Raw genomic sequence first — 288358 nt, 5'->3', positions numbered from 1 at the left:
GCAATCTAATTACCTATTCGCTTAAAATGCTATATAAAATAAAGTTTATTTAGAGATGAATGATCAGTGTCGCAGTTTAAATAATGGGAGTCAGGAAACTAACACACAGCGCCACCGGATTTAATAACGCAATAAAAACGCTATAAAATAATGTGACTAGACACAGAAAAAGTTTACAGCACAGTACAATAATAAATGCTGACCATGACTTTAGAAGCATAAATTACCTTACACTCAATTTAAACACAAGCTGTCTTTCTGTATGAACCTCTAAGCTGGTTCATACAGAAAATGTAGAAATGCATTAGCCTGATTATGATTAAAAAACACACATAATCAAATGTATACTTTGATATTTACACCCGGCGCGGCACCGAGGGAGCGTCTGCATTTATAACTTGGTTTTTAAAATTAGTCAAGCAATATGAAGCATCTCCTTTAACTTTTAAGTCCCTTAAATACATTGAGCACAGCTTTCTCACCATCCTTACACAAAGCAGAAACTGTCCGATGACTCACAGTACAAGTGGAAAGATTACAGATTTTAATCGTCTTTAATTTTGTCTTTAATTTTGCCTGTGGAGTGTATCTTATTAAGCTATAAATTGTATTTTGAGCGCGTTTTTTGACTTTTTTTTAATTGCATTTTCGGCGCGGACAGCACATACAAGGGTTAATGAACTGCGCCAAGAAATTTAAAATAGTATTCTTTAGGTGTGAGGTTAGGAGTGGACCGCAGCAGGCATAATCAGCAAACCAGGAAAACAAAGAACAGGACAGGTGAGATGTGTATCCAGAAAGCGAGTGATCAGAAAAAGGAAATGGAAAACGCAGAAAAAGGAAACGCTTTACAGGATAAAAACAATAACAACAGTAGTGGCTGGGCAAACGATTTTTTTTTATCGAAATACAAATTGAGATACTGTACTGTATAATGATGTGCATGAACAAAGGTATACTGCAATTTTCCTTAGATACGCGATTAATGCTTCGTAGGAGGAGGCGGTCTTTTCCTCTTGTCTAACAGTCTGTCCACAAACAAAACATTCCTGTTAGACAAGAGGAATTGAAAAAAAACAATTTTGTCAATGAAAACCGGTGTGTGTGTCTCTCCCTGCTGGATGTCCCTCTCACAAACTGCTGAATGAATAAAATAATTTTATTGAAAACGCGTTTGCGATTGTCTGGTATTTAATTTGGTCCCTTTTAACTGTTTTTCGATCTACTGTATTGCTTTGAGATGCCACTTTTAAAGGCGATATGTAAAATAAAGTTTTTTATTATTGTTATAGAGAAACATGATCAGATTTTCCCTGGTTCAGAAAAAAGATCTAAAGTGCTACACATAACTTTCTTAATTCGATGTATTTAAAGCAGTGAACTACTGTAGGTGTCACATAACATTCAGAAATACAATCACGTATTTGACAAATAAAAACGATTATAATCTAATCCTTCCACGTTTGATCCCAAAATCCCAAGAAATATAAATCTTGACGGGTAGAAAGCTATGCTGAAAGTTTATTAAGATACTTAGAAGACAAAGATACTGTATCAATTTATGTTGCATTAGCCTGATTATGATTAAAAAACACATATAATTAAACACGCGTTTGCGATTTAAATCAGAACACGATTTAAATCAATATAAATGTTTATATTGTAACGCATACTGTCCAGCCTCCATTTCTCTATAAAAATTTACTCTGTTGCACACACACACACACAATAGAAGCAGGAACCGCTGTCAGAAGGGAAGATATGTTCAAAATATCGCAAATATCGATCATGTTGCGATATTTTGAAATATAAAAGTCAATTGATTGTCCATAATATCGCTATTCTATTTTTTCGAAGAAATGTTTGTTAAAAGAAAAGTCCAGCACCAGCTGGATTCAAACACACAACCTGCCAGCTGGTAGTCACGCACCTAGACCAGTCGGCTACAAGACAGCTCGCGTGAACAGGCAGGCGAAACAGCCCTACACAGCCCTGTCGCAGCACACGAATACCGTTATTAAATTCTTTAGATACGCGATTCCATATTATATTAGCAGAAAAGCTTAAAACTACCACTTTTTCACACGCTATTTCACATGCTAGTTAAATACTTCGATGCTTAAAATCGTTAGGGAGAAATGGAATACTGGTGTGTATTTTTCCTTTAAAGTGCCGATTCCTGGAATCTGACTGGCTGACACCCCTCTGAAGTGGTTCCATAAAATCTGGTATACGGAAAAGAAAGCGTTGATAAATACAAGTGTCTTTTAATACACTCTTTGCTGTGCTCTTGAGGATCCTTGTGATATTTTAAGCTCTAGTTGAATGATAGGTGTCGCATTGTAAATCATTTTCGTAGTTAGAAATTATGAAACGCCCTGTTAAAAGCAAGGAAGTTTTTATGCCCGTTGAAGTAAAACAAAATGCCTGACAAAGTATGGCTTGGACAGATTCCAAGTGCTTGTACAAATGTGCTAAAGAAATTATACTTTGAGTATACAGCTTGTCCAAAGTCATCCATTATTAATACTATTAGTAATATCTTCAGTAAAGGCTTTGATGCATAAATATTTCTGATAAAGGTAGGTTGTGTACTTTTGTCCAACTGAGCAATCTTGCTTTCATAAAATATACCAACATTTTAATGACTGATGATTAACATGCTGTAATACACAGTTCAAAATTAAAGGCTCAAATGCTGTACATGAGAGGTTAAGCTCCCCCTGGCGGTTTTACAAGGCGACGCCGGATAGTTAACCACGTGACACCACGTTAACTGCGTCATACCGCGTGATACTGCGACACGCCCACCGGGGTATGCCGCGAAATACCTCACTCATTTTGAATGGCTGCATCTGTATATGGAATTTTACAACTAAAGGGAAATTTTAGTAGCTGAGCATAAAAAGAATAGGACCATAACACATCTGAAGGTTATAAATGATATTAATTTAGGAACATAAACATATTATGTAAACTATACTGTATATGGCTGGTCTTAGTAGTTTAAAGAAAAAATACACACCAGTATTCCATTTCTCCCTAAACATTGTAAGCATCAAAGTCTTACATGTGGTTATTTCGGAAACGTTTTTACGTGCTTCTTCTGACCATATTACTGTACATTTATATACTTTGTGAAAATTGATTGTTTTAACCTTTTCTGCGAATACGATCGTTATCAGAGTAAACAAAAGCAAACTTTTAGAATTGGAATAATAGGGAATATAATATGGAATCCCGTTATCTAAAGAGCATGCTCGCCAGCACGGTGACATCACCGCATTTCCCTCTGAATAGCTACTAAATAGGCAGTGAAAACATTTGTCTGTCTGTCTGTAGGTGGGGGGAAGGGGGACTGTCTTTCATTGGAAGGTACGCCTATTCTACTCTGAGAATGTAGGGGAGAGGAAAAGTGCCTGTGGTCTTTTCACTGATAAACTTGTGTTAACAAAAACTACAGTATGCTTAAGAGTTGTTAAACTGGCTTTTATTTATTTTTCGGCACAGCCAGCCGGCAGTGCCTGCTAGAGCACCACAATTCACACTCAACCACATCACAGATGTAAGACTTTGATGCTTAAAATGTTTAGGTAGAAATGGAATACTGGTGTGTATTTTTTCTTTAAACTACCAAGACCAGCCATATACAGTACAGTTTACATAATATGTTTATGTTCCTAAATTAATATTGTTTATGAGCATTTGAAAGGCATGGTGAATCGGAGATTCTCAAGACTTACTTTGTATGATTGGAAACGAATACGTGAGATTCCGGTTTTACAAGGAGATTCTGGATACTATTAACATAATCGAATTTGCATACGGTAAGGTAAAACGTGGTAGGACGCAAAATGACGCGTTATGACGCATTTTGATACGACACGCCCACCGTGTTGTACCGCAGCATACCCCGCTCGTTTTGAATGGCTGCATCTGTATTTCCATTCTTCCAAAAGGTTAAATAGTATTCTCTAACAATCAAAAATATTTGAGGATAAAGTTTTAACTTTAGGTACACTTTTTTAGGTAAAAAAAACGGTCATGGATCCCATGTTATTTTTATTTTGGACAGATAAACTGTTTTCTCTAATAGTTTTTGTTTTTAGTTTGGCTTTTCACAATTTTCAAAAGAAATTAAAAACCTCTGCTATGTTAAAGAGATGCAAACTCTTACTCATCTCTCTTTTCTAATCAGAAAGTTTCGATATAACAAAATACAACAAAGTATAACAAAATACCAGATAAGGGGATCCCGGAAGAGAGTAGGATTTTTTTTGGCAGTGCAATATGTCATTAATTCAAATATAATTTATATTCAAATATAGTTCATAGACGGCTAAAACAATGATGTAGGCCGTGCAACCTGTGTGCAACTGTTAACCTAGGGCTCATTTCAATTTACCTCAGCCAATGACTGGAACTGGATCTGCAGAGTAAGCTAATCTATCTAATTATGCACATAAATGTGTTTTCAGCTGTACGATTGAATCTCTTCAGACTGCCACCTACATTTGTTTATAATTGCACTGAACTTACACTTACTATGTTTGTATTTATATTTAATACATTTTTCTCATTTGTTTTGTCTAGAATTGGAATAGGACTCTTGGCCAGGTCACCATTGTAAATAAGAATTTATTTTCAACTGACATTACAGATGGAATGATCTTATTATTATCACTATGATTAGCTATTTTCTCAGAGCTGTGAAGTCCATATATAATTAATATGAAGTTGTTCAATGCTATTAGCTATGACTTAGATGGCAGGACTTGTCACACTGAAAATTCTACATAATTGAAGAAATTTGTAAGTTGAGTTTTAAGTAATTTGAAGTTAAATTCTTAACTTCAAGTTGGGATTCCTAAATCGTATTTTATGTGAAGTACAAATTTCAGTGAGGCATCCAGTTTTCGCACCTTTTCACCTCCATTGATTTGGGGTTTTTGAATGGGTTTTTAATGGTGCTAGGAATGTGACAATGTCGTTAAGAAAGTTAAATTCTGATGACCTGATTTGTGAGATTCCTTTTGCGCTGAGTAATTTATGATGTAGCAGAAGGTTGTTGATCTGGGCTTCACTAGAAGGTTAAATAATTAATACAGCACTGCAACATTGGATTCTACAGTGTGATTATCTGGATGTCTGTTCTACTTACAAGGCATCCCTTTCTACAAAAAATATAATTCTCTCTCTGTTTGTGTGTGTATTATATATATTATAGACATAGTACCATATACTCACATTCTGGATCTGGGACTCTGAACTAATATGCTTACAACCCACACTGACCTTCAATGATTCTCCCACTTACTGTATATCTGTGGAAAAAATCAACACATGGATATAAAAGCTGTCTTGGATACAAAACATGAGTGAACTGGAGGCAGAGCCAGGAAGGTACCATCTGAATATGTTTCCCTAAGGTGCCAAAAGGTTTTTTAATACATATTTAAGAGAATAACCTACAACTCTAATATTGGTTTCATAACCAGAGTGGACAAAAGCAATATTATACTGTAGCTAGTTAGATACAGAACATGGTACTTACTGATGTGGTTGGGAAATTATTGTTGGATAATTCATAAAAGGGGCATGTGTTTGTGAAAGTGAAATACAATAGGAATTAACAATATGACATAACTATTTCTGTACAGAAGCCTTTTCTATAGAAGAAATTCCAGAACCAGCTTTTGATTTTATACAGTACAAGACAACCTGGAGAGCTATTTTCATGTAGATTCTCAGAAAGGGTGCAAACAAAAGAAAAATGGGCATTATTAAATCTCCAAAGTCTCATGTTTATTAAATAATGTAAAGTAAAATGAAAAACCAATACTGTATCACATTACAAAAAAGTAGTTTATTTCCTATGTATGGATTATGAAAATATTTTTCCTCCACCAAGTGTTATGGAGAGAGAGACGATGGGGGCATGATTGATTAGAAAACAACTGAAACTCAGATCAGGATTAAGTTAAGCTTTCAGTTAAACCAAATACTGCAAATATTTGTCTGGACTAATAATGCAATATGAGTAAATAAATGTTGCTTGTCTTTGCACATTATTTGCTTCACACTAAGAAATTATGTTAGTGTAACAGACTACAAGCTGGGTAACTGATTGCACTGACAGTTAATATCCTGACTTAAATGGTAAGGAGTTTATAGGAAAAGTTGATACTATCAAAATGCTCTATCTACAGTAACTGTTTAATTTATTTCCAAACTGACATATTGTGATACGTGATCTAAGTCATTCCCAGGCATTCTTTACTATACTGTAGATCATATAATAGTTGTACACATTCTGTAGCTAAGCTGGCTACTTGTATTTTTTTGTTATTTATGGACTGTATCCACTGGAATGCAAGCTTTTTTGAGAGATTATATCAGTTTAAGGACAGTTGGTATCTTTGAAAACCTGACTTAAAAGGTTACTTTAAGATCCTGCATGACAATCATGTTTGTCTCAATACATACAGTAGAAGTATACGAAAGCACTCTAATGTGTATACTATGCAACAGATTTAATGTCTTTTAGGTGCATTCAAACTAGAATTAATAGAAATGATAAAACTTCACCTCACACCAATATATATAAATAATACAAAATGATAAGCTGAATTGAAAACTAGCAAAGCATGAAAAGGGAGAGAGTCAAAGAAGACCTAAAATCTTGAACATTATCATTTCAGTAAAAGGCCAAAATATTCAATGCTTTCAGTTCCATAAAGCTGATTACCACTAGGTAACCCATTGTGAAGCAAATCATTTCATGGCTGTAAAGCAAGTGATTTCATATCCTTTATTTAAGATTACACTGTAAGTGCCTAATCAGCTGATCATTAATCAGTACCATTGTGCATTTAAAGACTCCTGCACATTCTTAATTCAGAGTTAGCTGAGGTTAGAAGTGCTAATGAAAACCTTAAAAGTTGCCTTCTGTATAATAATTTAAAATTTTCTTCCTATGTTAAATCACATTACCTGCTGAATACTCTTATTAAGTGCTTAAGCACATATGAACCATCTTTAAAAACTTGCAGGAATAAATATGATTTTTTAGATTTTGTAATTGTAATTTCACAAATACATTTCACTGCTATTTAATATTTTAAATGGTCATGATTAATATCATGTCTTTGCATTTTATTAGGAAGACTAACTTCATTTAGTTTGCCATCTTTCTTATTTTTGGTAAGCTTCTAATTCGTCTTTTTTTAAAAGAGAAGCCAGTTTCATGTGATGTGAATGTGTTTAAAATGCTGAAACCATGTCCAATTATTCAGATATGAGAAATAAAGTTGGTTGACTTAAATAATTTTAAGTGCCATGTACAGTATATCTGCTTACACTTTAAAAAGGACCACAGTGTATATATATATGATTACTCACTAGTTTTACATGGAAAAAATAAACAACTATTTTAAAGACTTTTGACAGAGTTGGGAATCTTCCATCTGTGGAAAAACAATTACATTCAATCCATATCAATAAATACTGGAGATCCTATTGTACATCAATTTTTCAAGAGTGACAATATTAGCTTTTTGTACTCCTTTCTGCTCCTTAAAAGGAAAAATAATGGTTTCATTGTTTTCTTATGTAAAAAGAATGCCTAAGACAAAAGGTCCCATTTTCAGTGTTGCGTATAAGGCTGGTCACCACATTACAAAAAATGCAGCTGTGGAATCACACTAAAGAAGAGTGACGAGACACATTACAGGGCTCTAAAGAATTCCTGATGCTGACCAATCAAAATATATATAAATATTTTTAGTCTTGAACAGAGAGACTGTCAAGGGACCAAGATTAAGTATCCAAAATCGTCAAAGGCACTGGCAAAACCTGCTTAGAATTAACTTTGAAATACAAACTAAACGGCATAGGTAGAAACCTGAGGGAAGAGTAATTTAAAATGAAGAACAGGAAGCACTTTACTGCACAAAGACTTGTAGATATCTGGAACAAGTTACGCAGCCATGTTGTCAAAGCTGATATTTCTGCTTTTTTAAAAAAGGGCTGGATGAGCTACTCAGGTTAGCTACTAGCAACCAGACATCAGTGAACGAATATGAGTTAAAGGGGTCAAAATAGGCTACTCTCACTTGTAATAATTACAGTAAGTTCATTCTTGCATGTGTATATACTGCATAGAATGTGCAAAAACAGAAGATGTTAATGAATGACATAATTATAGGGCCCTAAATATTATTTGGACACCTTAAACTTCAGCATAATTTGTTCATTTCAACAAAAAAATATAGTAGATAGTTTGGTAGCATTTTTCTACAGAGCTTTTTAGTTATTGTGTTCACATTTTTGATTGAGATGGTTTATATAATATTGTTTAGAATACTGTAGTACATATTTATTTCTAATTCACAAGTCCAGGATAAAAAAATGAAAGTGCTTTGGATCCCTTGGTTAGTGAAAAAAAAATGTTTAGCCTGTGCTGATAATGGAGAATTTATGTTCTTCCAATGGACTGCTCTTAGCAGGAGTTAACTCTCTTAATAGCATGAGTCTACATTCACAGCATTGAGATTATAACCTACACAAAATATAAAAAAGGATGATGTAAGTGCACTATGCAACAGATGTATAATAAATGAAGTGGCACAGCAACCTACAGTATAGCATAATTGCTTTTAATGTTGTTAATGTTTTATGATTTAATAGGTGCAGTCCTACACACTATCATGCAATGTCTCTGAATACAGACTTTTGCTACAATACAGTATGTGCTTACTATATTTTATTATAGAATACTGTTTATCATGAAATGCATTACATGTTTATGCATTACAAATGTTGTCATGCTAGAGTTTATATACAGTATTTATATCTGTAATACTCTATAGTTGGCTAATTTTGCTTTAAATGTTTGTACTGTATTTTGTATCAAATGCAATGCTCATGTACAGCATTATGTGTGATAAAAGTCATTGTAAGGGAAATGTAAGTTCAATAGGAACACACTTTATCCTGTGTGTCATTTTCTGAACTTGATTATATCTTTAACCATGACTTGCAATTAAAGCATTTTATTACAAAGCATTGGTTCACTGTTTCATTCATTATCAGCACATTGTAATCAGGTCCAACCAAATGCCTGGTCACTAGGTGTCACTGTTAGACAATGAGGTAAATAAGATCCATACCTTAGGTATGAACACCAAAGGCAAATTAATGCTTCCCATGTATTCCTTTTAGTAAATAAAAAGATGAGTTCATTTCACATTCTTCCTTAAATATGACTTCCAAAACTCCCACAATACTTATCTTCATTCCATCAGTACCTAACAGAAAGAATGTCACTACTTGGTGATTTTAGCATACTTCCCTTTCAACATCAACATAAGACTGTACTAGAATAAGAATGGACTGCTTATTTAAAAGTAAATCTTGTCTCTAAAGATCTGCTAACATTCTACAAAATATACATCTTTATTTGTAGCAGTATAATTTTGTAGAAGATACTGAGAGAAAGCACTGCAGATATATTTGAAGGAGGCAAGAGAGAAGTGAGCAAATGAGTGTAACCATTCATTCTAAAATGTTATTTCTATGTAAATGAAACACTCAGTTTTTAAAACATTCATACACAGTTGGAACATGAGCGTTGCTATGGAGACCGAAATAGCAGAGCATCAGAGTCAAGTACTGAGAACAGACGTTTAGATGTACAAAAGAAAACTTATTTTAAAATAATTGGAAAAAGGCTCCTTTGTAATATATTTAAATATGCATTAAGATGCTTCCACCATTTGTTTACAGACATTGATTTTGCCATGACAACACCAAAAACCTTATATACTTAGTAATTTTTAACTGAGTAATTTTCACTTTTAAGCAATCCATGTTTAAAATGGTAAATACACATACAGTTTAAAGTACTTAAAAATATACTAAACAGGGAACTACTTTGTTATAGGGATAGTGATTAATAAATTCTGGTAGCACTGCATGCTCAGACTGTGCACTGAATTAGCAGAGTGGGCATTCATGTCTGTTGAAAAAATCCAAGGATAACTAAAGAGAGATCTGAAGTTACATTTCATTTCAAAAACCCATTTTAAAATAGCTCTCTGGGCAAGTGATGTGTAAAATGTGTTCCCTTTGTACTGAAATGCAGTTGTAATAAAGACTGAACATTTCTTCCCAAAGTCTTAAAAGAAGTACAGAGTATACAGTACAGAGTGAAGGCATATCCTGCTTTACACTGAATTCCCCAACACTTGAGTAAATAAATCATTTAGATTTTGCTAATCTGCCAACTCTTATTTTCATGACAAACCAGGAGCAATGAACATCTGACAAGAAAATGCAATAGAGAATTATTCTTATAAATCAACCTCACACAAACTGCACAAGGCACAATATCTACATCTCAGATGCGCACAAAGTGTTATCGCACTAAAACCAATAATCATGAGGATTATGGCACCCCTACACAAGCTACGTAAAATTTTAAAGGATTTTTGGCCTGCTATATATTTCATGGCAATATTGGAAATCAATTTGAAGAAATTAGCAAAGTTCAGAATGATTCTCTTGCACCTGCATCAGATTAAACCGATCTTTAGGGTAGTGGTGCCCAAAGGTCTTGTAGAATAAATAGCACTTGTATGATGTGAAATATTAGGAGTCCTTATCTACAGGGTAAGGAATTACAAATTCCATTGTGATGCAGCTATTGTCCATTGACAACCAGATGTTCACATTTTCAGAAAATCAAGTCATGTTGTATGTGTCTCTAAACTTCAAGTGGATACATCAAGGGAAATATTTACAAAAAGATGGTCTGGATTCTGAATGCTACTTTATTTCCTTTGAGGATATGACAAAATAAGAACTGAGACGAGTTATACTATTTTAGAGGAAAATATTCTGAGTTTCTGCATGAAAAAGATGTCTCCTAAAATCATTTGACTTTCGTCTTCTTTGAGTGACACCCTTCAAAATACCTGTCACTTTGAGTGCAGTTCTGAAGAAAGTTTCCTATCAGACCGTGCCAACCTAAAAAGGGACATTGGACGAACAGATCAATGAAGCAATCCCATGGGAGAAGGTACAGCTAACACAAGCCTAGTTTGCCTACTTTTAGGTAGAACACTTATATAAACAGTACTTGAAAAATATTTTAACAACACGATTTAATTTAAGTGTTTATAGAGAAAGAAATAAAGACTCAAATGTAAAGGAAGTAGTCTTAGTAGCAATCTTAGCACAAATTGCTGGTTTTAAGATTTAGGATGTATAAAGAATTAATCTCATTAAGAAACTGATCATTTTTATATTATTGCACACTTATTTTTATTAAAATTATTGAAAGTTTATTTTTAAATGCATTGCATATGGTGTAGTGTGTCACTGTATTTGAGATCTGTAACAATCAAATAATGTATCATTTGATTAAGTCACTAGACATTGAAAGGTCAACAGGTGATTACTGAAAGAATGTTACTACTAATGCAAATTTCCTCTTTCACCACTGCCTTTGCAGGTATCTCCAACAGTGTTGAAAAACATGGAATCTTTTGGGACACACCGTGGGAAGTAAAAGATATATGAAGCATTGTTTTTTATGACTGCCATAGTTTTCTGATACTTTCAAACATTTATACAGATTTATCCCATTTTCTGATTTTTTTTAAATTGAATTCACTGTGGAGTGTTCAGTCGTCTGGTGGCAGTGGACAAGAATGGGCCCATTCTAGGCTCCCCAACACTGATCTCTAATCAAACCTCTCAAATATTTCACTTTTATTCATTCATACAGTATTTAGAAGTGTTACACATTTCAAGAAACCAATGAGCTTCTGCCTGAGTGTGGGTCTTTGCCAAAGCACTGAAGCATTACTCTTTTGTCAGGCATTCAAGTTCACACCTGCCAAATTTGAAAAGCATAAAAATGCTAAACTTGGTAACTGCCTGAATACGTATAATCTTACAGAAACTCAGAATCCCAAATGCAGAGCAGTGGGATGCTAAATTACTCTAAATGCCTTTTACATCCTAATGTGTCCAACTTGCACTTATCTACGTAAGACAGTCCGATTGTCATCCAGTGCCTTAGTAAAGAAGCTGGCAGCCTATGCCAAGGCTCCAATTGGAATAAGATTATGGGGAAAATGTTACTGGATTTCACACAAGCCTTTTGAATATGATTCAAACTTTTATTACAAGAATTAAAAAAGGAATAATCATCTTTTTAATTTTTCCCTATTGAATATTACAAATCAGGCAAAACAGGTTTATAGTGATGACAGGCTAAAGCCAATTACAGATCATGCATGGACAAAGCAATTTTTGCATAATTTCCATGATATGCTGGCATAATGGGACACATTTATGAGCTGTGCTGTTTTGGACACCTCTGTTTATACCGTAATAAGATAAAGATGTGATGCCTCTGTTCCAGCAGAGTCACTAAGGCATGCAGCATCTGAGATGAGTTTCTTTATATTGTTTTCTAAGGTTAGATATTCGCCTAGTATGAATCTCATAAGAGCACACAAATTCACGATCAGAACGTTAGAAAGGCTTCAGCTCATCTGGTTCAATGTTTTTATAATCTCATAGCCAATTCTGTTTGTGCTGGGAGAATATCGATGTACTGTAAGTATGAAAATGCACTGAACCCTTTACTTTAGTGTACAGCTGTGCATTATTACTCTACCTCAGGGTAAGCAGTGAATCCTAAACTACATGTCTTTGGGAACAATGCAGATACCAAACTGACAGGTGCTACAGACCAGAAATGAAGCTGAGATCCTGGAAGTGTAATGCACTAGTACTAACCATCATGTCACCATTCTTCTTAAGAATACAAACCATTCCAAATGAGAGGAGGCCATTAAGCCCATCTAGCTTGTGTTGTACAGTAGCTTATAGCTGAACTGAGGATCTCATGAAGCAGTTTCTTTAATGAAGCTTGGAATCAGATTCAACAACATGGCTGGGTGACTGGTCCTAAACTCCGACATCCTTTAGATAAAAAGCTTCCTGGTCTGTAATTTCTATAATTTATATTTCGTAAATTAAATATTGTACACTTTGTAATTCTGTATTGCATGAACAAATGCATGTCTATATTAACTTTAAAACCACTCTCTCACAGCCTCCTATTAAGAGGGATAAGATAGTGGATGTGGCTGCAACAATGTTCGTTTTCAGAGTTATGACAGAAAGCAGTGTTTCAGGCTTATAGTAGACATAACCAGAAATAGTCAGTGCACTATAAATAATTAGGATAACTAGGTTCATTTTGATTGAAGTCATTTGTATTGAGTAACTGTTCTTAAGAACTGCTTTTTCAACGATGAGGTATTGACTAATTTAAACCCTGTTCATTAACATAGAACCAGTCAGATTGTCAATATTTAATCAATATTTTTCAACACACATTTTCTATAGAAACGTTTACTAGCTACAGTATCTTCCCTAGTAATTAGCATGTCCACTGTAAAGGACAATAAAGCTGTCTTGCTGAGCCTGAAGAAGCCTGCTCTTTATTTCCCATCTCACCTACACAAGACCAGTTTAGCCACAATACTTACTAAATAAAAAAAAAACATTTTTGTAGCAAACATCTCATATTCAAATATTCTAGTTGGCTTTTTATGTAAAAATTGGCAGTCTGACACAAAGCACAAATTGTAACATAGTGATCCTGGAACTGAAAGGGTTGAGTCTTTCTGCTAAGAGCCTTGTGTCTGTTGGATTAAGATAAACACACTTTCTGCCAGAATTGATCACTTACCTACCTTTCATCCTTGCCTTGCATTGAACTCTCAAAACATTGTTTGACAATAAAATTGCAGTTTGTTGTCAATCAGTTAATAACACTAGTACTGGAATGAGTTAATATAGGGTTGAGTTTCTGATTTTCTTTACATGTCCATTATATGTCAGTAAATGTTGAGTTATCTGCACAGAAGGTAAATCTAATCCCCAAACCGCTGAAGTTGTGAATACCTTTAATACTGTATATGAGAGAAGAACTTGAAAAATATCAGGTTGTACACTTAGTATGTGTTTATGGTTAGAAACTGCAGTATTTAAGTAAAACATACTGTATACAGGTACATATATACTGTACTGTACCTGTTCATCTATTTGTAGGTGCAATAAATTATAGACATAATGAGAAAAGCAAATTATTGAGGGACCTAAAAGTAATATGAAGAGTTTTTTCTATCTGGTACTATAAAAGTAAAATGATCTAAAGGAATATATGGAATGTCTTGTATAAAGTTCATTGCAGATTCTTGAAAAGGGAATCACAAGAGTTACAAATATTTTTCACAGCCACACTGACCATTTGAACTGAAGCTGAGGAAGAATGCTGTTCACATTTGAATAATTTTATTGTAAAAGAGATAGGAGTGTTAAAAGAATTGGAAGTTTGTAGAATTAATCATTCTCATGGGCCTGATTGTATTATTTATTAGTCCTTAAAGAAATGAAGGGTGTTATACATGTGCCGTTAACTTGGATCTTTTAACAGTCTTCTACGGCAAAGGTAAGAAAATTGCCAATGTTACCCTACCATAAAAAGACAACAAAAGTGAACAAAAGAACTGTACGTTAGTCAGTCTACTGATTCCCTTTCATGTAAAGTTACGGAAAACCTTAAAAAATAAATTATAGTAGGATATCACATTACACATCATAATATTATCATAAGTAATAGCAAGTACAGTTTTAGAAAGGAATGTTTTTCCTTTACAAACTTGTTAGATTTCCAGAAACCTTTTTACAAAGCTGCATATTAAAATTAAATTTTCAAATTGAAATGGTGCATGTTTAATGGACCATACTGTGACAGAGAATCACATTAAGACTAAGGATTCTAATTGGTATGGGGTAATTAGTGCATTTACATAACTCTAAAGATGTTTTGGAATGAAAGTAGATCATTCTCATAAGTAATTATTTACTATCTGTAGATTCCAAATACATAAAATTTCAATTATGTTCTAATTTGACTTAATAATTTTATAGTGGACCACACAATTCTGCTCAGGCTCTACCTAAAGTGCTCAAAAAGCTCAAAATACTTACAGTATATAGAAGGATTAAATGGCACTTTCAAAGACAATTTTTAGTCCAAATCAGTGTATAAATGCAATGCAAAATAAGTTTAATATGCAAAGAAAAGCATACAATCATTTTTATAGAACAATAGGTTTTGACATTTATTCAAATAAATAAAACAATAAAAATGTGAAAATTCTTTATAATAAAATTTATTTATTCCAGTCTTAGAAATGGGGCTAATCATGTACTTCTACTTCCGAATACATATGTCAAAAAAGGAAATGAATTTATCAGCACTATAAGAGTTTCCTCCATGCCCTGTCATGTCCTGCTGTTAACTCTGATGTCGATTCCAATCAAAATGAACAAGATACTGCCAAGGAGTACCACAGGAAACACCTGACAAAGTAATTTTATTGAAAATCGCCAAGAAGCCATCACATTCAATTGAGGGAAGGATGCTAAGGCCAACACAATACTGAGAAAAAAAGACATGCTTCACAATGTAGCTGTGAGAAATTCAAACAATGACCATTGGTGCTTCTTGAATTAGATTAAGAGTTCTGTGATGACTTACTGTGTTTTTCTTACTGAAGCTGTAAGTGCAGGGATTCACAGAGGCATCAGAACCACCACATGTGTGATGGACTGGAAAGTACTAAGGTACACTACAACCTGAAAACACATCAGGGTTTATTACTTAAAATGGGGAAGAAAATATACAAAACCATAACATGGTTTTTAGATATTGAAAATTTCATACAGCTCTCACTTTCCACCTGATACACAAAACCAAATTAGCACATCACAGGTTAATTCATGGTGATAAGAGGGAGATCGGGTAATAAGACAGAGGAATCAGATAATAAATAACAGTAACTAACAGGAAAATGGATAAAATCCTGTTATACTGTTATACATTATGCTAATCTGATGTTTAATTTTCTTTGAGTCTTGCTTTGCTCACACATTAACACACAGTTCACTAATTTGCAATTATTCGTGAAAGACCACACTGCTTTCATTTCACATGGAGATCAGGTCAGTGATTGATTTTTTTTCATTAAACTGTAATCAAATAACTAAAATTGACTATACAGGGGAAAAGTATGAACCATGTTGCTTTGTGCATGACTATTTACACAAGTTCCTACCTGGTAAGATTTATGAAAATGTTTATTGTGAAGCTCTTTTTGGGCTAAACTCAGAGTGGGCAGGTTGTAAAAATGAAGGCTATTGTCTTAAACCATAGAGGCAAAAATAACTGCGCACGTTAATTTACTATAAATCATCAAATCATCTTCTTTGGAGTGAGTAAGGCTTGCTCTTCATATCCTATTATTTACTGCAGTGACTTCATTGCAGAGGTGCTTTCTTTTGTTAACAAATGCTTGTTTGCATTATGAGCTATTTCTCATTATTGGAAATAAAAAAATTCAACTCATTAAACCATTTAACAGACTGTAAAATGTTACAGTAATATTGTCCTTCCACGTAGCTTAAGAGTGCAATGTTGTCTTATAAATAAGATGAGAGAGGTTTAAGCATAATACAAAGCATTCCTTTAATTATCTCTTTGAAATTGCAAATAATCAAAAAGCTTAAAAATCACAAAATGATTAAGGGATGGGTGCTTCTTCTCTGCACAGTTTTCAGATAAGATGGTTTCTGCAAATTTCACACCACAGATGTCCCTTTGGGTTTCAGGTGAACTTGCAGTATTAACAATTTTCGAAAGTCTGATTTACTGTAGGAAGGATTTAGAATGAACCATCTATGTGGTGTAAAACCTTGACTTTTTTGCTAAGTATTGTTTCTTCTTTTTACAGTTCTGTTCTCCACCGAAAACTACTGTGGCTGCAAAGCTTTTTTGTTTCTAGCTACTAGTTTTTGGGGAAGAACCGTTTTCTGTTACATAGCAGAACGTTCTAGTTATTTGTCTGAATTTTTTCCTTCCCTAAAAAGTAATAATAATATGTACAGTATATCAATAATACTTTACAGTACATAAAACATAAACATCTTGTTTTTGAATCACACAGATATTCTAATTTTTGCATACGTAAGGTCAAATGCAGCAGTTAGGAGAAGTTAGTACCCTGCTAGCTTTGTATTCATACCTGTTTATGCAATGCAGACAGAAATGGATGTCATGAGACCCTGCAGGTACCCAGGTTTCTTCCAAGTAAGAGCTTGATAAAACTCTTAATTTTTATTATCCATTAGCTCATAGCAATCAAACAGGCTAGATAGGCTAAATTGCCTCCTCTTGTTTGCAACCTTTCTTTATATTCTTATGCCTCCAATATCATTAGACAAGATAATTAATATTCATACCAATTCAGACTACATGCTCTTAACACTTTCCCTAACCTGGAAGGTTGTTCCTTCATAAATAAATATACAGGCAGAGAGCGTGTAAGATACATGCATACTATCTATATTTTTTTCAGTTAAAAAGATTTGCAGCTTGTTCAAGTATACAGTATGTCACAGACTAATTATGTTAGTACTTTAATGTTCTGCAGGGATACCCTTCTCTATTCAGCAATGACAAAGACTGACATTGTCTAACTCAACTAGGGTATTTATTATTCTTCTTATATGCTGTGCTTAGTTTTTATCTGGTATTTAAAAATAATGAAAGAAGAGGGACAAGATAACCTGAAAAGGCTCATTAAGAAAGACTGCATCTAACATGTGTTTGCAACTGGACTCATTCCCTGCAGCAGTCTAATTATTTTTCCAATATGCTGACCAAAGCGACTCTCATTCTTGCCTGTGATTTCAAACACTTAACAGCTTTTACTGGGGCTCTACTTCTACTGAAAAGCAGGGTTTGCAAAAACAACAGCCTTTACAAAAAGAGCTGGATGCTTGTTAGCTTCTGGAAGTGTTTATATTAAAACAGAAAAAAGAGATGTGAAGGATGGAAACCAGTTACAGTACTTTTCAGGCAGTGAAATGCTATCATGGTACTCTTGAAACAATGGGCACATTAATTAGATTGCAGGTCTACTGAAGTTAAAACGTCTTCCAAATTATAACATATTATACAAACAATTTAACATTTCCAGATATTAGAAATATCTTTATACTGTACCATTATCTGGTTGTGTAGAGTCCACTGATAAATCTCTTAAAAATAAAGCTGTATCATGAATAACCCTGTTCTGAAGAAATTGTTTCAAAGAAATTGTTCTTTCCAAAAGAGATTTTGAAACTATAGCTATGTGCAAAAGTATGGTTTGAACACAAGACAGCTCAGTTGTAACAAAATTTGTTCGTATTTCACAGCATTATTATTTTATCACTTTGAGCAGTGTTTGCAAAAATTTAATATAACCATCTGTCTCTTTACACTAAAAATTGTATTGTGAGGATTATGGACAGTGTTTTGGAGGCGGTGCCACCCTATTTTTCAGGAGTTACATTAGTTGCCAGATTTGATGGAACCATCGACCATATCGTGGATTCTATTTCATAGAATCACCATTATATATCATAGAGAGTCTGTGGAAGATAATACTCAAAAACACTTACTCAGTTTTTGAGTTGAGTGCTCAATTGGACTGAGTATCAATGGTAACAGAACTAGCATTGTTCCTAATGGTACATCAAAGAAAGGAAAACTACTACTTTAACTTGGACATCGCTAATGTGTTGTAGTTTCCCTATGTACTTTTTCAGTGTCTGCAAACAGCACGGTCCAGCCCAAACAAATAGCATTTCATCTATGAGTGGACAAATTGAAATCACTACCTTATGCAGACTGCCACACTCCCATGGTGGTTATATTGCTGTATCTGTCTGCTCGTTGATGGGCTATCTCTTCTTGTTAGGTGCCAGAGATCTATTTCTAGAAAGCAGATCCTTGGAGTATTAAACAAACATTACCAGAGAATAGAATATGAGTCAAGGGGTTGATAGGAAAAGAGATAGAGGAGAATGGAAAGTGTTTTAAACTCAGACAAAGAGAAAAGTAATTCAGTGTCAATTTTCCTGAAGAGACTATTCCTCTCCTTCTGCCTTCAAAGCACCCACTGTGACGGACTCTGTCAGAACCAAATATATTTCACAAGAGGAAGAATCTAATGTCAATTTGACAAAGCTTTTGTGGTAGAAAATAAAAATTATAGTGTACAATAACTGGCCCTTTTCCCCAAGCTCTTTTTTACATAATCAAAACATTTTTTCTACTTATTTAAAAAAATGTTTGCAGACGTAAATTGATATTGATAAAGTCATGCTTAATGTTGGTAGAATATATTTACTTGGACTAAATATACTACAAGAAATTTAATTCAAGTGAAATAGAGGCTATTAACTTCCAAAAATCTGTTATTTTCAAATTCTTTATTTTGTACCCGTTATACTACAGTATATACAGTATGTCACACATTTTCATGCTCAGCCCATTGCTGTCCGACCAATGACATAATTCTTAAACAGAAATTAAAGAGAAAAGCAGCATTTGTGTGTGCACTGCAAATGGGAAAGCAGAGGTTAATTCCATGTTGAAAGCTAAAAGAAAAAAATGTGTAAAAAAAGACAGAGAAAGGACAGGAATAAGAAGGAGAGAAGTGAGAATAGGGAAAAGGATAAAAAACAAAAAACTAGAATGACTGGGATGTACAAGAAAAGAACAGTGAGACAAAATCCAAGACAAAGTGTGAAAAGCAGCAATCTGTGAAATGAAAATTTAAGACATTAATTGAAGGAAGAATGTGTAATCCCAGTCTAACAATGATTTTGATCTTTGATGTCTATCTTGCACAATAGCCATTGAGCCGCTGTGAAAAGACACTGAGAGGCAAGCGTAATCACGATTAGGGATGGTAAAATACTGGACTATTCTTTGATAATCACTGTGGTGAAATGCAAATACTGTTAATTTATTAAATTAGAGCAATTTCATTTACAGTATGAATTTATGTTCAAGGTTAGATTGTATTGACAATTACATTTGTCTCTCGGTTACAGGTTACAGGTTACAGGTTATCTGGGCTATATTCCCTATTGGTTAGCCCATTTAGGATTTGGTCTGAGCCTTTGAGCTACATGTTTAGGTTTGATTATGATTGGGTTGGAATGTGATATTTACCAACATATCCCCAGGGTAACTGCTTAGAAAATTAATTTAAGCAACCATCAAAATTCCTACTACAAATGTCCTATTAATATAATTGTATTGTGAGTTGTTCTCTTGTCACATTGTAAGATTTATTCCTTATAAATTATTTAAGTAAATTATACTTTTATTTCTTTTTAACTACTAAATGTCAGACATCAAATTACTTTGCAATGTAGGAAAAGCAAAAATAAACTTCCCATTTTTAAAATGATGAAATTCATTGCTTATTTTTCTTATTCATGTTCAGTTCCATTTAAAGAATATGCTTATAGTATTTCTCTGTACATTTGTACTTCCTGTCAAATACTGCTTGAATAATTCCAATGCAGTATCATTTCTCACAAGTTATTAACACACATCCTGAAACCAAACAATGTAATTTGTCATAATCAGTTCAGCTGGGCTTCAGCAGCTCTTCAAAGCTTTGAAATGTTCTCCTTTCCAATATCCTCCAAGGAATCAAAAAGTGTTTATTATACCAGCGTGCTTTGTGTATATACCCAAATGTTCACCAGTGCGTCTTCAGAATTTAGGCAAAAACGAGACTACCTGGAAAAAATCCTGACAGGAATAATATGCCCATTTCACTGAGAAAAGAACCTATTCCTGTCTGAAATCAAATCCAAAATCTAAGAGCTGAGAGACTGCAGTGATAAACACCATGACACCATATTGCCCAAATTACAATATGCGTGCATCTATTAATCCTGATCATCCCAGGTTGACTAAAAATTGAGTCCCTATTAGTGCAGGTCTGTAAGTTGAGTAAAAAATGCAATAACAAAATACAACTACAACAAAACATAACTCAGTACAATGTTAGAGTAGCTTTTTATTTGCAGTTTGCTCTTATTACAAGTCAAGTACAGATGTACAAGACAAAAAAACTTAACAGTAAAAGGATAAAGCTGTTATATGAAGAACAAAAGCATTCTATTTCTGAGAAACACAATATTAATGATATAAGTACTTTTTGCAGTGAAATAAGTTACTTACAACTGTTATTCAAAACAAACACGGCACTGATAAGGAAGTTCAAATCCAAAAACTGGTTACCAATATGTACAAGAGTGCTGCTTGTACAATATTTACAAAATCTTCAAGAAAACACTGATTACTTTATTATTTACATATTTATGCAGCTGTAAAAACCGTCTTTCGGATGAGATGTAAAACCGAGGTCCTGACTCTCTGTGGTCATTAAAAATCCCAGGGTGTTTCTCGAAAAGAGTAGGGGTGTAACCCCGGCATCCTGGCCAAATTTCCCATGCCTCCTAATAATCCCCCTCTATGAATTGGCTACAATACTTTGTTCTCCTCCACCCCCCCCCCTCCACACCGATGGCAGGCAGAGCGACGCGCCTTTTGGAGTATTTTCGGTCGCAGTTAATGGCAACGTCAGCTCAAAGATTTGGTTCAAACCACGAAATGGAGACTGGTGTGCCGACAAGTGGACCCTGCTGATGCGGGGTTAACGCTAGGAAAGAGAGATGCAGCTGTAAAAAAACACTTCATGATGGCAAATTGAAGAAGCAAATAATGTTGTTTACGCCATCCATGTCAACTTTGACTTCACAGTTTTTAAGATGACACCCTATATAACAGAGTAGAATGATTTCAGATTGTTATACTGTACAATTTGGGAACAGATGGCTTGGCTTCTTTGATCTCAAATTCAGAATTTCTTTGACTTTTTTGAGTGGATTTGTTAAAGACAAAGTGTACAGAAATAACCTATATTCGAAAATTCACTGTTGAAATGATGAATGTTGGCATAAAAAAAACATTCTAAAGCACTTTTCCTTTAACGTTCTCAATATCTCAAGTCCTCGGTGGTCAAAATATTTCAAAGTAGAGGTGTACTTCCATAAAAATATATATAATACACAAACATAAGGTTTATATATCTTGAAATGTTTGAAAATATATATAACTTTGTTAATGAACAATATATGTAAAATACAATGATGTTTTTAGCAAAAACCCAGTGTATAACAATTCACCATTGTCTTTACACTTCATTTACATTATTGGCAAAAATGAATAATATTCAGCAAAAATAAATTCTTTCAGCACATTGCATGCCCGAAGCAGAGATTTTCTTGGGTCTTCAGATGAATGCTTCTGAATGTAGTTAAAGGAACAAATCTGATCAGTATCCACTAATCTTTGCATACTATCAGAAGAAATAGAAATGCCTGAAATGTGCTTTGGGTCTGATTTTAACTCAGGTTGTTGGCTGTTAAGGCAGAATTGAAAGATTCAGTGTGGGTTTTCTTCCTTTTCTTTGTTATCCCTCAGTCCTTTAGGATTTATTAACACTTTTTCGCTGCCAAGCTCTAAAGACTATATAACACTACCAGCCAAAACACTGAAACTGTATCAAATCAGAAAATGGGAACGACAGTTTGCAACATGTACTTTAGCTATGATCTTGCTGCCAAAATATACTGATATTTCTATCCAATTTATTTAGCACATTTTAGTACTCGGTATATAATAGCACGCATTATAAATAAAACAGATAACTGATTTTGAAAAATAAATAGCATAATAAAAGCATCACCAAAAGCTGCTTTTGGAAATTTCACATAAACAAAAAACTTGAATTCTGGTAAATAAGGGCAAACAAACACTGAGTGAAGATCTGCATTCAATTAATGCAATTTTTACTATGGGCTCACTTTTAATTTTTTTCCTTGTTGAATAAGATATACTGTACTGTAATACTAGACATGCATGGGGTTCAAAGCTAGGTAGTAAATGTAGTTCATAAGCACAAGTGTTGCATTTCCATCTACATTAAGTACTGTCCTGTTGTAACACAATTCAGCATAGTACTTTACTGTAAAATTGTAAAAGCACAGTTAAAATGGATATTTTTCAGTAGACATTTTTTTTTTATAATTTCCACTTATTTCAATGATTCAATGAAAAAAATGAATTATGCAAGCTTTTCACTAGTGAGTTGAAAGTGAGGCAGCCCTGTCAGAAAAAAATCACATGGAAAGCCTTTGGCTTAATAGAAAACTTAAAAAAAAGTACATGAGAAAAGTTTTACAGTACTCACAGTACCTCCATTTTACTTTGGAACATTAAGGCACAAGCAACACTGTATTTCTATTACTGTAAAAGAACTCAATTTTAACAATTCAATCATAAACACACACTGATTACACATGGCAGCTAATATGTAACAGCAAATGACCTGGGCATAATGCAAAGGTATACTTTGTGTATCACATTCTTATGCTGCACAAGATGCAAAAACATAAATCAACTTCATTCTATTTGTCAGAATTGGCATATATAATCCTGGTTTCGGAAACAATCACAGACTTGTGAAAAACCATGTCAATTTCCTTCACAGTTTCTCAGGTGCATGTTGTTCTACATAAAGCTAATTTTATTACTTACATTTAATTTTTAAACCTCAAATTTCTGCAACAAGGGTCAATATTTCTGCAGCAAGAGTCAAAAGATTTTCTCATATTTGTATTTTATTTTTAGCTTTGTAAATATTCTCACCACTCAAACACATACATTTTGCAAACAAGCGGCCATTCAGGCCAGCAAACACAGGTTTTAATAAGTAATTCACCTGAGGATCCTATTCAGCCACTTTCTGAAAGAAGCAATACTTTCAGCTTCAATGCGTTACATAGGCAACTTATGATAAATAAGATATACATGATGTGTCAACACCTAAGTTGTTCTTAATGTTCTCACATTTAGCGTTTGACTTCATATTTTATGATTATTTTATTTTGTTGTATTGTTCAACAAAGTGCTCTTTTATTTTGCTTTTCTTGTTGATAGTATAGCAACGTTTCATTTTTTATTTCCTAGGCAGAGCCATTTCATTTGTAGCAACCTGTCAAATAATTGAATTTCTAGTGATGTGATGGAGTGGCTATTTATAATTTTAGCACTTTTGAAGTCAAAGTATGAGGGCTGTTTCTAAAGCATTTGCACACAATTCCACACCACTGTCTAATCCATTTTATGCTGTGCAATATTTCATGGGTGTAAAGTGATTTAAATCATGCATGTGTGGATTCCTTGTAAGATTTATGCATTTTAATCTAGGTAATGTTTTAATGTTTCATTAGTCAAATTATTGTTTTATTGCATGCAGTGTAGTTGAATTTGAGGCTTGCAAAGAAGACATTCCAGTCAATCTGTTTGTATAGCCCTGGAATGTATTGTGCTGAAATCTTTACATTGTCTTCCATAGCATAATTTTTTCCCCAAATCTAAGGATTGAGAATTCCTTCTCAATAAAACCTACTGAACACATTTATTGGTTAGAAGAGTAGATAGTGTTTTCTGCATAAAAGTCCATAATGAAGAAATTCGCCCAAGGCAACTGACATTAAGGCTCTGGCTCACTGGAAAGTTACCAGTGGAAATAATTGTACAGTAGTTCTTTTTTTACAGTTTAAAAGACTAGAAGCCATTTCTGGGTTAGAACCTAGTACAGGGAAGGTAAATATGTTATGATATTTGAAAGATATAGTCAAAAGAGGTTTGGAATCAACCAAATGAGCCTAAAAGGCTGTTTCATAGGTTGCAAGCCCAGAAAATGTTGAGTCAAAGAGCTACAGGAAATTTCAAAAGGTTAAATTCTTTTTTCCAGTAGGATCTCAGAGGAAATCTGGAAGCTTATCAAATAAGACTGTTCTTCATCAAAAGACAATGAATTATTTCAGAACTCATAATACTTCAGTTTCACTTTTAACATGAGAATGACCAGCTCTGCACATTCATGCTTACCTTTGTAGTTCAACAAAGGTCATTAATGACACTATACCTTAAAACATAAATAATGACACTGTTTAGCTTGTGGACAATGGTTCTGGAGAGTGACAAGGATGTTAAATGCACTGACAATTCTGTAAGGAAACAATCCATTGACATATTTGGAAAATATGGACACAGTGGGGCAGAGGGCATGCCCTAGACTTTCTCTATACAAATAAAACCATAATTCCTTATTACTTCCAGCATGGTTTTGGACAAACAATCAAAACAGGTATTACAAAGCCTAACCCACAGGTCATACTTCAGAAATAACCAACACAAACCGATTCAGAAGGAAGCTTTCATACTAACATAATTCTCAGTTTACAAGTAAATGAAGAAGTGACCTTGTATTTGTAAGGGCTTGAGCTTTGTTTCCATGACTTTGACTACAGAGAAAAAGAAGTTTAAAGTGTATTTTGCTGGTCTGTTTTTATATTTCCCAAGAAAAAGTATCCATCTAAACATTTCACAACAGCTTGTGTAATTTAATTCTAATTAAATGCCACTTCATTTAAAAAGTTTCATGCCAAAAACATTTTGCTGTAATGCTGAAAACATTATTTGCCTCAAATAGTCACTTTTTCCTGAAACAAAACAGGACTAAATCTGTTTTACTGTAATGAAATACTAAATTAAATATGATTTTTTTGTATCATTGCACGTTTTGTTGGATAATTATACATGCTAAGCAAATAAATCATATTAATATTAGTATCTCCTGTAAAATAAGTTAATGATTGTTAAATCTCAGCAAATACTTTTAGACAACAACTCAACTACTCACATTTAGAGTATGCGTTAATTTTTTTAGTGCATGTTGTACACCGAAGTTAAAATCATTTGACCAGACTGCTATGAATGTGTGTATTCAAATGTCTTCCATATTTCGAGCCAGTTCAACACTATTCATTGACAATGGACAGAAAATTTGTTTATACAAAAAAAAACAGAAAATTAGAAAGTGTCAAAATGAGAGGATGACATTCAACTTATCCTTTGCATTTGTTTCTATTCCTCTATAGTCTTATATCCAGATCTTACTGTACTGTGAACAAACGTCTCAAATATCAAGCCCTCTTGAAGAAAGAGAGAATTTAGAATAGCCAATCAAACCTAAACCTGTATGTCTTGAGGAGGTGGGTAGGAAATTGGACAACCTGTTAAATACACATGTGAGCATGAAAACTTCACACAGTTGGACAACCCAACTGGAATTGAATCCAAAAAATCTGTAGAACCCTACACTATGCCACTCCAAAAAATTTTTTAAGAATACAATTAAAATAATTTTGTGGATGAAGTTATTTTTTTCAAAGCTTTTGCTACTTGCTATTTCATGTAAAATGTAAAATGAAAGTACAGTACCATCTGTCTTGAAGGATTTAAATATGCTATAGCCTTCATCAGTGAAGTCCAAGGGTACTGACCATGAAGTATAGGCCAGATGTCTCTAGGCAACATCACAAACTCATCCCAGCATGCAGACAGACCCACCAGGAAATAAACATGCATTTTCATAAACATCATCCTCAATGACTGACTTCAGAATTAAAGTGTTAAATACAAATTTGCTCAGTAAGTGAAGCTTGTGTTAAAAAAAATTAAACAAGAAAAATGCTGTAAATACTGTAGAAGCAAACCATTTTCCATAAATTATAAAAAATCAAGCTAGAAAATACAAACAAAGCAAAATCTATTTTAATTCCTATTAGATTGAAAAGCAGTACAATATTCCTATTATGTTTAAAAAGGGTAAGCACTGCACAGTATATCAGCTCTGTTTTTTGACCTGCTCTGAAACTATACTGATTGAGACTGAGATTACAATGCTTGTAATCAATCTAGTCTTCAGTGCCTGAGTGTAAGCATCACTATGTTTTTCTCACTGGTATGCAACACCATCGTGTGCACCTCAGAGTGTCAAATCCATCTGTCTTCACATCAGAAGCAATCAGCCTGATTGGCAAATTACATTATTAGGTTGATCTGCTTCTGAAGTATTTGGCACATGATGATGGAATTGCATGTTACAGTAGTTTTTACAATTCAACGATAATCGCAATAGGGAAACACTGCAGCTTCAATACACATGTAGCGTCTGTATAAGCAAGTTTGTTTTTAAGCAACAGTTTCCATATTACATATGCTTATTTCATTCCAGAGCCATCAGGTTGTATCGTTTATACCAACATGTGCACTATTGACAAATATTTTTATAGTAAGTTATGACAGAGTGCCAAGACCTGACAGCAATGAGAGCAGAAGCAGAGTTTGAACTGTCAAGTCCCCGAGGAGCATATATCATAGAAAGGGTGAAAAAATATGAACCTTTTTTTAAATTCAAAGTCAATAGGATTTGTAGAAAACAGAGCTGCAGTAAAATAAGGTTAGAAAATGTCTAATACAATAAACTATCAATGTTACACTACTTCTGAAAAGGAACAAAGTGTAATATTTTATCAGTTATTGGTCAATCTACAAGACAAACTGCCCTCCCACACAAAATTAATTATAGTGCATTTTTTAGTTTGTAAGCAATTTTAATCACTGTTTAAGGTAAGGAGTACGCATATCTATATTCTAAATTTCTGTTTCAGTTATATAGTGTTCTTCATCTCTTTTATTTATTTTTTTGTTAATCTTAAACATCTATTCTAGAAGGATATTATACCATATGTGAGGAATCACCGGTGAAAATTCTGCAGTCCCTAGAAAGGTGTATGATACCTTGGATATACAGTACCTACTTCCCCTAGGATAAATTTTATAGTTAAGATATTATCAGGACATACTGTAATGTAGCTTCATAAACACCCTGTGTAGAATAGTTAATTTCAATAGAAACAAATTTTCCATATGCTTCTGTATCCCAGAAGGGCAAGTTCTATTAAAATAACATAACATTGATGGTGAGTGTATTAAGTGACAATCTTCCCCAATGGGGACATTCAGCCTACTTAACCACACTAAGCACATGACATATACTGTACAGAAACAAGCGGAGGTTAATTCTGTATGGAAACAGAGAAAAAAGTTAAACATTTCTACTCTTAATCTGGGAATTAATCTCTGTTAGTTGTTCTGCAGCTCAACATTGTTCCCAGCTTTAACCTATCAAGAAGTGTATTGTTAATGAATAACATAAAACTTAGTGAACTTGTAACACTGTGCCAAACTTGTGCCTCTTCCATCTCACGCCATTATCACGCTGTAGGAGAAGTGATCCTTATGCAATATATGCTTGCTGTTTAATTTATGAAAATTGATCTAATATAAATGAAGTATTTAGCCAATATGTCTGGTGATGATACATTAAGGTCACATAACACTGTAAAAGTAAAAGTTAACTCAATGCTAAAGACAGTTTTTATATATGCAGTATAAAGAAAAAAAATCAAACTCTGTAGCAGGACCTCAGAAACAAATGTTGAAGAAAACATACCCTAAATTATCTGCTAAGGTGTAATGACAGACAACAAGATCTTTCTTCCCAGTGCCCTGCTGATGTGCATCCCTTCCACCAGGTCCATCTGTCTGCTACTCTCAGATAGCTTAAGAAGGTCCTGCTGCCTTGTCTTCATTGTTAGAATCCTGTTCATTAACACAGGAAGATTCAGCCTCTCTTTGTAATTACTTTAATTATGCACCAACAGATCACTAAAATTAATTAAGTAATAGTGTCTTGTATCCCTTGAAAAAATATTTTGATAAAGCAACATTCATTCAAAAGTGTTTTTTTTTTCTTCTCACTTTTTTACAGAATGAATCTGTCTTGCTGGCATCCCCAAAAGCATGGAAGCAATGAACTTGGAACCTACTGAAAGACTCAAACAGGTCTCCTTATACTTATGTAAAGTACTTTACATCTTGGCAAATAACATTTTAGTCTTAAATATAATTAGGGTGTATTCTATGATGTGGTGAAAATGAATTTGCCAATTGAGATTTACAAGGAAAACACAAGTTCAATCAAGATGGAATTGCAAAGTAACACTTCCTAGAAAGCATCCATAAATTATACCATCTGTATCTCAGAAATTGTATTTAATTTGAATATTGAACAGCTATGTCTAATTAAAACCAAAGTTTGAATACCAAACAATGTGTACATATGCTTCCTGTAAAAATCCTGATGATAATACAAGAATATTTAATGTGATCAAAAAATACTTTTTATTGGTTTATGATATATACAATTATTTACATTACCTGTTGATGTGTGATTATTTTAAAACTTACTACTGAATTTTTTACCATTGAACACAATTATTATTGAATTTAAAGAGCTCAATACACAAGTAAAGCTCTCATAGTGGTTATGCAATAGCCCTGAGGTGCAATCTGACTGAATTATGGGTCAGCTTCAAGAAGCAATGTTGAATTTTCAAGGAATAATGAAGCCCCACTAAAACTATTTGTCATGGCGCTTACACCCATACTCGGTGAGAGAGAGCACTCTGCTGCATTTGTATATACAGCAGATCAATACACCTCATGGTCACTGATCCTCTTCAAACATTATTTGTCATCTAATCCAAGTCGGGAAAGGCCCAACGGGAGCAATAGTGCTTGCAATTAAAGGGACAATTAGGTTTCTCAGCTCATAATACAATGTTCTGTCACACTGAGTGCAGAGATACACTTAAACAGCATTAATCTTTCAGATGAATGTCAGTAATATGAGGGCCTGTCAGGGAACACAATCGTATTTATGAAGAAAATTACAGCATGTTCACAGTAATGATCTCTGGAAGATGAACCCTCTGCAAAAACTAACCTACTGCCTAGAAAACATCAGTCATGCAAAGCAATCATGCAGCATATAAGACTCCCCTCATGGAAGTACATTTAGAGGAAATATCCTCACAGTTCCTTTTTTTCCCTTCAAGCTGATTTGGTCCTATAATGAAATTAATGTTTTGCAGTTTGTAGCACAGTATCTTTTTCAAATGTAAAACTTCTTATTGGTTTAATATTGCAAAATAATGATGAAGAATAATTCTTGCTTCATGTGATATTCCTTTCGTCCAATTGCACTATTTTTGGAAAATAGTACAATTAAGACTGCAGAACAAAACCCTAAATGAGGCCAATATTTTCCAACTAGCTGAACACTATTTGCCGACAATTATACTTCATTTTGTAAAAATTGTGCTTCAGAAAAAACTAGCCAGTGTAACAAGGTTCATTAGATATGTTACCATGCCAGACCTGTTTGAAGCGCAAAAGGAATCAGAAACTTTCTGGTTTACATAATGACCTTTTTAAATTCTCAGGTTTGTCCACCTCTATATGCACTGTGTAACACTGGTGTTAGGTGTGGGGTGGCGATGGTGGAACTTGGCAGAAAAATAGGGGATTGAATCCTTATCAGGAGTCAAGCCATCCATGTGCCTCCTGTGCCGCGAGTCACATCACCATGACTAATGTTTGCAATTCAGGTATCTCAGTGAAGAAACAAATTAAAGAGAGAATGCAAGAGAGAGGGCTTATTTAGTGTGGGCCTGCTGTGGTGGTATAGCCCACTGGGAGTTGAAAGGTCACTGGCAGGTCAATGGACTGGTTGTTTGGCTTGCCTGCTTTTGCACCATATGGTTTTGCATGCTGGGAGACAGTGGATCGAATCTCACCCATGAACAAATCACATGTAGAATCAGCAAATGGTCCTAGTTGAAAGTAAATTGAAGCCTATTGGATGTCAGGAAGTGAGAAAATTGAGTGGACAAAAAAGCATGGCGCAATTAGATTACATCTAATTTCAAATCTTTTACAGTACTTTTCATCTCCCATTTCATCTCAGGGTATCTTATTAAGCTGTATCTCCAAATACTCAAGTTTCAACAATTTCCCATTAAATGTTCAGTCATTTAAATGCTTCTAATTTCACATCGATGATACTGCAACACATATCTTTGTAGATTAAAAACCAAATAACAGAAACTGTTTTCATCAGTGCTTTCTGTATTTAATGCATGTGGGGGTGTACAGGATGCTAGTCTAGTCCTCCCCTAGGCATCCTCTAACAGCAGCAATGGAAATACTGTATCTTCTAAACTGTTTTCAAGCTACTGATCTAGTGGAATTTTATATTGATTTCGTCAGAAGTCAATATACTGTACTGTAGATATGCAACATTTCTTTTTGTGGGTGGTTTGAGTGCTAGTACATATTAAATATAGTTACTTCTGCTAAACATAAAAATGAAAGTTTAAAAAACACCAATTAAACTTTGCTCTGACACAGAATATACAGTGTGGTGCATTGGTTAGTTTGACAAAAATGTGATTATATACTGTACTGATCAACCGCAAGGATTTAAAAGACGACTGCATATGAAATTTAATATTTTATACATCACACTTAGAAATTTCCTGACATGGACAAGATGTACTGTATCAATTTTGTGTTATGGACCTTTTTACAGGAAGGGTGCAATATATGAATGTGTATGAGAAACATGTATGAGAAAATATATTCAGACAAAAGAGAAGAATTACAATCAATTAAATCCACTTTGGCTGTCAACAGTTTTTTGTACGCTTCTGTGTCAATTAAATTTTGGAAGAGAGCCTGGTGCACGTTTTAAACTTAGCCTTAAGTTGAGGCACGTCTTTGTTTTCTGAATTTTGAACAAATATGAAACTACTGTATGTATAGTGTATATAAATGTTTTATGTACAATCTCATTATGGTGACATTCTGCTACCTTATCCTAAAATATGACAGTAGTGTATTTATAGCTTTCACATTAAAATACTTATTTTCACTTCATAAAACACCAATATTAATTTATTAAAAATTTCTATTCCTTGGATTTAATTAAGGTATTTTCATAAAGACTTATCCGTCCACAATTGTGTCTAGTCCAATTGTCCTTGGACCTCAAGCAGCTTTTGACAAATGTTGGCCAGGTTCAGAATAAAATTAACACATGTACTTAAAATGAATTTTACTCCTAACCATGTAAAGACACAGCAAAAAACTTTAAAAAAACAGTAGCTAACAATATATTATTTATATAAATATGTTAACATATTCTGTAGTATTTTTTTAAAGATGTGATTTTACAGTATACAGTATGCTGTATATACAGTATACAGTACATACTCCTTCAACTAGACATCCTGCAAAGCTTTCCTTGTTTGACACACGGCACGCTCCACAGGCAGAGCAGCATTTCTCACAAGCCTATAGGTGCTCAGCAAGTCTGAGAAATCTCAGTTTATCAGAAAGCCAAGAGAACCCTGGTTAACTAATCCCAGCAACCTACGACAGCATTGCCATCTCAGCTGTGTTTTGCCACTTAGGGAATCCTAGTCACAACTGGATATACAGGAACATAAAAAATATTAAAACAGTTTTATATAAGTATTGTTGCAATATTAATCCAATAACTTGAAAATGTCCTGCCATGCACTTAAATAAAACCATGCATTAAAATAGATATCTAAATAAAAATGTGTAAATAAAAGGAGAAAAGGTCATGCTTATTCTCTCTAAGAAGAAACAGGTACAGTATATAAATTAAGGAAGTCCATTATAATATTCGACATCTGCTGTGACATCAAAGTAGTCCAGTTATTAAAACCGATTAAGATATTTTTTAAATCAGTCATAATGGAAAACTAAATAAATATAGGTCCAAATAATAACAAAGGTTAACTTTTCTATTGCATTAAATAAAAAATATTGATTATTATGTATTAGTTTGATTGCAGCTATGTTTTAGCAGTATGTATATTATTATGCATTCTTCTCCCTCAACAAGAGACTCCACTATTTTTGCAGTAATTTTAATGTTAATGTTTCCTTTCTTACTATTCAGAACTATTCCAATCATGCAAGTTACCTATTTGGAATACAGTACACAGTAATCAGAATATCAGCATTCCCCATAAGATATTAAAGATACTTTTCTGAATATTAATATTCTGATTATATGTTCATTGAAACACCTTTTTTTCTGGAAGACTGCCCATGCTTATTACTAAGTGTTTATGATTCTTGTCGAGTTTTCAGTATGTGGCCATATTTTATTTTGCCCTGCCCATCAACTTATTAAATAGAATACATTTCTCAAACCTACATTAATAAGCCAGACCGTCATCATTAAAATGTCCTGTTTTTCTTCTTAATATGTGTCAAGACTGTTAAGCTGTTCTGTTAAACTCAGTAAACCTTGTGTTCATTCAAAAATAACAGTATAAAACTAGCATCAGTAGTAAATTTGACAATTAAGTTTTCATATCACTTTTGCAAAAATTAAGTTTGTGTGCTTCGTCTAAGCCTATTTTTTGCAATACAACGAAGTTAAATATACTTTAACCAGTTAGATTAAGTTTTTACATCCTTTAAAACAAGATGGAACCTAATTTGTAGAAGCTGAATTATGTCTGATGCTTGGCACATTTTTCAGGTAAAATTTTATAAATCCTCTCAACTCCCTCTTTTCTGGTCAAAAGACTCAATTCTGCAGTATGTGAAATAAAATATGAGTAAACAAAACCCCAAATCAGGATCTAACATCTAAGCTCTGTTAATTGCAGATGAAAGATAGGCAGAACAGAACTATATACAGTACAGTATATAACTTTCAACATTGATTAAAATAAGCATACAAAGATTTGAACCAGTACAGTTCACTTTTTCTTGTTCACAATATTTACAATTGTCATATTATTGGATAGATATTACTACCACGTAAAACCTTAAATCTTTATTTCTTTACAAGAACAGTGACTGAATGGTTCATTAAAAAGGTGATGGCAGGAAATGATGGAATCATATTATTTATATAATTTGCATTTTAGTTAAGAAACCAAAATAACTTAAGAGTGCTTAATTTCTCATTTATTAATAGACATTTATGGAAAAATTCTGGAAAAAGAAACAATACAAAAATATATTTAGCCAGTGATATTTTTGGAAGAAAAGTGCCAAGTCTATATTTAGATTCATATTCAGGTCAATAAACTTGTATTTCCTTACCCTAGTTTTTGTGACATATATAATAGAAGCCTGCAAATTAATGATTGAACTGAGTTAATTAATACAGGGTATATTGAATGGGTATAATAGACATTAAAATTGGTCTTAGGTACAATTTATTAACAAAACAATGTTTTCTCATTACAGTGCAATTAGTTTAAGTGACACACAGAGAATAAATAGTTCCAAAAGAAACTTTTATTAACTACAGAAAATTCCCATTCAATGTTATCACCACAAAAAGACAAAATGCAGCAGGAGCAGTGACACTGTTTTGAACAGACATGACATAGGTTCATTATCTGGATTAACATTTGGCATCAACAAGGTCTACTCTGAAAGTTACAGGCTATTGGCCGTTTTGAAGTAAAACATGCTTTACATCTGTGATATATGCTTCACTTCAGGTTGTAGATACCATTTTGTGGGATTCCGCCCCTTCCCTTAATAAAGACGGGACAAATATGTACAGTACCTCTTCACTATCCTTGGAGCTCTCCAGTTATTACTGTTGGTCACCCACAATGTGATCATATTCCACCATGCAACAAAGACAGGACAGGAGGCATGAGGACATGCACTACCCTGCTGGAACATTGTTATGTCAGGGTGAGTCAGCAGAAAGTTCCCATGACTTGATCAATGTTCTGCAGCGATTAAACACTCTTGTCAAAACCAACATACTTTGATCTCCTCATTGATTAGTCTGCTGTACATAATTATCATATAGGTCTTTCTGTCTGAGCCATACCTTCCAGCTTCGACCAGGGTGGACTGCACAAAACTCTGGTGGTCTTTTAAACACTTAGGAACCTTAGATTAGTCTATGGTCAAATGTGATTGTGATGTGATCATTTTTGTCAGTTTATTCTGTCAAAAACTGGGTACTATTTACAGTCAAACTGCATCTAGGTATTGTTCATCTCAGAACTATCTATGTATTCTTAAGCTTAGTAAATATCACCTTGCAGAGTTCCAAGCAGATTCTCCTTAGCAACTATCTGAAATCAAAATTAAAGCCATGACATGTTCCTTGGATCCTATTCTCACCTCTTTGTTCTGCTCAAATTTTACAGTTCTCTGCCACATTGTCATGTACGATATATCATTAACATCTGGAATTGCACCTTCAACCCATAAACTTGGAAGCAGAACAGAATCCAGGCTGCTCAGTAATTACCAGCTGATATCTTTTTGGCAAAAGTTCTAGAATGGGTTTCTGTTCAGCATCAAGATGACTAGTCTGCAAATAGAGTGTGCCATTTCTCTCTTCGTTCAAAGTGAAGGATAGTACAGAAACATCTCTTCTTATGGATGTGAATGATCTGCTGATAACAGCTTATTTTAATATTTTATCTGTTCTTGACTTGCTCTTTTTGCTACTGTTAATCATATCATTTTTCTGATCAGGTTAGAAAATGCTATTGATTTGCTGTGGTTTAAATCATGTGAAAGAGAAAAAAAGTTAATCACACATTGTTGGTTGTTTCAATATCTGTGCTGATGACACCAAAATGAAAGTTTGCACAAAACCTGAAATTAATCAAGCAATATAATCCTTTTTATACAGTTTAGGTTATGTTGAAAAAGGGATGCAATTAAACCTTTTTATATTGGAAATCGAGTCTGAGATCATACAGTAGCTTTATGTTCTTTTGTTCAAAGGCTCTGGAATGATCTCCCAGAACATATCATCACTTTCAAATCAAATTTTATCAGCTTTTACTTGTGTTTTAACTTTATACAGTATATACCTGTTTCTTTCACTGTTTTGTTTTACTGCAACATGCCTTAGGATGATGTATCATGAAAAGCAGTGTATAACATTACTAAGAGTAGTATCCTTATTAAAGCATTGATCAAAGTTAAAAAGGACTTGCCTCCAATGCTTGTAAATCAACTTGAAGTGACTTAACCCAGACCCCAACATATCAATGGGTCAGGTGCATTGTCCTGCTGATTCACAAGGCATATTTGTTCCGTGTTTTTTGCTTAATTTTCACTAGTATTGACATTTCTAAAGGTTAAATCACTTCATCACCTGTGCCCATTCGACTCTTACTGAACAAGGTTATCAGGTCCTTATGCAATAGTCAAATAATCAATTAATGAAAATGATACCAAAAAAGTCATCAATATCCAAAATCCAAATACTTATTTTAAGTATTAAATTATTTTCCTAAACACAAATGCACAGATGTTTTTTTTAGTTTCAATATATTTTAGATATTTTTGGTACGAAACATTACAGTATAATAGTTCCCACTGAGACATTAAAAGATAAATATAACAATTTTCAAAGAGTTGATATCTGTTTAAATCTCACTATACAATTATGCAGATGAATGTTTATTATAAATATCAACATGTCTGAAGACGAAAAGCAAAGTCTTTTTTGCCTCCTTTCAAGGAGAATACAAGTAGTAAACAAGAACAAAAATGAGCAGTAATACATTTGTAACATCAATTGACCGCATTTTATTCCTTGGATGGGTTTGATGGATCAATATGTCTGACCCAGTTCCATATTAAATAGACTATAGGTTGTAAATTGTATCATTAATGTACGTAAATACTGTGTTTGTGTTGATGTGGATATAGCAGGGTGAAAAAAAGAAAATAATCCATTTGTTCCAAACCCAAGGTGAGAGCCATAAAATATCTTCTGCTCATTTTAATTTCACTGAGTGAAATGGTCTGCCATGACAAAATCCACAGAAATTTCCTCAATCTGTAATATATACAGTGTAAACTACTGTATATAAAATATTTTCTGCACATGATTAATGATCTTGGTGTTGCAGTTTATAAAGGTGCAGGATCTATGGATTACAGAGTCACTGGAACAGAACAAAAGTGCAGAATGTGTAACTTCTAGGTTGATGCTTGCAGCATATTTAAAGATGCCAATATCCCTATTTCAGTTACTAGGTAATCTACATCCAAGAGTCCAAATTTCAAGTGTGATTTACAATAGCAATTGACAGGTTATGGAGACATACCACTGATCCCAAGACAAGAGGAAAAAAAAACATTTGTTACTTTATCTTGTAAATAATTCATGGCAATTTGGAACATTGACATAAATTAAAATGGTATGCTCTTATTAAATATTTAATAGTTCACTCCTTTTAAAATTGATTAACACAACATACTAAAAAGAGAGAAAATTGAAAATGCTTGTACTATGAAATTAACGTCCTGCCTCCAACAAACTTAATTCTGTCAAGTACGCCATGCAGTAAGTTGAGTCCTCTGTCTTTTTGTAAAATGATGCAGCATCAAAATTTATGAGATATTATGCTGAAAATGATTCAAATAAAATACAAGCATTTTATATTTCTGTTATCTCCATCTCAGAAAAAATCATAAAGCACAAAGGAACAGATTAAAAATATTAGAAAGACTGCCCATCAGTATGTGACATCCATTCCAAACATGTACTGTACTTTCTAAATACTTTCCTTCATTTAAGAATGAGTTTTCCAATGTCATGATAGTTTTGAACTGTTATTGACAATGCTTCTAAGTGAAAAAAATGAATCACAATTCTGAGTTATTTCGACATATCAATTTTTCCATGCAGGAAATAGTGTATACAGTATGTTTTGCCATCCTAGTATACTGTATATTGCTTAGCATCCCTTCTTAAAACCTAGGCCATAGATAGCGCTGCTTACAAAAAAGTGTTTTCCTTTAACAGTAATATACAGTCTTGCTGTAAAACACAAATTACAAAATAAATAGATTACAAGAACATCCACTCCACACCTCCTTCTCCAACACACACACACCCATTCCAGTGAGCTTCTCATCTGCGTACAGCAACTCACTTTGGCTTGATGTCAAAGCACAAGCAGCCCCCCTTAACAATCAATATGCAATTTCCCATCTATATAAAAGATGTGTTCACTTAGAGGCCATCCCACTGATATGAGTAATGGGCCATTTATGTGAAGCACAGCTATAATTTTCATAACAGCACCAACAGATTCTAAATTGTGATAAAAGGTTTTCATCTTGTAGGAAGATGCATACAGAAAAGGGCCTTGGCTGATTTATTACCATTCTTATTGTTTTATCTCACGGCACTTGGTGCACAAAATGTTCTCTGATAAAAGTCATATTTTGTATTTTATTATAATCCTTTTCAGCATAATGCCCTGCAATCTGAGACCATCTTTTCTCAACAGAAAAAGTATACAACATATATGTGGTTTTTTTCATGTATTGGCACCTCTGGCATACAACTTTAAACTACATTTGTTTTAATCAAGGTTGAAAATATTATTTTAACGTCATAAGAAGAACAACAGATCCTGTCCAACTGTTCCATATTAAAACCTTTATGTACACAAAAACACATACACAAATTAAATCTGATGTCTAGGTGCTGACAAAACTATGTAAAAATACAATCACAAAATGAAAAAAATGAAAAAGTGCCCTTCTGTTGTATTGAGTTAACAACTAATAGAAGTTAAATGATGAGACCTAATTATTAATCTGTCACAAACACCATGCAATTAAGGGATAGATTAAGCCCTAGTGCTTCTTTATTTCCCTAATCACTTGTGAAATAGAATCACATTTCTATTATTTATACAGGCATAGTTTTAAAAAAGTTATTACTTTTAATGAGTCAAAGCAATATCTTTATTCAAATTCTTTGTTTTATCTTTAGCAATATACCAGTGTTATTTAAACGTTTTTTGGAGGGTGGGGTAATTAGTTTAGCCTGTTGATATAAATTCTATCTCTGTTCTACATACTACAAAAATGTGAAAAATCTTAGTTTTATAAAAATGTGCTTTAAAATTCTATATTCTACAACGTTTGAATTTCTATTCATGCTAAGAACTACTTTCATTTAGCAGCCATTCAAAAGACGCTGAGTGACAGATCACCTAAAAGCCATAAGACTGATCTGCCATGACCTCGCTTTGAAAACAAAGAAACATTAATAATGTCCTAATGTTGCATTATTATCTATTGTGCAGAAATGATTGCTGCTTTTATGTGCTGGTTATTAGCTTTCACATACAGAGGGAAACGTAGACCCCTACAGTTTTCTCACTTGGGATTCAAAAGGAAATAGAGCAAAAAGTTGCATACTAGGAAAGATGGGGTATTACTTAATGGAAAAAAAACTCAGGGCTTTTCTATTTGCATTTTTATTTAACTCAGTGTTATACACAATGCACATCTGAAAGAGTTCTGATTTATTTGAATATAATTATGTGCTTCTGCCAAAAAATTATGATAATGCTCATTCAGGAAAACAATGGTGGGTTTAACTGACAATGAACTTAGAATCAATCCATAGGCCAAAAAGTCCTAAAGCAAATAGCTGAGAATTTAGTACGCTATGACTTTGAAGCTTTGAACTGAGTCTTGCTAAAACGAACAAAACAACTGGCTGTGATTTACAGAGGATTTGGGGATCTGTAGGGCATGTCTGTTGAGTAAATATAAACTCTTATAGCAGAATAATATCAAGAGTGAGTCACTTCTGTCTCTAGCAAGTCAGAATTAAAGTTGGTTAATTTTTTTTCTGTCCTTGAATTTGGGTATTTAAAGGTAAAAACCAATTTAAAAAAAACCTGCAATAATAGTATTAGTAAAGTAGGATTTTTATTATGGCTTGAAAAAAAGGTAAACAACATTATTGTCCAGCTTTTTAGTTTACTGCATTTATACCACAGAACAAGTCCTTGGATAGTGCTTAACCACACATTAAAGAAACAGCAAAGTCTGCTACATCTAATTGTGAAATCTAATCCATTTAAAAACCTACTGGATTCTCAAATAAAAACATCGGATTCTATTTGATATCTGCAGGTATCATAAGATTTATCATTTGTCATTCATTAGTCTGGCAAATGTATACATTATACATTAAAAGTATGAGATTTGTCCAGGTTCAAGATTTAAAATATACTGAAAGACAAATGAGGCACATGTACTCTGATCATGTTTTGAAAGCCTTCCAGATTTCCCAAGACTTTGAAGCAATAAAAAAAGAAAACTATTACAGAGCTCCTGATTTGGAAACAGCACTGGAAGATATAGCAGCAATTCTATGGTTTTTTTCCAAGAAGCATCTGTTGTTATTTGGATGGATTTATCCATCAGCCTTTCTGAGTGATGGCTGAGGCCTTTAAAAAGTTAATTTCCTAGTCCAGCTTTCCTGTTACCGCTGCCAGGCAGTAAAATCCTAAGAGAATTTAGTCTCGCTATCTCAAATACAGCATTGTATTGGAAATCTCCCCAAAAAGATTTAGATGATGTGTGTCCTTTGCTGATAAAATACTCTATACATACAGATTTTAAAGGGGAAAAGGGCGGTGTATAATCTATTCATCTTCATATGGGTTACCTCAAGTGGCCAGCAATGCTGGCTAAAAGAAATTTTCTTTGCTTTGATTTACACTTATATCAAACAAAATATGCATGCGTGCACAAAAAATAAGCCACAAAGCTGATAAGCTTGAATGATTGTGTTATATTCAGGCAGGCACCTTAACAAACTGTTGCTTCAAATGTCTCAGGTCTATTAAAACAGAGGGCTGTCTACCTATTTGCAGTATCTACTTTCCCATTTCATCAAAGTTTATTGGGAATTGAACTGATGTTTGAGTTTACATTAAATCTGTGCTAATGCTATTTTTAAAGAAATCACCCAAATGACTGCTGTATATTTTACAGCCAACTATAATCTATATGCTACCAGTTTTTATAAACAAAACCATATAAGTTCATGTTTTTGGAATGCACACAACTAACATACATGTGTCATCTGGGAAACTTGCATAAATGTTAAGTGACTAATAAAAACATGTTTCCTGCAGCTAGCAGTTTTTGTCAAAGCGATTCAGTTGATATAGCAAACAATTTATCCCTATCTTTCCCCACAGGGACTTCTCATTGCTTTTAGCGTTTCTCAAGCTCAGGAACTTCTTGGCCCAACCAGAGAGTTCCTGTTGAGATTAAACTATTACGACATCTGAGACGTACTCATCTCAGAGCCTCTTCAATAATTTATATTTCTCAGATATCAAGCTTTAAAACACGAGGTGACATACAAATAATCTTGCACAACATATTAAAGCAATTCTGTTCCCTAAAATCCCAAAACTAAGATGTGAACAGAATTCCACATTATAATGCAGTATTTTACTGGTATTTTTATATTTGTAAGAATAGTAACCAATAAAATATATTTTTGCACTCTACAGGCCTACCCTCTACAATTGTCTGCACCTCTAATTCCAGTGTATATACAGCAAATTTGTAAATTTGTTTTCAGCATGTAAAATTCAAAATGGATTTGTTGTTCCCATTTGTATCAACCCTTTACCAATTTCTAGGTTTCAGAACTGTCTTAATTCATGTACCTCTACAGAAACAAAAAAAATGTGATGCAATAACTGAACCTGTGTGTTTATCAGTTGATCATATAGTAATAGCCTTTAATCAGACATAACGGTAACCAAGTTAAGGAGAGCTTGCATAATGTTCTGTGTGTTGATCTTACAGGATTTTACAGAAAAAAGTATTGGGAAAGTAGGATATTTTTGACACTCAGGACTGAAAGAAGAAACAAAAAAAAACAAGGCAGATCAATTCGGTCATCAATTAACCAACACATTTGGCAACTTGGCTGGAATGAAAGCCAGCAGACAAAGTGTTCCTCTAGGACCACTAATAATGCTGGACACTACTGTTCAGAATTATGTGCTCTATGCAGATCACAGTTATTTTATAAGTACCTTTGATGTGGCAATATATTTAATTCATTAAGAAAATGAGAAGCATATACTGTACTAAAAAAAGGTGGAGGGAATGAAAACATTCTCAGCATCATTTAGCTTCTACCTCTCAAATGAGAAAATAAAGCTAAATATAAAATTACTTTATGAGTCTAAACCACCAATAATAAATTACACCTTAAGAAACAACATGTTGGTTTGTGACACCATTATGTTTAAATATAAGATTTTGTATTAAATATTTTTATGAAATACTTTCATATTATCCAGACTAGCTTAATTTCAGAAAAAATGCTATTTGCCATTCATTAATCCTTACAATTTACATATTATACATGATAGTTTTCAAGTGATAAAAAGTTTAAGACAGCTAATTTATCATATCAAATTATATCAAGCTTCTTCTAGGTTGAAACATTTACTCAACATCCAAATATTCACAAAAACTTAATTTATGTCACCATGTTCTTTTAAGTAATTCTGACACTTTCAGTACTTCTATACCACATGATTGTTTGGAGTGTCTATGTGTGATTAATGAACATACCAGTGTTTGCCACTTTTGGGGTAACAAGTGCTTTTGCAATTGAAGGACTAGCTGTCTGTTTAATGGAAAGGTAGAGATTGCAGGGTAGGTACTGTCAAGTTATTCCCAACAGTTCAGATGGCCCTGAAAACAGTAAATTATATAAGTCTATTTGCTAATGATGGCGACAATCAATTGACGCTACAGTATTATTTTCTGTTGAAAAACGTAGGTTGTCAACAACTTGTATTGTAGAAACATACAAAACCATTGCCACCATTTCCTACAGGGCTAAACAAGAAAAAAATGTTGTACTGTGTCTATGAAGCTTTGCACTTCTCTTCCAACAAGCCTAGAATCCCCATCCAAAAAAACTGTACACCAGCTGTATTCACTCTCAACATTATCTCAAAACGTATGCAACCTCTCAAATGAGTTTCCAAATTAAGATCACTTCATTTCTTTGCCCAGCTTGCCAGTAGAGCCCTACAGGCAATTCAAATTGGGTTTTGCCATAGCTGGTATTATGGACCCTATAGGGATTCACATATTGTGGATCATTCTTACAAATTCTACTGACAGGACGACCTGAGCGTCAGTCAGTATTTAATCTTACAACACTGAAAGGTCTTACATTCAGAGATCAGAGTTCAGAAAGGACCTAGAGTTGCAGTTTCTTGAAATCTTTTGGAGTTAAATTCCTTATAAAGAACTCACAACAACTGAGAGATGCATTCTGCAATTCATATACAGTTCATTTACATTTTGCATTATATTTGTTTGGTGTTTTTCACTTGAGTGAATCTTTTACTCAGGTACTCTAGCTGTGTAGGAAAAAGAATAGTTCATCTTCAGAATATCTCAGTGTCCTTCCTAGAACACAAATGTAAATGGATTCCAGTGCTCATTATTATTAGTCCAAAACATAATTTATTTATTTCCTATATTCTATCTTCAGTCTAAATTAAGGTCTCAGAATTCTTCCAACAGAGCCCTTGTTAAATTAAATACTTGCAATATTCCCCTGCTTAGTTTTCATACTTGTGTGCATATCTGAAAATTTTAGTTGTTAAAGCAATTGATCCCAATCAGTCTGAGACACTCAGAGGACAAAGCAGAAAAAACAGGTCTGTGGCAAGCATACAAAGGAATTTCTTACCTCCTAAAAGACTTTACACCCTTTCATCAGTATTCTGCTATGTTGTGGCTCTGACACTGTCTTAGGTAATATGGAATATGGTCATTCTGCAATGATAACAAAGCTCCCTTTGGTGTTGATTGATCTGCATCTCTGGGACCTGAAACGTATGAGATGCTGTAGGGTTAGTGAACAGTATAGACAAGACGCAATCTCCTGTTGAGGATCAGTCATTGCCCAAGGAACATCCTTATGTAAAGAGAACTTGAGCACCATAAGAAGCCACTGTCATGGTGTAAGGTAAAAGCAAGGAAGTCTGCTGTTTATCATAAGTGACAGGTGACGCCATTTTTCTACATTAACAACAGTAGTCGTAAATGTGACTGCATGCAAAGGGCACAGATACTGGTATTTTTTAAATTCACAATTCAGACATTAATAACAGAGAGAAATATTCACAGTTTAATAGCATCATAATCATGCTCACAGAGAAACACAACCAGTTTTATATATAAATATACTCAAATTTTAATTCCACAGAAATATAAATATTAAAAATTAAATTCTGAATAAATGCAGTTAACAGCTCACATAAAGTGCACTGCTAATTTCTAATAAGAGTAAGACAGTTTTTCTCTGTCCACTCAGTCTTTGTTAAACAAGCCTCAAACTCAATTACAAACTACCCAGTACTGTCAATTTATTAAGATCATAGCTCCAGAGTCCCAGTGCTGCCATCTTAAGAGGGTTTATAGAGCATCCTCTTTGATGTACATCAAAGAAAGATTACTCTAAAAAAATAGATTTTTTGTAAATGGCTTTTAATTGCTTTTCTTTCAGGTCACAGGATTTTCTGCAACATTTCTGTGCCAGTTCTTTTTTTAGTTTGAATCATTACATTACTCTCCCCCTATTCTCACTCCGAACATGCACTATTCAGTAATGCCAACTACTGTATACCGAAACAGTCACAAGAAAAACACAGTTTGGTTCACAATGGTAAAGGCAATTTTCAAACCTTGTAACGCTCAATCAATTCCATTTGACTGTCACAATACTTCTAATCAACAGTCCTCATATTTTTAATAGTGCTTCACTGGAAGGCCAACATATGCGGTCTTTCATTAACTTAACAGCATTGAATTTTTGGAAGAATAGATCTTTCATAAACTAAAAATTTTAAAGACAACATAAACAAGTTAGAAATAAACTCAAAGAATATTAAAGAATACAAAAGATCAGAATTTATTTGCCAAATATTATATGCCAAACAACAGGGAATAGAAACTTGTATTGTTATAATCAATGTAGTTTTTTGCTTAGTGCGTGCCCTTATCCAAAGAGTCTTAGCCTTTTGCTAAGTTTTACATTAGGTGTAGACACGACATACTGATGTCATGATATACAAAATGATACGACATGATATACTACAGTAGATACACTGTATGTCAGCGCATCTATCCACTTGCAATTGGCAAGCCCTGGTGAATTCACAATAATACTGGTAAGGAAAATGCAAAGCAACTGCCCCACAAAAACCAAACAAGAAATGAAGCAGTAAGTTCCAAATCAACAGCAAGTATTGTATATACAGGTAGTGTGGATAAGAGCAGGATTTTAGACAATTTACTGGCATGTCTTCTACATTTCCAGTGAATAACTGCAGTAAGTAAATAACAAAGATGAGAATTAAAAACACAAGTGTAACGCAGTGCAAGAGTAACTGGAGGATGTACTTGAGAGGTGAGATGTCATAGGGACTGCCTAAACAGATGATTGATGAGGACCAAACATGTTACTTCTGCAAATTCCAGATGAAATTAACTTGTATTGGGATGCTAGTTTTCTCTGTAGGCGTCACGCAATATTATCTTACAATGGGAAAAGTAATATTTGTGACCTAAATATTCAATTCATGGATGGCAATTTATTAAAACGTTTATAAAATCCCAAAAGACACTATAATGCATATTAACTGTGAATCTGTGTCAGTACATCTAATTCTTTATTGACAGTTTAAATTTTAAAAGGCTGCCAGTTTAACAATTGTCAATTGTTAAAAGAAACTCTGAAAAGAACAACAAATAGTTATTGTAGCTTTAAATACTTTGCAAAATAAAAAGGGAGACCAGAATTAACCTGCAATGTTGAACAGTCATGGTGACAAAATTATTGACACTTGCTGAAGGCTGAGAAGAAATATCAAGAGGTCACTGTATAAGACAAAACAAAGCTTATTCTAGGATCATATTGCATATTATTTACATATCACATGCAAATTGTACTTCACTTAACAGCATTAAAGAAAAAAAAATGAGTTTCTATAGTCCTCATGTATCACAATTATCAGTTGAGGGTTTATCAGCCATTGACATAAGCATTGAACAGCATCTGTGGAAAATCACATTTGTTTTGTTGCATAGCCCAAAATCCCTTACCATCAATCTCACATGCTGGAAAAGCAGTACACATTGTATCGCTAAAGCACAGAGCCATAGAAGAGGTGAAAATCACAGTAGACATTGATCATTAAATAAGGCATAGGCTGTTTAAAGGAACAAACTTCACCATAATGTATTCTTCCTCTTTATGCTTCTAAAATAATTCATGTGCTCTCTATAAAGGTCTGGTAAGGAAAAGGAATCAACGCCAACATGCATAAATGAAAGGTTAATGTACATAACTTTCCGCAAATAAAGTAAGACGTGTAGTCTTGCTACTGTCTTCTCAAAATTTATCAATAGCAGACATATTCTTCAGCATACAAATATTTATTTCATTTCCAGTTTTCTACACATAATTTATTACCATTGTTACCCAACAAAATAAACACCACTATTCCAACCATTTCTCTAAATTCCATACTCTGAGATGAGTCTGATTTATAAAATTGTAAAAAATAAATGTGGGTGAAAAAGAGCAGGCATGGCATTTAGTCCTGATGCCTCACACTCAAGTTAACTGGGTTCAATTTCAGCCTTGGGTACTTGCCTGTGTGGTGTTTGCATGTTTCTTCCATGCTTGAGTGGATTTTCTCCAGGTAACCATGTTTCTTCCCAAGGACATGCTAGGTAGGCTTGATTGGTTGATTGAAATTGTCACTTTCTTCCTGACTCTATGATGGGCTGACATCCAATTTACAATGGTGGTGGGGGGGAGTCATATCAACTCGCTCCAGGATAATCAGCTTTCTGATAATGGATAGATGGAAAGTGTCAAATTATGTGAAATGGTGTCTGGGCATTTTTCTAATAACTTCTGCTTTCTAAAATCTGATGCTGCTGATACTGAGACCTTTTATTATTATTTAGAATCTGAGTATCAGAGAAGACACTCTGTGCATGCATTTTATTTTTCTTCTCCATATTGGTGTCTGCGGTATAGATTATACAATGCTAAAATGAGAAAGAAATACCTAGGGCTCTCCTGTTGTGAGTGATTGATGGCTTACTCTGCTGTTTACCAGGGGAAGGAGATAGGCTATGGAACACTGAAGCATGGCAGGGTATAATCTTCATTTGATTAAGCCCTATTAACTGAAAAACTCAACTGGGAAGGATCTTTATCCATTTATCAGGACTGAAGCTTCCATGGAGATTGTATATCACCTATATCATATGAGACAACAGGAAGCATTTCAACAGCAGCTAATTCTTATCAAACCTAAGACAGCATGATCAAGAACAGAGCTAGTCTGAGTATGAGAATGTTGTTCATGTTGAGTAGGAGAATGTTCTCAACTATTCATTCTCAACAGATGAGAGTATGTACACATTAGTATAAGTGCAATTTGAGGTACCAATGAAAGTTTATTTTAAATACTATTTTCATCTGATATTATTTTCCATACTCTCATTAATGCAGAGTCAGATCTAAAATAAATAGGATTATTCTTTCACAAGCATTTCATTTAATGGTAATCAGAATGGTTTTTCTTTGTTGTTGACCGGCTCTGGAATAAATCTTATGCATAAAACCTTTATCACCGTGCTGATTTTGCAAAAATAAACCTGAAGGATGGCAAACTCTAAGGGTCACACAAACATACAGTATATTTACATTCAAACTTCACATTTTACTGACTTTGGATGCAAGTGGTGTTTTTCTAGTGTCAAGTATTTAAAAAGCCGTTATTAATCGGCAGTTGTTTCGAAATCCATCAATAAATATCCACATATGTCAACTGCACTGTGAATCAGTCATCCATAAATTACCCTGTTACTCATCTTACAGCAACTGGGAGCATTCAGTTTGTCACTGGCACCAACAATTTGCTAATCAACTCAGGAGCGCTTATGAACAGCACCGCAGCAGCTGTTTGGTGGAAAAGATAATGTCTTAAATGAGAACAGAAAAACTGAAGTCTTACTCAAAGTTGCAAGTTTTCAGTTCTTATTGGTATCAGAGACATTTTGGGAAAAGAAAATACATTTTCATGAAATGATTGCTCAGCTGTAGGTACATTATAACAAGGAGTATATACAGCTGATCAAGAGTACTGTTCAATGTTTAATGCATGTGCTGTTTGGTGTTGACATGGTACAAAGTTAGCATCCGAGAAAAACTTCCATACTTGAAAGAAATATACTATACATGATGACTTTTAAAATTATAAGACCATTTACTGTGATGTGTCGAAGACTTCATACTTCATACTTTTTTCATACTAAAAGGAATAGAGCTATTAATAAGAGCTTAGTATTTTTATTCTAACACAATGTAGGTTTTATGCTTAGTCTATAATAAAGCGTGCCATGTTTCTTGTGTGAATGGTATTCATTGAACGGATTTCAGTCTCATGATTTCACCCTTTGTTGCCTGGCTGTAAGTTATGTCTCAAGGTCTATAAAGCATCTGCAAATAGCTGTTTTTAAAAGACCAAGAAATATAAACTCAGACAACAGTTTCCTTTTAGAACCTTTGTGTTCACTGAGTTTTACAATACATTAAATTTATAAGGCACTTACATTAATAATATGCATTCATATGCATTACATATTGTTATGCAATAGTTTTATAAATAGATTTTTATGTATCTACCATCCTTTTGTTGATTAATAGTGGTATCTAATTAAAAAAGAAAAAAGTGTTTTTCTAAAGGGGAAAAAGTTACGTTAAAAATAATTTTTACTAAAGAAAAATAACCGACTATCCCATGAAAGTCTTAGAAGATTGTTTAGCAAGGGGATGCAGTACAAAAACATCAGCAGATCAAAGAGACCCTTGTGTTAAAAAGAACAAAACCTGCTACTATGTTCACTCAGATGGGAAGCCTGTGAAAATCAATGGAACAGAGAGGTAGACTCTCCTGCACTCTAATAATGAGACTTTGTCTAGGATCTCTTACAATCTAAACTGTGTTCCTTGTTCCATCTAATTCATAGAGATGTAATTAGTTACTTCATATAATGGCTTTTTCCCTAAATAGGCGGATAGTTTACTCATTAAGAGATAGGAGATAAGATTTGAGAGTATTGTGTTTCACAGGGTCTTGTACTGCATCTGTTCATGATAAAATACAAGGGAGCTTTATTTTACCCAGCATATCACCATTATCTGTTTTTCTTAACAAAAGTTGGGTTGTCACAGAGAGTTGTAAATGGATCAAAAGTAATCAGTCAGCTCCAAGGCTGTACCAATACTAGATCTTACAGTTCTCCCTTTCTACGGAGCTTTGACAATTATGGGTCTTAATTGCATCACACTCTTTAATCAGCAAAAGAATTATCATAGAGCTCTGCTACTTTGTTAGTTAAGGGTTCACAGATTGTTCACTTGATATTGTTGTGCAATATATTTTTAAAATCAATAAAAAAACAACTATCACAATTTAAAACTATATAGACATTTCTCAATAAGAGTAGGGCGTTATCCCGGTGTCTGTGTCCTCCAAAGTGTCCCCATGTATGACTGGCTCGCACTTGCCCTGCGATGGACTGGCGCCCTGTCCCAGGGTGTACCCTGCCTTGCGCTCGTTGCTTGCCGGGTAGGCTCCGGCTTCCTGCAACAATGTATGATATAAAGTGATTTGGTAAATGACGTGACATAATGATCAGATTTATTCATACCTTACAAAATGCTGAAAATACATTAAAACTGGAAAATTAAATGTACACCTCAACAGCTCAACTCACGGACAGATTGCTTGATATTCTCTTCCAGAATATTTCTGGTATGACTCTGTAATCCTAGTTCCCTCAATGATGGTGAATCATCCAGGTCCGTGACCCCAAACCATGACACTCCCACCATCACTCTTGAAAGTGTCGGATAAGATTATTCTGGTTGTGGTTTTCACCAAAAATTGCATTTTTTCTGTTGTGATCAATTTTAGACTCATTTATCCAGAGAACATTTATTCAAAAAATCTACATGATCATCCAGTTGGACTTTTGCAAATTTAAGACTTAAGGTGCAATGTTCTTTTTTTCTTTTGAGAGCCAAGTTTTTCTCCTGGCTACTTCCCCATTGCTATGCAGCTTGCATAATATTGCTGAGATATAAACATGGACATCAGGTGCAGCAAGAGAGGCCTGGAGATCCTTGCATGAGGTCCTGGGGTCATTTTGGACATCTTGTTGCTCTATGGGATCAATTTGAAGGACATACATATCTAGATAAAATCACCACGGTATTAAACTTTCTCCATTTGTAAACTATTTGTCTTATAATAGACTGATGAATTCCAAAACAATGGCTATGGTTTTATAACCCTCTCCAGACTTATGAACACACAACACTTTTCTTGAGGTCATCTGAGGTCTCTGTAGATGATGCATGGTGTATTCCACTAACCTGTATGGGTAAGACAAATTGGCTAGGTTTCTTACCTTTATATACCATAGGAAAGGGCCTCACAAAAGTTTTCCTAGCGATTTGCTCATTGATTGGTTACCTTAGTACCCACTTATTTTAGCACCTGGTTACACTTACTTTCAGAAACTTTCAAACAGCACTGTATTTAACCAGATAAATTTCGATTTTGCTTCATGAAATACAAAATCTAGACTTTTGTCAACATATTTACTAAAGTAACTGAGTAATCTCGCTTTGTACAATAGTGGCTTTGTCAAATCTGAAGAACAGAAGGATTCCATGATATTTCAACCAAACATGATGTCTGCCATTATGAATCTTATGCTTATTTAAAAATGAATGTAGATCAGGAATTAATATACAGTATATAAAGCATGTGTCAGGCTCAATAACCAAAAGGTAAACAGAGCATAAATATCGGTGCTCTTGGTTATTTATCAAAGTGTTTACCAGACCATTTATCGTATGAGCTGAAGACCAGAAGTATATGCTGCTAAACCTGGAGGAACTGAAAAGGTTAAAGATGAGGTTCACAAAATACTTATTGACAGCATATAATAAATCTGAACTGTACGCATTACTAAATACATCTGTTCTTTATAGATGTTCATTTAAAAAATAAAATTGAAAATTGTTTCTCTCATAAAATACTAATCAGCATTGATTTTCATATTAAATCTTTGTACCTTTAGTTCCAAATGTATGAATAAAGTTGGTGGGTAGAGTACATATATTTATTTTTGCTCTGGATTTTATGGATTTAACAAGTGATAGAAAATGTTTCCATTCATTTTCAAAGAATACTAAAACGTTTGTTTTCTTTTTATTATCATTACTATTGGAAGATTGTTGTCTTGAGCTTTTTGTTGATTATTCCTTTATCTTTTGGGGGTTCTTTATTTATTAATAGCATTTATTTATCTATTTATTTTTCGATAATATAACTTGCTTCAGAAATGCAGAATGATATTTTATAAAGTGTTGCTACACCCTTTTGTGAATCCTCTGTTTGTTCCCCTCTCAGAGAACTACATTAGCAAGTTATACAACAAGAAAACTGAACTTGCCTTAAATGTAATTAGTTACATTGGTGACATTTCTGAATTAATTCCAAAGTAGCCAATGATTGATTATACATGTGAAGAAGCAACAGAAGCCTTTCTATTTCATGCAAATCTCTCTTCATGAAAGAAGACTGCTTAGATAAACCACTTTAATTGCATCTTGCATCCAAGTTTTCCCTTGAGACACTGTGTGTTTTGAAGCTATGAGGAGCTGCAGGAAGAATACTCTGTCTCCTAAGCTCTGTATTGCTATTGAAGCAAATTGGAAATGAACTTCTAGTCTTGAGGTAGGTAAAAAGCCTTAGCATTAACAAAATTCTAACTGACAGATGCCACAACTGTGCATAGTCCAACCAAAATAATCACATTACCTCTTGCTCTAATCCAGCAGGCTACAAGTGTCATGCTCGCTAGTTTAAACTGTCTGAGCTTCAGTATTGGGGTGCAAATGTGAGCCCCTTAACTGTCTACATGTTTCACAAGCCATCATAGTGGAAGGAAACACTTTGAGAACTGAACTGCAGGAATCAAAATTACAGTCTTTAGAACCCCGTGTAAGGATCTGCTGGGAAGATATCCAAAGCGCACACACCATCTGGATGGCTATAGTAGCCAGTATCCTGATAGCCAACAAGCATGGTAATTTATTTACACAATTGCTAGAGAGATCCTAGAAAGGTTTGTATCCAAGTTTTTAGAAAATGCTTAAATGAATCCTGACATTTTTACATTACTGATGTTGGCTTGGTATTCACGTATGGACATTGATATTTCGCTAGGCTCATAAGAAAGAAACCTCTGGGTGGATTAATCCTAGATCTTCATAGTACACAAAATTACTGCAGACACAACAAAAGTCTTGGTATCATCCAATAAATAAAAGACAAGTTAATTTATCTTTCAGTTAATTCTCATAAAAGTTTCAACTCTGAAGTGAGCCTTGGTTAGAGCCTTGGCTATGAATAGGGTGTAACATGTTTTCCACTGCTGAAAAATGTGGTAAACAGATAGTCACAGACACCTGTATGTCCATTGCTGTTTGTAAAGTATAAAGTTGTTTATATGGTTTATAAACTGTATAAAGTTGTTAATACGGGTTATTACCCATTGCCTTATATTGAGGGCAATGGGATATTGTCTTGAAAAACTATAAATTCTCATATTAAGAAGTATAATTATCACAAATGAGAAAAACTGAAATATTCTTCCCTGAAATCTAAGATAATTTCTATAGTTTAGAGAAGTCTTGATTTACTTTCATTATTTTTATTAAAATGCCCCGTCTACCCAACATGTTCAAGCTCAATGGAAGTTTATCTGCAGTGAGCTGTGCACATACAGTAATTGCAAAGAGTTTACAGGTTACAGATGGGTGCATCCATCAATTGGCAGTGCTTCTTATTCTGATTTAAACCATGGTTTTCAGTCAAGGTTGAAACCTTAAATATGAATAAAATATTACACATGGTAAAGTGAACTTTCAGGAAATTACAAAGCACATACAGTACAAAAGAGGCTACACAACAGGAATCTTTTCTGGGAGTTTAGTTCTTAAGAGTTGTGTTCTAAAATCAGGTGTCCTAACTGAATAGTGACATAACTGACGTTTTAATGAAGCACACTTAAACACTGGAGTTCAGTGATACAAAGAAGCAAAAAAAAACACAACAAACTTTTGTTTTTGTTGCATTAGCTATTGTTTCCTGAAATCGGTCAGATGAACAAAATCTATAACTTTTTAATGGATCTTACACACAATAGCCAATTTAGGAGGCTGCAATACAACAAAACTCACCAAATCATCACATATCAACATCACAATTTAAAACCAGAAATACAAGGAAAAGAGACACTATTGTGAAAGCACACTGAAGAAAACTTCTTGAGAATTCCTACACTAGCTGCATGAAATGATAGCTTGAGTCATCAAGAACACAGTTATTCAACTCCGTGCAGAATTTTACTCGTCTCCATCAGGGGATTAGTACCGTAAGCGTCTTCCAGTACTACAAAAAAGAATTTGTGTTTTTCTTGTGTATGCGTACATGGAAAAAACAGAGAAAACATTTAACTTTATCATATATATAAAGCAAATTAAAGAGTTACCATTAATTAAGTACACTCTCTGTTATTACTCCACTCCATTACAAGAAAATTTATTGCTTTATTCCACAAAAGCTCCATTGGCACACACTGTAATATGAAATGTATAGCCTAAACTACTGATGTAAATCTGTGCTGGCCTGGAAGTTACTAATAAACAACACAGAGATATATCCCTACACCTGTTGTCACCAGCGGGCCATCAGTGATAACACATGATCCAGAGGCACAGTGGGCCAGATTTCTGGTTAACTTGCTGTAAACCAACTCAGCTGGATTGGTCCCACAAAATGCTACTAGTGATCAGCATGGTAACCAACAAATTTTAAAAATAGTAAATTTAAAACAATTTTTCACTTACAAAATACTTTTCACTGTTTTTTCCCCCAGAGATTTGGATTCTCTCTAATTACGTGTTGCATTGCACAGTTTTTTTTAATACTGTTTAGCAACTTTTAAATTTTCCACATATACTCCCACTCTGCTTCAAGAAATAGTTTTTTTTCTACAGGATAGACTGAAGGTCACATTATCTAAGTACAAAAAAGAAATAAGAAATCTAATAAAACATACAAATGCAGGAGTGTAAGCAGTAAGAAATAATGAAAAGTTACAATTAAAGTTGCTCTTTACGTAATTTTCTTAAAGTACAGTATGTTTGAATTTTGTCATTCTAGATACTGAGATGCTGAATAATCTGCATGTTTACTAATTTGACATTGAAATCATTCTGTAAAAAGGAAAATGTTCATCAAAACCCTTCCATGTTTTCTTATACCAAAACTGCATCCTACAGCTCTTTTCCTAATTTATGTGTACTTCTCACACCTAGGGTTTTATATCTTTCATCAAATGTGCAACTTTTTAAATACCATATTTATTCCCTGATCCCCTTTAGAACATAATGCACAAACTGTAATATTTAAAGTGTATAAAGAAAATACATTCTCATATACTGTATAAAGTGAGTTTCATATGTTCTAAAGATGTATGAACAAACAGGGCAAAACACTATCCTAACTACTGTATATATAAGCAAAAAGGCCTTACCTGTAAGTTATTTAGCATGAAATATTAGACCTAATTATATTAGCGAACATAAAGAATTAACTGGGTGTTGGCCTGAAAAGCCCCTTGATTTTAAATATAGATTTTGAAAGACATACAATAAGTCAAACTTGAATGTTAATCAAATATGTTTGTTCTTGAAAATCATCACTCTGCTTCAGGCTATGCCCCTTATTAATACAAATAAGGGTAGAAAGAGCTGCCTTTATTAGCTTTATTAGTTGTTGCATCAAAGCAGTTTCTTTGAACAAGCATGATATGTATATATCTCCAACTCTAACTGCTCTTAGGAGTCATTTTTCATAAAGGACGGTGCAATAAAATAAATGTTTCAATACCCTACTGTACAATTTCCATGCATTGTTTCTGCTTCTTTTGCTTTATGTAATGTAGATATATAAAATACAGTGCAGAGGCTGTCAGCGCTTTCAATATAATTTTTTGACATTTTAGTGATGGGGACCCCATGTGATCAGTGACATAGATCTCCATCTCAGGAAAGCTAACAGGGTCTCAATCTTCAGAGAGCAGTTCCAAATGCACTTCCACTGTTAATTTAAAAAAAACTCCCTGATTTATAAGGTGTAGAAACCAAAGTGCATTCGTGGCCTGTACACTTTTTTTTTAAATCAGCTGTTATATCTGCTCAACCCTGCTGCTGTGCTTGTAAGTAATAAAACACATTGTTAAAGTGACAAGTAATTACTAAGGCTGCCTTCTGAGTAATTAAGTCAGTAATACCTATTTTGTGGAAATATACAAGGAAGTCTAGTGATCAATAACAGTAAGAAAATAGACAGGCAATTTTTTTCCACTGTTTGGTCACTGATTCCAAAAACTTTTTTGCAGGTCATAGAACTAAAAGCATTTACATAAATGGGGATAAGTCCCAAAGCAATGACAAAAGGCTGATTGTTCAAAGGACTTTTAGAAATTGATCATTTTTAGGAAGAATTCAGTATCACCCAACTGCTTTTTGCATTTCAAAATCAGGTGGACACAAATGTCCATTGTTTTATTTTTTCATTTCATTTTGATCTCGGGGAAAAAAAAAGTTTAGCAACCTATTTGATGGCATTTTTTCAGTCACTGCAATTTTTGAAACTGGAATTTCAGGCTGAAAAGTAAGGACTGAGTGGAGGAGAAATGAGAAAAGAAATACACCATGTGTGTTTTTTAAATGAAAATCCAATTTCGAAAGGCATTTGGAGTTTATGAGAAAAAAAGCAAACAAAAAATTGAGCAAAATTGGCTAGATGGCTGAAAACACTAGCACAGATGAGCTCTTGTAAAGAAATTGCAGATCCTCGGGGCCTGAGCAGAGACAATGATCTTCAATTACTATCCGCTCTGTTCTCAATTTTAGACAAGAGAGAAAGAGAGCGCAGCAGAGAAGGGCGATTTTTATTCATTTCTTCATATGAAACAGAGAAGTCTGAAAAGATTCTCCTTTCCCCTTTTTACTGCCCACTACTTGAGGGTGAAACTGTCAGCTGGGCAATCTTTCTTGCTGCAACTATACAATAATGCAATATGTAAACTAATTTGGTTCTATAATTAATATACAGTAGATTACACATGCATACAATACATTTTATAAAAGAGACGGGTAAAAATTAGGTATACAGTGTATATCTCATGAACTGTTACGGAAGTCAGCTCTATAGCAAAATGTCTGGTTACTAGGTGCACTACTCAGCTTCTCTGGGCAGATACCAATATTACTCTGGCATGATGCCAGACAGACTTTTCTGTACCTAGTTTGGCATCTAACTAGAGCATTTGGCCATTTTGCCATATAGTATATAATAGACTGGTTAATGTATATCTGAATTTTTGTACAAATTCACTAAGCCTTTCTTTTTACATAGCTGAAAAGGGAATTCTTCTTCAGTGTCATGTATCAGTTATTTAACCCTTGTACACATGCTTTGGACCTTGAATCTAAAATACTAAGGTACTTAAATCTAAAGTACTAAATACTTAGGTACTTGAATATAGAGTCCTGTACCTTTTTATTCTTTATTTTGTACACTGCTAGATTTCCAACTGGGGAACCACAATGACAGCTGACTGATTATAAGACTTTACGAAAGCCAGCTATGTGGAAGACTGGGTCAGCTGCAGATGATAGAGCAATGTTACACTGTGGGGAATAGCAGATTTTCCATTATGCAAAAATATAAATCCTGTCTTTAGTAGGATTTTTTCCCAGTTTCTTATTCAATGGAACTGCACTACAGATAAAGAATAACTTAAATGTAGCAGTCAGACTTGACATGTCAATAAGGTGTCATTTTTCTGATGTGTTAATGACATTAATACAATTTTTTCTGAATTCTCTATGGTTAGTATGCATAAGTGTTTATGAAAAAGTACAAATTTTACCTTGCATCTTCTAAGGCTCCAAATTGGCCCATGCAATGGAATATGGGAACATCCAACAAGAGTACATACTAAAATGTTCATGTAGTATGGTACATGTGATGCCCTGTTGAGTTATAAAACTGTACATTAAGAAAAAAACATTTTATTTTATTTTACCCAAACAATTTTGAACTGTCATCCAGGTAACCAAGAAGTACTCGTTCATATTGTCCCAACATCACTTTTGTTGTGTATTTTTTTCTCATTCTAATACTATTCTCAGTCTAATACTGGCCCAACACTGTGGGTTTAAGTAGCATGCCAATTTAAAATATAAAGAATTTCATAAATATGTATGTATACACAATGTTCTGGAGCCAGACCATCCCAAGAAGCCCTTGGCTCCAACATACTGTAGACTCATTTCAGTTTTTAATATCTTACCCCTCAACATTTCAAATCACTCTGTAAAATCCTCCATTCTTATATCACTAGTCTCAAAATCAATATACTAAAAGAAAGAGATCTGCAGCTTACTTACTTGTCCTTTTCTTTGAAAATGGGCCATTTCAAATTTATACTGTACCATGGCTTGTCAACAAAAAAACATTGGTAGCTCAACTGCCATGAATATCTAACCACACTAGATTACTCCCATCATTGTCCCAAAGGTTGTATGCACAAGTGTTTCTTTATGTTTTGGTTCACGACTATAATAGTCACTAGGATAGCTTAAGGCTTTTTTGACTTGTCCATTCAACAATACCACCTAAATAGAATACAGGGGGTTCCCGTTTAACGTCATTAATCGAGACCCTTTTCACCTATTATTAAAGAAATAATGGAAATTGGGGTTAAAGACCACTGGAAGGATGGAAATATTAAATTAAACTGCAACATATTCCTCCATAAGAATCAATGCATTTCAACTGTAATAGTGAGAAGGACGTGACGACGTAAGTCTACAGTAATTTGCATTCATTGTTTTATCTGTAAACAGAATGATTACATTAACGACCCGTCAAGTTGAGGAGGAATGAAATTTAATGTCATGTTGTTTGAAACATTTCAGAAAAATAATTTGAAAATTAACAATGAATAGGGGCTTTTATGTGTGTGTGAGAGATAAGCTTGTGGAGTATGTGTGTGTAATGAATTATATTTTTTAAACGCCCTCATTTAAACATTAAAATTGTCATTTTAACGCGTAGTGTATTGCGTACCAACGGTACATAGGAAAAAATGCAACACACAGCAAAATACATCTAAATCCAGCTACTGTACAGAATGATACTGTCATTTAATGATAAAACAGTAGTACTGTATTATGGATACACCGCGGTTTACAGTAACAATAACGGTAACAAACAGTAACGACGGGTAGCAAACAGTTATTGTATAAACGCATGCGTGGAGCCAACGGTTCTGGGGGGGGATTCCTTTCGTTCGTTTCTATAAAATTAAGTTTTCTTTCTCGGACTGGAGTCTTTTAACATAACAATTCTGCAAAAGGCTACATTAAGTAGTGGACGTGAGATAATCATTGACAACTAATGCTGTATAGAGTATACAGTAATTACATTAATTTTCACTTACCTAGCAACGTAGTCCGCTTGCCCTTCTCAACGTTTCTCACCGTAGAAGTTACATAAACGTCTCGATCACAGTTATAAAATACATCATTTTTTAGAACTGTATAGATCTATAATCTTTTATATAATACAAAGCTATTTTGCATGGTTTTAATAGAACCGTGCCATTTTCTACGCTCCATAGTCTGTTTTTATGGTGGAGTTTACTGATCGTCTTTTAGACGTAAAGCAAGGTTTTTTTTTACTTCCAGTTGGAAAAGGTCTGACGCGGGTAGACGTTAAGTGGGGACCCCTGTACAATAATTTCAAAACAATCAAGGTTACATTATTTCCCTAACAGACAATGAGCTTCTATGTTTCTAAACAATACAAATTAAACAGTAAGCTAATTTAAGGTGCCTGACAATTCGCTGTTAACAGAGAAGGTGAAGGTGATGTTTTCAATGCATTTTCTCTGCGATATTGCAATCTTCTCGGTATGTAAAAAAAACGGTTTCATTTCAAATCTCATATGTTAATCGTTTTATATGACAGGGCATTTACAAACAGGGCATTTAATTCACAAACACATTTTCAATAGATATTGGAAAGCTACTGAACGTACTCACATTTCTGATACATTTCTTCTTGGGATATAGATATACTGTACAGATTTCAAGGTAAATGGGATTTCTATTGTGTAGTTACATTGAACAAACATTGCTGTGTCTGTGAAATGCACATATTTTCCTAATATCAGACGAAAAAGGGTGGTTTAATAACTTTACAGCTAAGTAAAATCACTTTGGGAAAGGAAAACATATTTTGGACTGTGTAGAAGGTTGGCTTTTTTAAAAACAAAATTATTTTTACAATTTTCGATTGTAATTGTTACAATTATTGTTACAAGAATTATTGTTTTGGAACAGATGGCAATAAGATCTAAAAAGAGCACTGTCTTCTGTTCAGCACTAAAAAACATTTTAAGAAGTTCAAGTATGAATGCACAGTTATTTTGATGAGTTATTTATACACACCCATTTTCACCAACTTGCAAACATTGTTACCAGCGCATATTAAAGACAGCTTCAGAATACACTAAGGATTAGAAAAGCAGTACTGTACATGTGAAATTGTTTTTTAACCCTGAAAAAGCCTTGGGTCATTATTGCCCTAATTAAATCTGGAATATTTTTAGATTTATTTCTCAAGTCAGATAAGGAATGGTATTTATTTTTTGCATCCACAGGGGTACAAACAATACTTAAGATTCATTCCCAACTGTCATTTTGTTTTCCCCCCCATCTCTTTGAAACTGGTGCCTGAGGGCTTCCTTTGTACAAAAGCTCCATTTGTAGATTACTTTAATTAGTCTGTGAATGTATCAATATCCCTACATGACTAGTAACAGGAGGATGATGGAATGCAGATATTTGAAACTCACACCTTAAAATGCAGCATAATTGAAAACCCCTCATAATGTAAACCTCATTTACTGAAGGTAACTTAAACCTTGATTGGATACCTGGGCATAATAAATAATGCTCTCCACTGAAAAGCTGTGCAGATGGTATTTTAGGTTATTAAAAACATACAGTACTGTACATACAAGATGAGCATGATTTTCTATTACACCACACTTTCGTACAGAAGCGCATTGCTGCCATCAAGGAAAAAGAATCCCCACCCTTATCTCGTAATTACGAGAAAAGTATCTCGTAATGAGGAGATAGTAACTCTTGCATACTTTGTGTGATCATGCGATAGCACCATTGTCATACGATACCTAGATCGCTAAGTATTGTACCGTTCCCGGGTTCACATGGGTATTCGCCCTCACTGCTGCCACCTCAGGTCGGCCACCCACCACTGGGGACTCGAACCCAGGCCTCCGGCGTCACTCAACAGGGACCCACCCAGTTGAGCTAAAGGGAAATCTCCCATCAGCCCGGCGGCTGCGGTCCCTGCTATTGAAAGGGAAGGGCGGTGACGTCACTGCGCTGGTAAGCCGGCTCGCACAACATCTAATGTCGGCCGTATGCATTACAGTATTATATGACTTACAGTTTTAAGCAGTGGAACTGATTGCACGTAAAACTGTTCATAACGGAATCATCATTGCTTTGATTTGTAAATCCCACAAAACTGGTCCTCTTGCTTATAATGATACTGTTCATACAGTATGTGTTAAAAATTGCAATATTTCTTTATGACTATACCCCAGTCGAAAATAAATCTGTACAAATTCTGCAGTGCTAGACATTGACGCAATCATTAAACCGAAAGTGCCAGCCAAGTTCACGGCAGCTTCTAGATGCGTTCAGTGCACAGCGTAACAGGTTGTACAGTACAAACACTGAAGTAATCATTGCTATCTCGTAATTACGAGATTATCTGTTACCTCGTAATTATGAGATACTTTCCTCGTAATTATGAGATAAGGGGGGGATTTGTTTCTCTTGGTGGCAGTAACACACTTCCGTACTTTCACTTATTTTTATATGTGTATGATTTTCCTCATGTTTTTTTTTTAGATTTATACTCAATGTAAATTAGGTTATTTTTGCAACAGCATATTAATAACAGAGCAATGGAGGCAAATTTAGGGACAGTTACTTTTTATAAAAGAAATCCATTACAGTTTATTTTTTAAGCTTTATTTTATAAATTATATTTATTATATAAACTGTTAATAACATTTTATTTTGTGAAGTGCTTTTAAGTATAAGTTCAGTTTTTATTAGAAAAAATAATCCTTTTGCCAATTAATATGTACTGTAACTGTAATGAGTTTCTTTTTCAAAACACCTTAATTGAATGTAATGACATTAACACCTTTCCCCAACATTGTCTGGGTATATCTCATATAGTATGAGAGTTGTTTTTTTTAACCAGCTACTTGGATTAGTAAACTGACACTTTCAACTAACACTGCTTCATCTAGACTGATGTCTATTACTCTTAATGATGATATTTCCTTTGATAAAACCATAATGCACTACATCAAGTAGATGATTAACTGTGCTAGTTCATATTGTATAGAAATTGTGTGAATATTTATAAATCAAACCTTTCAGGAATAATAAAATATTTTGTAAACATCTGAATTATGATCTTGGTGAACATGTTCTATATGACTGGAAAGTTGGCCAAATCAGTAAAATTTGCTAAAGTGTCCATGGGTATCGATTGAATAGGTCATTATCTCACTTTGTATCACAGTTTATTACACTTCCTTTTTAAGCGTGTGCTTAAAAGATTGATGAAAGACTGAATGTCTAAAGATCCTGGGATTAAATCCAAGTTTGTGTGGATAAAGAACAGTTGTAATTATACATTGTAGGTCTCGGAGTGTCATTTTATGAGCCACAATAAAAATGTAGTAATGACAGCCAAGAGAACATGCAGTGTTTTGCTTATAGAAAGAGCTTAGGTTTTGAAGCATTTACCTTTCAGCATTATCCATTGTGATCTTAAAAACAACAGGCCACAGGTTCGAATATGTCCAGTAGAACTTGGGCAGGCCTAGTCATACTTGATACATCACCATGTGCTGTGAGTCTCAGGGACTGTACTAATGTCTTGTGCTGTAATGTGACATAACTTCAGTAGCAGTCATAGAATAAGAATGATCATATACTGTAAGGCAAGATGCCCACTGCTTTCTTTGGAATTTTAACACTGCAGCAGTGTAACAACATGAGCATTGGACTGAAAGCGCAGGTCAAAAAAGATATTTATAAAGACAGAGTTAGATATAGAGAAGAACACCACAATTGAAGGCATAATAAAGTCATTGATTTTTTGTCTGTACTGCAGCAGCAAAAGTGCAGTAAAATGTGATCTATGTCTTAGAGATCATCATTGAAAATGTTTAGAAGATGAAAAAATGGCTAATATATTAAATTAAACACTAAGGTGTTTACTAATGAAAAATTCATCACGCTCATACTAAGAAAAAGTGATACGTTGTTTCAGTTAATACTAGTATAGGAATAGGCTCTGTGCTCACCAAATGGACAATGCAAAAAATGCATTAAAAAGTCAAACAGTATGTTAAATCATGGGATGTTATGTTAAAATACACAAACACAAGTAAAATCTTATTTTGGATATTGTGTAAAATTTTGGTCACCATGTTACAAACATTCCCATGTTTAAAGAAACATTCTACTTCGACATGTTGAAAAGCAAGATTTTGAGACAATGGTGTTCCCATGTTCAGAATCATAGGCATTGACAAACTTAAGATGAAAAACAAAGAGTACACAAGTGGAAACTACAGGGGACTGCATTTAAGACAGATCAGGACATACATTTTATTCAGTCATGTTATCTACAGTGATATACTTCTTCTTTCAGGAAAGCTGGTTGGGATCCTTGGATCAATTAAGGTACAGGCTGAATAGGCTCCTCTCCTTTATAACTTTTCTTATGTTCTTATTACAGCACATAAGCTTGCAGCTTGAGATGTCAAAGTTAACAGGACGAGTACATTCTGCCACGTGGTATGATGTCACTAGACCTTTGTAAAGTGTGCAAGTTAAAAAAAACTTTGACTAGGAAAGTGTTTAGTCCTTCCTTTACAAAATGACTACATTACAAAGTGTAAGAATTATACCACTCCAAAAATACTGCATAGACTAGATGAAAATGTTTATTCAATTGAAATCTGATGCACTCTGGGTGTGTCACTCAGGATTCAGAGTAAGACAGTGCGTGAGTAGAGAAAATATTCTATACTGTATCTACTGTACAGTATTTAATTGTACAAATTAAAGAGTGTAAAGTGTAATCACATTGTTTGCTATTTTCAGGTTAATTTTATTCTTGAAATATGTTAATTACTTTTTTGTTTCTCTCAGCTTTCAAAAGTTCATACTGTACACTCATATACTCAAGTATTCTCATTATTCTAAAAATGCCATACCTTTTTTTGTCCTTTCTTTCAATAAGGCACAGTATGAATGAGATGACTTGCTGTTGATAAAGACAGCCCCCATGATAACTGAGGAGCTAGGCATCTGCCTTAATGAAACACAGGAGATTTTCATCAATCTTCTCTGTTTTTTTTTCTGGTATCTGAGTACAATACAGTACCATGGCTTACAGCATATTGACTCCATTAGTGTTCAAACTCTTTCAAAAAATATTTCTTACGCTACAGTACTCTGGTTTGTGTAGAATATAAAAAATTATAGGCTTCTTCTGTAGACCAAAAAAGTATAAATCAGACACATAAAGCTATAACTGTAAATAACAGAACAATAGAAAACAAAAAACAAATGAAAAATACTAACAGCAGGGAGACAGTAACTAGTATTATGATGCTACTTCCTTTTTGGCCATTTTTGACTAATGTCCCTCTCCTAATGGGGGCAAGTAGTCACTGCTCTCAATCTGAAAGAACATAACTTCATCCAGACAAGATTTGCTAAGAAAAAAGGCTACAAGGTGACATTTCTTACTGGAAAAAAACTGGAAGCCAGCATCTGGAGGAAGTGTTAAGACAGACCATTTGACTATTGAATAGTTTTCACATCAAAATCGAAAAGCAAATATACATAAGGAATGGTGAAATACACTGGATAGAATACTGTCATAGATAAATCTTAAATCTTATAAATCTTTAAGTACCCTTAAAGACATCCAGTTGTATGTGTTTTACACATATACCTATTACAACTAAAACTTTTGCAGCTGTGAGGTCATTAAAAAAAACTCTCAGCTTGTATTTATTAAAATGTCAGTAAGAAAACTATACTTTCAGACATTAAAGTTCATACAGATTTTCTGTCTGTGCAAATATACTTTATTACTTACTCATTAAAGTGCTTTTCATCTTTGAGATATATTAATTCCTTAAGAAAATCATCTCATTCATATAAAGATATATATTTACAGTATGAATGAGTGCTTGTAACAGTTTTACAATCCCATATTCACTTTTTGATTGTTTACGTATTTCTATGTTTTTAAAGTCCCGTTGCTCTTTAGATCAATGAGCTAAGCAAGCTTATTTTAAGGACTATATGCTCCTTTCAGCACTACAGTCATGTTTTCAAAAAATATAACTTCCATATAAAATGGAAAAAGAGAATATACTGCCAATATCTTGTTGTAGAAACTCGAATTACTGATAATAGAGCTTGATGCTATTTTAGAACAATCTACAGTGTACACGAATGTTTCAACTTTTGTGTATTATATTTACTTAAAACATAAGGTTTCTAATGAGAAAAAAATAGCAGCGAGAGATTGAATGTGTTCAGTGCTGGTCTCTTTAAGGCATTTTGCCTGCTTGTGGTGCTTTATACTGTGCTAATACATTACTTTCCCTTTGCTGTGGAATTCACCATCAAGACACGTCTGCTCTGCTGGGAATTACCCCCATCAGCCACTGCCTTTTAAATTAGAATTCATACTGCACTCAATCATGTTGGATGGCTGGCATAGCCTTCAGGAGACCTGCCACTTCGGTGTTTTTCCAAAGAAGAGACAAATCAATCCTATAAAAGAATGTATTGCATTCATAGCTTATTATTGCTCCTCCTTTACTTTCCTTGTTCTCCCTGTTCCTTCATGAAAGACTCATACTGTTTGTACTAGAGAACCTGGTGGGCAAGGGTAGCAATTTTGGTAGTCTGTGAGAGGATGTCTTATACAGTACGTCATAGCTTCACTGACTTCAATAAATCACTTATAAACGGGTCGACATGCTAAAAATTTCTGACATTATGGAGTACAGAGTTCCAGTGGCAAGTATATCATGTGCTATACAGAAACAAACGAGAGACCACAGAAGAAGGAAAAACAACTCCAGTTTAGTGGCTATTTCTATCTGTAACATTGCATGCATTCCACATTTATATTACTCAGCAGATTCAATGGATTTTATGTAGCTCTGAAGGATGATCATTTACTTTCTATGCTTTAAAAGGTTTGGATCTCCCTATTATCTTAATACCAATGCACAAGACCTTAAGTATAATAAAGTGTATTTCATGGGCATGTAGCAGTTTATTGATAAACTACAGTAATTACATTACTGTTTTTTTTTTCAGATCATTTTCAGTAGTGATAATGAAAACATGAGCTGGTTGTTTCCAGAGTATAATCTGAAATAGCTACTGTATAAAATTCAGTGTGTTTAATCTTCCTAATTTTATTTATTTTAATATTACTGGTAGTTATTATTACCTCAAAGCCTTAAAATTGTGCATGATGAAGATATAATATTAAATCTATGCATTTAGTATTTAATTTACAGGATTTCACTGGCATATAAGCTTTCCTTTTTTTTTACATTAGTCTGTAGTCCTAATACTAAACCTGACTCAGGTTTCCTTGCCATTAAAACTACTTAAGGAATTTTACATATAGCTTAGTCATCAAAGCGCATATTCAACATCATTTAACAGCAAAACAATCTAAAAGTTGTTAGTAAAGGTCAGGATTGAGGGGTAAATGATCAATGTAAGATATCAGCTGTTAGAATGCCTAGGTACAATATTCATATGATTTTTTACCTTTATTTTGGCTTTATTAAATTATAATATCAGTAAGAGAAGCCATACAGCCATACAGTATACACAGTCACTTCTGTCACTTCAATGACAGAAGTACTGCCAAAATTGTTTTGAAACAATGTTATTCACTGAATTCATATTAATTTACTGAAAATAATCTGTTTATTAATCTTCTAAAAATTACTGACTTACCACTGCGAGTAGTAGTGAAATTCCAGAAGTCATAGCATTTTCTGTATTATTATTAAAGGTAATAATGCAGTGAGACCTTGTACATTTGAAATTAAATTTCACTGGCGGCTATGATTAAAGAGCACTTTAGCACCACCATCACCTTCACAAGGTGGCCACAGAGAAAGCAACTTCTCTGGTTATCATTTGAAATGTAGCACATTGAGCAAATATGGTCCAACACTGTGGTACAAAGTATGATTTGATTTCTGCTTGCAGACTGCACCACACCAGCTCATAAAGGTGAACAACATGTCATGTTAGGTGGGTGGTCCTGCAACTCCCACCTGGGATCAGTGGTTTTCAGCTCTTCAGTTCCTTAAGAATATTCTGTCCAGCAAGCCAACTGCAAGCCAAAGTGAAATATAGTAGGCAGCTACTGTACATCTCTGCTCCAGGAGCTTCTCCTCTACCACGTTCAATCCACTTGTGTCCTGATGGGACACATGAACAGGACTAAATATGTGGAAAACTGATGTGTACTATTGTCTTTGGAAATATAATGTAATATGCATGAATATGCATGCCATTGTGTATGAATAAATGCATTACTACAGGAACTTCTGTTACCTTATTTATTGAAATATATATAGTCAATATACTGGATAGCTACCACTTGCTACAATGAACAATGAATTAAAAAAAACTTGAAAGGGATATCTTTGTCAAACAAGCACAGTTTAATGAACAATAAATTAGTGAATAACAATACTAAAGATAGAGGATGACAATACTTATGTCAAGAATTGCAAATTTTCATAGAGCTAATCATAAATTAGTTTTAGGAGTGCCAGAAGGAAAATAATTAATGAAAAAAGAGCTTCTCTATATTTTTCCTCCTCACTTTCTATACACATTGTCACAGAGTCTGTAAATCACTATTGCTACAAAATCTAAACACACACGTTAAAACACCAGTTTTCATTTGCAATCATAAAGAGAAGATTCTCTCTGCAATTGCATTTTACATATACATTTGTTAGTTCCCTGTAGGGGAACATATTCTTAGGTAGAGGAACGTTAAGGTTGGTCTGCTTATACAGTATATGACCTATGACCACAGAAAATCCTAAATTATGAGAGCTCCTCTGCAATTTTACAGAAGAGAGATGTTGATGTCTCTCTTACATATATGTTGATACACTATATATGTATTGTAAGGTGCTTAGACTTAGTTCTTAATATATCAATGTAATTGTCACGCCCTCTGCAGCCAGAGGGCGCTCCTTCTCTGTCCTGTCCCTAGTTTCCGGTCTGCTGTCTTTCCTGTCCCTCTCCTTCCCTTGGGCTATATATTTCCGGGTCTTGCACTCTGTCCTCGCTCAGCATTGACGTTCGGATGTCCTGAGACCCGCCTAGCACCAGGGCGCCCCACGTCCGCTCCCTGAGGGCATTGGTTTCTATACGGCATTCCTGAACTCTTTGCACTATGAGCCCGGGCCTTTTTCCCGTCTCGCCGCTACGCATATGGGTCTTTTTCCGCTCTCCTGCTCCCCACGGTTAGTCCCTTTGGACGTCCGTGACAGTAATACTGTAAAAATTAGCAGAAATTGACTTTTATAATTAAATAAAAAGCAATCCACTAAGGAAGCAGACTAAGTGAATATAAAAAAATAGTTTTTCATAATTTAAATTAATATTCTGATGAATAGCACTGTCACATTAGGAATTTTGTGGCTCAAAGCGGTTAGCATAGTTAACTCCGGATCAAAAGGTCACCAATTACCATGCTGTGAAACAAAATACAGTTATAATGAGCTCTCAAGGGATATCTGGCATTGAACACTTTTGTTTTGACATGTTCAGGTAGATTCTGGTCTATAGCTGAATTCACTTCACACAGTATTTGCACAAACCAATAAGAAAACCAGTTGTTACCAAACTAATCACCTAACTTTAATTAAAATCTAAACGTTCAACAAAGTATAATTCTGTAGATCCCAATTGTTTTAAAAAAATAACGAAAGTGAAAATAAAGTCATAGAGTGGAGTCTTCTAAAGCAGAGAACAGATTGAGTAGAAATCCTTTCACACAGATGAAAAGCTGTGAGATTGCTTACTCTGATCAATAGTTCCTGTTACATTTTGAATGTCTGCAATTCAAAGGGGTTTTGCAAAATATTAAAAAGTATTAAATTACCTGCCCTTATTTGTGCATTGGACATGTTCCATTAGATTCTTTTTGTCTGATTAGGAAGTCAAATGCACTAACTATATTGCCTTTCCATTTTCTTAACATATTTCCAGAGCTCTTTTTAAAAGCTTTTTTCAGCTTTAGAAAATTCTAGTCTTTTTCTAATAAATACTAGCAATCAGACAGAAGAGACTTTTAATCAAGTGCCTTCAATAAAAAACAGGGTCAAAAACAGATTTCACTGAATGATAAGTAACTGAAACAAGAAATTCTTTTTGATACCATATTTTCCTTATTTTTTTGGAGCAGTGCTAACTCAAATGCACTTTATTTTTCAGTCTGTAAATATGCAGTACTGAATGCAGACTAATTTTTAGAAAAGAAGGAGTAGACTTTTTACAATACAGATCAGTTATACTTCTTTTCTTAGGGGAAAGTTGAACAAAGCTCCTCAGAAATTATTTTCTTTCTGAATTTAAGTCACGAGAAAATAATATACAGTCTTTTAATGTTGTCTTCAAAGTGACATCCGCATTTTGTCACTCAATGACAACTATATATTTTGTCATCTTTCTCTTCATGTTAAGGGGTGTGATAAGTAGTAAGACGTTTACTACAAAATAATAGAAAAAAAACATTCTTAGGCAGCAGAAAATAACATCTATCTAGTCATTCATCTATTTGTCATCTTGTCTATACAACAGATTTAAGGTTTCACACCATTATTGGCTAATCTTCTCTAACAAAGACAAAGCCAGTCAGAAAAATGTATATTAACCATCATCAGAGTCAGACGATCAGTGTCGCACACAGATGCACAACACACTATCTACAGTATGTACTGTATATGGTTAGATAATTATAATAAATATGAAGTTTTAATACTAGCATATTTAATTTCCACTTAACATTTAGCATTTTATGTAAACTGAACAGACCATACTGTATGTCACTTACTGTAAAATGTATATGGCGTTATTTAAAGGAAAACGTATTACTTCATAAAATGTATTCCACAGCTCTACCTTGTGATGTTAATACTGTATGTATCTTATTCAGATCATGCTGGAACTTGGTTGCTGATTCACAGCATCACTCAGCACACTTTTTAATGTACTGTTATCTTCTCATAAAACTTATGGAGCAGGGTGTACTAATAGACTTGAGTGAAACTTATATGATAGCAAATCAGCGCAAAGTGGCTGCTTTTCTCCCCATTCCCATGTCTTCAGAAAACACTGGGGAATTCTTTGCTGCTTGCAATGCCACTTTTTGCATTTGATTAAACAAAACCTGGTTCTCGAAAGGCAGCCTCAAGGAGTCAAGCACTCGGCTATTAACCTTTCTGCCAGATGGGTGTCTATTTTTTCGACAGCGAGGTGTGCAACTCCAGTAAGATGTGTGCTGAGAAATAAAGCAGGGCGAAGATGGAATATTAAAGGAAAGATCTGACTTTCGCGCCACCGTGACTCTTTGATTAACAAAATGGACTCCCACTCCTTATCAGAAAATTAATTTTCCTAGCTGAGATATGAATGTCTGCCATTGCTGTGTGGTTCAAGTTAAACAGCTTTATATACACACAAAAAAAAATATTGGCACAAGTTCAAAGTTTTATAATGGGATGTGAGAAGAAAATCACACAATAAGGCAAGAGAGGAAACAAGGTACATTAATTGAATAATTTAACAATAGTTTTTTTTTTAATATATGTTGCATTTGTCTTAATTAGCCATTTCTATTGTGTTTATTGTTTACATGTTGAAATATATGACTTGAAAAAAAATAATGTTTAAAATACCCAAATACCGTTGGTATAAAACCCATATTCAATCATTTACAACACTGATAGCTCCCTTATGTATAAATTAGAGCAAACTCCGTACCTTTTAATTAGGCTATTAACATTCAGTTTGTCTTTAAAGGCCAAGGTGAAGGTGTATCTAGAATAATTGAAAGAATCGACTTCAATAATCACACTCCTAGACTTTTAATATGGCCAGTAATTGCCTATTAAAAATTAAGACAATACTATAGCATTGTTTGCAGTTGTTCAAGTCGATTTCCTATGAAGGATCCCAGCAACTAACTTTCCAACCTAAAACTAGTTTCCTAATGCACACCAACAATATTTCTCATCTAATGATGAAGGCTACAGACTTTAATCCAAGACATTACCTACATGGATCGGCTTAACTAGAAAATTAATATTGACATCTGAAATAAATCTTTAGAGTTTATGTTCTTTATTTATATAAATGCAAGATGTTTCAGGTTTGTACTCAGAGCAAGGACAGGTTTGGTGTTCTCATTAAATATTTGGAATCTAGGAATTACTATTAGAAATTTGCATAGGTATTTTTTCAATGTATGTTTTTTTCTCCTTTAGTAGAGTCACAAGATTACAATGGAATATTAATAAGTTAGGGGCCCTTATTATGAATTAATATCTCCAAAAACAAACTATGATATTTAAAAGAAAAGCATAGAATTTTCCAAAGCAATGCCATAGTACACCAAGTTGATAACTCACTTGTTGACTGGAGTTAACCTGCAGGATCTGCACCCTTGTCATGCTCTGTACTATGCATTAGTTAAACATAAGGTGATAAATAAAGAAGAGTCAAAAACAGTTGTATCAACTCAAAAATTGATGAATGAAACCCTTATAATATAATATAATATAATATATAGAAACATGGATACAGTCTAAATAATGTTATAGTTAATTGTACAGCTACTAACAGCAGTCACGTTTGTCATTTATAACTACTTTATTAGTGACTATTTTATGGTTAACAACTGTTCTACCGTAAAGTGTGATACGCTCCTCATTATATAATCATGACTTCTTGTCAAGTTTCTGATCACAATGTCAATAACTAAAAGTACAGCCACAAAAGCAATCTACTATTTTCATTTCTTTGAAAAACTGCCCTTTATTCTCCCCCTCACTAGAACTTCATGGTGTTAATTGGCCCTCTTTTTGTCAGTATAAGTCAATGCTCTGACAGCGTGCCTCAACTCCAGTTCAGATTGAAAGGTCTGGCACTCTTGACTTGCACATAGGGGCTCCAATGGCTCAGATGTATTTTTGGAATCAGTTAATGCCTGGAAGATTTAGTTCAGGTGTGAGCTAATTGACTGTTAAATGAGTCTCGGAGAGCTTTCACAGCATTTGCCGTGTTACAGCTGCAGCTGTGGCAAGAGCAAGGCTCTTACCCTTTAACGTGAGTTGATAATGAGTTTGTTTTTCTCAACACAAGTGTAAAGGAAAGCATGACTGTGGAATGTAAAATAGCCAATAAAACTCAAGGGAAAAAAAAGCCCTCAGTCCTGCTTTTGGTCAGAGATGACAAGACCGTATCTGTTGTGAATTAGACATCAGTAAATTAAAAATCTAGAATTTCCTACTGTGGGTCTCAAATGCTTACAAAAATGCCTTTATGAAAGCCTCATGCAATTAGAACTATTTTAGCAAAAGTGCATCACCACTGCACTTTATTTTGACTTTCTGTGCATCAGCTGACTGAGTGCTTAACCATGTTATTAGTTCCATAAAGGGCTCTGTTCCTCCCTAAGTGAAAGCACAACTTGCACCAGAAACTGTAAAACAGAAGTTAAATTGTTTGTAATACAAATCCAGTAGCAAGCATTTACTATTGAATTTGAGTCCATCATTGTGTAGCAAGCGATGTATAAAGAATCTCATTTTAAAGCCTTACAGAGACACATTAAGAAGTGTTGTTTTCCGTTATTTACAAATAACATTTAATGCTAATCTTTTGTGGTTATAATAAGTAGGTTTTATATTGATTAAAATTAAGAAACATAATGACAGTTTCCCTTGAGAATCATTAAGCATTCATTAATATGACTTTTTAAATATTTATTAATATTGATAAACATTAATTTCTTTGTACATATTAATCACTGAAAAACTTTTTCTGTTTCATAAAAAAACAGAAAAAACTTTGTTTCTTGAATATAATCCTGTCTCTTAATGCAGAGGTCTAAGTATAAAATTACATAGTGAAATGTTATGAAAACAGGCAAAGAGGTATGCCACAATTAAATGTGGAGTTGCTGCTGTATATCTATTGCTTTTCTTTTCAGATTAGGTTGGAAGCTTTTTAATTGCATTGCATGTCACTGTACAGTTGTTGTACAAGGACTTAAGTTGCAGTAGAATTCTTAATTGCTACATTCACCATACCACTGACAACATAATTAAAATTTAAACAATTGACAAAATATATCTAAATGGGGTAGCCATGGTGCTAAAGTTTGGATTAAAACTAGACACCAACAATGGATGTATTAATATGAACTTTTTGTGTGTAAGATTACAACACATGTAAATCAGTTATGGGGTGACCTAAAGTACTGTATACTATACACAAAATTAGATCATTTAGTGAGATATCATCAAACAGTGAGATAATGCAAAGGTTAGAAACATCAGGAATCCAATTTTCTGTGATAAGTGCTTTGTCTTTTTTCTAGCTGATACTTTGGTTTTGAGAACTACACACACTTTTCAGACCTCATTGCGGCTCATGTTGCCAATCACAAGGAGATGTTAGACACTGAGAACATGAGGAAATGCTTATTAACTTTTATCAGCATCGACAGAGCTACTGAATCCATAGGCCTTACTCTAACCTCAGCCAATCCATCTGTCTTGAAGACTAGATATCCACTTTATTTCTTGATTTCTATTCATTGTAGATAGTAGACATAATACAAGTTAACCTGCAGGCATGAAAATGAATTAGTTACATCTGAAACCTTAATAAGGTCACTTAGAATTACTGAGTTGGGTGGTTTATAGTACATTGCATGAAGCTACTTGGCAGGAATGCATCTGGATAAACTGCTTCAATGAATCTTAAGTGGTACTGAGGTGTGCAGGGGATCTTCTGCTTATGTATTCAAGGCAGTCATGCTCTAATTTTTCCCATTTCTGCCCAATCACCCTTTTTCATATTATTTTTGTAACTCAATGCACTGTAATGTTATCGTAACCATCACTCTCCTCTGGTCCCTCCTCCCTAGAGGCATAAAGACAGGAGGTTTCTGAGCAGGACAAAGTCACCAGCACTGTAGGGCCATCTGTGGCTGGTGCTGTGACTGCAGATCTGTGCAAGTTGTAAGCATGGAAAAATATGATTCCCACCCTTAGGCAGCCAAGACTCAGCTGTGCCTAACATCTCTGTTCTGCTATGTTAAAGTGACAGACGGTGGACAAAAGGATCTAAATATAAGGAATATTTCTAAGTCTTTATTTAGCCAGAAAGAGTCAAGGGGATGGATATATTATTTTTCAATAGATTTTTTTACATTGCTCAATTATCTTAATTTTACTACTTTTCATAAAAATATCCTTTTAGGTTCAGTGCAGGTTCATGTAATTAGCATAGTTTTGTATGATTCAAATTTTGTATTGCTATTTATTTTAAAATACAGCCAAAATTTTATTTAAAAAAAGACATCTGACCTTGAATCCAGTAAGCTTACAACTGAGCCAAAATTCCTTACTACTGCACTAAAACATAGATCGTTGCTGGCTACTTTGTTTAGCTGTCTGCAATTATTACTGTAGGTTGGTCAAAATTCAATAATAGGGGGGAAAGGGTCAAACTAAATTGCAATTTATTGTTTTGTGAAATATTAAAGGCAGGCGTTTTGCCTTCAGAGACATTTTTTTCAGTGTTCCATTAAAACTGATATAGTTGTTACACAGGCATCACATTATACTAATGATTGTAGCATACAAATAATGACGAATAGGTCACTAGAGGAAAAAAGAAAAATGCCCACAAAAAGAAAATCACACACATTTTTAATCAGCACATATTAATCGTTTTGAAAGTATATAGTGCAATGTTGCAAGTGGTTACATTTGGAATCAGCAAGAAAAACATTTCAAACTGATACTTAACGTTTGCAGATATTCGCTAAGCAATTTACTTTATATACACAGACAATGATATTAACTCATGTAATCAGATTAAACAGACTATCAAAATACACCGCCATATATGTTTTCAGAAAAATAAAGTATTTGGACATACATGTGGACTTATCCTAATGTGACAACATTTCAGTAGAACAATGCAGTCTTTCTGTTCATGTAGTGTAACTGGCTTACTTGAAAGATGAGAAAGTGACCTAATGCCATGGATGTCCTCCTTCCAAAACATGAGCCCCATTTTTGGGATGATTTTGGTTGACAGGGTATTTAAGGCTCACAGTTCAGTGAACAGTCTGGACAAGCATGTGCCCAGGAGAAGAATGGGACAGAATCCCACAAGACAGCATCTGCAGCTTGGTGCAAAGCATATGCTGTAGATGTACAGCTTGTAATGCATCCAGCTGTACCTACAGTACACATGACTCTCGCCAGTAACTTTCACAATGGGCACAGTTGATGAACCCTGTCCATGACAAATGTAAATTAGCATAATGGATTTACACATGACATGTTTGTTCAATAAAATTTCAGTGCACCTGAGACAGCTAAGATCAGGAAAATTAAAATATTAACTTTGTGAAATGTTTGCAGTTACGAGTGATAAGTTCCTTGTGACGCTCAGACTATTAAGCAAAACTGAGCAGTATGCAAAATCAACAAGACCAGATTTTTTTCTAATTTTGCATTTTATCTGGTACATTTGCTTGACAAATAATAAATTTTTTTGTCACTCAATGCACTCTGTTCCATAAGATAATCATATCTTGTAATAATAAGGTATACTGGCATTTACCCAGTTGTAACTAGTGTAATCACATGGTCCATCGATTTCAGCTCTACTGAGTAACAATTGTCTTGATTTCTTCAAAGACAAGACTGTGACTAGACCTCTTTTTATTTGAAAAGGACTAATAAAATAATAACATAAAAATTGACATGAGCTTCACATTTGCACCACAAGTAGAATTATATTAAATTTGAATTTATTCTAAATACAGTACCTTTACTACCTTACTTACCACAGTACTATCACTACCTTAGTGAGAAACACAATTAGTTGAGTGGATTCTGTATACAATGATAGTGGTCCACATAATTTCAGAATAAATACACCTCAGTCAGGCAGTTAAGCAAATATTCAACCATAAAGACCAAGAAGCTTTCAAAATAACTCAGGCATAAAGTTGTTTTACAAAGGCACAGATCAGAAGAGGGGTATTAAAACATTTTTCTTTGAGAATTGTGAAGTTGATAATTAACAAGTGAAAGGCACCCAGACATTGCCTAGCTCAGGCTGTCTCCTCAAATTGAGCAGCTTGTCAAGGAAGAAATTTGTTAGGGAGGCCACCGTGAGGCCAACTGCAACTTTGAAAGAGTTACATAGTTCACTAGCTGAGATGGAAAAAATCCTGTATTGTTGATCCATGGGTCAACAATATCCCAGTCATTCTACAAAAGGGTCTTGTATGAAACTGAAAAAAACATCCTTGCATCCTTGTTAACAATCAGCATGCATACAGGCAAGTAGAAGGCAAATATGATGGAACAAGTTCTGAGCCTTTGCATGTGCATAAATGTAAATCAATGAAACACAAAAGATGGTAGACACTGCACTTGATGTATGAACAGAATGCTTACGTGTTTTATTATTTATAGGTGCTTTAATACTCTGAGGAAACTGCAGTTTGGAAAAAACTTCAAGGATATTCTTAAAATGACATTGAAGGTCATACTGGGTTCATTGATGCATATAAAAATGCTTGTTTATGCAAGATTTCCTTCGGCAGATTATCCAAGGTGTTGGCAATAACTTTAATAGTAAACGGTCCTCACAATAACATGGTTTAAACTGCAGTATTGATTTTAATATAATGTTTTCACGTATTTATGCAAGCAAATGTTATTTCTCTGCCCCATTAATAGCTATATACATGATCTTCAATAATTAGAATCTGAAATGCACTAATTCATTTAAATAAAAGTGATATAACATTTACATATACTGTGTCTGCTCTTTTTACTAGTTTTAATATTGTCCAAACAATATACTATATGAATATTTAGTAAGGTGTTTCATCACTTCATTATAAAACATACATGTATCATCAATGTCATGAACATGAAATACTAGAATTTAAAATGTGCTGAAGTTTTTAGAACTCCAAATAACATTACACTCAGATATTAAAGCAAATCCTCATATCTATAAATAATGTGGTCTGATATTTGTTTACTTCCTGGGTAAACTCAATGAATTCGGGAGCAACATTTGAAAGGTTCAAAAAGCAATTAATCTTAGTTATAGATTAACTGTTTTAAAAACTGTCAATGCTTTACTGCAAAATATAGTTCAGAGAAAAAGTTTGTGAACCACCTTGGGTGGTCTGTATTCTTGCATATTTTAGAAAATGTACTCTGAACTTCATACAAATCTTAATAAAGATGAGGATAACCTGATTTAATGTATAACAAATACATATCTGGATTATTTAATTAACAAAATAAATGACCCAATAGTAAATATCCTTGTTTGAATTAGTACTGTATATGAATCCTTGAGTAGCAATGATTTCATGTTTCCTTTAACTCAATTTCATATTGGCTTTTACAACTTTTGGCCCATTGTTCCTTAAACTGCTTCAGCCCAAGTGATATGATCATATCCTTGCATGAACAGCTTGCTTGTTCATTTCCAATGGAGTTTATGTACAGACTTTGAATTGGCCAGTAGAAAATGCAAAATGTCTGCTTCAACCATTCTTAGATCTTCATGTAGATTGTGAATTATTTTGAAAGTGGCTGCATTACCTACTTTCAACTCGCCATCCATTCATCAGCAGATAAATGGATGGTCTGACATTCTCCTCCTTCAACAATGGCAAGTCATCCAGGTCCTAAGGCAGCAAAGCTGCCCAAAATTGTGATACTCCAACCATCATGTTTGACAATCAGGATATTGTGTTTTATGTTTGCCAAACCAAACATTTCTCATTGAACATTTAACTTGTCTGTCCACAGTACATTCTTTCAGTTATCTTGTGGAGCTTTCCTCTGTCCTGGAGCTCTTTGATGAACAATGCTCTTTTTAAGAGCAAGTGTTTCTTCCTGGTTAGCCTTCCATGTTACCATACTGTATAACTCATGAGCATCAAATACTCTTTTCCTGAGGTCCTCCAAAAATCTCTTTTCATAATGGCTCCACATGTTTCCAATGTATTTTGTATGGTAAAAACAAAACTCCCAAAGTTTCTGACCATTATGTAAGACAAGGGTGCCCGAACTGAGTCATAATTTACTAAGTACCCAATTATTTAAGCATCTGATTCTTATTATCCTCTTAATTGTGCTACATAAACTAGGTTCAAATATTATTTCGCATACACTCATTCATAATATGTGGATCTTTAGTGCATTTGCTTTAACTACACAACACTTTACAATCACCTGCTTAATCTGTGATGTCCGATTAGTTTGCTTTATGTATCAAATTGGTCATCTTGTTTGCCAATATAATATATTAAATACTTGAGCTTTGTATTTTTCATTTGTGCATGCAGGGCTCACTTGGTTATTTCTTGCTTTGTCCTCAAGCCTGAAATGGCATATTTTTTATCAATACGTTTAATTTTCAAATTGAAATTGGGTTTTGTCTGACATTACTGAATCAACAAATACTTCTGCTAACCCATAAAAATGAAATAACTTTTTTAGCAAATCTTAATTCAGACATTTATGTCTGCCTTTATAGAACACTATTCACATTTGTCAGCTGATAAAGCTTTGTTTTGACACCTCTGGTCTTTCATAATCTCCCATGACAAATCCTGCATCACAAATATCCCCTTTGCCTGTAGTGTAATTTTGTATGGAAGTAAGAATTCCCTGATTGCTGTAGTATATTTTTCATATGGCCTCACAGATCTGTTTAATATAGTCTGTTGACTTTGATAAAGTGTTCTGTAGAAACCCAGGCATATTACCAGCTTCCCCTGTTAAATTCATGATATGCCTATTCAGCAGAATTACATGGTGAGCCTTCAGAAAAGCCCACTGGCACACTTGCAAAATGTAAGTTTAACAATGCTATAGCTGGTGTGATTTAACATCCTGATGTCCCCCACTTGGCCCAGATTGCATAGTTAATGCTAACATGCTTATACATTCAAACTAGCAATGGACACTCTCACGTGTTTTGTGCTCTATTGTATCATCAAATACGCACAGAATGTCAAACCTCTACAGGACATCACCAAGCTGTTTACTCTAATATTCCTTTAACCTCAGATCCTCAGATTGCATTTTGGTTAATGTTTTTTTTTAGTTTCCCAATAAAAGGAAAAAAAAATAAAAACAAAGTGTTAGCAACGTTAAATTAGTCTTTCAATAATTCCTTTCTGTAAGTCAGTCATCTCTAGAATTTTAACTATTGTTATTCCCCTTTAAATTAAAATGCTATCTCTCTTCATTATATTTATACTGAGTTTTTATTCTATGCCAGCAAACAGGAGTCTGCACCCACGTGAGAAGACATAATCCTCATGACACACTTATTTAATTAAACATATACAAGATAAAGTCTATTTAAAAATAGAAACAGCAGCACATTTGGAACATGAACATGCTACTGAGTTTCTTTGATAGTAGCATTGAAAGCAAGGGTGTTGATGAAATCTTAACACAACTGAGCAAATTCCATTCTGCCGGAAGACATTATAAGTAGAATGTGATTAAGTCATGTGAGACTGCAGTAAAAGCCATGTGTTAAAGTCAGTTCTTCCATTTCCTGTGCCTGTGGTTTACACCACAAGATAGACTTACAAAGATAAAAAAATACGTGCAGACATGTTAGTTGAAATGATATCGCAATTGCACCATCGTTATTTCTACTCCAGACACTTTATTAGATTACAGCTGTAACTCAAATGCCTGATAACTCATTTTGTCTGGATTAAAATCATTACTGCTTTTGTAAATGTTCGCAAAAATATTGTTTTTATGGAATTTAGCACTATACGCCTGTTTATAAAAAAAACATAAGTTAATTTACTATAAAACATTAAGATGCAGACAAGAATTGATGTACAAAAAATCGTTGAACAAATGACCTTATTATTAAAGTTTTGGCACCCTTAGTTCACTGGTTAAAAACATCTTCTGGAATGAGTCCTGATGACAATAGTCTTGTTGACAGTGAAAGTGTGTTGATAAGTAGTTTATTTTACAATTTTGTGAGTTACAAAATACACTTAAGTATTCAGAGTGAGATATTACTATCACCTGGGACAGGAAAGAGGAAATTTGGTGTAATAAATTCTTTGCCACACAGTTTTTAGTGCTGTACCTTTTTTAAAGAACATGAAACTAAAGTTGCATTGTTTGCACTGTTGAGCTGTTGGACCTTCATATATACAGTACGTAAGCATTTTCTGATCATTAGTGACCAATTCTAAACTGTTGGCAGACTAATAACTGGATTTAAGCAATTCTAGATTTAAGCTATTTCTGTAAATATTAACTAGTCAAGCATCTATGGGACAGGTGAATTTAAGGTCTGAAATCTCAAGTCAGTTTCAAATACTGTACCGTTTCAAATAGTGGATGAAGCAGTGTGTCTGAAAATATAGAGGACCCTGATTAACAGCATGTGGTCTCCCTGGAGATAAGGTGGCTAACATTGTTCAAAGAGTAGACGGGGTCCAATCAGGTGTTGTTGATGTTGGGACAAAAGATCTCAGCATTAACTTAATTCTTTTTCAATACAAAACAAGATCATGGGAACAAACTGATCAGAAGGTCAAATCAGTAGTTTTCTCTTGAGAGGAATCTCTTTGCAACATGCAAAGAGAAACAACTGGAAATGTTAATCTATAAACACAACCCAGTGTGCTAAAGAAGGCTTTCCTATGGTAAAGGCTACATATATGTAAAGATACATGGAATGTTTTCAAATGAAATGGACACCAACTGTCTTGGGGCAAGGACCGAGACAGAGATCCTTCCCACAATAGAATTTAAAAAGATTGAAACTAGAAAAGAATGGGGGAATAAAAAGAGGATCTGTAAGGGAAATACACAAGGGAGTAGTCAAAGAGAACCCAGGGGAAAATTAAAATGTCAAAGAACAAGGTAATTAAATCTGTATACCTAAATACCAGGACTAAGAGGAAAAAAAACATTAGAAGTAGATGCCACTGCACTTGCAGGAGATTATGATGCAATTAGAATCACTGAAACATGGAGAGTAATGATGACAAATACATTAATGGATACACAACATGCCAAAGAAACAAGAAATATTGAAGAGATGGAAGTGTAGACTATACATCAAGAAGAGCACTTAGGAACATAGAGGTAACTAAGATAAATCAGGAGCTCCACAGTCTATCGGTCAGACCCCAAAAAATCTTTCAAAGGACAGTGTTAGGAGTATGCTACAAGGTTTCATAGTCAGCCATATGATAACAAAATCATTGATGTATGTATAAAGGAAAAATGGTTATTGTGGGAGATTTTAATTTTCCTCACATATATTGAAAAAACCATTAGAGATGTCAGCAAATGAAACTAAATTCAAAAAGCTAACAATTGTGTCTTTTACACAGAAAGTATTGGAGTGAATTCCTGTATTGATCTAGTCTGTGCAAACAATTAAGATAGAGTAAAGAAAACAAAGGTCAGAAATCCATTAGATAGCTGTTATAAAATGGTAAGGTCTGGAAATATAGCTTTTTTAGTCTTAAAGTGGAACTGCAAGGAAATGTTAACGTGAGAAAGAATTTGGTATTGATGAGTGCATTCCGAACCACAATGAAAGTAAAATGTACACAGTTATATGTAACCATATTCTGCAATTCAGAACAAGGCAACAAAACTACCAGTGATGTGAAGCAGTCCAATTACATTTTAAACAAGCAGGCTTGTGAATACATCTCTTTTAATCCAATAGAAATATTGTTAGCAATTTTGAGACGGTTTTGCCCACAAATACAACTTGTTAACTCTGCATGCTGATCAAATTGAACTATTTCTGTGGTGAAATTTCTGCTGCACAAATTGTAATTGTTCGCTAGTACATCACATTACATTAAGCATTACAGTGACTAGTGAGCAGGAAGGGCCACTTCACATCATGATTTGTGGGAACCTTCGCTCTTGCCCATGGCGAGACCAACGATTTGCGACATAATGAAAACTTACAGTACTTTCAGAAAGGTCACAATTTTGTGCTTAATTCAAATTTTGAAAAATGTTTCTATACCATCAATGCACTTATTTTGTTACCTAGATTTAATAATCAGTCTGAGAAATTGAGACAGCAATTCCCCTTTAAATAGAGAAAGGACTACAAGGTTATAAAGTAGACCAAATAAACATTTTAGGAATCAACAGTAAAACTATCAAATACAATCAAATACAAATCTACAAGGAGTGCGTTTAAAATGTAAAATGAGATACATTTTTACTCAAATGTTTGTCTGAAACTATATACCCACCCAATATCCCAAGTTCTTTCATGAAGCTGATGAATGAGATCTTTAGATCAATTAGTTGCTAGCAACCAAACAAGTAAACTGGGTTGAATATCTTCCTCTTGTCGGTTACCTTTCTTATGCTCGTATAAATTAGCAAAATGGTAAGCTTGCTTAGAAATCATTTGATAATATAGTCTATTGGACAGTTTCATCCTTCACAAGCCCAATTAAGAAAGACTAATACGAACAGGATTAGTGGTTTACGTTTGAGGGTGTGACTGTTGGCAGAGGTTCTTATGGGAGATAGATGGAGACACTCGGGTAAAAATCTAACTAATTTTAAGTCACTACTGGTTAGGTCAGCTGTGAGGCTGGCTGCAATCATTAAGAGATTTGTTGTACAATGTTTGTGCTTTATACATTCTAATGTGTACATAACTATAGCTGTGAACAAACTCTGGAAATTTTAAACATTAATCTCAGGCACTTTAGGCTCCTGTTAGAAAAAAAATGGAAAAGCCTATTTCTCAAAGTTATAAAATCAATCCTGATAAAGCTATTTTTCCTTTCCTCTCTTTTCACTTCTTAAAAATAAGACTCAGAGAATGTTTGCACATTTATAAAAGCAAATACAGAACTTAAAAAACATATTTTGTTCAATGGCATATCCTTGTTTAATAAAAAAAGATGTTTACAGAATTCTTGATGTCATTTGATGTATTTACTTAGATATTAGGAAAATAAAAGCCATCTTAGATGTGAGATGTCTAAGGTGATCAAAGTAGATGTGTCTTCATTTAGGGTAAAACAGGTCACTTATGCATAAACTGGCACAGATCAGAATAAATTATTCACTTGACAGAGCCTTGCCAACATGTACTGTAGGATAGGTGTAATAAGCTACAGTACATACATAATTTGATATTGAATATTCTGAATCAGCTGAATCAAAGCTATTTTCAGTAATTAAGGTGAAAATGTAAGTATAAAAATATTGCTTAAAATTAAATTGCCTAAAAGTCATGCATAATCTATAAAAAAAGGTTAAAGACCACAGACATCAAAATTAAAACTACAGTACAAGTAATTGACTTTCATTTACATTGACAAAATAAAGTATTAAATATACTGTATGATTTAACTCTAAAATACTAATTACAGTTTTAAATATGAGAAATTTATGAAAAGTCATATGATGTCTATCTACATGATAGAAAAAAAAAACTAACATCCCTTTGATGACCCAGTGCCACATCTGGAAGTCAACAACTGTAAATAATACATAATATGAGCATGAACAAACAATGACAATGTGAATCAATAAGATTCAAAGTGGTTTTCTCTATTTTATTTCTGATAAATCCTAGTAGAAGAAGGATATTGTAAATCGCTTATGCTCAAACTGGTCATCTGTTTTAGTTTCAATAAAATATGAATGAGTGTTTTCTCAAATATTCACTAAAACAATTAGGCAAAATCTAGTGGGGTGATTATTTTGACAAAATGTTCTGATATATGCGCCTTGTGTAATCTCTGTAAGAGTTACAATTACTTGTTGTTGCTGATTGATTTTTCCTATCTCACTCAGGTCTCAAAAATATCCATTTTGAATCTTCTCCAAAGCACGTTACATCAAGAATAACATACGTTGACTACTTTACCATAGAAAATTGCAAAAGAACAGTTATTGTTGGTCTTGGTTACAGTCAGCACAACAGTTGGCAGAAATCTATATACAGATCATGGAATAGAACAATGACAATTCTCATTATAATTTCACACATAGTAAGACCTGAACGTCTTAAATGTTCCTCTGACATAGCTATCTTGTTGAGGGATACAATTGCCTAAAATCTCATTGTCTACCTAATTTTGATTATGTCAAAATATTCCCATTTTAAAAACACATCAGAATTCCACATACTGTAAATACATTAAGACCCCTAAAAGAAGGTGAGTCTATTAACGAAGTCCATTGTTCCATACATGCATGCTTTTAATAAGACATTAATTCATACCTTAAGTCTTAATTTACATCACTCCGTGAGTCTACACATCTCTAATGAAAATGATTCTTGTAACCTACATTAGGAAATTAAAATCCTATAATTATCTCTAACTAATGAGAAGGGAGCATCCAGTGATTAAGGGAATAAAGTGAGGGTTTTTTATTATAATTTGATTCTGCATTTCTTAACTTTCACCTTTAAACTTGCAGAATGCTAATATAGTAGACTATTTTTAATTAACCTTTTAATATTGCAGCTGTGATTTTTCTAGCTGCCTAAGAAGGTTGTTTGGTGAAACAACCTCTAAAATATGCAATATTTAACAATTGCCTTGTTTTGGTCTCACCTTCACCCATACAGCAGTGAATTTATTGAGTAGATGAACAATGACCAAGTCAAAACATCAGATGGATGTATTTGCAGCTGACCTGGCAAATTAACTTTATAAATATTTTGAGCTTTTCGGCCAAGTGCAGACGATATTCAGATCCTGAGGGGGATAAAGGAATCATTGTCATCTACAGTATAAGAAACTTGAATCACTGGAATCCTCCCACTAGATTTTTTTGAATGAACCAAAGTGCTGATGCACAGTCAGTGATGAAAGGGGTGGAAGAGTGAAAAGTGATGCTTTCAAATGGTTGTTCCAAACTTCAGTTAAAAGGGAAAACCTTGCGTGTTTTTCTTTTGTTGAAGATTGAGAAGCAGTGGAATAACAGTGGCAATTACAATGTTGCAGGATTTCAATAAAAACAGCAGAAATTAAATGACTTTGCATGCCATCACGATTAAGAATATAATAAAATATAATATACAAAATAATTATACAAAACAAGATGGTAATAAATTGTAACAAATGTTTATAACTGTAGATCTAATGAGTCAGTGCTATTACTGTATATGCAGAGGAACAACTTAATTCCATGCTGAAAACAGAAAGAAAAAACAAGTTATTTCCATTTTGAAAGACAAAAAAGAAATGAAGAAAGAAAAGAAGAAAAGCCTTCTTTCACCTCTACAGCCAAAATGTTTTTTCTTCTTTCTACTTTTCAGCATGGAATTAACCTTTTAATTCCGAGGCAGTTCCCCATCAAAACCAGTCATACTTTGTTTCTCAAAACTAAGTGCTGTGAACAATTTTGTTCAGACTTTCAATTTCTTTTGTTGTTAAAACAGAGCGGTGTATCTAGCCAATGGGTCTATGACTGGACAGGGTTTCCAGCTGCTTATATTTAATTTCAGTTGTACATTTGATGCATTTTCAAAGATCCCTCACTCAGATGTGTTGTACAAAAGCACTGGGCCCTAGAACAGCACAATGCATGATAAATACATTTTTTTTTTGTCTTTACGCTTGAGGCTAAGCTTATCTCTTGCTTTCCCACATGGAAAGTCCATCTGAATCTGAGGAAAGCAATGCACAAAAGGTTAAATCCTCCCCATCATTGTGGATTGGAAGAGATTTGGCCTATGTTGCTTTCCAAACCAATATGGATGTGATGGCAACATTTTATGTGTAGGATAAGCCCTAAAACCTAATGAATTATGTAAAACCACAATGTTGTGTGAAAGATGCAAACAAATGGTGTTGTCTTTAAGCTTAGTTGCAGATCAAACTGTTGACTTCATTAGCAAATCATAATGCATTCAAATCAAAAGAGAGTGCTGTATTTCAATAAATAACTGACTTTTAAAAATAAAAAAACTAACATTACAGTCGAAGTCGAAGGATGTGTTTTTTTACAAACACAGCAAAAAGACAGACATACAAAGAGACTTTCATGTTGCTTAACATTCAATGCAACACTCATTTTGTATGACTGAGGACATAGGGTAATAATATACTACAGTAGCTATATCATACATTTTAAGATTTTTCTGGGCCTTGACAGTTTTTCTATGAAAATTAATCTGAATTGAACAGCAACATCACGAAAGAGGTTATATTTTGTGGCATGTTTCTTTATGTATTTATGAAACAACATTGGCTATTTATGAAAAGACAGTTTTCATAATAATTAGCAATACTTGAGGCTATGTGTTTAAGATTCCTGGGTCGACGTGTCTGTGTCTTTTCAAATATTTTCTTCCTTTACTCCTTGTGGGTAAAATGGATCATGAGAAGGATTGGGATTTGTTGAAAATCTGTTTTAACACCAACTCAGACCCAAAAGCAGCCTTGTGAGAAGCTTCTTCTCTAATAGTTCTACTATTTCCGATAGTAGGGCAAGCTTAAGCAAGATGGTAGCTCCAGGCATTGCCTCAGGGAAGAAAAAGCCACGAAACTCTTGCCGACTAGAATCCACCCTTAAAATTAATTGACAAAATTGAATTATGATGTACATTAGTTAATTTAGTTTATTTAGCAAAACACATCTGCAAATCAGGTATTTTGTACAAAATCTGTGTTCATAATTTTGTGTATCATAACATGTGCATGTGTTGAAGAAAAGGTGTAAATCTTGTAAAGGAATGTCTGTAGTATCATTGAAGACTAAAGAGACTTGGTCTGTAGAAAATACTGATGGTCTAACTCCTTCCATGGTCTCTGGGTGTATTTTTCAAGGATTAGTATAAGTGACTCCAGTCAGAAATACTTATTCAGTTAGTTACAATACTTCACAATACTTCTTAAAAAATATTTTGAAAATAAAATCCTACTTATAATTTTCTTTTCCCATCTGTAATAGTTTTGTAAATCTGCCTCAAAAATATATTCTATACAGTATGATTTAGAGATAAAAAATGCATTGTTTATGCACTACATCAATGCCACCTGTCACTGCAATGTCACCCCTATGCAAAGATGGAGTTTGAGGCTTGAAGCAGTGCATAATGTTCATGTTTGTGATGACACACAAATACCTTCAGGATGTAGAAAAAGAGGAAGACAGACACAAAAACCATTCACCAAACTAAAACTCTTGCAATACCACTGATGACAAATAAATTACCCTGCTATCTCTCTTGAGCAGAATGGTTACTCTAGTCATTCTGTGGATTTCATATGGTAATTCAGTTCTGTTGACATGTGGTATTAATGACTGCTGCTGAAGCATTCATTTATTTCAACAGAAAAAGACAACATTGAAACATGCTTCTCATATTGTTGCACCAAATGTTAATAGGAATGCTTTGAACACAGTTCACTGCATTATTAAACCATTCTGAAAAATATGTGAACACAGATATGCCTCAATTCAACCACTTCTGCATAGCCTCACCCATTTTGGCTATCAACATCAACCTAAACTTAAATTTTCTCACATTCTTTTCAATCTGAGAAAAGAAAATTGGACATGAAGAAAACACTATAATTACATCTAATCATACATATAACATTGTTAAATTATTGATATTACAGAGTTGAATAACAACAGCTACTTAAAATCTTGATGTTTTTAGCCTTTGCATTCAGACTCAGATACTGTGTTTAAAACCTTCAGGTGGAATTAGGGATTTTATCAGTTTTTAAAAACAACTATTTTTTAGCATTGGCTGTATACTAAATCAGGACTCACATATTCTGGTTTCTTTCAAGAAATGGTTGGATTAGATCCTTGGATCAATTAGCTATTATCCACCAATCAAGATAGATGCCAACTGACCTCCTCTCATGTGTAACCTTATGTTCTTACTTTCTAATTGACCAAATTTAACTTATGTTTCCATCTCTGTCATCCACCCCCCATCTTGAAAGGGTTACAGTATTTCCACTAGGAGATGAAGATTTTGGCTGCAGCTTCTTCCAAGAGACTTGATCACCTTTAGCCTTATGTCTCTGAAGCAATTCTCTGTAGGAAGAGAGGGGAACTCCAAGGCCAAGCTTTTTACATAATATCTACTCCTTCTCTGTTTGTCTAACATACTGCAGTGCATTTTCTGTCACTCCAGCGGCCCTACACACCTTAACATGGTGTACCTGTTTTTTTAAAGCTAATTTTGCACTTTGAAGGCCACTAGTTGATTTAAAAAATGTTTTTTAAAACGTGGATAGGAACACTTCTCTGGTTTCAGAAACACTCCTTAAATAAACACATCCTTTCTAATCCCTAAATCTGTTGTTTCAATGGAATTAATGTGACACCTAACAAACACTTTTTGTGGACAAATTGTATTAGAGTAAAATGAGTGTTAACAATGAAAAAAAGTCTCCAGCACATACACTGAACTGAGTCAATATGCTTCTGTAAATTGCTTAATCCTTTTCATAGTTTTAAAAATGTTGTAAGAAGATTCTGAAACCTGTAATATATGGTAGCAAGGCCAACCCTAAAGCTATAGTCCAGCAAGGATAACCTTTACTTGTAAGAGACAGTATTTCAAACACATTCTAAATATCAGAGGGACTTAACTAATTATATTTGTTGTATTTTTTTAGCCTTTGACAGGCACATTCTGGAACATGATTGCTAAACAGTTAAGACCTATGTCCATCCATTCATTTTCTCACTGCTTTACCCAATACAGGGTTGACAGGGAGCTGGAGCCTATCCCAGCAAGCAATGGGTGCAAGATGCCAACCCATTGCAGGGCACACATAGACATGCACACACTCACACCCAGGCCAATTTTCCCAGAAGCCAATTAACCTGCCAGCAAGTCTTTTGACTGTGGAAGGAAACTGGAACACCCAAGGAAACCCACATGGACACTTGAAGAACATACAAACACCATGTAGATTGCACCCCAGGAACTGAACCCAGGGTTCAAGCACTGTGAGTGTAATGCTATACGTTGTAGTTCGAATGAAGAACCATATGCAGCGTTGGGGAACCAACAGAGGAGAGATTTCTGGTGATTCCAAAACATTAGGCAGAGACGTAGTCAAGGGCGAGTTCTGAGTTCGATACCAAAGATTATCCAAGAGGAGAAAGGCAGACAAATCCAAGTACTGAGATCAAGGTCAAAGGTGAGTTCCGGGTTTGAATATCCAAAAGCAAGATCCAATGGTTTATCAAAGCGAGGCAAGAAGTTCCAAAGAAGCTAACAATACCGAGCGATGTTCAATGAAATGGAGAAGGCTTAAATAGGTTTGTAAGTGGAGTATGTGTTAGCAAGTGAGGCGCTCTGATTGGATGAAGGGTTAGATCAGCGACGTTTGAGGGGATTGCCTCCAGCTGGTGGTTGATTGGGGTGAGATTGTTTGTGTGGAGGATTCCTATTAGCAGCGGATGTGACAGTGAGGCAACAGTGCATACCATTGTACCATCATGCTGCCCTGAGCCTTAGATCTCATTCTGAATTATAATATTTTAAAACTGGGTGTGCTTGAGGGGCCAGCTGTGAATCACATTCAATTAAAACTAATGGAGAAGTGGTTTGGCTAGAAACTGCATCTTTTTCAATAGGAGGATAAGCCACCCACTACGCAACAGTAGAATAAAGAAAATATCTACGGTAGATCCTGCCCATGGAAAGGCTTCATGCCAAGTTTAAGAGTTCATAAAGAATCATTTCACATTTTGTGGGAATCAATAGTTAATCACTTTCTAAATGATTTGGCCAATTTTGTTGGACACTGGAGATTTCCAAACAAATGTAGCACAACCTTGTCAATCTGAAACAAAAAGTTGAAAGGGGGTCACATAGCACTTTTTATATTTTATTGCCAAAAATATGTTGACAGACCTATCCATTTGAGCTGTGATTCTCTGATTCCACTTATACAGTATTCTTACATACATTATATACTATCATTTTGTATATACTATGCATTTTTTTCTGGATGTTATTATACATACTTTTGCATGTGATGCATACACCTGAATGAATAACTAAGCCATGTAAAATTTCTCATAACATTATATCATTAAAACGTCATGATTTAATCTGCATGACAAAGTGTTACCATCCTGCAAAAAAACTGACCCCAGTGAATACTACCATTATGGAAATTCAAAGTGCCATGACTCTCACAAATACAAAATAGCAAAACTTCTCATCTGCTTCAAGGCTTCATGATAACAGATCTACTATACTACAGTACATTACTATTTTTAAAACCTCCAATTAGCCATTTTAATTTATGCTGCTCCACAATGATAACTTACCACATGGGGTTAGAGACTTTTAGAAAGAATCTCATATCCTTTTAGTTTTTAACTAATTATAGACTTAAGATTGACCTGTTATTTAGACATGATTGTCGCAATTACCCTTCAGAATTCAAAGAGCACTGTTTATTTTTGTACATTCTTTAAAAAGGTGGCAAACATTCATAGTGCAACCACACAGTACATGCTGTACTGTACATGATCTAGTTAATTGAAAAATGTCTAGTTTTAATGGCTCCATAAATTTAGAGCCAAATGAATGCATCAATTTTCTCAAATGATACTGAGTTAAACGAGACATACAGTATGGGAGTCTGTGCTATACTGAAGAAGTGTGCTCAAATTAAAACACTTCAAGCACAATACCAAATTTATCTCGCTAAATTTACCAGGATGTTGCACATTATGTTAAGTCTGAAAGTTATGTAATCTATCTGAAACTCTAAGACTATTTCAGGCATAAGCATTACTGATATCTACACACATCCAAATGAGTACGTTAGAGCTGTGAAGAGGTTGGATGAGTCTGGCAAATTCTAATCTAATTGTTTTGTAAAATAGTAGTGTAAAATTTTGAATATAAATACAATTTATTTTTATATATTTATATTTGAATACAAATTACTTACTGCAAGAAATAAGTGTCTGCTAATGCAATTACCATGGATAAAATATAGTAAATATACTGTATGCTTATGACAGCATATGTATAAGCAGGAAAACTGGAGTGGAAGAGAATAACTGGTCCCTTATACTGAATTGAGAGCAAAAATGCCATTTTGATTGCATTTAAATTTTGGGAAACATTCCTTTTAAATAAAAAGTAAATTGTGTACGCTGTGAAACCAACATATTTATTGTACAAGTAGTAAAGTATATCTTAAGTACTATCCATTACAAAAGCTTTCATAGGAAAATAAGAAACATATTACACAAGATGGTTTCTCAGATCTTCAAATTCAACACTGCGCATGGTGTTGCATTAATCCAACATATCTTAGGCTTTCTGCTTGAGTTTCTCTGAATCACTAAATACATTCCTGCTTAGGAAGCTTTTTTTTCAATAATGCTATCTCTTCCTTCATGTTTTGCCTTGTCAGCTTCCCCACAAATCATAGATGGCCATTTTAATGAATCCATCCATATGTATTTTTCTCCCCATCTGTAGCAACAGCACACTATGGAAACAAATATGTGTTATCAGTTATCATCTTGAGTCCTATACACAATTTTATTTGCGCTTTACAAATTTTCAGCTTGTGCAGACATTTTTGTATATAGAATATCTTTACAATTGTAAAATGCATACACAGTTCAATAATTCTAGTATTGGAGGCTTATTGCATTAAATGCCTCTTTTTCCATGTCATTCTAGGCTACACATTCAATCCCTGCTAACATTTTATGCACTAAAACCAAGGTGTACACAATTTAACAGTAATTGATGCATGACTAGCTGCCAATTATGAAAACAACAAAGCACGACAGTTATGAAGAAAGAATGCTTGGTGAATTACACATTACTGGCCTCAATTCATCTTCCAGGTGCCTAAACCGACATATACAGAATAGGATCATTATTTTTCAAAATATCCTTCTGTTTTATTGGGACTGGGAAAATACACACTATAGCTGAATACAGACTATAATGTTTTTCACTGCCTGCTTTGTGTTTTCCTGCAGTGATAAACTCTGGGATTTTGACAGGTCTTTTGTTAATGTTTTTGCTTAAATTGTTCATCAAATACCTAACTGTTGTGAAAGAAACTTTTAATTCTCATTTTTTTAAAACAAATATGAGAAAAATGACATTACACAGGTTTTTACTGAAGTATTGTACAGGAAGCCTGTCCACAAAGATTTACTTTGGTGTTTTCCTTATATTGAGGACTGATTGTTCTGTACTTAGAAAAATGAAAATAATTAACCAGAAGAAAGCCATTTAATATGCAGGATAAATGTAAAAAAAATAGGAAAATGAGAAAACAGGAGTATTTTAGGCTCTTATTTATATAACAAATGTCAAAGATTTCAGAATCTTCTACAATTCCTAGAAAACTTTTAAAAGTTACTGTAGTCTAATTATAATTGGTCTTCAAATAAGTGTCATTAATTGTAATTATACCCTAAATGTCTGTGGATTCATTACATTTAGCCACTCTCATCAATGTCCAATTTCCCAATGTTTTCATGTGTACTGTTTTCATTTTCTGAGTTTTACAGAAAAAGCCATTTTTTGATAAAAAAAACTATGCCCCAAAGTAAGCTACGGATAAAGGGTAAGCATTTCAACACTAGTCTTCTTGGGAATGATAAGCTTTGTTTTAATGCTTAATTAGATATTCCCATTCATGTACATAACTAGATTTTTATGTTCCAGTATTACCAGATGCATAATTTACAAAGAAGATGTGGATTGGTATAGTTACAACCCCATATCTGAAAAGTCATTTAAAAAATGTGTCAAGTGCTTCTAGAAATAAGTGTGTGGCCTAGTGCCTAGAAAATGTTTTGCTTTTATGCACAGGACATTTTGAACCAGCAAATCTTCTTCTGGATAAAGCAACTAATTTTGAGTGGATGTTACTAGAATATATACATGTACTGTAGTCAATAGAAAATGAGAAAAATGTTGGAGACTTTGATTCATCCTGGGGGAAACGTATAGCATTAATAATTAATTTTCAAAGCATTCCCTTCATTCTCCTGGGTTTCTGGCCTATTCAACTCTAGTTTTTCTGTTAGAGGCAATATTTAATATTTATTGTGTATTGCTTATTTATTACAAGAAATATATTTATACAGATACATTGTCAGAGTTCATTTCATTCCTCTGTTTTATGTAGCTGCTTTATATGTACTGTTCTATTAAATCTGAGATTGTTTATCTCAAAATTGTTTACCTAAGAAAAAAATGAAAAAGTGTGTGGCAGAAATACATTTTCCTTCTTTTATTTTCATCTTTGCATCTTTCCCTACAGAGTACTGATCAGGTGAAGCTCCTCCTTTCCTTTGAGCAGATGCCAGGATTTGTCAGCTCTCCATTAGCATCTGGCCATACTAATAATCCCGTGCTTCATAACCACAGACATGCTTGAAGATATAGAGGTATGCAAACATGAAAAGTGGTTAAAAAGCCTCCAGAAGACTCTTCTTAGAAGATGACTTTCATACCTATCCACTCCAGAGCCAATTTTATTTTTTTCTTTCACTCTCCACTTAGAAATAAAGTAACAAAACTGTAGTTGTCAAACACAAAATTTGATTTTTATGAAGTCTATTTATTGATAAGTCTTGCACATATACACTTTTAAGGTTTTTTAAAGAATTTTCCAAACTATACACACACAAGTAACTATTTAAGCATTTATAGACAGCTGGAATGTAATGCAACTCTGTCTCTCAGGGTTTCGTAGAAACCTTCTTTATTAAAGCACAGAATTTGATGTGTTAGAACTATATGGAAAACTAAAGATGAACAAACTGTAAAACTAATTTCCCTACACACCTTGGCAATAATCACATTTTTGCAGATATTCATTGTATTAATCTTTGAAACATTTTTTTTACATTACAATCAGAACTGTTTTCAAAGCAAATTAGTTTCAAAGCAAATTCCAGGAAACAGGCTGCATGAATTCCCCTTATTGCAAAACATTTGTCAAAGTTTTAGCTTTTAGATTTTCTGTATCATCCCAATGTGATAAAAACAGAGAATCATTTTTGTCTCTTATTGTTTTAAGAAAACATTTTTACTGTATATAGTACCTTCCATTACTTCCATTTGTATTTCCTTCAGAAAACACAAAGGCTACAGTATCCATTAATCTATTTGGGCTTCACAATGTTCAGCAGGCACTGGACAAACTCTTCACTTAGTTTGAACCACAGTGATAAAAATAAGCAAAAAAAAAAGGTTAATAGTAGGTGCCACATGACCTTTATGAAAAAATATATGTTCCTTGATAGTTAAAACAGTAGGTGTTGAAAAGGTGGTATTTGACACCTGGCTATTTTTTAAAGTAATTATGTAGTTGGAATGCAAAGTACTGATTCATTCAGACTTCTGCATTGTGGAGTGCAGGGATATCACTTTCAATTAAACCATTACTTCCTTATGTTCAGTGTTTTTAGCCAGAACCTTCTTTTGTCAGGTGCATTTGTTAGATTCTTCTCATTAAACAGCTTACAGTGGCAGACTGTTACAGAAATTGCATCATGTACTTCCACCAGCTTTCACTAGATGTCAGTATCATGAGCTTTGACTACTTTTTTTTGGACTCACACCAACTTGAGTTTTCAAATATTTATCTGCATCCTTCCATCACATGTCAGTCATATATAAAATATGGCAAAACAGTTGGCAATACTGAATCCTTATTTTATAGAAACAAGAAGCAAGAAAGGAAAATTTGCCTTGGATAAAGCAAATGAAATAATATTTTATTACTACATTTTATTCCTATGGTTGTAGATTTAATGAGGCTACTAACTTAATGTTCAGACTTTTTAATAGCGAAACTTTTCTGATCTCTTGAATTGTGCAAAATCACTTACCCATTTTGTTTTACCAAAGCAGTACTCCTGATGCTTTGCTATCATTAAACTCTACATGCAATTGAATCCACTACTATCTGTCACCTTAAGCAGGTGTAGATTGCACTTTCCTGTGATAAATAGGTTCTACGCTGATGAAAACATACTGTACATGATATGTCAGTAACGTAAAGAGCTATTAACAAAAATGGCACAGAATTTAAACAAATTAACAAAGACATAAGCAAGTCATTCAGCACAAAGTCCTGTTGAAATGCCCTAACAGGCATGTCACAAGCTGTATAAGAAATGATGATGACATGTCATTACTTAAATATGTGTATTAATTGTGCTATGTCAGCAGGTTAGTCTAATAGTTACAGTATATTCACTGGATTTGTATGCACTAAAGCATACTTTTAACTAAAATGTTAACAAAAACTTGCAGTTCCTAAATTTGGAAAGGTTTCTACAATTCAAAGGAATTAATATACAGTAATACATATTCACACATTTTTATTTTCTTTGAAGTGTTGACTTCAATTAGACAGTTGACTTCAGGCCACTGTCTAGTTCTTTAATTTTTATGTTGTCTTAAGTTATGTTATCAAGGTAACATGCCCTGCTGCTACAAGACATTTCTTTTTGCTGCAGGATCAGGGTGGAGAAAGTACTGTGTATATACCTAATCAATGATGCCGGTTAGCATTTTCTAAAACCAATAAAGCTGATGTCTGTGCACAGTGGCATTATATGTGTTTGCTTGCATTCAAAGTACAATGGAAATACTCAATGAAGTGATTGCAATGCTTTTTATTTGCACCTGAAAGCATATTCTTTTGAGATTTTGGAGATTTTTTTAGACACTCTGCTTTAACAGTACAGCTTCACCTTTATAAGACTAGTAATTTACTTTAAAGTGAACTGATAATTATATATATATACACTGTGTAGATAAGGTCACATATACCTTTAATTAATTATAAAATGGGTTTTCATGCCTAATATACAAAACTTACTTTTTTGATAGGAAAACAGTCACCAAGTCACCAGATTTCAGGGAATATAAAACACCTCAAGTCATCACTCTTATATGATAAATTGATATTAAGCATGTTAAAATATTTTATGTAAACAACTATGCTTCTCATAAGACCAGCATATGAAAAACAATTAAAAACAAAAAAAATGTTAAAATTAATGTAATTAAAAATAATATATACATCTTAAATATTGATAGAAAAGGTTACACAAGCTCTCAGAATACTGTTCCATTTTTTTCAGTGGTGGCAAGATAATACAATATTCATTTAGTCCACTGTAACTGATCATATCATGGAATAATTTTAAAGTTACTGTTAAAGCTATTGGATGTGGCTATTGAGGTGTCATAAAAAGTTTTAAAACAGTGTTCAACATCTAGTTAGTGTCCACATTTGCAGTTCTCTGGAGCATCAAAGCAAGAAGGGGAACTGAGATGCATACTAGGGGGTCTGAGACCCATTGATCATAGGAATCCTCTGATTTACCTTGGTTAATCAAGTTCTTAGTAAATCAATAAGACTCGTCAACAGTCCAGAAACACAGGATAAAGAGAAAAGATAAGAGGCAAACAGGGGAGAAGAATGCACACAGGGTGGACAGACAGGCTGGTGGTCCTTGTACTGATGAGACTTTAAGATGAGATCCGAGTTAATTATTTGAACCTTGTTAAGAGAGCTTGCAATTCTGTTGTTTTTAGCAAACTCTGATTTCCTTTAGAAAGAATCCCTAGATTAAAAACGGTCTCTTCCGACTAGTGGATGCATTTTTAGAATAGGGAGATAGATTTTCCCATTCACTTTGTAGCATTCAGATTTATATAGAGAGATTTAACTACAGGTCATATTCTGTTTGGTTTATAGGACAGGTTTATCTTTCTTTTTGGCCTGTTAAGTTATATAGGATTTTAATACTTGGTAGCAGTGTGTGTTTTTTGGTTGATCAGGACATAGGCATCCCAGATGCCTTGTTTGTAAATTGAGTAACTTTTATGTTGTATTTTGCATTGTATGTTCTTTGTGTTATTGTCATTATTAATAAATATTTGTTTAATCAAGCGTGCCTGATTAATTATGATTCATTACTCTTTTTTACCTAAACTGTGCCAAAGAACAAAGAACTCCAGTGCCTCTAATTATACCATCCACTCTGGTATGTTCCTGGTGTAACTTTTACAATTCTACACTTTTTGAGGGTTAGGATTATTTATTTTAATTATTGATTATTGATTAACTCTTCCAGTCAATTTCTGCATTCTCTATTTTTGTAACCCCCTATTTGTATATTATATTATGACCCTTTAAATACATCAATATAAGGTAATTGTAATAAACCTAATAGAGAGAACATTTTGCAAATGGCCTGCATCAGGTTCGTGTACTGTTCTCCAAATACTTTGGTATTCTAGATGAATTACTCTATCTTATGCTTCATACATCCAGCCTGTCTGCTATAATGGAATCTGCTGACAGCAAATTGCTCACCTGCCCATTTCAAAAAGGCAACATTTCCTCTGAAATTCCACCATATGCTATATGCAGGTGTCCTTTTTGATTGAATGAATGATTTAGATAATTGCTGTCATTATATATATTACAGCAAAAAAGTCTTGGATGTTTTGTGTTGTTCTAGCCTTTTCATTCAAAGTTTTTCCCTCATCATGCAAAAAAAATATTTTAAGCTTAGTTAGGACTGATTATATTTATTTAGAGAGAAATAAATGGTGTTAATACACCTGACAAGCAGTAAATTAGAAATCATTTGATTGGTAAATCTGATAAATTAGCTAATATAACACTTGTAGTTTTGGTCGATTATATGTAGTTTACCTTTAATTGTCATGATCTTTTGGAAGATCCTGCTCAATGTGAAACAAAGACTGCTAGAAGACAAGTGCGGTTTCTTTCTCATCCAAACAGTCAAAGGTGTTATAATCATAGAAGTTTTAAGTAAATAACTGATATGCATAAAATGATGTTCTAAAATCTGACTTTATCTATGACACCTAAGACATTTGCAAGGCAGTCTATTATTTTAAATTTTCAGATCAAATTAAAAATCATTTTTCTGATACAGTATGTTTGATTTTCCTGTTGCTGGACATAGACACAGTATATTTTACTTTCACCATATATGAATAAATCAATCCGTAAGGGTCAAGACAGAATAGATGATTAATGAAAAGATCCTGCATTCGTTGGAACAACATCAAGGATTTTCAGATCACACGCAGCCTTCCCACTTAGGAAGTGGAAATTCTTTTAATTACTTCAACGGCTTCAGTGTCCTAATTAAACCAGAAGTGTATGGAAACTGCCGTGTCTAAAGAAAGTAAAAACTTTAAAGTCTAACATAGAAAAATGACTAAATAAAGGATACTGGAAAAGAAAAGTGAAGGAAATATGCAAAAACTAATTCTGAATTTCAAAACTGTACTTAAAAATATCAAGCTTTTGCACAATTTTACTTTCTCCCCAGAATTTATTTTGAGGAACAACTTTAGCGTTCTTCTCTCATAATTAACTGTGAAGAGTTATGTTGACAGGGCTTTAATGAAACGTTACTAAATAAAATACATAGATAAGATACTGAGCAAACACGTCCCTAACACAATGAGTATAATTAATATCCAGCGAGATTTACATCTGTTAGGAAATGGGTGTTTCTTATGCTGCTTATATTTGCCTTGATAGAATCAAGAATAATAATGAAGTTATAAATTAATTTCTAATCCATTTGCCACAACAATGGAAGTGTAATAATCAGGACTATACCAATACTATAAGGTATAGGGTATTCATTATAATTTAATAAATGTAATAAGCAATGATTTTAGTTTGAACAAAAATACAGATAATGTTTCAAAACTACAGTACAGAATATAGTTTATTTTTCTGTGATGTCAGTTGTTGTCATTTGTTATGTCATTTCCTTTGTTAATATTACAGTGTGCCATTTTTGATCTCATCTGTTATGTCATTTGTCATGTGAGGAAAACATGCAAGTAAGCATAAACTCAGATACATACAGTATGATAATAAACTTGAAGAAGCTTATCTCTTCTCTGTACCTCTAGTTTTAGGATGCTGCTTCCTTAACCTTCTGTACAGTACTTACAAAGACTAAAGGGATTGCTATGCCTGTAGGTAGCATTGTACATCTGTACATTGATATCTGTAGTCATCAAACCTACAATAACTCAAATACCATAATATACCAAGAAAAAATACAACAACCTGGCTTTACATAGGAGGATGCCAATATAAAAAAGACTTCAGACTGAATGCAATTTCCTGACTGTAACATGAATGAGCTTTATCTACAGTAACTACAGAATGTGCTGGAAGGCATTTTCCAAAGTTTTGCTTTGCTGCTCATGTTGATTGTAAAAAAAAAAAACATTAATGTAATTCTCTTGTCAGATCATACATATTTGATGACACTTTAGAAATTCAGTTTTTATTGTCATCCTTTAAAAATGTCCATGCGAGTCGTAGGTTTCAGGTCTTTTAGGTTTTAACTTTTTCTAGCTAAGAAAAAAAACTTATTCCACTCTTCCTCTGTTGTCTTACTAATGGACCACAATATAATTGATTGCATTCCAGTTGGCAGCCTGCATAAATTCCATCTGCATTATTAGGCTTCCAATCATGCTAGAAGCCTACAGTGATACTAAGGATTTTTATTTACCAAATTTTAAACTGGCCCTGGGCAAATATTGTGCAGCTAATCACCTATAAACGTGTTAACCTGGGACAGAAAATAAAAACCGTGGTCCTGCATCAATCAAGATGGAAGTCTGATACATGCTCCAAAACCTTTTCAAAACCATCATCTTGAAAACTGTTGTTGTTTGAAATAAAATTGATCAAACTTCATCAACAGACAAAGATGCTACCATATGCACATGTCAAACTCAGGCCCAGCATTGGTCTTTACTGACTTGGGGAAAACAGCCTATAACACCAACTGCCCAAAGACTGTTTATTTCATTAACTCCAATTTTGTTGGGCATGATTCTCGTGTTGATAGATGGCCATTTCTATGTGGACTATGTTCACTATGAGGAGTAAACTGACAACCGTTCCTATTCAAGATCTTTATGGGAAATTAACTTCAATCACATTTGTTAGGTATCATTCAAGTGACAAGATTACACATGGCAATCAAAATGCCTCTATGCAAAGTGGTTTAAGTACTTAACTCGAGTTTTGGCAGGCATCATCCCTGGCATAAAAATATACATTTTTTCCAACCGTTGTGACTCAGCATAACACAACAGTGGCATTGAAATCAGACCAAATCTATGTATAAATATGTTATCCAGAATATATAGATCTCATGCTGGTGAAAATGTAATTTATGTAATTTCAAAAATGCCATTGCAGTATAGTATTCTAAACATTCCAAACAAACACTCATGGTCAAACACTGGTAAGAAAGGTGCAGTGTTGTACTGTATGTAGGTAGTAAAAATAAAACATTGGAAACACTGAGCTTGAAGAGTCTACTTATGAAAAAGAGTGTTTATGTTGCCAAAGATATATTTTCTAGACAACATTTGAAACTGTGTAATTTGGTCCATGTGTTTTTTCCTTTATGATTTCCCACAATAAACATTTAAAAAAGCAGAATCAAGCCATGTGTGAATTTCAACATATGTTCGCACATTTTTTCTGAATTTAAATATCATCCAGAATGGATTTTTTTTACATTTTCAAATGGTCACATTCTTAAAAACAGACTTACGATTCTTTCTTCACAGTTTTTACAATTTCACAATTACATTATATCAAATTAAATCCATTAGACTTGAAAGCTGCATTTCTTTTGTTCATGGGTATACTTTAACATAGTTGTAAATCATTCAGCATCTCTGTTTCCAACAAGCTTTTAACTTCTGTCAAAGTAAAGCTCCACAACATACTGAGAGGTGCTGTCATTATTGTTTTCCAAAATATCCCAAGACCATGTAGCTCCTTCAGCAATAGTTTCAGCAATAGCCTTCTTTCACTCAAAGGCCAAATGAAGATTTTAGATCTATTTGACAGAGGAGCAAAAAGGGAGCATATTTTTACTTTTTGCGATCCAATTTCTTTAATCATAAATAGATAAGATGAAGATATGAAGAAGCAAAACTTTTGTGTTTCATTCTAGGTTACTCTTTAAAATAGTAAAACTTCAGTTTTATACTCCGGATTTGTACAAATGAAAATTCCTATCGTAATCACAGAACTTAGAACTTAACACAGAAAATAAAATAAAGAAATAAAACATGTGTAGACCCGATAGACAGAACTGTCTCAGAGTAAAAAAGATTAATAAAAATGGAAAAGTATGGATCTTTTCATATACAGCATTTGCATCTAGTTTCAAAAGGATTACTTTAATGTGTTCCTTATCCTCCAATATGGTAATAGTGCCAGCACATGAATTAAGATTTGGCTTAGTTTACTTTTTAGATGAAAAGACAAGTCCTTCTTGGAGGTTTTTGTTGAGAGAGAATTTTTTCGTTAAAGTAAAAACCTTAGAAAAATTATATAGTGCACCATAGTATAAGCATATTAAAATGTGTTTCCTTGTACCAACTGTAGGCTAGTGTGTATAGAGTGTGTATAGAAGACACAACAAGCAAAGAACAGAGAAAATACAAGGCGGCATCTGGTAGCTGGTCCTTCTCCATCATGCATGGCCAAATGAAAAGGGATATGCAGTAGGTGTATATTTATACCAAAGATCTAAGAATTGCAGGGAAAATCTGTCAGCTACACAATTCATGGTGCTACTTATTTTAAAAGGGCAGGATTCTGTACAGGGCTGGCAGCCTGCCCCACCTCCCACCACCACCAATGCTGGGTATAGCAGACCTTCTCCTCCATCACTTCACATGTAAGGGGGATGCTTTCACAGGAGATGGAAAACATAAGATTTCATCCCTATCCCCAAAAGCCAGTTGGTTCCTTATTTGTTTGCTGCTGCAATCTAGTGCTGGACCTCATGCTGTAACTTTCATTGTAAGTGAAAGTTTAAAATACCCCCCCCCCCCCTTTACCAATATCTTATATACAATTCTCATGGCTCTGTAATATATAGACAAAATTATAAATCTAAATGAAACTTATTTTTGTGTATGTACCTTCCATCATCATGAGACAGCTGCTTATTTTTGTCCAGGGTTATGGCAACCTCTGGCTTATTCGGAGGCTTATTAATTTAGCCATTACAGTATTTTACAGTATGTACTGTATGGGTACTCCAGGCAAGAATTGGATCCAGCACTGGCCACCATTCCACACTGCATTATACAAGTTTGAAAACTAAAGATAGAATTTAAAAATAGAATGATCATCAGGAGAGAAAAATGTGTGACAAAGATTGAGATTTTGATATCCTTTTGAGTCACCCTGGAGCATATAGTGGTTACAAGACTGCCCACAAAATGATTGATATGAAATGGGGCCAGAGAATGCCACTAGGGAATGTGGTGAATATACATGGTCTGCAATCCCTTACAATACTCATTTACTTTACTTTTAGCCATCTTGTTTCCTCTGGCAGACAGTGATGTAGCACACTTTAATACAGAACATAAAGGATCTAAAAGAAAAGAGTAGAATCTAAAAACAAAATGGAACACTATGAAAATCTATTAAAGGCACATACCTATATAATGGTCTCAGTATGGCTCGTAGCATTCCAGAATGATGAAAAACACACTACAGCTTCACAGCACCTAAATCTGCCTTAAGAATTGGAAGAAGTAAATAAGACAAACATTCCTTAACGCACCTAGCAGTCTTTTCTGAGGAAGAGCTGATGAAATGATAGCAATAACCCAAAATGCCCTAAAACCAAGTGAACACCAGATCTGAAACCAGGTTAATAAAGACAGATAAGGTCCCTATATTACAAAGTATAATCCTTTTAGAAATGCTGAACTCAAGTTTCAAACTGCAAAAGTCATAAAAGTTATACAGTCCTAGGCTGTATATATTTGTTTTGTACATACAATAAAATGGATAATTTACAAGGACACCTAAATAAAAACTTGCCTCTTTTTACCCTAAATAAATGTTATTTATTGACAGGTTGCTCTGCAAACCTAAAATCCAGTTGCTTTTTTGTGTCTTAGAATATTCATACTATATTTTGTTGAAATAATAATAATGAAAAATGATAGAAGTATGCACTACTTTTGGGCAATTTAAAGAAACATAAATACATTTTTAAATATTAAAATTAAGTACATTCCAGCTTGATAAACCAAAAAGGTTATTAAACAAGTGTCAGACAAGTGTCAGCACATATTTTTTTTTAATTTAAAATGAATCATTTAATTAAAGTCTTGAAAAGTAAATATTTAAGTAAGTGAAAACATGCTAGAAATTTTCATGAGCATCAATAGTCTACTCAACCCTAGTAATCTTTTTCTTGATATAACATGGGTTGCCGGTGGTTAATGATTTAGTTTAAATGCAATGTAGGCAGAGGGATTTGGAAACGCTCTAGATGTTCTGTGCTACATCCCTCTGTTTGCTTACAAAGTGTTCTTTTCCTGTACCTTCCGTTTATAAAAACACGAAGTGTAAATTACCTTCATATATCATCACTCAGGTGAGATACCTGAGGTATAAAGTATAATATAAGCTAGTCCTATACCACATCATTAATGTCTAATACATGATTTTTACAATATAAATTGCTAAGTAAACAAATCCTTTAAGTTAGGGTTTCCCAACCTGGGGTCCACGATTCCCATGAGCGGTCACCAAAAACACAAGGGGGTCGCTGGTCTTTTACAGATTTGAGGTAATTGATATTTCAAATATCTTTTACTGAAGTGAGCCATGCAATTTGCAAATTCGTATTCTAATTACAGTTTGGATTGAACATTAGTCCTAGTTTTCTTCATTTACTTTCGATCGATGTCGCAATCATATCACACCTCACGTTTCAGACAAAATGTACAACGAATCACTGCGCAATTACTGAGATTGTGTGATCTTAAGCAACAATAAATGTGTTGCAAGGTGACTCAGATCTTAAAGCTTTCTTCAGTCAGCGTAAAATTGTCGAAACAGCATGGGGAATATAGCACATCTGGCAAAAAAAGGAGGTGTTACCAGAAGAGCAACCTCGACCAGAATGTGTGATATGTGGGGAAAAAGGGGGAAAAACTGCTGTAAGCAATATGCAGAATGCCACTGAGGCTTCTTTTGAGTGCTCATTCTAAATTGCAAAGTTGAAAGAACAACATTGGTGAACAACTCTTTAAACCTGCTGGTATTAAAATGGCCAAGAGAATGTGCAGACCGCAGGTAGCTGCTAAACTGAAGGCAATACGGCTATGAAATATTATAGTCAAAGACGGAATTGACATGATGGCACATTACTGTGAGAGCATTTTAATAAACAAATTGAAACATTTTCAGTTCAGTTGGATGAGACAACAGTTGCTGATAACGCAGCATTGATTGTGTACATGCAATGCATTGATGAAACTAAGCTAAAACAGTCAATCTCATGTCTGTTAGCCTTGTGACCACAACGAGAGAAGTGAACATTTTCAAAGAATTTGACTCCTGCATTAGCGGACAATAAAGCATCTTCGAGACTTAGAGACAAACATCCTATAGGGCAGTCTACTATCTGACTCCAAATATTCCGTCATTATCAAAGTCAAGGATCTCATTAAAAGCAAATGTTGTCAGTGGCACTGGAGTAAGAGCTTTATGGTTTCTTTTTATTTAATGTAAGCAAAAAGCCTAACAAACACTGTTGTTATTTTTATTGTAGTCTTAAAATGGCATTGCTAGCACTACAGATTGGTGTCTGGGAGGGTACAGTAGATGAATTTATAAATGGGGTAGGGGATTACATATTTTGGAGTGTGTTTTAAAAAGGGTTGTTACTTTCAAAAGATTTGCCACCCTTGCTTTAAGTGAAGCTTAAATGATTTGTTACACTGGCCCACTGTTTACTATATTTCTGTGTGTAGCTGCTGTTAATATTTTTGAATAATTCTCTTAACAAAAGCTTCTGAATCTAATCTGAATTATCTGAAAATCTGAATCTAAATCAACAGGTGATAAACACCAAAGCTTCAATAAAAATAAACTAAGGATTGAAGTTGTGCAAGAGTTTGATAGGTAAAAAAGATTGCTTGTCTCAATTTGATTTTTTTCTGATCGGTTGTGTATAATAAGAATATAAGCAATGATGTAAATTTTTGCAAACATCCAAGGAAGGACAGTGGTTGAGGAGGAGTATATGATGACTTGCAACTGATATGTTTCTTAGCCAGAATTTCTCATCTAGGATTGCTTCCAATATGAAGCAGTTTGAAGCAGCACAATGATGCTGTTTGATATAGATGGGAATTTTTTTCTGATTTGTTTGTCATTAAGTGACAGTCTTGGAGATGAAAGAATGTAATAGTCGTATATGCAGGAGGTTCTTGCTAAGGAAATATAAAAAAGCTTTCACAAGCTGACATACTGTAAAAAGATTCTGATCAAGAAGGACAGGCTATAAAGGTGAGAAATCATAAAACTGTCTGCACTTACATCCTTATCTCATATATGCATTTCATATTTTTTACTTTAACAAATCCTTTTTTAAAAGTTGACCTTTTCAGGATATCCACTGGCTAGCGGGATTGATTTTTCATCCTGTATTTGGTTAAATATTCCTTGAAGTTTTCTTTATTCTGCAGTACTGATTACAATCACTGCATGAACAAAATATATATGACACAAACTTTCAGTATGCACTCTGTAGTTTCATGCATTTTCATCCCTATCTTCATGCCCTCTGTACACTGATTTTCTTCTTTTTTTCATCTTGTATGAAATACATCAGTGTATAAAATTTTAATAGCTCATATAAATCCCATGATCTGAAATAAAATTTTATCTACAGATCACAATGACAGCTGGGTTTAATTACTCTGATTTTTAATTATAACATTGCATTCTGTAGTTCAATTTTATTTTTGTGAATAATTCAGAACAACACACAGTATAAAGTACCTTCTTGTTACCTGCCTGCACTGTAATGTTATTTATGACCAATTTAGTGTACAATATTTCTACAAAAAAATGCACTACATCATCATAGTAATGATTGCTTATGTTTATATAGTCTCATGTCTCATATAAGAGCTTAAGAAAGGTTACAATAATGGGAGGCACTTTGGCCTTTTAGATCTTTTGGATGTTAGTAGGTAATTGATCCAAGAAACTCATTCAGCTCTTTCTTGAAAGAAGATATGGTATTGGCTTCAACAACAAGTTTGGGCATCTCATTCTATAATCCCTAAACCTTCTGGGTAAAGAAGTGCCTCCTATTTCCCATTTTAGATACACTCCTACATAGATTGCATGTGTGCCCTTATTCCTAATGTTCCCCCTTACTTTAATTGGTGAAGCAATTTCTCATTCCTTCACTGATCTGCTGTGGAATGGGGCTCCTGACAGATAATAGTTACTGCAAGTCACCAGAGTGGGTGCTGCATTTTTCAGTGGTGGATTATGTGCATCCCCTCCTATATGTAAAAGGGTACGTATGTGCATTTTCTGCAAAATATATAATGTACTCATTATTCAAATTAGACATTAAGATTAAATTATTATTTAGGGAATTTTCTTGGCTAATTCAGTTCTCAAAAGAGAAAGTACTGTACCAGTGTTACAGTGCAAAGTAAAATCAGAACACATATCCACACTCTGGCTTTTTTCATAACCATTTGCATTTATCATAAGGACTCTAAATAATGATCATATGCAAACCCTTTGTGCTTTGTGCCTAGAAGGCTATCCTATGCTTTCTTTAACTCTCCTTAGATTTTTAACAATCTTGCTATAGATTAATGTTTTTTGTTATTCAAAAGAACTTAGTTATCCTTCATTTCCCACAGCTATTAACCCACTAAATATGGACAATTGTTTGTATATTTCACTTTTTTTTTTCATTTTCATCATACACGTATGTCTCTTATTTGTTAATGGGTTCATGTTGGGTTAATGGGTTAAATTGTATATTGGTTTTACCTGCCTGAAAAGCAAATTTTCTATGTAGGACAATAAAATGAAGTAAGTAATCATTTATCCCTTAGTTATTAGTTGTATGAAAATTACTTTCTATTAAATGTCTCCTTTACTTGGTAACACGTTAGAGTATGTGAATTTAATAGACATTTAATGATCAATTGACTAAAAACTAAGGTTCTGTAGAATCTTAATGAAGCACCCATAGATAAACAGTAATTATAGTATACCCTCATAGCTAATATATTCAGATGCTTAACATTCTACAGAACATTGACCATTAATTACTCAAATCACCTATTAAACCCTTACTTATACAACAATATAAACCGTGACCTTTTACTGATAGAAATTTGCAACTTGACTTTTTGAGATGGTTCTCACCATTAAATGCACAATATAAAAAAGCGACCCATCAGTAGCAACCTTATGATACTCCAAGAAGCACAATGCCTACATTGTATTTTTAGGACTGTAAAATCAATGTCATTTTAAGGTTGTTTTGTGGTTGCAATTTTAAAATAAACAGAAAAATTCTTCAAAAACCACTGTTCTGCCTTAGACCACATAGGGATTATGCTGAAATTCAAACATATCTGTCATGGATGTCAGAAAGGGCATGCTATGGAATGGCCAGGATAGCAAAAAAGACCCTATGCGTAGCGGCAAAACTGGGGTTAGCCTGGGCTCAGGAGGTCAGACGATGTCGGATAGAAACCTATGCCCTCAGACCGCGGAGGAGATGACCCGGTGCTAGGTGGGTCTCAAGACATCTGATCCCTCAGTGCTGAGCGAGGAGGAAAGGGTGACACGGAAATATATAGCTCCACACAAAGACACACCGGAAGGACAAGCAAAGCACAGGGGAACTAGGAACAGGACAGAGTAGGAGCCCCCTGTAGCTGTAGAGGGCGTGACAATCTCCCTTGCTGTTTAGACATTTTTTAATAATGCCATTTCAGAACACCTGAATAAATGCACATTGTCAATGTGCCAGATATCATCAGGGCAACCACCTCAGCATTCACACATTTCTATTGGAAGATCTAAAATCATACTGGTGCAAACAGACATGGGCTGACTTTTGTCTAATGGGTTGCTGAACATATCTACAGTCAACACTGTAAAATCCCAGTGGAAAAAGATGAAATGTAAATACTGGTATAAAAGATTAATAGGTGATGGATGGAAAAATTAGGATTTTAAAAATTCTCATTGCTACTCTATATGCATTTCATTTATGATTTTTTTCTTATTCTGATTTCCAGGCTGATGCTACAGTAAATATGTTGCTGATCAATGAAGCATGGCTCACTTCAGTAACATTCTTCTTTCAGTAGGTTCAAAACCCCACTTTTCACCCTACCAAAAACAAAAATGTTTTCGATGCTATATTTGTTTCTATTTTTACATACACATACTGATTACCGTCCAAGTTCCTTGACCAAATCACTTGACAGGTACATGGTGTGTAAATTCATCATATTAATATCATAAAACATCTTAGCCTTGCATAGAAACTGACCTCTTTAGATTTATTGACCAAACACAACGTTCTTTATCCATAAATTCAATAACCTAAGCTTAATATTAAGCTCACAAATCAATTGAAACTGCCAATATGACCAATTAAATCTCATTTCAGAAGAGCAGACATGGAGTGGAGAACCACTGGGGACTGGAAAATGTGTAGAAAGCATTTGCAGCACGTTATGTGTATTGATCCTACACTCAAAAACGAATTATTACTGGCTTGTGAAAGGGTGGGAAATAAAACCTAAAGCTTACTTTGCCCTATTCAAGTATGTGATCTCCAGTAACCAGTGCACTGCACATTGCAGGTGTGAAGAGACAAGGTTCCTAGCGTGAATGTGCTGTTATAATAATGACATTTAATGTAATTTAGGGAGTACTGAGCCCAAGTCCTGGATCCAGTTAATCTTATAAGTCAACTCTATCTAAAGATTGGCAACACCTGTGTATGATTGTTGAATTCAGAAATTAATCTGTCCAATTAACAGAGTGTTGGTCCTTGAGGACTGAAGGGCACTCAAATTGTGGTCCCATATGATCTCTAAATTACTTCATTTAACAAATCACCTGCTTAATGGGTCATGCTTCAATTGCTCCGCACCTTTAGAAATTGTTGATTTAGTGGTGATCTATCAAACCCGATGCATTGGGGCTCTTCAAGTCCAGGGATGGAGACACTTGAAATAGGGTATAGTGCCAGTGTAAAGGTTAATTACCTGCTGACTAAAACATTAGAAACACTCACTGAAATTAATACATTCTCACTCAGTCCATGGATGGCTGGAAGGGCATTATATGGAGTTTCATCATCAAAATAATAATAATCCCCAGATCTCAGACAAAGTGAAAACTTCCACAACTAGTGCAATTCAATGTAACACAATGTTACCTCCTTTGTAACCTCATTTTAGGGTGATCTTGCTAGAATGGGGTGGGATTGAGTCGCAAATGTTTCAAAACCTAGAGGAACTCATACTCTTGCTTAAGGCAGAGGATCACCATGTTGTTTGGAGTTAGTTCCTAGTATTTTGTCCATAGAGATTTTTCAGCATTTAAGGACAGAGCTCTGTACACTCACTGCAGATATTTTGTCCTTTTCCAGAATAGACAGCAATGTATTTTCACTCTATTTTGTAGTACAATTTAGTATAAATACAGAGACTATGTAATGAACTATGAAAAAAACAAAATAAAAAATATCAAGTCAAACATTAAAAAAAACACTGATCAAAAACTTTACCAAGTAAAAAAGAAGTAAAGATTCAGTGCGGGTCTGTATGGTGACCTGGCAGTTGGCACAGTTATCTCACTGCTCTTGGGGCCTGTGTTTGTTTCCAGCCTGGTGTGCCTTCTGTGTGACTTTACACTTATCCTGTGTTCACATGTGATCTCTGGATTTCTCCCAACTTCCAATGACATGCTGGCTAAATGAATTTGTGTCTCTTAATTCTTCCAATGTGTGTTTGTCCTGTAATGGACTGGCATCCTCTCCAGAGTGACCCATTAGCAAGAATTAGTTACTTTTGGATCATGGATGGCTGTTTTAGAGTAGTGTCACTAACTATAACAATATCTGAATTTGCATTTACAGAACATATAATTTTGAACCAAGCTTGTGCTAGCCTGTACATTTACTCTGAAAAAAATAGCTAATAAATTGAGGTAAAATGTGAAATAAAGAAACCAATCTGCACTTTTTAAAATATTTTTTTTATTGTAAAGCTTTAAGGTAGGACTAATTACAAGGGTTTCTCTGTTTGATTTGCTTAGCAAAAATAAAAGACCACAATTAGTTTTCCAACATGCGTATACTGATCAGAACAAAATGGAACAAATGGAAGAAAAAAAAAACTAAGAAAAAAAGACAAATAGCCCATGTTTCTGGGAACTCACCATTTGCAATTAACATAAAACAAAAGATAAAACCTCAAAAGAGACAAGAAGCAAGTGAATAATTACAGTAAATGCTTTACAGAGCCGCTTCCACACAAAATAAACAAGAACCTGTCCAATCACACCCTAATGAACCCTATCTTAAAAACAGTTTACAATTTTAATTTGCCATAGGATTTTTTCATAAATTTTAAAAAAGCTACACTTGCATGTACATAAAACTGTACAAAAAACAAGGCATCACAAGCAATTTTCCTATATAAATAGAACCGACATTTAGGCTACAAACTTGTATTTCCCGCAAAGACATACTTCTGCAGCAGTCATTTTTCTTTTTTTTTTCCTTTGTTTCCTGGTGAACCCTGACACAGCTTTCAATGGATTGTGGAGTAAAAATATTCAATGTGTTGTTACGTACTAAACATGGAGTGGAATGCATGAAATTTAACCATGTTTCTATTTTTGGAAAGAATACAACGTTTCACCCTTGAACAATGGTGTCAACAATTACGAACATCTTGCCATAGACCAAACACAAATCTGCAATGGGTAGCTGACTAGGCTATTAACCATGTCTGGATATGTCCTATCTGAAGAACAAGAGTGTGCAATCACTCCTTTTGATTTGGACATGTAACAAAAGGCATTTACTTTCCTTTCCTCTTACCACGTGTTCTGACTAACATGAAGTAGTATGTTCATGTTAAAGCTGGAACATACTACTAAGCTAAAATTAAAGCTTTTTACCATCCGGAACCACTGGGCTATCTTGTAGGAGAGGGATTTTGCAAGCTCAGGTATTTTTCCAGTTTTCTTTGGGATTGAAGTTGTGAAGAACAAACTTTTAAAAGGCCAGCAGGAAAAAAAGAGTGCATCATAACATGTGCATTCACAGATATTCAACATGCATGAATAATGAGAATGCCTGGAATCATGCAAAATTATGAATTAGAATCAAGGAGGGAAAGATTCTGCAATGTGCTCATTTTCTCCGCTTTTCCTAATTGTGCTCCACAAACCATGGCAAAAGGAAAAAAAAAAGACTGGCTTGCATGTACATTTACGTCATTTACAAATCCAGATCCAAGATCTCTTGTAAAAAATAGCAATGACAATTCACATTTATATGTATATAACAATGTTGTTTTTGACTATTAAGAAACCAACAATAACAACAAAAAATGTATATATTTATAAAACTGGCTTTTATTCATGCTGTACCAGGACTTTTTAGTTATCTGGATGCGTGTGATAAGATGCATCCTACTATATACTTGTGGACAGGAGACTGAGAAGAATGAACAAAAAGAACACATCTGGCAGTTTGGGGGGTTAGGTAGTGTGTTTCATACACTCCACCACCACCTTTTGTTTCCCTGTGCGAACTGTTCTGAAACCTTATGGAGGCCAAAACAGGTAAATCATTTCCTGCACACTGTCAAACCCTGCAGATGAACCTTAGGCATACTTGTGAACTGCGTACACATCAACAGAAGGAGCTAACGAATCTGCCAAGTAATTTGGGTTTATAATTCCTCAAGGAAAGCATTCATCTTTGTTTTGAACAGTTTTTTGTATTTATTTACAACAATCACTGTACTGGAAAAAAAACAGAATGAGCAAATACCTTTATACTGTACATCTTTGTTTTAATTAGTAGACAAAACACAGTTTCCCCAGTGAGCCCGTGTCTTAAACCACAATTGTCCATCATTATTTAACTATTCAGTACAACCTAATCACTGAACAGTTAAATGTTTCTAAAACATTAACATGAATGCAGAACCTTATTCATGAGGTCATAATTTTATTTTTTTCCAAAATAATTAGAAAAATAATGATGTTGACACATTGCAATTAGACGTAAATGAAGGATCATGTATGAGTTGAACACGGCATTGCTTTTTTGACAGTTGAAAGAGACAAAAGCGCAATGATACTTTTAATGTGAAATGGACAAAATATCCTCTTGTACAAGAAATGGAACTCTAAACAAAAATGACCTCAGTTCTTCCTTTATAAAGTTATTGTGTTTCTTTTCCATCAATCCACAGTACCTACAAAACTGACCTGAAAGGTACATCAGCTGTATCTAATGGCTCATTTAAACTCTAAGTTACCACACAAAGTTACCAGAAAAATGAAGCAATATACATGTTTTCTGCCTTCAACATGAAGGTTAATAAGCAAAAATATATTTCAATATAATTTTTCTATGTATTCCTATCCCCAAGATTTGCAATTTATTTTACAAAAAACACCTAATGTATTAAACTGTCAAGGCCCAGTGATGATGCAAATAAGCATGCTTTACAAATGGTCACATCCATGGAAAAGGTTCCAAAATCTCTCCTGAAATGTGAAAGCTACTTTCACAGTAAAGATGTCAGCTTAATGAGCCTATATAATATATTCCAATAGCTTTTTCTGAATGAGTAATATTATCAAGAAGCTATACCATTGATATGAAGTACAGTGACAAGCTAACCGCTCCCCTCAGTTTCAAATATGTATACATATATATTGTCCTACAATAAAAAGCAGATAAGAGCATTTGGCGGAGCCTAGGAATATTGCAATAAGACATATAAAATCAACTATCCTAGTGAAAAAAATCCTGCTTGCATCACGTCTGAATTACAGACTATGGGGGGGGAAGAGCGTTTCATAACTCTTTTACTCATCATTGATTTATTTCAGTCTGCAACTTGCAATTATCTGGAATTCTGTCTTCCTGATGTTTTAGATTGAAGCACTTAGTGGTGAAACATCATGCTCCAGAGTCATTTGCTGAGCAGGAATCTGAGGGCAAGATTTTCAGGCACTGAGATTACAAATGTAGCTTCTAGGTCAAGCTGACTATGCAATGAAGAGAAGGAAAGGGTAAAGGGAGACAAACAGAGCTCCTGATTCATTTATTGTTTTTTCTCAATATGTCATTTTAAACACTTTCTTTCACTTCTCAGGTTGGGTATCAGTGTTGTCAAGTTAAGAGACACAGCATGAAGCCTATTTTCCCAGCACTGTAGTTCAAATAAAGTAAGGCAAGGGAGTTGAGGTGTACTGTTGGGGAGTTGTGGAGCTACATCCCTGTCAATTTAAAAAATGTCCCATTGGCTATGTTTGTTGTCTCACTGAAAAATGAAACATAATGCGGACATCATAAAATGAAATGGGAGAGTTCATCTAAACAAAAGAACATTTTCTTAGTGTTCAGTAACAATGAAAAAATACAAAACTACAAGAATAATACAACTATATTAAATTGTATAACAACAAACAGGGAATAGAAACATGTTAATAATGCTAATGCAGCACAAAACTTGAACTTGGGTGAGTGCACTGATTAAAAATTAATTAAAGTAATAAAATGTCAAGAGCACAGAAAATTACTAAATTCATGGTTTAAAGATGGCATACGTCCAGAAAGCATAAGCATGCTTGACTGCAATTTTCCTTGTGTGTTTGGCTAACTGTTAAATTTGAACAATTTTAAAGGCTGAGACAGAGTTTTGTTTTGGTAAACAGCAGCCTTCAGCTGATTGTAAATGACTAAAATGATTGTGTGGCATAGTGAGCTGCCTTTTTTAAAAGCACCAGACATAGACATTCTGCAAATCTTTTTTAAACTATGGTCCGGGTTCAACTCGCATTTCAGCACCAAACTGTGTACATTCAAAACCTGTTTTTCGAACTCATAAATGTATTTTAGTGGAGACCATAGACTGCAAGTTTGTCTCTACTATGGCAGACCTCCTGAAACTAACATGGGCAACATGAGTGTTATAAAGCCTCTGAGAGATGAAATTCAAAGAAAAAGCAATCGAGCACAGAAATGGACTAAGCTTAAATGCAATTACAATGGATTATGGTTTTTGCTGTATTTTATCATAGCCATTAAATAGCTTAAAAATAATTGAAGAATGTGCTTTGTATGTGCTCATGGCTGGACATTTAATTGGCTTATTCAAATTGATTGTCTTTCTAATGAACATAGGCAATTCTTCACTTAAACTAATAGCCAGGACCATCTTTAAACACAAAACAATGATTTTCCATTATCCATTATGCATAGTACTCTGCTACTCCCTATTTTCCCTACAAAGTTTGAATATCTATTTAAAATTACACTAATTTATTATGAACAAATTATTTTACCCACATATCTTCACAATGAATTAATGCCAATGACAACCTTAATAATTCTGATTTTTTTTTTCATTTGAAAGTGAAACCAAATTTGCATCTGATTTTTTTTAATTACATGTTTCTTAAATTGGTTAAGAACAGGAAGTGTCTTTGGAAAGTTGCAACTTTTGGAAAAGAAGACAACTTACAAAACATATTTCTTACCAACATTTTAGTTTCCAAAATACTGTATTTTTGTGCTTGAAGTTATAGATGGCATTATCACATGGAATGAGTTGAACGGAGGGATTTATGACGTCTTTATAAAATAAGTTAAACATACGGGTATTTACTTATCAGTGCGGGTGGTGACCAGTTGAATGTGGTATACAAACAAAGGAGATAACTAGACTACCAAAATTTCTTCTGTGTTTTTACAAACAGTTTATACATAATAATCAAGGACAGAAGAGCAGGGAAACGTGTGAGTAACAAGCAACACTGAGATTCACAGTGTGCTTACATTTAAGATACTGTACCAAAACCTAGTGAAGCAAGTCATACACTTATTTGTTGCTGCTACCTTGTTTAATCTCTATTTTCATGCAAAAAATGTTGACTATCTGGAAAGGTACTGTATTTCAACATCATATAAGACAACTTCAGGTAAATAGATGCATCATGTATACAATTAAAACGACTGCAATTAAATGGCTCTGACAGAATATGAAGAAGCATTTTGAATTGCCAATCTCCAATAGTAGGAATCTTCTACTGAAAAGCACTCCGCAAAACTCTAGTTTCAAAAGCAAACATAGGGTCACAACAGTATCAAATGAATGCCTGAAGAATCTTTACTTCACTCATTGTCTTCTACCTATAAATAACTTAGATTCCCAAAACACACATTTTAAAATGTTAATATTAACTATAAGAATGTAAAATATTCATTACAACACAGAAAAGGCGAGCAAGAGTAAAAATGCCATTTTCGTATTACAAGACTTTGTAATAGATAAGTACTGTATGAAAAATGAGAAAAGGGGCTTTACAATCCTGGACCTGGAGTGAAAGTGTATCTGCAGGTAGTCATTCTAACTCACCTGACCTACTTATTGGCTGCACTGGACTGGTTTTACAGCTTCTCCAAACTCTTTGGGTGGTGCTTCTTTAAAAAGATACAGAAACTTGCAGACATACTATCATGCCAGATCCAGGACTGAATAGTCTTGGTATGCTTTCACATTTCACATGCCAATATCTCTTGTGAAAAAAAACAGCTCCCTATATACTATATACTTTATCCTATATACTTCAAAAGCAAACTGTTTTCATTCTGGATGTGTATACAGTCACTTTTAACAGCACATTGGTCATATAGGCTATTGCGCACACCATTATTAATCTCATTATCATGGACACATTTTGCCAGAGTTTAAACTTCTTTTCTGTCACCAGCTATTAATAATATCTTCCTCAAAACTATCTTTAAACAAGAAACTCAGTTCACTCTGTGTATGATATTATTACAGTTACCAAAGGCAATTAGTGGGATGCCCATGCTTTCTATCATTTAATAACATTTGTCTTAATTATACTGTAGTGCTGAAAACTGCACTTCAAATCAGATGACTAAAGGTTCCAGCAGTACGTAACTTACAGTATTTAACAAGAGCAATGAAAATGGCCCTGGTACACTGTTGATCCTAGTCATATACACCAGGTGCTTCTGTTTGTTTCAAACTTCATTTCTTTCTGCTGAATTATATTGGAACACAGATACCAGTATTGCCAAAACAATGAACATATTTAAATAGATAAATGGCACCAAGTCATTGTGTACATTTCCACAACTATGATCAAACACAATGCTTGTTTGTAGACCACTGTGTGCTGTATTTGGCCATGACCAGAAGCTATTTAGGTAAACATTAAATAATCAACAAGGAGATGGAGAGGTATGCAATTAATGAGAAAGCAAAAAAATACAGTGCTGACACGGTAACGCAGCAGACCCTTCAAAATACAGATATTTAACACCACTGACAAATCAAAGTTCATCTTTTCCTCTCCTACGAACTTCCAGAGAGCAGAGGGCAAAGATCATAGAAGGACGGCAGATGTCTCCCAGGCTTTGAATGTAGCGTTACAAAGTACCAGTTTGTCCACTGCAATGACATTATTTTCACCCTAGTTATGTCATCTGCTTCCAGCTTTGTTTGGAAACCATTTCTATGTACAAAGGTGAAAATTCTATGCGATTTAATAGCTTCTTTTCATTTCACTGTAAAACAACAAAAAGGCTAGAATTTCAAAAGCTCTTTACAGCAGAAGAAAAATTACTGAAGTCAGACAGACATATGCACACGAACCAAATGTATTTACAGCACTGTACAGTAATAGAGACCTCTCTTCTTTTTTACCATTTCCTGCTGCGTAGAAGACTTCTTTCCAGGTGAATGTAATCTGTTTATGATGAAACCTTGGGTGATAGCACTACAGCATTGATTGTACCTTTGGAATTCTTTGAACCAAGAGATTCAAAGAAATAACGCTCCACAAGCAGGTAAATCAAGCAGCCAGACATTTAAAAAAGAAAAAAAAAAGAAATAGTATTGGTATTTTTGTTTTATGTTCTTTGTTGTTTCTATTTTTAAATTTGACAGTGTTCTTATCTTTTTTAAAAAAAAGAAGAAAAAAAAGTTAATCAGTAAACTGTATTCCCATAAATCATACAAACATCTGAATGATAGTTTTGTGTACATTCCTTCAATATACTGGATTTTTAAAAATTCTTCATTTCAATTTTATTTGTTCTCCTTTTTGGATTCTAAAGCCTTCTTTAAATCATTTTGTGTTTTTTTTTTCTTTTCTTCAGTGACAAACAGGCACAGGAAGTATTCTCCTCACAGGTAGATCTCTCTTTTGGAACTCTGGGTAGAAGGAGTAGTTGCCGGTTGGAACTCTGAAGCCTGGGTGAGGGGGATTTCTTCCATTGTAGAGTCCTTGCTGGGCTCATGGCTAGTACTGGAGAAGGCACTGTATGGAGGCAGGAAGCGAAGCTTGGCATTGCGTTCCTCCACAAGCCTTGGGCTCCCATTGGTCAGCCTATCCTGGCTCCCTCTCTCTTGGTAAGGCACAAAGGTTGAGAGTTTGGGGGTGTTCTTGGTCACCTTGCGGTTTGGGGAAGGCTGTCCTGGCATCCAACAGGCATCTGAATGTCCAAATTCAGTGCATTCCCTAGTACAATTTCCAGTCATAGCAACGTCAGGTAGAGATCTGAGATCTGGAAATAGAAAAACAATAATAAGAAGTCATTCCTGAAATAGGAATTTACCTCAAACAAGTGTGAACTGAGCAAAAATATAAAAGAACTGAAAGCAGTCTCTGTATTCACTGTACTTTTTTATTTAAAATTATCACTATGTACATTTTTCTTTGATCTCCCTGCTGATATTCCAGTATGTTCAGTGTTACTCCATTTATGGCTGTCCAGCCTGTGTTTGGCCAGTCCAAAGAATCATGGACAATAAACCACAAATCTCCCACAATCAACAAAAAAAGTAAAAAAGTTAATTATAGTTTTTTTATGGCAAACATACAAGAACATGTGGCTTCACAGACAAACTGTCAAAGAATTTAGTAAGCAAGCAAAGGGCTAACAGTGCATTGAAAGCTGCTCCGAACCATTATCACTGTTGAGAAAACAGCACCAGTTTTCACCATATTCATTAAAGCCCTCTGCCATCCTCCAAAATGTTACAGGAGGTTTGCTTTAAGACCTCTCATTATTTTTCTACAAAGGTCACACCCCTATGGAAGCCTGACAATCCCCATGTGTCAGTGGAAATTACAGACTATCAAATCTCAATTGCATTTCTTTAGCATACACAATTCAAATATAATGAGAGCCTGACTACTTGCTGTGAGATCTGTGGTTTTAGTGAAACAGTACAGAGAATAGTCAACAGTCATATCCACTATTATATAAAATGGAAAACATGCACCCATTTATTATTGTTAGTTTTCAAACACAGTTCTAAAGTGGTGATATAACTGAAAAAAAGAATGTGTTTAGTAATGGCTACAATCAGGTAATCCAATCTTCTAACAGTTCAAGAATGTTGTTCACACAATCCACGCTGAGTCATTTAACACCTTTTCTAACTTTTCAAAGAAAAGGCATTCCATGTAGTTATAAATTGCTCGCTTTGACTAATGTTGCAGGTCTTGCACATCAAAAATGAATTCAGGTTTTGGGAATACAAGATAATCAAGCAAATATAATTATATAATGGTCTAGCATTACAATTTAATTCACTCAGCAAGCAGCACCTGTGGTGTAATTGTCTACTTAAATGTTTTAAGGAAAATGTTAAGCACAAGTACCTCAAAATTGTAGTTCAGGTAGTATAACAAACAATGAATGAGGTCCACACACATAAAATTACTTGTCACTGTATGTTCAGTAAACATTGTGTCAGTTAATCTCATGGTAATTGTATACAAAGGTAGAGTCTTCTTGATGTAAGATTCTTGTACATGTCTATAAATGTGAATCACAGATTAATCTCAGAAGGTCAGAATCTTTAGGTTAAAATATCAATGTATATGCGGAAAATAACCTTTCTTCCTTATGCATGACATTAGATTATTCTTTGGTTCTAGGGGGGAAAACCAGACATTTTGGAAAGCAGTTATTTCCCAAACGTACAAAATGCCCTGACTTCATGAATAATTTAAATTCATTACCTGGTACCTAAGGACTGACTCTTTAGGCAAAGAATCCCTACTTGAGTTTAAAATACACATCCAGCATAAAAGCGGTACCATGTCTCTTTTGTTGAACATAAGCAGTAAATGTAAAATAAAATGAGACTTTCATCAGCTTTGAAGGTTAAATCTTTGGCAGACTGATTTAAGCTTGAGTTCAAAAAGTTTAATTTTAATATAATAGGTGTGAGGTGCTCACACCTGAAGAAGGCTCCACGTCCAAACCATTGTGTTCTCTTTCTTCTCTTTTCAGCATGGAATAAACCTATTACTTGTTCATATATCATGTGATAACATTTGTATCAATATCACATATCAAAGCCATGTTATAGCAAGCTGAGAATGAACATAAACTGACTTTAAATCAGTTATAATATCATTAATGTCTCCAGGGAAGACACAAGGAAAGAACAACTAAGATTAAATTCAAGAAAATATATGCTAAAAAAAGTTAAAACACAAAAATATAAAATATCAATAAAATTGGAATTTTCTTGCATACACATGTAGCCATAGCTACATTTATTGACTGAAATGTATCTTACATAATAAATTATAATAAATACATTTTGCTCTTAACAACATTGCAATGCTGAATAATTGACATGCAAGTACAAAACTTTTTAAAATCAGATTTGTAGTATTAAATACACATATAGACAAATTTACAAAAATACAAAACTCAGCACCCCAATGGCTACATCATTACGCTAACAAATACAGGAACTCTTTATTAAACACATAAGCATGGGATATTACAATAGTGTGTTGCAATAAATGCAAATAGATAACAGATTTAAATAAAAGAGGCATGCACACCGGTGATGTTAAATTTGTTTTTATTATGATAGGCAATATTGTGCCACAATTATTTGGCTGGATCTCTGACAGGTAACTATTACAATGTTTGGGTGCAAGGGGATTACTATCTGAGAATAATGGGTAACGATATAAGAATTACAATTCCCCAGGCTATTTATGTCCTGTATAATGTCAAACCCAAAGGCACTTTAAGTTTAAGCAGCAAAAAAACTCACGTAATTCTAAGCTTACTGAAGAGAAAAAGTCACCTGACCCTTTATTCAAGAGGCAGAATAAACACTCATTTTCAATGGAGAACTGATTAATTCAGCCCCAAGTAAGATAGGATATGATTTTTTTAAATCTAAAGCTATTTTGAATCACTGGTAAAAAGACAAAAAATGAAGTCACTAAAGTCAGTAAAGATTGATTTTAGATCAATTATCAGTACATTTCCATAAATCTTGTTGTGTTTTCATTGTGTGTGCATTTCTATGAGAGTTGGTGTACAGAGTATGCATTTTGTATCCACAAATAGGCTTATCTCTGCACCCAAGTGCAAACTGTCAGTTTCGATTGACAGTCCCATTCCTGAATTCAGAAAGGGTTTTTGGTATCCCAGTTATTTCATAATATTACATGCATTCTTAATGTCATATGTCGCTGAATTGCTACGTCTGATCAAGGAGACCTCTGAGAGAAACCAGCCTATGGTTAATTACATCAGAGATGAGTCACAAAATACACATTGGGTTAAAAAAACATGGCGTGCACAACATCCCTTAAAGTTTAAATTTCAACCGCTAGCTTAAATGAGTTTTAAAAATATTCTTAGAGGGATCTGAGTCACTGAACTAGTAAATGGATTCACTCAGAGTTCAGGTTGAGTCGTATGAGCCTGGGTCATGTCACTAGCGACTTCCCAGTTGGTGGTGCCCATCTGGCACAGAGCAGCTAGTGCAAGAGTGGAAGCATTATTTGGCAAGGGGATTTTCACCTTTTATCTCCTACAACTCGTCACAACCAGCAAGAGACACAATGCTCCTCCAGTTGATAATATACCCTGTTCAGTACTGTGCACTGTGCAGCATGTCAAACAATCAATGGCTCTGACAAGTGGGTATGCCAAAGGAACATGGCTGTATGGTTCTCAGTATCCACATGTAATACAGACATTTTAGCTGCCATTTAAATCTTAAACAATTGTTAAATATATTTTCCAAAATTATAAAATATTATCTCTAGTAATTAAAGACTACTCTCTGCCCAGGTGTTTTCATCCCTTATTTGTTAGCTAAACTGGCACTTCTGTACTAATTGTTTTAGAAGTCCTAATGATTTACATATGTTCTTTGTGATCTAATAATTCAAACACTCATCATAGTGCTCAGCTCCCGAAAATAAAGCTAGCAAATGACTTTAATATACATGTGGTTGTTATTCATAAACCAAAAAAGGAACCACAATTCATTTTTGTGGGACATCTGGAGGTCTGCAGTGCTTCTATCTTTTAATGCACCACTTACTGCCGATGAACAGCAGTTAACCATTGATTAACCCTGCTAAGTTTAACAAAAACAGTGGAAGTTTGCATATTAGGTCCTACCAATAACGTTTCTGTATACTAGTCAAGGAAAAACAGCTTCTTATCACATCAATTCCATTCTTACCTCTAACTGAATTTACCTAATTAGCACAGAACGTAAATGTTCCCCAGTTTTGTACAGTAGAACCCCCAACGTGAACGTCTCTCAGAATGATAGGTTGTAATAAAATGATTACAAGGGATAGCATGCTAATTAGAGCCTTTATCTTCAGAGTTTATTAAAAGGTGTCCAAGTTGATAACACCAAGCTGATAGATGTGATGCTAATAATGTAATTTTATTGGATTTTGCCATGGTGATAAGCAGAATGTTTTAAAATTGCTATTTCACTTCTGGAAGCCTTAGGTGCACATAAGAATTAATATATTCACTGGAAACTTCAGATTCATATATTACAGAAACTGCAGCTTAGGATGTGCTGATGAAATCTCACAAATTTATAAACATTAAAAAATATATGACTACAAGAAATTTAAGATTATCAGTTGTTGCATGCTGCCATGTCATAGAGGGTAAATTGCTACATACTCTAAAATAACAGGAGCTTTAGTTTCAGTTATGTGAAAATATATTCCTCTTTGGGTTGTATTATTTCTGTACTCCACTGGTTTCACATTTTAGAAGATATTCATCAGTGCAATGTGTAATCAGCTGTTTCTATTTTCAGATCAAAGAAACATTTTATTTGTAGTATGAATGGTGTAGTTTAACTGACAGCAAAAAAAGACCATGGTACAATAGGAGGAAAATGGGAGGGAAAAAAAGGACTATTGCAGGTCACTGGAGGGTGGCAATATCTAAAGTAAACTGACGTTACATAAATTGTTAGTTATACAAACCATGAACTTAATTCAAAACAAAATAAACTCAATATCAATTAAACATTGGAAGCACAGCCTTAATACTCAATTTACTTTCCTAAGCCTGAACTGTTTAATAGTATGAGAGCTTGCTGGTGCATGGACTATGATTCCATTTTAAACGGTTATGAATGAACATTAAACAATTCCTTAAATATAACAGAACAAAAATTTTATAGTGTATTTAAGAAGTATCAAAGAAATGAAATTGTCAAAGTCAGATTCTAATTGTCTTTTTTTAGAAGTGCAGGTAAATTAATAAAGGGGGACGCAGATACCCACAGAAGGATTGTGGGGACCCAATTCTGTATCCTGTTTAAATCAAAAAACATTAATTTCACAGTTCACTCTTCTGTTATTACACCCTGTCTAAAGATTCTCCCGGCAAAGAACCACACAGCACTTGTTCAGACGACAGTGAGTCCTGCTTTTTCCACAAGGCAAGTCTTTCATCATGAGTGAATCCAATCTAATTGTGCTGAACTGTATGTAATTGTACTTAATTTGTATTTTTAATGTTTTTTTTTATATTTATATAAATAGACCTTCTGGAACTTTCTAGAGCTTAACTTTCCAAGTGATCGCTACATATCATTGCCTTTAGATGAAAAGCTGGATTTTGAACTTGCACAAACCTTTCCCATTGGAGCTTTAGATCCAATTTCAGAAATAAAAAAATAATTTTATTTTGTCTTCACAGCATAGGGGGACCATTTCAGGACCTAGGAGATGTTTTTACAGGACTTTTATAGCGTGCATGGGAATTTGGCAAAAGTCAGTATGCATCAGGCTCTGTCAGTACATTGCGAGGCACACCAAAATGCACACGTCTGAAGCTGATGCTTTGTTTGAAACATTGGCAGTGTGGAGAAATAAATAAACAAATTTAGTTTGAACAGCAAGGTAAGTAATTACATGTTTTACTCTGAATGTAGTCACATATTTGGTCACTCCATTAATGGAGTTTTTCAGTTAAGGAATTCCAACACAAGGAATTTTTGCACTGGACAGCACAGAGTGTCTGAATTTTCAATAAAAATTGGGTCACATTTATAATTTTCAAAACTCAATATGTTGTTTATTTTCAAAATAAATGTTAATTGTTTATAGTGGGTTTTGACAACAGGATTTAAAATTTCTCCCCAGTATCAACCATGGTCCAATTGAGTTACTGCAAGTCACATTCACATGGCCATGAGACCTTTTTCTTCCTTTTTTTTTTGTCTAGTTAAACTCCTGTTGTGCTCATCTTGCATCTTCAGAAAATGCTGCACAAAGTCTTCGTTTCATACGGCCCCACCAGACCTTTGATTGTACCTAAATCACTCCAGAAACCTGAAGTTCAATTTTAGATCCTCTTATATGCACCTAAATCTCAGCTGGGTTTATGCTTGTTAAATATGGAGTTCCTGGCTTAGACAACTATGTTGTGGAGGGCAGAAATTATACTCCACAGTGGGAAAAAATGGAGTCTGGTATGGTGAGAGAAGATACTCCATATTCAAGGATAGCTTATTAGCCGGCAAAGGCTTTTAAGTGGATGGGGCCTTCTGCTCTTAATTTAACAGTTTTATCTTTACTTCCAAGTAGTTCCAGTTAACCTCAGGGGTTCTTCCTGGATTTAAGGGAAACACTTTTTTAAAGCTAATTGGATTTCTGCAGACCCTGCTTGGAAAGATGACGGAGTAATAAAATGGAAATGATTTCAAGATGGTATCTGACACATTCTGCAGTAGTCCTGTGTAAAGAGGGGAGACTATTAGGCATGTTTTACTCCTTGAGTTGGAATATGGTGTACCTTAGTGAGGCTGTAAGAAATTTTGAATTTTAAACGCCATTGATAAAGTATCTAAAAAGATCTTCAGTGATTATTATGCTATTAGTATATTATTTCTTTAAATTTGACTTAATATTTTGTAAAGCTGACTGCTTGATATTCTCTAAAATGCATTTCAAGTGTTGTATTAAATACATATTTGTAGATTGAAGTTGTTGTTTTTGTGCCTACTAGTATTTATGTAGATATGGTGACACTGGTGTATACGCATTTCTGACAGATTTCTACATCTGACTCTCTACTAAGACACATCATTTAGTCAGTTTTCTCCTTTCTTACCTTTACAAGTATATATACAAGTCTGGCTTCTGCTTGAAAATAAAAAGCCTCTGAGATTCAAGTTATCCTTCAGAGAAGAAACCGTAGTAAGACTCAAACTGAAAAAGGATGCACTGCAGAATCCTGTATGCATTTTGTACATGGTATTTTTTATCTTAATATTATTTCATGTTTTGTATTACACATTTCATAGTGCAGGGCACTGTTGTATTAAAACATGCAGCCTTCAGCTTATTTTAAGTGTGTACCATAAAACCAGACACACACAAAAAAAGACAAACATGAATCTTTTAACAAGGCCTTGTGCATCACCATTTTGATTTACATCCAAAATTAAAAAATTAATCAGTCTAATTTTGGATCTAAGTTATTAAAATCATTCACAACACCTCATCTCATCATGTGCTGGTGAATTAATAAAGAGCATTAGTTATGTCAAGAAATTTGCATTGCCAAAAAAAAATTAATGCGTTCAGACCTTAGCCTCCTGATAATGCGCTCCTAGAATTGATTTCAAACAGCGAGCTTTAAACACAAGGGTAAAAAAAGCTAAGTCCTCAATTACCTGAAAATGACAGGTGTTGTGTAGCTCATGGGGAGTGAGCTCGGCCTCTCGACACATGACAGGCACATTTGTTTTAGTGCGAAGTGGACAGCTGTCCAGTCCAGACCAGCACCCTTGACTTCAACAAACAGGCAATCTGCCCTGTGCATCCTCCCCCCCACCCCTCTGACCCAGGTCTGCTGTTAGAAAAACCTTGCTGAGTCTAATTAAACTTTGGGCAGATTAGAACTTTGCCTTGTCAGTCTTTATTCACGCTTAAACAAGTTATTACTTTTTTGGAAATTAAATTAGCTGGCGATTAATTAATCGACACGCTTCTTTGAAAGCAAGGAGAGGAATGCTCTTCACTGGGTGAGCTAAAAACAGGGCTGTGCATTCCTCCAGGATGATAATTACACTAACTTATTAGATAGGCACGTTTGCATTACAGAATTTGATCGAGGAATCCTGGTGTGAGAGATCAAGCTGTAGTCCCATTACTGCAATGTTAAGTTCTCAAACAAGCTGGATCACAAACTTTGGTCTAGATGAAATCCTTGTGGAATAGCAGTGGAAAATGAAACAGGAATGGCTCCATAGCTTAATAAGGTGGGGAGATGAAAAGAAAAGTACATAAAAACTTGCAGGGAAGGCAGCATTGCACAGGAGGGCTTTAGGAACATGGTTTCAAGCTAGACAAATACATACAGTCTTTGTTTGTGCATAAGCTGAAACTCATATGTTTTGATCAGTTGCAACCATTGGTTATACGTTTTCAGCTTAGTGAAAAACCTTTTTCCGAACTTCCGGAATAGTTTCCCCAATTCCCTCAGCAATATATAGGAAAATTGTTGTTTGTTTTGAACTGATCCTTTTTGTAAAGCACTTTCTGTTGTTGTAGTGTGAGGTAAATATGTAAGGTGCTAACCCTCTGGTGTTTCTGTGCATAAATCACATGCCACTGAGAGCTTTCTGCTTTTGTACAGTGTGAATAAAATCTGGGTTTATGACAGCACAATTTTGTATATGAAAAGCTCGAACTGCAGAACTATTTCCCTGTTCGAATTACAGCAGATCCTCATGTGTGAACTATTTAAAAGAAAAATCAGCACCATGGACAGATCACAAAAGCAAAAGCAGACACTTTTTGAATCTGAGCACTTTTTAGTAGTAGCAACCTACACAGGCTAAGCTAATCAAAAATCCCTTTACATTATACATGCCACAGTGCTTTTTATTTAAAATGTAGCAGGCTTATCAAGCTCATCAGATCATGCCTAATTTTATTGACAAGATAGTTGTTGCATTGTACAGACTGTGAAAAAGTCAATTTGTGACCCCTTGATTCTCCACGTGCCTGCTTATATGCAGCTTTGCAGAAGTCCATTTAAATTGTTACTTGGTCTAAATCACTAGGTCAGATGACCAAGGTTTTAATGGTTTGCATCTAAATGCATCTTTAAATAAATAAATATCATACTTTACCTTGATTAAAATAACATTACAATCTCTCAGATGACACCTACATACTGTAAGTATATTGCACATAGTACAGAAATACCTTAACCACTTATAATCTGGATTGCAAAACAAGTCAGGACCATTTTGGACATTTTATGTGGATTTAAAATTAATTATTCTAATAAAAAGACTTCCAGCTACTTGAAACACCTTTATTTATTACAAAGCTCAAATGAGATGAGAAGGCAAGAATCCAACAGTGATCAGGATATTTTAGCAGCCATGTTCATTCCAAGGTAATAATTTGAGGATCCCAACTATAGCAAACAATGATGTTTTTCATTGTGCACCAAGAAATGAAAATGCAGTTCCCATTAAAATTAACAGTTGAAATTATTTTTGTCAAGTTTTAACAGTGCTGTAACTACTGAAAGTCAATTTTAATAGCTAGAGGGTGATCGGGGAACTGTGCAGATTGGCCAAGCATCTTGAAAATCAATAACAGTTTCCAACAACTAGTACAGCCTTTCTCTTACAACTTGCATTATACAGGCCAAATGGCCCCGGGAGCCCTATGGTGTTGTCTGCACATCACTTTGTAAGGGAAAGGTACTATAAATGTCCAAGGTAAGAATCTATAAATTGTATAGCTAAGATAAAGGGAAGATCTGCTTTCATAATGGGTAAACAGTAACCTGTCAATAGTTGTAACCTATTGACGTCCAACCTATGCATGGACACATGTAATCTTCCCCAAATAAGATGATAAACAGAAGTGCAAGTATAAAGATTTAATTTTTTTGTATATAAAATGCTTTAAAAGTGTAAAATACTTCAGTGCTCTAAGAGGCACCTGGTGGTTCTATGTGGTAAATGCACCTCTGTTCATTCAGTGATGATTCATACAGGAAGCTGAGTACCAACTATGCACCGATTTGATTAACCACTCACATTCCTCATGGCCCATACAGTAACTTGAAGAAACTGCATGGGCCATGAAAAGACTCCAGAAGGATTTATATGCTAGACTGCATTTGTGCATTTCAGATTTGGCCATCATCCAGATAGATTTTTATATTAAGTGCTCAAATTAATTATAATCAGCAAAGTTTGGGAAAAACGCTCAAAGTTTCACCTACTAGCTTATCGTAATCTTTCATGACAAAGTTTGCAATAAGCTACCCAGCCATGCTGTTGAAGCAGATACCCTGCCTTCCTTCAAGAAACATCTCGATGAGATCCACAGATTAATTAGCTGCTAACTACCAAACAAGGTGGATGGACCTCCTCTCGTTTGCAATTGTTCAGTTTCCTATTAACGATAAAAAAACGTTCTACAATGAGAACTCCTCGCACAGGCCCCTACCCCCACTAAAGAAAATATCCCTTTGAAGACACTGTATAGATGAAAACTATTTATCACATGAACAATTAAAAACTGCAAGCATAAACTTGTTATAAATTTCAGTCATTTATGGGTTAAAGAAAAAAAAATCTTTTTGGCTTCCAATTTATCACCATCCCTCTGGAATGCAATACAGGAAAAATTCAATTATACTGCAAAAGTGAATAAATGTATAAATGTACTGCTAGGCCTGAGGCCCTTACTCTTATTATTTCCCAGGTTGCTCTTGGGGGCACTGTAAAAATTGAAGCTTATTAGCTGTCGATCTGAATTTTTAAAAATATTTCAAGAGGATCTAATACCATTTAGAAAGACAAAATGTGGAAACCTAAATACATTAACTTGAACTTGTTCAAAACAAGTTTCATATACCATAAAAAATAAATGTTCTCTTGAAATGGCAAAAAATGGATTCTATTATATAAAAACGTATAAAATAAAATAAGAAAAATATATAAATCAAACATGTATGATGTTAAAAAGGAATTCATCTCTAAAGTAGCCACACTGCTATGTGATTAATGAAATTGTTTTATCTAGATAGACAGCAACCTACATAGATAGACACAGATAATATATTTGACAATTTCATTGAAACGTGACAAAAATCTGCCCTACCTCTGATCTAGAAGGGGTGATTTTTCTGCACATTTGCAAGCATTCCCTTAGAAAGATCCAGATATGTACAGTGCTGTATCATTTGGTTTGTGCACTGTAAGCAATTCTCTCTCTTGGAAGCATATGTCTTGCATTGCAAAGCCAAAGTGCAGAAGTAAAGCATTTTTCACAGCTAAATTATGACTGTTAGCAGCCAGTTTGCCCACCTTTTGCACTCTGATTACATCCTTGTCCCTGCATTTCTCATTTAAAACTGCTGCACCACATAAATTGTACACTTTATGGGGCCAATTTCATTACTGTAATGCTGCTCCACTGGCAAGAAGGAAGCTTGCTTTCACTGAGATGTCAGCCTGCTCTCTGTATTCTATTTTATTAGTTTTGCAATAATATACAGTAGTCTAAGAAGGTAGCCTAGGAACATGTACATTTCTGTAAACATCAAAATTCAAGGAATTCTCTGTGCAGAATTTTAAGAAGAAAAAATAGCAAATCAGCTATGAGGGTACTCATAACCTTCTCCTACATAAGTTGAGGGTGTATACTCCTGTGACTCCAAATATAGTCATCCGTATAACTGGTACAATTAGGTAGCTGCATCATCATGCGTAGGCTGCAAAGGACCAAGCAAAGGTTTATTCTATGCTGAAAAGAGAAGAAAAGAAACACAACTTTTCAGCTGTGGAGCCACCTTCGGGTGTCTGGTCGGGTGTTCACGCCTGTGTACAAAAAGCACCCATGTACAAAAGATCTTAAACACCACAACAATGTAGAATTTAGCTGCAACGAACCATTTTCTTAAAGTAACGTGTTCTGGACAATGACTTGCATGTTACAGTACATGTAGTAGACTATGTTACATATAAATATATTAAGAACTGTTTCTCAACTACTACTACTACTACTACTAATAACAACGTTTGGTTATAGAGCATATACTCAATTTATGGGATAACCATATAACCACATACATACTTTTACAAGCATTCAAAAGTTGCTGTTGTTTATTTAAAACATTTTTTCTCCATTCTTTAAATTGAGATGTCATATGTTTGAAAGGTGCTCCCAATCATGAACATTTATTCAAAAACTCTATCATATGCACTCTTTTTTTCCAGCAGAAATACATCTAAAAGAAATAAAAAACACAAAGCTTTGCCTGGAAAGGAACTGAAGTTAATTGCCAGTTGCAGCCTTGTCTTGAAGCCTTCAGTTCTTTCCCTTCTGAGCAAGCCTCTCTTTAATGAGCAGACAATGCTCTATGTGTTCCCGTCCTCATAATCTCATCGATTTCAGCTTAAAAAAAATAAGTTAAAAAAAACAAGTAAAGAAGGCCCTGCAAGGTGTAAACGTACTGTATATCAGCTCCAGTCAATTACTGCAACAAACCAAGCAAGTGGTGACCTCAGATACAACATTTGACACCTGCTCAACTGGGAACAGAGGTTTCCCAAACTAAACCGAGAACAAAAGCAGCATCATGCTTTGTTCCTAGCGCTCTCTGCCAATTAGGATATGTAATAAAATTCACACAAGTGCAGCCCTGTTTTGTGACGGAAATATTTATAACATTTATAAGAATGTTTTCTCTGTTTATCTGCTTGCTGTTCATAAAGCCACTCTACTGAGTCGTGGTGTCCACTGGGATAGATGGGATAGCAGCAGCTGTGAGGTCACATCTCTAGAGCAGGCTCCTAATACCTCCTACAGTGATGGCAGCCAGCAGCGGTCTTAACCCTGCAGTGTATCGTGAGTCACAGATTCCCCAGTGGCATACTGCTACTGCTACCTTACAGACACATGATCCATCAATGAAATGCAGTGCATGCAGATTTGCTGAGCTTCGTATGCAAAGCTGGCTTTTAATAACATTCGCTTAGTGAGATTTTTTGTGAGTGTGCTAACAACGTATCCTGTGAGGTCTATTTTTATACTAAAGGAAAACTGTTTGACATATACATTTTTAATTGTCAAACCTCAGAAGGTCACTGGGCTTCACTAAAATGTTATACTATAGATGCAAAATTGGTAGGAATAGAATGAAGGCCTTATGTATCATGTTGCAGTGTTAGAATTTAACTGGTAACAAAAATAAATGAGGATCAATCTCTATAGATGTTAGTTCTTCAAAGTGGACAACACTAGCATATGTTTTTTTTTTGCTTAGGCTACACCTGTTCCAGAGTTAGACAGAAGGCTTCTGTCAGGTCCTGACAGTTAACAAGCACTCAATTCATCAAAAAAACATAATTTCACCAGTAAGTTTTCAATTCTGGCATCAGGCCCAGAGACTGGAGTGCTTTGGTAACTCATCATATCCCCAGTGTTGGATTTTCTACCCTGCAGTAACCTTCCTCTAAACTGCATTGAAACTAATGAACGGTGGTAGCAACTCAAGAACTTATGAATGGAACAAACGCCATGTTTATTTATAACATTCATGCAGAATGCTGTAACATGTTGTTCACAGAGGTACCATATGTTTTCTCTGGGAGGGAAATGTGGAGTCACTTCAAATACCCAGTGTGACATCAGTGTGTGATACAGGGATATCTTGTATCCATAACACACATGCACACAAACTGGGGGGAGACTTGTATTTCATGAAGAATAATTTTCAACTAAGTCCCCGCAAAAATGTTTTATATTTCTGATGATTATTTTCAAGCGGAAATAGTACCTTCAATAATCACAATTACAATTGCAGAATTCTGAATTCATAAGCTGCAGCTTGAATCTTGAAAGCTGAAAGGAACTTCAGTGATATTTAAAACAATAAATTAAAAATAGTAAATAATAAGGCTAAAGTAAGAATAACATTACCAATTAAAGATACTTTTTTTCTGGCTATAGCTGTTAGTGGCAACTGTATATCATACTGCTGTCAACAATGGTAGTGTACTGCTGTCACAAGTTAGTAGTGAGAAAACTTTAGGTTATGTAAAAGATAATGGAATTCCTTTTCCTCTTAAGATGTATATGGATGATGTTGGCTACAGAAAACAATGTGGATAATAAATAAAATCACAGGTTTTCCCTGTTAAGCACAGTTTAATCATTCAAAGAACACAGAATACAATAATTCCTACTGCTTCTGCATTGCAATCACTTATAAATACCCATTTCTTTTCTATAACAGGCTTGTGGGCTTGTGAGTGGAGCTTAGCAGTTGCAGGATCTGAAGGAAAACCAAACAAAACAAAGTTGTCTTTGTATCAATACAATATTTTGACCCATGGATTCAGCCTTATATTGGGCAGGTTGATGCCTCTGTTATCGGCAAGTAACAGGAACTGTGCTGTGATAACACGCTATACCATTCAGTGTATTAGCTTCGTATTGATTTGGCTTCTTCTTTTCACAGCTCTGATCAACTGCCAGCTATCTTGCAAACTAGTATCAATACAGATGGTCTCTACTGATAATAGATAGTAATGTGAAAACTTAGTGCATTTACAGCCAGCTCTCTATTCTGTGCCTTGAAAGAGACAAGCAAGTCTGAGCATATCTCACAAAGCAAAGCACAATGTCAGCACACACAAGGCCGCTAGTCTATGTGCGGCTGGCTCATGTGACAGGGGGTTTGGTTTCAGAAGCTGTCGTATGATGCAGAAGTGCCTGAGATGGCTGAGTCAACATTATCCTGGGGGGAAAAAAAACCTGCAATGTGCCTTGTTATCGTCATTCAGAAGAAATAAAAACTTTGCTCTGCAGCATTCGTGACATTCTCACAAAGCAAGTCTGAGCTTACTGTGTATAGGTAAATTACGTGTCATTATATTCCTGTAGGCTACAAGGTTAAAATGTCATATGGTCCATATGGTCACTGGAAAAGTGGGACGTCTATTTGCAGAAACTTAACTCCACAAAACAGCAATTAAATATTCAATTTACAGCATAGCTGACATTTTTTTCTGAATACAGAAACTCTGAAGCAAGGACACAATGCTGTGAATATCAGTTGTGAATGTGGATGCAGATGACTTGTTACATGCAAAATGAGGACTTTATAGAAGTATGAAAAACACACAACTGAAATGGATAATAATCCAGCAAAACTGGAATGAAGAAGAATCATGAGCTGATCAAAAGCAAATGAAAAATATCAAATGATTAAACCTGTAATAGGTTTGTAAAATGTGTTTACTTCCACCACTGATAACACATAAAAAAGTGCAAAACGCATTTAGACAGCCTCAAAATAACAAAAAGAAAGAAGAAAGAAAAAGAAAGAATCATTGGGGGATTGGGACTTTTGTCAGATCCAAGAAAGATAGCAAGAAAGCAATCACAAAATAGGTTAAACTTCAAGCACTGCTAACAGGAAAACAGGGATTCCTTAAACCACACCTGCAAAACGAATAACCTCAACTACAGAGGAGAATAAATTCAGGTAAAGACAATCTACATCTTTTAATATAGGCATTCTGAAGAGAAAAACATAATATGAGAACGCAAAGCCTCTGATTAACAAATGAAGTTACTGTTGTGAGGATAGTGTGTATTGTAGGTTTGTAATTAAATTATGTACAATACTATTTTATTTTTATTTTGTTCTATTTTTAAAAAAAAAGAAAGACTGCCCATATGGTATAGAGTAAGTACTGTCACTGACCTTGGGAAATAGTTCCCAAAGTACCTTGTAGTTGCACTGGCATTTTATTTCTACAGAACAATGCATCTGATACACTAAGGGCAAAATAGTTCCTTCTAAAATCTAGTGACAGTTCTGATAAATGATACATTGAGAAGCTAATTGTTAATGTAGCTTTTAGCTTTAAAGTAATTATAGAAATAGCTAAATGCATTCCAGCACAGTGTTTTTAAAGTATGCATTACTGTTTTAAGTGTTGAATATTTTGACATTTTTAAATTTGCTCATGCAGATGCATATAGAAATAATGTACATGCACATAGAAATAATTTGATGACATAACTTGAAATTCAGCACAATTTTTCCCTCTTTTTTTGATTCTGCAGTGGTAGGAAATCTATGTTCTTTTTGGCCCTGTGTACAGCTTAAGAGCTTCATTAGTTTTCAGACCTCCTCTGCAACCCCAGGGGACACAAGGTAAAAGATTAACCACTCTATTATACCCAATGCAGTGCTAAAAGAACAAATATCACTTGGTTTTTAAAAGCATTTGTGTCTGTGCTTACAATGTTATTAGGGCAAGCCAGAGCCTATTTATCAGGGACTGTGGCTCAAAATGGAATACCAAAACATTCCAACTTACTGGAAAATCCTACAACTGACATGATACAATAATAATTTCTTACAACGACAGCTATAGTGTGCCAGTACGCTCACCATACATCAGCTATCAGATGGGAGGAGAAGAGTGATGAAGTCAATTCATAGATGGGGTTATTAGGAGGCCATGACTGGTAAAGGCCCATGGGAAATTTGGCCAGGATGTTTCTTTTCGAGAGACGCTCTGGGATTTTTAATGACTGCAGAGGGTCAGGACCTCAGTTTTACATCTCATGCCCAGGATGGTGCCTTTCTACAGTATAGTGTCCCCGTCACTATACTGGTGCATTAGGACCCATACAGTCTGCCAGATAAGCACCCCCAAGTGGCCCAACTAACACCTCTTCCAGCAGGAATGTTTGCTTTCCCAGAAGGTCTTCCATCCTGGTACTGCCCAGGCTCACACCTGCTGAGCTTCAGTGGGTTGCCAGTTATGAGCTGTAAGGTGATATAGCTGCTAGCTATTGAGATACTATAGGCATTTTGAAGACATTTACCAGCATTATATAAATCACTTGGGAGTTTTAGATTTATGTTATTGCCACAGATCTCTCCAAACAAAATGCATTTCTAAAACTGTACACATTGAAACAATAACATTTGGTAAACACAAATGAACAGTGAAACTTAAACTGGAAACTACAAGGAAATGCATTAAAAAACAAGAATTGGACAGAATCTTTTACCAAATGACTTGTAAGAGTATCAAACAAGCAACCCAGTCATGTGGTTTAAGCTGACAACCTAACCCAACCTGGAAGAGTTGGGATGAATATGCTACTACCAAATGAGCCAAATGGACCAAAAGGCCTCCACTTGTTTGTCACCTTTCTTATGCTCTTACATATAAATTTAACTAGAGGATAGGTTTTCCATGGCTAGTTCCTCTCCATATTAGAGAATGACAAATGGGTTCAATGTGATCACCGTCTGAGTCTATGATGCACTACATCCATAGTGGATTTAGTACCATAAACAGCTGCATGAGGCATGAAGCAGTTCATGCAGTCCTCTATGAATTTTTTCATAGCACCCTAAATAAAGTATCTTTATAAGAAAAAAGCCACACGTATACTAGTGGGCTTGTAATTACTAATTCCTACACCAAGAAGCAAGCAATTCCTACACCAAAATGTTGACTGCTAGTTGGTACTACCTCAATGACTTTATCACTTGCTCAGAGGGCAAACTGCCAGGGGCTGTACCATGCTTACGTAAGAGATAGAAAACTGATACTTGTGAAAAAGGTTAAAACAAAAGGTTTATATGTTGTCTCTGAAAGAAAATAGCAGTTACCTAGAATTTTCTGCTCGAATGCTGACCACAGCATTTTGGATGCTCCCATAGGCTTTCAAGCCTACAGTATTAAGTGTCAAAGAGTGTAGCAGCAGAGACAATGTGCAATGTGCTCATTACCAGCTCCCACATTCTCGTTACTGATTTCCAACGTGTGGGTGAAAACAAAACACATTGGGTCCTAAATAGACCTTTTCAATGTGCATCACACGTTTTGCTAATAAACACAGCTTTGTGCAATCGACTCAAGGGATTTTAGTTAAATACATCTGTAAGAATTTAAGAAAAATCTTTCCTGTTCAGAGAATAATACTTTATTGTTTTAGATTTCAATAGGAGATGCAAAACAAGAGTCGAGTACTTGATAAAATAAAAATGTGATCCATAGAGAGATGTCAGCTGACAAATTTAAAGGATATTTGGTTAATCAAATTATCATGAAAAAAATGTGTCATTCATGTCTGTTGTAACCTTTTTTTTACAGAGTTAGTGAAAAGTATTTATAACATTTGTAACAAATGTGTGGCATTTTTCTGTCAAACTAATAACAACTTCAAAAAATCGAATTTAATCAATGATTTACTTAAACTTTCTTCAGGAAGTGATCTCAACCCCTCTGAGATGCTATTGAATGAAACTTATTACTTTATAAAACGTACACATTTTGAAAGTATCCATTATTCTAAACAAGCATATTCTTGGCTAGAATATTTGCTAAATGATAACTTCAGTTAGGCAGATTTTAATTGCTGGTCTCACTGTGCCTGAAAAGATGCAGATGCTGATGGAGACTCTGGGCTCCTTCCTTCAGTACTGGGATCACTCTGTCCTACTCTAGTGCATGAGTCCTTGGTGCATCAGGGGAGCTGGACAGAGGATTATGCAGATGACATGGTCAAATTACATTTTAAGGGCTCTTTTATTAAAATTTGGAGCGTGGTAACAAATGGTGGGCGTAGGTGGGCGGTGTGTGTGTGGGGTGTTGTATTGTCCTGTTTTTGACATTTTTAAATCTAATAAAAATTATTTCACAAATAATACACAGATCTTGTATCGTGACTAGGATTCCCAATGAGTAAAGATCAGATCACTTTATTAGCCATATACAATTTCTTGCATTAGGAATTTGCATACCCCAGCTTGCTCTCCATGAGACACAGTTAAGGGCAGCAGTTGCGGTTAAGGGCCTTACTCAGGGGCCCAACAAGGATACCTCTGCCGGCCGCGGGATTTGAACCAGCAACCTTCCAGCCACAGGCACAGATCCTTAGCCACAGAGCCACCGCTCCGCCCTGATCTTATCTTATCTCAATGAGTTAAGAACCATTGCCTTAGGGTACATATTAGCAGCCTGGGGTCTTCTTGGCACAACAGTGACTCTTGCAGGTTACCTGGGCACCTGCATACATGCATCTTGCCATGACACCAGTGAGTGAAACAACACTTCTCACTGGTCTCTTGTCAGGAGGAGCTTGCAGTGTGTCAAAAAATGAAAGGATGTGGAAGGCAAACATGTCAGAGTAGCACAGGTAATGAGTTGAATCTTAGCGTATAATTGGTGAATCCAGATTGTGTGAGTATATACAATGCAAAATAAAATCTAGACCTTGTAGAAAGTGCACCACACTTAGAGAATGGTACTAACGCCATGAGCTGTAGTTTATTATATATAGCTGGAATCCAGCCAAATCAAGCCAATGTAGTAAAGCAGGGTAAATATCGTCAAACTGAATTAAGGTCACCACTTGTTACTGGCTTTATTGCTGTTTCAACATACTTCATCATCTTTTATGTGCAATAATACAAGAGTTTTTTTTTCTCATTTTGTATCCAAGCAAAGCAAATGTTCATAGTTCTCAAGAAATCACAGTTGACCTCTGCTTTAGAATTCTTGAGTCTATGCCTAAAGGAATGTGTATTGAAATAACAAGCATGAAACACAGAAAAAAGCAGGAAAGTATTTTCGAAGTGGGAAATGTATATTTATCTTAGCTGTGTTCTCTTGTATCTTATAAAGACATTTGAAATCAGTTCTTTGCTTTGTTTAACCCCTGTCATTTTTGTGCAAAAATACAGAAATTCTAAAGATGTTAAACATTGATTTCTACAGACCTGTTTTATTTGCAGTCGATAACAGACAGCTTTGGGCTTTCACACTCCTGAAAATTATAAATTGAAAGTTTAGCCTGTTATGTCTGCCTTTTCTTAAGAAGCCTGTCTGTGAAACAATAAATGTGTTGTGGTTTTGTCAGAAAAGTCATTTAATTCATTCAGCTTGCTATGTGAGGCAGGATGCTATTCAGTCCTTGACAAGCTTTTGTACTGGAACAGAGGGTTAGTACCCTGACTTTCTTTGAAAATGCTTTGAGCTCTTAAAAAACAAGCAACGCAGATGGGAATTTGGTTTGTAACTCAGCAGAATGAGGACAAGTGAAAGAGGACAGTGCCCCAACACATAATGTCTGGGTGGAAGTTCTTGGATCAGTTTCTTGGTCTCTCCAGGCTGGATTTCAACACTGCCTTTCATCTTAAATGCAATCACGTTACCTCACAGCTAGGAAGGAAACATTCTGGGGAACAAGTGTTGATCCCTATCTAAAATCATGAACACAGTCCCTGAATGAAGTTTAAAATACCCATGTTGGAAAGATTTCAAATAAAATAAACTAACAAAAATCAAGCTTTGTTGCAGATGTAAATGAGATTCTCTTGTTCACTTAAAGCAATCCCCCAAGCCAAGAATCTTGGCACAGTCCCATTAAAAACTGGGCCACTAGTGAGGACGTGGTATTACATAGGCAATATTGTACAAGTACAACATAAAAGCATTAGACTGGCTCTGGCAATAGTGTCTGCTATTGATCATCATCATCAGAACACCTCTGAGACCATCACTGCAGTAGCTAGATGCTGCTCTGCTAATTAAGGAAGCAGACGGTAAGAATTAGAGTAAACAGTGCAACACTATCTACCTTCTGTGCATTACCCTTTAAGGGCCAAGCTCTATACATCTTTGACAGCACATATCCTCACAAGTGAATCTGGAAAGGAAACAAAGTTTTAGTCCAAGATTCACTATTGCTCAAAGTCATTACTTTGTTCTTTTCTTACCCTGTTCTTTTCTTTTAAGCAATTTATGATTTAAGTGATTTAGTGATTCTAAGTGAGTCGTTTATGTTTAAAACTATACCCCTAGTTCATATTTCTGTATAATGATCACTGAAAAAACAAATTAACATTAAAACGCTCAATGTTTTAGACTCTACAAGGCTTCTGGAAATTAGTCATGTGAAAACATGATTAAGAAAAAAGACTTGAACCCAGATAGGATAGAAGCAGTGTCCCTAAGTAAGAATCTTCTTTTAAAATGTTGTCTGCTCCTCTTCACCTTCATTATTGACTGCATCTGTAATTCTATCTAGATTTATTTTACAGATGAGTTCAGGATTAAAAATGCAACTGATGTTTAATACAATGTCTGAAATAATAATTTCGAGCTGAAGAAAAACACAACTCATATGTGATCAAACTTGATACCATCTTTCAGAATCTGCAACATCATTTGGCTAGTTCTCCAAGAAAAATACTGCACTTTTAAACACAAAATATGCGTTCAACACAAAGCACATAAAATTAAATAGTACGTGGTAGCTTGGCCTTATGCATCATGCAGATCCTGATATAGGTGCTAAGATCATAAGGAACATGCTTTTACAACTATAAGAAAATTGAACTATTCCACCGTTTGGGGAAATTTATTTAAAATGGCAGGTCTATATATACTAAGCACTTTTCCAATATTTATGAAAAGCCTTATTCTTTGTAACACATTTTGTATAAATGCACACATATTGTAACTGGTAATGATTTAAGGAATCTGAATGCTCCTATATAAAGGTATAGTATCATAGTGTTAAATAGCTAAATCACATTTGCTTTAATAAAGGATTGCTTATTTTGATTTACTAGCAAAAAAAAGTCAAAGGAGCAAACCAGGTTAATTGACTGCAGCGGCTATAAAATTCATTCTCTGAAATACAATCACTTTCATTCTGTGTCCCTTGATAACTAACACTAGAGCAAAGGCCTGTGTGGATTGCTCTCATATCAAGCTAATAGAAGAACAACATTTTTTTAAATGTAGATTTCCTATTACTTTTACTTTAAAAGATATATGTGGAATATTTAGTACAGTTTAATGTTATTATACGAAACCACTGACAGAAATAGGACTGCTCGTTCCTTCTTTCATAACAGTGTAAGAGATGATGGAGGAATACCGAATTCCAACATGACTTCAATGTCTTTAATGCCAAAATGACATCTCTCACGCTTTTCACTCTGCATTCTACTTAACTTACAGTTCATCTTATTCCACACTTAAACAATGCAACGACAATAACGGCAATCAAGAGGAGCTCAGTGCTAAGGGATCAGCATCACATCACCAGTTCTCCCAGATCCCAGTCATAAGCTTCACATGATACACATGGGCTGCACATCTTTGTCAACAGGACTGGTCACCTTTTCCTCATCACCTCAGTGTAAGGGATCCTGTTTACAAGCATCCAAAGAGTTAATTTTAGAGGACCCTTTGATAGCTGGCATGAAATACTGCAATCAATTTTTGTAACAGGTACTGGCCTTGCGCTGCTCGCTGCCATCTGTCTGTGCAAACTCATGGGCCCCTCCGCCAGCACCCGCTGGCAAACGATCTGGCACCCGAAAGAAAAACAAGAGCCCCCCTCTCTCCCCACTCGAGACGGGACTTGCTCCCTCTTGGGTTATCTGCAGCCAATCCCTGTTTTATGTGCTGTGCAACATTTCTGAAGTAGTAAATGGCAATGAATGTTAGAAAGGATGTACTGATGGGATGATGAATAAAGTAGAATTATTTCACAGCTGGAGCTTCCTTTCAATTTCTTAACACTCAGTCTAGAACATGGTAGTGCAGTAAACAGATTTCAAACTGAAATCAGCTCTTGATAAATATGCACATTTCTCTATTATTAACACTTCAATAAAAGTAAAAAATGGTATTTGGTGTCAATTCAAACAAGACCTTTGGGTGAGCATTCAGTTCTTGCTATTCTATCTAGCATATTTTCAAAACTATTTATGTTTAAAAACTTTATTACTAACAGTTCAATTTTAGCCACTTTGGATTTTCACATATCATTATAAAAGTCAAGACCAAATTCACTGAAGTGAGTTACATGTTCAGAGAACCTCTTTTCAACTGAAGGAAATATATCCACATTTTCAAAGGAAAACCTGACACTCAGCCCAAGAATTCACTGCGTGAGAAGTAAGGAGATTATAACTGCTGTTGAATGTGAGCTCCAGACAGAGGCCTTGGCATTATGAAGTTATTCATGGACCTAAAAAACACTTCTTTAGAGCAGAGGAAGGATTTACACTGAATAACTTATCAAGTGCCAAAACAACTCCAAAGATCCACTTTATTGTTAAACAACAACAGCAAAAATAGAATTCAACGATTGTTTTTTTTTTCTCTTTTTGCTTCTGGTGTATATTACAAGTGTGTCAAAATACAGCACCTTGAGTTTCTTAGAAAGCATTTAAAGTTGTATTATTATTATTGTCATAAGTACTGCTTATTGTATATCACAATTAATGGAATTCAGTTACAATTACATATAATATATGTAATATATTATACATACTTGATCAGAAAAGAAACAGAATAATGATTATGCATTTATTCTTCAGAGCTTCTTCTCTAGGTAATTTGATACACAAGCTTGGCAATTGAGTTTTACAAAATTTGGTACTGCTGTTCTTCTTGTTATGGGCACATTGGTTGTATAGGTATTGGCCAGTAAACAGTTAAATATACTTTCAGTGAAATGCATTAAAGCCTTGATTTAAGATCTGTTAAGTCACAGCAGGTTTGAGCGTGGCCAGTACCTGGATGGGAGACCACCTGAAAGTTATGTCTTCAGATGAGACATGAATCTGAGGTCCTGACTCTCTGTGGTCATTAAAAGCCCAGGGCATTTCTTTGAAAGAGTAAGGGTGTTATCCTGACCAAATTTCCCATTGGCCTTTACCGATCATGGCCTCCTAATAATCCCCATCTATAAACTGGCTTCATCACTCTGTTCTCCTCCCCGCTCATACTGTAGCTGATGTGTACTGAAAATACTGGTGCACTATAGCTGCCGTCTCTTCATCCAGGTGGGTGCTGCACATTGGTGGTGGTGGACGGGAGTCCCCATTACCACTGTAATGTAAATGTAAAGCGCTTTGAGTGGAGTGTCCAGAAAAGCACTATATAAGTGCAAGAAATTATTATTATAATATTAATGTGAAATCAAAGTAATTGCCCCCCCCACCTTTTTACAATTAATATAATCACCATTCCGGAACAAAAAAAACAACTAAGAAACAACTAACACCACCTAAGTCTTATCATGCCTCATTGAAAGAAATGCATGGAATTTCAATTTTGACAGAGAAAACTGAATTTGCATTGTAAATTTACAAAATTATTAAGGGTTGACATTTTTATGTGCATTAGTTTAACATTTTGTATACATAAAATTATTCTATTAGTACACTAAATTTTATCATCTTAAATAATGATACCACGTATTCTTACAGCATTATCGAAGTTCATCTCCTTATCTGCAACATTAGCACTATAAAACTAAATTTTTTGGACATATTGAATACATTTGCATCAAAAGCAATACACATTTATACAAACACATTTTAATAGTTTAATAGTTATACTGAATTATATATGTGAATATAATATTAAAAAAAAATTGTAATGTACTTTATTCCTTAAAAATGTGTATTAAGAAAAACAGTGAATGGTTAACTGCTCTTCAGTTCTTATATATAAATCCCAGACTATAGAAAATTTAGTTCTAAAGCTATGTACATTGCATAAAAGCATTAAAGGCACAGATCTCATCAAACATGTAGTTAATTCTCAGATCCAATGTTGCCAATACTGAATCAAAGATATTCCGTACACTGTCCACCAATGCTAGCAGAAGTATGTTTGTACAATGCCACATGTAGAGGGGGTAAAAATAACCAAGAGTTTCCTAGAGATACTTTAGGTACAGGCAGGAAAAAAACCCGAAATCAATTATTTAATATTGGTATCTCCTGTTCTGCCGAACACCACGCAATGCCATTTAATTCTGTACAACCCTGTCAGTGTCTCCACTACACAAAATTGCTTTTACTTCCCTGAAATAGGTTTTCCCACATCTGAGAGTCTTCTCACGTGTAGGTATACCTCACTCACTGCTGGAGACTTGAGAATCTGACCTATTATAGAGTTTTTAAGAGAGACATGTGAAAGTTTATCCTGTCAGATATGTTAATTATTTACTAAATATAGAGAGCTAAAACACTGGTAGTCTTTCATTTAGTCACTAGAGCTTTTATTGAATGTTACAATTAGAAAGTGAGAAGAGAAAGGTAATATCTGCAGAGTGTTATCCCATAACATGACACCATTGCAACAAAATTGAAGCTCTCAAGTAAAAAAAACTGAAAGTACCACTAAATTCTATATTGAAACCTAAAATTCCATTAGCAAAAAGTAATGTTTAAGAACATGTATCATAAAGCAAAATTTATTTAAATACTTTTTTTCCAGAAATTGCTGAGTGGAGAAGTGCTGAGTACTCTGGATGTTCATCAGATTCGCCAAATAATTTATTACTATATACTGACCCAATTTTGAACTTTATTGCGAATTGTATCTCTATGTTAGCTTCTTGTGCCTCCTCCTGCACTAACACAGTGAGACTTGGGATGTAAGGTCCTCTCTAACACGCCCATTCATCAAGCCATTTGGCTTTTGACATACAGCAGATTCGATGCTGACTGCAGCAGAGGCACATCCCTCACTGATGCCACCAAGAACCTGCAGATGTCCGGGAAGTTGCAAAGATCAAGAGTTTCACTGAAAGCCAAGGCAGGCCAGGCTAACTAATCCCTTCCTTAACCTTGGCAACAGTCAGCCAATTATGCACTGTCGCTTGGTCACAGTCAGCTAGTGAGAGGATCGAACTTGCAACATCTGGATGATAAGGCTCAGATTGCACTCAGCAAATGCCTTGTGAGGTAAGACAATCAGTAGTTGTTACGACCCCAAGTGTCGAGGGGTAAAGGGGTGTAACATTTAGGATAATTATTGGAAGCAGGTGGGTTCTGGTGAGGGACTAGGAAGGGACAAGGGTCAGTGCAAAATTGATGATTTTAAGTTGAATAAGTGACTGGTTTGTAATTGGACACAATAACACACAGGGTAAGGGAACTAGAGTGGTGCCAAAGAAAAGAAAATAAACAAAATGGAGCTGGCTAAGAAAGTGAGGGAAAGCTAACCTGACTACAAAAGAAAACCCGAAACACACGGTCTTCGGCGTCTTCAACACCCTAGCCAACCTCCACTGACTCCCCAAAACCATACAAGACAAACGGCACTCACCCGTACTAAACTAGTGTGACCAGTACAAGAATCAACTACGTGTGTGCAAAATGTACTCAACAACCTGAACTAACTCTATACACAAAAGTTCACACAAATACACGAGTGAACTACGAATACAAACGAGAGTAGACAAGTAACAGGGTACAAAAGCACACAGAGGTTGATAACAAGAGGTTGATAACAAGTTTAGCCAAGGTCATGGCAAAGTAAGGATAACACAAATAAACGAAAGTACAAAGAGACTAACAAAAACCAACAAAACAACAAAGCCGAAGCTATCCGAACACACACACACACAAAGCAAAACAACAAACCAACAAAGCTGAAGCAAAACCAAAAGCGAAGTGAAGCGAAAACCAAAAGCGAAGCCGAGCGGGACCGAAGTCAAATGAAAGGCCTCTTCCTTCTGAAAGCCTCTATGTTTTATACTGAACAAGATGATGTCATACGGAAACAACAGTGAAATAGTGGGCCAATGGGGAAGGGAGAACAATCAAAGTCAGAAGTGTGGAACATAACAACAAACACACATCACGCACTGGGACATAACAGTAGTCCTGACTGCATTTAAAAAAATAAGTACCGCATATATTTTCCGACATACAGAATAGACCTATGAGATAGTAAGAATTCAGTAAACTAAACGATCTTCAGTAGTTTTGTAAACCAATCGTCTAAATTATAGTATTTAAGTCCCTTTAATAAAGTCAAGCTCTTCTGAGATCAGCTTTTTGATCTTCAATATACAGTACATGGAACAGCAAGTGAGGTTATATTGTTAATAGGAAAAAAAGTGTTTCTACTGAGCAGAACCCGGTGACATATACTGTAAACAACACTGTACATACAAAACCTATGCATTGGTATTTGATTGATGTGTTTTGCAGTATCTCTTTAATGAATCTATCACTTTCCAAAACACTCTATACATAGCCTTTATCTATGGTCATGTCTGGAGCTTGACTTGATCAAAGGGGAACTTAGCCAGGCTGATTGATCTGCTGTAGTCAGCATTCAGCTTTGAAGGAGGAAGAGAAGGACCACAAGGACTGATTGTTTTCAGAAATGGCGACACTGTAAAAGAACGGGATCTGGTAAAAACTCTGTACTGCTTAAGTGCCTGCTGCTAGCTTGGCAGGAGCTGCAGCTTTATCTTGATAGACTGGTGTGGGAAAACAAACCATTACATTCCCAAAGTCCTCCATCATACAGCATTTGTAAGCAGAGTTTCAGAGAAATTATTTGAAAGTGCACAAGAAATCTCAAGAGCAAGGTCAGTGAGCTGTTAATTTACAGGACTAACTTGGATGCACTCCATCAACCATCAACACTGCAGGTAATACCTGAGGTTGCCTCTCTCAGATGGGAATATGGGAGTTTGCCAAGGTCAGCATATCTTCGTACTTAATTTAGTAATGCCCAGAATTATCTCACAGCAGCATTAACACAGAGTCACGTGTCTCGGCAGTTTTCTGCAGTGCTTCCAACAGTTTATTATAAAAGCAAGGATTGTTTGCAGTGCTAGACTAGCTTGGAGCCAAGATCTATTGCATTTGCACATGAATGCATGCATATATTTGTCATCTGAAAGTAATGTTAATCATGGTCATATCTTGTACATAGCAATTTAATCTATTCTTGTCAACAATATATGAGTGTACGACTCTTCTTCTCCTCCTCGTTTTCCATATTGGCACATCATAGAGAGTGAGAACATCTGGATGGGCACCCATTCAGACAATGCAAGTCAGAAGGTAGGAAGTAGAAGTGAAAATAAGAGTTCTAGGACGTCTTAAGCAGCAAAAGGCAAATTTCCCTCAGTAATAAAATATTTTACAAAATTGACAAAACGGCAAACATTATTTTGTTTGAAGGATGCCAACAAAAGCGCACATAAAAAGCACGAATGTCATGGTGCGTACCCATACTGATTTAGAGAGAATTCATAGGAATGTTGCATCACACTGACCTTTAATCTCTTTCATGTGTGTAGCTATAGTTCTAGCCTTGTAAAGCACTTTAAAAGACCTTCAAGCACAGAGGAGTCGCTCTATATAAATATCAGCATATAATGTTATTTCCTGCTGAATGGACTGAAGTGGTTGTCCTCAGTTGCAAGCATGCAATATAATGATGTCTTACTGATGTTTTAGTGTAAGCATAACCTCTGCCCTCCCTACTTAAGGCACAGCCTCTCTGACAGCACTGAAGGCACTCAGTTAGGAACTTATATTCATGACGGGCGACAGGCGGTAGTGGAAGTCTAGGCCTTGAATATTCAACATTCTTTCCTCCATGGGGATTTCTACAGAATACAGCGCATCCTACTCAAAATAAGCATTCGTGATCAGCTACTCCAAAATATGACATTGCATATCTTATTTAGGCTGTATAGTTTGTATTTAATTTGTACCCCTCTGAAACTGGGGTTTTCCCCCAGAGAATTCTCTTCACTTCCCATTTGCTGAACAGCCTGTGTGGAAGGTACAGGGAGTGCAATTTCCACCCTTGAGACTGTGGCCCTCTGCAAGCTGGTATTGTGTCACAAGCCCCTGCATGAATATTAATTCATCATGAAACATCTTATTAATTATTAATACATGATTGCTTTGGTATAACATTACATTTAAGTGATTTGCACTTTCAGCACTTTGAGTTTGTTGAAAATGCTCATAAATAAAATTGCAAGCTTATTATTTAGAAAGAAGAAAAGTGCTAAAAATAAATTGTCCACGTCACCTAATGCCCAGACACTTTGCTTACTATTTTAAACTTTATTTTAAACTGCAGTGCAGCCTTTTTTTCCAGGGAAACGCTGATGCCACTTGACGTCAGTATTTTCTTTTAGTGATCAGCAGATTTGTCCAATCACAAGGCTATTTATCAGTTCTGAGGAAGGAGAGTTTAGCTCGAAAAAAAATCACATATTCTTCAAAACTAGTCATCTCTTTTTCAAAACACTTTATTGTATTAGAACAAAATGTAATCAAATTTAAAATGACTTGACATATCCTTTCAACTTTTATAGTATATGTGGATACATTTATCCTTGGTATTTATTAGCAGAACAGTGTAAAGCATGATTAAATTAGCTAAACATAAGACCAAAACAATTAATTTGGTATTTTAATTAACTCTATTATAGGCCATTTATTATTTTTTTTAAAGAATATGAAGCATATAAGTGACTGGTTTACAAAAAATGTGTACTCTTGTTGATGTTGTTGATGACAAGTACAATTCCCTCTTGGCTTGTAATATCAATTTATAGTAGCATTAAAACATTCAAATATGACAAAAAGGGAGTATATAGATGGTTTTCAATGTCCAGGTTTTGAATTCAAAAGTCAAATGCAGTTCCAAACCAATTGCATCAGCTTAGACAAAACAGTTCAGCAAACTTTAAATTACTGTCCTCTGGAGCCAGCTCTTCACACGTGGCTACGTATCTATTTACTTTCTTGCAAACCTGGCTCACTTCTCTTCTGGCGTATTTGAAGCATTTATTTTGCTAAGCAGTAAATTGTCTTTGACACTTTCATGTTAAAAACTAAGTATTTTCACTTACTAACTTTTGAAGCCAACAAGAGTATAATCTAAACTCAGTGTTTTAACTTGCTTTTTGAGCATTTAGGTTTATTCGATAAGAAACAGGCAGATAAGGAATTAGGCTAACTATGGCCAATTTTCATTTTGGGTTACACAGCTGTATTAAGTGATCAATAATGCTTTTCTTTGTAAATGTGAACATACTGGATAGCAGCCAAGACAGGGAAAAAAACCTACCTGTCAACGACTGCAGATTATTTGGACTGTCATTCAATGAAGTCCTTTCCATAGAATGCCATACAAAGAGTAAAATATAATAAGGAATCCATGACAGTTCTAGTCCAGAAATGTACAGTCTTCCTCATGTATCCCCAGTGTGTTATGAATGAAAACCTCAGCACAAAAAAGGGTCAGAAAAGGACCAAAGATCCAGTGCACAAAACAAAATCCATGAGATATTAACAGTATCCATATGGGGAATGCTGAAATATCCACAAGGAAACAGTTGCCCTCAGAAAGTTTAATTTCCTTGGAAAAAATGTACTTAAAAATGTGATGCAACTGTTGACTCCATCCTTGGAAAACCGACATACTCCTTTTCCAAGGAACTACAGTAGTTTTCATTTATTTATTTTCCCAACAAAGAACATTTTCACAAGACAACTGTGTACCACTCACTTATATTTTATAAAACATGGAGCAATAATGCTGATCACAATCACAGGCATAAGATGGAAAAAAGTGTTCCTTTGAAATCACAGCAGCGAAGAAGCATGTGCACTCAGACCAAATTATCGTCATTTCACAAATGTAGTTCTAAGGCAGTCTTTTATGTCCGGCCCCCTTCTCTTGGACAGCCTTCGCTACTGCACCTACAGAGGGATAAATACGACTCACATAATGGAACTTAGGACACTCCATTGTGCACAAAATCTATAAAGCCCTGCTGTATTAAATGAGCAGCTTTGAAAGTATATATATATATGCGAGACAACACCAAGCACAAAACAAAGCAGACACAAACACAGCAGTACCTGGCAGCTAATTGCTTTGTATCATGCAAGGCCTGACACAGACAAACATGCAAGAGAGATTTAGCATGTTGTTAGAAAAGGTACAAAGTGCTATGCTCACTCTTGCACTCTCAATTTTATTAAAGATAACTATAAAAAGTAAAATACAGAACTGGAAATGGACTTCCCCAATATACTCCGATACCTCAGATACAGGATTCTATTAGAAAGTAAACTGCACATTATGAAAGTTATTTCATTATTTTTTATGCTGTTTCAGAAATATGGTGTGTTTCATAAAATGTTATTTATGCACATACACATATATACATAAAATTGAAAAGGTTTTTATGTTGTACTTAAAATTTAAATGATTAAAATAAATATATGTAATCATTTAAATGTTGCATGTAACAAAAAAACGTTGTCTCTTCTCAGTCTCATTTATACACTGCACTTCAGCCTCCACTAAAACTATATATTTGTAGAGAGACTCAGACTGAATATTGGTACTTAATCGCTGATCAGCCCACAAGAATGATAAACAAGACTAGACTTTAGACTGACCTCTCAATGAAAGAACTGGTTGTTGCTGTTGCTCTGACAAGAAAATCATTTTAAAGACTGCTTTTAGGGGGCACTCAATTTCCTGAATATTCTTGTAGTACAAGATGTTACAATGTCTAGATGGATTCACAGACCTTCTCCAGATAGCAGAGAGCTGTGATTTTTTTCCCATAACAGGGAGGGTCAAAGTGTCAGTAATGCAGTGCAATGGGCTATGGGGCTGGACCACAGACAATCTGTTTTTTTATCATCTGAACAAGATGAGGGCATTGAAGCCTCCACAAATCCGGGGCATCACCTCTGTCTACAGACATCTGTCAGGGAACAAACAGCCAGCCCCTCCAGCATCTGTGCTAATGAGCTCTGAAGCTGCATTGTTTTACTAATTTATTACCTCCTCGGCATACCTGTGAAAGGTTACTTCCTCACAGATCAGTGTGCATCAGGTTGTGATATAAGTCTTATAGTAGTGTTACCTTCCTTTGCATTAAGATTAAAAGGATTTCTTCATCGTACACTGAGTTGGAGAACACAACCCAAGACATTTTCCTTACATACAGTATGCTCTATTTGTTTAGTCAAACATAACAAATTGAGGTCACGCCTTTAAGTAAACTGCAGAAACCTTAGCATGTCCCACTGTGTCTGACTCTTTGTGATTCCACAGCATGGCTCAAAAAATCTAAAAACACAAATTCATATAAACCAATTAGAGAAGAAATAAAAAAGTATCAGTCTTCAACTCAGACTACAGTGTTTTGGAGAAAACGATACATGCCATACAAGGAAGAAACACATTTCTTTGTCCTGTGACTGAGGCTACATCATTATTTTTATAAAAAAGAGTGTTATGGTTGAGGAATCTGGATCTCACGAGGACAGGATCATCTGTGATTGTATACTGTATACTGTGCAGTATACAGCAGAAGGGACTATCTGACTGTTTGTACCAATAGTGTCTTGTTTTTGAAAACTGTCAACATTTGTCTTACATTTGGTCTAAAATGAGCAGTCTGGCCTTGAGAAAATAAGCAGCATTCGCATAGAAGTGATTACAACATTGTAAGTGAAAAAAACACCAAACGTAAAACAAGCAGATACTATCACAGCACTATGTGGTAGCTTGGGCTTGTGTGTTACATGAGACCTGATGCAGACGTTCATGCTAAAGGCTGACATTAATAGCTAGGATGTGGATGTGTTAGATAATTTCAATACTTTTAACTGTAGTACTAAAATACTTACACTATACAGTATGCAATTATCCTACAAATGACACAAGATAATCTATACAGAATATCATAAATGGAAGAAACAGTTGCTAGCTTGGAGGTTGCAAAAGCAAAGCATAAAATGCAGTTTGCAGATGCAGTTTGCAAAAAAATGAAAGTGTTGGCTTGATTCCCACCACCCTAGAACTGCTCTATGAATCAACTAATCTTCTCAGTCACTGGACCTGTGACTTCCATGACATAATGACGCTTCCCTGGTGACATAAGGAAAGGTCCAATACCCATGGTGTACTCTTCACAAAAGCAAGTCAAGATAACAACGTGGTCATTTTATAGCACTGCAATTATTGTGCTATATACCTAGTAACAATACTTTCAAAATGTGTACATCAGCAATTCTGAGCATTTAATAAATATATAAATAAAACACATGTAACTCATTCCCAAATAAACAAAAAACACATCCAATCTACAAAAGATGTTAATTTAAAACATTTTCATGAAACAAAATGTAACAGAATGTAACGTAACCACAACATATACAGAGATAACAAAAGGCGAAAAGAAATGTTTAACTTTCTCAAAAGTTCTTAAAAAATGAAGCATTTTGACTATGGGATAAGATCATTCTGAGCTACACTTTCAGCCAGTTCCTTCAAATGAGGAGTGATCGCAAGTTTGACTATATCCAAGTTTAATTTGCACTGTAGGAATGCTGCGAGGGTGTCAAGATAAACTGATTTCCCATTTTCTGTCTGTGAACTGACAGAAATGTGACGAGGTTGTGAAAGTGTAGGCAGCAGTGTAGGGCAGTGGTTAGAATCTATAACTGGAAGGTTGGGGGTTCAAATCCCAGGAGCAGAGCTGCTGTTGTAGCCCTAAGCAAGATACTTCACCCAAATGCATACATGTTTGCAAATATAAGTCGCTTTGGATAAAACATGGGGCAAATTAATTAATAATACAAGAAGCCCTGCAGGAAGCACTGACTAGTTTTAACTCATAGACACCATAGATCTCAAAACATACTTTTTTGAGCTCTTCTTCTGTGCACACGTTATCTCTAATTTAAATCATACTTAACATTATTTCTATAACACAGCGTATCTCAGTTGTATAGCATTACAGTCATAGACTAATTGCAAGCATTCACACATGTACATATAAACAGCCTTGAAATTCACCTTAAAAGGCATGATTAACAATGCATAAATAAACAGAGAGCATTATAACATTAATTTAATGCTTTTTCATAACCTATTATGCTAGAAGATGAAAGGTGCCAAAATGTTAATACTGCTCTTTTTGCTTGCTGCTTGACAAAAATATCATCTTGGCAACAAAACAATAAATTTTACCTAATATCTGTCTTCTTTTTACCTCTTTTTTATAAACCATTTTTTGTGCTGCTTTATTTAGAAGTATCGAACTCAATCACAAATGGTAGTCTTTCATAAAATGATGGGTGTTGTACAGCACGTTCATCACTTAGTCACTATAGGATATAGGTACTTCAAATGATAACCCAAGTCTCTGGCAGCTGTCCCATTATTCCTATCCACACCCATAAATGACTAACCTCTCCATTTAAAAGACTGAAGTTTTTAAGGAAACCTTGGCACAACATTTACCAGCAAACAAAAGTAGAATGTATGCTGGACAGAGTACTGTAGGTTTGTCTTCTATCGATGGAAAAAGAAAAAAAGAAACTAAGACATGAACTAAAAAAAAGTATTTTTTCCCATGGATTGGAGCTTCAATATTTTTTTCTCTGACGCAGTAGCTGTGTTAGCTTACCACATTTTTTATTTAAATATCTGAATGATGACTTTTTTTTCTGTTTACCTCTCAAACCCAGCACAACAATATCAACACATTACACTTCAATACAAAGTCATACACTTCATAAGATCACATTCAAAAAATGGATCCTAGGCATATGTTTAACAAGAAGTCACAAGTATATTTTTTGCCACACGAGCAGAAAAAAATGATCTGCTGATTAATTACATATAGATTTCCTCTGGCCTTTGTCTTCAACACTACAATCCAGAAATAAAGATTCAAATGCTTTATAAATAATTCCCAATGCTTATATCATTATCATGGTAAAACAACTTTCATAAGAAGGTCTAATAGATGTCATTCTTTTTATGAAGGAGAAAAGAAAAATGTCACATACGTTTGTGAAGGTGAAGCTATTAAAGGTTATTTTTTCCCTTTTGTTTTCTTCCTGCATATCCCTACAGGGTTCAATGCTGGGAAGACACACACGTCAGTACTTTACACCCCTTCCTCTGCTAATTAGTACAGAGGAAAGCAGATGTACAATTCCTGCCCTGTGTTTAGAGTGTGGTCAAAATGTTGTTTTCATATCCAGTGACCTTTGACACTTATAGTCTTTGCTGAATAGCTGAATAACTACCTTTGTTAGTCATTTGGGTGTCCATTATCTTTTAAAATGCTAGTGTCTTTATAATTAAAAACCAGTAAGAAAACAGCAATACCACATCTAGGTTAGTACTGAAAATGTGTATGTCTTCAGATAATTAAAACTGATCAAAAGTGTAATTATACAGGGAAAGGTCAGCTTTAAAAATCATGGGTGCCTTTCACAGTGGGTTTCTCTCTCAAGCTTTATTTTCTCTTCTTCTTCTCTCTCTCAAACATATTGTATGCGGAGAGGGAGCTGTGCCAGCATCAATTCCACTAGTGAAGGCTCAGGGCTAACAGCAGGATTTCTTTTCGTTATTATCTCTCTGTGGTGATGCTTTGCAGGAGACAGGGGACTTGGTCCTGTTTACCTGCTATATCGTATTGTTCTTATGCTGCCTGCAGTGTTCAGCTCTGTCCTGCGATCAAATCCTTGTGCTGGGTGGTCTCCAGAGACTTACAGAAGACCAGGGCGACTAACTCAAGCATGTTTATGCATTTTTTTTTTTATAGAAACACATGCCAAAGGACAGCGACCAATTATTTAGCTATAGGCAGTGATGTTTACAAGTGATTTGCTTGGGAAATGTACTGCACATTTTTTTTAATCTACACTTCACTATAATACATTTCTACCATGTTAGGACTTGTTCTGTGTGATACATCTGAGAGACAAAACTGCTTATGGTTGCAGAATACTCTTTGATCTTGTCTACTCTCTGAAGAAAGAAAATGAAGTCTTTTTGGCAAAAAAGCAACACTGATGACAATCTTTAGCATTAAATAACTCTAAATCTGATCTTTATGTGAATGTATTGTAAATTTCTTGTCATTCTAGGGGGAATTAAGCAGTAGGTGTCCCAAACGCTTAATTAAAAAATGTTAAACACCATCAGATATAGGAACACTATAAGCAAGTACGATTGCATAATCCTGATCATGCAGAACAAGAATGTTGCGGTGACTTGCTAACTGTAAAGCCATCATAAAAGCCATAAAGAAAAGGACATATCTGGATTAAGGACTAAAATGAAGGAGACCCTAGTTTTTAATCCCGTCTCAGACTCAGACAAGTACATGCCTTAGGGGGAGCCCTTATCCTCTTGATGGTTTGTCCTTATCGAGATGTTAAAAAAAACACTAGACCAGAAAGCACTAAGACTCCCACTCTACAGATATAATCTGAAAAGGGCAAAGCAGAATGATCTGTAAGGCAATATTAGACTCTTCTCTCTGTTAAGAGCTTGGAAGAGTATGGCATACAAAAAAGGATCACAACAATGTACAATAAATAACTACAGAAACTTAACTTAATCATTTAAAATGCATTCAATACAGCTGCCCATTGACAAGACAAACCCACTCTGTACAACAAAAAGGCCATTCCATACCTTTTCTTTACTGCTCTGAAGTTTGGAAATGATTTAAGGGTCTACAGATAAACTTAAATCAAGCGTGCTAATCATGGCATTACAAGGTTCTCCTCAGTGTGAAAGCTTAGCAGTTCCTACAGATACTCTTTCAAGCCATCTTTTCAAAATGAACACAGTGTAGCTTTTTTCCTTCACTTTTTCATAGACAGCCATGCTTCAGAAGTTAAATCTATTCAATAAAATAGCAAGGTTTGTTTCCTGACAGACTGTGGGCCAAGTTTCCATGCCAACCACTTTCAATTAATCCTCTTAACGAGATTCTTCTTCCTTTTGCTCTCAAGTGGGTACTTGTTGACATCTCTAATGCTTTTGAGCTGGCAGCACCCCCACCTATTGCTTTGTCCCATCTTACCTCACCCACCTCTCTTGCTCTAATGTATTATCCTCAGGCACCGCAAACAGATGCAAGCCCCAGCCTTGATAAAACAGAACTCACGTCCACGATATTCTCAGCAGGCACAGTTTATCAGGACTTTAAGAATGAGAGAGGCAGACAATTAAGAGGACCCCACACATTATAAAGGTCATGTTGTTGCTTGTCTAGTGCTGGTATTTGTCTGCCTGTTTATTTCCAAGTGTTGTGGTTTGTAGGTGTATGAAACAAGCTAATCAGCCATGTTGTCAAAACTGATACTTTGGCTTCTTTCAAGACAAGGCTGGATGAGATCTTTGCAATTAGCAGCTACCAAACGGGCTAGATGGGTTGAATGGCCTCCTCTTCTTTGTAAGCTTTCATGTGTTTTTAATAAAACTGGATCAAGGGAATTATATTTTCTTTTCAAGAATTAAATTTATATTTAATTATGAACATATTATGAATTAGCAGCAGATAAAATTTTACGCAACCTGTTATGCTTTGCTTTTAAACTGTGTTGCTCTAAGTATCATTTCTATTATTAATGGCAATAGAGAAACAATGACAGAACAAAAGAATAACTATTTGACAACCTAAAAGGTTGCTATTTAAGTGAACAGAAATAAATTGTATTCATAATTAATGTGGAACAACAAGGTGATTCCTACTTCTGTCACAGATTCTGTTGTATTAATTAGCTTAGTATAGCCTTCACTTACAAAAACATTAAATGTTTTCTTTTTGTACGATATACTGAAATAGCAGCAGGCACGCATTCAGTATTAATGTGGACTAAATTCTTAATTTCGCTTCAGATGACAGGAGGGGGTAGCTATCTGCCACAAAATGCAATAAAAGCTGGAAGGGTTGGTACATAACATCCCATGCATTCAAAATCTGGCAGACTACAATAGCATCAGCGTTGCCAATGCGCTGAGGCACAGGCTGGGAATGACCATACATAACATAAGTCACATGGTATGACTTATTCATCCTGCCCAATGTCAGTGCAAGGGGATTTTAATTGAAAACGTTAGCTCAAAACATGAGAGGAAACACAGGAAGCTCTCAACAAACATCTATTCCTGGCACAAGCACATGCTTCTAAACCAAGGAATAAGGGAAGACTGACCACTGATAAAAGAAAAGGATTTAGCAAAATTCACCAACTGCTGCATATACTATAGGACCAGGGTACGCAGTCTTATTTACTTTTTTATCAACTACTGTACCACCCACAGCTGCTTCCACTAAACCAACAATAATAAATAATTTCAATAGAAAATAACAACAATCACAGCATAACAAGAAACAAAGACTTCAAAGATTAAATATTCAAGAGAAGAATTTTGCGTAAAAATGAGAACATACACACTGAAGTTAGGATCAGAGCTTAAAATTATGCTTATTGGTTTTGACAGGATGAAAAAAATAGAAAAGCTCTGCTTAATTCGTTGGAAGCACAGTCTTGCACAGCTGACCTAAACTGACCTACTTTGTCAACTGTCTCCCCTAAAGGTCCCTTATACTGTAAAAGACACACAACCCAGTCAGCCCTTGAGGAAAAAGTCAGCATCCACATTCCTCTTTATGCAAGGTAAGCATGTATCTGCTGCAGCCCTTTGCCAATAACAGGTCACACACATTTTCTACGATTTTAAAGCAACACTTTTACAACATATTTTACAAGTACATGACCATCATCACTATCAGAAGGAAATTGTGTCCCTTTTCTGATATAGATCTAACGGAGGGAATGTTCATACCAGTGTACGCCAAATGTAAACAGACTTTCACCATTCTTACTTATGTTGTGAGCTTATCATTGAGCTTTTAAAAAATCATTACTTAAAAGTGTTATCACCAGGAATCCAGGTAACATCAAATGGAGATTTAGATCTATTGACCTATATCTACATGTGCATATGTATCCATGAATACATCTGTCCTTTTTATTCAATAACACAAAGGTTCTGTGAATGAGAAGCTCAGGAAGCCACACAAAAATAGTTATTATTCAGGCAGTTGCTGAATGCCTTTTGGATATAATTAGGCACAGAACAATGGAGTAAGAGCAGAGGTAAGGCTAAAGGTCATGTGGACATCCTGCTAATTTATAACACTTGTGCTTCGACACACCACCAAGAGAGGATGAGGATGCCCCCTTTCCTCCCTTCTTGAGTGGCCCTACTGTAGAACATGAAACCTCCTGCTGATAGAACAGCTAAGAGACAACGAAAGCTTGCTTTGTCCTGCTGTGACCCTTCATGCAAACCCTGCTGTTTTCTTGTGGACACCCTGACGGTTCACTAGCTCTATGCTTTTTGGAGCAGTATATGCCTCAGTTTGAAACTTGCTTTTAGCTCTGCCTACAAGAAGCAGTGCACATTTTTTTGTTGAGTTGAATCCTGGTGACTCCTGTGTTTTGAATACAGATATGTGACTGGCTATATACAGCATTTATTGCTTTTCAAATTGTCACGTTAATGCACTTAACTTGAGATGTAACAGAAGGATATCATGATAGGTACTGGGCTAGGATGAATGCCTGGATAAAGGAAATCAAACAAAAACCCTATATTGCCAACAAAGGCAAAATATACTGTGAACAGAACGACAGAAATATAAACAATGTTTTACCAATACAAATTAATCCTTCTCCCAGGGTTATCACTCTTATAAAAGGAATACACAAAGAAGTTGAAGGGAGAACACTGAAGATGTAAAATGAAATTGCAGAAATAGTCTTTGAAAGTAAGATTGTGTTAGTTCAAGTAGGTAGCTGCGCCAGCATGCGTAGGCTGCAAAGGAACAAGTAAAGGTTTATTCCATGTTGAAAAGGGAAAAAAAGAAGCACAACGTTTCGGCTGTGGAGCCTTCTTCAGACACCCAACACCCAAAGACTCCCGACAGACACCTGAAGAAGGCTCTACAGCCGAAACGTTGTGATTCTTTTCTTTTCACCATGGAATAAACCTTTACTGGTTAGATTGTGTTAGATACCTCTCCATAATGTACCGGCTTCAATCAGTTTTGCGGGTGACTGAATAGTCAATTAAAATGCATTCTATGATTATAAATGTACGCATTTGTTGTAGTTGTCTCTGTGGCTACTTCCATAACCTACATATTAGGTTTTAAGTCAAATCGTTAGACATGCCTGACATTGCCCAGATATGAGCCTGATGATGAAATCTGGGGCAAGCCATCTATCTGCAGGGTAGGTGAATCCAGCTTGGTGAGAACAGAAATGGCCACTGGCAGCCAGTGTCCCCTAGTTTCCATGACCTATAGAACCTGCACTGTAATCATTTTTTGAACCGTGAGGCCTTGTGATGTGCCATGGCACACTGACCCAGAGCAAATCATTCAGCTGGAAATCAGGACACCAATTTCATTTAAAAAGGACGTGCACAGTGTGATGTAACAAGTACTGCCACTTGTGCTGAAGAACTGACTTTGTGGAGGACAATTGTGAGCGTCTCCATATAAAGTAAATGTGTAATGTCATCTCTTCAATGGATACTCGGCACTTCATTCAATACTCATTAATTTTCTGTCTGAAACTGACCTTTTGAGTGCAGTCACTATTTTTCTTCAGATGTTCTAGACTGTTTATTGTACACTACTACCCACTCACTTGGTTCACTCTCCAAGGACAGTTATTAATATGCCTGTGTTGCTTAAGAAAATAAGAAATTAAAATCATGACAATCCTGTGCTGATACTGTACTCACAGGCAAGAGCACATTGGTATGATATTCAGAGGACAAACAACAAACTTATTGAGCCTTGAGCTAGTAAAGTGCTCACTATCCATGCATGCTGAAAGGAAATCACAGCTTTTTTTCCAAAAGACGAAGACTAAAAGTAGTATCAGACTCAAAATGAAGATAATATTTTTTTCTTTTTTAAAGTTAATACACAATGCAAAGACAATATCCATCATACTGCTTAAAGCAAAGAAAAACTAAAAGAATATACATCATTTTGAAGCTTAAAAAAGCTTAATTTACATTAATTCATAAATGTAAAGTATAATATAACAAAACATCTAATGAAAAAAATATATAATTCTGGTCGATAGTACTAAGCAAAACCCTAAAAGTATCAACATGACATACCACATCAACCTTACAAAAGTAACGCACCATGTAGTTTAGTGAACACTATACTTGCACACAGTCTGTTTCCAGCTTAGGCTGAAGGGGATAACGGTTGAATGAGCAAGCAATGGGGCACTGCATCATTATCATCTTCTGAAAATCACAACATCCATCTCGTGGCTACCACATTAAGCCCTCCCTTGCCTCCATGTTGGATGGACACTACTAAACAAAAAAACACTGTTTCTAATCCTGTAATCCCATCTTTCTTTTAGGCTGACTCATCCCCTCCCAGTCATAGAAGGGTTTTGCAAGTTGGGAGACTAAGCTTCTTCTCAAGCCACGACAACTTTAAAACTCAACAGGAGCTAAACTTCATGAAAAAAAACTCTGGAAATGGAAAAATGGCCACCTGGTTACTGGGGTTTCAGAAACCATATTGTTTTTCTTTAACTGTTTAATTTTGCCTAACCATTTATAAGATTTTTATTGTTAAATTTTGTCACTTAGTTCTAAATTTGTACATATGATTTACTGAAAGATCTATTATAATTTTTTTTTTACCACCCCAAACTTACCTTTTAGTCGCCAAACAGTAAATTAAGCTGGAGTCACACAGTCCAGACAACACCTGTTAGGGTTTTGGCTTTATCATTAGTAACTGCAACTGTGATTCCCCAGGCAGGAGCCACTGGGTTTGGGTGAGCTTCAGTTGGCCAGGACATTCTTGGCTTCAGCACACAGCAGTGAACCCTATGGGTTTCCGAGTGCTTTTGAACTAGCAGTGCTGCCAACAAGAACTGCTTATTGTCCTGTTTATGCTAAACCACGGTCACTCTGTGGGTCACAGTGTGAGAAGTGGTTGACAGTACTAACAAGTGCATGTTTCTGAGGAAAGAATGCGTGGTTCTTATCCCTTTCATGCTATTACAAAGTTTTAGCAGAAAGAGAATTAAGAATGTATGATACAAAGTTTCATGGCAGTAGAAAACCAATTGGCAATTCTGAACTGCAGAAATATATTAACTGCTAGTAGTGCTACTGCCAGCTTAAATAATTATCACACCTGTCCTTTTTCACCAAAAGAGAATTGTAGTTCCTTCTCTCACACAAGAATGATATAAAGATCCATTGCTTAAAAGAATTTTTATTCTTAGTCTATAGTGAAGTTATATTAAGCATTTTATGAACCCTTAAAAAAACCCTTTAAAAAACCCCTCTAGATTACTATGCTTTTAAGATTTAAAATGTAATTTCTGCCTTTGGATATACTCATTCTAAATTCCATATGCAAAGAATAGAAGCAAATTAAAACTACTACTTAATACCTGTTTAACACCGATTTAATTATGTCGAATTAAATTCCACAGTTGATCTCCTTGCTTTCTGTCATTTTTGAATTTTCCATGCTAGACATCTAAATTTACCCTTATTAAACCCTTATTTTCTAATGCTTATTTGTAACACTAACTGAATGTCATTTATAACTGAGGGTTTGTTATTCTAAAGTTAAATTTGTAGCATGTACAACAGTATAAAGAAGGACCCAATCCTGGCCACAGAAAGCCAGCATGTCATTTTAAAGTACCAGCACATGAAGTAGCTAACTTGCTGATTGTTCATTTAGAGATAGAATGAAAATCTGAAAACGAGAACCAGAATTGGATACCTCTGAATGAAAAAAGAACAATTTTTATGGCTTAGCTGTCCTAAACATGACCTGTTTTTTAACTTTTTAAAAGGATCAAATGTGCAGTGTGTGGGAATTTCTGTTTTCAAATCTCATTTTAAAATGCCTGTCTTTTTCTATACACAACAACAAAAAAAAACTGAATTATTTATTATTTTGATGCTAACTGTATCCATCTGCTAGAAATGAAGACATTTTGCTTACATTTAATACTACTATGTCTTTTTACCTGTACAATCACTTACACCTGTTCATCATTTTTGAATGAATACACGGATACACCGGTTTCACTATACTAATACTGGGGTCTGATTTACTGGGGATACTTTATGAGTTGTATTTAAACAAACAAACCTCCATCTGCAGAAGATTTGTGCAATGTCAATTCATATTTTACCTTCAGTACTGTACCAGCTCGATGGAGCTTAAAGGGGAGTAAGTGAAAAAGAGGTGCTTGGAATTCACATGGGAGACAACAGTGAGAAATGGCCCTAGGTAAAACAAAAGTGAAAAAAGAGCCTTAGCCTATCTTTCTTTTTTATTTCCTCTCCCCCTAAAAATACTACTAGAAATCAATAGATATAGACACCGTAATATCAGAATCAAATATCACACATCCTAGGAATGCTGTCTCAACCTTTTTCTTAAGCAAAATGCCTTAAGCAACAGAAAGAAAGAGAATGGGTTACAGATTCCCACAGTCTCAAATTAAAGAAAGAGAAAATAAGTGCACACCCATCTAGAAACCAGTTAAATTGCTCCCTTAGGAACAACAAGGCCTGTTCTGAATGCAACCTACAGGCAGTCCTGATCCTTGAAAATGAGAGGGCAAACAGAGAAATCAGACACCTAGAGAGTAGGGTACAACATTTGAGCAAGAATTTGTGATTAAATATTTATTTCTAAAGGAGAAAAGGAGAAACCCAATTCCCCTTTGTATCATGAAATGAGTCTTTCCATGTTTTGTAATGAACACAGGAAATGCTTATTTCAGCAAACACAGTTCAAGACTATGTACTGAAAACTGTTTGTAAATATGAACTTCCTCCATTTTAATGCATGTTTTTAATGACATTATAGACATGGTTTTGTATTTTTTTAAAAACAATAATCCTTAATTGTTAAAAGAACAGTAGCAAAAATACCAAAAATACCGAAAACATAAACTACATAAACTACACGGACATTAAATCAATAATCAACAAGCTTCTTATAAACTTTTTTTCCCTCTAAACTTTAAACATCTTATAATGTCAATGGGTGTCACATTTCCAGCGGTCAAAACTATTTGCTTTGTATGTGAATCTAGTAATATGTGTTCTCAGGTATCAGTGGATATAAATCCACATTAGAAACTCAATCCAGTTCCCAGCAATTATCAAATCATCTGGAGTGGTGTGAGGTTAATTTTTAAAGTGCACTTAGTAGTGAAAGGAAGCTGTTATGCCTGTCACCAGCACCATCTTCATGAGAACGAATGTTGGTAATGTTGGTATATTCTAGTAGCATTAGAATGTTAGATGCATTCTGGATGTGGAACACGCAAAGCAAAATCTGAAAGTATTCTCCTGGAATGCTTTGAGTGACAAAGCCATGACTTCTCCATGCTGCATGTCACTCAAAGAAATTCTTACACAGCAAATCCCTTCACCAGAATAACATCCCACTCTATTTAAAAAAAGAAAAGCCTTTTGATACATTTTTAGTCATCCTTAAAATACAGGCTTTCTCCATAAGCTCCTTGTAGTGCAAATCGCATTTTAATTAGGTCTATCCCCTACTAACAATCTCCTTCCCTGACTGAGTCCTACAGGATTACCTTTTGGGGTCATGTCCACATAAGCAGCTCAACTTGAGCTTTTTAACTCTCCACTTGCTGGACTGGTCCCCAGTAGGACCTTATCCAAAATGGGCAACTAAATCTCATTTGTCCTGCCTATTTCTTTTCATAAGAATCCAAACAATTGGTTCGTCTACTTCTATTGACAACAAACAAGAAGCCAGAGAGCTTGTTGACATCACAAACATCTTCCATGCTTAGACTTACCCCGTTTTAAAAGGAGGCATTTATGTCAAATAAAATATCTACCAAATGTAGATTGACACATAGATAATGCAGATTTTAGAGAAGCACCTTTAGAACAAACATTTACATAGATAAAAGAGGTGAACAGATGGGTTCTACTCAAATATAAAACAGGAAATGCATGTTTGTCATTTGCTCTGCAATTGAATACACACATGACTGTGACATTTTAACATGGAATGTTATTGTGCACAGTGTCTCATTATAATATGCAAAAGATGAAAGACATCTTCTGCACAGGGATGGCTAGAAGATAAAAAAGCATCCAATTCCATATATGAAATATTGCAGAAGCATGGCTTGACAGACAGATAAACTGATTTGCAATGTCAGGCGTATCTTCTGCCGCCCACCCATTCCCTGAATGTCTTCCCAGGGAGCGAGGTTCAGTGCTACCTGCACATTTGCCTTCTCTGCTCAATCTCTCCTGCTGTCAGTTTTGCGCAAGAGAGTGGACAGTGAGGATAAAAGCTTGTACGAAGACCGAGGAGTGAGTTTTTGCATGGGTCATTGCCTTCTGTTAACAACATGTCCAACTTCTCCACGAAACTGCCCACACTTCTCCTTTCTGTAATGGAGAAAGAGCATGAAGCTTGGCAAAGAATTAGCAGAGCAGTGGTCTGCCTGCACTAGAGTCTGCTATAAAACGCTTGACTTGACTAGGAACTAATCTTTTTTGAAAAAGCTCTTTCAGGAAAGCAGGAAGTCTAACTGCTGTTGTTTTACTTTGTGTCATCTTTATTTTCAAAGCCGGCAGCTGCTTCTGACTTCATCTTTCAACAGTGTTTCTGATATCTGTCTTTTCTAGCATTATGACAACACAATCAATGCATATCAAGCCTAGCTACAACCAGTCAGCTGGTACTGTTCTGCACATCTCCAGCAATCCTAGCAGCTCTAATTCAAACAAACAAAACCGATAAATTAATTAATGGTATGTTCACAAAATGAAAAACATCAACATTCAAGTTATTTTACTATTTTGATACAAGACAAATTTACAATTTACTTTAAAACAACATAATATACACTGAATTTTAACTAACATTATAGGCCAAATCAAATATTTGTTCTTTGAGTCAATCACCAACATGGTATTTGATGTTCAGTCTCTTTGCTTTTTATTACTCTCAATGTGTTTGCATTAGCCACAGTGTGAAAGAGGTAGGGTGCTCTTTCATTTGGATTTGCTGTGTTAATTTAAATAAATCTTAGACAAACAATGACTGCAAATACCTGAAAGAGTCTCACTTTTAATAAAGGACTGCTACACTAAAAGTTTGCAAACAGTGGATTATTTTCAGGTCAAGTTGAATTAGTTATTGCTTTTGTAAAATCCAGGGGTCCCCTGACATCTGATCCCCTTAAAAGTCTTTAATTAAAGAGAGCTCTAGCTTGAAACTAGAAGAACTCCAAGTAGGATATACCTCAATGCTCTCTTACCCAAATGCACTTTAAAGATAGCCAGGCTTAATGATAATGAACATCTTTCCTGTTTATCTCCCTGTTGGCCTAGTTGATCGTTTAGGCCTTTTTAACTTTTTCCAGAGTGCAACCCTTTTTTGGGGTTCAAAATATTTCGCACCCCCCCTCACACACACACAGATTTAAAAATTGTAAGCCTACTCACTTAATAATAATGTTTTTTATTTATATAGTACCTTTCATATAATGTTTTGCAACTCAAAGTGCTTGTTACAAAAAAATAAGTAAAAAAAACTTTAAGCAACTTAAAATAAGCAACAATAACAAATTAAAAGAACCATGCACAAACAGTACAAACAGCACTGACATTATACAAGAAAAATCAAGTAAAAGCCAGAGTAAAAAAATAAGTTTTGAGCTGCCATTTAAAAATATCCACAGAGGCAGCCTCTCTAATATTTTTAGGAATACTATTCCACAGTTTGGGTGCGTAGTAGCAAAAGGCTGCCTCTCTAGTCATCCTATGCTTAGTTTTTGAAATAATCTTTAAAAGTCATGCACCTGTTACACTGGTCTTGATTGAATTTACAGTATGAACAGCTTCATCCATTACTTATTTGAGCTCGGGGGGCATTTTCTTAGCCACGAGGGTTTGTCTATGAATCATGCAATGCGTCCACAAAGCGAACAGAGAAACGGTCTGTACTGTGTTTTGCCACTGTTTGCCAGTCATAGCTCATGCACCGTCTGAGCAGATTCCCACACAGTTGTTCCAGTCGATTTCATGCTCACGTACATATGTGTCCAGCAAAACGAAAAGTTGATCGCCAGTGGCATGCTCAGGAAGAGGATGACAGAACAAAAAATCCTCGTTGATTTCTCCCTCTTCGACAAATCTGGCGTAAACAAGCATTTGTGCATCTCCAGAGACATCAGTGGTCTTGTCAAGTTGTTAAGAAAAATACACACTAGATTTTATCTTAGCGATCACCTGCTCTTCCACGTCTCTTGCCGTACGCCCAATGCGGTTAGACACGATATCGTTTGACACTGTTATCAATGCAAGCTGCTCTGGAGCGCTTTTCCCCACACATGATTGAAACCGTTTCCTTTGCGCTCAGTAAGAAAAAAGTCTCACTTAACGTGTGTGGCTTCCCAGTTTTGGCAATCTAGTTAGCTATGATGGATGGAGCCTGAAGTGCCTTCTGGTTCACAGTTGTGGCTTTTTGGATGGTAGATTGTTCGCCTCTTAGCTCCTGTAGCTTTCTTAAAAAAACATGTCGTATTTCTCGTTTTCTAAGTTTTTTTCTGTTTGGAGTTTTCTGCTGTGCCATCTATTAAAAAATGCTCCATTGCTATGCTAATCACAACTACCTTGCGCAAAAGAAAAAAGTGCTACAAATATAAATACAATTGTGGCCCACCCAATAGAAATTAATATAGCACCCTCGCTGGGTGCACTGCAGAGCATGCTGGGAATTGTAGCTGGGGGAGGGTCTGTGGGCTCACAGAGTGACCACTAAGTCACCCTGCTAATGTAAATAGTCTTAACCATGCAGGTGTATATAATAGTTAATTGTTTACCTCTGTTATTGTCCTTTGATGTATAACCAACCTGACCCGGCATACTGTACGTGTTCCATTTTACGTGTCCCGTTTACTGCCCTAGTGTGTGTGTTAACCTTTGGTTGATTCTGTCCATGATGTCTATTGCGCGACCCCCTGGTACTACGTCGCGACCCCTAGGTTAAGAACCCAGGTTTCGGCCTCCAATTGTTCTCTCTCTTTTCCAATCCTCACCTGACAAGTGCATGGAACATCAATGCCTTGAAGGCCACTGCAGTTTCCACAGAGCCAGTAAATATGTCCTATGAAGTCATTAAACTTTCATTTTACAGTACTCAAAAATATAAGAAAAGCAGACTCATCAGAAAAAGTACATGATATTTCTCTTCGTGTGGACCAAGAAGCAGAGAATCTAATTTCTGAGACTTAACAGTAGGAAAAGATGGGTAAGTAGTAGTAAGTAGATGTTCATGCATGATTTTAACCAGCAGAAGCTCCAACGAGGCCACACATCACTTCCCTCAAACAAATTGTAAAGCAATTTAAAAATTAAGGTATGAAATACCTCTTGAAAAACAATGACAAATACATTTTCTCAAATGTGACCACAAATTAGCTTTTCCCTATGTCTCTCATCAAGGGCTCAGTGTTTTGGTCTACAACAGCATTTAATCAGAAACTCAGAGACTGAGAGAAAAAAAAATGTCTGAATGGATAAACTTATCCTAAAATGTAAGCTGAGTCACAGTTTAATTTTTTAACATATTTGTATTTTGGCACTATACAAAAGCAGCCTTTTATAATCTGCAAAAAAAACAACAACTCAACAATAGCAAAACAGGATGATGTACAAATTGCAGAGATTGCTGTGTAAAACCAAAGAAAATTGAATGTTTCTGATTATGCTGCCATGCCTACAGTCTTTTGATATCCATGGAAACATTTTTTTTAGCTGTCAGGAGAATAGAACTCACTTTTTTAGTTTTAAGAGTTTTAAATACATGACATTTTTCAGATTTTCCTACCATATTTACAGTTACTTTAGCTGTTTCCTCGACATGGAGGATGCCTGCTATCTGAGGATTTTAAAATAATTGCTCTCCAGTGCAACCACAGTAGCTGCCTCTTTTTTTTTTACTGGCTGAGAATTTAAATACTCTTACCACAGAAACTTCAAGTTATCCAAATATTTGGCTGATTCTGCTGAAGTTTATCAGTCTTGCATGAAGACATTGAAATCAAGCAAAAATTTCCATCTTCTGCAAAAAATCAGAATTTAAAAGTAATTTTATGCAACATCTGCGAGACATCACACAGGACTTTGAATACTCTTTTCTTGACTGGATTAAGACACACATTCTGTGCATCCGTAACCTAAGTTAACAAGTCATTTTATGTGCAACTTTTGTCTTTTTAGGTTTGGTGTTTTGTGATCTTATCTTGCTTTAGATAAGGATCTTGCCCTTGAGATGTGCTGTCCTGTGAATTATGTGAAGGAAGTATCATCCTTGAGAGGTTTTAACTAAATCTTTCATTAACAATTTCTCACCTCATTTAAGTATTCTGAGCTAACCTCACTGCACCTCTAGCTGGACTTCCAAGCTCATTTGTGTATTGCTGTGTTTTCAAATCCCTTTTTAATTGGTCTGTCAGATGGGAAACATTGCACATCAGAATCAGTCCTGAGCCCCGTTACTATGGAGCTCTCAGCTCCACTGTCCTCCTGTGAAGCAGCAGGCTGGAGTGAGACCTATGCAAAAAACAGCCTCAGTAGACTCCATGAAAAACACAACAGTGGACAAGCCTGAAGGGGGAACCTGCAGCCCTCAGGCCCAGGAGACTTTTCCTGCCTTTGCATGCAACTCCTTCATCCTCCCTGGGACATAAACACTGTGAGAAATCCAAGAGGGACTGGCTAAAACTATGCAACAACAGATTATGTTATTCCCTTTGATAGCTACTATAACTCCCATTTCCCAACAAAGCTAAAATGACCCTAATGATGAAGCAACTTCAGCACCTAATTCCTGCAATATGGAGGCATGTTAAAATGATCAAAGTGTTATGCTTTTTATTGTTAATAATAATGAATATAAGTCTGTGAAAAAGGGTAAAATAGATCCTGTAACATATGCGATATAAAGATATATATATATACCTAAAAGAGTATTTACCCCCTAAACAATGGGTACATCATGTGTGTCTCATGGCTCCTAAGAATACGAAGAAAAAATTGCAGGGAAAAAAAATAAAAATCAATTGAGTGAAATGATTGCAGGCAGTTATGCCAAAAATAGAAAGTGAGTATTGGAAAAAAAGTGCTGCATAATCTGTGGTTGGAACAGAATAAATCATTTCTTAACTAGAGAGACAAGCTTTACACACACAGCGAAATAAATTCACGGAATGCATGAAGATGTTTTCATGTTTTACCTTTTTCAAAGAAAACATATTCCATCTAAAAGAGATGGAAGCAAAAGAAAATCCTAGAGACATGTGTGGTTAAATAAATTACTTTGATGCAGAATATTGGTACACTAAGTCAACAGGATGGGCTGGTTGAAAATCATTTGCACTTGGCCACTAGCCTGTGATTCAGCTGAAACCTCCCACTGACAGTCTAGTTGTTTTTTTCATTTTTGATGTTTTTCCAGGTACTCTTCTCAGCATTAATTGCAGGGTGTTGCTCCAGCTTCCTCCCACCCACCCTGAGGACTCAGGAGGACAAAAATCAATCCCTTGATGGTTAGAAGCTGGCAGTGGAGAAGGAACTAATAGACAAAGCATGCAGTGTACTACTTTCCTGTGCTTTTAACCATTTTCCTTAAAGCAGGTCCACTAATGAAAGTACAGTACATCTCCTGCCTTCTTTAATTTTCACATTTCCTTTGCACTGGGTTGTCAAAATAGCTTTGATTTCTAAATCTGAGCTTTTGCCCTTATACCATCTATGATCATTTTTGCCATGCAGCTGCGGAATAGTTTTGTTCTGGAATAGTTCTACCCTGAGGTTAGAGAAATGCAAATCTATTTCAGCTTTAACACTTTCATCAATCAATGCTCTCTAGATCGAAGGAGCTATGTCAAAGATTAGGCCACATTGTACATATCACTGCATTGCATTAGGATGATCATGTAATGACTATGATTCAATAAGCTTCACTCCTTGCAAGCTGTTAAAATGATCAAATTACAAAGGGCACAACAAAAGATTTGTTGCTGTAGTCACTGGAAAGTTGTGTTTGTGAATATCACACTTATTGTCCAGTACAAGAGAATGCATTTTAATTGTTGAAATAAACTTGGACTTGGTACCTTTTGGTTTTTAAATATAAAGATCATTTTACTCAGAAACATACTTTTCCGTGGACATCAAACAAATAAAGAGGGGAGATAATATTCTGATAGTGCTTACATGTACAGATACCTGTTTCATGAGAGATTATAAATGTTAACAGCTCTGTTTTGCTGACTGCACCTGTTTTTTTTCCCCAATACATTGTTAACAACTAAGCAACTTCTAATAATAATTTAGCATCTTTGGAAGAAAAATAAATTGTACTTAGCAATAGTACTAATTGTTCACAAGTGAGGGTAGAGAGGACCGTGAGATTGACAACAGATTGGTACAGCAGCTGCAGTCATGTGGACGCTGTGCTGAACTGAGGCAGGTGAAGCAGGAGCTGAGATTCCAGACAAAGCTTTCGGTTTTCTGCTTGGTCCATGTCTCCATTCTCACCTAGAGTATGGTCACAAGCTTTGTGTGGTGCCCAAAAGAATGAGACTGCAGGTGCAAGCAGCAGAAATGAGGTTTCTCTGTAGGGCTGCTGGGCTCCATCTTCATGGTTGTTTGGAACTGGGCAGAAAGCCAAGAAGGATCTGAAAGGAACTTTGAGCAAATGGCCAATTAATGTGGCTCTTAGGCAGGCCTGGGACATGCTGGAGGGATTATATCTCTCAGCTGGCCTGGAAGTACATAGGAATCCCCCAGGAGGAGCTGGCGACTATAGATGGGGAAAGGGAAGTCTGGTCTGCCCTGCATAGCCTGTTACCACCATGACCCTCACATGACTAAGCAGTGAGAAAATGAATTGACAATAGTAAAAGTCAAAACATAGTCTTAAGGTAGACAGACACAGGCTAGTTGGTACTGTATATTGGTCCAATAAGAAAATATATTACCAACATAAGATTATCTGCTGTAATCTTTGGTCCATGATTACTTTTAGATTCCAATGGATTTAATGATGACAAACTGAACACACTGATTAGCAAATATGACTAGCTTTTTTACATGAAACCAGTATTTAGAGTTATAGATAATCATTCGTTTCATCAGCATTTCCCTATATTTCATGTGAAATGTCAATTCCCATGAAAGTACTCAAGCTGCTTTTTGAGTTGTGTCACACATTTTCATCCCACTCATGCACACACATTGCTGACTCACGTGAGAAAAACGACTCATGTAAACTGATCTAGTGTTCTTAAAAGTGGTACTGCAGAGTCAAGGTTATGTTTCCTTAATGATTATTCACAATGGGTCACTTCTTCAGCTCAAAAGGAACAAGTTAGCCAACCCTATTACAGCAAACAGGAATAAGGAGCATGCGGAGGACCATGAATACTTGTTGGACACACTTTGTTGTTACTCAATGTGTGGCCAATTTTATTTCAGCTTTTGAGCTTCTGCTGTATGGTCTGCTTTGTGCTAGGGGCAGGCTACATTCCAACAGGATCAAGTACTCAAGCTGAAATTTAAATGACGCTTTACTGCTGAATTTCCAGTGGAACCGAAATTAAGTGTTGTAGATGCTTCTCTTTGTTTCACAGCTCCTAGAAGTGGCTTAGATTCACATTTATGTGGCTAAAATTAGCTAAAAGATAAATACCATACACTGGTATCCATCTTATGAAACTTAGTTGGGTGTGACCAGCAGACAAACCCCTGTAAAGACTGCATTCCTGCTGCCACTAAGCCATGAGAAATGCAGAACTCAGCACAATCACTCCCATTGTACATCACACAGCAGTTTTGCCTGCAGCAGGACAATTTACTGCTGTAACTTTGAGGGAGGCTGGAACAGACCAGGGGTCTTTACTCACCAAGACAGGAGTGCAGCAAGGTATTGCCGATAAGGGGAAATAAACAACAGTAGAAGGCTAAATAAATTCCCTTCCAGACCTGGGAGAGACAGTGGGAGTCAACATCCTCCTAAGAATAGTCAGTAAATACTCTGCATGAGTGCTTCCAAAGCAAAATGAACCATGCATATATAAAACATTTATGTGGGTGCTACACTTCCTGGTGGATGAGGTGGGTCCTCACCTGTATGTGAATTGCTTTGGGATACCATGGAATGAATACAAATACTAAAAAATATTATTAATTATTATTACTATTTTGACCACCTTAGTGTAAGTAAATGTTAGGAAGGCATGGCTTTCAGGTTTATTTAATTAGATCTGTAATGTTTAAAATTTATTTCGCTAGACATTTATTTCAATGTACCGAAATAAGCCAGAAGATGAACCTATGTGCTCTTGCTTTATAGCTGGATGAAGCTATTACATTTATTTATGTTTTTGAGAAGGTTAAGGGGCAGTTTGGTCTAGCAAAACAGCAAAACAGGCTCTCCAGGTTAAGGTAACAAAGATGCTAACATTTAATCAAAATAACCAGCAGAAACGTTTTCTGAAGTAAAAAGAAATTACTGCAAACACAAAAGAACTGAGCCTTGCTATGAGAAGACGCAATGTTCAAAGGTAGGGTTGTTTTTCAAGGCAGCACAGTGCCATGGCTCATTCCTGCATCAGCAAAATGAACCAGAAGGTCATCCTTTCCAGCAGACACTTGATCAGCCATCAGTCAGCTCAAAGGATTGGGTTACACCACGTCACCAAGCTTAGCTGTTTTAGCACAAGTATCTTAAAGCCTGCCAAGCAGAATTCACTATTTGGAAGGAAAAGGCAGCACTTAAACCCACATACTTTTCCCTGATGTCTGTGCATTTTTATCAGCTAATTAAGGAGGTGCATGCACACTGAAGATAGTTATTTTCAAGAATGTCCTCCCTTCATAAATATAAGATGTTTACGATATGCTGCCAGTGAAACACTTAGTGCAATATAAAGATGATAATGGATGTTAGGCAGTAAACATGCTCTTTAAAAATAAAATTACATGTTTTGTGTGCACTGCACCTACTGACAAGCAAAAGTATTGTTAAAAAAATGAAGTACTGCAAAAATGTTACAATGAAGGCCAGGATTTGTGTTTTATTTCTACTCAACTATAAAGAACTTTGTTACCCAGTATTCTAACTCCCAATCCCTCATAACTGAAGTATTATAAGTAAGGACAATAACATGTACAAAACAAGCCTTTATCCTTTTTCCTTGAGAGCTCCAGATAGTGGGCAAAAAATGGAAATATCTGGGTAAATGAGATGTAAAATTAGAAGGCAAGGGCAATGCTAATCACTGCTTAATAGTTCCGAGTGATCATCTTCACACTATGTTGCAGCATTTCTTTCCTGCTGGGATGGGTGTCTTCTAAGCTGTTAATGCCCACTTACAAAGAGCATCTGTAGTTGCCCAGTGGTTTGATGGATACATCAAACAGCCACCAGATCTGAAACCAGCTGAGCATTTATGGGATATTCTGGAATGACACCAGAGATAGCCTTTTCCACCTCCATCAACTAGGAGTGAGTTGACTGACTTTCTCATGAAAGAATGGTGCAACATCCCATCTGCAGAATTCCAGCTGATGGCAGACACTATGCCACAGTGCACACAGACTGTACGGGCTCCACATGGTGGCCCAGTGCCCCATTAAATGACTTTACATTGGTGTTTTAATTGTTATGTTCACTACCTGTATATACTATTTTAAATTATCATAATTTATTATGCACAGAATAATTAGAAATATTAATGTGCTTATTAATATTTAATAATGTTAATATAATATAATATTAATGCCATGGAGGGTAAAATGTAGTTGAACATAGTTAACTAGATTGATGCAAAAGGAGGGACTATCTCTAATATAAAAGATTCGAAAAAGCAAATGAATAGTTTTTTTAAGTCTTAGCAGATGTATAGTTGTATTTCAAAAGACTCCTGCAGCACTTTTTACAATATGGATTAACAGCTTATTTGGCATGCGGCTGCATTTCCAATGATCTTCTTAATGGCCAGCAGACTTAATGATCACCGCATTGTAGGCTGCTGCAATAAGTTGTGATGCATACTGATATGTGATCGATTTTTTTTATTTTCTGCCGGTTACCTGTTGAGAAGCAGAAAAACACTTCCCTTTGCAGAGACAAAACTCTATACTCTTCGAGGGGCATTTCCAAAGGGATTCTGTGCCTGCTCTCTGCTACCCTGACAGCTGCAAGGAACCAGGCACTGACCCAGCGCCAGAAACCATCATTGGTATTCATTTTAACGAGAATCTAGAGCCACCCCCCGAGAGGTTCATAAAAGAGTTGGGGTAGGGGGGGAGCATAAGGAATATGGAAGCACAAAGCATTTGCATTGCCTTCTCCTGCAGCGCAAGCAAAGAACATGTCTGTCTTAGCACTGCTGAAGCAGAACCAAGCTTCTACTGCTTTATTTTTGCGTTTTTTTTTTCTGAAGATGTAAAAAAATTGATTGTGATGTAAGCCTGTAGTAATTGGTATTCACACAAGAGGCAGTGTTCTATTAACCACTGTGTCTACTCAGAAGAGTATTCTATTCCCAGTCCAGGTGAGAACTTATCTTTTTTGATCAGCATCTAACTATGTACTGTTAGACTTTGACGTTTTCTTTTGCACAAAGAAAAAGGAGCAGACAAAGTCTGGAAAGGCTGAGACCCCTCAATGCAGATTTTAAAACCAGCAAACAAAAAAAAAGTAATAGGTAAATACTGTATGTGCATTTTATTCGAGACATTTATTTCATTCACATTTCTTCAGCACTGAAATACACAATTTGTTCTGTGAGATTCTGTGAAAAATCAGATCCCAGAAGACAACAGCTCAACAGGAAGTGGACGTGTGAAGCAAATTAGCATTACACAATGCTAGAAAAATAGTCCATTACACAGGCATTGTGTCTAGAAGGGATTCACTTCATTTCCTCCCATTCAGTTTGAAATATGTTTTTAGAAGGTACATTGTGCTGGAAATAACTAGGAAACATCAGTAGCGATCTGTCCTCTGCTGATGTTTTTTAGTACAGGTTTAAAATGACCAGCTGTTATTTAATGAAACAAGTTCACTAAACCCAAGTTTTGATTTTAACCAGCAAAGGGTGTATTGTTAGAGATGGAAAATCCCAATTGAAAGTTCCTATTTCATCATTTGAATACTGAGGGGTCTGTTTTCCATAATGTTTTTAATTTGGAAAACAGGCTATACAAACCTGCCAATTACACATTTTGTGAAGCTATAGTCTCGTAAAATGGCACCATACTTGATATTTAAACAGCCGTTTTTCTTAACAAAATGAGAAATGCACTGCGACAATAGCACAGATGTTCTGTGTTCATTTGTTTTGTTTTTCCATTTGCCAAAATCATTATGAGAACCCATGCCAACCCTGCAGAAATACAGATCTTACTTCAGGGAAAACTTGTAGGAGGTGGTACTAGTTTAGTTTTTCACTTATGTTCAGAAGACAATCTACAAGCAAGAAGTTTCAAATATGCTTTGCAATAACTACATATGCAAAACACTGCAAAGCCCCCAGTTAGTGATTTGCACAAACCATAAATATGTACTACATTATATAAAGAGATTATTTACAAAAACAGATTTGAAAATCATGATTGTTGGCTAAAAAGCTTCTTCTTCAAAGTCCTTCTTTGAGATCCTTCTTTTTCTTCCACAAAAAGGGATCTGTGACGTATAATTCAATTTTAGATTTTTAGTTTACACTAAAACTGCCAAGAAAACAACCATTGTTATTAAGCAGGCTTCGTAGGTGTGGAGTCCTATGTGAATGTTCAGCACAATAAATTTAGAAGGCTTAATCTTGACAACAGAGATTGTTTCAGTGCCTCATAATCATCTATAAATGTACTCTACACAGAGCGCAAGGTTATTTATGATGCCTTTTTCTTACAACTTACAAGAGCAATTAACCAATGCAATCTGCAGGAAGATACCACATCTCAATATTTAAAATATTTGGAAAGTAATAATAAGCAGAGCTACAGCTTTCTTTTTTCAGCATTGGAGTAACTTATCATTATCTTTTTTTCAACTACCAAGAGTTTAATACATATTGTTCTAACTCCCATATAAATGTCTTGGTTGTTTTTGCCAAGGAGCACTAATGATCATAGGCAGGTGTCATAGAATTAAGCATTCAAGATATTACAGTAAAATGGAGTAAATTGCGTACATCCTAAGACACCTTGATAAAATCAGCAGACTGACTGAAAGGAACTGCAGATTAAGATGCAATGCTAAACTCATGAAAATACAAGCTTCCACACACAAGGCCATGTATTTCATTTGCCACAACAAGCCGTAATGATTAACATACAGTACATACTGTACGGGGTCAGGCTTGCACCTTATTCAGGGACAATGCTAAAAAAGATAAATACAAGGATGACTTTATATTTCTTTTTATTATAATTAAATGTATATTTTATTGCTATATATTTTCATCTACACCTCTCTCTAGCCAAACAGCTAGACTTTCAAAATGTGCCCAGCCATCTGAAAACGTTATCCTTCGCAGTCAATGATGAAAGGTGAGGGCTGAATTCCTAGTATTTTGCAAAGCGGACCCCAAAACAGGATGACACCAAGGGGATTGGGAATACTAATAACTATATCACATCCCATTACAGTTCACAAACCCTATTTTCTTAAAAATGTTCTTTACCACAATTTAAAGTGAGCGTTCTTCGGAGTTTGAAGCTTTTTTGCTCTTCTCCCCTTAATCGCCACTAAGTGAGCCCAGATACACCCAACTTTAAGTGCCAATTGCTGAATGACTGAATGGTGATATGCAAATAAACATATTTCAGTGTCACATTACTTTAAATGGAAAAGCATGTACATTCTAGGATGAGTTGCTCCCTGCCTTTTATTTTTTGTAATGCTTTTCACATGCTTCCGCACACAATGTGCTATAATTACATTATATCAAGATGCATTATGTCTTGCGGGCTGCATCGGCCTATTTGGATGAAAAACAGAACACTCATCATTCATAAACTGAAGTTACCAATTGCTCAACAGTACCATGTGACCTTTCTTGATTTAAGTAGCTGCCTAAATAACAGGGCCTGCATTGGAAAACTAAACTGATCCATTTCTATTATGTGCAGGAAATTGGGCAATTAGGGAAGGGAAAAGGGTGTCTGGAGGAAGAACTGAGATCTGCCACAAGGAGGATCATATGCAGGACTAATGGAATTACACTCCATTATCTGGGAAGCTTTATTCAATTTAAAGGGAAGGGAAAAAAAAAAGAAAAAAGAAAAAACAGAAAAAGGCTCAAGTTTTGTTCCACAATTCTGAATTGTTCTGTCTGTAATGAGCTCTTAATCTTAATGTAACTGGAATAATCTCATAACTACCTCCTGATTGACTTCATGACTGAATTCAATTAGGTGCTTTGGTCTCTGTTTTTTCCCTGTTTTAATGATTAGCATCCTTAGCCAGCACTGTGAGACTGTGTTTTCTGACACCCAGCTGATTTATAACTGCTGTATGCACCACTCTCATTATGAGGCTCTCTTTTCCAACACTGGCATAATATAAAGCTCCTTTGCTCTTCAATCGCACTGTAATGGTCTGTGATTTAAGACTGGTAGTTACGTAAGACTGCAGTAACCACCCATCCTTCAAAAGAAGCCTCTTTCAGAGGTTCCTTGCTGGAAACAATATGCTCCCAGATTTATGAGCATGCAGGGATGCTTAGTAAGAGAAACCAGAGTAAGAGTAGGGGTGTTGATCAACTTCTGAGATCTAATGGGATCAGGTTTCAAGGTGCTAATGCTGCTGTGTGCAATCAACAACAACTACTACAGTAACCACCACATGACAGGTCAGGTAGAGACGTGAGAAACTAGAGGGGGAAGTTTAGATTGATCAAATGGTATAAAACCAGAGTGGAATTTAACCACAAAGTAGTATTGAGCACCTCTGCTCTTAAAAACTGTACCATGAGACCTTTAATAACCATGTAGTCAGGACTTCACTTTAATGGAAAGGATAGTAACTCCTTCAGCAGTCTCCATGTTCACCATACTCAGGTATTGGTTTTGCAAATTTTGGTCCAGTGGAAACAGTGCCACCTACTGGCTCACTCACACCACTTACAACAGCAACTTCTCCCCGGAGATTTCACAACCCAGTACTGCCAGGCCCATCCTTGTTTAACCTAGAGATCCTAGAAGATCAGGCTAGAAGGTGGTAATGCTGCTGTCAGTAAATATTACTAACATTGCAACAAATTACCCACATGAAAATGTCTCAACACTGGTGAACAAGTGAGCTGTCTACACAGAAATTCCATAGTGAGACCAGATAAGAAAAAGATTAGTAAATGTCTGAATGTGCAATAAACTCCTAGGATTACTGAAAGAAAGGAAAGCTAATTTACAAAAACAATGTTTTATTCTTCCACAGAAAAAGGCCCAACTCCATCAACATCAATTTAGCATGTGGGCTCTGTATACCTCACACCCACACCACCACTTCCTAAGGAAATACCTGCAGGCAAATGAGTTCAGCCGCTGTGTGGAAGAACTCCCCCTAACTGCGACCTCCTTCCTACACACAAGGGACTGTGTATGATCCGTAGGAATCAAAGGAAGAACACAAGTATTTTTTTCCTCCAGATGGAGGAATTGGCCCCAGGCTACACAGTGCGAGTACAGTAATTGTCTTTACAGATGCCATACGTGAGATCTATACAAAACAACTGATATGGAGCAGTTTCAGGGTTTTTCTTCGCTTCTCATCCTGATTGGAAGGGACAATCTTAGCATTTAGTTGGATTTTCAGATCTGATTAGATCCTTGCTGCTCTATTGTTCTTTCTCCTTTTTATACATTACATATTTCTTTTTCTCCACGTCAGTACACAAAAGCTAAACCAAAATAATGGAAGAAAATCAGGACAAAAAGTATCATGTATTTTTATTTCTGAAAGATTATCACAGTTTAAATCAAAAGGTTAATATCCCTATACATTTCTTTGAGGATACTGTTTGCCATTTTCACTTTTTAAAAAAAAATCCTAAAAAACTTACATATTCTAGGAACAAGTAAGATCTTTCGAAACACAGCAAAAATAACCATGACCAAGCAATCCTACTGGCAGTATTTTGGAACTTTCCACTCCTTGAACTGCTTCCATAACATTCCTTGTGTTCAGCTACAGTACCTAACTAAAGTTATGCATTGCTGTTTGCACAGACGTCAATACACAGGGATTAATTTGTCTACATGCTTCATTAATTCCAAGTTTTAATTTGTGTACTTCTGTGGCAATATCATTAAGACTTAAAAATGTGATTGGATGCTTTTTAGCACTGTTGAGCAATACTGAAAGCTATAAACAATCGCACAGCACCCACACGGATCACTGTGAACACAATGAGTTTCAACCAAGCTTGAAAGACAGCTTCTTCTGTAAAATAACCCCTCACACCTAGTTCTGCTTGTGAGGCAGATCAGAAGATATTTAATTAAGGATGAATTATGAGTCTAATTAAAGGATCTTTAAGCAAAATCACAAAAGAAAAATCTCCTTTTATCTTTTTTTTTCTTTATACCAGTGTTACATTTTTGTCTAGCTTTCAGAGGTATACCACTCATTGTTCATCAAAATGTGAGAGCAGAATAAGTGTATTTAAATAGGAATAGGAACTCTACAAAGCTTTAACCACTCCATTTTTTTTACACTTAAGGATGATTAGTTAGTCTAATTAAATGATTGTCAAAGTAACCGAGCAAAATCTGCTTTGGCTCATTGTTTTAATGTCATTACTACTCTTTTTATCTTGCTATCAGAGGTTTATCACTTATAATTCTTCAGAACCTGAGTGCCGAAGAGATGAATTTGAATAAGAAGCGCCTCTATAAAAGGTTCCCCTTCTCCTTGTTTGTTCTCAGTGAAAATATTTTTAATAAGCACATCTTTAATCTTACTCAAATTAATTAATGCTCAATACTAGAGTGACTATTGCTGCTACACTACATACTGCACTAAGCAATGTACGTGTCCGGCTCTAACTATGATATAAGGTGGCACACTTGAGTTGAAAATGTTGACCTTACCGTTTTCAGGGTGCTCCATTTCGCCAATACTGCCATCAGGGGTGGTTCTCTCATAGTGGTCCTCTGGGAGAGCCAGTGGTCCAATCCGAGGCCCTGAGGAGGACTTGCTGCTTGGAGTCTCCGATTCCTCCAACCCGCTGTCATAGTAATTGTGCTGGGAGGGATCCTGGAGATCCTGAGCTTGATTGGCTGTAGAGAAGGTCACTCGTCGATGAGGCAGCTGTATGAAAAGAAAGAGGGAAACAAGCAGAGTTTTTAAAACAAATTTCTAATGAAAACACCATTAATTAGTATCATATAGATACAAATAGAAATACCTTGTCCATAATGAGACACATTATAAAGCCATCCAAACATTTTATGTCATCACAATACTAAAGATTTGCTTTGTCATATCTTTATTGAAAAAGCCTTTAACATTAGTACCTTTACAGGCAAGGCACACAGTACAGTTAATTAAACTTGTCTCAGGCTACACCAGCAAGAAACAAAGATATATGTATTTTTTCTCCACTTGTTATTTTTTCTGTCCCAAGAGAAATGGTGAACAGACTAGAGAGGACTCTCAATCACTATTGAAGGAGACAGGAAACAAATTGGTGGCTGAAAGACAAGAAAATGCTGTCAACAATCAGCATTCACCAGGCCCTGTTTAATTTTAATAGCTGCCTTAAAAACTTAGAAACTTACTGAAGCTCTGACAAAAAAAAAAGCCAATTCAACTTTCTCACTCTGCTCACCAAGCGTGGTGTATCAATAATGCAAGAGTTTGCTTCAACAAAGTGTATTTCTCTCATTTGTTTTTCTTCTACATGGTAAATGGATTCATTTTAACAGATGAATTAAAGCCATTAGACATAGGTGTTATCTGTTCAAGTGAAGATCTAGGTAGTTATAGCAATTCTATTTTTATGATCTTTGAAACAAACTTTCTGGGGTGGCTTAATTTACTTTATGAACCACTTTTTTCAAAATATTTTCACTTGAGCAGCTCGTGTAAACTAAAGTAACCTTCAACATAAGCTGTCTCCGACTGTTTTTTTTAAACTGGTCTTCTTAGTGTTGCTTTAGCAAAATAGGGAAAAACAATTTGAAAACAATGATAACTACAGCTTTATCTTCTCCAAATGCATGACAACTCACACTTCTATTGATCATTGAATATCAATATACTGAAATGCAGTGCAGTATAATGTTTTAGTGTTATGTAAAGTGGTATATTCTTTTGTTCCATAAGAACTTACAGTACCAAATTGAACATTTGCAGACGAGAGTACCTAATGCTTGCTAAAATAACCTTTAAATATAAATGAATAAGAAAATTAAAATAAGGTACAAGTTTAATTTATAATTTTTAATGAGACACAGCATGGAAACAAATGCTTTGTGTTGTACAACATGCTTAATGCCAAAGCACTTCAGAGTGCTTTACAGAATTACAAAGACATAGGATCCTTGAGTACAATGCAGTCAAGTTACAAACCAGGAACAAAAAGCAACATAATTATACCTGCAAAGCCAGAAGAACTGCAATTACAAGTTCCTAAAAGTACAGGAAACAGGCAATAATGTAGGCCTTTTAAGCTGAACTTAAAGAAAAATACAACATTTTAGGAAATCTTCACTTTTTGGGGAAATATAAATAAATATGATCAACCAAGTAGAGAAAAATATAAAGCACAAACAAATCTGGGCTAGAATACTTTTTGAAAATAAAGTATGGTTTCAAAAGAGAAATTGTCTTTAAGATTCTAAAAAGGAAGTCTTAAGCCATTCTGGTGCATTTATTATCAAACTGACATCTGAAAACTACACATGATCCAAAGAAGATGTGGAAAAGATGTATGCTAGGAAGAACAAGGGCATCATTATGGGACTCAAGATGATAAAATAGCAATGGGCAGCAGATACGGAAGACGTTACTGTTGGACCAAGGAAATACTAGTTAGACACAGTAGACGACACAAAAACAACCATTAGAAAACCTATAAGACTGTAAAGAGAAATCAAGTCATTTGCTTGCACAATGGATACGTTTAACCCCACAATTTGTGGAAGACATGTGAAGGACTTTCTTTCATTGGCCGAGATGTTTTCTTCATTATGATGAAACCTGAAAAGGGGCTTACTCTGTATTAAACTGGCTTAATAGAAACCTTTCAGAAGTCCCTGCTACACTTTTTTTGTATGAACACATCAACAGAGAATACAGGGCTCATCAAGTGAATTTCTATAAAAAGAATCAAACAAAAGACTGTTCAAAACTATTCCTGTGTTTACTGGTAAAGGAGATTGCACGTCAAGACTCTTCTGTGCCGACTAAAGCTAAAACAACACTGAAGGCATGCATATCCTTAGTATCCTACGATACATATCCTACGTAGGTCAGCTTATTCACAGATTTAAATATCCATGCAAATATCTGAGATTTGGTTGTTCTAGCAAAAAAAGAAGAAAATGTTAGGTATGCTTTCACCTGGGGACCTGTTTGCATCAAGTTAGTAAAATCTGGCTTACTGTTTTTCAATATGTTAACCCAGCATGTAAAATAATCTTACAAAGTATTGCCATTTTTTGCCATTTCATTTGTACTCATTTGTTGTTTTCGTTTTTGCCAAATCGGATGGAGGTCTAACTGATGCCTGATGAAGGGAGGGATTGGGAATGAGAAGCTGGCACAGGCCAAGAACTGGATTGATTTTAAATGCTCTTGGTTCAAATAGAGATAGCAGAGATAATTAGACAGCTGTCTCAAACTAATCACAGGAGGGGGCAAGTGGGTGGAGAACCTGCAAGACAAATAGATACCTTCCATCTCATTAAGAGATTAAGTATGCCACTAATGGTATATGGGGTCAGATGTTTGTTTGATCCCTTTCTGATAGTCTGTCGCCCCCTCATCATCCTGTCATACCCTTTACAATTAGACAGTGACCTCAAGACTCTTGAGCAACTTTTCAATGAGCTCTGATGCACTTTTCTCTCTTCTTTCCAGATCAGACACTCTGAAAGACATGCGGCACACATCTGAACACTCTAATTTAGAAATAAAAATGGACTCAGGCTTTTTGGACAATTCTTTGCTTTGCAATCACTTAAAAAATGTCAAAGGCACTACCGGTTAATTTTGAAAAACAAAGCACATACTGTAGATGTTGCAGCAGAGGAAAACAACAACTCCTAAGAAAAGCAACGAGCACCTGTTGAAAAATTGGTGTCCCTGTAGGTAGCCTAATATTTTTGGAGCAGCAAAAAAAATTAAGCAGAACTTTTGTAAAGATAAATCTCAATTTATGTGAAAAGACACTGATACACATTGTTTTATAAAAAAAAGTGCATCTCCACTTATTAGGCCAGTGAGTATTCCGATTGTACATTCTCATTTCACAGTTATAACACTGCAAGAGCTTGCTGTAATGTAAAAGAACAGTGGCCTTTGTTAAGCTTTGCAATGACCTTAACTGAAATCCAGTTCAGATTATTTAAATTGGATTTGAATGTGTCTTCAGAACACACATATTAAAAACATATGAAAATTTTGTTGATTTTTCTTGTTCCCTGTGAATAGCCATGAGAGAAATGTTTACTCCTAATGAAGAATGAATGGTGTGCTCACAATGGCCTGAGACAGAGACTGATTTTCTACCATTTACCAAGACAAAGGCTTGTCTGAATAATCAGCTATCTGGTTGACAGTATTTGTGTATCAAAACATATGAAAGAGATCACTAGTACCCATTTGAAAAATTGCTAGTACCTAGGATACATAAGCACCAGGAATATTAGGACTAACCACTCCTGAAATAGAATCATTCAGAGACAACGTCATTTGCTTCCACCAGAATAAAATTAAGGTAGCCATCTTGACTACAGAGTCTTAAATCTAATTGAAAAAAAAACATTTTATGATGACGATCTATCCCGTGTCTAGAATTTCCATTATCTACCCCACTGGCACACCTTTGACATTAGACCAAGATAGACTGAGGCAATAATACATCAAGTGTTTGAATTATGCTGAAAAATATAGCAATTTTATTTATGGTTGAATGCAAAAAATCATAGTCAATAACTTTTTTAGACTAATCTCTTAAATTTACAATAAAGAACATCCCAGTGACTGCATTCATTCCCCTCGGATACTTTACTGAAATGAAGTCTGACAATAGAATGAGAAGCTATGAATGGTACCTTTCCTATTGTTCGCACTCTGCCAGGAATCTTTTTTGTTCCTAAGGAAACAAGCTATAAAAATAACAAACTGACAAAAAATGTAAAACTGACAAAAGTGTAGAACTGACAAACACTTGTTTAAATCAATTCATACTTTTGGATACTATTTACAAAATTTTAGAATTTTAAACATAAATAGGGAGATGTATTTCTCTTGTAATGGTGATAATGAAGATACAATTCCCCAAAGGCTATTTAATAGAAAAGGTGACAACAGCAATTGCCATCTTTTCCCTCCTTCTTAAGGAAAACACAGAGGTAAGGCAACAGACTGCATTTTCTCTGTGTTCCGGATTAGCATGCGTTGTGTAATCAATGTACCCCAAGCATAATTGCTAAAGGTGAATCCTGTGTCTTTTTATTTTTTTATTTTTTCTGCCAGAAAACTGAAGTTCTTCTGACTGTCAATATTCAAAATTGGAAATGCAATTGAACATCGGGTGTTTAAACAACCAGAAAAGAACATTGTTCTGATGAGCATGAAATAAAAATAAATTGTAGGCATTATCCCCTTATTTTCTCAACAGTTTCCAAATTAGCTCATCTAATTAAATCTGAAAAACAAGGCCTAGCATGCTTGCTTTCCATATTAAGCAGATCCTATGGTCGTTTGGGAGTGAGATCTCGATTTAATATGTGAAATGAATTAATTGTCCCTCAGTATCTGCATCTGGGGTGACATATGGAGGAAATGGACTCCATTACTCCTCCAGAGAGACTGCAAAACCCTTTATCAGTATCATGAGTATGAACAACTAAAGCATTGAAACCCAGGTAATTTCTGCAATGCAAAGCCATTCCTTTGTCTCCATTTGTACTGTGGTAGACGTTTGACTAACTAGAAGACATTGGCTGAGTTCAGAGGAGTGCTCCTGTTAGGACAGGGCATCTCACACAGCATCAGCATCCTACAAATATGTTTTTTTCCCTTCGCCTTCTGTTCTTTCCAGTCTGTTCTGTTAAGAAGTGCCTATATCATAGGGTAACACATTTTTAAACTGAATCATCTAGTCTGATGCCCAAAAAGTACGAATCATAATACTCCCTAAGGTTTTATACCGATGTCTTCTGCATACAGTACGTAACAGAAGACCATGTTATTACCACAAAACCAGAATCAGTTAGACAGTTGCATTTCAGAATTTCAGAAATGTTCCAGAGAGTAGAAAAATAAGAGGCGTTTTTCATTTGTTTAGCTGCACAATAGGTTTATGTAATTATTCTTATTGGTGGTGGTGTTGTGTTTGGTGCACTCCTTAGTGTTGCTCCACCTCAGAGAGAACTCAAGGAAAACAAATTCAAGCAAATCATCTTAAAGAGCCACATTATTATTTAAATGTAAAAGAACATTAAGTTACTTAAATATGTATTCTTGCTTAAATAGTTCCTCTGGGCATGCCTCCAAAGTGCCAACATTTTCAGATCAGGGCATGAAATTATAAGCAGCTCACTGACAAAGACGCAGTTTTTCAGCACAGTTTGGGTTCTTTCTTATTCTCTTTAACAACCTGCTTATGGTTTTCTCATTTCATCATATCTGTGGTATATAATTGGTATGTATTTTGTCTTTTTTCAAGGAAAATTGTGATTGACGGCACACAGCAAACCTTCATTCTAATCATCCTCAGAGCTGGTATACCACAGCTCAGTATACTGAAGCACACGTTTCCTCAGCATGTTCTAAAAGAGCCTTCTAGAAGTGTGAGGGACATAAGCTCAGTCATTATACCACTCTGCTTCCAGGTACTACAGTCCTAGCCTACTTTTCAGGTTCCTTTATTGACAAAAAACTAAGAACTCTTGAAACCTGTGACTTGCTGTCTAACAGTGGGGAGAGCTTTCCTTTCATTTTAAGAAGAAATAGCGAGAACTACACTGGAATTTTTGTACTTCTGACATACAAAGTGACATATACGCGTAAACTCACTGCCACCGAAAAATACTAGGAACTTTCATCTAAAAACATGTCGGGCTTCTGCAAGCACCAAGAACTGTGTGAACAGAATGTGATGTGTAGCTTTTCCACAAAGTATTGAAATGTCTGCAGCCCAATACTATTCCATTCATACATGAGGATCTCCTTCAGCTGGGGTTGTGAGAAGGATAATGATATGTGAGGCAGAATGTTCTGCAGTTCCATTGGTTTCCAGCAGGACTGAGCTCAAGAGACTGCCACTCATGCTCCTCAAGTAAACCATGCACTGTCAATCACAGAAATATTAATGAATTTGACAGGGGTGCCCAACATTTTTACCGGTAAATACATATGCTGACACATGATTTTACTATACTAATTAATATAGCCTTGGACATTTAATATGCCATCACCATATAGCATACTTTTATGTGCAGAGCGTTACAAGCATTAAAATGCTAGTATAACCCTCATGCAGGTTGTTTCAGATGACAGTAAACCTAAAGGTCATTCTTTTTTGTATGTTTTACTTCTGTCCCACACCAGTTTCCCCTTGGAAGTCTCTGTTCAGCATTCTCCAGTTTTAATTGAGTCTTAGTAAATGGAAAAAATGAAAGTCGTTAATCACCTGGAAAATGCAGAAAGAAACAGCAGGGAAACACGAGTGTTTTCTCGCAAAGCCCAGTAGTCCCGCAGTAATAGAGGTGTGAACCCAAACCTTGCATAGTTAGAAGCTGTCAGAAGCACAATGCCCCCCTCTAACACTATTCATTTGAAGCCTGTTTGAGATGTGCATGAGTCTCACTCCTGGAACACGAGCTAAGACTGTGAGCTTTTATTTTCACTTCGCCCGCACCTCACACAGACTCAAATAACAATAAGAGTAAGCTTTTAAAAACAAAATATTAAGAAATACATATATGTAAAATGTTAATAAATGGCAGGTTATACTTATGTTTTTAACACCTACAAATACTATTTCAGCAGAGCTAGGTGCTGCTTTGGAGTCGGTAGATAACCCCATGGTCAGGTCAGTCCTCTTTTCTGATCGCTGCTGCAAAGCTAAAGAGAAGCCAGTTACCAGGAATAACAGAATCAAAGCAAAACTGTGAAATTCACCAAACGTCTGTAGATCTCAAAGCAGCAGCTAAGGTTTTTGACCTGTTGTTGCCACCACTTTAATTCAAACCCTTAAATATTGACCTAAAATTAAACATCTGAAATAATAATAACTAAAGAATGCTAAACCTTTCACTGTAATACCAGGATTTCATTAATGTACTATGATCCAATCCCTGTTAACATTACCGGCAAGCATGCAATAACTATTGATTTTAATCTACTGTATATTATTACATTTGCTGTGAAAAGGTGTATTAGTTGAACTGTGGTTTAGTGCATGTATCTTTACCCACTGGAAGATAAAATAAAGGAGTGTGTAATAAATTAAATATAATGAAGATGCTGAATAAGACACAAACATCCACCCTTAATAAAACATGCAACGAAAGCATAACATGCACTAATCATTACAGCATATGACAAAATATGATTTTTTTTGTGAAAACATCTGAATCTTGTTAACTAGAGGAAATGCAAAACTCTTAAATATTCCACAGTATAACTGCTTGCCTTACAAGTAAGGCACAGGGCAAGGTGTGTATATGTATTTAGAAAATTAAAACACAATGATCATTTTCCACTGGGATACAACATGTAATTCTGAACAAAAAAAAACATTTCACATCCACTGTTAAATGAGATATCAGAAGTCCCTTCATAGTGAATACATGTTGTAAACTGGTCAGTAATGAGTGTAAATTAAAATTATCCAGCAGCGTAATTCTCTCTAAGAATAAAAGGCATTCAAAGTGCAGATTGTTTTTGACCTTGTACACGATGAAACTTTTAATGCAGACTCATGCATTCTCACAGGATAGAAAAGCATTATACCACCTGTTACTGTCAAAACACTACCAGTAACAAAATCTTGACCTCAAAAGGAAAGCGTTGTTATTATTTATCTACCACAGCTCCTTGTATACTGAATACTTGAGCCCCTAGTCACTTTGTTGCTTGTAGTCACTTTGTCATCTAAAAAAATCTGGTTAACCTTTTGAGAAAACAAGAAAGATTACAAAGCTGATGCAACCATTTAACCCACTATTGCCTGGAAGTGACCTCATGGGACTTTTCCATGTTTACACTGGTTTAATATCCACTTTCTACACACACACACCATATTCCAACATGAAGTGAAATAGTAATCCTAGGAAAATGAATAAAAAGAGGCAAAAATGTATCTATCTCTCTAATACACTTTTAAATGAATGAATATAAGGTAACAAAAAGTCAAGACATTTTATTAAAGATCCATTCTTAGGGAAGATGAGCAGCCCGTTACATTCCCACAGCATGCATTGAGATTTTGGTATTCTGCCACTATTAATCCCTCCAAGCTATCATCAATACACTACCTTTAAATAACCTCAAGTTTCGTCAATCTTCCATGCATATACTTGAAGACATAATCAATTTGTCTGGTGTAGACTTGAGTGATATTCCTGAATTATATGAACATTTGTAGCAACTGTTTGAAGGATTAACGCTAATAAATGCAAACGTAAGTCATGTGAAAGACTGTGACAAGAAAAATGACAAGTATTTTAAGAACTCTATTGCATTCAACTCTCTGGAGCTTGTGATAAATTTGTAAAAGGCAAAAAATGACTGCTCAAAAATATATCCAACTACATCCTGAAGTGCACAAGACAATGCTAAAGAACAAAAAGATACTAAACTGTTGACAGCAAAGTTTTTTTTTGAAATAGAAGGTAAGGAAGATGAATGGTAGCCCCCAAGAGAATTTAATCCTTCTAATGATATGTGTGAGCCTGGTGAATACGCTACATTTTGAAATAATTGAAAAACAGATTAGAGGTTAAAAATAATTTTGCGTGCTATTTTTCTGTCAAGCTATTTGAACATTGGTAATATGGTTATTTTTAAACAATTAGAGAGGTGAGCTGAAAGGGGAATATTGCACTGCATTTTAATCTTGCACAATTTAGGTTATCATCCAGTTTCTGAAAGAGAGATTTTCTTTAAAAAAAAACTGATGGACCTATTCCAGTTTTCATGAGCCAGCTGGTCTTCACAAGCCTTGAACGACACACCTACTGCTCATCAGATATATAATACTCAGGTAGAACTAGGAATATTACATTAATTTTTGAAAATGAGAACTACCAAAATAGTTTCTTATTTACTTTTATCAAACACATACTATCTGCACAACATTTCTAAGGATGCATCTTCACCTATACAAGATGGAATGATTTAGTTCTCTCTCACATCAAGTGACATTTGCAAGAACATAAATGGCATTGACAGAAACTGCAATTTTATTCAATGTGAATAAATGCATCACATCTGCGTAATGTTCTATAAAATAACCATACTCTATATGCAGAAAAGGTATTTTCTTTTTTTCTGAACTAGTCTGACAATCATAGCATATGACAGAAGTGGAATATTTTATAAAAAAAGGACTGACATTGATGGCTTACTGCTTTTACTCATAGTAAGTATAAGGCTAAGTATAAACAATGGTATGTATTAACATCTTATTAATGGAATAGGATAAGAGAAGCCAACTCCACAAAGGCTCAAAGATCCTTGAAACCCCAATGTAGTAGTGAGCTACTTTGCAAACAGTAGTGTCTGACCCAGACGACCAAAGTGCTCTTCCTGATATTCATCTGAGTGTACACTTACAGTGCCTTGCGAAAGTATTCGGCCCCCTTGAACTTTTCAACCTTTTGCCACATTTCAGGCTTCAAACATAAAGATATAAATTTTTTATTTTATGTGAAGAATCACTAACAAGTGGGACACAATTGTGAAGTGGAACGAAATCTATTGGATTTTTGAAACTTTTTTAACTAATAAAAAAATGAAAAGTGGGGCGTGCAAAATTATTCGGCCCCTTTACTTTCAGTGCAGCAAACTCACTCCAGAAGTTCAGCGAGGATCTCTGAATGATCCAATGTTGTCCTAAATGACTGATGGTGATAAATAGAATCCACCTGTGTGTAATCAAGTCTCTGTATAAATGCACCTGCTCTGTGATAGTCTCAAGGTTCTGTTGAAAGCGCAGAGAGCATCATGAAGACCAAGGAACACACCAGGCAGGTCCGTAATACTGTTGTGGAGAAGTTTAAAGCCGGATTTGGATACAAAAAGATTTCCCAAGCTTCAAACATCCCAAGGAGCACTGTGCAAGCGATCATCTTGAAATGGAAGGAGTATCAGACCACTGCAAATCTACCAAGACCTGGCCGTCCCTCTAAACTTTCAGCTCAGACAAGGAGAAGACTGATCAGAGATGCAGCCAAGAGGCCCATGATCACTCTGGATGAACTGCAGAGAACTACAGCTGAGGTGGGAGAGTCTGTCCATAGGACAACAATCAGTCTTCCACTGCACAAATCTGGCCTTTATGGAAGAGTGGCAAGAAGAAAGCCATTTCTCAAAGATATCCATAAAAAGTCTCGTCTAAAGTTTGCCACAAGCAACCTGGGAGACACCCCAAACATGTGGAAGAAGGTGCTCTGGTCAGATGAAACCAAAATCGAACTTTTTGGCCACAATGCAAAACGATATGTTTGGCGTAAAAGCAACACAGCTCATCACCCTCAACACACCATCCCCACTGTCAAACATGGTGGTGGCAGCATCATGGTTTGGGCCTGCTTTTCTTCAGCAGGGACAGGGAAGATGGTTAAAATTGAGGGGAAGATGGATGCAGCCAAATACAGGACCATTCTGGATGAAAACCTGTTGGAGTCTGCAAAAGACCTGAGACTGGGACGGAGATTTATCTTCCAACAAGACAATGATCCCAAACATACAGCAAAATCTACAAAGGAATGGTTCACAAATAAACGTATCCAGGTGTTTGAATGGCCAAGTCAAAGTCCAGACCTGAATCCAATCGAGAATCTGTGGAAAGAGCTGAAAACTGCTGTTCACAAACGCTCTCCATCCAACCTCACTGAGCTCGAGCTGTTTTGCAAGGAAGAATGGGCAAGAATTTCAGTCTCTCGATGTGCAAAACTGATAGAGACATACCCCAAGCGACTTGCAGCTGTAATCGCAGCAAAAGGTGGCTCTACAAAGTATTAACGCAAGGGGGCCGAATAATTTTGCACGCCCCACTTTTCATTTTTTTTATTAGTTAAAAAAGTTTCAAAAATCCAATAGATTTCGTTCCACTTCACAATTGTGTCCCACTTGTTGGTGATTCTTCACATAAAATAAAAAATTTATATCTTTATGTTTGAAGCCTGAAATGTGGCAAAAGGTTGAAAAGTTCAAGGGGGCCGAATACTTTCGCAAGGCACTGTACTTATCAAATACAGAAGTTCATGCTGAACAGAAAGACCCTGCTGTGGACTTTTCCTAAGGGTTTATTTAAGAGGGAGTCTAACTCTCATCTCCATGTGAGTGTGCGTGGCCTTGCATTCTCCGCCAGGCTTTTCATTCTCCACCTTGTGCTTCCAAGGCTGCTGTGTCTCTCCGATAAGCCCAAATGCCTTTGCATACTTGAGCACTTCTGACACACTGGCTACCTCTCAGCTATTCCCACCATTGCACCTGAAAGACAATGCTAGAGAAGGAAAAAGAGCTCCATATGCATTTTTTCTCCACTTCACTTTTCATTATTTTATGCTTGCTGCGTCTTTTTAAAGGTGCACTTCTTCTTAGTCACTTTTCTCCCTCCTCCTCATTTTTTTTAGTGTGTGTTCCTTATAGGAGGCCAGTTTGTTCCTGCTCAATAGATGCCTAGAGCAGCACCTGCTGAGAGCATTAGGTTGGATGAAACACAGGAACTAAATATAGCTCATACTCATCACATGAGTCTGTGTGTACGTATTCCGTATTTTGTTCTACAATGAAAACTAAGTGTTACTGCTTGTACTGAAACACTCTCCACTCCCCCTGATTTTAATGAAGCCTTTGGAGAGTATGCATGCATGTCATGGGTTGCATAAGTTACACTAAATCTGACTGCATTGCATTTGAACAATTTGAAATCGAAAAAAGCAAAAAACAAAACTGTTAGGTGTCAGCACACACATTTAACATCACCTTGACACTTCTAGCTGTTTGGTTTTGGCACACTATGGGTGACTCTAGGTATGTCCTCCTGGAGAATTATTTTTATGCTTTCCCTTATGAGTAACTTATTTATGGTCAAGTGGACAAGCAGCCTTTAGATTTCAGGCTGAAGCATGCTTGTCTAAACTAGATGAAAAGAGTCCATCTCAACATAAAAAAATACAGATAATTTCTATCCTGTCTTTCTCATCGTTGTTTGAATATTGCCAGTTATTATTTCAAAGACAAAAACAAATTTCTACTGGACTACTAGATGTGGGTCAGCCATTATTAAAGACAGCAGTTTCTTCTTAGTGTTTACAAAAATTGTGCGTATATTAAGAATTTTTCCACATCATTTAACACGCTGCAGATCTGATCTAAACCTAACAAACTGCCAACTTTGCATTTTCTTTGTTTGCAGAACTGCACTAAATCTGTCAACACACAAAATGTGCACAAAGTTCCCACATGGAATAAAAAGTAAATCCTGCTAGATTCTCTAAACCAGACGTTTGCCTAAGAAGTTACTGTGTTTAACAATAACAATAACTGAACTGCCAAACTGCATTTTGGAGCCCAAGATTACACTGCCATAATAATTTTGTTAGGACACATAATTTTCCAAAAGTGTAATGTGGCCTCAGAAACATGAGGTGGTACACCAGGGAAAATTAATACCTTTGAGTTTTTTTCTTTTCACTTTTACTCTGAACCTTACTCCTTTCTCTTTGGAAAACAGAAAGACTAACAGAGTCAAGGCATTATAGAGTTCACTTCCACCTTGGTAAAAGAGGCATACACTGAGTCACACTGTCTGTCTACAGGGAAATAAAAAAACAAGGTTATAAAGACAAAATAAGAAAAAAAGAAATCAGCATTTTAGAAAAGCATGAGCACATGGATCAACTACAAAGTTTTTTTTTTCATATGCACCTGGCAGTACTTTATCAACTAAACTGGAGTGGAGGTCAGGCTCAGTCCTTAGAGATTGTTTGCAGGGTGCTTGTGTGTCCTGCTTGCTTGCCCTATGTGGAGAACTCTTACAAAACAAAGGTTATTCATTAAAAGGCCCTTTGTCCTTTAAGGATACCTCAGACAATAAGGGGTGAAGAGGAAAACAAGTGACAAGTAAAAGATGAAGAGATGTTTTAAACAGTCATGGGAATCAGAATCTCTGCCCTCAGAGGCATTTTAAGAATGTGTTTATTTGCTGTGAAAAATCAAGGGGCATATGAGATATTTAACAGAAAAACATTTAACATTTTTGGAGTTTTCCCATACAAAAAACTATTACCACTGTTGGAAGTAGATTACTGCTGCGCTGAACTTTTTGCATTGTTAAAATGACTAAAAATTACCATTAATACTGATATTACCATTATTAGTACTCATAAAACTATTAGTAATAATATAGTTTTCATTTAAAAAAAGACATGGCAGGTTTGAGGACTAGAATTATATCTTCCTTTATAGCTTGTCTTATTAACATTTTAGTCTCTGAATATAGCTGACAAAAGCAATCTATCTATTGCAGGGAACGGTGTGTGTATGAATGTTCATATGTATGTGCATAGTGTTTCTGTTCAAGTAAGAGCCTCACAAAAAGTCATTTAAATAGTTCCCAACAGGAAGAGATACATCTATCTGCCTCATACCCATCAATCAGGCAGTCTCTATGAGGAAAAAAAAATAAGCACACTCCAAAACATCTCCTGCCATGATCACTGTAGTCGTGCTGCTGTAACACGCTCCCATTCTTTATTAGTCATAGCAGCTGCCACTGGGCTTTGAAGGAAATTGAATTGAATTATAGAAGAATTCACTGTTCCTTGAATGCCATCATTTTCCCCATCAGAATATAATAACAGTCTCACATCCCTTTATGTAGGTAAAGAAAACACAGCTCATAAGAAAATCATGCTTGACGGTTCTTTTTTATCATTTTAAATTAAATTGATCATATCTTCCAGTCACATAGACATCTGGAGTTTCCTTGGAGTTTGCAAAAAAAAAGATTTCAGCCATTTGCAAAACACATAGTTTATCTGTCTATTACTATAAGGTTCCATTTCAAATGACCAAAAGGGAAAATCACAGATTTTATGCATGTATCCTATAGCTGTTAAAGGCTAAAATGAATTTAATTAAATAATTAATAGACTAAAACATTCTGCTATGCAACATACAGTAGATACAGCAAGAGGAATATAAAAGTATATGCCTACTTTTATATTCCTCTTGCTAAATTTTATAATCTTGGATTATGAGAACAAGAATTCTTGTGTCAAAACTAACCCCTATGTGCAGTACAATCCCAGCAAGCCTGTCTACCTACCAAATTTTCCATTATTGTCAGACACTTCTTCTAACTAAAAGATTTGTTTCTTCTCACAGGCAATTCTCTTCCCTCATACACTTTTTCTGCTGTATAAGGATAATGGTCTGTCTGCATTTATTTGTTACTTATTCTGTCCTTTTTCAGAACTTGTACTTGACGTGTGTACACGTCAGTGTTTGACTCAATGAAACTGCTCTAATGAGATCCAGTCACCTTCCTGCTTCATATTACAAAAAAACAAAGCCTGGGCAAAAGAGAGAGAGTCACAGAGACTGAAAGAGAGCGAGGATGAGAAAGAGTGTGAGTAACGAGCAGGGTGATCGAGAGGAAAGGAGAATGAGTGCAAGAAGAGGGGATGGAAAAGAGAGGGATAAATCAATGACCAGGCTGCTGTCTGATGTCTCTCTTCGTGGGTGCAGGCTCAGGGATATATGCTGATATGCAATTTTCAGAGCACTTACATGTGCAGCTGAAGAAATGGGGTAGCAATCAGGAATCAAACGGAAGCTCCTGTGCTTGCCTGTTCTGTTCTGGCAAGAGCAACACATATAGTCAGGCAGCCTGGGGCACTGTGTGCACAGTCACCCCCCTTTGGAGATCACAGAGCTGGTGACTATGGCCACAGTACTACTGGGGATTCATTAGTCAAGCTCAAAGGTCAAGCGCATTATCCTGCTTATGGGTACATCATGCACACTTTCTCCTATTGGATGCAGACTGCCTGCTGAATACTGGGCATTTAACCTTTTCTCTTCTGGAAACCAATGACATAGCCTTTAGAATACTTTGCAACACAATTCTCTACACAGCCATTAGACTTGTTTTAGCCACTTTACACATTGAATTTTCCTTTGTGCATCATAAATATTTCACTCTATTACCAACGGAAAAAGACATGAAGTTAGTTTGTCATAAAAAGAGGTTAAATGTGGGCTACAACTAGAAAATAGCTATTAATGAACCAATACGTTCCCCAACATGAAAGACATAAATCTGTTATATTTTGTCTGCCCTTTCTTCTGAAAGACTGAAGCGAATAGTTGTTAGGAAAGCATAGGTCAATCTGAATTCTCCACTACCACAGTCCATTGATGCTGAAATCTGAAACCTGAATGTTGGAACACACTTATATTAAGGGGATACGAATGGATAAAAACTTCATAAACCATTACAGATCTTTATATCATATGATTATATGCAGACCCTTAATGTAGATCTCTCAAACCATATCCCAAAGTGTTACTTTGAGAGGAACATAAAAGACAACGCTTACAGAACAACTCACCTTCTTACATTTTATTTCCATGTTTTATGCTGACCCCAAAACCTGATAAATCATCAACGTCTGTGACTAAATTTAATTAAAGGTTTGTTCATAATTGACACATGAAGGAAACAAAAACATGAGCATGAACTGTACCTGTGTGCCTCAGAAACAATGCAAAGAGAACCATACAGTTGTAAGGAAGAAGCAAACATATCTCCCAATATGGAGTAAGCGGTAGATCTGTCATTTCTAATTGAGGGAGCCACATGCCATTTGAGGAAAAGCCTGGATATGCTGCATGTACCATGTTTGGAGTCCTCCTGTGATGTAGGCTTAAAACAGGCAAGGAATTACAAACAACATCTGTGTTCAATTTGCCTTGCTTTTTCCTTAGCCATTCCTGGCGCTGCTACATCATCAGTGCTCAGTGCTGACACTGGCTGGAGCAGCCAAAGAAAGGTCACCAGTAAGTGATCCCAAGGCTGGATACCTTCTCATCTCTGGCCAACAGGATACTCTGCCCTGCTATATTTCTCCATTTCTCCACACCCCAGAACACTTAACCGCCGGGTCGCTCCACTCAAACGCCATTAATATTGCACAGACTGTGTATTGACATGTTAACATTCATAAAGCAAACAGACATTTAAGACTGCCCACCAGGGCTTTCAGAAATTGTGGCCTATTTCTAAATGCACAGTTACTGAACTCACACACATATTTTTAATACCTTTTGCTTGTATTGCTACTACTGGAACCTTGTGTTCAAGAAGTATTCACCTGTTAAAATACAAAACAGTTTTGAATGCAACAGCGATAAAACTAGTGAGAATATGTGAATGTCAAGGATCCTTTGGTGATATCTCAGATGCTTTACTTTTGAGTGCATTAAAATCCTTGGCCAATAGAAGGTCTGCTGAGACATATACATATTTTCTGGGGTTTATACAAGCATCACATTCAAAAGAAGTCCTGGTAATCATATTGGTTTATTAGCACATAACAGAACAGATATATTTATGTAACATGTAGAATAAAAATGTTTCTTTTGGAAATGCTTATAATCGTATATGTTTCTATCATAACGTTTAAGCTATTTTTAATTTGCTTAATTACCACATTAATAAAGGTTACTCAGTTTTAATTACAATTAACCTCCTTGTTAAGGCTAGGATAAACAGAATAAAAACTGCACATGAGAAAAGAATACATTTCAAATTTACTCTCAAGTGTAACTGGGGATATAAAGACACTGTAATGAACAAGCTCTGATTGACAGTTCCACTTTCCTGAGTGCTGACTTTAGAAGGACTCCTACAGACCAAAACTCGCATTATTAAGATTACCCTTCTACATCAAAAGGGGCTCTTGAGGGACTAGAAGATCTGATTCCCATTTAATTGGGGCTTTTATTAATAGAAAAAAAATGAAAAATGTGCAAAGGCCTTACTTTGAAAAAAAAGAAAGACAAGAAATGTCTGCGGGACTAAATCTAACCTAGGGCTAAGATAGGCAGTGGATTTTTATCAACAAGAAAGGGAAGGATCAAGAATCACCAGATTTTAGCTGATGTAATGGCATGTTCACGTCTTTAAATGGGCTCTTCCTGTTTCTCATGAGCACGGATGCATGGAGCTCAGCTGCTCTTAAACATTCATTTCCACTCTTACCCAACAATTCCCCCCCCCCCCCCCTCCCCTCAGTCTCTCACGGCACTAATTGTATCAGTGTGGATTAGGGTCGATTCCTCAATCCGCAGATGATCCCCATTCAAGACTCCAGGTGAATGATGAAACAGGCAACATTGACGGGTGGCGCACACACTCTCTCATTTCATATTGATTTCAGCGTGTTTCCACTTGAGTGGGTGATTAATCGCTGCTTATTTCCTGCATTAGCATCTAACCACTTCCTAAAGGTGGAAAAATGAGGGTGAAACCTCCTTCTCCTCATCCTCTCTGCTCTAAGGTTGAACAGAAGAACAAATCAAACTCAGTGAGCCACACGACTGCCTTGATCGTACAGTAATGTTTTATTTACTTGCCATTGTTCTCCTGTTTTTTTTTTATAGCTGCCCAAGCTACACCGCCGCCATTCTAACAAACTTTATTTAAAAGACTCCAACCTCGTTAAAAGGCCCCGTCATGGACGTCATTTACCATGCACTGCACTGTGTAGTAATGAAGTATATTGTTAAACATGTACTTAAAAATATTATACACCGGGTCAAAAACATCTTTAAAGAGATTAATTCCAAGAAACAAGTTAGACAGTTTCAACAAAAGTAGAAGTAATTTTCAAGAATTTAATTTGTGCTTTAACATGATTTAATCAGAATAACTACCATGTACAAACTGCGGTTTTGGGGCCTGTAACTAATGAGAGGAATGTCTGCAGATTTCAAATGGATATTTAGGTTATGTCCTCTATAACAAAAGTTTTTAGGTCACTGGGTAAATCAAATACCAGGACTCGTTACTGACAGCACATACCACAGCTCAAAAACCCTGATCGCAATCTCTATGTTGCCCATAGTGGATGTATTTGGAAGATCTACTCACACAATACTCTTTTACCTTCTGTCACTTTAAAATGAACATTTTTAATCGTGTGACAGGCAATTTTTTGAGCAATTAAAGCAGTGGCAATTGAATGAAAGGAAGTGATTTATATCATTATATTTATGTACACTTTGAAGTTAAAAGTAAAAGACGCTAACTTTATGAGCTATAATAATTTTATACCACTTCTGTATTAAAAACAAAGGTCAAGCCACAGTGAGATTAATTTCTTCTTTCAGAACATCTGTAGTGGTGCCACAATTCTAGAAGGAAATTACTTCTTTTGAAAAAGAATAAGTATTTTGGTTAAGCTAAACATTGGCAATAGCATAAAGACCGGTCTCTCCTCACTATTCAATTCCACCCATCCATTCTCTGATCACTATATCCAATTCAGGATTGTAGGGAAGGTGGAGCCTATCCTGGCAAACAACAGGAGGATCCTGTATGGGATGTCAGTTATTCGCAAGGCAGACACGGACATGCACACACTCACACCAGGGTCAATCTTCCCAGAAGCCAATTAACCTATCAGCATGTGTTTGGACAGTGGGAGGAAACGTAGGAAACCTATGAGAGAACAGACAAACTCCACACAGATAGCACCCCAGGGCCAGAATTGAACCGAGAGACCCAGCTCTGCGAGCAGCACCTTCTAAATATAACGATACTGCTAAAAAAATGTACAAAGTTCACTAATTTGTCAGTGCCCTTCAAAAATAAATGTACAAAAAAATGTATTTTACAAACTAAGCCATCATGTGATTGCAGCTCTATTAATGCAGGCACAGAGGAAAGGCACAGAAATGCACTGTGAAATTCCCCACAGCCCATCAAAACAAGAATGCACACATCACACATACATAAACAGGACAAGGCATGTGTAATGGCCACAGACATTATCTTTTAAGTAATGAACATAATCAATGTATTGAACTGCACCCTGTCTGCTTGTAAAATAAAAACACGGTCTGTTCCATTTATACAGTGAGAATAACGGAAGGGACACTAACCCCAGCATACTTTATTTAGTATGGTAAACATACAAATCAGCCCTTATTAATATTCCAGCAAACAATACTAAGTGTTTACACAAAGGGACCGAAATGAGACACTGATTGAAGATCGACCCTGCACTGAAGCCAACTTCCATCCTTTCAATTACTCGAATGCATGATTAATACATCAGACGGTATTAGCTTCTGTGTTTCTGGGCTGATGTAGGGAGCTCTGACAAGGATCAGCATGGCAGACCAAGAGGATGATAGATTGTCTCCTAATTTTGTTCTCTTCCTCTCACTTTGCTTTGGTGTTGTTGCCTGGAATATTACATCTCTTAATTTCTTAGCTGTCATTTAACCATTTTGTAATCATAAGTGTACTTAAGTCATCACTTTGTATTTCTTAATCACTTAGAATCAGTACAGGACTGTACTGTATTTTCTACACAATACAGCAGCATCCATTTGTACCCTTTAAAAACTCCAAATACCACAGAGCATATTACCATAAATACACATTAGCACCCATCTCATTATCATGACTTTACATCACAAACCAGAAAAGGAAAATGTTTTTTTCCCCTATTTGTAGGAAATGCATTCAGAGGAAGTTCTTAATAATATTTGCAGCAGTGCTTTCAGCTGTTTATAGTATTATGGATTATCCATTGTCCATTGTGCAGCGTGTTTATTGTTTTGTGATATACGGCATGCCTTCACTTTATATCAGTTGAGAACAGGAACTGTCTGTGACGTATTATGTATGAACAAGAATTTCCTTTTATACTAACTCAAACATTGCACGTACAGAATTTGGTTTTGATGAGCTACTGTACAGTTTAATAGGATTCACTTTGTTTTCTTGATCCTTATTTTATACTCTTATCTTCTAACATTTAATATTTAACAGAAATGTTTATCCCAAAACACCAGCAACAGGTAATTATTATACAGTTCTGATTTAAAAATTACCAAGTCTCATGGCTTTTATAAGTCTAAACAGAAGCAATAAAGGCAGACAGGCTTGAGAAAAGTAAGACTATCTGGTCATTTATAGGTCTTTTCTTCTGTCACTAGAAAACCAAACAGAGCTTTCCGGAATAATTAGGTGGTTAGAAGTCTTAAGGCAGCATGTTTTTTGCTAAAAAGCTGTAGGAAAGGCTAAGCAAAAACAAACAAAAATAAACTCCCTATGAGATTGAATATCTCAGTATTGTGCTACTCAATAACTACAATGCAGCTACAGACAAGACTTTACTCTTCTTCTCTTTTTTTTCTATTTATTAACGGAATGAAGGATTATAATAAACTTTGAAGTAAACACATTCATCCGTTTTCTAACCTCTTCATCCAATACAGGGATGCAGGAGAGCCGGAGCATAAACTAGCAAGCTATGGGTGCAAGGCACGATTTACCCTGGACAGGATGGCACTCCATCACAGGGCACACACAGACACAAACACACACCAGGACCAATTTTCGCAGTAACCAATTTACCCACCAGTATGTCTTTGGATTGTGGAAGGAAACCAGAGCACTGCAGAACAAACCCACAAAAAAACACGGGGAGAACATACAAACTGCAGACAGCACCCCAGGAAAAGAACTCAAGACCTTAGCACTGCAACGCAGTAATGCTTACTAGTGTGCCACCATTCCACCTGAAATAAACACATAGAAAACAAAACTACAAAATTACCAGGCTGTGTCTAAATGTTGTATTGCTGTGTCAAAAGTATGCAAAATGCCTGCTCCTGTAATTCTTGAGATATTGACAGACACCTTTCCTTTGACTGACCCCCCATATTCCTTACTTTTGATTGTACAGTTACTGTCAGAGGGCAGGGTTCGAATGCATCCAAAGTTTTCGTATGAGAAAAGGTATTTGGCACAAAACAAACGGCTTTTGAAGCCCTAACCCATCAGAGAAAGAAATTCTGAGAAATGAAAAGCAAATGAACAAACAAAAAATCTGGGCAATGTTCTCAAGCCCCCTCTCCTCCCCCCCTTACTTCAAAGCAGGTGTATGCAACCATGGAAATGGTGATGACAGTCACAACCTCATTGCCTGATGCCGGCGTGATCAGGTGCATGCTCGGACATGTTCTTGTTCAAACCACAATTAAAAATAACCTCAGCTTACCCACAGCTTTTAACTAGCAGGGTTGTTTTCATGGAAATATAGTTAAAGATAAAATTTGGGTATCCGGAAGAAAGGTGCCTAAGATAGTTGCCGGTCACTTCTTAATGTAACCACAATTTGCAGCTGCAGCAATAATGCTTTTGCTGTTTTCAATAGATTACAGTACAAATCTTACTCATTATTATGTTCAAAATGACCAGATGAGAACACTGCACTAGTTAAAACAGCAATGGCCTGTTAAAGCACACCCAGTGGAAAACAAGACTTGTGGAAGTAAACAGAGGAAGGTGACTAAATTGCCTTTTTTATACTTAAACTAGAGCATACCCTTTCCAGTTGTAAATATCTCAATTACACTTGCAGCTTCAACATCACATGTTAAAAAGTGGGCCGCTATTAGTTTAACCCTAAATACATATTACTCTCCATAAACAACAAAAGTCTCTCAGGTTTCAAATAAATGGGTTCCATGTGACCTCCCTGCTCTGTTTCATTCCTGCTTGACTGCCCCTTAACATGTTTCAATCAATTAGCATCCACCCCGCCCCCTCACCCTTGCCTTTTTTTCTCAATGAACAGCAGAACCTTTCAGTACAAATGAGGGAAAGCATTATAATTCAGATGCTGTAGTTAGTCTGCTTCAGCATGACTTAGACAAATCACCAGCACAAACAGCACACACGCTGTTGTCTTAACAATCTAATCAGGGGCTGGAAACTTGGGTTCCAAGCTGCACGGCTACAGTTTGCTGCACAATCAATGCGACCATCACTCCTGCAACCCAGCAGGCTTGCTAGCTGGATTCTGAAAGTCAAAGTTATTTTTCCACTTTCATACTTTGTGGTATTTTTTTACAGGAATCACTACTGTGTATGCAGCAAAAAATGCAACACATAACAAAGACACAGTCCTGCAATCACTTATTTTTTCCACTAACATGAAATGTTTGTTATTGATATCAACTGATGTTAATACATTATGTAGAAAACATTAGCAAAGCGTCAGGCCAGTTTACACATACACTGAAATGCTTCAGTCTATTTTTCCTTCCTTGTCAACCTTCGGTATTTTGTTTGTAAAAAACACTGCAGTATGTAAATCAATACTAGCATGCAAAACAGTAAGCAGTACTCACTCAAGCCATACAAACACTACTTAACACAATTAACCAACACGACCACGCACTGCCAAAAAACAGGCAAAGGCTGCATAATAATCTTTTAGTATTTTTGTTGTGATTCTATATATCTGATGAGTCACAAATAATAGCTGGTCCTGTGTCTTATATTTGCAGAGAAGTGAAAGAGAAATTGGACAGCAGGTTCATGCGTATTCAAAAAAGGTTGGTGCTAACACTTTATTTTAAAAAAATATGTGAACCAGGAAAGCAGTGGACAAATGATGTAGTTTGTGAACCAGGAAGGCAGTGGACAAATGATATAAGACCCTATGTGTAAGGGTATACATTATTTTGCTTAATATAATGAGTAAACAGACAAATAAATGAGGCGTTGCTTCAGACAACAATGGGTCACTAAACTCATTGAAGCTTGAAAAAAAGCACATTTCCGTTCTGTTGGAGGCTCTGTTGAAATGGGGATGTAAGAACAGCTGGAGATAACAGATTCAGTAAACAACAGCTCTATAATGGGAAGCTAGTACACCTGAATAACTCCTTGCCTCAGGCCAGAGGAAATGGTAGCAAGATAGAAAAAACAACAGTAATTGAACAAGAGATCAAGCGACTTTATTGATTAGATTAAATGACGAACAAAAAAGTCTGAAAAGAGAAAAAAAACTTCCCTTTGACCAATCAGGTTCAAATGAAAAACTCTTCACATGACTGAGGGCTAGAGGGCTGAAAGCTGAACTGGATTCACGACTCTCCTGGAAAACAAGCACACAAGCATAAAAGCAAGCTACAGATAAATCTCTCAACAGGTGCCTTTCCCCAAATCAGGGAAAAGCAGGAGCTTTTTGAGGAAGCTCTATAACTAAATAGCCATTCAAAATTGGCATGCACCATACTGAAGCATGGCCAGTTTCAATAACTTTTTAAAATCGTGGATGTGCCCTAAAACCGAGCGAGTTCCAGCTGAATTAAAGCTATCTTATCACAGTAGCATGTTCTAACATTTTGCAGATGTTGTCTGCAATTTATGTAAGGTTATAATGTGGTCCAAATGTATTTTCTCTTAAAGTCACAAAAGATGAGGGGAAATATCCATGGCTTAGTGGATTCTATTTCCACTGCTCCCCCAGAGGCTGGATTGAGTACTGCAATGCAATGCATCACAGTAAAGCTGGACTCAGAGTATCAAAATCTATTGTGCAGCCAGAGGCATGACAGCATATTGAAATTTAAAATACAAAACAATCATGCTTTTATCCTAGGTTTTATGTTCTAGTTCACTATTGTCTTATTAGCACAATGTCCATTTTTATCCAAGACCAGATTTGTGAGTAACACATTTCCCCTTAACTAAATGCAATTTTTTTTGTAAGGCAGTACACACTGCAGTTTACAGCATGTGAAATCAGCAAATCAACAGTGGGAACATTTTCAGCCTATTCCAGCTCTGTTGCAGGGGTTGTAGTGGTGAGTAGAGTCAATTACCAGAATCCGGAATCCTGAAAACTGGTTCTGTTATTTACCCCTTTGCTCCTATCGTATTTAGTACCCTCATCTATTGTCTCCTATCAATCTGTATTTTCATTGTGCATATCTTGTGTATTTTTATTTGTTGTTGTTGTCACTCTGTAAAGTGCTTTGAGAAGCCACCTTTAAAGGTGCTATATAAAATAAAGTTTCTTAATGTAAGTAACAGTTTCAAATTAGAACAGTTGAAAACAAAAATAAATGGGGATTGCACCTTACTCTTTTCTAAAAGAAATCAACTTGATTTGTTGTTGTGTATATATCAGAAAGAAACTCCTAATAAAAGCCGACTCTTTGTACATGCAAGAGAAGCATAACTAAGGCACCTTGCATAGCTCCTTGTTTTCCTGAGGGACTAACACTGGCTTAGAAATCACAGGAAATTACATTCCTGGGCTCAGGGCTTCCTGTAACACTGGCCTGGTATGTCCAGAGCCCAGTGGATGGTCAGTATAAAATGTATAAAATTCACCTAATGTAGAAGAGCAGGTAAAGATACCTCAATAACCCAATTTGCTAAAACAGTATTTAAAAATAAAAAACAACTAGCAGTTTAAGCTATGCCCAATTTTTGTTTCACTGTATCAATTTCAAGTTTTCTGAAACTATAGCCTGAGTTTTTCAGGCATTTTGTACTTATTCAAGGGAACATTCATGATAAAACGTGTTGAAAACAAATATTATTTGTCCTGAAAAGTGCAATAAAACTGGAAACAAAAACATTTCACTCTGCTTTGATTTACTATAGTTGTTTTATTCTTTCTTCCATTTTCCACTGTACTGTGCGGTTGAAATGTCACGTGTAGCAGAAGAAAGCAATCAGACAAAGAAACCACTGTTTTTAGTTTTAGTTTAGATCGTTCTTCTTGAAATAATAAAATCTTGCAATCATTCCACAAATTCACTAACTATGAAGCAGGTGAGCATTCCGATATTATCTTAAAATACAGTAAGGCTTGTTATAAAGCATTTCAGCTTTGTGAGAACAAATTAAATAAAATAGTAAAGCTGTACCGTTACAGTTTATGTGCATGCACAAAAGCAGAACTGAAATGAACAAAAATGCATCAACATGAATACTGCTTCAAATAATATGGTTCTTTTTTATTCAATGTCTAGCACTAGATTCTCAAGATACAAATCATTAGTTTAGAAATAGAAATTGTAATAAATGTAATGAACGAATTAAAAGAAATACGTTTTTCTGTTGCTTCACCTGTGGTTTTTAAGCTGTGAAGAGAAATGTGTCACTTGCGAGTACTGCTAATTTATTTTAAAAAATGTTATATCCCCGCATTAAAATAAATAATCGCCTTAATAATTACAAGCAAATAAAGCTTAGGAATGCAATTAACCTAATTTTTGGTAAATGTGCATGTCACTGGGTAGACGAAAAACAAAGTGCAATTAGCAAAACAGTGCTGGGGATCAATTAAACCATTAAAAGATTAAAGGAAATAGGGTGCATTTCAAACACTGTAGCTATTTACTCGTAGGTGTGATTATTTAATGTGATTGTAAGCAACGTTCTGTAACAAGAAATGTGATGATAATCCCATTTGAAGGATAAAATGACTGTGCCTAAAATTTAGAAAAAAATGACACCGACTTTTAATTTATCACAGCAAAAGAAGAGTTGCCAAAAAAAATCACTTATCATTTCTTCAAACCCTCTTTTCCAACTTAAACTGATGGAATACCCTACATTTAACACTTATGTACCTTAGTTGTTTGAGAGTAAATAATCGAAAATGCACAATACAAACAATGTACCTGAACAAATGTGACCAAACTAACTGCAAGTTTCTTTTAAAACAGATTTAAAGAATCTCTTAAATACTTAGGACCTACATACATTTTGCAACAGAATTATAATCACAAGTCAAGCTACAATGCTAAAAGGCATTTTGCTCATAATTGTGTTGGTTAAAGTGTTTTTATTATGGCAATAACTAACTTTCTCTGCTTCATGACTGTGCTGATGTGATTGAGACCCAGAGGAGGAACGCTGTGGAAATGTATTCCATTTTTCATTTTATTATAATTGCAAAGAGAACACCGAAGTGTGAGCAAACACAGGCCAAGAACAAATCAAAAAAGTAGGGCCTATTCTTAATTAATCTGCTGTGTCCAATATTTCCAAAAAGAAGCATTTTATTTCTATGAACCACTAAATATGCCTTGAAAATGTAAGCCCAATTAAAGTGCTACTGTATTATTAAAGTTGACATAGTAATATCTAGAGATTGAAGTTGTATAACATTTTCAATTACCCTCATTCATTTTCAAACAAAAGAACAGTTCATCTGTGAAATGATGTTAGATTAGAAGATTGCAAAAAAGGATTTTAAGCTTCCTTTCCTATACTTTGTAAGTTAATATTGGACATATTTTTAATTGCTTTCTATCCCATTTTCTGTTAAAAATGACATTTACACATAACAAGATACCAATTTTCTCAAAATAAAATAAAAATCCATTAGCATTTGTGTGGTCTTTGAAGAACAGTGCCCCTTAATCTGTCACTCTATAAATAGTCTAAAGAGATTGGTTTCATTAAATATCACACATACTGTAACTTTAAGACCAAAAAAAGACAAAATGAACTCAAGTGAGGACTGGTATTCCATGGGATTGCATTCCTGTGAACCTTTGCTGACAAGTTTCACTCTCATATCTAAGTCTAAGCACACACAGGTTTCAAATCATTTTTCTGTAGCAAAGAAAGGCTAATTCAAAGTTTATTAAACAGTGCAGCCGAGGGTGAAGAGGCAACAATTCAGTATTTAAATAAAGATGATCTTGGTTTCATCAAGGGTCACATTTTTCGATCTTGAGTTTGTCAGACAAACACAAGTGGTTAGACTTTTAATGAGAAGTACTTCTTTATTGTTTTCCACTGCTGATGCCTATGGAGATTATACTCTGACTTCAGAGTGGAACGACGAGAAACTAGAGCAAGTCCCATTTTAAAATTATACTCAAGTGGACACACATACAGTACATGGTCATTCAGTGACGCAGTGACCTCTTCTTACATTACTTGTGGGGTTTTCTGTACTGACAGTATATTTGCAAATAAAGGATTGACAAGATCCTAATGAGACTTTCCTTTTGTCCTTTGTTTTTTGATTTTTTGAAGTATTTACTTGTAACTCTATGGCAGTTGCTCAAATTATTAAAAAAAATATTGTGATGGAACTCAAATCTTCACCCTAATTCTTTAGATGAACAAACTAGTTCTTTGCAATTATGAATTTGTGACAGATGAGCAGACCCAAAATCCCTGACATATGGCTTTCCTTTCCCCTATTCTTAGTCACTAAGGATTACAATCTGCATTACTCTAGTTTAATAGAGCTTGCTTTGCATGTGCCTACATCTCAACATCAATTACTTGTGTCTTCATTACAAGAAAAAGCTCATTATCATAGAACAACTCATTATCAAGAACCAACCTCACACTTACATTTTACCTAGAAAGTCTGGATACCTAATTGAAAGAACAAACAAAAAAACACTTAACATTCTGAATTAATAAATATGATCTTCAAATAGCAAATGAATGCTCTAGCTCAATTACAAATGGAAAAAAAAACATCTGCTTGCTAACTGAAGAGTGTCAAATTTTCTCAGAATGAAGAGAGAGGAACTGTGTCTTTCTTTACAATGACAGCTGATGTATTTTATTCAATAAGCAATTTATCTGAGGTTAGGAGCTTTGCTGTGGGGCCATTAAAGATTAACCAAAATACTTTGGCTTAATCTGTTTTCAGCATTTCCACAATTGTTGCCAATTCCCACAAAAAGGACTATTATGGTGAGCAAGGGTTAACTAATTTTCAATACTAAAATCCTTTTATGGTTACATCCTTTCAAAAGATATGTAATTTGTAAACTCCTGGTTTCTAACCCACAGATAATACCAGAATGCCTTGCTTAGTATTTCCTTTAAAAGAAAAAACAGTTCAGTAAACATATTGCTTTGCATATAGTTCTACAAGCCCTACCATCCTCAGGCTCTTCTGGTTTCTGAGAAGCAGCTCCCAACTAATTAGTGGGTACTGCTAAGCAAGTGAAAATTATGCAGTGTTTTTCAATACTGACATGGGCAATTCTCCTGCCTTTAACAATGAACTGCATATTGGCTACAAAAAACAGAATCAGGTAAGGGGGATGGGTGACCATGTTTTCATTTCATGATATGTAATGAAGGAAAGACTGTACTTTCTGACTCAGTATGACAAGAAGGTTTGTTAGGAAATGCCAAAATTAACCATGTACAGACCTTTTCCTAAAAAAACATCTCACATAAAGGTTAGGTCACAAATGCACAGATACATTTACATCAGGGTAGCATGTGAATTTTTTCTGATAATTTAACCAAGGTACCTCACAAACGAAATCCAAATTGACCCCTTCGGTTGATGAACTCGTGTCATGTACTATTAATATTAAAGCTGAAGAAATCTATGATTATTCACCATCCAATTGGACCCAAGCCCCCAGTTTTATTTGAAATTACAGTCTCTGCTAGTGTTCCTGCTTTTGACTGTAATTATTCAGCATTGCTTTTCTTAGATTAACTCTATTTACGCTTCAGATTTATACTGCAATCACTCCAGTATCGAATTTAAAACAGGTTAGGTTTAATTCTCTCCCCTGCAAGTCAACTGTGAATGACACATTCTAGTATAGTCTTTAGCATTCAGTTAATGCAGCCAGAAGACCCATGAAATCATTATGCAGCATATAAATCCACTGAGGCTGTCTCTCTTTTGCCTTTCCTGTGTGCAGCAGTGGAGGAGAAACAGAAACAAAATGGGTTAATCTTTGAAGATATTATTGAAGACAGAATAAAGGTCCAGGTTGAACAGTTCTTTGATTTGAAAAAAAAACTATCCACATTACAATAACATTTTTGTTCTAAAATGAAAAACACGTATTCCACAATGCTGATACCATAATTGCTACGGTATGTCAGTGACAATACACTACACCCTTCCAAGAGTGTCACCGAGTTCACCTCTCTTTCAGAAATCAACACAAAAATTCATAAACATAAGGTTTGGTATGCAGCTTAAAATTCATAAAGCATGAATAAAAGGAATTATGGCCAATTGTTTAAATGGCAGTTCCTTCCTTTACAGCGTGGAATTTAATTACTTCCTGCTGTTTTGTTTTTAATAAAACACTAATACAGTTAAGCTTATGGAATGTCGAAACTCAAAGAAGCACCTGCTGATTAAGTTAGTGCTTGCAAGATCACTCCAAGCCTCACAAAAAAGGCTGATTCACTTACTGTACACCGTACGAATGCTGCACAGATGCCTAACGCAAATCTGCTACTGAATCACAACTAGATGTGCTTAGCAGAAGCTGTAAGAGGTGTTTCAAATTGCAGTATATGGCTAGTTATTTGACTCCGTAGGGGACTCCATCTGGTTCAAAGGGGTGCTCCTCTCTGACGAATAAAATTGTGCTTTGTAGTGAAGAAACTGTGATATTAGCTTTTAAAGGTTTGCTCCCTGTTGTCATTTGTAACATTGGGATGCAGTCTAGAGTACAAAACAGTTTTGAAATACGAGAGAAAAGGAAATAGTATACATTGTGAATGTCATCCTCAGAAAAGCAAAGTAGCCAACAGCTATGTTTTGTTGATGTTAACCAATGTTACTGCAGCAATTATCTTCATTAAGTACATGAAAAGATCTCAGATTTAATTAAAAAAATATTACTTCTGAAAAACTGTGTTTATTACTTTACAAGTCGACTACATTAACATTTGTAGCATACCAACATGACGCATACAAACCAGAACAGAAATAAACGATGGAAGTACCAACTTTTATGTGCTGTTGTTGTCTGTAGTCTCATTTGTATGTAAACCACATCTCTCTCTTCCACAGTACTCATTTTTATAATGCATTTGTTTGACTAGACCAAGCACTCTATATATTATAAGGTTTAAGACCTTAAGATTTATGTAGCATGTCCAAGGTAGATATGCCATAGTAAAATCTCTTGTTTTCTTTCAAAAGTTATAATGTTAAAATCCATGTTTGGAGTTTAAATAAAAAAATAATTGATTCTGAAGCAAAGAGAACTGTCATAAACTGTAGGCCACACTTGTCCCCCAAGTCAATATTTTTCATGTATCATCCCCAACTTTTACAAAAAACAAATATTAGTTATTCATATTGTTACACATATATATGACTAAGAAGGTCTCCGAGTTTAGATAAATTGTGTGACACATGGCAGAGTAAACACTTCCAGCCTAAAAGCAGAGAGGAAGCTTGCTGAGATGTTGTGGGTCGCCTGATTAAAAAGAACTGTAAAGTTTACATTAGTTTACCTAGTTAAGTTGTGGGTAAACGATTAACAATGAGCAATCCTTAAACACACCGTATAAGATCACCACCACAGAAAAGAGAAAAGGGAAAGGAGAAGCAGAGAGACTAAGAGAAGACAGAAGGGAGAGAAGTCAGAAGGAGTTAGAACTTGAAGCCTGTGCCAGGCGAGAGCCCCTACTTCGTGATCATCCAGACAAAACCTGAGTGGACTGAAGTATCTGAACCTTGCTAGAGAGAGTAAAAGATACCTTAGAGACATCTTTCCTGCTTGTGGGTACATTTTTAGAATAGGGAGATAGGCACCCATTTATTTGTGGGATCCAGGTTTGCAGAGAGAGAGATTTATCTGCAGGTTGTAGTGCATTTATTAAGGCAACTTATCTCTTATTGTGGCCTCTGTGGACATTATTTAAGAGTGCAATACTTAGCAACTGTCTGGGGTTTTCTGAGTGATTAGGATGTTAGGCCTCTATGCCTTGTCTGTAAATACTATATACATAGAGTAACTTGTGGGCTGTTGTTGTCTGTAGCATAGCGTTTGTCTTGTCATTGTTAATAAACATTTGTTTAGCCAAGTGTGTCTGAATTATTACTCTTTTTACCAAAGCTGTGCCAGAGAATAAAAAAAGCATCTGCTTCTAATTATACCAACTGCTTAGGTATATTCTGGAGAAATCACTTACAAGGTAGGTAGGGGTTATGAATATTTATTTTACTTATTGACTAAACCGCAGTCAATTCCTGATTTTCACAATTTTCATAACCCCCCATTTGTAACAATATTTATAATAATTTTGAACCATGAGTCATCAATACCACCAGTTAAAAATGAACCTGTGAACTAAGAACAGTCTGTTAGATAAGAATCTTAGGTATGCAGTTTGTCTCAAAGTGGCTTTGTGTGGGACTAAATGATGTTAAGCGAATCCAACTGAAATACAAAACAGTCAGAACATTCCTAACCCTTTGCTGTATCAATCAGGTTTCCTAGGTGGAAATATTTGTTTTCTGATTTAAGAACATAAGGGCTTCAAAGAATGCCATTAAACTTTTGAGAAGGAGAGGGACAGATTCACCTACACATTGAAGCAAGAATACACCACCCTGCCTCTTTGCCTGAGCCCAATAGATCTCTCCAGTTCATCAACTTATACAAACAAAACTGCAAAACACTGTCGCATTTCGATAATTTCATCTACTGTGATTTTTAATCTCACACCCCATTAACACTGGATTGTCTCTCTCAAACGGCTGCACGAACCAGAACTCTCAACTACAAAGGGCTGCAGCCTAGGTAGTGTCACTATCTCCTCCTCAACATTTGCTGCAGGGTTCATAAACTCTATCTGGGGAGGGGGCTACTATAACATACCTGCTGTAGTACTTCAATCCCATCCTTTCAATGATATTGTGCCTAGGCTAATTTCAAGCAGAAACCACACATATTCAAACTTATTATCGCTAAATGAGACCTTTTAGATTCATTCCTTTGAACTACAAAGTGCTCTAAATTCTTTGTTTAAGTCTGCAGAACCTCACTAATGACAAAAAATGTACTTTGCTCTATAGCCATGGATTTGTATTATAAATAAAATAAATATATTACCATCATTTTGCTTAGATATCAGTTTTCAGTATCAACAAAGCTGTAGTCTGTAGTAATTTGATTTAAATTCTTTTTAAAATGACTTTTCATTCCTCTCAGATGTTTAATTAAAATCAAAAATGTTTTCTGAACATTATCCTAATTGGCCATGCATTTTCTTGATTATATTGATGGTATCCCCTCCTGTGTTTTAAAGGCACGCGGAGCACAGCTTGCCCATCTTTACTGTAATATTTAACATGTCACTATCCCTGTCAACTGTCCCACTGTGCTTCAAGAGGACTACTGCCTAAAGCAACCAAGGAGTCATGTCTGAATAATTACCGCCCCATGGCACTCACCTCAGTAGTCATGAAGTGCATGGAGAAACTGGTGATGGGACACATCAACAGTATTGTCCCGGACTCCCTGGACCCCCTGCAGTTTGCTTATAGGAATAATAGGTCAGTGGACGATGCTGTCTCACTGGCCCTTCACAACACTCTTGAGGACCTGGACAAGAGGAACGCCTATGCCAGGATGTTATTTATTGACTTCAGCTCAGCCTTCAACACAATTGTGCCAGGCAGGCTGGTGGTCAAGTTCAGGGGTCTGGGCCTCAGCAACTCCATCTGCAACTGGGTCCTGGACTACCTGACAGGCAGACCAAAAGTGGTGAGGACTGGAAACAAAACATCATCCCCTCTGATCCTCAACACAGGGGCCCCCCAGGGCTGCTGCCTGAGCCCATGGCTATATTCTCTATTTACACATGAGTGTGTGGCTAGATTTAACAGCAACCGCATGATCAAGTTTGCTGATGACTCCACAGTAATTGCTCTTATTAGCAACAATGATGAAACCACTTACAGAAGAGAGGTAGCAGAGCTGGTAGAGTGATGCCACAACAACAACCTCACATTTAACATCGGCAAAACAAAAGAGATTATTCACCTGACACCTGAAGAAGGCTTCACAGCCAAAAAGTTGTGTTTTCTCTCTTCTCTTTTCAGCATGAAACCTATTACTTGTTCCTTTCCAATACACATTGTATATGGCAAATAAAAAATCTCGAATCTTGAATCTAAATTATATATTAATATTACACTTTTATACAAAATCTTTAAAGCAGTCACCTCATATCCCTTACAAATTCATAAAGTACATTTCATTGCCTGGAATTGTTTCTAAGATGGAAAATTGATACACTTAGAATATTCTATATTGAGTTAAAGCTTGCACCAAAATTCTTCATTTTGGATCAAAATTTTAGCACAGTGCCATCAGATAACAAGGTGAACGCACTGGTTTCATTTAATGGATGACAGGAACCCAATAACATAACCTCAGTCTTACCACAATTAGGATGACGAACAACTGTGTCATCTAAACACACCTATATCAGAAATGTAATCAGAGAGTACTGAACTGAACAGATTTCTTTGTAAGAGATTTAGTGAGGACATAGACTGGAGTATCATCAGGAAAGGATAATTCAGACCATGGAAGTTTAGCTCTTAACATACAAACATTGAATAATAGAAGGATCAACGCGAAGCCCTTTGAAACAGATGTAATCATGCCCAAACTCAGAACTAAAAACACAAAGATACAATGTTAATGCTCAGAAAGGTAAAAACATTTAAGGACAGTAACAGAGATATTTAATAAACCTTCTGAGCAAGTAAAATGTGAAATACCACACTGAGATTTAAGAAAATGAAGGGAGTGTACTCGAATCAACTGCCGTGAGGTGACCATTAGGAATGTTAATGAGCAGCTTTAGTGCTATGTAATTGTCTATAGCCATACTGAAATGGTTTGATGAGTTAATTTACATTTAGATGCCTAATTGAACTGCATCAACATTACATGACATCTTCAAAAGAAAAAGTAAATTGATACAGGCACTGATAATTATTTAGATTATCCAAAGTCATGTTAAGATTTTTTAAGCGTGAGCATAACTGTAGCACTTTGTATGGAGTTTGCATGTTCATGTCATGTTTACATGTTTTATCCAGGTGTGACAGTTTCCTCTCACTTGGAAAAGTTCTCCCAATTGTCCATGTGTGCTTGTATGTACCCTGTGATGAACTGGTGGCTCTTCCAGGGTTTAGTTCCAGCTAACATCCTGTGCTTCCAGGATATGTTTTGGTTGTTGCGACCCTTACCAGACACAAGTGCCTTTCTGATCATGGCCAGATGCTTTGTATGTTGCCTCGTTTTTTCAAATATATTCCCTCAATATCCATTACAGTTTTGGAGATTAATGTAACCATGAGCACAAGCCTAGCTAAAACAGCTAATACATTTGAGACATCTTTTCATTTAAAAACTAATGAACATTTTAAATACACATTTAAAATGAAAATATGTGCAAACAATGTTAGTAGCTTGCTTATGTGCTACAAAGTCTGAAAATGAAAAACTCAATATAAAATAAGAAAGCAAACTGCTTCTATTCTGTGTGTGGACAGAACTATTTTAGGATTAATTATTTTTAGCAAAAGGGGTAATTTATACGGACTGTTGTATACGCAACACATAAAGCCTAAAGTACTGAAAACGTATATTATCTACTGAAAGTGTTTAAACTACGTTTGCCTTTATCTCTCAAAAAGGTGGAAAAATTGCATGCTAACAATGAAATAACTTTGTGCCAACTATTTACTAGCAAATGCATTAAACAATCTGTTTAAAATGTATGGTTTTCCTCAGAATACGAAATTACAACTATACTATAAAAGCAAAACAACTCATACTGCACCTACTTTGAGTTCAAACACTGAAGTCTATTAGTTCACTAGGTGTGTGCAGGAACTATTATCGCTAAGCAACAGAAGTCTCCTCCCTGTTCAGGGTAATCACATGCAAACATTGCAAGGTCAAGGAAAAACCGAAACAGACAATAAAGGCCACCTGTGTTTTTTCTCCAGCTCATTTTCTACCGGAAAGATCTTCAAGGCATTTAACAAAAACTTGAGCCCCAAGCCTACAGCAGAGCAAGCACAGTCCATTGAATGTTGGTTTGTATATACACACTCATACACAAGTAGTAATCATTTATCCTTTCAACATGCCATGTGAGAGTATTAAACACAGTGGTTCCAAAACCTGCTATACTTCTACACATAACTTACTGTGAAGGTATATTTATGAAGTGAAAAAGACATGGAAAACCATCCATAAATATTGCATTCTGAAAGGTTCCTGAGCAGCCCCTATATAAAGAATTTATGAGTTTGTGGGTCAGCCTTTGGAGTTGGAACAGGATAATTGAATCCTAAAAGCCAGCATTTAAAAAAAAAACTTCTGCTTCCACAGCATTTTCTTTTTACGAGGTCAATAATAAACTCTGATTACATTTAATAGAACAAAATGACCCATTGCCTGTAGACCTTTTTGAGAAGGAAAGCATTTCATCAGCATGATGGTTCAATGACCACGCCTGAGATGATAGCTACATTACTGCAGTTTACACAGTAAACATCAACCCTTACACACCAGCTGTGTGATGAAATACAACTTCCTCCTTTGTCATATTTTAATTACCTAAAAAACAAAAAATACCATCAGAAATCAAACAACGGGCCTAATGGGGTTTCCAATTCTATTTTTGGCATTGAATTGTAGGGCAATTTAAAGATAACTAGCTTTTTCAACAAAACTAAAATGCTTTTCACCACAATAAGGCATTTTTTTCAATTAAACAATTCAAATAACCTGATTTAAATTACAGCAAATTAAAATGTTCATTTGTTTTTTGTTGTTTGTTATACTTTTGTAGGCTATTTATTGTAGACATTCCTGAATTGGCAAAATGTCTGAAAACTACCTGGTTTGATAAAAAATGTTTTACTGATCAAAATCATAGTCTATAAAAACCTTAAATTCATTACTTAACTTGCATATGGCTCCTGCATAAACACTGTAAGGTTGTCACTGAAACCTTTGCTAACTGAAAGTGTTTTATTGACTCCTGCAGTTGGATAAAACAAGGTAAGAGACTCAGTATGTGCTGCATAAATACCTGCTGGATCTAAACTGAACCAGTTCTGCTACTAAGAGATCAGGGATGTAATGCAGGCAGAAGTCAAAAGCTGATTTTATCTTTTCTGTTGCTGTTTTTACATGAGCTAATTTCCACATATTACAACAGTATGAGATATGTGAAATGGAATGACACATAATGCTAACAAGCAGAACTGCTTAAAAAAAGACATTTCCGTAAACAAATAAGCCTGTGTATATATATATATGGGATTTTGAAATGTAACAGCCATTAGCAGAAAGTGATAAGGACAAGGAAACAGGTCAGGAATTAAAAAAAAAACAGGATCCACTGTCACCAAGTAAAACTATTAACAGCTATCTCATTTAAAGATCTAGCAAGCACGTGTGAATATATAACTGAATTTATAGAAATATCACTTACCAGTAGTGTTGTAATACTTTTTTCCCTTAATGTTTACACACATCTCATTAATTTAATTTATTATGTTTTCTGTTGTTACAATGCACAGAAACTCTCACAAACTTTCAATGCAAAACGTCTTTTCCTTTTACAGGGAAAAGATCAATGAGGTTTCAGTTAAGAGGCCATCATCAGTAGTTGTTGCCAAAACAGTATCCCCTCATGTCTACATGAATATATTATCCTATCCATACCAAACTGAAAATAAGAAGGTCATAGCACGGGGTGCACAGAAATTATTTGACCCAACTGTGTCAGCCAATATTACAATATGGTATGGGGGCAAGAGAATGCCTGTTGACAAGATGCAAAACAGCTGCCATCAAATTTGAGGTTATTACTGCACCTGTCCTATATCTAATTGCATCTTCATGGGATTTAATCACTATCTGAAGCAATGGCTCATGTCTAATTTCCCTGTGTTCCTGCTTGGCATAGAGTTAGCTCTCACTCCCAGGAGGGTACTACCCTTTGAGAAACAATACCATAGCACAGGTGGACAGGGGGCATAGGGTGAACCGGAGTATTTATACTACAAAAGGGCAATATAAATGATTTTATACAAGGGAAACTGACCTGTTAATGTCTATGTGCAAAGCCCTCAAAACACCTGTTCCCTGCTGTTTGGATGGGCATTAAATAAACTTACAAAAAATGATGGCCAGTGCTACACACCAGTAAGTGTCCTTGGAGTAAAATTGAGACACAGAAAAGGAATGCTACAACTGGCAATGCATTGTGCATCCAGCCATCCAGAGCACCACATATTTATTTGCAGGATCCAGAGATCCTGGAGAACTCTGAAGGAAGTTACAACCATCATTACAATTAGCACCAAAGAATAGTACCTCTACAAAGAACTGCACTTATTCCTTTACAGCAGTGATTATTTTTCAAGTAACTGGACTTTATTAGAATAAAGTGAAGTATACATCTTCACTTCGAATGCATTTGTAGTTCCAAGAGTATACTTCCAATTATTAATCACCACTATTAATACTGCTGTTGCCATATTCTGATAAAAAGCAACATACTGTAATTCCTCACTGAAAATCAAAATCTGTGAACTAGCCTTTCTGTAGAGCTCTTCCAGATCATTAAATTCTTTAAATTTTAAGACTTTACAGTTGAGAGCAAAATGCCTACTGTCTGTAGACTTTTTACAGGTACTCCAATATGCAGCTGAGTAGCTCAAACCTACCCTTGCAATTCAGTCACTGTGGCAGCTTCATTCTTTATTTACAAGTGCTTTTTTCACAGCTGAAGTGATTCATGTACCATGAGGATAACACATATTTTAATGGAATGCTGGTATCAAGATCTTCCACAGATGTTTCACTTTAAAGTTTGTGTTATAAATCTATATTTGAAGCTAGTATGCTTGCACAACTAACATTGAAAAAAAAAAACTAACTTTGCAGTCAATTCAGGTACAATAACATAGGTAAAATCCTGTTCATTAAGAAAAATAGATGAAATGAAGAATTCCTTCAAAAAAGTTGCATATTTTGATCTGGCAATGCATAGAAACCTTCCTTCTTACCAGTGAGATAGTGCTCGTCAACTAATACAAAAACTTCAAAAGCGTGATAAAATATACTTTAACATTAGAAATATTGAAAATACCAATTCATGACACTGAATACAAATAAACCAATTCATGACACTGAACACAAATAAATCTATTGGCAAGATAAGGGGTAAAATGTGGTTTCAGTTCAGGTCTGTTTCAATACTGTACAATCCTATATTTAGGAAAAATACAAAGAATGTGGTAAAATAGTGCACTGAATCTTTAATGGCTAAAAAAAAGGACATGATTCTTCAATGGACTCTGTGAATACAAAGGCAAGAACAGTTTATAGTCGTCTTTCTCAGAAGCTAGTTGTTTTCTTAAAATCCTGACCTTTAAAAAAAGTCTGACCTATAGCACTTTCAACTGAACAACTAGTAACTGGAATTTAAAAAAGAGAAGACAATAAAAAATCTTCAACTTTAAAAAAGACTACTTTGATCTAATTTACAATTAAAGTTTTCGCACCATCATGACACCAATAAAAATAACCCACTGAAGTAGCATTTTTTTAAATGGAAACTGTTTCTAGTTTCTCTGTTTAATGAATAACATGAAGGTTACAGGATCTCTGCAAAGAAAATGAAAAGCTTTTTAACCTTATTTTGATCCTCACTTTCTTCTACTCCATTGGGAAGTTTTCAGATACTCAGGTTCTCTCTGAACGTCTAAGTAATTTTTCAAAACCGTTGAAAGGTATTAATCGAATACCTTTGGGACCACAAAAACATCACTGGGCTGTTATGTCATTTTTTTATCTTTGACAGCACATTTTAGATTGGATGAATATGTGATTCTGAACAAAAAGTTGTCTCATTCTGATAACAGCACATTCCAAGATCTGACCATTGTCTCAAACCACCCCATTTGACAACTACATCATCTCCTTTCGCAGAGGTCTTAAGGGAAAGGTCAGCATTCTACTCACCTCACAAAACAAAAGAATGTGGTATTTTTTACCCCAGTGCTATCCATATTAACTATTTATATTCTACACCTGAAGAATTTCTTAATTTCTTAAAAATTCCTTTAGCATTCTTCTAAAATAAAAAGCAAACGCAACCTCCAAGGGGAAAATATACAACTTGGTAAAAGGTGTACAGTAAAATCAGTTTATATCAGCCGTCCCCATTACACATAGCCCCACTATACGTTGTTTCGCACTTATGTCATCGATAAATCGAGGAACTGGACATTTCACAATTACATATCTTTTCAGGCCATTAAAAGCCAGCAACATAGGTGGTTCATGTATTATTTTGTTGGGAAATATAAACATATAATTAAGAGTAAAATTAAAAATCTTGAATTGTTATGCCTCAATATTAAAGTTGATGTCTTATCACCACACAATATTTCACTGATCTAACAAATGGATCAAGGTATGATCGCTAACTTTAAATGCATGAATGGTGTTTCTCTGAAGCTGCAAATAACTTTGTGGTTTCAATGAGACCATGATTCAAAAGGAACTGGTGACACTTTTGTTTTAAATTTTGTTTTGTTTTAAGTCGTTTATAGGTAGATTATATTAATCTTAACTTTATGTTGGAATATATCTCAAGATAATTACATTATTTCCTATGGATAGTAATTCCCCTAAGTAATTTTGCTGTAAGTTTTGGAAATCTAACCTGCACTTAAAATGGGACCCTCTGTCAAGCACAGGTGAAACATATACTCAATCTAATTTATTTGCATGGGCCAAGCTTAATCCCTTATTGTCCTGAACCTTCCATATTCACATTCTGCTTATGAGAAACAATTCCCCTTTGTACATTCTTTTGATATATGACGCAACTTTCTGGACTTATATATGGGTGACCGCTAGTATTTATAATTTTATAGTTGAGGTGTAATTGCAGTATTAAAATGGTATTGGAACTGGCCTTTTGTTATCTGGGTACTTACCTTCTTACCAAAATATATGAATAATATACTTACACTTTGTCTTCTGTCAGATCATGATGCTTTTATAAATGACATGACAGCAAAGAAATAAACACATTTTTCCCCACAAACAAATGAGTACTGACAGAATCACTGCACGTACCCTATCCATGAGAGAAAACTCAGCCATGTCGAAAATTAATTACTTAGTATTTCTTTGGAAGTGTGTGTGGAGGAGCTGGGTGAAGTTTCTGCCAATGGTCTATTTTGCCTGCAAGGCATTATCTTTCATCACAATCTAAATATGCAGCCTCAGTTAATTATGAGTTATCTTACTTGCTGAAAACCAGCAAAACCAGTTTTGCACTCAAAGAAATGCCGAGCCACTGAGTTGGTTTACAGACATTTTTCATGCAAATTAGATCATTAGGCATGACTAAAAATAGAGGTGGTGCTCAATACCTGTGTGGGCTTTGCTAGGTAACACAAAACTAATGCGAAACCTGACCGAGGTGAACAGGAAATTAGTCACAAACTAAACAGGCAGGTTTATGACAGCTAAGCTATTAAAAAAGATAAATATCCACATAAAAAATCACCAATCAGAAGTAAGACAGCAGAGTAACTACAGTATCTCCCATGCCCAGTAGCGACAAGAAGTGGCAGGACTAGAAAGGTTAGCAGAACAGGAGTAAAGCATGAAATGTGACATCTTAATTTATGCTGCCAAGATAATTCTCTCGCAGATCATCAGAACATCTGTCCTTTACTGGGGGAACACTTAAAAGAAACAACTGTTCAATTATCTTAACTCATGATGTCTCTGTTGAACCAATTACTGTTGCATTCTTGTCCTAAATAATGCATAAGCAGCACAGTTTAGGTTTTATTTAATGACTCTTTGGTACAACACCATACTCTGGTGTTATCAGGTTTAATTGTGCTCTGTGAAAACAGAACTACAGATGCAAAAAAAAAGACACTAATGTGCTTTCTAAAATTTTGTCATGTTTTTATTTATCCTGCTGGATACTGGTAATCGCACGAACCAATATAAGGTCCAAAAGTAGGTACCTTAAATCAAGTGTTGTCTTCACAGTTAGGAAAATGGATTGGCTTTGCATTGTTTCCACCAAACCAGATCTTAAGGAGCAATCTTAAGTCTAGTCTGATACTACATTTGGTTTGCCTGCTCTTATGTCTTACTCTACTGACATATGCAGGTGATAGATCGACCAATACACAGAAAGACCAACAGACAGCATCACAGGAATGCCTGTACCATGGATATAAAGTGTACTTCACACTTACCCAGTTCCCAGTTTTTACCGCAGGGTTCTAACGCTTTATACCCTTGTCCTGCTGTGCCTTTGTGACTTAAACCACACACAGCTGACTCTTTGACTCATAGATGTCTGCCATCCAGATCTATCTGCATGTGTCTGAGCGCCCAGCCACAGGTGATGTCATTAAGTCAGTTCCGGAACCACAAACCACTGGCTGGTGGCTCTGCTTACCAAGCACAAAGACTATTCTGCTTCTGCTTTTGCCTGCATGCTTTTAATTTAAAGGTCTCTGCTCTTTACTTACATGTAAGGAAGGAACAAGGGAAGCCCATGTGGAAGATCAAAGCCAATTCTGAAGAAATTATGCCCCAGAAGCTTGTTTCGTCTCTAGGCAGCAGCAACAATGCTGTTTGGATGGTAATTATTTTTGCAAGTTAAATCAAGGGGAATTAATTCAATTAAGCACATTTCATGAGGGTCCCGTAGGTAATGTATTTCTCTGTGAGCAAGTGTTGCTTACAGTATTTCCTGCAAGGCGAGCTTCACAGAGAAGGAGAAAGCCCTTTTCTCTGACATGCTAGTTCTTCATCACAGGACAACACTATGTTCCTCATAGTAGATTTTGCTGCCTTTTGCTATTTACCCAAATTCATAAGTGTTACAAAGGGATGATATGAATTCTATTCTGAGGAATAAAAGTCATATTACAAATGAAGTGTGCCTCAGTCTTTTCATTTAAATCACTTCCACTTTCACAAATTATTTAATGTCTATAACTCGACAATTTAATTTTCTTTGTTTCCAAAATTAAGGCATTTCTACTGAACCTTGCTTACTAGAGAGAAATTCTATTTCTCCAGTGTGAATTTACACAACGGGTATTCCCAGATTCTAATAATAATGCATCATGCTCCCTTTAATATCCCAGCAATCAATGCACACTACCATTAATCAGTGCAAAAAAAGTCCCTAAGCGGACTCCTGAGGTATCTTTGATTGATGACATTTTGCTGTAGACACATTCTCTTCACATAACTGTGTCCAGTGAGATGCAGAAATAGAATGTTTTATTTACAAAGACCTTTAACAGAGAGAAATAAGTAACCATTTTAAAATTGTTAAAAAACAGAAGCTTTTCACACTTAAAAAAAAAAAGCTAGAGATATTTGCTTCACACAAAAAAGAAATAACCAGAAATTACCAAACATTCAAATGATTCATTAGTAACAGACATTTCCAAGACTCTGCACTCAAATACATTGGGTAAACCATCTTTTATTACTTTAAAATAATGAGTCCCATGTCAGTTTAATATATAAACAGTGCTGAAGTTCTCAATTCTGCTATTCTGAATTGCACAATAACTCACAAGATAAACATAACATATGCAAAATATGGCAAAAGGAACAGACTATAATTTCAACAGTACACAGAAGACTTAGTGATAGGTGACCAGCATCTCATTTGCAAGAGCACACCATTCTGGTCAGTGACAACCTAGATATAGATGTGGAAGAACAAAAGGAGTTTCAATCATCTTCTGTGTGTATTTGAAAGTTCAATGTCCAACTCTGATAACAGGTATCTAACATGCTGATGTAGACTTTGGACTCATCCTAAACACACACCTGTCTATAAATGATTCATGCACTCATGAGCTCTACTTATTCAAACTGGAAAAAAGCACAGAATAATTATGGTGGACCTCTGTACAATAAGCCTTCCAGAAAATAACAGATTAAATATTACACCTTGCAGGTAAACTGTGACTAATAAGAACCATACATTTGACTGCATATCACTATATCCTATAGCAAAGGAGACAGACATAACATAGTTCAAATCAACATCATTTAGGACAATATAATGCAATATAATGCAGGACAATAAAATGCATCTTTCAGATTGCAAAGGAACAAATAATAGGTTTATTCCATGCTGAAAAAAGAAGAAAGAAAACACAACGTTACGGCCGTAGAGCCTTCTTCAGGTGTGAGAAAGACAAGGCAGTAAGCAAAGGTAATGTAGCAGGAGAACAAAGGCTGGGAGAGAGGAGGAGCGAGAGGCGGGAGCAGGGGACAGAAAGAGAGGCCAATCAAGAGGTGAGAAGTCAGAATAGGTGTAGAGAGGTGTGAAATGAAACCTTCAATAAATGGAGAATATTTAGAAGAAAAGTAGTCTGTCGTTAAGAGAAGTGGGAAAGTGTGATCGTAGCTGCAGGATAATTTTGGTTTCTGTAGTCTTTCTGATGTATGAGTTCGGAAAACCATCTTTGAGAACACAGATGGAGAGATTAGAGTGGTCATGGCCGTCAGAGGTGAAATGAGAAACAATGGGCTTGGAGAGATCTTTAATCTTCACAGCCCTAACATGTTCTCTGAAGTGATCTCCGAGTCTCCTTCCTGTTTCTCCAATGTAGATGGCTGGGCATTTACTGCAAGAGATACAGTAAATAAGGTTGCTGGAGGTACAAGATGCCATCTGGGTGATCCGGAATTGTCCTGAGGGGCCTTGAATGAGTGTGGTGTTAGATATGTACTTGCAGGTGATACACCGAGCTCTGTGGCAAGGGAAAGTGCCTGGTGTGGATGGTTGCTGAGGGCGGTCAAGGGAGCTGTGAACAAGAAGGTTGTGCAGATTAGGTGGTCAGCGATATGAGATGATGGGGCGGTAGGAAAAGAAGGCCCCAGTGGAGGGATCATCCTGTAGGATGGAAAAGTTGTCGGTAATAGTCCTGGGGATAGGAAGTATGTTGGAGTGGTAGGGAAGCACCAAAGGAATGCGGTTGTTACGGCGGGGGTTCCTGATTGAGTTGATGGGCCAAAACGTTGTGTTTTCTTTCTTTCTTCTTTTTTTCAGCATGGAAGAAACCTATTACTTGTTCCTTTGCACTCTATGCATGCTGACGCAGCTACCCACCTGAACATCTTTCATATTGTTCATTTCCGGCATCTAACTACATTAATCAAACTGCTTATTGGTACCTGCCATGACTTTGGTCATAGGTATTTATATCTGAACTGACAAATTAAGAAATTCAGAAGTTGATGCACATAAAATTCAGAAAACAAAATACATAGATCATTTAACATCTTATTCAATGAGATGGCTTGATAAAATGCATGCTATAGTGGTCTTTGACATTTTTATATAATTCTAAGCTTTCTTTAAGTGGCTGTTGAATTAGCATCACATGCTTGCAAAGATAAAACACTGTATCTTGTTATACAGATCCCAATTAAAATAAAAAAACATAAAAGAGTGAGAAATAAGGTAAGTAGTCATCCCATGAAGAGCTCTCTTTCTCTACTATTCTGGACTTTTATCTTATCTTTGCCTTCCTTTACTGTGCCGCATTTCAAGTGATCCTTTTTTTTAAATAATGAACCCAGATTGCAACATGACACAAATGAACCATTATTGCCTGGACAACTATTCAAAGAAGGCTCATTACAGATCAGTTACAAAAAAAGATATCCAGAACTTTTACAGCAATTATGTCCATGCTGAGACCTAATGGACACTTCAAGAGAGGGAGATAAAAAAAAACCTTTGTGCAACCATTCAACGTGCAGCTATCAAAACCGTTGATGGAAGGAGGGGAGCCATTCAACAAGAGTGGAAGAGGAAGCCTAAGTACTCCATCTCGCACTGTTGAAAAGTAAATTGATTTCTTAGAAGATAATTCCTACTTTGAGCAGCAATCCTTGATTTCAAGGCCATACAGGTCCTTAGAGAGAAAGATGATCATTATTTATAAAGTGTGCAAGACCTTGCAAGACATGCAACAAAAACTGTTTTGCTCATGAGTAGTGCAGTAGTGATTAAATGAACATATACTACACAATAAGTGTAGAAAATTGCAATCCAAAACAAAAATAAATATTAAAATAAAAACCCATTTAAATGTCTTTTAAACTGTTTTGTTTCACTTTAGTATATATTACTGCAATTTAGCACAGGATGGCTGATAAAGCCAGTCTCCTTTATGTCGGACTGAATTATTGGTGCTGCAGAACAAGTAAAATACTGCAGGTCAGAATATTCTAGTATGTTTCTTAAATTTAACTGCAAGACAAGCTGTATTGTGAGCTAGTATCTTAAGATCCTTCCTTGTACCAAACAAAACAGGCAAAGCTGGTTTTGTAGCTTCAAACAATGAGATGAGTTTTCATGGGTGGAGAGTGTCTATCAAACCTATCATAAAGACACAAGCTTTTCTTCCTGATATACCAGTCTTTTTATTTGGTTAAAAGAAAACAAAGCTCCTGTGGTGGCAATTACCGCTTTGTCTTTCAATAAGAGGAGATAAGAAAGGAGGGAAGGAGGGTCTCTTTGTCGCCCAAAGGAGCTATAGACCTCTGAGAGGGAGAAACGTTTCTTGAACGGATATAAATGAAGGCAAAACAAATCATCAGTAAACAAAACGCTTTAGCTCTCCATCAAAATCAAGGAGCTGTTGCCAAGTGGCCTGAATGACTATGAAGCCTAAATAAAGGTTACAACACTAAGCCAGTTAGAAGCAACAACATTAGTATGGGAAGACACAGCTATGCATGACTTAAAACGTGTGCTTCACAGAATGCAAGGAGAGCTTGTTTCTCTTAGCCATTATCTGTCTTGAGGCCCCAGTTTGAAAAAAAAATAGAAGAAAAAAGAAATCACAAGGAAAAAAAGCAATTAATTGTCTCCTGTGCCTTGCATCTCATTTCAGCACTCAAGCAAAGAAAGTCTATTACAGGAGCAGGGGAAATAATTAAACCTGAACACCAATCACTCTGATAAAAATCTCTCCCATCCACCTTCCCCTCATTCCCCTGCCCCATCGTTCTTTCATTTTTTATTTAAATTAAAAATGTGCTGTACTGCTTTCTTGATATACACTAAGACAGCATTTTCTACTAAATGCAATGGGTGCTATTGACACTTAGATTGTTGCACACTTCAAGACAAGAAAAAAATGTTGCAGTTACGACTTTTGGCTCCTAATTAAAACATATGTTGGACTGGGTGATCCCAACCACCCTGATCACAGAGACTAAGTAAGGAGAGAATGTCAAACCTCTGCACAAAAAGAGAAAAAAAAAGCTCTGTTTGCTTCAACATCAATGGAAGGGGCTACCATTGACAACTCTTAGAACTGTCCAGAGATCAAAGCTAAAATTGTATCATACCATCTTTAAAAAGATACAAATCACTCTGGTAAAAATTGTCTTTGCCAGCTGGAATGCAAGAACTATATATTTTACTTCCAAAACCAAAATGTGTACCATGTAAGTGCCCCATGCAATAGGACAGAACAGTATCAGCTTTCCAAAGAATAGTACCAGTTTGCTAGCACTTGTTACAGCATAGAAATTCCACAAATACTTAACAAAATGTATTTCCATTAAGCTGTAGTATTAATTTCTAAGAAAAATGAATATCCCCATATTTAATATTAAGAATATTAGAAAAATTGGATTTTTCTTTGACACATAATCTGTATTAATTGTAACACTTTCATAAAATTAGTCTTTTGAAAACAATCACCTTGTACCAAAAAAAGCAATAAAAATGATTAAAACTAGAATTTGTTTAGGTAATCATCAGATCATGAACTAATAGAAGAAGGAAATATTGTGTACACAGCCAGAAAGAAAGCAAATGTTGAGGAGGAATCTCAGGGCTCAAGTTTCTGTTTGAACTGAATAATTAAGAAAAAAGGTTATAGAGGGCTTTTCTGAATAATTATTACAAATAGCAAAGATAAAATGGTTGCCTACCAACCAAGGTTTAATACAAATACTTTTTACACACAAGACAATACAACAAATGCCTTTAATGTGAACAATCATATCAAAGCAGAAGCAATTTGACCAGAACACTGGTGACTCAGAAAGAAATACTGGATATTCACCTCCATCTCTAGATTTCACAGCATACATAGATAAAGTACAACACATCATCAAAGCTGGATAACATTTACACTTTTTAACACAATAAAAGCATATAATAATTGTTCAAGACTGTAATTTGCCACAGGAACCCAAGCCCTTGCAAAGATGCCCATTATAATCTACAACAGTGGTTCTCAAACTGTGGTTCGCGTACCACTGAAGGTATGCGAAGCACCCCAAGGTGGTATGCCAGATGACCCTGAAAATCTGTTGTGTGCACTGAAAAATTGGGAATTAAAAATTATGTAAATTTTTAATCTGCGATTTACTTGATCGGTTTCATATTTTCTATTTTAATAAAATTAGTTTGTGTCAAATATGCAGCCTTCGTACTTAGCTATGTTGATAGAGCGCGTGCTAATACTTGAGTGTTCAGACTCCTCTCGAGCTTTCAGAGCTCAGCACCACATTCGTCAACAGAACAAGTGATTGAAAATGAGTACCTCGCAAAAATCAAGTATTATGTCATGGCTGAAAGGAATAGACACCAAGAGAACTGATGCCGTCTCCGATAGATCACGCACACCTGTTGAGAATGAGGAGGGTTATACATCGGCCACTAAGGTTTTACCATATTTGAACATCACAAAAAAAAGAGGACACCCTGAGGAACTTTCCTATTGCCTTGTCTGGGAAGGGGGTCAGGAAGGAGAGGGTTTTCAAATATCCCACATTTTATGTTCATTGGTAACTGTGAAAATAAACTGTGATGATGTTTAACTGTGTGAAATGCATAAGTCCCCTCTGCTGCAATAACAGTATCCTCTGTTTTGCTGCCAGATGTTACAAAATATTCTGTTAATTTGGTTGACGGACTCTCTCCTCAAATTGCCCTTTTGTGTTTGTCTGAGTCAACATGAGCTTGCAAGTCAAGTACACCTTTATTTGCCACAGAGACAAAAGTACCAGGCTTATTACACACCAAACATTCAGCTTACCAGTCTTCTCTGCCACTTCGAAAACACAGAAATGTATTTAGTTCTGCTATGAATTTACACTTTCGCTTTGGCATTGTGTTTGAGGGTAGGAAAACAAGAAACAAAATACGGAGCCTTTTGAGGGAATGCTTCTGCACTGCACAGACTGGGTAAAGACACTGATATTGGCACCCAATTCCGCTCTTTCATTACATAATCTTACACGTACAGGACGAAAACTGAATGACAACGTAGGTCACGAAGCGAACTAGAGAAGTTAATAAATTCTCTCGCTCTCTTTCCAACCTCCTCATCTACTATCTTTAAAACTTTTGTTAATTATTCTTCATGGTGAAAATAAAGTGGTTGAAATCCCGGACATTTTTGGATATTTGAAAATTCTCCCGGGACGGAGATATAAGGATCAAAATAGAGGACATATCCGGGAAAATCCGGACATATGGTAACCCTTACCACGTCCAAAACTAGCTCTGCTGCTGAACCTGACACAGACAGCACTGCTAGTGTTACCAAGCGTTGGAAAACAGCTACAAGGCGGTACGATCCAAATGATCTAAGTGCTCAGTGTTATTTTTATTATGTGTGTGTGTGCGCGCATGTGCGCGCACACGCGCTCATGTTGGTCATTGAGATTTTCTGTGGTTCCTATGAGAAGATGACTTGTAGGTGGTACTTGGATGCTTTGGTTTGATCAGGGGTGGTACTTAGGCCAAAACATTTGAGAACCACTGATCTACAATACTGTCCTTTATAATTAAGGAGAAGTATACTTTTTTCCTTAGATGGCTAAATGTATACTCCTTTTAATATCGAACTGCTAAATTCCTTTTGATTTGAATATGATATATTATTACTACTTTGGTAGTTGTGCTACCATTTTACCAACCTCTTAATCGTATGAACTGCTTTTGTTATTGATGTAAGCAAGCTGAATCATGATTTATAGATTTTCTGCTACAGTTATCAAATGCCAGAGAAGGACATGGCACTATGGACTTCCCATAGGGTTGGCAGATTAAGTTCAGCTACATTGTAGCAATTAATTAAAGGCAAAGCCTGGCAGCACAAGGGTTTATTGTGAGCATCACTTCAGCTTGTTTCCTTTTACTGCAATTTGCTGTGTTGTAAGAATCAAAGCCATTGCAATATAAAACCCCAGTGCAACATTACATTTTTTTTTATTTTGTTTTTGACTACAAAAATTTTGAAACCATTAATATTACTAAAATGTACCTGGCATCATCAACTGAAACACTTCTCGCAGAAGTAGAAATAGCCTTAAGTTTAAAAATACTTCGCAAAAAAAGTGAAAGGTATTTGAAATATAACATTTCTGTTTCAGCTAGCATTTATTTTGTTGGGGTACTGTTATGTAACACAGCTACTAGCTGGTTCAGTTTAAGTCATATCAGAACCTTATTCATAATTGAAGAAAGTATCTTTATCGACTCAAGGGTCATTTACTAAAGTATCCAGTGCTGAAGTGCCTACACAAAATGTTTCAAATTCTCTGCTGCCTGCTGACATCTATCCACTTTCACAGTGACACCTAGACACACTGTCTTATCTACATTAAAGAAATTGTGACTAACTAGCTAGAAGAAAAGCATATTATTCCTGAATTAACAATTCCACTCTTATTCTGTCAGGTAACATGCCTAATTAACAACCAAAGGGTTATTAGGTCAGACAAGACTGTGGTCACATATTTTCCATTTGAAGCTCTATAAAGAACCCTGCTCAACCACCCCTTTCCATCCTCTAGGATAAAGTATATAACAATCAAAGGCATTTATACATACTAAAGAATATACATATTAATGCTGGGGGTGGATCTATATTCAGATTAATCAAATTCAGACATTTTGAACTTAAAATGGAAGGGAGGATAATAAAAAGAAAATGTGGCAGTCAAAAAAGAGAAGCCAAAAGAAAAACAAAAATTTGCAGATCACGTAAACATGGCTTGCATACAGTTATGGTAACAAATGCAAAATCAATGCACACATAGTATTTTGAAGAGACAGCAAAGATGGAAAAGGGGGAGGTGTAATTTTGTATACTATACAAAAAAGAGCATTCAGTGTCTGGAATTTAACCTAGTTTAAGGGTCAAAGAATCTACATGGGTCGGGGTTATAAAAGGGCTTAGTGTTAGGAGTATACTACATGCACCAAATCAAGATATCAATTATTGAGCCGTCTTACATAATGAAATAAGGAGTGTATGTTTAAAGAAAGAACTGACAATCATAGCACATTTCAATTTTCCTCACAAAGATGGGAAAAAACACCCAGTCAGGAATGTTATTAACTGAAATGAAAAGGTACATATTGCTGTCTTACTCAATTTGTCAGTACACCTACAAGAGGGAAAGCTTGCACTTAGTCCTTTCACAACCATGAAAAAGACAGAGTCCAAAAAATGCTTTGTAAATTAAAGAAAAATGACCACTAAGGAACTAGGCACAGTTTAAGAAAAGCAGGATGAGATAAGATGGATGTAAAATCAGTACAGAAATACATGACAGGATTATAAACATATTCACCTTGAAGCACAAAATTCCAAGACTAAATGAATTAAATGCTAGAAAGCAGTGGCCCAAATGGCTTAATACATGACTAAAGCAAAATAAGGAGAAAGAAAGCACTCCATAAAAAATAAAAAAATAGAGCAGATCTAATTTTGGGAAATGTCAAGACTGTTTTTTTTTTTCAGCTGAATTCCATATTCTCTACCATGGGTTTATGCACCCTCATTACAAATATTGGTCTGTGGTCTGTATGTTTCTCACTTGCACATTCTTGACCTGGGCATTTTAGATCTAGCCATTTGTTGTGATCTGAAGGATTTACTAATTACTAAAACTGAACTAAAACATTCAACTAGAGAGAATGTTCAAATCTGGTTGTGTTTGTCAACAAAGCTACTCAAACCTGGAGTTGTATCAGTCTCTGTTCTCAGCCTCATTCTTTTTAGTGTTGATATGTTGACATGTGTTTGTAGGAAATTGGATGTTGAACAAGTATTGTCTGCATTTCAAACTACCTGGGTGATTTTAAAAACGGATGCCAGAGAATAACAATCAGGAAAATTGGCAGGTTTAAATGAATGTCCAACATTGACAGGGCTTGAAGAACTTATTGGTTTTAGTCTTTAACAAAGAAGACTACAGGGAAAACTTATTCAAGTAATTCATATCCTGAAACGCTTTGTCAAAATCACCCAAAATTCTTCATAATCAATAATGAAACATGAATCTAACGAAAAAAACTAGAAGTATGGGGAATTAAAATTATGTCTAACGAAAAGGAGACACTTTTTTATACAAAGAGTTGTAGAAGTCTGGCTACCCCTGCTTCTTTAATGAAAAAAATAGACATGATCCTCAGATCAATTAGCTACAAGCAACAAAACAAGCTGTGTGAGCTGAATGTGTCCATCTCATTTGTAACCTTTCTAATGATGTTCTTATGTTCACCAATAAATCTTGTAAGGAGGTATCCTTCAGAGACTGTAAGGATAGCATACCAGCCCCACAGGGATATGATACGTTTAGGTTTATCAGTGTTTTTAGGCTTTATCTGAATAAAACTGCACTTGAACCTTGCAAGGAATCACCTGCCTTTTTAAGTATAAAACAAGTTACTGTTACTAGTTGGGACATCAAAATTTATTAAGCCTCCCAATGAAAGAAAAAGGAAATGTGCTCCAAATTTAAGGCAAAGGAACATTTCCATCATGTCCCATAAAATCCTTAAGCACACATGGCAAAAACTAGGACTCATTTGCAGAGCTTAGCACTATGACGCATGTCACACAAGAGGCTGGACTTGTAGATGCAGGATTAGTTCAAGATGGTGATTTTTAGATTAAAGAATTCAAATTGTGATTTGGAGTATTGTATATTACTAGCCAGTCTCCAGCAATAAAAGCCCCAATTAAAGGGCAGTATGCAAGAGCAACTTTGTTGTTGTACACATTAATGCAAAGTGATTTTACATGTACAAAATCCAGTCAGGAATGACTTTCACTCATGCATGTTGCAAGTATTTTTGATTTATGCGCAAGGCATCAACATTTTTAGATTTTTACCCAGCCTGGCAAGCAGAAACCCAAAGGTATTTTGCTGCCATGTGTTGCACTTGTGATTTCTTTTTATTTTGCAATCCTCATGCAAACCATGGGATTAACCACCTGACACAGAGAAGCATCTCTACAAACAAACTGTTCCAGGGTCCTAGTGGACGGCTGAGAGAAAAAGAACTGCAATTTAATAATTAGTGTAAACCTTTATGAGATTTTCTAGTCGAATTAGGCTGCATTTCTTCTTCTCTGATGTTAGTTGGCATTTCAGTAACTCCAACCCCAAGCCTTGCAGATGAATCCAATTTTCTCCTTGTGGAAAAGAGGATGTCTGTCCTCTTTTGCCAAAACAGAATCCATACATTTAAGCTTTGAAAACACTCAGACCTTCTCAATGTTTAATCCTTCACAGCAATAATTTGACTTTATTTTTTCATTCACATCTTTTTTCCATGCCATAAAAAATTAACAGCAGGTCACCCCACCTTCATGAACTATGGGGCAGGAATTCTGTAGACAGTATATTGATTGTTTTTTTCTTTAAAAAGACTCAAACTGCTGGAGTTTGAAGTCATTACCGGCAGATAAAGCTTGCAAGAAAAGGTCCTTTAACTGGAATATTGATCCGACTTTCACTTTAAAATGGTGGTATTGGAGTAAGTAGGTAGGCAAAATTGCATACATGTCTCTGTTAATAGCCAGAGTTAGACATTCCTAAGCGCATTGCACCCATTTATAAATTACTCTTCAAAAGTATTCAGTCCCTTCCTTCCTATTGGGTCCTGTTATGTAAAATTACCAAATGATGCATGAATATCTTTTTTTAAATGTATTTTTTTCAAAAAAAAGAATGCTCAAACTGAAGACTTCTAAGGGCAAGATAAGTTGCAGTAATGTCAGAAAAAAAATAAAAAGAAAAGGCTGCAATATGTTTATTACAAATGTTCTCAAACCCACAAGCTCAATATGTAGTAGAAATACCTACAACATCAATTAAAGCTGCAAGTCTTCTTGGGTAGGTTTCAAGGTAGGTGTTTTTGAGTGTTTCTACAGATTATCAATAGGATTCGTGTCATGACTTGAGTTGCTCAGAACATTCACTTTCTTATTCTTAAACCACATTAGTATACTTCTGGCCTTGTGTTTTGTAACATTGTCCAGCTGAAAGGTGAATTTTTGTCCCAGTATTAGGTTGGAAGCAAGCAGGTTTTCCACTAAGATTTGCCAGTACTTTGCTTCATCTATGTTTTCATGAGGCTTACCAAGCTTCCCATTCCCTTATGAGACAATACTGCTAGCATGCTGCACACTAGAAATTGTGTTTGCTTAGTGATGCACTATGTTAGGTTTTGTGTCGGATGTAAACATTTGTATTTAGATTGAAAAGATTCAATTTTATGCCTGACAAAAAAAGCATTTGCCATATTCTGCAATGCCACTTAAATCCTTTGTTGTAAAATCCATGCAGGATTTGAAAGGGGGTTTGCACTCTGACATACAGATCAGCTTTGCAGAGTTGCTGGGACATCATTGCCCCACAGACATATTCTCTCATCTCAACTGCTGAACTTTCAAAGGCTCCATTGGCCTCACGGTGGCCTCCCTAGCCAGTTTTTTTTCCTTGTCTGGACGCTCACTTTGGAGGAACAGGCTGAACTAGGCTGTACCTGGGTGCCTTCCATTTCTTAATAATTGACTTCACCATGGTCAAGGAGATAGTACAGGACTTTGAAATGTTTCTATAACACTCTTCTAATCTGTGGCCTTTATATAACTTTATCCCTGAGTTGCTTTGAAAGCTTCATGGTTTTCATACTTTTTATTGAAATTCACTACTGACTCTCTGCAGAGATATGTGTGAAATGTCTGAAATCAGGTGAACCACTATTACTGTACAAAGACAGAGGCCATTCAACTAATTGTGGGGTTCATTAAGGTGATTTTGTGTGTCTAAATTAATGTAAATTTGTCAGTTATTGTGAGTCTTTCATTATTCTTTCATGTAATTGCGTATTTGTTTTTTTCTTTTTCTTTTGCTTTGAATGTGTGGAGATATGTTGGTTGTGCATATAACAAATATTAGTTTCTACTTTGAAGAGCCATGACTGCAAGCTTTTAAGCAATAGAATGTTAAAACTGCAGGAGCTTTATCAAGGCACTGCACTCACAAAAAGGAAGAACACTATCTCCACATTAACCAAACATCACATTGTTGCTTTCTAGAATCATGTGACAGACTTTGCTATCACAATGCCTTGTGTATAACCACATGTAGCAAGGTTCATTGCCCTCAGCATGTTACATAAGTGATGTTAAACCCTTGAAACCAAGATGTAGAGCTTTGATCTAAAATGTAGATGAAGAATATAAGATATAGATCTACACCACATTTTCTGACTGCTTCTTTTAATTAAAGGTCACAGGGGGAGCTGAAGCCTATCATGGCTAGCAAAATGTGCCAGTCCATCACAGGGTACACAAAGACACACAGAAACGCACACACTTATACCTAAGCCTAATTTTAATAGATGCCAATTAACCTACCAGTATGTTTTTGTCACACTCTGTACACCTTGAGGGTGCTCTACCTGAGGGCATAGGTTTCTACCCCGATATCACTGATCCCCTGAGCTCGGACTAACCTCCGTGTTGCCCTTTTGGCCGCTATGCATAGGGTCTCTACTGCTCTCTGTCATTCCACGGCATGACCTTCCAACATCCGTGACAGAATGCTGAGCCGTTCTTTGACCCCGCGAGTGGCATTTTTTTTCTATTTTTCCTTCCCACATTGCTTGGGGCTCTTTTTTTTTCAGCTCTCCTATTATTGTTGCGGGATGCCACTACCGATGTCTGTGCCTGTGAGCGGGTCATTCAGCGGCATGCCTTCCCAACATCTGCGTTCGAATACCTTGCTTTCCACGGGATGTCACACCCGACATCCGTGACAGAATGTTGAGCTTATTTTTGTCCCTGCGAGCGGAGTTTTTTAAAAAAAATTTCCCTGGGTTTTCTGTTGTTACTTTTTTTTTATTCCTGTTCTTTTTTTATTTCTGACGTCCTGGTTTCCGGGCTCCCATGCCCTCTGGTATCCCTGGTTCCAGGCTCCCATGCCTTCTGGTCTCCCTATTTGTTGTGTGTTATTTTTTATGTGTTGTGTGTTCCCCTGTTCCGTCAGGGTTTTTTTCTGTTGTGTGTGATTTTTTACGTGTTTTTGTCTCACTCCTCTGGAGCCCAGCCCGGGCCCACCTTCCTCTACTCAATAAAGGTTTTTACTCCGGAAGAGGGGGCAGCTCTCAGCCGTGAACTCCCGGAGGTTTCCTTTCAGTTAAATGAGGTTTTTCCTCCCACCAGTGCTATGTAGCTCTTTTTTGGGCATCAGTAGCCAACCTTGAAAGGGGGGTACTGTCATGCCCTGTACACCTAGAGGGCTCTCCACCTTTGTCCTGTTCCTTGTTCCCTGTGATTATTCATGTCTTTCCTGTGTGTCTTGTTGTGTAGCCTATTTACTTCTTGTGTCTGCTCTGCTCCTGGTTCAGCATGAGGGTACAGATGTCTTAAGACCCGCCTAGTACCAGGTCACCTCTTCCGTGGCCTGAGGGCATAGGTTTCCACCCTGACATCACTGATCCCCTGAACCCGGGCTAACCTCCATGTTGCCCCTTTTGTCACTACACATAGGGTCTCTACTGCTCTCTTTGCCATTCCATGGCTTGCCCTTCCAACATCCGTAAGGATATATCTAGTGTACAATTCTGCTGTGGCTGATGACCTGGTCCTTTCACCTTTGACGTAGCAAAGGTTGCCACTGTGAAGGGAGTGGAGTTGTGCGTGTTCTGAGCCCATAAGCAATAATGATAGACTCCTGGCAGGGGCAGAGCAGAGCTACAACACAAATATTCGAACTTGCTATTTGCTTAACATGGATGGTGATGATGGGGATTTGAACATACAGCATCTGGGGCCAGAAACAGTCGAAGACCTTTAGGTCAGCTGAACACTAGAAACTTTTATGCCCACATCAATTTTTCACTTCGTATAACTTTCAGGTCACTTTATGCTCTGGAAATCTCTGTTATTGCTTTGGACTGGAAGTGGGCACCAGAAAAGGCATGTGAGTAGCTCAACGTGCCTGTCTGCTGTGGTGCAGGAACTGAAGCAAAGATACACTACAACTAGAAACTGTAGCCATGTGAAAAAGAGTCAGTGTTGGATGAAACACCAGTTTCTCATTTGTCACTGTCAACTCCTGTTGCCTCTCCCTCATAACTACAGAAAACAGGCCTTGCTCTGTTACCCATAGTGCCTACACCTCCAGATGAGATTAAATCAGCTCTTCAGGGGATAACAAGGAAGTTTATAGCAGGAAATTCAGAATCATCTACAATATCAGAAGCAAAAAAAAAGAAAAAGGATGCTTGTTAACATAAAATGAAAGGCTACAAGTGAGAGGAAGCCCCATGATTTAATTGCATACTTCAAATATAAGACCTGAAACATTTTCAGTTTAGTCAATAATGCCTTTGCAGAATTCATATGACCACAAAAAAGTCTTTAAAAGGGTTTTCAACTATCTGCAGAGGGAGACTGAAATTTTATGAATACCTCCTTCGCATGTATTGATAAGGCAAAGTCATAAACTGTAATGTATCTCCTTTTTTTCACTTTATTGAATGCATGTGCTGTCAGCTGCCAATATTCGGTCTCTCCTATTCACTAATATATTGAAATTATGTTCCTTCACAGTAACCACACTTTAATGAATGGTCCACCACTACTGACACATTAAAAAGTATTTAGCAACAAACTGTAAGCCTAGATATATTGCTTATGGGACACATCTGCCCTTGAACTACTACACCGGGGTTACTAAACGTTTCAACTTGTTCTATTTGAGAATTTTTCTGTTTGAGACTGCGCCTCTTTTGGACAAGAGATGTTAGCTGGATCACCACAGAAGACCGTGGAAGGAACCCCTCTCACAAGTCCATTTTTACACCTATCAGTTTACAAATCCAATCCCTGAAGTATACAATCTTCACATCTCTTCTCTTTTCAGTTAATTTGAACTGTTGTGTTAAAATGCCTAAATTAAACTTCATCGGCAGAAAAATCCATCGCTTTTGGACAGATAATTATCACAGAGAATCTTTCTATCTCGATCTCTTGCCCTCCATTTTTACCAAGGTTTCTGTAATGAGACAAGAGGACGGGACTGGCATAAAAATTCAGTTCCGGAAATAAAAGCAGCTTCTGACATGGCATACTGACATTAAGAAAGACTTTTACCACTGCCATTTGGGAGAAATTTTTAAAAATATTGATTAAAATTATTTTAGAAATATTTCTCAAAATAGTTATGTTTCATAGGGCCTACCATATGAAAATAAATATTATGTTATAAATGTACGACTTTTGATGCAAATTCTGCACTGCAGTAAAGCAAGCACAGTATTCCACTGTACCAAATGCAGAGGAAGAAACAATTAAAAATTCTGGAGTTTCAAATTTCTCTGGTAAATTAACCGAGTCTGAAAATATGTTGGATTTTAACTTAATACTAGGGAACACATTTTTGGATGGTCTCCTTTTCCACTTTAAATGATACAACTCTTTTTTTTGTAAATGATACAACTGTTTTCTCTGCTGATGAAATGTTATGCCAAGTGAATGCAACAGCCTAAAAGCACCTCCACTGAGGAAAACAAATCATCAGGCTTTCATATTAATAATTGATAGGAAGCCATTATAAACATGATCTTCGCTTTGACTAAATGTCACAACAGAATGTTTAAGTAATACCAGTACAATTATACCTTGAATAAATCATTATGTAAAAGAACAATGCAAAAATAATAATAGAATAATACACCAATTTCTGTCTCTGAACTCTAAAAATTTGTCGTTCTTTCGAGAGTAATGTAGTTCACATTGATTTATAGTGAAGAAAGCCTATTCAATTTTATTTTTGTAAGTGATACAAGTTAAATTTAATATGACCACTGATTACAACTATATATGTTCCGAAAATAAGATATTTGGATGGTGGAATTCTAAATGTTTCAGTGACATTCTAAGCAGTGTTTTAACCATCCACAGTTTTGTTTATGATTAGTTATTTTATTTTTTAGTTATGTTAGCTTGAATATAGCTTCACAAAAAAAATCAGACAGATGTGGGTGGTTTCATGCATTTTATTTTTTTCCTCCTGAAGAAAACTCAATGCTTGCCTCTGTGCTGCAGTTCCAGCCCTTGTCAAAGTTGTGCAGTATACAAATAAGCATCAAATAAAACATAAATTACACTGAGAACAGACAGCTTTCAAAAACCAAGAAGCTGATATGGGTACTCAAGGGGCTCCCTACTGAATTTCCCACAGCTAGCAAAAGCTTCAATGGACAGATGTGTTGTGCTTTTATGTGAAATATACTTGGGTTCAGGTGGCAGTGATATACAAATAAGCTGATGCAAGCACTCAAAGCATGCTTACTTCAACTTAATCAGGCTCAATCTCTCCCATAATGCTAAGCCCTCCTTAATGAAAAAAACAATACATTAGGCTGCCATATGTGCCTTTTAATTTGAAGGAATGGGACAAAATAAGTTCAAGCAAACATTTAATTGTATCTGCACAGTCCACAAATATAATGGGCAGCAAACTTGCGCAATAAAAGGACAAAATGAAAGCTCTTCTGTTCTCTCATCTGATAACAGTGCTTCAAAAATGTTGCTTATGAGTTTGTTAAAAACAACATAAAGGAATGCAAAACATCGATCTTTTGGCAATGTCAGTATGCAGGTAGCGCGAGATCACTGGAAATGATCAGTTCATAAATACATTGGGGAAAAAAATACACTTCCAAAACAGTAATATGTTGCAACAACACACACATAATAATTGCCAGAGTTATTGCTGTTAGCTAAAAGAAAGAGGTTTCCTTATATTACAACAATGCTTTTCTCACAGCCAAGAAACCCTACAGAAAACCAACATGTGACAACAACGCCAAAAGCTTACAGGGAGTTCCTTTTGATATACAGCAAAAGAGGTATAAATGCTATCTCAGGCAATCTCTGGTATGAATGTACTGATGGATGGTGATAGAGACTCACACAAGACCAACGCAGGCTCTATAGATATTTCTAAATATTTCTCAATGTTGTTTAACCACAACCCCCGTCAACATTTACAGTATGTATCTACTGCAGCAATTTGCAACAATCAATATATCTCCATTAACAACAAAAAAACAACTATAATCCACAAATTTCTGAGAAGCAAAAAGATAAAAGCTAATATAATGTAAGGTTTAAATTTTTAGGTTTCAGCAGTGGAGCCTTCTTCAGGTGCCGAAACGTTTCTTTTCTTCTCTTTTCAGCATAGAATAAACCTTTACTTGTTCCTCTGCAGCCTACGCATGCTGACACAGCTACCTACTTGAACCAGTACAATATACAGTACAATAGTAACGCAAACATTGTAAGTGCCTCTGTTAATGACTGTTAATGTATTTTCAGCATATTAAAGTTTCTCAGGATGTTTTCTAAGAAGTGGATAGCACCAGCCAAAGTGCTTTATTAGTCTTTTAACAAAATTGAAAACGTACAAAGCTGTTTTTGTTCAGACATACCCAGTAAGATCCTTCAAAACTATCTCAATATATGTTTTCATGGGAATGTGAGCAGAGCTTACATTGGTGAAATGACATCAGGTAGATATGAATCTGATGATAAGCAGTGACACCAAATTGACTGTTCCCCTACTTTCCCAGTTGTGCAAATAGGCTGAGCCCTTACAACTTTGCCAATTGTGTTTCATCCTGAAACAACGTCAAGGACACGGACAACTTTTGAGTCTAGAAACTACACTTCTGCTAAAAAAAATACATACGTCACTATTAAAAAGTATTAAGCAAATTGTTCCCACCTTTCGAGGCCAATTCTACAAGCCCATTAATGCCGCATAATGCAGCCATACACTGCATCTACTGATATGTTTGAAAATTTAAAATGGTCTCACAGAGCAGAGAATAACTAATTCTTGGGTGAAACAAACAGAGCATTTTCATCTTTTTATTGTGTCTGAGACAGTCTTGGAGTCTTTAAGCCAAAATAATGCAGTTTTACATACTAGACTGATATGAATACACGTTTTTTTTAAATCTTTACTGCTGGTTGACATGGGGAATGAAAGAACACCAGCTATTCTTGTAAAAAGTTTGTCTCCTTTGAGGAATGCCGTAAAAAAGATTCCTTATGCTTCTTGTGAAAATAAGACCACCCGACTGCTACTAATAAAGAAATACATTATAATATGCACTCCATCTACTAAATGGATCCTAGAAGCCTTTTCTTTTAGCCTGTGGAACAATTTCCAGGTACGCCACGCATAACCTAAAACATTTCCAAGATTTTAAAAAAGAATGTTAAATTACTCAGTAAAAACTAGTCACACTCCAACCAGAGAACACAAAACACTACAGCACAAAGCCAGCCATTTCTTGTATCTTCAAACCTAATCAAGCAGAACTAAAACAGAACAAGCTACTACCAACAAAAGACTTGAGAAGACCAAAGAAAACTTCTTCCTATCCAATCTTGGCACTTTTCTACTTCTACATGATTAGCTGATTAATCACAACGTTAGAACAATGTTAAGGGTTTTAACTGACCAGAACTTTGTCAAATGTGGACAGCATCATTAGATCAATCCTCTCAATAACAAGGTGCACACTTAGTTTACAGTGAACAGAACACAGACCATTGCCATTCTCCCTGATCAATGCAGAATTCCAAAAAAACTTTTAAAATTATTTACTTTTTGTTTTTCATTAAATGTATTCATATTTCAGAAAGGATCTACTGATTACTTACTACTAATATCAACAAATAAATTGTAATTGTAATATTGTAATATCTAACACTTAAAAAATGTATACAGGTAAACAACAGCTATGGATTTGGTTTATATAATGTTTCATGGCATTGTTAATGCTATTAATGGGTATTTAGGTAATAATTCTAGTTTGATTTTAGGAAAGAAGGCCATGGGTTTATGTTTTATGTATAGCAAATGCATATTACATTAATAGAATGTCTTTAAGATCAAAAGTGAAATATTAACCAGAAGACTCACATAGAAATTAAGGGGATGCTTATTAAGATGAGAATGCCGTTCTTTTTATGGCTGTAAGAATTCCGAAGTCTACATAAACCCCTTCACACTTATTGGGCCAGCTTCTGGCCAAGTTAAGTCAGTGATTATTTCTTCAACACCCCTCATTAACACCTGAAATTTATGGTGGCTTACAGTCTTAATAATTGTGACTGAAATGCCAGTCTACATTTTGTAAACTGCTTTGTAAATGTTATGCAAACATTGAAATACCCAATGGTAAAATGACATAACGTTCACTCCCTTTAAACTTTCTTGCAGTAAATTTTTCTAATTTCTCTTTTTAAATATTTAATGCCGACAAGGAGCGCTTAAAAACAGACGCAAACCTAAAAAAATATAGTAAGTGCCAGATAAGACCGAATGCTTTTTTGATAATCTTCTCATGACATCTTGAATGAAATCATGTCGGTGCCAATTTTTAAACATTTCCTCTGTGTAATGTTAACTAAACTACATGACAGGGTAAATAGGAACCAGTAATAGGCTTATTCCATGCTGAAAAGAGAAGAAAGAAAACACGTTGCAGCTGTGGAGCCTTCTGAAGGCTCCACAGCCAAAACATTGTGTTGGAATGTTTTGGAATAAACCTATTCTTCCTTTACAGCCTATGCATGCTGACGCAGCTACCCACCTGAACTACAGGCTAAATATGTTTTACTAAATGTTCTATGTTACATAATAGGTCTACCATCTAATCAAAATCAAAAGAAACTTATAACTACACAAAGTCATGCAAAGTAACAAGGTTATTATGATATATTATCAAACAATATATCAATCGGGCAGCACAGTTGTTAGCATTGCTGCCCTGGGTTCATTTCCAGACCTAGGGTGCTATCTGCATGAGTTTGTATGTTCTCTCCGCATTTGCATGGGTTTTCTCTGGGTGCTCCGGGCTCATCCCACAGTCTAAAAACATACAGATAGGTTAACAGGTTTCTGGGAGAGAACCTGGCTTCTTGCCTTTAGATGTGAAAATTTGTGCATGTCTGTGTCTGCCCTGTGATGGACTGGTATCCCATCATCCTGCCTTGCTCCCATTGCTTGTTGTTCAAGGCTCCAGTTCCCACGTGACTCTGAATTGGAAGAAGCAGTTCAAAAATGGATGTAAATCCATTACTCTGATTAATAACCATAATGAACCGAGCAGAACAACGAGGGTGCACCATCACTGAGTGATACCACGGAGACTTGTGCTTTGTGTTCACATGAGGTGTTGCTCCAACATGCCAATGTCACGAAGACAAGGTTCGCATGATAAACGTTTTTTTATTTTCACCAGACTCCACATTTAATGGGATAAACCACCTCAACAGCTGTGCCCAATCAAACCTCCCACCTATGAAGTGATTTAGTAGTTATGTGACAGAATCACTTGTGTATTACAGTCATTAGTTATTAATGATCAATTAATGACACTATATGTGGATATTATATTGAAAAAATTACACCAAAAACACTACTGACAAAATCCATACTTTGTATAAAATCATACATGTTTGAATAACATTGAATGAATTTTTGGTGCTCAGTAAAAAGATCTTATAACTTATCTTTCAGTCTGACTAAAATAATCTCAGAATGATTTTTTCATAAGGGCTGTACTTATTTATTGTTGGATTTACAACAAAGATCTATTAACACTTGTTTTAAAAAGCGTTTGCTACCCCCGTGTTCTCTCTAGTAATATGATAAAAAAAGTCACCTAGAGTAGTGCCTTTGGTGAACTACACCAGAACTTTTATAGATCTGGCACATAACACAAACAAGTGTGAAAGATGTCTTTTGGCATACTGTTGAAGCTCACTGACTGGCCTTCCTAAAAAAGGGCTAGACAAGATCCTCAGATAAATCACTTACTAGCAACCCAACAAACTATAGATGGGTTGAATGGGTTCATCTTGGCTGTAATAATCTAATGAAAAATTGAAGGATTAGAACCAGTAATATTAGTATATACATATATACAAACAAAATGGGACAATGTTAAATTGCATTATTTCACATACTGATACTTCAGTACACTAAATAGGTTGGCAGTTACCATCCCCAACGCACAGTATCAAAACCTATTTTGTATTCATAGGTAGCCACTGCAAAGTTTAGACATGTCGCAATCAGGTGTAATTATTGACCGCTCTGCAAAAGCTTTATCAAGACAAGGTCCCATGAGTTAAATTATTCCAATATGGTCAAAATGTTAAGGCCATTAGGTTCTTTAATTATCTTCAATGAAAATCATTTTAAACACTGTTTAAAAATCCATGCATGTTGTTGAACTAGAATGTGTACAGATTGACTGCCTAGCTTCCTGCCGGAAGACATGCATACAGTATATTGTTGCCCTTGAGAAAGCTCTGTGTTGTGCCACAGATTAAAATTTATCAAATTGTCTTTTCAAAAAGCTTATTATCTAGGATGATATAAAGTAAAACAAATATGCAACATCTTAAATCAAGACAATTACATTGACTTCAGCAATGCATGAACAGTGACTGCCATCTGTGCTTTTATAAACCCCTACCTAAAAATGATATTTTAATACAAAAGTAGTAAAAAAAAGACCTAGTCATCCTTAAACACTGAAACCTGCAGAATGATAACACTGCAATAGTTCCTGAAACATATATCATTTACATGCACTATTGTGATACATAACTATAGGACATGATTTATTTAACCCTCCTGATGGACAGATACCAAATGGATCACAATAATCATGACAGTTATGCAGTAGTGTTTTATTTTAAAACAAAGTATAGTTTGTTTATCTGAGATGAGTATTTCAAAAGCCTGCAGCATTGAATTGGAGCTCTAAATGCAGCACGAATAGTGATGCTTAAAAAGATGTTGCTTATAATATTAAGGTTATAGCCACTGTGAACTTATAGTCACTCTCGAGAACAGGATACCAAAGGACCCTAATTAGAGAGAAACAAAATTTGTATAGGAAACCATTTCATAAAAAAGATAAGTATATTAAAGTTTCTGGCACCGAGATCCAGTTTTCTTCACTCTGAAATTCAATTTTCTTCTTTTCATCTGTTAGATATTGTCGCAGTTAATTGTAGTGCTGCTCTCAGACTATGATGAGGTATAAGGGATGTCATGATGCACTACTGTGTTAAACACTTTAATTCTCATTCTCTAAGGCTCCTCAAGCAATTCATTCATTAAAGAGAAGCACAGATTGATCAGAGCAGAAGTGTCAAGTGACAGGGAGTAAAAGGTACCACATATTGTCGCACAATAACTGTATTCACCACTTCAACGAGTCGGATTGCAACAGAACTGGAAAATATACACCAGAGCACATCTAAGGACAGAGACAATGATTAACGTTTCCAGAGCAGAACATTTAAGAATCTTTTTTGTCAACTTGTAAACTGGTACTACATGAGGAGATGGCATAATTTTGCTAAATGAATAATTCTAAATTCTCAGCCTGTGTAAACTACACCCAGTGAATCTTTAGCTGCTGATACACAATAAACCAACAACCCTAAAAACACTGACTATAACACTGTTACATGACTGTTACCCTCCATTTCAGAACCAGAAAAAAAGGCCAGAAAATAATGAATTCCACATTATCTATGATGACAGTTGATAAGATCCTTGTCTTTCAACTGACACAAGAAAAGAAAGAAACAAAGCCTGGAATTTTCCACACAAAACTTCTAATACGTCTTCTATCTTAAGCAGATGGCAAGCCTAAGGAATTCTTGTGGACAACATTGATGCAATGACATTTTTCCTACTGTTGGAAAATTAAAAACTAAGCACGAGGGCTTTAAAAATATTTTTTTTGTTTCAGAATTCTTTTTATTTGCCTAAGATGAAGATGTATCCTGGTAATAATTCATCCCTGTAATTGTAAAACATATAAATTAATGGGCAGGTAGGAAAATTAAATATTGCAGCTCTGATTACGCACAGCTGGTAAGTAATCTCGAAAGATCCCTGAAAGACAATACCAGTCGCCTAGCAAAACAGTGCAGCTCTTGGATAAACCATCCCAATTGTAAAAAGAAAAACAAACATGTGACGTATACAAACACAAATATCTCACTTTTATTGATTATTTGTATTTAACAGAGAATGCAGTTTTTTTTCAGTTATTAAAAAAAGACAAAATAATATTTTTAATTGTGCTTTTTTCTAGATTAACATAAATACATTGAAAAATAATAATAATAATTAATAATTGCTTACACTTATATAGCGCTTTTCTGGACAATGCACTCAAAGCGCTTTACAGGTAATAGAGACTCCCCTCCACCACCACCAGGATGATGCGACGGCAGCCATAGTGCACCAGAATGCTCACCACACACCAGCTATCAGTGGGGAGGAGAGCAGAGTGATGACTGATAAGGGCCAATGGGAAATTTGGCCAGGATTCCCGGGTTACACTCCTAGTCTTCAAGAAACAGAGAGGCAGGACTTTGGTATTACGTCTCATCTGAAGGATGTCACCTTTTTTACAGTATAGTGTCCCCGTCACTATACTGGGGCATTAGGACCCACATAGACCGCAGGGTTAGAGCCCCCTGCAGGCCCCACTAACACCTCTTCCAGCAGCAACCTTAGTTTTTCCTAGGAGGTCTACCATCCAGGTACTGACCAGGCTCACACCTGATTAGCTTCAGTGGGTTGACAGTTATGAGTTGCAGGGTGATAAGGCTGCTGGCCATATACTACAGACTTGAGTCATTAAAGTTCCAGAATTCACTTGGCTATACTGGCAGGTGAGCCATCATTGGAGAGAATTAAAAGATTTTTACTTTTTGCCAGTCAACACCATCCATCTCTTTGTATCAGTATTTTATTTTATTTTGTTCAGGCTGAGAGATGCTGGAGGAGAAAGTGTGAGTTCAAAGATGGTGCATCATGGGTTCAGGGCTTCTCACACCAAGGGAAGTGTGAATAAGGACTATTCTCGCAACACCTTCTAAGAAATGGCTGATACTGACAGCTGGCGTGCTGGCGTGCTGCTGTTTTCCCTTTCATATATTTTTTAAGGTTTTCTTGCCTCAGGCTGATTATAATCTGATCACTTGATCCAAATTGGTGGCCACACAAATAAAAAAAAAATAAATAAATGGCATGAACCCTAAAGCAGAATTTTTTTGAATGGAGGAGATGACACCTTTAGTTCTCACCTTTAGTTCCATATAGCCCATCATGATATCACCTGAAGCTTTAGCCTTTCAAAAAATACTACAGCCAATGTGGTATAGGGTTGAGAGACAAGAGGAATGGGCCAATGAAATGCAATTTCAGAGACAACAGTGACGTTAGACAAGTGCAATATTTTCAGACTCAGTGTCACAATGAAATACTACAAATCAGCCTATTCAACCCACAGAAATATTGTGTGGCAAAGGGGCCCACTGCATAGAACTGGCTATTAATAACTAGCAACTCTGGACTCCCCTCCACCACCACCAATGTGCAGCATCCACCTGGATGATATGACGGCAGCCATTGTGCATCACTGAGGTGGGTGCTGCACTTCAGTGGTGGAAGAAGTGTGTCTCCTCCTACATGTAAAGCACTTTAAGATCCATTGGGATGAAAACACTATATAAAAGCAAGGAATTATTATCATTATTAAGCATTTAGCTTGACATACTGGAATAAATTCTATTAAAAAGTGATTTGCATGAGCAAATGTGCACAGCTGCATGATAAAAAATTAATAGCTAAAGAAAAGCATCAGAACTGCTAACTTTACAAAATGGAAAATAATATTAAAACATCTGTTAACATGCAGGCCACAGGTATACATTTTTTCCACTTTATCAATATCTTTTCTAATGTGACTGCAAGTGATGACCATTATTTAGTATTCCTTTTTGTAATACAAGGCTGCAATGAACTATGAAAACTCCACAAATAAAACCACATTTATGGCAGAATATTTCAATATTTATGAAACAGACTATTATGCTGCCTCTTCCCCCAGTGACATGAATAATGAGTAGAAAAGTATAATTATTTTACACAAATGCTGATATGGGTTGGCATGGGAATGGGTATTATACAACTTATTTTGTTATTGAATATGGATTCAAATAAATGTTTTTCTATTACACAACAAGCAATGTCAGGGAACAAATCTTGAAGAACTCAAGGTTTCAAATATGTTTCCCTCTATCAGATTTAAAAAACACCACTCATGCTGGCTGTCTACAAGATTTTTAAAATAATAGTCAATCTATTTATAATAGCACATGCTAATGTGATAAAAGGCTACTGCATCTGTTCACAAGAAGGGCACACACAAACCAAGGTAATTAACACCAGATGTGTGCTAGGTACTGCTGACATTTTCTAGTGGGTTCCAGTAACTTGTTAAATGACACAATGTCACAGTGTAACTCAAATATTATTTATGGAGAGCAAAAACAATACTCAGTGACTTCTTGGACATTTGAGTCCAGGAAGTTTGTTCAAATAGATTCATTCACTAATCAATCAAGAAGCGTAAATGTTCTTTTGAAGCCACAGAGTGTGAGCCACAGCACTTATGTGATATAAATCATAGCATGGAGCCATGAGAAAGACTCCTAGGGTGGGTGGGTCCTTTGCTTTCTCATTTTTGTCAACCTTGTTGTTCTTTATAGGCACTGTAAATCTTGCAGTAAGACTGATCCTGGAAAGAAAGCTGCAATAGGAGGTGTATACTCCTTTTTTTCTCTTTTCAGATGAAATACATTTTTCAAAACCCTCAGTCTTTATCACTGTTGTCTGACAACACTTGGAAGCCAGAAGAAAAAACAACACTTTTTGACAACATCTTAACACCACTCCAGTCTGTCTTTCAAAAGCTGGCCCATCGTGACTATTTTATAAACGTGGGTGTCTATCGATTCTGAAAACTTGGGATACCCAAGCTTTTAGGCTAGGGTTAGAGGAAGACAAGGTGACCTTTAACCCTCGAAAAGAAGGGACTTGCAAACAAGAGGTGGTAGTCAGAGAAACAGCCATTTTATGTCAAGAGAATAAAACGTTATCCTATTCCTCTAGCACAGCAAAAAAAGAAAACAAAATACACAAGTATTCCATATAAAATGGTATGCATAAAAAAGAAGTTACATATTTATTAGAACTTTAAAGGTTGCATATATTTTACTAAATAAGGTAACTGAATAGGCCCTCTTGGAGTTCCTGTGGCAAGTATTCATGGCAATTCCATAGGCAATTTCTGTAACTTTCCACACTGTGGCATGTACTACCACTTCTATAGGCAGCCAGCCTTTAACCTCAAAGGACTGGGAATGATTGGACCTTTCTTTGGCTAAGTTCCTACTCCTTTTCAAGACCTCTCGGAGAGATCCTCTGTCTTTTCACTCGGTGGATGGACCCGGGTGAGCGATGCAGTTCTGCAATACGAAGCAACAATTTGCCTCTAAAAACGTGCTGCTAAATCAAACAGTTCCTGTAAACCATGAGCACCAGAGTACCCAACCCCCATTACTCATGCTGCCTGTGACTGAACACAATGGGAAGTCATTGCACAAAGCAAACATGACTAAACACTGCATTTGTCACCTATCTTTACAAATTTGTTCTAGTTATACACAAGCTATTTCACAGGATCAGAATATGGCTTGGAACAGTAGTTTGTGATAACTTATCTAAATTACTTAGTAACAAAATATTTAATGTTTGCATTTCTATGTGGGGGGAAAAATATTCATTGCAGCTGTTACTGCTTCCTGTCAGGAATAGTGACCATTCATATTCATTAACTATCCTGCAAATCAGAAACAAATTAACTATTGCTGTTTATTAAGTTTTAGATATTTTCAATTGTGCTTTATTGTAAAAGGTTATTTTTGGACAAATTAAAAAGTGGGTTTTCTTTAATATTATCATTCCATTCACTTCCATTGATTAACAGCTGGGACATTTGACTAATGATGTAATGACTGATTACAGAGATGACAACTTCTAGTGTAATGCTTAGGCAAACAGAATAGTCTGCTGTCCTTGGGGGACAAGCAGTCACACCCAGAGGTGTGAATGAGTGCTCCATTGTCTCCCATTAGAACGACTGAAACAAAAGGATCATTCTAAATATCCTCCAGTCTTTTGTTTCTAAGTCAGTCGAAGCTTTTATTTCTACCATTTGTATTACTTGGGGGGATGCCAAGTAACATCTGCCATCAGCTCTAATGTGGGTGTTGAACTCTTCAACACATGGGCTAGTACATAAAATTATCAGCCTTCAGTAAAGGTGTAAAATCACAGTCTTTATGTCATAAGTCATACGTCTTTAAGAAAACCGTCTCTCATTTGGAAGGTTACAAGTGTTTCTTTTTGTGACAAAGAATACTGTACTTCAGCCAAACCTGATACACAACACAACAAGTCCCTTACAAATGTTTCAGTGTAATGTTTAAAAGCAACAATATATAACTTAAAAGCTATGATCCATATCTACCAACTTTGTAGTGTGTGTTCTATGAGGTGAAATATATATAAATAATAATAATAATTAATTATATTATATATAAATATATATATATTAGTGCACTGTTTTTAGGTTTAAAAAATAATATCATAATGACATCTATAATCAATTTCCAACAATGGCCTAGAAGCGTGTGAGCTTTGATTTAAATGTTTAGAGTAATTATGAGTGGCTGGGTCAATGCAGGCTTATCATTCTGCATTTTAAGTTTCTTTCATATCTGCTAAAAGGGTGATTTATCACCTGGTCATGAACTGAAAAGGCGGCCCCTCAGTTAGCTCCACTTCTCTGCCAGCTGAGTAATAAGATCAACCGTCTGGCGCCATTTCTGCATCCAGCAAGACATTTGCCTTTTAATGATGCTCACCTTTCTCACATTTTCCCTAGGTGGTCTCCCAAAGATATGCAAGGAGGTGGGTGTGAAAATGCAGAAAATGTAAAGGCCTGCATCATGAATAGAGGCTGTTTTAAGCTGCTTACTGATAAGACCACTAATCTGCTGCACATAAGGTAGTAGGTTTGAAATGCTATTACAGCACAAGGAAATACCTTTGAGGAGCTTAGTATGACAAAGTTATGTACATGTAGAGGGTTATATTTAATTTTCCTATAGATGTACATTTTTTTTCACATAAACACAATGAAAAATATTCAAAAATTTATTCAAAACTGATTACATAAAAAATAGGAAAATCAAGATTTTGTAGTCTTAACACCTAAGCTGGTCATACTACGCCATTTTATCTATATGGTCTGAAAATAAGGCCAACAGGCTGTTATACAGTCTACAAATTAAATAGGAAAAATATGAATTAGAAATGAAATCCCATGGTGATGATAGAGAAAAAGAGCAAAAATGCATGAACTAATCAGTACCCATCACTTCAGGCCATTAATTCAATGGCCATTTTTGACACAGAGCCACTGCTTTTCCTGCCAATCTGGAGTGAGCAGGATAGGCTGTCTTCCCATGAGACGAATTCCTGCTTTCAGAGCTTTCTCCAGCCACTGTGCCCTTTGCCTGCTGCTACTCCACTGCCTCTCTGCAGCTCCTGGGGATGAAAGTCTTAGAATGCCCCCAAGCAGTCAGACCTTGCCAGTGTGCCATCACAGACCGATGACAAAAGGCACAATTAAACCACCGGAAAAGCAACTGCACTGACGGAGAAAGAGCCAGACACACAATTAATTAAGAAACTCTTTGCTGTACTATCATAGCAAGGTCTGGGGAAAAAAAAATCAAAGTTAAGATTCAGGGAATGAAAAAGAGATGGGGAAAAATGTGTGACCCTGCACAGTGGGACTGTTAAAAAAAGAGTAATAAAATCAGAAGGCAATGTAGTCAAGAAATGAGTTAAGATCCAAAATAGAAGCACTAGGACTGTGAAGTCTGGATAATGTTGACTAACGTGATAAGATTGTCACATGGTACACTTCTGTCAAATCTATTTAAGACAATTTTCAACTCTGAGCTACCAGTTAATGTAGAAAATAAGTGTAATTCGATTAACCAGCCAAAAGAATGCGAAACATTTCACTCAGAAATTAATATTTCAGTCAAAAACATGCAAGGAAAGGAGACAGGGAATAAGATACATATAAAAAATGCATCGCTGGTTAATTTGAAAATCAATTAATTTCCCTTTTTCTTTTTTGTATCAGAAAGTTGTAGAAAAGGAAAAAAAAACATGAAAGCTAAATTCCTCCCAGAACCCCTTATGTCATATGATTTTGTGGGAGACTGGATGAGTAGAGGATTTTTTCTTATTTTGCAAGAAAGGCTTTTTGCAGATGCTTAACCACCCACTCTGGAGAATGAGAAAAAAAAATTTGAATTGAAACTCGTTTAAGCCATTCGGTTATAAGACTTTTCTGATGTGTTTCATGCTCTTCTGGTTTTCTTCATTTGAAGAAAAGAGCTGCAAGCAAGGACTGGAAGAGGAAAAGTCTTACTCTATCTTTTTTGTTCCCTTACTGTTAAGAGAATATTCTACAGAAAACAACGTGCAACCTGATGATCACTATTTTCCTTACTTAAACCATGTGTAAATGCACATATTAAATAAAAATACACATAGACATGCAAAAGAGTAACACGCATTTCACATAATGCTATTTTGTATATCTTTTCTAGAAGCAAACAAAAAATACTGTTTTATTATTTTAAATCTTACAGATCATGTCTTCCATGGCTTCAGAAACTGGGGGCAAATGTGCATAAACTTTCTGGCATCAACGCATCAACATCAAATGCTAAGGAAAACAGATTAGAAAGGCATTCAGCCAGACATACTGTAGCTGACTCTTCTGCTAAGCTACTAAAGAATGACGGGGTTGGCATTTCCTACCAGGCTGCTACTTTAGAAATACCTACAGGTTTTTTAAAAAATCAGGGAAAGGATTATATGTAAGTGGTGAGTAAAGGTTGCTCAACGTAGAGGACATTTTAGGACTTTCTTTTTTTTTTTCAAACAGCAAAGCAATTTAGGAGTTAAAGCTCATATACGTCTGACTTTTTTCTTTCTGGGTGTTTCATCTTCCACATCGGCCTGCAATTTCACCAGAGGGCAATCCGCTGCCACTCCAGGACGATGCCTCATCAGATATTGCTTCCCTGTGTGATGAACTCAGTTGCTGTTGCGAGGTCTGTCAATCATCTACCAAACTCTCAGTTACACATTAGTGTGGAGACAGCAAAGTAGAGCCATTCTCATTGTTCCAGCTGAACAGCTTTCCACTGATCCCTCCATTACACCAGGTTTAACTCTCGAGCATCTACTGGCTACAAATGAAACCTTCAGTCCCAGCAAAGATCAGGTAGCCCTCCTCTGTCAGCAAATGTTGGACCTCATTTAAATGGCATTCCAGATAACACTATTGACCACAATTAACACACATGTAAATGTGAGACAAGATGGAACAACAAGCCAAAGGTCCTTAGATTAATGAATACAATGTGCTACAGATGCAGCTCACAAAACTAGATTATGCCTAACACTAAATTGTGTTTTCATAAGAGAATTATGACAAAAATAAACAGAAACAAGAAAGACTATGTGGTAATATACATAGTATTTAATGATCTAAATGAAAATTATGATGTGTATCGGAGCTCAACACAGTAGACAAAGTTTTTTGATGGCATGTATGAGTCATCCATGTAGGTGTGTCTGTTTTGTGTTCTAAGTGCGTGGAAGACAAAAATGGGTTTAATGCAAATGGGAAAACCAAGACAAGGAACATAATAAGATTGCCACCTCCCATTTTGGATGAACTATGAACTTGAATTGATATCTTATGTTTAAAGCTTCTTATTTCAGAAAAGACTTATATGAGAAGTGTATGACTTTTTAACTTTACAGTGTTCTTGTGGCTAATGTCACGTAAAAGTATGAACACATATGGGTTCTATACATAAAATCAAAATCAAAGATTCATATAGTAACTCATTTATAACACTGAATAACTAACAAAATAATGAATTATCTCGGTCCAGGAAGGATCTATACAATTAAACTCAGTGTGCTAAGGGAAGATTTGACCAGTTATCGAATACAAACTTGTCCTTGCTTAAACTGCAGATTGTTTCTGAAGATGAATTAAATTTGTGTGGATATACCTATGTATTGCATTTTGTCACTATGTCTGTGAAACTGCTAAAGCCACATTTGTGAATTTGTTTCAAAAAGCTTAGTTTCCATACATAATGACCAACCACCTAATCCTTCAAAACTGTAAATCTGATGAGAAGTCAGAAAAACAACTTGCAGGACTACATACACTGCATTCACTTAAGGACAGTATGGAAGAGAGAGGGGATTTGGATTGGACATTAGAATCAATCTGGATAAGTTTAATTCCTAGAGACTAACCCTCAATCACAACCCAGGCATTTCAGGATGACACGAAACTGACTTATTCATGAAAGTCGTCATTAGTCCTTGTCCATCTGTGTGTCTTTTTTACTGAGGATTTATAAAAACTTCCTCCACGGGTTGAAAATTTTAGAATTACAAGCAAACAAGTGGGAGAGACCTAAAATATTTAATACAAATTATGATTAAAGGCTTAATTAAGGATAAAGATTTGAAAACATGTTTTATTTTTAAATCCAGTACAAGCATCACTAAAACCTCTTACAGTATACAAGTTTAATACACTTCTGTACGATGTTGGAGTTTAGTTCCATATTGTGACAAACGACATTCTTTAAACACTAATGTGCTTCAAATCTAAAAAAACACTTCGCACAGAAATTAAGGACCTATTTTCTACTTATTTGTAGAAAATCATATATACACTTTTTTGGATTAAATACTTGCGACCATCGTTTGACTATTGCATAAATCACCTCATTAGTGACTGAACATAAGTGATGGGGTGATTTAACCTGTTGAAGTCTGGTGGAAAAAAAAGACTGCAGAAATGGAGCAATATGATGCATAACAAGAGATATGGTATAACAGAGGTTAGACGAAGTCACTTGCCATTTGGATTGTTCATAACTACCAGTATCTAACTTGGCAAGAATTTTACAGCCAAAGACAGTCCTTCAATAACAGGCCATAACCCAGGAAACAAACAGTACGACACCTTGCCAATATCGATGAGGAGGTCGAAGTGTGATGATGTGGGCAGGAGTGCCTAGTCACTATGGAACCCTAATTGGAGTGATTGATGGTAACCTGTCTGCAAGGCATTACATTGATCAAGTTCTGAAGCCTCATTGTCTGCCCCTTTTATGTTTATCCTGAGATAACAGCATTGCAGCAGGACAATGTATGTTCTCATAATGCTTATGGCTTGCTTTCTTGATGTTGACAGTTACCTAGTGAAGCCCTGTTTGTCAGATTTTGAACCTCACCTAATATTTGTGGGATGATGTTCAGCATTTAGGGCTCAGAAACCATCCGACAGCACATGCTTCTCTAGGCTCTGCGAGAGGAGTGGGACAGAATCTCACAAGATAGCATTTACAATAGGGCTCACTATGAGTCAGAAAGGAGATCTTGTAATGCTTCCAATAGTGGCCACACCCACTGCTGATGAAAGCCGTGAGACTGCCATTATAAGTGACTTACATGTTGACTTGTTTCTTTTTTATACACAGTACAGTTACTTTGTTAAGGCACAAGCAGAAATTAATTCCATACCGATAAGCATAAAAAAGAAAAATAAAAAAAGTCAGTTGTGCAGCATTCTTAATTAGAGCGTATGACTTTTCAGCATGGTATTGACCTCTACTTCTGTCTTTGCAGCTCACATTCTTACACAGCTCCCCTCTGAAACTTCTTTAGTAACTTTCAAAATGCCAAATAAAAAAACTAGTTAGAGGTTTAATATTGCGCAAAAAAACTACTTACTAACTACTTCAATACTGACCAAAGACATCAGTTCAAGAATATCTTATACCTTCACAATATTCGTTATTGGAATAACATAAACATTTTAATCAGATTCCATGTTCTTTATTTTGAGGAGAAATCACTCTCTGAAAAATGTTATTTTGTTCCAAAGAACATTGTGAATTCCCACCATGAGTTGTTCCAAGGGTGAGTCATAAGCGCCCTAATATATATCTGAAAAGCATATGTGCAAGACAGTTTATATATTAAAAGAAAATATTTGCTGTTTATTAGCAATTGGCAGACTTCTCTGTAAGCATTCACAATGTCCAATGAACAGCTGAAACAGGATTCAAAATTAATTTGAGAAAGCACTACTGAATTCAACAATCTATCCCCTGTGCTTTACTTCCTGTGATCTTAATTATATAAACCTTTTCTTTATTACTAACAAACTATAATTTAAAAATGAAACATTGGATAATCTATACAGTAGTAACATATTTAAAATACATCAATTGTCAAATTGCCAAAGCCTTTCCATTCCTTAGCTTATAGTGAATTTCTGAAATTTACAAAAGAAAGGAAATGAAGAGAGAAATAGAAGAAATAAGGATCAGATCAGGTCAAGCAGAGGATTGGAAAAGGAAGATTTGTGGGACTAAGAGCCTTGGAGAGAAACAGTGGCGAGTTCCACTAGGATCCGCCCACTGTAGCATCTCTTATCAAGAGTGCAGTCACTGCCCTTATCTCTGTGAAATGGAATTTGCTCAATAACCTGGAAACCATAATTTAAAAAGGATAAGGAGAACTGCTTCTGCCATTCTCCTAGTTTCTTCTTCCCTTCCGATCCTTGTATCGCTTACACAACAGTCAGTAGTTACAAAATGCAGCATTTCAAAACTGCAGAGAGACAAAAAATATGATATGGGCCACTTAGCTAAACAAGACATGTTCTAATGGAAGAAAATGCTTAGGGACAGATTTGTGAGATTATCATGTCACAGAAATACTTGCAACGACTTGAAAACAAATATGAGGCTGACTGAATTTGTATTGCTTTATATAGTTTAAACGAATCTCTATTGTTCTCTATTTTATAAAGTTCACAGGAAAAATTGTGCACTGTTTATGCAAGAGACTACCAAGTTATCCATCATATTGTTAGAAGGTACTATTTAATCACCTCCCCTCAAGATTGCTAGTCTGAAAACCAGTCTGAAAAATGTATTCCTTCAGTTGTATAAGTTGTTTATAGATTAACAAAAATATATTAAAACAAAACTTAATAATAGGAACATATCAAGAAAGCATTTGGAAACTAAGCTGCCAATACAAACTTACCAGCTCTAATAACTGTTATTGTCTCTTTCTCATCGGTTTATAAGGGCCTCAGAAAATGCAAGTTAAATTAAAGTTTGGAGATGCTATGCAGTGTTATGTGACATTTTGATTATGAAAAGAAGATTTTCGGCACGGTTTTTGAAGGGATCTCTCTTTCTGCAATTCCAAGGAGGAAATATCAGAGCAAAAAGAGATCTTTTTAGTCAAGCCTGTGTGGTGGCCTAATGCAAAAAATCGCATTCGCCCTCGTTGCCTTGATCAGTCTTGTAATTTAAGCCATGAAGCCATCTGTGCAAAATTGACAAATGGTGGCAATGACCAAATAACATTTCAATAAAGTTGTTAATCAGTAGGGCTCCTGACGTCTGCCCTTCTTGAGCTGTTAATTAGACAATTAATGCAACCACTCCAATTTTGTGCCAGGCAGTCCCTTCACTATCTTAATGTAGACTATTTCTTGTGGAAAGCACAAAGGGCAAAGGGGTTTTTCGATTTCTACCACCCTTAAATCTGGTCTCTTTGAATATTTCCCATTCAGTACTTCAAGTTCCAAGCTTTTGAAGTGTATAGCTGTTATGCCTTCAGTCTCCTCCATCCCCCAACTCTAGCTCTATGGAGATTTATCTACAGTAGATAAGAACACTCATTGTTTACCTCACATATTGACACCTTCCCCTGCTTCCTATAGTTCTGACAAACACAGACTGCTTTTAATTAGTGCTTAAACATTTGAGCAAAGCTAGGGAAAGAAAAACAGGGAATTTGAAATTGCCGACGAGATTTAAATCAATCATGACAACCATGATAAGAAATACATTCCAAGTATAGTGGATTCTTTTTTTCATGTGTCCACAGAATGTGTTCACCACACTTATAAAACACAACAATTGCTTGTGTTACAAAATTGATAAACACATTCTTTCAGCAACAAACCAGAAAGGGCATTCTAATGTTCAATTTTGTAATATGGTGTTAGTTGAGTGTAAATATTAACAGTTTTGCATATGTTTTCTTCCATGTACAATGGTGCTGGAATGTACAACAGGAAACAAGACCAATAAGAGTATATACAGTACTTGTGAGGCCGTCTAATAAAACAAATTAAAATGGAAACCTGATGCTCAATGCAAAGCATTTTATTCTTGTTAACATAAAAAGATCAGTCTATGCTAATTGTTTCGCTCAAAGTCTACACACTTTAATTTTAAAGGTGTCTGGGAGGTATTTAAATTTCTGCTTGTGTAATTTCTTTTAGTACTTTCTTTCCCTTTAGAAATGTTTACCTTTAGCTCTAAAGAAAGGCTCTACTGGTTTAAACCAGTGAAACTGAAGTGGTACATAACAAATAGTGAGTAAATACTGGTGAGGTAGAGTGGCTTATTCTAAAAGCATTAATCTGCCAGAGAAATCCCACGTATCCAAAGTCCTTACATGCATACTAATTCTTTATGAAACTGACTCTGACGGACATGTAGAGATGGAAAGCAGAATTCCAGTGTCTGCATTCTAATTAAACTTTTAACTAAAAATATTTCTGGGCAAGAGGATATAATGGCTATAAGCTTTTCTTCCAAGCTAATCTCCTAGGTTAATACATTAAATGCAGTATTAATTAATCTTCTTAAGACATAAAGCCCTCTTTTGCGAATCAGTTATGAGACGCCAAATCAAAATCTCCTGCCAAAAGTGCTGCAAGAAGCAGACTATAGTAGTACCTCTCTGGTATGTGTCACAGTCACAGATCAGACTGTGTGCATACTGATGAAAGCAACGCCCACAATCTCCCACAGAGCAACACGTGTAGCTGCAGAAGATTAGGATGCACCTCGCTTACAATATAATAAAGACCTGACTTGGCAGGTTGCCACAACTCTCTACCTCCCCTCCCACACACCCCTCTTTCCTTGTTTTAGTGGAAAGATTAGACCAGCTAAATATCATAAAGAGGATCTGGGATCATTTAATCTGTACTAATCTCCATTTCAGAGATGGGTGCACACCGCTGTTAAGATGATCACAAAGTAAATAACCAGTTTAGTACCTGGCTTGTCCGAATATCCTTTTTTTCCAAATGTAATCCAGGCCATGGCAGCTGCCAAGCACTTTGCGAGGTTATACAAATACAGATGATATGTATTCCCTGCTGGTAACCAGGAAAGGTTGTGACAAGGTTTCTCTTCATTAACAGATATGCTGCCTTGGTTAAAATGTGTGAGACAATCACAATGAGAAAAAAGTGATGAACACTAGGACTGCCGGGATGAGAGAAAAGCAAGGGAACTGTGTAGAGTTAATTGGGATATCCCATTTCTAACACCTTCCTCAATTTAAAAGAAAAAAGGATCAGAATTATAAATATTATATTGTTTTTGTAAAACATGTCTCCAACACAAGTTCATCCCATGTATGTTCTTTGCCAAATGGATATAAGCAAAAACTAAAAGGTTTTCTAAAAGTACCTTGGTGTAAATGATAATAAAGTTCCTGAAGTACTTACTAAAAAAAGGAGGGGTAGGTACCGTATAATCAAATTTGTTCATGGCAATCTGTGTCCCAAGCAATATAGAAAAGAAATAAAATTTCTAGGGCATTCATAATCTTCAAATTCATCTGCCTACATAAAACCAACCACTTACTTTTTCTACCTCTAAAGCTCAATGTAGCATATCCAGACACAAAGCCATCTAGTCTGAGCTCAGAGGCTTAACTGTTTGTTACATATTGGAGAAATGGAAGAGTATGCAGTGGCATCTGTCAGCTGCAGGAGAGCAGAAGCTTATTGTGGTCTTTATATATATACAAATCGCATCTCATCTAGAGACTATTACACACTTAGCTATCCCTTTCGCCAAGTCATTGTAACCTTGTGATTAATAATAATAACATCACTTTATTAACCCTTTACAATTTCTTGCATTAGGAATTTGTCTTTTCGCATACCCCAGCTTGCTCTCCATGAGACACACAGACGCACAGATAGGGAGAGAGCATGGGGTCAGCCATTGTACAGCACCCCTGGAGCAGCTGGGGTTAAGGGCCTTGCTCGGGGGCCCAACGGAGTAGGATTCCTCTGCCAGCTGCGGGATTTGAACCGGCAACGTTCCAGCCACAGGCACAGATCCTTAGCCACAGAGCCACCGCTCCGCCCATTAACTCATTGTGCGTGTGACATACACTGTACTTCAGCCCAAAACGGAAGCTGATACAGCACATTCTAGAATAGAATGCACAGCGACATCTTCAACTTAACATACTTCTAAAAATGTTTTTTTCTAAATTGCTATGTTGCACTTAAAACTAAAACACAACTGTACGTGTCTTCAGGCCAAAACAAAACTCACACTGCACACAGGGAAAAACTCTTTATACTGTAATACATCAGCTGAGTCAAAATGAAGTGACATGTTCTTCAAAACACATATATACATATCATGATTTCTTTTAAGTATCAAAATCTCAAGGGTGTCTGTAAATATTGCATCCTTATGAAAGATTATCTTCTGGAGTCAGTTCACTATGGCAATGCACACCTCAGGGTGAGAAACACATGTCAGCAAGTTTAAAAAAATAAGTCAGCAGGTATATAAGGGGTGATCAGACAAAAAATAAAGATAGGGCTCTTGTCATCCTGTCTTCAAAGTAACACAGCTCTTCTGCAGCATTATCCAAATTATTCCAAATAAAGAAAATAAAAAAAACGTGAAGTTAAAACTAACATTAAAACAGTGAAGTATAGTATTTTTATCTAAATGTATGTTTTAGTTGCATTTAATAATATTCCAATTCTCCCTTTTTTCACTCATGCCATATTGAAACCGGAGTATTGTATAAAATATGGTTTTACATGCAATGAAGATAAGACTCCGCCATAACAAACAGAAGTAAAATGACAATTCAATTCAAATTACAGTATTATAATTATTAAGCAATGTACCACTACATGGGGCAGTATCATATTTCCATAAGTCAACTCAAATATAACATTTCTAGGGGTGTAACCCCGGCGTCCTGGCCAAATTTCCCATTGGCCCTTACCAATCATGGCCTCCTAATAATTGCCATCATCACTCTGTTCTCCTCCCCACTAATAGCTGACGTGTGGTGAGCGTTCTGGCGCACTATGGCTGCCGTCGCATCATCCAGGTGGATGCTGTACATTAGTGATGGTGGAGGGGAGTCCCCATTACCTGTAAAGCACTTTGAGTGGAGTGTCCAGAAAAGCGCTATACAAGTGTAATTATTATTAATTATTTCTATAACACACAGCATGTATCTCTGCTATCTGTTCTGGGCTGAGAATCGTATATTACAATATTACTTTCCCAAGTTCAGTTCAACATTACAAGTGATCTTTTTAAGTAGAAGGACTTTATAATCTCTGTATGTTTATCCAAATAACTTCCTAACAGAATGGGGCACTGACAGCTAGGTATATGACAGAGGAGCTATTTTATACACAGCAACAGCCTGTTTGCTTTTGTTTGCTTTAGAATTTAGATCCCAGTTCCACACATGGAAAGGCATCTAACCTTAGGCAATCATTTACTTAAGCGAAATGTCAAGGAGAGGTGCATAAGGCTTCTGTGTGACAGCAGTCTTCAGATAGCAAGCGGAATTCCATAATACACAGCTTAAAGCCTTACCATTATAGCATGAATCAAATTTTATTTATGTCCAACTATAGGAAAAAAAACTCATATGTGTCTTCACCAAGTTACTGTAGACAAAGTTTTTTGATGGCATGTATGCATGTTTGCTGGTCTGCTTAAGCCTATTCTTAAAAATCAAGCCTGAGGTCTTAATATTAACTTTAGCTCTAACTGTGCCTGAAGATACACCTACCCCTTTAATTTCAAAATGTGACTGAAGAAATTTGACATCCATTTGCAGGAATAAATTGGGTAATCCCAAACTGTAATGTCATGTTAAAAAAGCACTCAGACCCCCTGAACAATCTCATGCTTGGCTCACCCAGCCTGTCAATCCCTGAGTTTTCTGCATTGCTTATACATTCTGAATCCTTGTTCTCTCATTCCTCTCCCTGGTTTGCCTGAGGCCTAAATACAAGCAGAAGTGCACGACAGGATGGTATATGAAGTATGATTTAGACAAGCTAAAACTAATGTCAGAGTACAGTGCAGCGAAAGGTAAGCCAACCACTCGTGTTTTTTTAGGATGTTGTGTCACATATTTAAATATAAAATATGACCTAATATGACTCACCTCGAAGACAGGGTGCTTCGTTTCAGAATTGAATTCTATGTTTTGATAGTAAACACCACTTGAACCTTATTTACATGCATGGCTTTATCTTTAAGGTTACACTCTTAAAATCTTTGGTACCTTAATAACCAGAAGTTGATGTTATCTCTGTTATTGGTTTAATATTTAACTATTGGAAGCAGAACTATAATAAAAAGTACAGGAGAAAAGAAGAAACTTTTCAGACACACTGAAAAGTAATAACACAGTGATCTCCATGTCAAAAGCTTGTGCACATCCTCAATAAATATCTGTTATTATATAAGGATATATATGTAAGTTTCAGAAAATGATGTCAAAATATCACCAATTAGCATACTGAGCTAGTAGTAACACTTTTTTAAAAGTAAAAACATTAAAAGAAAACAGAAATCTTCCGAGAACAGAACACCAACATACTCAATGCATTCTACCTATTTCATTGTGTTTGTTAAGCCTGGTATAAACCCCTAGGTTTAAACAATAGTATCCTTCTGCAATTCTCATTCCTTTAGTCCTCCTTTTCATGGCTGTCCAAAAACCAGGAATCATATAACTTCCGTGACCCAGCCTGAGTGCTACTACACCACCATTAGGAGACCTCTTCTCCTCTGTTGTGGTTTTAACAACCTGCTATAAGGAGTGCCAACAGGAACTGTATTATATTTTGCTGCTATGAAAGTCAGACAGAAAGAATTTAAAATTGTGCAATGAGCACAGGATCTCTTTCTCTCCAGGTTAGAAATAATGCTATACACTTAGGTATCTTTCAGAAAACTTTATTACTCTTCCTCTTTTGCACAGTATGTACAGATTCCTTTTTTTATTTGCAAGCTATATCTTGTATACGTTTGTGTTTCTTGGCCTGGCCCATTTTAACTTTCAGGTTAAATAAAGAAGGTTCCATACATTTTAGAATGTAGCTGATGCTAAGTAGCTGCTGAATGTACATGGTATACTGAGGGTCACAGAGCACATCTCTCTATATTGCCAGCTTGCTGTGCAATTGTAATATTACAAACAGTATATATCATATATATATTCAATATATGACTGACAGTAAATCTGGATGGGTTTTCAGAATAAGTTTCCTTTAAACCAAAGCAACAGGAGACAAAACAGGACAACAACAGGAGGAAAAACAGTCAAACCCAAGGAAAGGAGATAAATCTCAGCTAGTCTCCGTGTCAGCAGCAGTGCCAGGAAATAGTTAACACCTTTCGTTACAGACATAAGAGGCTGGTCCTGCTTGGAAAAGACAATCTGAGCTTGAATATCTGCTAAAAGACTTTTCAAGCTTCATTTCACACAGCAGAGCAAACCACAAGCTAACTGAAACTGAACTGTCCCTATAAGCCACCAGTATCCAGTTAAAAATTTAGACTGTGCTCATTAAAACTGCTCTGAGAACAAAACTGCAAACTTTTCCATGTGGCTGTCACCATGTTCCTGGGGCTTGTTTGGTCAATCTGCTCACTCTAGATAAGTCGGACTTAACTAGTAACGTAACTTAACAGCTGTTCCGCTCTGCTTCCTCACTTCCTATTACATCTACATATGGTCACAACATCTGACAGGGAGCTGTGCTTTTTTATTAACTGTAGGTGCACTGCTGATCCCAAACGCCCATGGAATTGACAATCAATTAAAGCTAAAATATGACTGCATTTGACTTACCGTCTGAATAAACCACTAGACTCAAAGTCCAAATAATATAAAAGTTCACAGAATAAATGTTTAACTTTAAAACTACATTCGCAATAGAGTCACGTTCAAAGGATGAAGAACCTTGTATTTTCACCTTGTACACTGATCATCTGATATGGTATAGGCATAATGTCTTTACCATACAGTGAGAAATGGTATCTAGAGTGTTACACAGCATACTTACTGAATGTTGTTCTCTTGAAAGAAATTTAAGTCCTACAAAAAACAGTGCCAAAGCCAAACATACAGTACCTGAAACAAAGTGTGGAGCCTACTGACATACTCTTTATACATCTATCAAGTGTAGCCACAATATTTTTTTATACAGCAAATTTATGTTGCATCTCTGGAACTGAAAAAAGTAACTGGATAAAAGCATACTACGCAAATACAAAATAAATACTGCTTAACAGCATTTTTGTGTACTACTTTGGGTTGGAGGAGGGGCTATAAAACTATCAGATTTAAGGTCGTTACAAAATGCTTCTTACAGCTAAATTTTGTCCTTCTTTTAACGGTTTCCTTTTTCTGTTAACCTTTTTGTTTTTCAATCTGCAGGGTTGGGTGCTGAATATGCATATACGCCAATGTCAAGATGCATAAACCTCGCAGCCACACAGATGAGATGTCATTTTTTTCAAGAAGCAAAATAATATAATTTTAGCAGATGTTAGCTGACAATGGAAGTGGGCTGAAGCCCTCTGGGTAGCCTAGAAATTCTGTTGATGTAGCCAGGAGAGCGCAGCTATGTGTGAAACACGCCAAGAGCCGCAATAAAACAGAGGCTACAACAGTCAGACTGACTGATAGGAAACAGGAAGAGCATGACAGTGTCGAGGCCTTCAGAGTGACAGAAGTGTTTGTAGGAATGTGGTAAATGTCACTCAGGTCTTTTTCATACGGCACTGATATCTTCTTCAACCGAGTTTAGCACTCCACTTTTTGTTTTTCTTTAAACTAACACAAACTCCAGGTCTTTGTGTGTAAGAATTCACCTGCCTATCTTTCATCACTCAGACCCGATAAGACTCCTGTCTTCACTAGATTTACTGGCTTTCCATCTTTCTGCTGGTACAAGGGCCCTCTGGCAGTGATCTTGTAAACCACATGGTATGTGGTTGTGTATAAGTCTGCACACATGCTGCTTTGCTCCATGGGCAACAAGACAGATCCTCAAAAGGCAAAGACAATCTCGGTGTCAGGGCTTCCAAAGCCTGATCTGCAGGTTTCCAGTGTCTTCAGGTTATTTTCCAGCTGAGCTACGTTACAAAACAAAGTTGTTGTTTTTTTTTACTGGAGCTTTCTTGATTACCTGCCAACTGCCGAAAAAACCACTTACATAAAATGTTATATGCAGCATAAAACCTAAAACTTCTTACATAAAATGTATTTGAAAAGTTCAAATTTGCAAAGGAATTAAACAGAAAATGGGTCCATGGATTAGGTGCAGAAAGTCATATTACCCTGTTCATACGTTTAACAATCTTCTCACGTTTTGATGAACACGATGAATATCCCAATGTGACTAAAAGAAGTTAACGTTATAAGGGTGTTAACATGGCTTTTAAAACACCCTCATATCACAGATTTCCAAGTTAGAAAACATCTCTTTAAGTAGAGGCCACATATGGTTCTGTACTTCTGTTAACCATCTGTTATGAGAAATCCTCTTCTTTCCTAGTAAGTGTTGTGGCCCATTCCAGAAACAGGGGGCAAAGGTAGGACTGCAAATAAATGACTGTTCTTGCCCTAGACAGGGCTGAAAAGAAAGAGGGAATTTAGAATAGCCAACACAGCCAGCACATCAAACAGCCAGTATGTCTTAAGGTGGGGGAAGGAAATTGTAGCACGGTGATGAACCCAAATGACAATGGGAAGGCCATGCATTTCTCACACAGAAAGCAAACCAGTCTGCAAGGGAACCTAGGACCCAGGAGGGGCTAAGAATCAGCACTCATGATCACAGCGCTATGTACCCTGCTTTGATGTCATATCCTGTTGTACACATAAAAATGTAAACAATTTTGAGAAAACAAGCGTTTAAAAATTTGGAAGTATATGATTGCTGTAGGTCTTTGACTTTACCCAAGTTTCACTAACAGGAACTTCCCTGATCAGTGCTCTGAAATGTTTGGAAATTAAAGGTCCAGTGAATTTGACAATTTCATTGTTTTCAGTTATGAGAAACAAAAAGTCACATTCCATCCGTTATAACAGTTGCAATTGACTATTTAAAAATGTTACAATCTTTAAAGAGTATTCTTAAAATAAGCACTTGAGTTTCCCTGTTGAAGATACAGAGGTTATAAAGAAAAACTTAGGCGATACAAACTTCAGTGGGAGCTAATCACTGGCTCAAGGCCAAACCCATCAGTAACAATTAGACTTGGTGATGACAGTGGGAGGTACCACACAGGAAACAATAGTACAGTAAAGATTATGCAATACAGAAATTGGCATTTGTCTAATTCATTTATCAGCATAATAAAATGTTAATAAAATCTTAGTGTAATATCCAGAAGAGAGAAAGAAATAAGAGGCATGAAAAGAAGGAAGGCAGAAAAAGGGAAACAGTTAGGCAGCAATTTACCTATTATGGTATTTGTACTCGGACTATGGCACAGGTGGCTATACCAGACTTATGTCTTGGTTTATCCAACTTCAGACGTAATTTTCAGAAAAGCCTCTTTGCCCCTGAGGGTATAATGCAGAACACGTACTCCAAACGCCTTAGATTAAAGGTATTTAATCTTAATCAAATCAAGCACAGCTGATGCGGCTGTATCAAGCACATGTCAAAATGCTGTTCTTGTGAATGTTATTACTGTACGTCTCCCCTCCAAATGGACACAATTTTTAAAAATGTCATTCTTCAGCCTTCACTGCAGTCTGCCCCTTTCACTTTTTACTGCAAGAAACATCTCCATGGTAAGAACTAAGCAAAACAGTATATATTGATATTTTAAGCAGCTCCCTTGAAAAATATCAAAATTAAATTAAATTCCATCAAATATAAAGGCATATTTTAATACAAGAAGTGCTGAAATAACATAACTACACAAAGAGAGTGCTGCAAAAAATCTTAACTTTAATAAAGTTACTTGCTCTCATTTTTTTTTAAATCTGCAGTATCCCTTTTCTGCATAAAATATCCATTATGAGGCTCACATTTCATTCCTGTAAGGTACAGTATTCTCTTTCTAGAGCACCGCATTAAAAGAAAGGATTTTGCAATACAATAGATTAATAAAATGGCAACATCAAATACTGGACTCAGAAAAACTATACAATGTTGGAAGAAAATAAGATATTTTGATGTGAAATTAAGGATATTTTTTGTAAGAGAATTCATGGCATTAAATCAGGGAATTCAAAACACTGGCTCAGATTGAAATTGGCAGCCACTTTCAAACTTGTCCACCTGCGAGCTCATTCTCCTTCACTGAAGGCAGTGACTCAGCAAGGAAAGAACTGGTCATTTCGTTTCCATGGCAACAGCAGAAGCTGAGGGCACATCTAGCTTTGCTCAAAATGATGCTGAAGGAATATTAATGTCAACAGAGGGCGCAGTAATAGAGCCGCTTGTATTTGAGGGACATTTAGACACAGGGAAAATGTAAACATCACTAAAATATTTTATGATGTGTTCTCCCAATTTCTAACTGCTGTGACAATAAACCTCCCACCCCCTTCCCGCATCTCCTTGTGAATAGTTAGTGTGGCTTCAGTTTCTTATTGTCACTTTATAGACAATGTCAATACCTGCAAACCTAGGCGTGAGCTGTCGAGACTTGAAGAAAACCTAAGCCAAGTCTTCCTGGAATGTCGTTTCCTTTTGTTCAGGGTAGAAAAAAAAAGAAATCAAAACTTGGCAATGCTGAGGAAAATGTGAGACTGTCAAAGTAACATTATACTACAGTGACACCAGGAGTGCGGTAAGGACCCAATCGGAAAGAAATGAACTCTTCCAAAACATTAAGTGTTTAAAGGGCAAAGAAAAGCAGCTTTATTAAGTGTCTTAAAAGTATTTAGAACAGAAAGGAAAGGAAGGCTGAAAAGAAGAGGGGATAAATATCATATAACTTATAAAAAATGGAAAGACCAGAATCTTTAAAGAAAATGTTGATAAACAGTTAAAGGAAAAATGAAAGAGAATACTGTACCTTCAGTACTTCTAAGTCCTGTTTTCAGATTCAAGCCCAAGCCACCCCTAATCCAACCATATTTAGCATGGGGGACAAGCCCAAAACCAGGCTACAAATGGACAACCACAGTGAAATCCAATTTTTAAAAAAAACAACTTTATTGAAATTAAATTTGTATTAATTATAAAAAAGTACACAATTGTACAGTTACATTCTTTTGCATATGATTGAAATAGGAAAGCAATCTCAATGTCATTAAAAGGGGATAACTGCAGTTTTAAATACAAATTAACTCCATTATGAAAATGAGACAACATATCAATACTGGGGTCACATTTAACAGCATTTAAAATTAACTGCCAAAGTATTCATTAAACACATTGCATTATGGATAAACTATAAAAGTCCTCTTAAAAAACTTTAATTACATATGTAAAGTGAGATACCCTGACAGCATGCAGTCTTTCATTACACAGGTTAGAAGTTTCAAACACCATCAGCTCTATTGAAAATGGTAAACAAATGCTGTCTGTTAATTCACAGCTACTTTGCAATTTTAATGTAGCTTATCAATTTTTAATTTGTATCAAATGAACCTTTGAATTCTGACACACAGCGTCTTACACAAATCAGACTAATGGATTCTGTCCTTTTGCGAGTCATAGCACAAGTAAACTAGAAAATTAAATAAAAACATTTTAAAATTGGGGAACTGTTCTCAACACATCAGACTTCAGTCAGAAGCAGAAGTAAACTGTACTACGATGCTGGTTTATATGATGACAAGGGACTAAAAAGTTGTATCTGCTTTTTTATACACCACCGTGGATTTTTCACTACAAACCTTAGACTAGAAGTATGATATCAAATTATATTTGTTATACAAAGTAGAACAGGGCGGTGGTTACAGCACATTCCACAATAAAAATACAAATTGTTCAACTTTAAAAGGAGATTTTGACTCCCCCCCCCAAAGACTTAACATATATTAATGAAAGCTAATATTCAGTTTCATGTTTGATATTTTAAGTTTAAAACTGCAATCAAAAAAATTACTAAAGACTGAAAAGCTGTTGGGATTCATATTCAAACACGACTTGAAAAGAATCAATTAAAAAACTTAAATTTATCATTGTGATTCATGCTAAATATTGGCGTCAGAATTAAAAAATAAAACAGCCTACGCTAATAATAAAGATTTTTGCACCAACAAAACTTACGAGAAAATAATAAATATAAATAAATAAGTACAAGAATTACATGAACACCTAGGATGCACATATAATGCACACTGAGCTTTTTCTTCAAAAACTAGTTAAAGATCAATTTCCCAGCACAAGAGTATCAAGCACTGTATTTAGACTGGTAATAGTTTAACCTAAAACAGTTACTGGAAACACCTAAGACAGAGAAAAATACCAGAAGTAAACAGTAACTCCAATGGAGCAACGAAATCAGAACCCTGCATACTTCCAAAAAGAGTGTAGTTAAAATGTGACCCTTCGTTGAATGAAAACACAAACATACATATACTTAGCCACCAATAATATAAACCTCCTGAAGCTGAATCATTCATCGTAAAAACTAAAAAATTAAATATTAACACATGTACAAATGTAAATTCAATTAAACTGCAATTATTTCTTAAATGGCTTAAGAGATCAAAGGAAATTACCGTTTGGTTTGCTTTGCGCTCATGAAGATGCAATGCAGTCCTAGTTGCTCGGTGCTGCAGGCTTCTCACCTTTAAATTAGATATGTTGTAGAGCAAAGTGTTGATCTAAACCACCCCTCTCAACCTTTGCTTTTTAAATGTGCTATACTAGTTTCGTGACTCTAAAACCTCATTATACGCAGGTATTTAACAGCCCCAAGAACATAGATTAGGCACTTTCTACAAAAGGGATGGGATGAAATTACCTGCTATTAATCTTTGAAAATAATTTACTCAAGCCACAGTAAATGAAAATGGTATAATTTAAATCATTTTTCATTTGCTTGTCATAAGGTTAAGAGGTAGGAATTGAAAATCATTTGGAGCATGATCACAGGGAAAAACATTCCTATATATTGCATTTCTCTCCAAACTTTACCCAGTCAAAAGGGGGATTTCTAATTAGCCCAATTTTAGCTCAATCTTTTAAGCATGTACTGACAATGTTTTAAAATATTCAGATGCATCATACGAAAAAAATAACACTAATGAATAACCATGTTTTATACATGAAAAAATCTGACAAATATAATAAACTGTTCTTTTAATTAAAGATATATTTTACTTTTCAGTATGTCTAGAAATTAACACAAAGTTCAACTTGTGAAATGTGTGCCCTCTGCTCTATTACACATTCAAATAAGGAGTCTGCATAGATCTTTTTCTTCCTTTATAGCTGAAGCGAATGCAAAGAAGCCACAGTAACTAGAAACACTTCCTTCAAAGGTAAAAAAGTAGTGAAATATCCATTCTGTACATTCTGTAGTATAGATTTTTTTTTTAAATTACTGAGCAAATAAAAAAAAAAAATCTTTGGTTTCAGACAAGTCCATTCCTACCACACCTCATTAGTCCACATTATGTTCCTGTCCAACCCTGCTGTGTTTAGGAAGTCATCTCCTACCTGTTTGTTGCTGTATTTCGGAGGATTGGCCTTGTAGCTGTAATCCGAATACTGGTCAGAGCCTGTGGAATTGTTGTCTCCAGTCCCGACAAAGGTGTTGGTTGCTGGGAGGTCTTGCACAGCTTGGTGCTTCTTAGATGCAGAGGGAGACTGGGGTTGAAGTTGGATGGAAGGAAGGGGGGAATTAGAGCGGTAGTGACGGCCAAGATCAGGGCTGCCAGGGGGGTAATTGAGGGGTAAGTGGATTCTGGGGCTGTCAGTGACTCCATCATTTATTAGATTGAATTTTAAAGTCTTCTGAAGACTGGCTTCCTCATCCTCTTCTATAGGCTTTGCTGGTTTGGGGGCTTTACCTTTTTTCCCCTTTTTTCCTTTGCTGCTCTTCGGGCCCTGTTTTGGTGCATACAAATCCTTGGTCTCTTTCTTGCCAGCTTGGTAGCCACTCTTAGCCTCTTTTTGCAGGTGGTAGCGAATGACCACGACAATCACAATGACCAAGATGACCCCAGCAATCCCTGCAAGGCTGCCATATAGAATGTTGCTGCGTTGGGCAGCGTGTCTGTAATCAGGATCACCAGCAATGTCTGTATCTAAAGGAGTGTATAGACTGTGCCCCACAAGCGACTCCACTAATGTGACATTGTTGATTGTCTCATTCACAAAGATGTGCACCAAAGCCGTTGTATGCCTTGGAGGTTTCCCTTTGTCACTCACTTTCACAACTAATCTATGAAGTCCATTATGCTTCCGGAGGAACTCTTTAGCTAAAGTGATCTCGCCTCCAGAAGGAGAAATGCGAAAAAGCTCATGGGGATTGCCACCTGTGATACTAAATACCAGCTCTGCATTAGGGCCAGTATCGATGTCTTCAGCCTCAACTTTCTCAACTGTTGTATCAGGGCTGGTTGAAGGGGACAGGTGCTTGTAGGAGGAGTTTGAAGGTTTGGTGACAAAAGGTGCATTGTCATTTTCATCAAGCACATTAATGGTCACACCAACATAGGAGGATCTTGGTGGATCTCCACCATCTACGGCCTTTAGACGAAAAGTGTAGGTGCTTTCCTTCTCCCGGTCAAAAGAGATGCTGGAGAGGATAGTCCCAGTGCCATTTTGAATGACAAACTTCCCATTATCTGGCTCCACAGAAAGACGCACTCGAGCATTCTCGCCTTTGTCTGCATCAATTACAGTGACCATGCCGACTGGACTGAGCGGGGGCATGTTTTCCGAAACAGAGAAGCTATAGCCATTTAGCATGAATTTAGGGTCATTATCATTGCGGTCCAGCACTTTGACTATTACCGTGGCTGTCCCTCGAAGACTGGGAACACCTTTGTCAGAAGCCGCAACATGAAACTCGTAGCGGTCCCTATGTTCACGGTCAAGCTGATTTCTCACCCTCACTTCGCCACTTTTTGAGTCTATTTCAAAAAGACCTTTGGTTGAGGAGTCCAGGACAATGCTGTAAGTTAGTTCTGCATTACTGCCACTATCTGCATCTGTTGCCACAACATCCACGACCTTGTCACCAGGCCGATTTTCTTCAGCAAAATCCACTTCAAACACACTTGGAGAAAAGATGGGGGAGTTATCATTCACATCTGTAACTTGGACTTTCAAGGAGTTTGTGCTGGACAGAGCTGGGTTGCCAGAATCTACAGCTACAATCTCAATTCGGTAATCCTTGACACGCTCGTAATCTAATAAGGTTGCAGTCTGAAGAAAGAACTTCTTCTTCTTGTCACTTCCAGATTCACTAGCTGGCTTCAACTGGAAAGGGGCATCACCAGCAACCACACAAGTGACTACTGCATTCTCTCCTTCATCACGGTCTGAGACCTGGACCACAGCTACTGGGGTTCCAATGGGCATGTCTTCAGAAATATTGGCTACCCCATCTTGGTGAGTTACCAGACCAATTCCACGGATCTCAATGGAGGGAGCATTATCATTCTGATCCTTTACATTGATGGAAACAAAGACTTTTGAACTCTTCGGTGTGGGTCCTTTGTCCCTGGCAATCACATAGAACTTAAGCACACTTACTTCTTCCCTGTCCACAAGCCCCTTCACATATATCACACCACTAGATCGATCAATTCGCAACAACCTCTGAACAACCTCATTGGCTTGATGCAAAGTGTACTCGATCTCTCCATTGGGCCCCATATCGGAATCGGTTGCTTTCACCTGCAAACAGAGAAGCAAGATTTAAATCTGCATTGAAAAGTAATGCAGAGATCCTACCAGCAGACACATCAGACATCTGATTGAATAAGAAAATTCACAAAAGGATGATTTAAAAATGTATATATCCAGTTTGCATAAAACTCATTCATATTTTGGACCTGTCAAATAGTACAGAAGTAAAATAATTCTTTGAGTTTAAAAGTTCTGAGGAAAATAGCATATACTAAACGTCAGAAAGGTAACAGATTAGAAGAAGCTATCTGCCACATCATGCTCATCTGGTTCAATTTCTTTATAGGACCATAATCGGTAGTGGCTGTGTTTGGGAACAGAGACCCTCCACGTGTGAAATCCAATTTGGACAATTTAGAATAGCCAGTTGACCAAACATTAATGTTTTTGGGAGGTAGGAGGAAACTGGCAAAACACACATCTTCTACACAGTCAGGCTCCTCAGGCCCAAATCAAACCAAGGACTCTGGATCTGTGAGGCTGTAATGATATTCATAGCATAACTATTTTTAATTTGGCATATTCCTGATAAAACAAAATGAGCCCACACCTTGGCATAATGTATTACATGTGCTCATCCAGTGCATTAACATAAAATCATTTCATTGTATGATGTTTACTTCCAGCCTGTAACCTTACTTAACAAAAAAAGCATGAGAGGATCTGAAATGCAGAGATCTACTCTACCAGTAAAAGTTACCACTCAACTTAATATAATGTTGAAAAAACCTTTCAGCTGAAAATCATATGGTTCAGTGGATTAATTACTTACTGTTCAATTAATAGTCCTTGGTGCGTTATAAAAGACTGACCTCATGTCTGGACATTAGTCTCAATCTGCTGCTGGATTTCCTCCAGTACCATACATATCAGTCCTCAATCATTGCAACTGTTACCTTTCCCAGAATGCTTTAAAACACATATTTAACCAAAGCAAAAAAAACAAATACCTCTCTAAAAATATTATTACTTTTCCCAGTTTCCTTAACCCTAACCCGGTTACCTTGGAACTGTGCCCAGGGCCCACAGAGAAATATGAGTACTCCTGGTAAGAGCCTGCTTGTCAGGCAGCTTTTCAGAGCTCAAGTGCACTTGTGGAAAAGCACCACAGTTCAGCAGTTCGAGTTTCACTCTGTATCTCAAAGCTTCCATTTGTTAATTGCTTTTAATATGCATGTTTATACACACCGTCCGAACTCAAGACCTTATCTTGAACAGACGAACAGAAATGAAATAGGACAAGACCTTACATTTACTAGAAGTTTCACAAACAACTGTTACACAAAACAGTTTAAGCTATGAGGATGACATATACAATCTATAGCCTAGAAATCTTCATGTAATTTTACCTGAAGAACAGAATGTCCCACAGGGCTGTTCTCGGGCAGCTGGGCCTCATAACTCCCCTTTTCAAATTTTGGGAAATTGTCATTGGCATCATTGATGGTGACCCTCAGCAAGGCACTGCTGTAACGAGGTGGGTTTCCACCATCCACCACCTTGATGGTAAGGTCGTACGAGTCCTTCTGCTCCCTGTCCAGGTTCCCCATCACAATTAGCTGCGGCAGCTTCTCACCTTGATCCTCTGCCACCTGTAACCCAAAAAGATTCTGTGCATCGGGGCTCACGGTCAGCTCATAGTTAGCAACTCCGTTGCGTCCTGAGTCCCTGTCACTTGCCACAGGAATTGAAAAAAGTGCCCCTATATGAGTGTTCTCTGGGATTGACAGAGTCAGGATGGGGGAGGAAAATTGTGGTGTGTTGTCATTTATGTCTTGCACCTCAATTTTACCTTCTATGAGACGAGGCCCCTGATTCAGAATGAGGTCTGTAATGGACACCTCAAATTCCAAAATGCAGGGCTCTCCTTCAAAAAGGTTCTGACAGTCTTTCAGGGTCTCTCGGTCAATGGGTATCTCAGTGGTGTATATATCTCCAGTTTTGCCATCTACACGAAGGTAAGGGGCTCCAACTTCTAGCTTGTAAAGATGGCCAGAATCTGGCAGGCCTTGGTCAGATGCTAAGCTTCCAATCAGTGTGTTGGGTGGTTGCTCTTCAGGTACTTTGTAGATGATACTCCCCAGAGTCCTGTTGCAGAAGACCAGTAACATGGTCCACAAGAGAAGAGGTCCAAGAGACAGATCCATCGCCACAAACAAGACTTCAGCCTAGATAACAGCCAAAAAAAAAACAACAAAAAGTCAGAGCTGAAATGTCACTGGAACATGCAAATGTTAAAAAAACAATATATTCCGTTTTGAAAAATCAAAACGTTCTTCCCGTTTATCTATATGAAATGCATAATTCCTTAACAGAATAACTGTGAAAAGGTTTATGAGAAAAGTCTTACAAGAACAATACACATTCTATAATCTTGTACTTTAATAAATCATGTGTGCATCGAGTGCATATGAATGTGTGTAAAGCTAAAAGATCGAGGGAGATCATAAATACTGTGTGTCCACTGCAGCTGCCGGTGTGATCTCACTGCCACAAACAGACGGGGGGTGAAGCCAGAAAACTCCAGCACGTTCCACCCCTTCAAAGATTTTGTGCAAAAAAATCTATTGTGGTGCAGGGGTAATTAAGTTTAATAACAGACTCAGAAGCTGCTGCAGGTTACCCCCCACCCCAACTGCATCATAAATATTTCTGCGCACTCAAAAACTAGGGAGAAGAAAGATTTCCTATTCTGCTGAGAGACTTGCCAGACCACTAGTTGTGCTACTTAAAATATGGTTTCTTAGTGTTTCTTTAACACCGTCGCTTAATACTTAATTCCTGAGAGTCTTGCAATAATGCATCCCCTTTATTAAATGAAGGACTCATTAACAAGCACATATGAAGCGCATCCCATTAAATTAGTAAAATTCAAGATACACTGCACACATTTTCCCTGCCATAATTTATTTCTAATATTGAAAATGATGTACCTTAATTAATGTATTTATTTTAACTATTTTATTTCCATCAAGGTTCGAGTGCTTTCTTTGATGTTCTTGTATTTGAGTAATTGCAGAGGCACTCTTACATTTGGGAAACAACTGCCTATTATTGTCATCCTAATGAGAGACTTTCCAAAAGGTGGGACTAGACTGATCCCCGACCTTCAGACTTCATTTTAAATCACTGAGCTCATGTTTTATTTTAACTAATGCCTTAAGGTGTTAAAGGATATATTAATATTAAGAGGATTAAACTATATCCAATCCCTGCTCTGCCAGTGTTTTTGGAGTTTGTCAGGGCACTAAAGATGCCATGTACATAGGAAAGACACACACAAGACATTGTGCATACCAGGCTAATGTTAAGCCATTGAAGTCTTTGAAAATAGCAAAACTGCTCGCACCCTGTTCACTGTTAAATTGATCCATATTTTTTAGAAGCTGCAGTTTAACTATAGATTCTAATTATGTCAAAGATGCTCTCATAACTATTAATATTAATAACTATTTGACATTTCTGCAGATATAGAGGATCTAATTAAAATCTGAAATAACAAAATGATGGGTTTGGAGTACATCTCCAGACTTATCCTTTGTATCCTCCACAGTGCACTGCCAAATATCTCTCAGACAGCCAAGCTGATCTACTTTTGTTGTCTGTAACAGGCTCAATAGAACTGAAGCAATCCTCTCGGTATTTCACAATGTGCTGATGAAGGAGTGAGCAATCACTTGAAGCATTTTTACCTCCAATGAAAAAGGTAAGTAATTTCAACTATTTGTAGCTAAGATGAGATGACTCACCTCCCATCTGTGTTAAGAAAAAGAAGGATTTATTTTACTGGCTAAATTGTATGAGGTTTACTGGAAACTGTGTAAAGACACATTAGATAGCTTTATAAGGGGACATTTTTATAATGTTATTTAATAACTAAAAGGCACTGTATTCTAACTGAAGGAGTTCAACTTAATTTTACAATCACTTTTCTACAATTATTTTCACAAACAGAATGTCAAGGCAGATTCAAATCTTTGTCAGTGCCTAACTTGTGGTATTGACGAAACTAAATTGGAAACTTTATAAATGAAATATAATTTTAAAGTGAAATCTCTAAATGTACAGATCTGAAAAGGCCATAATAAATGAGTACTGAATACTGAAACAGATGGATGGGCAAGTATTAATATAGTAATATTTCATTGAAACATGTCCCATTGGCCAAAATGTTTTATTTAAAAATCGATTTAGTAGTCAAACATCAGAATATAATCTGCATGTTTGCCATTTTAAATAATCACGCCGTGTTCAAATAGCTTTTTATAGCTGAAAGCTTCTGCACAACTACCACCAAGCCGAAAAATACAGTATACTGTCTGGTTAGAGAAGCAAAGCTACTGGTTCACAGTGACAACAGTCTATAATACAATAGAATTTTGCATGTGCCATATGGACATCGGCAACATTAGGAATATTGTACTCAAACTGAAGCAGGATTCAAAATGAACTAATTAAAAAACACACACATAATAATCGGCCCCTTCAGCAGGCTCGATGGAGCCATAATGAATGTGAGGGGACAATTATTTTTTACATGTCTACAGAATCTGTCCCCTTTTGAGTTTGCAGCTTCTGTCATCTTGTGGAGAGCGACACCTCCTAGGAAATGCTTTCAGAAACAGAAAGCAAAACCATTAATTCATAAGGCAAAAGAATGGAGGCATTAGCCATGGCAACATTTCATTGACGTTTTTTGCCATTTTTGTGTGCTGCTGTGTAGAGTAAAAGTTTTAGAAAAAGATCCAGTTAGCAAGACACTTAAATTGCATTCCTCTGTATTTATAGAATGCTTGGTTGAAGTCACGTTTTCATCCAACACTGCTACCCTCCCAAAAATGTAAATATTCTTGTTTTCATCTCAGTGTTGTTACCATCCTTTCTGCTGTTTTAACCCAAACAAAAGGTGCTTAAAGCCTTGTAAAATAATAATTGATATTCTGACAAACACCTACCCTTCTGACATATCAGTAATGTATATGTACTGCAAGCTGTTTATCACTCATCCATGCCACCTGGCACAACAAGCTTTTAAATATCAGAGTTTTAACAGTAAAGAATAGTGAAAATAATCTGAAGTTCACAGAGTAGGATGTCTTGCTGCCTGCCACAAAAGTGTAAGCCAGGTGATTCACCGGAATTATCAAGCTTTTTTCTTTGTCGATGCTTTTAAATACAATAGATTGTTGAAGATAATAAGGTTTGTCTAGCTGTGCCACTGAAAATCCATTTGTCAACACTGACTTCCAGCAAAAGACAAATACAGTAGGAGCTAAATAGAATGTAATCAGTAACAATATTTTGTGGGTTTAAAGAAGCTCTGTAATTACAGTATGAAACATATTCATGGAAGGGATTTAAGGTCACAGTGTTCTACACATTTTCAACTTTGGAACAAATCTCTAAGGACTAGGATAGACCTAAGGTTGACCAAGATTGAAAATTTCCCCTTTGGGAAATGTATACAAACGGAAAACTACCAGGAATAATCTGTTGGTGTTAAGAGACAAAAACAGTGTTATATTTGTGATGGAAATATAAGTCTCACCTTTGCCTTTCTGACCTTCTGTGCTCAAAGCTGACCCCATCAAATTCAACACCCTCATGCAAACCCTTAAGAGATCATCCACTGGAAAGCTTTTGATTGGTCACTGACTGAAAGGTGCGATGTTTAACTGCTTCTCAGAGGGACTAGGCAATGGGCAGTTTATGTGTAGATTAATTGCCTGATCCCAAGAGGCCCAGTGCTTACAAAATCACTAAATGTGCTCATCCATCACAACACAGTGCACTTAACTCTTGCAAAACATCTGTAGCATTAGTATTTTATTGAATTCTTAGTTGTAATTGGATGTAGTTATGTATTGCATTTATATTGTGCAAAAACTAAAGCAAGTAAGGAGAAATCTGTGGGCCTGCATATTGCAGGATTTGGTCATTTTTATTCAGTGCAGTTATTGTATTCAAGAGTCATCTAGGGAATACAGGGTTTGTGTCTCAAGAGGCTAAAATCAAGAACAACATGCTTGAACGTGGGTGGTCTAGGGTCCCCCTGGAGATAAAGAGGATTATCTTAATTATTTCTTTCAGACTGTGTTTGGCTAGATTAGTCCTAAAAGAGATGCTGCTAACTGTTGCCTTTTCGGTCTACTTTAACAGTCTCATAACCAGGGCAAATTGAGATGCAGAGCATGTGGGTTAACATAGCTAGAACTAAGCACTGTAACAAAACACAGCTTTGTTAGGTAGTAGGTAGGAGTAGGTAGTGCTTTCATTTGTTCTTTAGGTTTAGATGGCATTTAAAAGCTACCACTTAAGGAGTAAGCTAATCACCTGCTAGAAAGTCACCTTAGAGAAAGTCTAATAAAATAGTGAAACATAGCACAAAGAACAATAATCGGTAAAAGGTTCTCTACTCGTCTTCTTTAGGGAACTGCACTTTCAGGTAGATCTGCACTATCCCATTATACAACAAACCGCTTCCACTAAAAGAGCATAACAAACACAGATAAAGTCGTCTGTTGTATGTCGTACTGTTTGTCTACACTTTTCCAGCAATCTGTGACAACAGCAATAAATGCTTAATGCTGTTATTCTTAGTAAAATATTTGCGTGAACTGTGTTTATGTATAATGGGAAATGGAAATTTTGCTCTAGATAAAAGATGGCATATTAATAAATGACTGTCATTATTAATGAATTAAATCATTGATGTAAATTCTCACTTTGACTTTTATAGTTGTCAAAAAAATGTTTCTGTTTAGATGTGGGATCACCAGCATTAGAACAAGTGAAACATTCTCCAAACAACTGGAATGTTCCCTATCCCCTGGCGTCAGGGCTGCCAACATGATGCAAACCACATGGGCTGATGGAAATTAAATGGCATCTTAACAAGTAAATCAAAGAAATGTGATTTTTTGGCCAATCTGTAAGAAAAGGGAAGGCAACACAAGGAGAAAGAAATTCAGTTTTAAGCTCTCGTCTTACTGTCTCAGCCATTTGTCTTAATAAATAACAACACATCTGCCATATGGTAAACGGTCAGGCTGAACGTTTTAGTATGTATTAAGTGAGCTGGTTAACACAATTTCAGTTTTTGTATGATGAAAAGCACCATGAAAATTTTATCTTTAATTCTTCTATCCATCTATTTCCTATCCACCTTATCCAATACTGGGTTGCACGGGAGCTGGAGCTTATCTATGCAAGCAATGGGAGCAAAGTGCGATACACCTGGACAGAAGCCAGCCCCAACACAGGGCACATGGACATACACTTACACCAAGGACAGTTTTCACAGAAGACAATCTACCTTTTCCTCCCACCTTTGGACTGTGGGAAGAAACCGGAGCTCCCGGAAGAAACCCATGCAAACACTGGGTGAGCACACAAACTCCATGCAGTCAACACCCCAGGTCTGGAACTGAGCCCATGGACTGCTAGGAAGCAATGCCGCCCAGCTATTTTTTTTTTTTGCTATTAACGGTGCCATCAGCAGACAAGACAGGAGCTTGTCCACAACCGCAAAATACATCACACATCTTTTCTGAAGACTACCTACATCACAGCACTATTCATAACAGACTCAGAAAATGCATAAACCATGCTGCTGTATTTTTAATCTTGTTATTTAATGTGCAGTGTTGAGCTTTCATGAAAAAGGTTGAGCCCACCAGGCTAATTTAAGCTACCCATCATATATATGAGACAGATAATCCAACATCAAAAAACATTAGAAATACTAATAGAACTAAGAAACAGTTACACAAAAATGTGTAATTATATTAAAGACTGTGCATTCATACTGCACACTACACAGATCACCAATTTGCAAGCTTTTAGAGAAATGTGCATTTATTTTCACTACATTAAAATCAGACTTAGATTTTGCATGGATTTCAAAATAAATTTTAAAACCAATCTGATTCCAGCAAGGAGGTAGAAGCAGAATGGAAAAAAAAATAGTGTTAATATGACAACACTTCATAAAAAAATAGGAGCACATGTTGATACACAAAATAAAGAAAATGTATGACTATTTTAAAATTAACATTGATCGAAGCATTGCAGACTTTGTAGGTTACCATTTGCAATTTTACTTACTACAGGGAAAATCAACAACATGTAGCAATTCACTATGCAGGGGTGTGGGAATATGGAACAAGCTACACAGCGATATTGTAGAAGCCAATACCCAGGAGTTATGAAGCCAACTTTAAACAGTCTAGATATACCAAATGGCCTTTTCTCTCATTTAAAATTCTTACACTTCTGTGCAGCATAAATATATCTGCCGTTTTTAACACACCTTGAACATCCCATGTCATTTTGCCAAAGTGTTTTTAATCCCAACAAAATGTAATCTAGCTTTGATAAACGCAAGTTTGTCCTTCCTTCCTGCATTTTCCAGTTTATTTTTGTATTTATGTGCTTCAGTTTTCTCCATTCATACTTCATACAAAACTAGAATGCCATCTCATGAGGAGTTCTTTGCTGAACATCTCACCATTCTTTGCTGGTGTGCCATCGCACATACTGCATTTTAATTAGTTATCAGCAGGATTGTTGCATACAGACTGCCATTTTTAAAACACCCCAAGAAAGTACAACTAAAAGCTAAAACTAAAAACAACAACCAGCTTTGTTAAAGCTGAAATGCATTGCTTAAGTTGTATTGCAGGAAACAGAATTAGAAAACTAACTATAAAAGAAAACAAAACTAAACGAACAAAGACATTGGTATTAAATGAATGTCTTCTGCCAGAGACACAAGGGAAATTTTCACTTACCAAAGTGAAAACATGCAACATAAAAAGATTAATGGTTTTCATCACTTCAAATCATTAGTGTCGGCATATTTGTACGTTGTTTTAAATCAACATGCATCTGTGTAATATTCAGTTTACTAATATCCTGAAGTGGTACATTAAAGAAAGTATGATAAAAGCTTTTGCTGATACCATCAGTTTATACTTCTACCCAGAAGTAATGTCACCTGAAATGTCACTTATTCTAGTTCTGCTAAAACCAAGGAAAGATAAATGATGTTAGAACTAGGCACCCTAATTTAAAACAAACCACAAAATCCCCCACAACACACACTCTCCTCCCACTTCAAAGCAAAACATTTCCATATGACCACAAATGCATCTAATAACGTCAGTGGTAAAATGCTAAATCATGCAGAACGATCTGTAGCTTCAAACATGGGAAGTAGTTTGTTACTGTCACAATTATGTTAACATCAAACTCTCTAGATCTCACATTTTATTCCATTCAAATAGGAGTTTAAAACTATTTTGACACATGAAATTACTCTCAAAAAGCTATAAGAACACTGGCCCTGGTCATCAGCGACAAATGCATAGTTCACATTAAACTGACAAGTGTAAATGATAGGACACATTCCTTGAGTCATTACAAAATATGCAACTTTTTAAAACACATTTTTTCCCGGGTAATTAAAAATGAAACTAGATAATAGTTTCCATACTTCTTTAACATTGCAATGACGTTTTAAGACATATCATACTAAAAACTGCACATCAAATTGAAATAATCTATCGGCGTTCTATAATTGTCCTGCACTTTGACCTTTTGGGTGCAGGGCATTACACTATATAATTTTGAAATCTCTATTTTTATGTCTAATCATAAATTTAACGTTGAATGCAGCAGAAATACGCCTGGACTCACTTAAAGACAACCGCTTTCATTAATAACTATACGTGAAAATAATGTTGATCATTGCTGTAGTTAAACACTACTTTTGGAATGTAAGACTATCGTAATCACGGTCAAGACACAAAAATGTTTCGCCAGACATTTAAAACTGCCCTAGTTCCCATTTTAAAAAAAAATCGCTGTACATATCATGGTGTATGGCTGCTAAACACTTATTAATCGCTCTGTTTTAACAATTCTAAATCAATATCTGACTTTAGTGAGAACCATGTCCAGTCCATAATAGTGCTCAAAAAGATTTCCAGACACCAGCCTCGACTTTCGTCCAAATCCAGAATTACACTTTCCAGATTAATTAATGGCTACCTCGGAAAAACAGGGTCAAACTGGAGAGTGGAGATCGTATTAATGAAGAACAAAATTCTTCTGCTTGCAAATATTATTCTCTAATACAACAGATCTCCTCGCTCCTTTCATTTTCGGCTTAACCTTTTCGGAGAGCAACTGACTGCATTGCCTACTCAGTGGCGCTCAACAGAACAATGTTCGTATTCTTTCTACGTAAACTGGTAAGTAAAAGAAAATTTCAAATAAATTGCTCTGTCATCTTAAATCAATCCATTTTTAATTGGGCTAAACCCAGAATGTAAATGAATTAGCAGGGCACTTCAAACTGAAAGGCAGAGTACCTGATTTCGAAGATGAAGCAAGGTAGTAGCACCCTTACAAAGAGTTTCTTTCAAGGCTCTTTGGCTAAGCAGCAGAACAAGTCTGATGATGCTGCATTCTCCCTCTCATGACACTGTTGCTCCTTGGCTCACAAACTGCATTTAATCCTATTAAAATCACCGCCGTTAGATCCACCGTCTCATTACCAAAATCCGATTCACTACTCCTCCTTTACCGTGTTATTTCAAATATATCATTATTTTGTGTAAACCACAGCTCTTCATAAAATCAAACCCTTCCGTTCAACTTGTTTTTACAATGTTTTAATGTGTCAGTGTACGCGGTATTCATTAGCCTCTAAATGAGTTTACGGCACGATACAGGTACAAGTGTAGTTGGAATAAATATTTGCTTTCAACAGTAATGTAGTTTATAACACAGTACAAAAAGACTTCCTAAATTTCAGAATGCAGATTTACAGCCATGAAACACGAAGCTTTCGGTGTGCACTGGTCACCAAATGGGTATTTACACACTTCAACGAGTCGGCATTTTCACACGTTTTTCCTAAGGTGGAACAAAAGGCTATTAGGATGTAAAACATTCCCTAAAGATCGCACCTCTGGTGCACAACCTCGAATAACAGGTTTAAACCACACCGTGAAAACTGTGGCAACCAGAAGAAGCTGTAAAACCGGAATCTCCAGTTACGACAAAAGCAAGTGAACTGTCTGCTAAATTGCACAGGGAGCGGAAGACTGGTAGACTACTAAAATACAGCAAAATATAATCAGCTAGGAAGTCAACAAAGATGTAGTTAACCCTATCAATTAAGCATCACATCTATGGTTTTCTTCGCAGAGAATGGTACGTCTTGACGACTAATGTCGAAATCAACCGCTGACTGCGCTTTCCTAATGAGCTACAGGTGTTCATCGGAGAACACCGTGGATTGCATTAAACTTGAAAAACACAAAAACGTGCAAACCACAATATATTTAAAATTCTGGTCACCGATGCTTTTGCGCAAGAAAACCTCACCACCAGCAAAATGTTAATAAACTACAATACAACATTCTAATTGACAACACTTGTGAACAGACATTTTATAGCCTGCGCTTTATTTCATTGATAGCGAAGATATTTTGCGTAGATTAACAGGTTCCATTGTTATTTTATCTAGAAAAAATAGGAAAACTATGCATTAGGCATCAGCCACAGTGAAGCCTAACTAATAATATACCATGCTGTATTTGCGTTATGCGCTGTATTTCCTTGGTTTTTTAAGCGCTTTCATATCTCTTATCTAGAGCCGTGCATTTAAAAAATATTGTCAGAGCGTCTATACCATTGGTAGAGCCTGAACCACAGAAACAGCACAGGGAAGTAGTAGGGGTAAAAAAAAATAGATCAATACGTGTTCCATGAGAGCAGCAAGCTCTTCAAAAAAGACTAGCTCACAGCTTGGCGGTCCCGTGTGGTATGATGAATATATGAATGGAAAATATTTCTAAATAAGTGGAAGCAACGTGCACTGTATATTGCTACAGTGTTGAAATAGTTTACAAAGATTGTTTTTATATAAATTATAATACATAACAGAATTCAAACCATTCGGTGAATAAAAATGTTATAATTGTGGGGAAGACAACAAGTGTTCCCTTCATATACATTTTAGTCTTAAACGCCGCGACACTTTTTTATACCTAATAATTCGCTGTCTGTTTCAAGTGAAGCCATTATTATTTAAATAGTGCTTTCAATTTGAAAGCTTAAGATCTAATGTTTGAACGCCTTATGTATTCAAGTTGTGTGTAAATGCTTTTGAATAAGAATCGCCCCGTTTCCTACAATACACGTACATTAACTTACAAACTTAAAAGAATAAGAACACTCAGACTAGGGGATGTGTGCTGTGTGTACATCATAAAACATGTTAAGTGCATGCGGAATCATTTATATTTCTGAAAGCGAATAATAAAACATGATGAAATACACTGCAATGTGGTTTCACTTGTGTGTTATTAAGTTACAAATAATGTTTCACTTTCAATTGGATTTTTATTTGTAACCTTCTGAATCTCCTACCTTAGCGGGCGAGAACTCCTCTAAGCCGGCTCCGTGCGCTTCTGCCGGGCTAGGAGCGGCGCTCTCTCTCGGTTCTCTAAGGCAGCCACTTCAGCCCCCAAACTCCCACGTTTAAAAAAAAAATCCAGCTTTTAAGAAAACGCCATCCGCCGAGGAGCAAAAAACCCCAAAGAATCCTCTATACCATCGGTGAAAGCTATTCCACAAATCCTTCTAAAGGTCCACACGGTTTTTGCTGCCGTCTATTTCAGTAAACACTGCGATGGATGGAAACGTATCAGTCCGACAAAATCTTGATTGCAGTAATGCCCACGTGATTTTCCCCCTACAGAAAGCAGCCCAAAGTGTCTGAAACTCCGAACTGGTCTTACTGCATTCCGTTGCTCGGGCTACAGCGCTGTGTCACTGCCACTAAGCTAATAATATATCGTCATCTTAATGCATTTTCACTCTTATGGGTTTTCCCCTTCGATATGAATTATACAGAAAAAAGTGACGAGCTCTGGTCAACGGCTTCCAAACCACGCACACTTTCTACCCTTTTTAATCTTTTTTGGCACTCTGCAATCTTAGGATGCCCCAGACTCGTTTACACAGCAGCACACCTTGCACGGCTCGGGCAATGCATATGAGTGTGAAGCAATTTCCAATCCCTCTTCTCTTCTCTCTCTGTGTACGAGGCTCGCAAGAGAGGAGACACGGGAGGTGGAGCTATTCGGGAACTCTTCAGCTTTATCAGATTTGTTAGTACTTAACCATCACCTGCTACACTGGGATTATTTTAGTGAGAAGTATCTTACTCTTTAAAAAAAACATTATTTTATCAATAAGAATCAGACAATACTACGGATCTTAGAACGGATTAGATATTATAGTGGTGAAATGAGACGCATAGCCCTATTCATATCACATTTAACAGACATTGACAAACAATTTTTGATATCAGCTGTCGGTATTTTTTTAAATATTCCGTCTGGCAGAGCCTCAGTTCCCATTTCCTTGAAGTTTTGTAACGCTTTTCTCATATGACATTTCAAAACGTATTAGCTTTCAAGCACCAATGTGAAGACAGGTCGCCAGAAAATCACGCATTAGCCAACGATTTTCCACTCATTGGAAGACCGTTGTTAATCAGTTTTCTCTGATAGGCCATAAAGAAAGGGTCAACAGAAATACTTGCCGGTTGTATGAGGGAGTAGGTTGTTCAGCCGAGGTTCTTACAAATTTATGTTTCACTATTGCAATGGGAAGTGGAATAAGTATAAGGAAAAAAAGGTCCCCTAGCTCTTGACCAAGTACCGAAACCTACAATAATACACGGATAGGGTTCTGCGAATGTTGTTTGTTGAGAGAAGATAATACGCTAGTAAATGAGCTTTTTTACTCGCTCGGTTTAGAGATGCATCTCAATCGCTCCCTTACACAATCCTAACCTCTCGCGGAAAATTGCTTCTGATAAGGAGGATGAGTGTTTCAAATCTACATTTTTTTAGTGAGGTATGGTATGACAGCGGTTTGCGTGTCTTGTGTTTTGTTCCGAAAATTGTTTTGGTTTGTTTATAATAACTACACAAGAAATCCCTTTTCAAAAGCAATACCACGTCCAAGGTGTATATGAACTGTGGTTAGAACCAATAGCGGCGGTTAAAGTCGATAATGTAAAACTGCAGGACGGTAACAGGAATAAATAATGTTCAATAATCCATCATCACTTGTTGCCATTTTCCATTATGATAGCAATGAGCGTGCTTGTGAAATATGAGGTAATGCCCATGATTTCGTAGATGTTGTGTTTGATATGTAAGAAATGATTAATTTCATTCTGAAACGACTGTTCCGTTCACTAAAATATGAAACGTGTCCATCCTTGATAAATAATCTGCGATTGACTTGAGTCACTTTAAGACCAGAAAATACGTTCATGTGAAAACCGATGCGGTAAATCTACAGTACAATCAAGTACAGTATGATGTAGTCAGTAGTGGTGATTTTTTGTGAAGATATATGTGAATGCTACATTATATTGTAACGTTAATTTAACGTGTAATATCTGCTTTCCGCCAGACACAAACTGTAAAATACCAAGACCTAAAATGAAAAAAAATCTGAATTGCTGTCAATTGTCCAGCACTACCCAGCGGGAAGCTTTCTTTGTTCTAATGGCGCCACCTTCAGGTATTTATATGAATCTCTAAGAAGAATAAAATATACAGCACCTCCGTTATCATGTTGTGAAGACAGTCGAGAGGTTTTCGTCTAAGGCACAATAGTGAGTTTTATTACCTGTTTGTCATATATTGTAACTGTGCCCACAACAAGGTTTTAGAAACGCGTGTAAAATCAGAATACAATTTTTTAAAATAAGGTTTCAAATGTCAGCTACAGTATGTTGTTGCAACAAGTGCAGGTTAATTCATCCCGTCACTCCTAATGCATAACCGAAACGTTTTTTTTCTTTTTCTTAAAAAAAAACTCTTTTTGATAATTTGCTGGCCACTTGCTGTTCTAGCTCCCTACTCGAACTGTACAGTATGTTATTTTAGGCGTCACGTTAAACTTATGATTAAAGTTTTTATTAACTTTGAATTCAAGCATTTGAGTTTTCGTAAAAGACTTTAAATGTATTTTAATGGACTTTTTGCTATTATACTTGCATTAAACACATGAATTATGAAATACAGTATGTTGCAAATTATTCAGAAATTCAGAGCATTTTATATGGTTTATTACTGGCAAACATATCGGATAAAAGACATTTAAATATGTATGAAGACTATTTTGTCTAGTATAAATATCTTCAAACACTCAACACAAACACACATCACACATTCAATTACTGCAATTAGTAATTACTGCAACAAGCTTAGTTTTAAGACAAATGTATTTTCAACAGAAAACTCATTTGCTGTTGAGATATTACCAGTGCTGCCATGACTTTTTTTGGCCTGAGGCCACTACTTTAGAGAATGACCACTATACCAGAACAGAGATTCAGACTGTATATCTTGTGAGCTGAACAGTGAGATTCAGAATTGTAAAAAGGGTAACGGAACCATATATTAATGAGCTCATCAAAGACATTTGTCAGAAGCGGGTTAAGGCCTATAGGTTCTTCATTAGACACTGAATTAAACTCTTATCTTGCCCCTGAGCAGGATGAAAGGTTGAGCAAACACTGAGATCAGGATCAAAGCTGAGTGATTCACAATGGTATAAAACAGCCCCCAATCAAGACAGAAGTCAGGAATATGAAACAGATGACTTTTAGGTTAGTTCAGTGAACACTGTCATTGTTGTAAAGTGTCATGAAAGTAAAATACATGAAAGCACTGTATTCAATTATGAACTTTGAGATTTGTTATATTCAATACAGTACTTGCAATATTGTCTTATCTTGCGCTTAATTTTGCCTTTTTTTTTCAAAGTTGAAAAGAAGGAATTTCTTTTATGACCATATGGCACACAGCTAAATAAACCAACAGTTGGTCCATTTTTACTGCTTTTAACTATTTGGGTCTTACAGAAACAGTTTACAGAACAGTCTGTTACATCGAGGGAGGTAAAACTTCATTTATTTTCATACAGAATCCAGCTTTCTAAAGGCGACTCACAATAAGCAAAAAATTCAGTAATATTGTTCTACAAGATTTTGCCTTGCAAACAAAAATATTACCATTGATTTTTTCAGCATATACTAAATCATAGAAATATACAGATGCAGCCATTCAAAGTGCGCGTTACAGACACTTACCGCAGGTGACGTCGCTCAGTATGACGCAAGATGACGCGGGGCACCGCAGTACGTGATTGGTTGACCGACAGGGGCACTCGTGGTCCGTTGGTCTGTCGTAGAAAGACAGTAAACGTCTTTGCTGTGCCCGTTGTAGGTATTGAATTTTACCACTGAAGGGAAATCTTAGTAGCTGAGCATAAAAAGAATAGGAGCATACTGTAACGCGTGTGAAGGTCATAAACGATATTAATTTTGGAACATAAACATACAGTGTATAGCTGGTCTTGGTACTTTAAAGAAAAAAATACACACCAGTATTCCATTTCTCCCTAAACATTTTAAGCTTCGAAGTCTTTAACTAACGCGATACCGGAGTCAACAAGCATACTTTTAGAATTTGATTAAAAGGGAATATAATATGGAATCGCGTATCTAAAGAATTTAATAATGGTATTCGTGTGCTGCGACAGGGCTGTGTAGGGCTGTTTCGCCTGCCTGTTCATGTGAGCTGTCTTGTAGACGTGACTACCAGCTGACAGGTTGTGTTTTCGAATCCAGCTGGTGCTGGTCTTTTCTTTTAACAAACATTTCTTCGAAAAAATAGAATAGCGATATTATGGACAATCAATTGACTTTTATATTTCAAAATATCGCAACATGATCGATATTTGCGATATTTTGAACATATCTTCCCTTCTGACAGCGGTGCCTGCTTCTATTGTGTGTGTGTGTGCAACAGAGTAAATTTTTAATAGCGTTTTAAGCGAATAGGTAATTAGATTGCTCGTAAACCTAATCGCTTTTTCTACATAAACACAGCATGATTACTCTCTGAAAATGCTTTTCCTTTATTTTTAAAGTAGGCTCAGATTTCAACTATAGATCGTATTATTATAAACTTTCTTGGAAAAATGTATTTTATGTAAACCATGTTTGCTATTAATTCATTTAGGGCTAAAATACGTTCATTGTCTTCCAATCGAGTCGAGTTGACATTGGAAGCCTGCCACACCCGGACTGTTAAACCAACGCATTAGCACGTCAAAGCCCATTGAGGGTATTGAGCCAGTATTGGCTTTAGTATTCCCCCCCTCTCCCCTCAATTCAATTCAATTCAAGGTGTTTTATTTGCATGACAGATGGGTACAAGCAGTGTTGGGTATGTATATTGTAACGCTTACGGCAGACAGGCACTGTGTAACAGCCGGCGCACCAGAGCAGCGCACCGAGGGAGCGTCTGCATTTATAACTTGGTTTTTAAAATTAGTCAAGCAATATGAAGCATCTTCTTTTACTTTTGAGTCCCTTAAATACATTGAACACAGCTTTCTCACCACTTAAGATTGCTCTTGATACCATCCTTACACAAAGCAGAAGGGAGATTTTAGTGCCTGAGCATAAAAAGAATAGGAGCATACTGCAACGCGTGTGAAGTCCATAAACGATATTAATTTTGGAACTTAAACGTTCAGTATATGGCTGGTCTCGGTACTTTAAAGAAAACATACACACCAGTATTCCATTTCTCCCTAAACATT

General features: G+C 35.8%; 1 protein-coding gene across 2 annotated transcripts; it reads right to left on the bottom strand.

The window, feature by feature from the left end:
- Positions 1 to 109666: 109666 nt before the first annotated feature.
- Positions 109667 to 283753, bottom strand: LOC148821273 (protocadherin-1-like). Of its 2 annotated transcripts, none has more exons than XM_088932056.1 (5): positions 283088 to 283753; positions 271993 to 272811; positions 268442 to 270631; positions 177969 to 178188; positions 109667 to 117280 (listed from the first exon to the last, which is right to left on the bottom strand). In XM_088932056.1, the coding sequence occupies exons 2-5, from the start codon at positions 272788 to 272790 to the stop codon at positions 116901 to 116903; spliced, it is 3588 nt and encodes a 1195-aa protein (XP_088788182.1). In that variant the 5' UTR covers positions 272791 to 272811; positions 283088 to 283753; the 3' UTR covers positions 109667 to 116900. The 2 variants fall into 2 exon arrangements, with proteins under 2 accessions (XP_088788182.1, XP_088788184.1); XM_088932058.1 differs by lacking the exon at positions 109667 to 117280 and adding an exon at positions 147566 to 147631 and having other exon boundaries at positions 283088 to 283751.
- Between the last annotated feature and the right edge of the window lie 4605 nt (positions 283754 to 288358).

The sequence above is a fragment of the Atractosteus spatula genome, chromosome 14 (genome assembly GCF_055471065.1).
Source record: "Atractosteus spatula isolate fAtrSpa1 chromosome 14, fAtrSpa1.hap1, whole genome shotgun sequence".
NCBI lineage: Eukaryota > Metazoa > Chordata > Actinopteri > Semionotiformes > Lepisosteidae > Atractosteus > Atractosteus spatula.
This window is presented reverse-complemented; position numbering and strand designations above follow the sequence as displayed.

Bases quoted from the DNA above. Each gene is read 5' to 3' on its own strand.
- LOC148821273 (XM_088932056.1), bottom strand. From the start codon at position 272,790: ATGGATCTGTCTCTTGGACCTCTTCTCTTGTGGACCATGTTACTGGTC. The intron at 270,632-271,992 runs GTAAAATTACAT...CTCTGTTTGCAG, and splicing joins TGGGACATTCTGTTCTTCAG to GTGAAAGCAACCGATTCCGA. The intron at 178,189-268,441 runs GTAGGAGATGAC...CTTTTCATACAG, and splicing joins CGAAATACAGCAACAAACAG to CTGCCTCATCGACGAGTGAC.